The sequence below is a fragment of the Candoia aspera genome, chromosome 1, assembly GCF_035149785.1.
Source record: "Candoia aspera isolate rCanAsp1 chromosome 1, rCanAsp1.hap2, whole genome shotgun sequence".
Classification (NCBI taxonomy): Eukaryota; Metazoa; Chordata; class Lepidosauria; order Squamata; family Boidae; genus Candoia; species Candoia aspera.
The window spans coordinates 136,194,015-136,432,200 of record NC_086153.1 but is presented as its reverse complement, the minus strand read 5'-3'; the positions used below and the strand labels follow the sequence as shown (position 1 = coordinate 136,432,200).

General features: G+C 39.6%; 4 protein-coding genes across 7 annotated transcripts; 3 read left to right on the top strand and 1 right to left on the bottom strand.

The window, feature by feature from the left end:
• The first annotated feature begins 1,557 nt into the window (after positions 1–1,557).
• On the top strand, positions 1,558–15,379 carry RNASEH1 (ribonuclease H1). Its single transcript, XM_063314085.1, has 8 exons — positions 1,558–1,865; positions 3,314–3,435; positions 6,745–6,939; positions 9,215–9,314; positions 10,339–10,393; positions 13,170–13,254; positions 14,322–14,446; positions 14,770–15,379. Exons 1-8 carry the CDS (start codon positions 1,741–1,743, stop codon positions 14,854–14,856), a joined length of 894 nt encoding a protein of 297 aa, XP_063170155.1. The 5' UTR covers positions 1,558–1,740; the 3' UTR covers positions 14,857–15,379.
• A 12,986-nt stretch (positions 15,380–28,365) lies between these two features.
• Positions 28,366–41,968, top strand: ADI1 (acireductone dioxygenase 1). Its single transcript, XM_063314072.1, has 4 exons — positions 28,366–28,568; positions 34,577–34,696; positions 38,861–39,040; positions 41,501–41,968. The coding sequence occupies exons 1-4, from the start codon at positions 28,449–28,451 to the stop codon at positions 41,621–41,623; spliced, it is 543 nt and encodes a 180-aa protein (XP_063170142.1). The 5' UTR covers positions 28,366–28,448; the 3' UTR covers positions 41,624–41,968.
• Positions 41,969–48,020: 6,052 nt separating this feature from the next.
• Positions 48,021–131,743, bottom strand: TRAPPC12 (trafficking protein particle complex subunit 12). 3 transcript variants are annotated; one of them, XM_063314032.1, is made up of 14 exons: positions 131,649–131,714; positions 131,016–131,086; positions 124,974–125,164; positions 122,746–123,967; positions 119,391–119,507; positions 108,358–108,471; positions 107,409–107,547; positions 92,755–92,867; positions 82,534–82,606; positions 66,984–67,057; positions 60,048–60,146; positions 51,388–51,488; positions 49,970–50,057; positions 48,021–49,489 (listed from the first exon to the last, which is right to left on the bottom strand). In XM_063314032.1, exons 4-14 carry the CDS (start codon positions 123,958–123,960, stop codon positions 49,247–49,249), a joined length of 2,376 nt encoding a protein of 791 aa, XP_063170102.1. In that variant the 5' UTR covers positions 123,961–123,967; positions 124,974–125,164; positions 131,016–131,086; positions 131,649–131,714; the 3' UTR covers positions 48,021–49,246. The 3 variants fall into 3 exon arrangements, with proteins under 3 accessions (XP_063170102.1, XP_063170093.1, XP_063170111.1); XM_063314023.1 differs by lacking the exon at positions 124,974–125,164 and having other exon boundaries at positions 131,649–131,743; XM_063314041.1 differs by lacking the exons at positions 66,984–67,057; positions 82,534–82,606; positions 124,974–125,164 and having other exon boundaries at positions 131,649–131,743.
• Positions 131,744–131,831: 88 nt separating this feature from the next.
• Positions 131,832–207,793, top strand: EIPR1 (EARP complex and GARP complex interacting protein 1). Of its 2 annotated transcripts, XM_063314053.1 has the most exons (9): positions 131,832–132,083; positions 136,478–136,561; positions 146,033–146,165; positions 167,463–167,619; positions 183,243–183,342; positions 188,742–188,878; positions 192,500–192,667; positions 195,697–195,864; positions 207,526–207,793. In XM_063314053.1, the coding sequence occupies exons 1-9, from the start codon at positions 132,042–132,044 to the stop codon at positions 207,698–207,700; spliced, it is 1,164 nt and encodes a 387-aa protein (XP_063170123.1). In that variant the 5' UTR covers positions 131,832–132,041; the 3' UTR covers positions 207,701–207,793. The 2 variants fall into 2 exon arrangements, with proteins under 2 accessions (XP_063170123.1, XP_063170130.1); XM_063314060.1 differs by lacking the exons at positions 131,832–132,083; positions 136,478–136,561; positions 167,463–167,619 and having other exon boundaries at positions 146,098–146,165.
• Positions 207,794–238,186: the final 30,393 nt, after the last annotated feature.

Sequence of the window (238,186 nt, the reverse complement as noted above, 5' to 3'; positions counted from 1 at the left end):
CCATTTTTGAAATTAAAAAGTGTGGCTGTAAAAGTGGCTTTTTCATAACTATCAAATTTGTTTAGTTGAGAGCAAATGTGTGTGTGATGAATGAGCTGGAAAATCAAATTTTGTAACAATGGAGAATATACATAAGGTTAAATTGTTAGGTTTTTCAATGTTCTCTGAGTTTGGTTTTCTTCTTGCAAACATTTCATTACCATACTTGGTAACATCTGATAGGACAAGCTGCTATATATAAACAGCCAACACACCTCACGTCCCAGTGGTAGAACGGTAGTAATGAAATCTCTGCAAGAAGAAAACCAAGCTCCGAATACCAAGAACCTAATAAACCAGGGGTTTTATTATTCTGATGTTTTTATTTTTGGATGCTATTTTCTTACTTTGTTTTGATTATGTGTTCTGTGCTTTTTATAGTTATTTATATTGCTTTAAACTGTGAAGCTTTGTTTTCTGCCCAGAGCTGCTTGGATGAGATGGGCATCTATATCAATTGAATAAAAAATATAGTTCAAAAATTGGTTTCTAAGTTTAATAGTTCTTTTCCCTCCATTTTCAAAGAGCCATGGACAGGGAAGAGAGGAAATGAAACAAGTCATCTAGCCCAAGAAACAATGGGGATTATGTGAACTGCAAAAAAACAAAAAAAGAGCATCCATATCAGAGCAATGCCAACTGAGGTCACCAAATAATACTGTCCATTATTCCAGAACACTTTATTTGGAATCCTACATAATGTTGGCCTCCTTGTATTTCCCTTTTCCCAGTAAAATTCTTTATATCTGTGAATTAGTTTCAGAGGGAATTTCTCATTAAAACTTCCCCATGTGGAAGACTGCACAGCTAGCTACATAGCTTCACAATTCAGAGGTTTATTATCTTTACTTGGAGCTTTTGGAAAAAAGGGAGGTCTTAATTTACTCCTTGTCAATTTGTAACAGGTGGGTTACATCATTTCTATCACAAATTATAGAAGATACTAACTTGATCAGTCAGACTCTATTCAAGAGCATTTAGGAATCAAACAGACTAGCGGTGGAAATAAATCCTGCCTCTTATAAGTGAACACCCCAGTAATTGTTGTAATGTCAATTTATATCGATCACGTCTAAAAAAAAACCAAACACCAGTCGAGGCCATGTACTCCTATTGCAGCTCAGAAGTAAGCCGTGCTGAATTTAATGCAGATCAAACGGTTACCATTCCGGCCTGCGACTATCAAAGTGAAATAAGCGTCACTTTCCCGCCTTCAAGACAAACGCGAAAAGGTCACGCATGCGCACACGCAAAGCTCGCTTGAGTAGTTCCACACTTTCGGAGGCAGAAACCGGGAGTAGGGGGGAAAAAACCCTGCTTTAGCGCTTGCGCAGAAACTACTTTCGTTCTCGAGGGCATCTTAAAGTTTATTAGGCCTGGTCATAGAGACGGAGAAGCAGAGCGTTTTTCCGGTTTCTACTTGAATGCCGCTCTGGGTAGCGCCTTCCTGCCGAGACGTCAGCTACCTCTGTTACTGCGCTACCGTCAACCACGTGAGTTCCGCTTGAGAATCGGAAGTATTACTACCCATTATTTGCGTCTCCGGTTCTCGGTCCCGGAGCTGCGACATCTCCTTGACGGCGCCCGATTATTTGGTCATCCGGCAGCGTGGATCCTGAGTTCCGTCGAACCCCGAGAGAGAGACGGGGAGGCAGCGGTCGGCTAGATGGGAGGGGGCAGGAGGAGGCGGGGCTAGTTATTATGTTGCGCCGGATCCTGGCTCTGCTCGTTCATCCATTTTTGCCCCCCGGTTCTGGAACTCTCGGTAGCGGTGGCATGTTCTATGCGGTGCGGAGAGGCAGGAAAATTGGAGTGTATCCCACTTGGTGAGTACCTGCCCGTCTTTTCTCCCACTCCGTAATGTTTCAGACTCTCATCCCTTTAAAGCAAGAATCCTTAGTTGCAATTCTTCTCGAAGGCTTTACTTTTTCCCTTCTTTTTATCTTCCGAACAGCCCTGTACGATGGGATAAGCTGCGAAGTAGAGTTCAGCCGGTTGAGGGACTTCGAGGAGATAGCCTTGATTCTGGGTCTTCCCTTAAAGGCTTCATTAACTATATATTAGATTTATGCCATACTGGGTGATTCTGTTCCCCAAAGTGTCATTGGGTCAGTGAAATATAACAGTTGCAACTTACTACGTATGTATTTATCTATTTATATAACTGCCCATCTCACTGGGTGGCGTACAATAAAAAGCAAATCATAAAAAAAGTCAACAATTTAAAAAATTCTACAATTAAAAACAATCAGGATTACTAGTAACAGCGTAGCCGAGAGAGTTATATTGTATAGGCAATATGGCCATCTCTCTAATTCACCACTTCCTTGAGATCCTCAAGCCTGTTGACATAACCACATTCATTCATTCAATTTGTGTGGCTGCCCAACTCAGCAAGTGACTCTGGGCAGTGAGGTATAAAAGCAATAGATCTCTCAAGGAAGATGGAGAAGATGAGAAGCTGTTAAGTAGAAGTTGCTTGCTGTTAACATTGAACCTTAAAAACAAAGCGAAGTCATTTATTCCCATGTTCAAATACTCACTGAGCCATTAAGTTCACCAGGTAGTTTGGAGCCAGTCATATCCTTCAATCTTACTTAATCTTACAAAGATGTTGTGATAATTAGCAAGGAGAAGATGGTGTTCCCACCTCTGAGCTTCTAAAAAGAAATATAAATAAAGACTTATATGGACATTATTACAACTAAGTTTTCTGAGATTCAGTTTCAAGGAAATATGTTTTGGCTCTCTGAAAATGTCATCCTGTACAAGTTTACTCAGAAGAAGTCAAGTTGAATTCAATAATACACCAAATGTGTACATAAGATTACAAGTCTGAGAGTTCATAAATAGACTTTTTGGGACTACTTGTACAAATGTATTTGTGGGAGAGAAGAAGAGACTGGAGATGATATGCAGCTTTAAACCCTGGAAATTGTCATCCAGGGCTTCCCCTACGTCTATCACATTCCTTCCTTTTTTCATGCTGAATGATCGGTTGCTTTCCAGTATAGACTGTGACTTGAACTGTAAAATATATTAAGCAAACCTATGGAAGAAATTTCTCCAATTCTGTCTTCATTTCACATAGTTCTAAAAAGAAAAAAACTTGACTGTATTTAAATTTCCCTAAATTGACTTATTTTGGAATCTAAGCCAATATATTCTTCACTTAAAGGAAATTAGAAAGGAAGCTAAGATTTCCTATGTACAGAATTTGTGGTATTGTAATCTAAACAACATGGCCTCTCTTTTTATCACTGTATTTTGACAGGAAGGAATGTAAAGAACAAGTTGATAAATATCAACATGCCAGCTTCAAGAAGTTTGCAACAGAGAAAGAAGCTTGGGCTTTTATAAATGAAGAGTCAACAGAATCATCCATTTCTTTAACAGGTAAACTCTTTAGAAAAAAACTGTTGCATAGCAGAAATATAGAAAAAGTTTTCTGATAATTAATGAGAGTATGCTAGATGTAATGAAAAGTAAGTAGGACGAGCTGTGTATTCAAATGAAATTCAGAACTCCAGTGAGCTGGTTATATCTCCAGAAAATAATTTTAAATGTATTTACCTCCAGATGTAGGTAGGCTGGTTGTTATTTTAAATCAAATCAATCATCAATCAGTCTTGAGAGCCAGTTTGGTCTAATGGTTAAGGTTCTGGGCTAGAAACCAGGAGACTGAGAGTTCTAGTCCTGCCTTAGGCATGAAAGCTGGCTGGGTGACCTTGGGCCAGTCACACACACTCAGCCCAACTCGGTGCAATATAGTCTAGCCTCCTCGTGGTGCACCCCGGGCAACGTGACTTGTCACAGCTAAATTGTCTACACATCTGGCTGCTGGACCTCACAAGGATTTCCCAGCAAGAAAAAGCAGCAGGAACACCGAACTGCTATGCCATACGATTTTAAAAAAATCAGTCTTAAAATTATCTTGCTTTTTAAAGTAGAATTGATGAGCAGGACTTTAATACTGTGGTAAAAATGAAAAGTTATAGCTGAAAGAATAAGGCAAGGCAAGGGTTTTCAAAATCATGCCATGCTTTCCTGTAGATAAAGTGGTCTGAAAAATGTAATGTTACAATGATAATTTTCCTCTGCTTGCCTTCAGATAAGTTATTTGTATCTTTTGGAACCTGGGCAAAGAGGGATGCATTATAGGCACTATGAAGTGATTTGATTTGATTTGATTTGATTTGATTTGATTTGATTTGATTGATTTGATTTGATTAGCTGCCCATCTCAGTACATGACTCTGGGTAGCTCACAACATTAAAACAAATAAAAATATATACAAATAGAAAATAAACAAGAAATAAAACACACGGCAGCTGGAGAAGTTAGGATAGATGTAGACAAGTAGGGAGGTGGCTTTGAAGAAGGAATTTAACAGCTGTTGTGTAAGCATCAGCTTAACCCAGTTAGATGGGAGGGAGGATAAAAATTAAAATTGATGCACATTTATTGTCTTTGGTTAAAAGAGAGAGAGAATCTCTGTCAGGTTTTAAAGATTCTGTTATTGCACCATATACCAATAAAGCTCCAGTAGTTTATGTGGTGTCTGTTTCCTAAGCTGGTCTACCCCAGAGGGCTGACAGTAGGCCCACTGAACAGTGGAATTTTTTGAGAAAACAAGGAATCAGGCAGCAGACCTGACAAATCTATATTTATAAAAGCCTAAGGTTTGGGATTTTTCATTTAATAGAGAAGGATCTTCTATCTCAGACTCCAAAAACAGAGCCAATGAGAATGGGATAATTCCACCTCTTCTAGACTTTTGCCTTCTAAACTTAGGCAGCATATGTGCCGAGTGTTGGGCAACATCTCCCATTACTCTAAAATCTGGATCTTTTCTAATGAAGTTTATATTATGCTTGCTATTAGTATTATGCAAAATCTGAGCACCATAAAGAAGCTGAGAAATAACCTTAGCAAGAAAGATCTTGCAATCACCTACTCAACAGTCTTCCCTAAGAGGATTGGATGAAAATGGATGGGTGCTGGATTCTGCTAGAATGAGCAATAGTTTCTTGAGGAGGGGCTGGACCACTACCTCCTTCAGAGCTGGTAGAACCACTCCCTCTCTCAGGGATGTGTTCACTGCTGTATGGACCCCAACCACATGTCATCTTCAGCGGGGAGCCTTGTCCAGCAAGGAGGCATGGACCTAAAACACAAGTGGTCACACAGTCCCAAGGACCATGTCTACTCCTTCAGGACTAACAGGCTCAAATTCTTCCAGATAACAGGGCTAGACTGTGCCTTATCACCTCCATAGGACCTACACAGCTGGCATCCATCTCAGAGTGATTCTGAGCAACTATCCAACAGATGCATAGAATAGTCCTCACAGTGGCCTTGCAGATACTCCCTTGGTCCCTCCTTGCCCAGGAGTGACTGAGTCGATAAAGCCACTGGCTGGTAATCTGTTGATGCAGAAAGGATTACCTCATGGTTTAAGAGGCCTTAAAGCCTCTTTCTCTTCCTTGGTCAGGTTCACACTTCGTCTTCTACCAACAGCCCTCTTGGCATCTCTACCACCACTTCATCTCTCAAGGCTCTTTCAAAAACCAGGGGACTCTCCGGGCTCCACGAGCAGCAAGAATTATTTAATCTTACTTAATTAATCTTTAAAGGCATCCTTGCTGTTTAGCGTTCCATAGTCATTGGCATCTCCAGCTATTCATACAGTATCTTCTGTTGGTTGGCGGATATAAGATGCACAGAAACATGTTCTTGGGTAATGAATAAAATTCCTTCTCTTTCTTCCAGACAAATGCAATAGTGGCACGAAAACTAAATAGATTAAGTGCTGTGCTGGTGATAGAGTCGCTTGTGCTGTGTACTATACTATCTTCTGATACTAGTGTTTAAACCATTGTTGGTAGCCAAATCCTATCTTTTAGTTAGAAGTTAGACATGCATATCTTAGATATGAAGGCTATCTCTGTTATCTTTTTTATTTTATTTATCTCTTTACTATCCCGCCTTTATTATTTTTATAAATAACTCAAGGCGGTGAACATACCGAATACTCCTTCCTCCTCCTATTTTCCCTACAACAACAACAACCCTGTGAGGTGAGCTGGGCTGAGAGAGAGGGACTGGCCCAGGGTCACCCAGCTGGCTTTCATGCCTAAGGCGGGACTAGAACTCTCGATCTCCTGGTTTCTAGCTGGGTGCCTTAACCACTAGACCAAACTGGCTCTTTGATAGCACTTTCTTATGATAGCACTTTCAAAAGTCTACATTACTAGTTAGGGTCTACATTACTAGTCTACATTACACCGAGTTGGGCTGAGAGAGGGGGACTGGCCCAAGGTCACCCAGCCAGCTTTCATGCCTAAGGTGGGACTAGGACTCTCCATCTCCTGGTTTCTAGCCCAGAACCTTAACCACTAGACCAAACTGGCTCTCTTTTACCTTTTGATTAATGAATGGATAAAGAGAAAGGATTATCTGTTAATATTGTATATGTGAATTATTTTTCTTAAAGTTATTCTACATTTTAAATTGATTTTTTTAGATTTGTAAATTTGATGAGGCTTGCACAACTATTAAACAAGAAAAGCTTCATGTGAAAAGAGCTTTGGATCTGTGAGTTAAACTGATTAAAATGTTTTTGTGAGAAACTCCATTGAGGTTCTTTGATGTGAACATTACACTTTCAATTTGGTATTTGTATAACTTTGTTTTTTCTCTAAGGCCTTGGTAATACACCTGAAAAGCAGAAGAATAATAGCCCTTGGAGTAACAAGGCTACATCTCAGTCAGATTATACAAGATCGTACAAAAGACCACATGAAGAGCTTTCAGAGAACAAAATTACGAATAAGCGTGTAAAATATACAGAAGTTCCTTATACTCCTTCAGCAAATAAGAATGAATTCGTATATATAGGTAACTCCTCTCTTTCTGCAAATTATTATAGTGCCTTTGGATCTGTTTTGTATGATTTTTTTTCCCTTGGTGAAAGAACTTTATGTCCTTACTCTTACGCAGCTTGGTATTAGTGTATTGCTTCTATGCCAAATAACTATAAGAGGTGCAGGAATTTGGGGTTCACATGCTGCAAGTTCTGTAAGTATCTAAAATGGATACTGGGGAAGATGGAAGAAAGAAAGCTAGCAAAGGATCAAAATAAGCAAATAAGGGGCAATGTTTCCTTAACCATGATTGTTGGGAATGGGAGCAAAATGAAAGGCTTTGAGGGGAAAATAGGCTTTGAAAATGGATTTGAGGGGAAGGAATTCCATCCAATTATAAATTTACATATTGATTCTTTTCCAACAGTGGGGGGAAGTTATCCAAAGCTGAATTGTGCCTTTCTTCTGCTCTAGCAGGCATGACAAAAACCATAGGGGAGAGGAACCCTCTGAGTTAGTTTTCCAGTCCTGCCTGCTCAGTTCACAGGTTGCTTAGACATTCCTACTTTCCATTTTCCTTCTTGCCTAATACAATCTCTGAGAGATCACACAGGATGGCATCCACACTGGAGTCTTCAGGCAAGCATTCCAGAGGCTGAGATCACCAGCCTTGGGGTTCTGTCCTTCACTCAAGCTATTTTTGCAGGAGGTCTGACCATCCACCTAGTGCTTCTCCCTCTATAATGCCCCAGATTCATCTTACATCTGTAGAAGGCCTGAATTGACAGATATCTGCCATGTGATGCCATTCTGTGTGGCATCTCAGGCATGGTTGTGGGGAACTGAGAATAAGAAGAATGGACTCTGGAATGAAGAGCTGCTGATTCCTCCTCCATTAGAGATGGGGTTGATTCTCCTTACACATGGAGTTCTGCCACTGGGTTTAGACCAATAATAATTCTTCTCTCCATTTGGTCCCCTCAGTTCTTCCTCTGCCCTAGTTCCTTAGCATGCTTGCCAGACCATGGCCTAATATGTTTTCATCATAGATGTGATCTTACCAGGGATCAGTAGTTTTCATTGACTTTGCTACCTCCATCATTCATAGATTTTACTCCTGAGATATTCATGTGGCTTTTAAGGCATTGGTTACTACTCCATGTGAGTCACTTTAGAAAGGGCTCTTCAGGTGTCTGTCCTGCAAAGGAGCTTTCTTATTGCTTCAATCTGATGTGTTCTGGAACTAGTGACCCTATCAGTTTGCAGTAAGATATTTTTTCTGAATTCTTTGGTAATTTAAACTAATCCAACATTTATGTCCGAAATCAATTCTGTTTTATCAGTTGCAGTTGTGGCTTGCCCTCATCTGGTGTAGGAGACTAGAAAAAGACTGGCATAAGCTATACAAGAACTTTGACATTCACATTATTTGTTTTATTTCAAGTTTACTGTTGGGGTACAGGGTGTCTACTATAACCATCTTGGAATCGATCCAGCCTTCAGAGCTTGCTGTGAATCATGGTCACAGCAAGAATCATGGTCCATTCCACTAGAGTGCAGCCATTACTAACAGTGTTCCTCTTTTAGGTATTTGTAATCATGTAATCACATAGCTGCGTGATTCATTTTATCTTCCTTTTACATTGCAAGCCTTGGCTAATGTTATCTTCAGCAGGAAGGTTTTTCAGTAGTGTGTGATGTGCTGGGTGTAAGTTCCTACTTGACTGAAACCACCCTGTTTAGTCCTAGCTGCAGATACTATCCTCCACTGTGTGAAATTGGAAGCACAGAGATCCTTTTCCTACTATGGATGGAGGGTTAGTCGGTGTTCCCTTGATGAGACTTTCTCTGAACATGGAGATCTTGCTCTTTTCTGGCCTTGGAGCTCTCATTTTAATTGTTATTCCCATCAATTGGCTCGGAGGGTTTTTGCCCTCTTCTATAAGGATAGTGAGGAACATTTGAACTTGCCTGCTGCAGGAAGGAGAACCCAGCCTTAGGTACCTTCCTCCACTGTATAAAAGAATATTCCTGGTAATTTCAGTGGGTCTGTTCTCCCAGACTTATTTTTAGTGTTGGCAATTTATTAGCTACAGTTTTCAGTTTTGAGTTCCATTATATAGTTTGCTTAGATAATACCATAGTTACACGGTTTTGCTAAAAATGGCTAAATACGATATATCATATTCTGAAGTAGGTTTATTACCTGTATTTAAATGCAGTTTCTAGAAACAACAATCTATCTAAATTGTTTAGGAAATTTGAATGGCATTGTGTTGTGCTGTTTTAATGCAAATTTGCCTTTATAGGCGATTACACAGTTGTTTATACAGACGGATGTTGTTCGGGTAATGGGCGCCTTAAAGCACGTGCTGGGACAGGTGTATATTGGGGACCTGATCATCCTCTGTGAGTAAGCTATTTTTCTTTATTTCTGCTAGGAGAGATTTTGGCAGGCATCATGTGTGATCTTCACTATAGCTTTACAAATATATCATGCATGATGAACTCTGAAGAGGAGTGGATGTAATGTCAGATGGGGAGACTGAGAGGATGTTTGGACAACCTTTTTAATACCATTTGTTTCATGGCTGGTCACTGTGAAACTTGGAGACAAATTGGCAGTGCAGCTTTCAGAGGGAAGAAGCAAATTGAGTAACACCTGTCCAGAGCAAGCCCTGGACTCACCCACCTTTGAAGTGCAAACTTTGCCATGCATTCAAAGCATAACATACCCCTCAAACCAACAGAAGTTCTCATATCTGCTCTTAGCAGCTGCCATTCATTTAAAAAGTGGACACTATTGACTACAGACCATGCCATGTAGACAACCATTTTACCTATGCCCAAATTATGAGTGTGTAAGTCAGGTGAGTACAGTAGTCCTCATTTAATGACCACTCATTCAGTGACCATTTCAAGTTACAACAGCGCTGAATGAGGGGACTTACAACTGGTCCATGAAGTTGCAGCCATCACAGCGCCCCTGTGGTCACGTGATCGTGATTTGGGTGCTTGGCAACCAGCCCACATTTATGATGGTCGCAGCATCCCGCAATCATGGGATCGCCATTTGCAGCTTTCCCTGCCGACTTCCCAAAAGCAAAGTCAATGGGGAAGCTGGTAGGAGGTTGCAAGTCATGGTCACGTGACATCTCACTTAATGACTGTGTGTGATTTGCTTAACAATGGCAACCAAGAATTCCCAGAACTGCTGTTGTAAGTTGGAGTGGTTACGTGATTTTTCAATTTATGACTACGTCACTTAGCAATGGAGTTGCCAGTCCAATTACCATCATTAAGCGAGGACATGTAATGAAATAATTCTGTAATTTAGTCTAAGGTACCTTTTATAACACACCTAGTTTTGTCTGGAATCACATTTTGACTTAATGCTGTTTTCAGTAATTTTACTGTACATTGTCCTTCACAGAAATAATAGCGAAAGACTTCCTGGACGGCAAACAAATCAAAGAGCTGAAATACATGTAAGCAATGACTGAATTAATGTAAAACTTCTGCAACAAGGCTATGTTCAAATTATTTAATTTTGCTAGGAATACAGTCTGATATTTGTTCATCTACAAGGGATCTGATACTTGTTCATCTACAAGGGATTGATCTGTACTACTATAAAATGGAAAGCCTTACTATTCATGTCCACTGTACAGGTAGTCCTCACTTAACAACCACTCATTCAGTGACCATTTAATGTTACAACAGTGCTGAATGAGTGGTACTTATGACCAGTCCTCGCACTTACCATTGTCACGGTGTCCCCATGGTCATATGATCAAAATTCAGGCACTCGGCAACCAGCCCTCTTTTCTGACTATCGCAGATTCCTGTAGTCAACATGATTGCCATTTGCAGCTTTACCTGCCGGCCTCCAACAAGCAAAGTCTATGGGGAAACCAGCAGGAAATCATGAGACACGGTAATGTGAAGTCCTTGCTTAGCTATCTGTGCAGTCCTTGCTTAACGGCTGCTGTGAAAATGCCATCGTGGTCGCATGGGGTCCTTGCTTAACGATCCCATTGCTCAGCAGTGGAGTTTCAGTCCCAGTTAGGTACATTAAGCGAGGACTACCTGTATATTATTGGAGCATTTCTGCCAGGCTTCAATATTTTGCTTTTATGCCAATCTGGAGTGTATAGTGCCATTTCAACTCCAAGGGATATGAATGATGCAGATAATCTTGGTCCATTTTATTCTGCTTTTGGAGCAGTTTTTGCCAAGAACCAGAAGTTAAAGTGAATGTATTCCTCTTGGCTTTAGATTGCTTGTTAGCTTTCAGTACCATCGATTATGGTATATTTCTGAGCTATCTGGGTAGGATGCAAGTTGGAGTTACTGTTTTACAGTGGTTGTGGTCCTCCTTGGATTGGTAATGCTGGGGAAGGATTCTTATTCGTTCAATGAGTGTTGGCATGTGGATCCTATCCACAGGACCCTGTCTTGCTCTCAAACTTGCATCTAGTATTGCTGGATAAAATTATTCATAGGGTTTTGCAGTGTGATGCAGCTTTTATGGAAGATACCCAACTCTTACCCTTTCCACTGACTGGCAGTTGTTCAAATTTTGTAGCAGTGTCTGATGTGGCAGTAATGGATTTAATGTGGCCAAACATGCTGAATTGTGATTTATACTGGATAGTGGTGCTATTCATTAGTCCAAAGGCAGAACAGTATGTATTCAGTCCTTTACTGAGTGTGATTATTTTAAATGTCCTCTCATAGTCTCGGTATACTTCTTAAACCTTCACCCCTTTATTTAATATCCATGAGAGGTTTCCAAGAAAGAGGTGCTGGAAGCTAGTGTGATCATCACAAGCTTTATTGAAGGTGAACACTTATAGGATAGGAGTAAACATGCAAAGCTACCTGGAATGGACACCACTATGTATGTATGCAATGTTCTGCCATGGCACATCCATACCAGGGGGTGGGTTTGCAAAGCTTCTACACCTAACACACTGAGCATTCATTAATCATGGGTGCCAAACAGACTGTCAGTTAAAAATGTGTGAGAAACTAGCTTATCAGCCTGTGTAAGGCCTTTTCTGTTAACTCAGTATCTCTGCACCTGGCATTACTCCCCAGGTATATACCCAGGCCGCGCTATGCTCTACATCGACTATTGTTTATACTAAAAGTTCATTATTGGCTTAATTTGGTCCAGGGTAAACACTAGTGTGCCTGGTGAAGTTGTCTTTGGAGATGTCAGAGCTGGCCATGAGGACAAATGACTTATTGGAATATTGGAATATTTTCAGTGGGCAGCTGCTGTTGAAAAGTACCCGACAATTTCAGCTGGTCTGGAATGCCATGCCCAGGCTTTTGGCTGGGGCTCAGTGCCAAATAGCATGAGGTATCTTTGTAGGCACAATTCTGAGGGCTGGATTTCTCCTGTAAGATCAAACACAACATGGGACTGGGCTGTTTGAAAGACCACATACCAGGCTTTTAGGGTCCCGGGAATCCTTCTGTCCTGCCACCATGAGAGATAAGTAGGTGAAAACATGAGAAAGGACAATTTCAGTGGCTGCTGCCAGGCTTTGGGGTTTCCTGCCCAGGGAGGTCTCACTGATCCTGTCTCTTACGATTGTGTGGTGCTTCAGAGTCAAAGGAAGAAAAGGTGTGGATATGCAAATACGGCATCTGTCTACAACGCCTTAAATCAGCAGCATCTTCTCCCAGGATCACATGGCTGCCTTTTGCAGCTGCTGCACAATTCCTAAAACAAGATACATGTTGTTTAAAGGAGTTCAAGGCCCCTTTTTGCTTCAGATCCAAACTATTACCTTCATTTTTCTACAAGTATTCAGAAAATATTTTTATTCAGGCAGGCTCTGGTATGAGAATTTTGCCTCAGGAGTGGGTCAGGTTTAATGTTTTGGGTCTGATCTGTTCCGCTGATGTGTTTATTGTCACTGAAATAAAACTACAGTATCTTGAACTTGGAGGGGTTGTGATAGTCACGTGAACATTCATTTCATCCATCTACAGCAAGAAAATTAATGGCTAGCTGCACAGAAGGATGTATAAACCAATGAAATATTCATAAGAAAACTCAGTAAATGTCATGGTAAATATTCAGACATGGTTTACATCCTCAAAGGGGACTTGCACATATCTGTAGATGGAGAGTCCTGTACCACAATTGAATGGCAGCGATTTTGTGTGTTAACAGTTCTAAAACTAAAATCAATACTTGTTCAGCTTCCTCACTCCTGAAGTATGTTCTCTAAATGTTTTCTTCAGGCAGCTTGCAAGGCAATAGAACAAGCAAGGAGTCAAAATATCACAAAACTGGCAATCTATACTGACAGCAAATTCACCATTAATGGTAAGCATTTCAATTGCTGAGAAATGGTTATAAAGTGAAATAGCCCCTCCTTTAACAACAACAAGTTGCAGAAGGCATATATTCTCTTGTCTTACTGGACACAGTCAACATCCATCAAACTAATTTTTTCTGCAACTAAGAATGAGATTTTTTCCCTTTGCATTCCTTCATTCCTTCATTCATTTACTTACTTACTTGTTTAGAGAGCATCAACCCATTTCCTAAAGATGTGCTTTGGATTATCATGTAATATCTTTAAACGCTATTTGCATATGTGTGTTTTGTGTTTCCATTTAATTAAAACTAGCAAATGTTCTTTGTTAGGGGATATGTTGTTGACAGTAGCATTGGGACGAAGAGAGGCTACAGCTGCTATTCCTCTTCTCTCTCTCTCTCCCTCTCTCTCAATCTCATTCTCTCTCCCCTGCCCCCCCCCACCGCCACCCCAGCATGAGATTTGCCAGCCATTATTACCTGTCAGGATTTATCATCTTTCTATTTGCCTTCATTCAGTCCTAGTCTATGGTCTGACATTCAGTAACATATTGAAATTGCTCAGGTTGAAGATCTGATTTTCACTGGAGCCCCAGAAAAATGATGAAAATTTAGCTAATAGTAACTAAGCAAATAAATAAATGGCTTAAGATTTCAGAAGCAAAGGCTGGTAATGGGTTGATAAAGGAATTTGTCTGAATAAACCTTTATTTGGGGTCAGGATTGAATAACTGCAGAGAGATATCCATCTGTCAGATTTGGCATTAGCAATTTTGTTCACTCTGTTCTGACTGGCAAAACCAACTGATGTCAAACTAAATGATCAAAGATCACAAATCAAGTAGAACATAAATGATTTGTCTGGATTGCAATTACAAACCAGCTTGAACCAATATTTAGGGATTATATTTTGAACAGTTTTGGTTTATCAAACTGTTAGCCTCTTGGATCAGCTCAGTTACATGGGATTGTTTCAGATGGAAAGGCAGAGAAGGATTTCAGCAGATGTCCCAAAAGTTCTGAGGCAGTCATCTGAGTTACAGTCTTACTGTAGCAATCACTCTTTTTTATAGGTATGACAAACTGGATCCCAAACTGGAAGACTAATGGTTGGAAAACCAGAGCAGGAAAAGAAGTTACAAACAAAGAAGATTTTGAAAGGCTTGCTAAGCTTTCAGAAGGCATGGACATCCAGTGGGTAAGTAATGTTCCTCTAAAAACTGACTGAAGTTTTAAAGAAATTCACAGAATGCTGATTAAAGCACGGATCTTTAACAAAAGTAGCTATGATGGATAGCAACATGTAAAATGGATTATGTCAACCCAAAGGAAATAGATTGATTTGAAATCTCTGGCTGGGTTCATGCACTGTACCAAGCTATATAGTATGTTCTTTTTGACCCTCTGATATGAACGCTACATCATAAAGCATAGTGGAAGATAAGTGAATATTGCAGATAGTTGTAGAACACGCATTGTTATATGTCTGGAGTAATTAATTTGGACTCTTGTTATCAACAGATGCATGTTCCCGGTCATGCTGGCTTTCCTGGAAATGAAGCAGCTGATCGATTAGCAAGAGAAGGAGCTGGAAAATCATTATCTTAGCATTTTATAACCTAAATACTCCACATAGTGATAAGAATGAAGATTAAGATTATTTCACGTTAATTTTTGTTGAGTCTCCCTTTGCTTTAGAATAAAAGATGCAAAAATTTGGCTTAAACAGTGAAGAATGTAAATGCTTTTTATATTTCCTATGTGTTGCCAGAGCATCTCCTCCATTTCTCAATCTTTGTCTAAGAGTTGAGTGTTTGCATCATATTAATTATGTAAAATAGCAAATTGGGAAGTGTTAAAAAGTATATATGGAAAATACACAATATGTCATTTCTTGTTAACTTACTTTAATCTTACTGTCTTTACAAGACAATAGATAAAGGAAAGTACAATTCAAAATCAAAATTACTAGATCACAATAACCTTACCCAATAAAGTGCAAACTATATGTAAGGTCAGTGTTCACCTTTTCTTAAGTAGATTGCTTGAGAGCTTCTAATTTACATAAAATTATTATTGGTGCTGGCATACCTAATATATAATGCTGGCACAATAAGCTTTGTTTGTTATTTATTATTTTATTTGTTACATGTATATTCCACTGTTCATCAAGGAGTTTAAAGTGACCTAACAGGGACTTTTATACTGTACACCCCCCCCCCCAAAAAAAACCAGCTTGGTGAGGTAAATTGGGTCTGATTGGCCTCCAATCACGCTATGAATTTCTATAACTGAGGATGGATTTGAACCTAGGTCAGCCAGGTCCAAGTCCAGAATCTTAAAACACACTGGCCGTGTTTCTATAACTGATTTACTTTGTTTATATCCTGTTTTCCTCCAAAGTTCACACTGTTCCCTTCACACTCTGACAAGATGCAATATACACAGGAAGATAGAATCTGTTCCTACAATGATCAATTATTATAGCTTTTATATATAGCCTGTAGATCAGTGTTTCTCAACCTTGGCAACTTTAAATTGTGTGGACTTCAACTTCCAGCATGCTGGCTGGGGAATTCTGGGAGTTGAAGTCCACACAGCTTAAAGTTGCTGAGGTTGAGAAACACCGCTGTAGAGTTTGAAGATGTGTCTATTAATGCTTTCTAAGCAGGTGGGAGAGGTCAGGCAAGATTTGGTGCTATAGTTGAGCCATCTTACACCATTCCAGAAAACTAGAATGGTCACTTTTCAGCCATCACATCTCCTTTCAACGTAGGGTACATATTTAAGCTCTCTTAATGGAGATTCTTGACTTGCTTAGGGAGATTCAGATTTTGTACTTATATGTACAAAAAGTATAAAATATCTATTTCATAATGTGTTTATTTCAGAACAAGTTAAGTTAAATGTTTCAGCCTATCACTGCATGAAAGCATGTGCTTTTTTATGCCATAGTCCATCTTTTGGTTTAAAATACAGTACTATAGAGTTTTGTCTGGGATATGTTTGTGGCTTCAATAAGCCAACATTTCTAAATTAAATATGTATTGATTTCTCAGGATTGTAAAACAAGGTTGCTGTGCTCTGTATACTTGTACAAAACAGATCTTCATAGACAGTAGACTTTATTGCAATATAATATATAATTCCATCACAGAGCCATTTTAGCAGATTACACCTTTTAAAAAGAAATTATATACCCCATTATGAGACAGATTTGTCAAGATTTGATAGATTCCCTTGATTTTAATCTTGTTCTGAAAGGAGTGCAAAAGTATAAGACAAAATGCCATGTCCCTGGGATAGCAAATCGTTGCTTTATTCTTAATACTGCAGTGTGTTTCTCAGGGATCTGAGAAACTGATGGAGACAAATTTTCTGGTATCATTTAGTTACATAAAATAAATGTAGAGTAAATGTAGGAAAGTGAATTTAGAAACCTGTTACGTTACACATAGCTAATTGAGCAATAGGCAGATTTCATATGGAAGTAAGGGTAGGACTAGACTTCAACTATGTTGAAGCGGTATGCTCTTGTAAAGCCTTGCCATTTGACTTTGATGGTGATCTGGTTCTCTTAAGATTATTAATGACCTCTCACAACCAGGCCTCTTTCACCTCCCCTTCATCAATCAGAGTGTAGTGTTGATGGGTCTCTCCTTGAACTTACAAGGCAAAAGTCATTTGCTGATCTCCCTGAGAAACGATGGTGCAGAATTCACAACAGATGTTTCCATGCATGGCTGCCCCCACCCCCCTTCTGCTGAGGATACGGCTTGTTTTTCCAGGAGGAGGAGAAAGACATTCAAACTTGGGAGCAAGAGAAATACAGCCATTAATGGAATAGTCTAAATCAGCCTGTCTCAACCTTTTGGCCCTAAAGAACCCTTGAAATATTTTTCAGGCCTCGGGGAACCCCTGCACATTCAGACTCAAATACAGGCCAGAAGTTACCAAATTATAGTCATTTCATGTGTAGGCCTGTATATATGTATTGACAGTGCTCTTAAAGTAAAAATAAAGAATGAAACTTTTTAATGCGAAGTTGCCTGAATTTGAAATAATTTTTTAAATAAATTGTGATCTCCCAGGGAACCTCTAATGACCTCTTGTGGAAACTTAGGGTTCTATGGAACCCTGGTTGAGAAACCCTGATCTAAATGAACTGGTTGTGATAGGTCACAGGGATTACTTTCTTCAGGCAGTTGCAAAACACTTCTTTTTTACTTACTGGCCTAATACCCTTGCTTTTCTTAGAAACTGGGAGGGAAAGAGTGCAGTATTAGCCTTATTTCAGCTAATTTCACACAAGCTGAGTGTCGAGAAAAGTCATGTGCTTAATAAGTATTTCATAGTCCTTTGAAAACTTGAGTACGACAGCTGGCAAGATGAGGGTGCAAGTAGTAAGAAAGCAAATTAGGAGGTACATCCTTCAAATTTCAGAAACATTAATCCCCAGTACTATTTCCTTTTTTTAATCTTAGGAATCTAGCTTTAATTACAGGAGATACATTATGTTTGTTTGTTTATTCAATTTATATAGCTGCCCTTTTCACCTTTGTTACTCTGGGCAGCTTACAATTAATACATAAACAGTTCCAAAATAAAACAACTATACAAACAATACAAACAAAAACAATTTAAACAATAAAAAACCCCATACAGTACAGTACAGTACAGTCACCAGGACAGCAATCATTCAAAACAGTACAGGGAGTCCTCACTTAACAACTGCCCTGTTTAATGACCGTTCAAAGTCACATCTGCATTGAAAAAGTAATTTTACAACTGGTCTATAGATGACCATCACAGCATCCCTGTAGTCACATCATAGAGATTTGGGTGCTTTACAACCAGTGGGTGTTCGTAACCATCATGACATCCCACAGTCATGTGATCGCCATTTGCGTACTTCACAGCAAGCTTCCAACAAGCAGAGTCAAGGGAGAAGCTGACAGTAAAATCACAAGTTGCGGTCACATGATGTCTTACTTAACAAGAGTGGGTGATTGCTTAGCGACTACAGCAGAAGTTTGGTTATAAGCCTGTTGCAGTCACATGATGTCTTGCTTAACAACTGGGTCTCTTAGCGATAGAGTTGCCAGTCCCAATTGTGATAGTTAAGTGAGGACTGCCAAGTGCAGGTAGTCCTTGACTTCAGCGACCATTCAAAATTACGATGGCACTGAACGAGGGGGACTTGCAATAAGTCAGCAAAGTTATGGCCATCACAGCATCCCCACGGTCACATGATTGTGATCCGGGTGCCCAGCTCACGATTACGATGTTGCAGTGAGCTGTGCTCACGTGATCACCATTTGCGACCTTCCCTGGCAGCTTCCCACAAGCAAAGTCAATGGGGAAGCTGGCAGGGAAGTTGCAAGTCACTCCACTAAGTTGCACCTGCCACTTTTTCTCCCTAAGAACCTGACTATGGAGTATGAGATCCCTGGGATGCCTGCCTGTGCTTCCCAGCACCCACCCACTGTCCTTGCTGGCCCACACACTTCCCAGGGCCTGCCTGCACTCCCCAGAGCCCACCTGCCCTCCCCAGCACCTGTCTGCAGCCCTCTCCAGCCCACCCACACTCCCTAGTGCCCGCCCGTAGCATGCCCAACCCGCGCACCCCCCCCCCCACACCCTTACTCCTTACCTGGGATTCCCACCTCTTTCTGCTTAATGACCTGCATGGTCCTGGGGTTACGACGGCAATGGGCATTGCTGGGGTTGCCATCACTAAGCAGTGCAGTCACGTGACATCGTGCTTTATGACCACGTCTCTTAGCAATGGCAATCCCAGTCCCAACTGCCATTGTAACCCAAGGACTACCTGTACAGCCATTCTATGAGCTCCAGACCACTCTCTGATCCCCAGGCCAGGTCTTCAGGCTCTTCTGAAAGGTCATCAAGGTTGGGACCAGCCTGACCGCAGGGGAGGGAATGATGTTCTATAGGGCAGGTGCAGCAGCAGAAAAGACCATCTTCCTGGGTCCTGTCAGATGACACCCTAGTGCAGCGGTTCCCAACCTTTTTAGCACCAGGGACCAGTTTCGTGGAAGACAATTTTTCCATGGACCAGGTGGGGGGATGGTTTCAGGATGATTCAAGTGCTTCCTCTTTTTCCCAACCTTTTATTCTTTTTTCTTTGCGCCGTTTGGAGATAGCAGCCAATGGGCTTGCTTTCTCTGACAGGAGGTGGAGCTCGGGTGGTAATGCGAGCAATGGGGAGCGGCTGTAAATACTCAGGCTGTAAATTCTCTCACTCGCCCACCACTCACCTCCTGCTGTGCTGCCCAGTTCCTAACAGGCCACGGACCGGGACCAGTCTGCGGCCCGGGGGTTGGGGACCCTTGCTCTAGTGGACAGAACCTGCCACAAGCCTCCTGTGCCAGACCTGATAGGATGGGTACAGTAGATGTCCCTGGGGAGAGGCAGTCCCTCAAATAATCCAGCCCCATGCCATGTTGCTGCTTATTTTAGTGTAGAAGTCTTCCTTCTGCTGCCGCTTTACCCGGGGGGTTGGGGGTCAAAAAAAGGCAAAATGTTACTGGGCCTGCAGTTCAGGAGGTGTGGCTGAGCCCATAAAATGCTTATGTTGATTTGTCACTAGTGAGTTTGTTTTTACCCCAGTTTGTGTGTGTGTTGTCATTTCCTGTTTTTTATGTTTCATGCTATTTTTAAATATTGTTAGCCACCCTGGGCCCTGAATTTGAGATGAATGGTCATGTAAATCAAAAATTAAATAAAATGGCAGCTGTACCTGTGTGATTGAACTTCACCCCCTGTTTATGCCTAAGGAGTGGGGCTTCAATCAGGTGTTTGCGGCTGACAACTTGACTTTTTTGATCCATGCTGCGAGTGCCCCTGCTTCCAAATTAAATCCATCTGGCCCCCACTGTGTTGCTCTTGCAATTCAGTAACTTCCGGTTTGCTCAAAGTGTTCCAAGTCAGAAGAAGCGACAGTCAGGTGACAGCCTGAAATGTAAAAAGGCTTTACAGTATTTTACACTATGAAGTGGTTTTCCATGATGATCATTTAATGAAGGCCTGAGGTTGGACTCATATACGTATTAATCACAACACAACAACAGAGAAGATGCTGAGGCCTTCTGATTTGCTTTGAGTGCTCTAATTACAAAACAGCTCCATCAGATTTCTTCAATAATAGTGTAATCCAGTTGGTATTTGGATTAGAATGCAGTTAGGAAAAGCAATTCCATTTTTCTACAGTGTAGAATGAAAAAGACACCCATGGCTGTAACGTTTCTATTTTTTCAGCAGAATACTGGATGAAGGTTGCAAATATCACAGAAATCAAAGTAGTTGTGCTTCTTTAAAGCCTGATCTTTTAAAATTGCTCATAGGTTTCATCATTTGGGGGCAGAATGTAATTAAATTTGCAACACTGGCAAATAGAGGGAGAAAATGTAGAAGCAGTGAAAGACTTTGTATTTCTAGGCGCAAAGATTACTGCAGATGCTGACTGCAGTCAGGAAATCAGAAGAGTCGGAAGCGACTGAACGAATAAACAACCACAATTTGTCCCTCCTATGGGGAATATCCTTGCAAAGTATCAGAGGTATATATAGAGGGAGTTGGTGCAAAGGAATGAGAGTGCTTTTTTTCTGAATGTAGTGAACCTTAGTGCCCAGGATTGTTGTAGAAATATAAGGGATGAATTCACTGAACTTTCTCATAAAATAAATTACCTGCAGCTATGCCAGGTCAGCTAGCTAATTCAGCTGGAAAAATGCTCAGACGATGACAATGAGATGATGCTTGGAGCAAATGGCAAAACTAATAATGTCTTTCCACTACCCCACCACTGTCCAGAAACTATGTTTGAGGCAATCAGTGGCGTTATGATAGTGGCCTGATCCTAAGGGTCATTCTTGTTTGAGGACAGCTTTTCCAGTGACTGAATGCTCCCCTCTTTTTCCACCTTACTATTTTATGTAAACATCAACAGCTGCCCCCCCCACCCCAGCCCCTTTTCAGCATGGTTGCTTTAGTGTCCTTTGTGCCATGCTGGAGTTCTAAAGAAAAGATCAAGACCAGAGTTTTATAGATAAGATACACTGATTCTGAATAGACCGTATTAAGGCCTCTTTGCCTAACTCAAAGCAAATGAGAATTTTTCCCCCCCAAATTATACAATTTTAGACTTATAATACGTAAATAACCTAATTAGTACTTGCATTTTATTTTTATTTTATTCCTAATTTAATAAGAATTCTTTATGTACTTCCATTCAAGCTTTGTAATTCATTGCATAACTCCATACTTGACTGGTTATTGATCAAAATAAAAATGTTCTGTTTATATTTGTTGTGAGTCGCCCAGAGTTGTTTAAGATGGGTAGCTGTACAAATCTTTTTTAAAAATAAAATAAAATAAATTTGGACTCACTTCCAACTCAACATGTTATGATCAGGATGGATATATTAAAAAATGGCTATATAATTTAATGTTGTGTTTTAGTAGAACTAAGATTGCTTTACTCTTTCAGATGAGACAGTGTTCACTTTTTTGGAATATACTGTAGAAAATCTTCAGTATTCTTTTTGCCAGTAAAATAAAAAAAATATTTTAGTGTATCACATACATTCCATATCTCTGAAAAACTCAGTAAATGGAGCCCTGGTAAGTGCTAAAACAGTGTGCATATTTACATTCTTAGGAGATAGGTTAAAGATTTAAATTTTTAAAAAGTCTACAAGATTGTTGAGTGATTTCTTGGTTCCCTGCATGAGGAAAATATTAGCAATCGTAAAACGCTGACATGGCCTATTTGAACAACAGCTAATGTTGACTGCCAATGATTAAGGACCCAGGAAGTACTCAGTAAGAAAGGATGGTATCTCATGGGGTAAGCATAAGTTACTACAACAGGTATGAAATAAGCAGGGAATGCACATGGATATGCTTTTAGATTTACAGCTTTTTACACGTCATCTGGACAAAACTAATCTACTCATGTCCGTACTATACCTAAGTTATTAATAGCTTGGATGCTAAATGTGCCTTCTACAAATGGAAGAACAGATTTTTCAGATGACAAGTGATGGGAAGTTCTGCTGGAAAGAGAAAGTTCTGAATCCAAACTATATATTTAGCGTATCTAGAAGTTTAAAAGATAATAACTACATGACAGATAGCTTGGGTATTGTTTACTGCTATTTTAACCCTAAAATAGTTCATCTAAATAAATAGTTTAAATTGTTCAAAATGTTTTGGAGATGCTGCATTGTGTCCCATACTATAATTAAATAACAGTATTTCAAAGCTAGTTTAGTTAAACGAATTCCATATTGTTAGAGTTTTTTCCAGTTATTATTATTATATTTATTAAATTTATATCACCACCCATCTCCCCCAATGGGGGACTCTGGGCAGTTACTGAGAAAACCCTAAAACAGAGGCAGGAACATTTTGTCCTCTGGGTATAGGTGACCTACAACCCCGAGCAAGCCTGACCTGCATTGATAAGCTGGAAAATGTAGTCCACCAATATCTGGAAGGCCACAGATTCCTTGCCCTTGCATTAAAAAATTAGATTGCCAACTTGGTGCCCTTAAGGTAATGTGAACATGACTCCCCTGATCCTTTCCATTGGCCATATTGGAGGGACACCAGGTTGCCTATCTCTGTTGCAATTCATTGTATAACTTACTTATACTACCTTGAAGCTAAACTACTGCAATGTGCTATACATGGGGATGCCTTTGAATACTACTAGGAAACTGCAATTGGGCAAAATATGACAGGCAGTCTGCTGGTGGGTGAGCCCCATTACAGACATATAACACCATTTTTGAGGGTATTGCATTGACTTCTGTCAGGGCTCTGGATACAATTCAAAGGGCTGGTTTTAACCAATAAACCTCTTCATGGCCCTTTAGGACTGTCTTCAAGCAGAACTGTCCCATGCAATGCACTTATCTCTCAAAGGGATGCTAAAGGTCCCCTTCCTCAGTTGAGAGGTCTGTTTTTCAGTGACAGCTTCTTCCATTTGGAATAGTCTCCTACCAGGGGTTGGATTGGTGCCTACCTTGTTGTCATTTAGGAAGGCTATAACATTGTTCAGGACAGCATTTTATGTGTAATTGTCACCACTGGGATTGGGCACTAGTGGACGTTGTTAGCTTAATTGTTTTATAAATTTGTTGATGGTGTTTTATTATTTTATGTACACATCTCTGGAGGTTATATTTGAAATATACTATATATAAAACAAACAAACACACCAACTGGGAGTAGATTGTATCCTCGTGGAACTTATTTTGGAGTTAATATCTGCATGCAAATAGACTTCATAAAACTACAACATATAAGGACCGGAATGGATTTTGAATGTAATCTATTCCAGTTCCAGTGCAGGGATCCACTACTATAGAATCACCAATGGATGGCCATCCAGCCTTTTTGAGCCCCTCCAGACAAGGAGAGTACACCACTTCTTCGGGCAGCCTATTTCATTGTTGTACAGGGTTTATCCTTAGGACATTTTTATTGATGTCCAAGCCAAATGTATTCCATTGCAATTCTGACCATGGTTTCTTGTCCTGTCTTCTAGAACAATGTCAAACAATTCTGCCTGGTCTTCTGCATGAAAGAAGATGATTATCATGTCTCCCTGCAATCTTGTCTTCTCCATATTAAAATTGACCCAGGCCTTCAATCATTCCTCATATGTTTTTCCTTTCAAACCCCTTATTAATTTTGTTGCTGTTCTCTGGCCAGAACTGAAACAATAGTCTAAGTGAAATCTGATCAATACAGAATAGAAATGAATGAATTACTTCTCTTGATCTTGTCACTGTATCTGTTCTAAATATTTCTCCTACAGTTGAGATTCATTCTTGGACAGAGATATGGGATTTGTAGGGGAAAAAAGGAAATTATTCTACCAAAATGTCCATTTCATTTGTGGGTGGGCATCATTGGAAATCACCTATTTACCTATTAACTCAGACTAGCATATCAAGCACATTATGCGTGGACTTTAGACCTCAAAAGCTCATGCCATGATAAATGCATCGGTTTTCAAAGTGCTATAAGTATCTTGCTTTTGTGAAAGCTGAATTTCAAATAATATTTATGTTTCTAAAAATCTTGACCTGAAAGTCTTACTACTGCACCACTTAACTTTCTTCACTTGAGCTATGAGGCTAGAAGAAAAACCAGATAGCCCAATGCTGGCAGCTGTTGCTCAGCTACCCAGACCAGTCTTCTAGCTAGAGCTGAACAATTTAACAAAGCCTTCCATTACCTGCGCCTTTAGAGCTCATTTTCTCTCTGCCTATCTGTCTTTTTCAGACAGCCTTCTGGCCTGCTTAGCTTAGAAGAAATTTCTTCAGTTTCGCCTAAAGGGACTAAGAGGGGTATTAAGAGCAGCATCTGACTCAGAATTGATTTGCTGGAGCACTTCGTGAGGTGCATTTCCTGCAGTCCTGGGAGCTGGAGAAAATGTCGGCCTGGAGGCATCCATGGGAGCAGGCAAGTTTAGAAAAATCCTGCTGATTGCTTCTGATCCTGCCCTGTGTCAGTCTTTGGATGCACCAGCAAAATAAAAACCATTTGACACATGGCAAGCTGTGCTTGGCATATGCTTGGAAATCCATGAACAAGAGGGGAGCTGAATTAAAAATAATTGAGAAAGAGGCAAAGAAAACCAAGATGCAACATTTGGTGTTTCCTTAGGCTCCAGCTGTGAGCAGTGTCTGTCTGGAATTTAATGTTCAAGGCGAAGTGTGTGTATATAGCTTGAGCCTTAAGCACAATAAATTCTTGGGGTCCTGCACAGACTGTCAACATGCTCCATTTCTTTTCTGCTAGATGAAAGGCAGTAATACTACCCAAATTCTCCTCTGCAAAGAGACCCAAGATGACAGCAAGCTTTCTGCTTGACTGCTATCTGGAGTGGAATCAAATATACACAAACATTGACACACACCATTCTCTGCAGTGAAGACAGGCTATCTGATCTTTGTCCTCTGGCATCACAGATACCTGGCCTATGTCTCTTGGCCTGATTTGAGCCTCCACCTTTGCTTTCACTCTTCAAGCTTGCAGCACTTACAGACTGCAGCACTTTGCTTCTATTGCATGTAGGTGTTGGGGAAGGGGGAATATATTGTGTGAGCTCAACAGAAGTATGCCCCACGGAACAAAGCAGGATTTGTTTCCCACTATGGATGCCCAGAATGGAAACTCCCTCTCTGAAAGTATTTAAGAAGTCATAGTTGTAACAGAAATGTGCCTTGTGGAGATGCAAGAATATCCAAGTTTTGTTCAAGCTTGGCTAATAATGGAAATAGAATGGGAACACATAATGGGTAAAGCATTTCCTATACTGTTTCATTGTTTTTTTCAGTCACTTGAAGGGTTTCTAACCTTGTCCCTAACCTGGCCCCTCAGGTCTTTCAACAGTGCACTCATTGCCATTGAAACTGAGTCCTTCCACCTTGCTGCTGGTAGTCCTCTTTCCTTCCACCTTTTCTAGCATCACAGCTTTCTCCAAAGAGCTAGGTCTTGACATATGTCTATGTTTACGCATATCTAGTAAGGGAAAACCCATCACATCCAACATTGTAGGAAGACAGCTGTGTTACTCTATGGTAGCCAAGAATCAAGAGTCTGGTGCCATCTTTTCATGCTAACAAACTTTATTAAAAATCATAAGCGTTTGTGAACTGTAGCTTACTTCATCCGATGCATTCTGATTTTCATCACCGCTGAGTAATTGATCCCTCTGTGGAACCGCTTTGTTAGTCTTTCCCTAACATTTAGCCAGAAGGCCTTCCTATAATTTAAATCCATTATTCCACACTTTGAAACAAAAGAAAACAGGTCTTGCCCTTTTTCTGTGTGATGCCCCTTCAGGTACTTGAAAGTACTTTCATATCCCCACTCGGTCATCTTTTCTCAAGGTTAAATATACTTAGTTCCCCCAGTATAAGATTTAGTTTCCAGTTCCCTGATTATCTTTGTTGCTTTTCTTCGAAATGTTGCTTTGCTCCATTTATCTGATTCCTTGTTAAAGTGTGACACCCAAAAGGCTTGAAATAGTGTGAGAGAGAGAAATTCTCCTGCACATACTCAATAGCCATGGGAAGAGAGAGCAACCTATGAAGGCATACAGCCCCTCAGCATCCTGAGAGTACAGTGTACCACTGAACTTTGGCAGAAAAATGGAATTTGGGGTGGCATAATTTTGATTTGAAAGGATAGAAATTGGAATGAGAAACCATTAGAAGGCAAACCATTCCCATTCATAACTTTCCCAAATAGTAAAAAAGTACTTTGCTGAAGTTCAGCCATTTTGCTGTAATTTTCAGGCATGATTTGGGGCCATGGGGGGTGGTTTTAAGAGCAAAAATGGGAGCAGGTTGCCCCTCAGAAGCCCCCTCCCCCATTCTCATTCTTAATTATCCCTGCCCAACATGCTGAACATTTTATGCCACACTGCTGCCAGCAACACAATTCCATTTCCAAATTGCCTCCTTCGGTATTCCAAATAGTTGGGAAGTTGGGTTGGTGTCCACGCCTGCTCAACAACTGTCCATCCTGAGTTACAAGGAAGCCAAGGAGTATGTTTGAAGATCCTACATTCCACTGTACATTTATCTTTCCAATGGTTTGCAGTTCCATTGGTGTGCACACCTCTATGAAACCCCAAGGGAAGACACCATGTGGAATGCTTCCCAAGAGGCTTTTTCAGTAGAGTTGGTATTCTTACCACTAAAGGGGCATCCTGCTGTTGAGAAATTGTTGGGGAACTCCTTTTTTCCCTGGAGAATTTTCTAGGAATTGCTCTGACCAAACATTTGTGGAAGACTTTCAAAATGCCCTTTGAGCCCATGTCTAAGTTAAACAGCCTAGACTCTTCCTTTATCCCTCACCTTCAGCTACTCAGCTCTTTCCTAAGGAAATCCAGGAAGAGAAGAACTAAATGTCTCTCCATCTCCTGAGAAAGAGAAGCCTTTTTCTCCAGGCTTAGAAGTCACCCTCTTCTAGCACACAGCGCTGTCTCTTTGTGCATGAGAGAAGAGGACACTCTTTTTCCAGGCACCTCCAAGTCATTCCATAAGCTGCCCAAGGGAAACCTTCTGAAACTACTGCTGCAAGGCACTTCAGGGCAGAGGGTCTGACTGAGCTGGCTTCCCTCTGCTTGCCTTTCTCTGAGAGGAGAGCTTTGACTGGAGTTTTGCTTTGCCAGGTGGGGAGACCCAGAGAATGGTACCTTTCATTGTCAGGCCTGGAACTGAAAAGACTGTTGGGCAATCAGATGTAACTGTGCACAGTTCTACTTGCTTCATTCCTCCTCCTCCTCATTACTCAAGGAACCCATTAGCTCAAAAGAAACAATCACATTTGGTATTTCTGTGACACTGCTTCCATTCAGGTTAGGACTTCAGTAGAACCTAAACATCTTAGAGTCCTCTGGTTGAAAGAACTGCCCCTGTCAGCGAAACAAGTTCAGCAGGACCATTTCTGTTCCTTCCTGCCCTCTTCACCTGCGCCCTCCAAATCTGAGTCAGAGGGCTGAGGAGCTCTCTAGAAACCTAGGGGCTTACGGGGAGATTTTCAGGGAGGGAACCAGAGGCAGAGGTCACGGAGGGTTGAACCCGGAGTGCAAGCGTCCGGGTCCTGTTTTAGAGGGAGCAGCAACTCGTTCCTTCCATTCTCTGTCTTCTCACAGAATCCGGGCATCTGCACGGGGGGTGAGAGACGAAACGCGCCTCGTGACGCGACACCCCCGCCCCCGTACTGCACGAAGCGAAGGTGAAAGAGCAGCGCTCGCGGTGGGACGTTGGGGAGATCCGAAGTGCTAAAAGCACGCTTGCCATTGTATCTGAACGGCCACGGGCGGAAAGCATTGCACGGCCCCAACCATTGCAATTGCCTTGGATTTGCCCTCCCCGGCAAAGCTCCTGGTGGGATCTGCACTTCCATAGCCAACTGCAGACTTTCGTTTACCGCCCCTGAAAGTCAAGCCCCCTGAGCTGAAGTCAGCGGGCTCCGGCGCAGTCTTCGCCCGTATGCAGCGCACCAGCTCCGGGCCCGGAAACAGTCCGGCGTCCTTGCAGCTGGCGAGGGGCGGGCTGGGGAGGAGTCTTCCCTTTGCCCTGGTCGGGGGTGGCGCGGCGCCCTTGGCTGCTGGGAAGGAGGGAGCGAAGGCTTCCTCGCGGGGGACGATGGTGGAGGCTTGGTTCCTGGACGAATCCCGGGAGGACCCGCGGAAGCCGCATCGCCGAGAGCCGAATCAGCCGGTCAGCCTAGAGCAGCTGAGCCAGCTCGGCGTCTTCTACTGGAAAGTAGGCAGAGCAGAAGGGAGGCGGGCCGCGTCCAAGACTGGGGCTGCCGAGCGGCAAAAGGCTGCCTGGCTGCTCCGCTCAAAGCTGCCAGGCGTCCGGCTCCGTTTGCGGCGAGCTTGCGCGAAGCCAGGCTCGGCTACCTCGTGCGATAGCCCGAGGCGACTGTGAACTACTTGTGATCCGAAGCGGTTGCGGACAGGGCTTCTCGGGCCTTGCTTGGGAGAGCCTAGTCCAAAGTCGCCTCTTAGCCACAAACCCAACTGGCTGCATACATACGGCGCGCTTCATTATTGAGTTAATCGGGGCATGCTAAAGACTCCGAGAGGCCGTGGGAAAAATGTTCCTTTTGGACCCGTTCTCCCACGCTTTTTTTCTCGCTGCATCTTCGGCCGCTGTGATTTTTTGGTATGGCGTTTTCCCCCCCTCTCCCCTGAAGAAATGCTGTAAAAATACACAATCCAATTATGGGGAGCATAGAGAGGAACCTGACGCCCGGAAAAACCGACAACCCTTGCAGGTTCTGTTTTAATGGATGAAATTTGCCTTAATGAAAAATACTGGTCATCTTTTCAAATATTAAATTATGCTTTCCATGTTTGCCCCCTTGACTCGCTATTAAAGAGGGCCTGCAGTTACCCCATTTTCTGGGTTTTACTACACCCAAATTAACTGAACAGACTAACATGCACACACACACACACACACACTCGCACCAAACAGCATTGCCTACTGTACAGTATTGTCAATTCAGTCAGTCACTGGCCTGGTTAAGCTTGTTGTGTGAGTTGGGCCTTCTGGTCTTTCCTAGTCTAATTTATCCAATGGGATCATTGCTACAGTTCTCTGGGACATTAGTGGCTCATGAAAGGAAGTTTGCAAAACAAATACAGTTATTAATAACAGTAATAATTAGCATCACTAATAATACCTGGTGGCACCTGAACAGCTGACAAATTTATAATGGTGCAAGCTTTATCAGATTAAAAATTCACCTTTGCCAGTCCATGCTGTTTGGTTGACCGGTAGAATACCACATATTACAGTTACAAATATTGGTGCCAATAAGCTATGAAGGCAAAAAAAGTATACAAATTACAATCAGTAATTCTCCTGTAAATGCAAAACACTCACCCTCTCTAAACTCACACAATAAAATACCCAAAACACTCTTGTCCCATGACTTCCCTGCCACTTGTGAATTTACTGGGATAGTTACATCTAACCAGATCTGCTTAAGCTGTGATTCAGCTGTTTGGCTCTACATATTAAAGTCAGTGGGGCTTAATTTATCAGTGGGCATGCATGGAATTATGCTGAAAATAAATGCATTGCTTACTAGATTTAACAGTAGACTGCAAGTCTCCTTGCCCCAATTGGCTGTGCTAGCTGGGAATGATGAGAGCTGTAGTACTGAACTGGAAGGGAACTGGCTTGATTAGACCTTACTTAGTTGCAACTCATTTCACTTTGGAAGAGGAACAAGGTTTGTTCCCCATTGCCATGAAAATATAAAATCCAGCGGTACCTTGGACCTGTTCCCATTGCTGTAGGACACATTCCCATCTTACTAGGCAGAGGACAGCATTTAAAAAAACATAGAGGAGAGTGCCTACATTAGTAAAGCTGGACACTAATTTTAGTTTTCTCCAGGAGACTAAAAAGGTATAAAAGTCAAAAGGCTTTACTGAGTAGTTGGAGATTCTGTGACTCCATCCCATTTTTCCTGTTGTTTTGCTTGGCTACCACCCTGCTGGGGAGGGATCATCTACAGGGCTGCTGTTAAGAATATTCTCGCTATTTGGCAGATAAAGTTGCTCATATTCTCTTAGGGTTGGACTCTAACTGGACAGGTCCATTTGAAGTGTCCAATCTTGTGTAATTATCAGAAGTGATTTTGGCCTTGTGACTCCAAAGGAAGTGGACAGAGTTCTCCAGTCTGTTAGCTCTGCCATCTGTTTTTTAGATCCAGGTTCCTCCTGGATAATTAAGATTGCCCAGGAGGTGACCTGTGGTTGGGTCCATGTGGTGGTTCTTTCAGCTTCTCTGAGGGAGAGGATGATTCCCTCAGCCTTGAAGGAGGTTGTAGTAGGTCATCTCCTCAGGAAGACTCACTGGACCCATTGTCCTGGACAGCTGTCATCCAAGCAAAGTCGATGGGGAAGCTGGCAGGAAGTTGTGAGCAGATTGGGTTGGGTAAGTGGCTGCTGCAGCCCAGTGCGAGCACAGCCAGGCTCGGGGTGGCTGCTGCCCAGGGTGGGAGGGTGTGCAAGCTGCCCGGCGCTCCACCACCCCTGCCTCCCCCAAATGACCTTTGCCATCTTCTTCTGCCAATGATGAGGTGCGCCTGGCTTGGCCCTCACAAGGCAGCTGCTGGCTGTGTGAAGCCTTCAAGATGGCCACCTATGGCCTTGGGAGGAAGGCCTTGCGCAACCAGCGGCTGCCTTATGAAGGGCCGGGCCAGCCACGCCTCATCAGTAGCGGGGAGAAGAAAACATTGAAGGTCAGCTGGGGCAGCAGGGCAGCTGGGGTTGCAGGGATGGCAGAGCGCAGGGCAGCCAAAAGGTCAGAGATGGGGGTATAGGTGGGTAGAGGGAAGCTGACATGCACTCTGTGTTGTAAATGCAGGTGGGCTGCCAAGCACTCAGATTTTGATCATGTGACCTTAGGGGTGCTTCAACAGCTGTAATTTCAAGAACCAGGCATAAGTACCATTCATTCATCACCGTTGTAACTTTGAATGGTTGCTGAATGAATGGTCGTTAAGCAAGGACTACCTGTATGCCTCATATTTAATGATGTAATGAATTTCAGTCCTCAGTTCTTCATGCACTTTATCAAATCCAATCCATGACATGTATTCTTTATGTTCACACATAATGATATAGTATAGTATAGTATAGTATAGTATAGTATAGTATAGTATAGTATAGTATAGTATAGTATAGCAGTTTCTTGTTGGTCTGGTGATTGCATTTGTTTTCTTTAGTTTAAGATGAGATTTTGGAAGAAAATGTTAATGATACGACTGCAGCCAGTACCAGTTTTTGTTTTTGCTGATTGACTAGAGCTTCTCCATCTTTACTTGCAGAATATATAGTTGATTTGATACTAATGATCATCCAATGATGACCATGTGTAGAGTCATCTTTTACTTTGTTGAAAAAGGGTATTTGCTATAAATATTGAATTTTCTTGGGAGAAATCTGTTGTCTGTCTCCTGCTTGGTTTAGTATACCCCATGCCAACTGTTCCTACTATTGTTACTGGAATAGTAGTACTTTAGTGTATAATTAATATACCTTTTTTAGGTGTTTTATCAAAAAGGTGTTGCAAGTTGGCAGAGAACCATTCAATATCAGCTGTATCTGTGGTTGGAGCATAGACTTGGATCACTGAAATGATGAATGGCTTGCCTTGGAGTTGAGAACATTCTATCATTTAGTCATGCTTAGTCAGTGTTTATGACTAAGCACTGATTTGGTACCCTTTTATTAATAATGAGCCCTACTCCATTTGTTCTGTGATTTCTACAGTAGAAGATTGGATGCTGTTCTGATGTGAAATGACCATTCCCAACCATTTCAGTTCAATGATTTCCAGAATGTCAGTGCTCAGTCTTGACATTTCTGCTCTGACAAATCAAGGCTGCTTTAGTTCATGGGCTTCTGACATTCTACATCTCTCTCTCTCTCTCTTTCTCTCTTTGCAGCATTGAATTTTCCTTTTGCCTCTGGGGCAAACAGCTGCTGGGCATCCTTTCAGTTTTAATCCGACCACATCATAAGCATCACCTCTCCTCATACTTGCCCACTGAATACCTTCTGACCTGAGGGGCTTATCTTCCAGTATCATGTTGTCATTTTCCTAGTTGCCATGTTAATTGGGTTTTCTAGGCAGAATACTGTGGTTAGTTGCAATTTTCCAGTGGATCGTATTTAATCTGGTGTTTTGGATATGGCCTATTTATAATGGGTGACCTTTCTGAGAATGTATACTCCCAGGGGTATAACTTATGGAGTCCTTGGGAGATGCAAGGCCCTTCATCATGAAGGACTGTTTTCCTAAACATTTATCAATAATTTGTATTTATTTAGAAAGAATTGGCTAATTTAACAGGTAGACCTTAAAGACCTGTATCTTAAAAAGACTCCTGCATATTTGTTCTGGTTGTTACTTTGTTGTACACCTGAAAAAATGTGGAAGGTTGTTACCTTAGAATAGCTTTCCTCAGCCTGATTCCCTTTGGATGTGTTGGATTTCAGCTACCATAATTGAAGGTCATTATGGTTTGGGATTATGGGAATTGAAATCCAACACATCTAGAAAACAGGAAAACTGCATTAGAAAGCCAGGGCAATCTGCTGATGACCTCTGATAGTCAGGATAGATACAGTTGTACTTCTTTGAGCTTTACACTGCCGCTGCTTCCTTTGAAGTAGAACCATTGCATGAAGAGGACAAACACTGTTAATCTGGATCAGAAATTGATAAATACTCTATGAAAGCCTTATTAGTCTTGTCAGCATTTAAACTTAATCTCATTTGTTTGCTGGGTTCATGCTGCTTTCCCTACTAAGGCTAATTTTGTTGTTTTGGAAAGCTGCCCTGTCAGTAATGGCAAGCTGCCTGGAGGGAAATCCAGGGAAGGACTTACGTAAGTGCTTAAAACTCTTGAGGTAGCTGCTTTCTTTTCTCTGGAAAATTTATAATGACATTAGAAGTCTGGCTTTGTCATAATCTCCTTTCTGAAGAATCAAAATGATCCAGAAAATAAGAATATTACTGCTAATCTCTGAAGATGTTTTATCCTCTAAATAAGCAGTCCTGATGATCCTTGATCCATGTACTTACTTAGATTAATGTTTCAATTGTGGGATCACTGAGACGGCCAGTAGCCATTCATATGATTAGGCTGATGGGATGGGGGTGTTGACAGAATTGTGGGGTATAATGTCAATACATTAATACTCACAAAATCAGGGAAATTGATGCTCTGCATGACTTTGAAGATTCCATTCCCTTCAGCCTCTAAGTCTTGCGTGTGGCTCCAAGACCTGTTCCAAAAGTTGCCAGTTAATCTGGTAAATGTGCTTTCCGGAACTGGGAGAATTCGCTTTATTCCAGATTAAGTCAGTAGTGACTTACATACTCAGTGTGCAGTCTTCACTGAGGTTTTAAACTGAAGATTTCATGGCCATAATATCTAGCCTAAATATTGGACTTCTCTGCTTCTTCCTGTCTCCTATTTTTGTTACCACCCTATCAGTCTTTTCTAACTTGGTACCTTCCATATTTGTTGGATCGTCTCTCACAAATCAGCATGGCATATATCTGGAAATCACTAAGCTTAGGAAGGCTAACTTAGCCTTATGACCTGTTCAGGAAAATTTAAAAGCTTATACACTATCTTGTGTCATTTTGACATTCCCAATAAAGATAGCTCTTACAATTGTTTGCATATATCTATGTCTTTTCAGTGGGCATATATGTGTGGTTAAAATTATTTATCTGGAGGAAATATTAATGTGATGATTAGATCACTTTACCTTTACTGAATTGGTATTGTGCTTTATCAATCTCAAGGGTTCCACACAGATGAAAAAGTCTTGGTTATCAAAACTGGTTATTCTACCTTTTTCCTTGGCCATCAAAATCTTTTTTTTGACTAATGTTGCATCAGTGCTTAAAGACACACTGGTGAGCTTCCAAGAAAATAAAGCTGCAAGGCTGCATGCGAAATCTTGGGAAAGTCTCCTGGCAATATATACATGTGAACTATTATTATTGTAAAACCTTGCGCTGAGCCTTGGGAGACCCAATTTTCAATTGTATGGGAAGCATAACTATATTTAAACAAGCCATATTTCCTTATAGCTTTATTTCCTCATCAATACAGCAGGAATAAGAAAAGAATTGCTTTAGAGAGACATTACTTTCCTTCTAAACCAGAATGCCAGTTGCCTTGTTTTGAACAAGTGAACCAAGACAATCCTTTTTCCATTTTGTAGTTGGATGCTGACAGCTATGAGACTGACCCAGAATTAGCAAAAATTCGTAAGGAGAAGAACTACTCTTGGATGGATATAATAACGATAAATAAAGATATGCTGCCAAATTATGAAAAGAAGGTAATAATTGTGTCTTTGTCTGAGCTTTGGGAGGATTGTAAAGGCTGGAATTTACCACTAGAGTGTGTGCCAGTTTTAAAAGTTTCTACTCTGATGTCTAAGCAGTGGATTTCCTTTGTTTAAGAAGTGAGTCCCACTTCATATCTGCTGCAACAGGAACACGTGGATGTATACCTGCTTTTTAATTTTTATAACAAGGTTCTGGTAACTTTTAAAAGCCAGAGAATCCTGGCATATGAATTGAATGACAGGATGGATTTTTTTAATGCCTGGGGAAATGGCACTTGTTCTGCTGCTCCTGTTAAAGTTGAGGCAGTCCTCAAAGCCAGATATACACCACTTGCTCTCTCAAAACAGTGGCTGAGTTCACAGACTACACTGAGGCTGGACCGTAAATATGTTCGTTAGGCTCAGATATTATACGAACCCAGTCAGTTGTGACTGTGGTTTATTTAATAAACAATGGCTAAGCAAAGCAGGGCATGGCATGGCACAGAGAGTGAACCCAGAGAGCCAGTTAACCCTTTAGGGCTTTGTTCAAATTGTAAAGCACTTCCTCTTCCATACTGTGTTCCTTTTTTCCACGTCACCCGTATGGATAGACAGAGAGGAATAATCAGCTGGGTGAATGATCACTACAACCAGATAGTGTTTCCTGACATAAGAGTGTGTACAGTTTATCAAGCTTCCAAAGAGTTGGTCACAAGTGGAAATAACAAGTGTGAGACTTGTAGAGTGATTATTCAGGAAGAGGGACTTCTCTTTAATTTCCTTATGCGGTTGTCAAGGCAATGCATTTGAAGTGCTATGAATATTTTAGTTCATCGCTGGAGAAAATTAAGAATGCATACCTAATCTATTTCTCTTGATTCATTTTATGTATATTGTCACTTGTTGTGGTTAGCATTCATTTTTTAGTTATCCTAGGAAAGACAAAATGCTTTCGTCATTGCTGGTCTTTTTATTTACTAGATTTAGAAGTTCTTCTAGCAGTAGTAGGAAGGATGATAATAACCTGACTTTTGAAAAGTAGTTAGGCCACTGTGTATGAAGGATTCATTGTCGGAAATCTTTCAAAAGAAGCTACGTGCACAGATGCAGAAACAAAACAAATAATCAAAGTTTTGATTTCACTACGACCTCTGCAGTCCGACCCCTTCTAATGTCATACCTTGCCAGAGACAGATTTCGTTCTATCACTCTTCTGTTTATTCCTACTATTAGATACAAGACTACAGAATAGAGAATATAGAAATGAATTAGTTCTTAGCGAGAGAGTTGATACATTTCATGAGATATATGAATAATATGGAGGCTGCCATTTCAGAACTGGCATTGTAAAAGGTTATCTGTGAAGTTTAAAAACCTGATCTTGCACATGTTCAAAATTAAAGGGTAAGAATTGTTTTTGTAGTTCCTTTTCTTGGTCTGTGTTAATAAATTTATAGCAGTTATAAGAAAGAAAAAGCCTATCTGGACAGGCAGGCAGGCAGAAAACTGTGTTATTCCTTTGACATGTATCCATAGCATCTGGACTTACTGATTTACTTGTACCCTTCTCCACCCTGGTGTTCTCTGAGTGTGAAGCAATGTTCTGGCTAAGAGTTGTGGTTCCCACACATCTGGAGGACATCAAGTCAGAGAACACTGCATTTTGAGTGTAGATCCAGTGACTGGGTTTACACAGCATGTTAACATGCAGCATGTTAAGACCATGGTTTGTGGACTAAGCCATAGTGGCTAGATAAATTCATTAAATCATGGTCTTGTTAAATATGGTTTTATCGGATAAGTGACAATTAGAGGTTACACATCACACTAAGCCAAAACCAAACAAACATATTACGGCCTAATTCAGTGTAAATCAATGTAAATCTAGCCACTGAATTCCTTAGAGATCTGCCAAGTGTTCCTGAAGTATTATTACTGGACTACTATAATGCATTGTACATGGGTCTGGCCTTGAAGATTACAATGAATCATCAGTTAGTAGAAAACAGCAGCTATATGTTAAGGGGAACTTGGTTGAATGGATTAACATACTTTTGTCTTGAACAAATGAAAGTAGTACTTGATTTTTCTGAGCATCATTGAAGGTTTTACTTCTTTGTTTTAAAACCTAATTAAGTTTAAAGTCCCAAACACCACTCCAAGTCAGACAAAGTGCCTAACAATGGAACCACAGTCTGAATTGAGTTTTGGTTTATTGCCCCCCATCTGTTTTATTATTGATTAGGCTTAGCAGCTCCTCAGCTTCACTGAATGTGATAATAATCCATTTCAGATAATGAAACAGAGGTGGGCATTTCACTTATTAGCCAGCCAGGGCATTAAGGTTATTTCTCTCCAGATTCTTGTTCCATCCAGACTGGGGTACAGGGGGATTTTGGTAAGATGGCACACTGGTTTTCAGAGAATCAGACCAAGGGCAATGATGGAGGACAGTGCTTGCTAACAGAGTGTGACTTGTCTGAGTCAAGGTGCATCCAGACATTCTGGCACAGAATAAACACCTGATGTAAGTTGAGGTGTTAGGCACCATGATCTCTGAGGTAGCGAAGCTCTCAAAAGTGAGAGGTGCCCAGAAAAGAAGGCTGCACATGAAAAGGGTCTTGGCTGCCTGTGGAGAAAGAAAAGCACCAGAATGTTTTCCCCCTCAGAGCTATCCTCTAAGAAGGCCATGGAGTTGAATGTCCAATTAAGGCAGAAATACATCCATGACAGATGGCTTTCCACCCTGCTCCCATGTCAAGGTATATCAGCCTTCTCAGCCTGGACACACTGTGTGTGGATTTCTACTTCTAGAATTTTCAGCCTGGCTGTGCTGGGTAAGAAATTATGGGAGATGGTATCTATATATCTACAGCAGCATTTCCCAACCTAGGCAACTTTAAGATATGTGGATTTCAGCTCCCAGAATTCTTAGCAATGGCCACATTGGCTAGGGAATTCTGGGAGTTAAAGTCCACATATCACAAAATTGCTGAGGTTGGGAAACATTGATCTTGAGTAAACCTAGGTTGGGAAAGCTGAGGCACATGATTGGCAAGGCTGATTAAAATTCTTGGTACCTGAGGCAGAAAATCCTGTGAATGTCAGTTAGGGCACACATCCCAAAACAATAAACAAAATAGCTGGTAAGTTGCTAGATTTGTGGCACTTCAAATCAATTGCTTGAGCCAGTCACAAGTCTAATGGAAGGACAAACCCTCATCAGGGGTTCTCCATAAGTGACCTTCAGTAGCTGAGATGAACATTTTCATTCAAATAAATTGGTATCAATTAATTTTATATTTTCATGTGTTAGAAAAAAATTGCTGAAAAATCATCCTTATACAGTCTGATGCCCTCTAAGTACTTTAGAAACTGCAATTTAGAATCCACAACCTGTATAACCAAAGGAAAATTTTGAATGCTGTAATCCTAACTCATCTAGATAGTACTAAATTGAATACAGCTAGCAGACAGATTATGATGTGTTTGGTGGGCACATTAAATGTGAGATTTTTATGAAGGGTGTACTTGGAAAGTAATGCCATCTAGAGAGAAATATGACTCCATTCTGCCTATAGATGACAACCTATTTAGTAAGACCGTTCAAACAATTTAGAAGGGTGCTTTACTTATGGAAATCAGCCCTCCCAAGTTGCCAGCTTGCACACAGTTTTTACTAGCATGCTGCCATCTGGTCAAGGAGGAACAAAGAGCTTAAGTTCTATGCTGGGCACAGAGCAGGGAAAGAATACAGCCATTTCCTGGCAACACGCTCATTTGCTTTTATGTAGTTCTTGTCATCTGCAACAACTAGACTGCTGTTTAAATACATGGCATACATAGATGTAATGTTACGAACAGCTGGTCTCTAACAGAGGCTGATGGAATGTAAGGATATACATAGGAATATGCTTTTAAAATGTTCCCCAGCTAGGAGTTCACAGGCCAAAGAGCCTGCATCCTTCATCTGCAATAACTGTGCTGATCTACTCTGTAGGATTGCTATAAGGATAATTCTGAGAAAATTTGGAATGTTCAAAATCCACAATATAAACGCTAAACAGCTTACTATTAGCAGAAGCTGCAGTCTGTGCAGCAAGCAATATGCTTGGTGCTTGTAATAGACTTGCTCCATGAAATGCTGCCTATTCTGTTCCTTCTCTCTCCTAGATAAAAATATTTTATGAAGAGCACTTACACCTGGATGATGAGATTCGCTACATCCTGGAAGGAAGTGGATATTTTGATGTTCGTGATAAAGATGATAAATGGATCCGGATTGCCATGGAAAAGGGCGACATGATCACACTTCCTGCTGGCATCTATCATCGATTCACACTGGATGAATCTGTATGAGACAGCTTTTTAAAAAAAATAAAAAATAAAATCCACAGAGTTGAGGCAGATGTAAACCAGCATATAAAAACAGAGCTCTTAGTCCTTGGATGTGATTCACTAATGTAGAAATGTGTGGTTAGAATCTTGAAGAAGTAACATCTACAACATCATAACCTGTTCTAACAATTTTAACATATTACTGATGGGAAATCATTGATTTGGTATTGGTGAGTTACCTTGCTTGAAATCAAAGCACAGTATCGAAAACTTGCCCGTCCTCCAAGCAACTCTCTGGGCTTAGAAATCAATTCCTGAGGTTCAGGGAAGGAGAGTATTAGAGCACATATGCTTTCTCTGCTCCGAACTGCTGTCTTTATAGATAAATGGAGCACTTGTGTCTCCAGCCTTGTCATAAAATCCATCAGATTGGTGTTACCATAGCAACTGTCCATTGGAGCCTCAGGAGATCTGCTCTGCTTGTTCTGTTGTTTGGCTCGTTGTGTGGGATACAAAGCATTCAGAACCAAAGGTTGGGGAAGCTAGTCTCTTGTGTCTCTGTCCTCAGGAGCCATGGATCGGAGATCGGTTTGTGGGATCACTTGGTTGGTTTTGCTACATGGGGAAGGGGATGCGTAGGCAGTGTTTCTGGAGTCCCAGGTTTTGTGGTGCTCACTGTGCTGCAGTATGTATGTTCTATTTTGTTTAGGTGGCTACGCATTCTCTTTCAACTGCAGAGACACTAGAAATAGCAATTCAGACTGGACTTGGATTTTTTAAAAGTCAGAATGCTGGCCTGTATAAGCCACTGGCATTTTTAAACGTCTCAATTTAAATACTAAGCAGTTGTTGCTAGAATGCTGTTACTGAACAGAGACTGATACTGAAAAATACAAACCAATAATTCTGTGGTAGCTTAAAAGCTAACATGGTTATAGCATGAGCTGTCCTTCAGAGGCAGGAGACTACATTCCATTTTAATGCATGGGATGAAACGAGCTTATTTCTTACCCAGCTCCTGCTGGTACCTTTTTGAAAATTGAAGAAAAGAGAAGAAAAGAAAGAAAAGACACTTGGCTTCTGCACTGACAGATAAAAGGTTGTCCTCTGAAAGCTTTTTTCCCTTTTTGAAATGAAGCTCTCAGGTTTTTCTAGCTGGGTGGGGTGGGGGTATTGGGACAATGGTCTCTTGCTTGTTGCTTCGAGTGAAGCTGCTGTTAAAAGGCAGTCTCAGGCTGGCCTGGGACTTTGTCCCAGATAATCCAATTCCAAATCTGCTTCTTGATTGCAGTTCAGATTAGTGTGTGAACTCAGCCATCATGTGCCCATTTACTTCCTGTATTCTCTTGATAGCTAAACCAGCAAGCTGTGGCTTTAGAGTGGCCTATTTGCAGCTAGATTTGTAGAAAGAATATAAACCCCAGCCTTGGTTGGATTGTCACAAAAAGGTGTAGTTTAAGAAGCCATAAAGACTTTCCCTCCTCTAACATGAAAGAGGGAAGGACAGTGTGGCGTGAAGAGACTACATGAGCTTATGACCCACGCACACATTCAAAGTGTACCTTCAACTGAGCCCTATGTTGAGAACTTTTATGCAATTAATGGTGTACTCACCCTGTGAATTGACAGTCCAGACCTACCACATTTATCAGAAGTGGTCTCTTGAATTCAGCGCAGCTTAAAGTCAAGGCTACCAGCTTTGGGCTGCAAAAATTGCATGACAACTAGATGGCTGCCATGAGTCAGAGTTCCCTGTAATTCTTTCATGGGCATCTTCTACATCGGGGGGGGGGGGTGATTCTATGATCCTCCAGATGTTGAGCCACAACTTCCAGCATCCCTCACCATTGGTCAGAGTTTGGAAACACTTGGAGTGCCCCATGCTCTCCAACCTTGTGGAATAGGAATATCATAAATGAAGCAGGACTTTTCTCTTCAATGGCCACAATTTTCCTGCTCCCATAGTTTGAAGAACAATATGCACACCAACTTTAGCTTGAGATCATGTGTGGGAAAAGCACCAGCTGTTCCATTTCAGTTACTTACTGACTCAGGAACAAGGCCAATAAAATGATGGAACTCTAAATCTGCCAAATGTCCAAAGAACTTCTTTCCCTGATGGGACTTTGGATATATTGACTCTGGTACCTCGCTGAGTTAAAGTGATTTACATCACTGTTATTTCTTCCACAGTGTAAATATTGCAAACCAGGCGAAGAAAAACAGATTATGGGTTATAGCTATATTTTTTAAAGTCTGGATATTTTCTAAGGCTTGAATAAAACCACTTACATTCTATTCTTATGTATTATATTTGCTAATCCCTTTTCTTTTTTAAAAAAAATGTATTTAATACTGTTTGTGGCAAAACCTCCTCAAGAGTTTTGTCCTTAATTCTTTCAGCATTTTGGTAGTTTGATCCACATCTTTTATGAAAGTGAATTAAGTGAGTGAATTCTGTGTTTCTCCTCCCAGAATTATGTCAAGGCAATGAGACTGTTCGTTGGAGAACCAGTGTGGACTGCTTATAACAGACCAGCTGACCACTTTCCTGCTCGAGCACGGTACCAACAGTTTTTGTCACAAATGGCACAATAAACCCATGAGATGACAGGAAGCATGGAACATCCTGCAACATCTGTAACTTTAAAATGGCAAAGTGGCTTTGTTAACAGCATCTGCAATTGATAAATCTTTGATTTCCCCTTTCTCAAATATCAATCATTAATATCAAATTTTGTCCCTAGATGAATGGATTTTCACTTAATAATAGTGATTTCTGTAGTTTGCAGATCTCAATTCAGAATATTGATCCTTTCTTGCTCCTCTTAAAAGCAATACCTTACTGATTCATTCCTGCATTAACCTAAATCATTTTTATGTTTGGTAGTTGCTGTAGTTTTAAGGTTTGTAATGATAATAAAATAATATTCTGTCTTTTAATTGTCTTCAGCCTTTTATGCTAGCTTGTTGTGTTGGGGGGTGTTTGTATCTACTTAAGGGCTCATCTCTGTAAGACACAATTTTAAATGCTCACATTGTGCATGATTGCTTTGGTGTGAAGTCACTGTGTATATAGAAGATAATGCAAGGGGTTGTGAAAATCCAGACCTGAAGTGTGAATTCTGCTTTTAAACCAGCCTTTCCTAGCTTTTTGACCCTGGAGGAACCCTTGAAATATTTTCCAGGCCTCGGGGAACCCCTGCACATTCATGCTCAAATACAGGCCGGAAGTTACCAAATTATTTTATTTGTTTCATGTGTAGGCCTGTATATATGCATTCACAGTGTTCTTAAACTAAAAATAAACAATGAAACTTACCTCTTCAATGTGAAGTTGCCTGAATTTGACATAATTTTTTAAGTAAATCGTGATCTCCCAGGGAACCCCTAGTGACCTCTCATGGAACCTTAGGGTGCCATGGAACCCTGGTTGAGAAACCCTGCTTTAAACTGTCAACTCAGCTGTAGGAATGGATTGGAAGCCAGACTGCTCACTGGAGGGAATGATATTAAAGGCAAAACTGAAATACTTTGGCCACATAATGAGAAGACAGGACACCCTGGAGAAGATGCTGATGCTAGGGAGAGTGGAGGGCAAAAGGAAGAGGGGCCGACCAGGGGCAAGGTGGATGGATGATATTCTAGAGGTGACGGACTCGTCCCTGGGGGAGCTGGGGATGTTGACGACCGACAGGAAGCTCTGGCGTGGGCTGGTCCATGAAGTCACGAAGAGTTGGAAGCGACTGAACGAAGAAACAACAAGGTTTATTAACTACAACAAATGAAACCCAATCAATAAATTCTGTGGCATTCAATAACGCTTAAATCCACATAAATGGCCAAACTGGATGTGGTGGACATGATGGCTATATTTGCACACAGATTCTTACTTAAATGAATATTTACTCCTTAAGTGAATATTTACTGAATTAACTGAGTTGCTTAAATTTGCACAACTGGCTGAATGAAATAATCTTGCTGGCTGTGTTTACAAATGAGTAATTACAGACTAGCCAACTGTAGTTTAACCTAACATGAGCCTGGTTGATATGCAACCAGAATATCCTATGTTTTACAAAATACATAGCAGCTGCAGGGATTCTGATGCTGCAGAAGAATCATGATAAAAGTTAATTAGCTAAAGATAAAGGCTCTTAAAACTATATTGAATTAAAAATAACGTATTTCTATTTTCAACTACTTAAAATTTGTTGGGCTTAAGCGGTTCGGGGTGGGGGACTGAAGCTGCTTTTCCATGGCAATGCTGATGCTTTGAGCAGCCTTTTGGTAGAGATTAGATGAGCGTTTCTCGATCTCAGCAACTTTAAGATGTGTGGACTTCAAGTTGCTGAGATTGAGAAACAGTGGATTAAACTAACCTCCTCCCTGCTGGTTTTGAGAAATTCTTAAAAGACTGAACTTTTTGGAGAGCATTCTCTTAGGCTTATATATGACATCATCTTTTTATCCCCTTTTTGCTGTTCTACATGGCTGTGGATGGCTTCTTTCAGGCTTAGCTTGTGGATATTTTGTTTTATATTCTGTGCAAGGTGCTGAGATTCATTTGATCGTGGCAAGGTAGAAACGTGATAAACGAGCCTGAAACTGTGGCTGCATTTTATTTATTTATTTATTTGATTCATTGATTGATTTTATCCTGCCTTTATTTTTATAAATAAGGTGGCAAACATGCCAAATACTCCTCCCTCCTCCTATTTTCCCCACAACAGCAACCCTGTGAGGTGGGTTGGGCTGAGAGGGAGGGACTGGCCCAAGATCACCCAGCCGGCTTTCATGCGTAAGGCAGGACTAGAACTCTCAGCCTCCTGGTTTCTAGCCCTGCACCTTAACCACTAGATATACTTACCTACGGTTAACCAGTTTACTTACCTGGCCACATTTCTTGGATTTACACAACACGCTGAACCATACAGGTTGGATTCACTTAACACAGCTAGGCTAAAACATAGTTATTTTGTGGTTATGTATTGTGTGAATATAACCTACGAATATAGAGAATCAACTTTTCATTTTCAAATGATCTAGGTTTCTTTTCTATAAGCCCACTGATATGCAGCTATTTATTTCCTTTATTGACACATTCATTAATTGCCCAGTTCTACAGGACAGCAATTGACTAATCCCTGATTTGGATTCTTCTCACTCTTCCTATGTGCAATAGTTTCTAAAAGTCAAGACATCTCTGTGGACAGAGAGGTGCTGCTGAACTAAATGGGGCAATGCACAAATAACCATGCACGTGACTGAATCATCGGTGCCTCAGCAGAGCAACAAGTGGATGCTACATTTCTGCTTACCTGCCTTCTAGGATAGCTGCTAGTGTCTGTTCCATTAGTTTCATGTCTGTTAGGTTTGTGTAGAATACAGCATTTGATTCCAAAAAGGAGCATGAAAATGTATAAATATATTGCCAAATATATTACTGCTGCTCCTTAAAAAAATAGATACCACTTAAAGCAACCACCTCTTTTCCTGGGATTATATAGCTCCTTTAAAGACTTCTGATATTCTTTGCTTTTATGGAAGAGCAATGCCTGCCCTGAATGAGGATTCTGTTTCAGCCTACTAAAAAATGTTAGGGTTCAAGTTGGGAATTCTTGAGCTTGGTGAAGAAATGACATCTGAAATGGCTGAAACTCGGTTGTAAAACTCCAGATACCTACTAGATGGCAGCAAAAAGCTTAGAGTCACTTGTATTATTACTTTGCTGCCACCTAGTGCTGTTTTACAGCCCAGTTCTGGTAGCCCCACCTTTACCTTATCAGTTAATTTAAGGCCAAATTGTTGTGGAAACCCTTTCTTACCAAAAGCCCGGAGTCTCTTGAAATGCTGCATAAAAGCTATGGCGTAAGAAAGGAAAAGATGTGTCTATTCTGCAATTAGGAAGAAGCCTGGCCCCATTTAAATGTTGAACTGGCACAGTTCCCTCTTCCCTGGAATGAACCCAGCTTGCCTCCATCTTGATTTCCATGGCAATCAGAGGAGGTTCTTGCTTCCTCTTGAAAAAGTGGGTATGTTTTGTGGGGTTTGCAGCACCTCCATTCCTGCTCTCTAAACTGGGCTGTGGCCTTTGTGGGTCATGAAGCAGCTTAAAATACTGCTTATGAGTATAAACGAACATCCAGTAATTTATTTTAAAACAATCCTTTTAGATCTCTAGTATGCTTTTAATCAAACCGTAGTTCTCCATGGAGATTACAACAGATCTAAAAGACTAAAAACGACAGAATGCATTCTGGGGAATGTTTTACCTGGTGAATTTTTATTTGTCACACAACTGTGTGAAATATACGGGATCATGGAGAACAGAAGGCTTTTCAAAAAGAAAAACCAGCTGGCTGACCGAAAAAAAATCCAGATGACAGGACTGGACTCAAATCCTTCTGCAGTCACCACTGGCATATCCATGGTGTGGGGTTTTTTTTTCTTTTTTTACTGTGACTAAACCTCCATCCATGTTTTTGCTCTCTTCCCATTTTGCTTGCTTCTTGGGAGGGAAAAAGTGGCTGGCCATGATGAATAGCCCTTTAACGACAAGAAGAGCACTTGAGGACCTTGGGAAATCAAGACTGCTGACTGGTTTGAAGAGGTAAAGATTGGTGCTCTTAATTAGGCAAGCAGAGAGGCGCTGTTTACTTTGGTTTGACAGCCGCTGCGTCTGCCTGCTCTCAATCAAGAAGCAGCTTGAAATCCCCAGGACATTTGCTTGTTCTTTTAAATTTCAGAATTAAAAATTTAGCATCCACGAAAAAAGGGCTGGTGCCTGCTAGGGCATGGAGCGGTGGTCTGGTGCCAGTTGTCTGTGAAGCCCATCTGCTAAGTTCCTGCTGTTCCAGCCCTTGGCACACCCTGTCTGGTCCAACAGAAATCCTCTCTTGGCTGTCAGGCAGAGATTTTGATGCAAAGTCTTTCTTTCCTGAGATCATAAAACGACACCAGGCCCTTGCGCTGTTGATGGAAGGCAACCGCTCTTCCATGGATGGCTGCCATTGTTACCCTCTTTTGCTGATCCTTGGTCCCATGGTTGAAACAGTTGCCTGCTGCATAGATATTGAAATGATAATGGGACAAGAGGGGTGTTTGGGGTGGTGTGGTGTGGGATGGGATGGGATGGGGGATCTTCACTTGCCATTCCTATATACTAGGCAAATTAGAATACTATTTCTTCAAAGGATTTTTAAAAAACACATACAAGGTAGACAAGCTGGTATACTCAGTATTGTGGGCTGCATCATGAGGTGGCTTATACAAGAACCAAGAGCTGAGTTGGTACATCACATTAAGCCATAATGTGATTTGTGTCACTTGGATTTAGAGTCCAATGTGATTCTAGCCACTAAGTTCTGTAAATCATGGTTTATAGCTTAGCATATTGCATGAACCCAGCTAATCACAGTTTAGTGCAATCTATTTCCTGCTGACCAATGTAGACGAACATGTAATAAAACAAGTTGCTTTGTTTGCAGTGACCACAAGGAAGACACGAATGCAGATGTTGACTGCATTTCTCGGGGCTGGTTGCAAGGGCGATGCCAAATTTAGCGCATTCCCTCGCTCTTCTGTGGTGTCATTCGGGAAGGGATTTTACGGCTTGATGGCCTTACGGCTTGATGGCCGTGGTTAAAAATACTGCTTTTCTGCTCTCCAGATGTATGACGAAATTCGCGTGCATTTTTAAAATCCCGATCACACGGACAATGTACCGCAGCAGCAGGACCTCCTACTTGAGGAAAACACGGACAGAAGGCAAGGCGGCGCTTTTACGCGCGCGCCCCTTGGTCACGCGCCTTCCCCGAGGCGGGCAACCCCGCCGGGAGGGATGGACAGCCTGGCCTTGGGAAGGGGGGCTGTGCAACGGCTGCCTCGCGAATTAGCGCGAAACCGCCTCAGAAATGAAACCCCCTGCTTTTGAATCGTTGCGCTTGAGGTACAAAATCACACCTATGCTTGCCCCCTCCTCTTTTTCTCCATCCCAGCTGGCCCCGCTGGAAGTCCGCTAGTCCCCCCTTGCAGGTTTCGCAAACCAGGGCGCAGCAGCCTGGCCGGCTGAAGGGTTGATCCTTCGCGCGGAGGCCGGGCCGTGTCGTCCGCTTCCCTTTTGTACTTTCGAGCTCGCTATTCCCCGACGGGCCAGCACAGCCACCTCCGCTCAACGCGCCCTGAACGTCAGCTGGCCCGGGACCCGCTTTGCAGCTCGCTGGCTGGCTGGCTCCCACCCCTCCCCTTCCCCGCCGTCTCGTTTGAACGGCAGCTCTCTTGTTTTAATAGATCCCTTATTTTAATTTGCCTTTTTAAGCAGCAGGCTTTTAATGCTGGTGGAGAGGCGGCTTCCTCATTTTCACCTCTAAAGCAGGTCAGTTCGCCGCCTTATTCATTCACCCGTCACAGTAACCTTTGGAATTATCCCGGCCTCTCTCCCGCACAGCATGTGAGGAGCATAGCAATAAGAGCAGCGCACCTGCTGACACGCTCTGCCAGCGCTTTATGCATTATAGATACATCCAGGCAGACAAATCGGCACAATATAGCCGCTGCAGCCCTCCAGCATCACAGGTCTCTTTTTTCGTGGATGCATGTGTGCATGGATGTGGGAATGTGCTCACCAATGGGCCAGAACTTGGCAAAAGAGGGGAAATAAAGCAACCCACACATATTGAAGGCAACTGGTGCAGTCTGCAGTGGCAATAATAATAATGCCTATTCCTCTGCCTTTTAAGGGTGAAAAAGAGGATTTCTGTGTTTGAACACCATTCAATTCTGGCCCATTCTTCTCAGGTGACGGGATGCTTAGTTTAACCTTCCATTCCTCTGCTGACTCTTTCTGGACTTACACATTGCACTTGGCCTAAATGTGGTTGTTTTCTGTTCTGTTTTAGTGTGTTGTATTTATATGTTTGAAAAATGTATATGGCCACCTATATTATATAAAATAATTCTAGGCAGCTAACACACACATAAATGAAAACACGAGATTTATTTATTTATATTTCAAATTTAGTCATTATGATGCCAGTTATTGATTGTAACCCCAGAGTGATATGTGCATCCACTCAACTGTGGCTTATTCAACAAACCATAATTGGACAAACCTTGGCTTGATGTGATATGTGAATCCAGTTTCTATCTGCCTCTTTACTCTCCACAAGCTATCCTTACCTTCAGATAATTAGCTTGAGCTTGCTTGGTAATAAACCAATGGACCACATCCCAGGTTAAACGAATAGGCTTCTGCTCACCCAACAGAATGTACTGTTCCCTCCCTCTTCTGCATGTTTCCCAATTTGTCCTGGAACAACCTTCAGAGCTGATTTCAGGGGCAAGGGAGGGGGCGTGTTCAGAGAGAAAATTATTTTTGCTTGCAGATGCTGTTTGTTCATTTGATGGACAAAACTCCTTATCTTTCAGGGAAGAGTTTGGATAGAAGATTACAGACGGCATTAACAAATGAACTACGAATGGCTTCTTTCTTTGGATGGGCCTGTTCTGCCACGAATACTATCTGGCCCTCTATTCTGATATGCTTGGGAAAATTCTGATGCATTTTGGTCTCAGAAGCAAGTTAAAGCTAGCATTAGTATTTAGGCATAATTCCTTGCTTAACTGGGTAAAGTTAAGAGGGAAATAGCTGTTTTCATATTGAGCAGGCCTGGTTGAAACAGGTGAAGGAGGCTGTGTCCCATAATTCTTCTCAAAACCATTTGGGGAGAGTTTATGGGGCACCACTAGTGGGTGCCCTGCTTTAGAGAAACAAACAAGACCTAGACCGGAGCCTGTCTTTATAATTTCCCATTTTATTGCAGTCTTCTCCATCCATTACCCACTGCCCTCCAATTATACACATGCAATTGCTAAGCCCTGAATGTGTTCAGAACAAAAGCCATCAAGACAAGTTAGCTCATATAGATCACTATGAGCAGGAAAAAAGCCCATCTGAATAATTGTGACGGTTTGTATATACTCTATAAGCTGGCAATAACTGCAGGGATGAATTTGGCGGTAGATTAACAGGAAATCCCAAGGGTGATAGCCAGGATGTATTGAAACCGACCAGTGTATAAATTCTGATATTACAACAATTTTACCATATGTTCATAATTAAAAAGCTTTTTTATTGCACTTGCTGGAAGAACATTTACAGATTAGCTGAGGTATATACAGCTTCTGAAATGAGCTTTTGCAAAAAAGAAATGGATGGGTTTATCCTAACTTGAGGCACTGAGTGTTGAAGCTGTCGCCCTCTTTGACAGCCACAGCCTCGAGTAGAGCCTGTTTCTTTTGCATGCTGCGAGAAGACTCAAGTTCATACATGGTTGTCAAATTGAAGAGAACACTCTCATGGAGGTAGTGTTTAGGATCCTGCTGAACCATTCCTTCCAGCTGACGGAGGGAATCCTTCAGTTTTCCCAGATAAAGAAGACAAACGGCAGCATTGTTGTTAGCCTAAAGAAAATATATATTAGATTTCTTCATGAAATCCAAAGGAACCACTCTAGAGAAAATGCAACAGACTTTAAATACTTTTCTATCTGAGCTCTGATTTTGGGGAAGGACTTGGATGCTTTCTTTGTTGGTAGAGTTCCTACCACTACAACAGTGCCTGTTTTTGGAGCTCAAGATGGATATGAGGAACACCTCAACCTAAACTGGTTCCTCAACTGGATGCCCTCCACAGGCTAGCTGAGACTTCTGGGAATTTATATCTCAATTCATGTGGAGGGTTCCAGATTGGAGAAGGCTGAACTGTAGATTACTCTGCATCCTTCCAGTGAAGTTCACCAAACAAATTCTGACTGTGCTAAGTACTGCTACTTGTTCCGTAAATGGATATATCCACGCAGTATTCTAAACCAGACACTAAAGGGTAATAAACTTTTGAAGCCCATGAGCCATGGCTATATATTTAACATTAAGGTTTCTTACCACAGCGTTTGATGGATCAATCTTCAAAATTTCTGTGAAGAATTTGTGAGCTTCTGCAAAGTTATTCTGACCAAGATGGAGAAATGCTCTAAAACAAGAGGAGGAAGACAGAGAGAACGTGTGCATTCCTTCAGAAAATGACTCCTTTAGAAAACTCAAATATTTGCATTATAAAAGGAAGCTACATTCTTGTCTCTTCATATATATGAGTGTTCTCTCAGTTGATATTTGTAAATTAATCTTGGATCTAAATGATAATTTAGATTTCAGATTAAACAATGCAACTTGAAGCTATGGTTTGACAGAGTAGTTACTAATTCATACAGTAAGAAGAGGTAAACAGAAGTATAGCATTGAGTACCAAGTGAAGAGGGAACTCTTCAGCAGATTCTATTTCCTATATTGTTGTTTATTCGTTCAGTCGCTTCCGACTCTTCGTGACTTCATGGACCAGCCCACGCCAGAGCTTCCTGTCGGTCGTCAACACCCCCAGCTCCCCCAGGGATGAGTCCGTCACCTCTAGAATATCATCCATCCACCTTGCCCTTGGTCGGTCCCTCTTCCTTTTGCCCTCCACTCTCCCTAGCATCAGCACCTTCTCCAGGGTGTCCTGTCTTCTCATTATGTGGCCAAAGTATTTCAGTTTTGCCTTTAATATCCTTCCCTCCAGTGAGCAGTCTGGCTTTATTTCCTGGAGTATGGACTGGTTTGATCTTCTATTTCCTATATATTTTTTGCAAATACGTTCACTGTCTTCAAAACTTTAGATAAGCACTTGAAACATATTAAATGAGTACACTTCAATAAAGATTTCTTCTATTCACAGACAAAACTGGGATCCATGGAAGCTTCCAATGGTTGGTGTTTTAGCTGGTTTCTTCAATGTTCTATTCCAAGTGCAAGCACTGCTACTTTTTGGAAGGTCTCCCCCTAATGCTGAACAACTTTGGGAAACAAGGAACTGCAAGAGAGGGGAATCAAAGTAAACTGCTATCTAGGCTGCTTCCTCTAGTATGTACAAAATTTTGCTGAGCACAACTCTGGATTCGATACATTCAGTGAACGTATGTCCCACTGTGTTAAATGCTTCTTCTTAGTAAGTATGGGTAGGTCTGCATTGCAGCATTAATCTGCCAAGTTGACATAGGAGTAAATTTGCATATGAAAGTGACTAGAACAAGGCAAATCTATAGTGGTCAAGGAAGAAATCTTGTAATAAAAGCTAACTTTTTTTCATGGCTACACTATGTCATACAAATCTCATGGGTTGGTAGGTGCCAATCTGTCTTTCTTCTGGCAGCTGAGGTTACATAAAAGATAAATGAAGAGAAAGGGGTATTCTCTAGGGCCCCTTAATGTTCACAGTCCATTCTTTGCAAAATCATGTCTAAGATTAATTTGGCATTTATGTCTCCCACCTGTTCATTAAAACCATAATTTGGTCCTTCAGTCCATCCAATTTTTGAGCCACTTTCTCAACATCTTGAAAATACTTCTCAGCCATTTTAATGTCTCCAATCTGGATAGTACATAAATGGTAAGTAACAGTTACTACAAATAACAAAACACAAGAGAGACTCATCAGTAGGTAGGTCTTCATAAAGAAATTACTTTCAGCACTAGGGAGTAAAAGAGGAAAAAAATGTAACGTACAGCAAATATAAACAAAAAACCTAACCCAATCAATACTCAGCTAAGATTAGTGGTTTGGGTCAAAATTAATTAATTTTGGGTGAAAATTTATTAATTATTAGCACACAGACACACACACACTAGCCCTCATTGTTAAAAAAAGATGTGACAATCTGCAGATAAGTAGCTGAATATGCTGATTCTCAAAGACATATAGCCCCTGGCTCACTCCAATTACATCAAATCACCTTTAGAAATAGCTCAGGAATATTCAAGAAAACTATTACACCATCAAAACCCAGAGAGATTTGTTTAAAAGAATAAATGTCAGAACTACTATAATGTGTATGGCTGTTTAGGTAGGGCCTTGTATTTTTCCAGCTACAGGCACCTTGCACCTATCTTGTCCCTAGTGCCGATGAAACCACCTTCTTATTCCAGGCATTTTACATAAATGTTTATCTGTGGCCTTTTAAAGCCAATCCATTCCCCCATATACAAACACACTATACCGTACTGAAAGGGGTTCTAAGATTGTTACAAGAGCCATCTTCTACTAGATACAGGGAAGATTAGTTGCTCTTCAAGTTCAGTAATTAGGGACAGGTTCAATGTCTGGCCAAAAGGCAGCAAGGACAAATCCCCAGTAGGCTTCCATTTCAAACAATGTATTTCTGTGTGCATCCTGAATTTCCCATAGCCTAACTGAGATTTTCCTTCCTACAAAAATCTAGATCTCAGTAGTTGATAACTAGGTGGATTGAGTTCTCTGAAAGGAAAACAGGTAGGGATTTAATTACTGTTGGCTCAGTGGCCTATATAGAGGGTCAGAAAGAGAGTGGGAAAATAATTCCAGTTTCCAGCACAATTTATTGTGTGCAGTGAAAAAAGAACATAAAACGGGGGCTATTATGAGCTACAGTTTTATTTTATCCTTGCTACAAGGTGGGGCTGAGAGCTATGGCTCAAAGGAAAACAGCTTCTTAGTTATATATTGTGAACTGCCAAGGGCTTTCAGCAGTCCCAAACAGGCAGGAAACCCAGGAGTCTTTTCAAGCCTCCAGAAGACTGCTAGACGTGGCTGCTGGGCTACATTCAGTTTGAGACTTTATTATGGATCTTCTGTATCTAGCCCCAAGATCTGGTTGCTTTGGGAATATTACAAGAGGAGATCGTGCGGTAGTCTAAGCTGGAATAAACTTCTGCAGATTCCCTGGTCCTCCCTATGAAAGTTCTGTGAAGACACACTGATTTCCTGAATTTCCTGAATATTTGTGTATCTTTGCCACAAAATGTTACCAGAACTTCTTGTGGGTCCTATTGATAACCAGAGAGTCTGAGTGAAAAATAGCACAAAAGTTTGCTGCTTGTTTTAGTGATCTATCATAGAATTTGCCAGTCTGGAAAAACAAACAAACATTGCCCCTTAGATTCTGATACTGGTACTCAGGCCTAGACTGGCCATCCCAAATACTGAATTTGTTCTTCATCTATTCTCTTAACAGTCACTTAATGACCACAATTGGGACCAGCAACTCTGTCACTAAGTGACACAGTTGTTAAGCAAGACATCACGTGACCGCAACTTCTGACTTTACTCCTGGCTTCCCCATTGTCTCTGCTTGTTCGAAGCCAGCTGTGAAGTGCACAAATGGCGATCACATGACTGTGGGATGCTATGATGGTTGTAAATGCCCACTGGTTGAGAAGCACCTGAATCTCAATCATGTGACTGTGGGAATGCTGCAGAGGTCGTAAGTGCAAGGACTGGCTATAAAGTTATTTTTTCAGCACGGCTGTAACTTTGAATGGTCACTAAACAGGGCAGTCATTAAGTGAGGTCTACCTGTATAGACTTGTCTGTATATTTGGAAGCACTGTCTTCCTACTTGGCCCACTTGCACTTTTCCTTTAACTGATGGAAAGATGGCCTGATATTCATCAATAAAATACTGTGATACAAAGCAGAATTCATGCTTCCTTTAGTGATGGAAAGTCACCCAGATCCTGAGGAACCCCAAACCATGACACTATCACCTCAGTGTTTGATAGCTGGAATGAGAGTCTTATTAAGGAATGCAGTATTTGGTTTCCATTTGACATAACAATCCCCACAAAGGGGATTGATTTTTTGATTCACCTATCCATGGAACATTCTGTCAGAAATGAAGAGGGTCATCCAGGTGCTTTTTGGCAAACCTGAGATGAACACCAGTGTTGTTCTTATGAGCCATGACTTCTGCCTTGCTATTCTCCCATGAACCCTGTTTTTACTCTGTTTTTTGATGCTGGAGTAGCCAAGGTAAGAATGACCTGCAGATCCTTGTTAGTTATTCTGGGGTTCTTTGTGATTCCTTGGATGATTTCATGCTGTGCTCTGGGGAGTGATTTTGACAGGATGGCCACTGATTATTGTTCATAATCTTTATTTCCTGATTAAGTTACTGACAATGAATTGGTGGAGTCCCAGCCCTTTAGAATTGATGTTGTAATCTTTTCTAGGTTAATAGGCATCAACTACTTTTTAAGAAAGGTCTTCAGAAATTTCTTTTCATTGGGATATATATCCCTCTAGAACCTGTGTTGTGAGAACTTCACTGTGATGAGGAGAGCTAAAGTTTGTGAGATTTATATAGTGCAGAACTGGCCCACATCAGCCCTGATTGTTTAATGAAGTACATACACACCTTGCCGATTGTTTAATGAAGTACATACACACCTTGCCCTAGCTATCCCTTTAACTGAACATGGAGGTGATTATCTTTTTATGCTGGCACATCACATGTTGGAAGAAATAAGTGAAACAAGCATGAAATGTTGGTGTTATTTATCCACTTATATTCTCTTTATATATCACTTGATCCCACATTAAGCTCTAATAACATTCCATGGCAAAGATATACAAATGTCTAGGAATTCTGGAAGGGTTGAGTACTTTTTCAGAGGACTAATGGTGTTAAGAACATTCAGGCCTGGGGCACTGATTTTTGTTTAAATGTTCAACAAGTAGCTTCCTGCTTCCTTTTTAAACACTTCCCAGTCATGTGTTTACTATTCTCCAGTTCAGTTTCTTAACTGGACTGGACTTCATAGACAACCACTAGCACTCCACAAATAGTCCTGGTAGATGATGAGAAAGAGGGAAAGGGCGCTGCCTGCTTGTCTGCATGCCTCTTTTGCTGTCTATGGAAAACAGCTCCAAGATCATGCCTTTGTCCTTGGCTATGGCCTTCTTGCCCAGGACTCCATCAGCTTCCTGAGTCTGGGCCTTAAAAGGAATGCTTCCTTGTGGCAGAGAGACTACTGCCCCTTTGGAAGCACCCTAAGCAGGCTTTGAGGCAGAGGGCTTACCACTTTTATTTTTGTATGTTTATATGGATGCCATTAGAAGGCAGCTAGGAAGAAGAATCTAGGGTGCTGGTTGGTTAACATGTCCTGATGTTAAAAGATGCATCAGAAAAATAGGGAAGAATGGAAATCAGCCTAGAAGCAAGCAATGAAGTAACAGCCAGCAGAAAGTGATATAGTAAGATGGGGCAACTTGACGTTTCAGAGAGAAGGCCATGCCTTCCTTTTGGGTTGCTTTTTAACCATGGAAGTCAATGTGACAGCAACGGTGACTTCTCCAGTCCTCAGTCCTGCTTTTCAGCGCACAGTCAGTTGCTGGTAAGCCATCACTTACCTAATCCTTGATAAAAGTGTTGACGTGGGATATATCACAGAGATCTGGCTACAGAACATAAGGAAGCTAATCTTTTCCAGCTCTGTTGGTAAAGCTTCTCCGTGATACAAGCAAGCAAGGAGAGGGAAGAGGGGTGTCATGATTTATAGGAATTCCTTTTTGCTGGTCATATGCTCCAACTGACACTCTTTTGATTTTTCATGCATGCCACTGCACTGAGTGGCCAGGACAATGGCGGGACCTGTTGGTGTAATGTTAACCCTGCTGCTTTAGTCTGTATTCCTGAGATAGCTGGGCTCATGTCAGGTATGACATGATTTACCCTGTTCTCTGTTCTGGAGAATTTCACCATTCACACTAAAGTAGTCCACTAAGGAGCAATTCAGGTTTTATGTTTTCTGTAAGAACCTGGGACCTTTCCTAACTAATACAGGGCCCCATGATGCAGTAGGGCATGTGCTGGATGTGGTATTCTATTCAGGTAGGATTGATGAGCAGAAGATTGTGATAATGTTGATGCCTTAGATGATCTGTGGAGTATGGAAGTGGCCAGGCAGTTGATACTATTGTTTCTAAGTCCACTCTTCTCAAAACCAAGAGAGGATTAGCGAGAGATGAAGATCTAACATTTGTTTAACATCTTGTCCCTTATGCTGTTCAACATCAACAGGGGACTGCTGGGGGAGGTTTTGAAATAGAGAGATGACACCTAGCTCTATTATTTACTGTCCAGCTCCTAGGAAGCAGTTGGTAGGCTTGAATATTGCTCAAGTCTAATAATGGGTTAGATGTGGAAGAGGAAAGATAAACTTGAATCCAGATAAGGAAATTCTGTTTGTCAATAGGAAATTGGAGATGAAGTTTGAAGTTCAGTCTGTTTTAGATGAAGGTGCACAGTCTGGGGGAGCTCCTTGATTCTCAGCCATTACTGTATTCACAGATGAAAAGGTGAAAGGTCCCCTGTGCAAGCACCAAGTCATGTCTGACCCTTTGGGGGGACGCCACTTTTGCGATGTTTTCTTGGCAGACTATATTGGGGTGGTTTGCCATTGCCTTCCCCAGTTGTCACCTTCCCCAGCAAGCTGGGTACTCATTCTACCGACCTTGGAAGGATGGAAGGATGAGTGGACCTGAGCCAGCTACCCGAGAATCCAGCTTCTGCTGGGATCGAACTCAGGTTGTGGGGAATTTTGGTTGCAATACTGCCACCTACCACTCTGTGCCACACAAGGCCACGTGTATTCACAGATAGGGTTGCTTTTGTCCATAATTATTCATACTTTGGTTTCATTCTATCTCAACTGCCACAACCTGTTCTATTTGGATCTGTCTGTCCTAACAGCCAGGAACCACGCTGAGACAAGGAATAGGTCTCTAGTATTTTATTACTGCTACATAACAGAAAATCCTAACAAACTGAAGAAGCGTGGGAAAAACCCAGACATACAAACCCCAAAGGCTAAGCCGGGCCCGATCTGTGTCTCTTTGAATGGCTACCTAATTCCTCAGTACTACGCATGCGCTTTACAGCCTGGATGGGAGCCCCCTGCTTGCCATCCTTACTCATGACACTGTCCTTGAAAAGTGACTGGAAGTGATGCAACGTGATGTCAGGCCCAGCCCAAGAACGCCACAGAATCAATCCAGCTGAACTTCAGTTCTTTATTTGCTCATACCATATAGACAGAATCTTGCCGAACTAAAGCTACTCTACCTAACCTAAGGGGAAATAACCTGGGAAGGCTCTAGGGTATGGCTATTTTAAACAGTCTTCCCACATTCCATCTCTGGACTGTGTTTTCTCTTATCTTGCTCTCCTCCTTGGAATGTGCTCCCTCCTTCCTGAGAACCAGAAGCATTACTGAAATCCAACACATGCAGCAGGTAGGTGGCTAACTGATACAGAGATCATATGGTATCTGCACTGCAGCAGTTGCCTAACTGTGTAGGGTCTACCTGAAGGACCATCACTCTTAGGAACTTATTTAACAGTTAAGGTCTGCAAGAGAGGCTCTTTTGACTCTGTCCCCTCACTGTATGGCCTGTTATCTGGCATGAAGGAGACAGCCTTCCCTTTAATTGTTCCCAGGCTATGGAATGTGCTCCCTTGGGACATGCACTTTGGCCCCCATTCTCTCAGCATTAAAAAAACAATTAAAGACAGTTTTTCAACTGGACTTTTAACTTTACTTGATTTCTTGTTAGTTTTGATTTACATTTTTAACTTTTAGCATTGGCTTTTGTTGTAAGAAAATTAAAAATACACACCAGACTAGAAAGACAAGATATAAGATATAAATTCAACCAGTCAGTCAGTCAGTGATTGGCTTCTCTCTCCCTTCCTTCCAATTCAGGAAACACAATTTGGCAGCTTTTGATGTGCTTCCCATACGACACACACAGACATGGCCTACTGACAAACGAGAGGCGGCTTCTTCGATACCATGATTCCAGACCCTTTTGAAAAGCAACAGGCTTTTCAGCTGCTATTGTTCAAGGTTATGTAAGCAAGCCAATAGGTTTCTTGGGCTTTGCCTTCAGTTCTACTGCACTGAAAGGAAAAGGTCCCACTCTGACAGTAAAACACTAATTCAAGAATGTCCAATAATCTCTCTTCCTCCAAGGCCCCTGATAACAGCAGGAAGACAGGATTCCCTTTAGAGCTTGTTAACACTGTTCTATGAATTGGACAGACAGATTGCTCCTTGGAGACATCAGGCAGTCTCCTTGCATCCTACCAAAGGTTGGGCATCTTGCCTTTCAGCAAACCAGCCTCTGATGGCTCTCAGAATAGAAAGAGCAGAGTTGGGAAACCAGCTCCTCTCTTTAGAACAGTCACCTAAAGGGAACCTGTTATTTTTCTTGATGGATCACAAGTCTTTTCTGTAATGTAAGAGGGCACAAGTGGTTTTTAAAAGAATGATTTGACAAATGTTTTAATATTCTGCCTCTGACAGGCTATCTTCAATGTGAATCACCTAATGATAATATTCTTTTAATCAAAAGAAGACTGAGTTAGACTGCTTCTTCAAAAAAAGTCATCTCTTTCAGCTGACACCACACAATTGCCCTGATCCAAATGCTACAGATTCCTCAGGTGTTCTTGCTATTTAACCCAATTGTAGAGGCTGGATTACACTTTTCATGGCTTGGGGCAGGATACTTGAAGGACTACCTCCTGCTGCATGGAACTTCTCACGCCTCAAGATCTCCTTCTGAACTTCTTTCTCAAGTGCCTCCAAAGGGGGACTTTTTCAAAGGTGGTACCCTATCCCTTATCTTGGTGTTATTTTGATGCCAGGCGAAGTTCCATTTTGTTTTTCAAGGCCTTTTTTTATTTCTTAGTGGTCAGCCAAAAGCTATCCCTCACAATGGTTTTACAAATTAACCGTTTTTATTACTATTGTATTTTGAATGAGTTAATTTCTGATTGTGAGCCACCACCCAGAATGTATTACAAGGTGCCTAATACATATTATTAATAACCAAATATTAAATTCTTCACTTTAATTATAAAAATGAAGAAACTTTGAAATATTATAAAATTATAAAACCATCTTAGAGATATCTTTTGGAGCCTCCAAGAAAGAAAATGAGTTGTCCCATCTCATCTTTTATAAAGTGACTAAATTTCTGCTAAGACTTCTCGGATCCTTATAGTCTGATTCAGTGTTACTCTATTTATGCCTGACTGGTTCAGTGAGCTGTGAACAGCAAGCTAAATTTGGCTGAAGTAACAAGGGGCAATTAAATATCACTTCTTGTATCTGTTATTATGCTGAAAACAGAACTTTTCTTTTGGTAGTAAAATCACATGGGAAGAAAACAAGAGAGGCACAGGTTTCATGCTGAAGACAAATGTAGCACTGATCTTTTCAAAAGCACCAGTGCCACAGGAAACCAAAAAATAATCTTTCCTATCAAAAATGCTTGCTATGTAACAGAAATGGAAGCAGGCAGAGTGAGACAGCACCTCAGGCAACATATGGTTAGTATTTACTTGTTATTGTACTTTTACTACCAGCGATGGGAGAAATGTTAAGGATTTTCTTCCTTGTATGCCAAAATAATTTGGCTAGCTATGTGACCTACACACCTTGCCTTGATTAGATGATGGTGGCTAGGGCTGCATGTTGCTCAAAGGGCAAAAGGGTCCTTATCTTTGTCTTGAGGACCACTACACAGAACTCAGCATTGCAATTTGGAGAATGAAAAGTTAATCTACTTTCCTGTATTCTACAGAAAAATGTGGAGTATTTATTACCCCCTGTACATCATTTGGGGTGTGTGTGTGTGTGTGTGTGTTTATAACAAGACTGGAAAATGTCAAGTACACAGTCTCTCTCACTGAAGTAAGAGAACCACTGGTCTACAAAACAATGCTCACCATTGTGAGTTTACAGACTTTGTTATTTAAGCTATTATGTTTTCTTCCAATAATAACTGACAGAATGCTCATTACATTTAAATTGTAGGTATTCCGCTCTGTCTGGAATAGCGAGAAGTCAGACAGACAACCCTAGGAAGTTATCTCGGTCTGTAAGAACATTCACCTCATGCTTCCTTCCAAATTTAATTTGGTACTGATGTAACCATCCGCTTTAAATCTCTCAGCAATACTTTCTCAATATTTTCATTTCATGAAACAGCACAATTTGCACATCAAGCTATCTAAAATTAGGGCATTTTAAAAGTCCCCCAATATTAATGCTAGTGGGTCTAAGCAGGGCTCTCACTTGGCATTATTCAGAATCAGGTACATACCTGCAGGAAAATCCTTCCAATTCCACTCAGCAGCTGAGGTTCTTGCTCTGGGTAGTATTTCATGACAGTGTGATATGTCTCCACAGCAAGCACATAGTCCTAAGGAGTAAAGAAAGCACAAAGGGGGGACAGAGTCAACATTTATTCTTTACTCTATATACCTTGAAGTGAGTGAAGCTGCATACATGCATGATAAAACAGATGGAAGTAAAAATCTTCGAAGTGAGGACACCGTGTTTGAAAAATATGATGACAAGATTTCCTATTTTCTTGGCACCTCGCAGAGGGAGTGGGCTTAGGAGAAGAGACAGCACCGCATGGGAGAGATGTTTTACCGCTTCTACTGCATGCACACTGAACATAGGACAAAGCAGCCACGAAGCCGAATCAAATTCAGGGAGACTCCAGTAAGCAACAGTTTTACATCTGCCATGATCACAATAAGCATCCTTTGGTTCTCTCCCTCTCTTACTTCCTCTCTCTCTCATTCTCTCTCACACACACACACACACACACACACACACACACACACACTTCCTTATCACCATTCTGCATGGGAAGCAAACCTCTTCTGTGGTGCCAACTGCTCTGCCAGCCAGATTTCCAATGCTCTGAAAATGATTCATGCTGGGAAAATGGCCACAGCTTATGTGTTGCTTCATGAGGGAGCAGTCGCTAGAGCTAGATGAAGGGAATTTTAAATGAGCTCAGCGGAGCTGGGATGGGGGTTCAGTGAATGAACAGGAACAACCATCCTCCCTATTTTGATTACTGTTCAGTCCTTCTGAAGAATGGCTTTAAAAAAATGCATTAGGAATGCTTATCTGTTCATATCATGTATAGCTTCCTGATGGATATATCTTGGTCTCCATTTAAATGTGGATTTTCAAAAATTCAGTTAAAAAAGAACTAAAATAAGCTTAGTGCAGGAATTTTGCAGAAATATTTTCAAGTAGTAAGAACACCTAAGGGGAGGCAGTATGATTGGGCTCCTATTTTTTTTAAAATAAATATTTATTGTGTTTCTAATCTGACAAATTCCCAAAACCCAGCCTGCGTTAGAATAAATCACAACAAAACAGACACTGATGAGAAATTAAAAACTAAGTACCCCACATGGGACCAAATACAGAGGGATTCTGAATATTATAGAAAGGACTTGCAGAATTCTGCACACAGGCTTTGATGTAACAAGTCTATGAATACATGGCAGAGATTCTGTGGCTAAATCCCTCCCTCCCCTGCCCCTTCCACTTACATACTTAAGTCATTCCCAAAATTGTATTAAATGCTTCTCTTGAAGGTCCAAGCTCAGGTGTGGATTTTTGGCTAGCTGTGGTCATAACAGACATGGGGGTGGGGGGGCTTCAAATGCATTCTTCAGATACAGAAACTCCATATGCAGTAATGTGGCTCTTGCCATCTGTTTCTCTCCCCGCTTTTCTCCAACGAAGATTCTGCCAGATGCAAAGCCCTAACACCTACTTTGCTTTCAAGCAGACTCACCAGCTTTTCCACTGATGCATTGCATTCAGGGAGGCTACATTTTGGGGCGATACGAATAGTATTTGTATCAATTACTGAAAATTACAAGTAAAAATTGAAAATAGAGACAAATATCAATTTTAAAAACAGGACCAAGGCAACACCAAAGCTTTCGTTAAAATCCAGATACAGTATTGATTCCCAGACTTAAGGTCGAGGCAGCAGTAAAATTGTTGATTGCCCCCCACCCCCGCAGCCTCTTTCTCCTGTCGAGATAGCAGTGGCAAGAGCCATTCTATAGCCAAGCAATTTTACTGTAACATAATCTTACACAGATTTATGTTCTATGTCTCCTTTACATTAGAAAGGTGACTCTAAATTAAAAGAAAGTAGTTACTTGGAGAGACCAAGTCTCCTGTTTAATTGGTTGATAACAAATACAAGAGAGAGAGGGAAGGAGAACAAAAAGGATACATGGGTAAAAAGATGCATCTTTTGCTATGCAGATCTCATCTTCCAGCATTCAAACGCTTAATACTCGTTCAAATAATTGTTTTCCAACTCTACTCCACTGTTATAACTGGTATGGAGTACAGTTTTGTGGGATTATTTTGTTTATTTATGAATGTAACGATAGCCAATTAATAGCTTTTCTAACTTTAAGTTATGAATCCTTTCATGCAAACTAAGCATAATCTAATTTCTATATATCTCTCCATTTCCTGAAGCCAGGCTGTAGTCTTTGCTCTTTATGTCTATTTAACAGCTATATGCTCCTATTCTAGTACAAGTAGTCCTCGTTTAGTGACTACAGTTGGTTCTGGAGAAATGTCACTAAGCAAATCCTGTGAGAGTGAGATGCTGCAAAGATTGCTGGTTGCTGCTGTCTCGTTCAGATAAAGTTTTCTCAGTGTCCTGTGCCTGACCCATTCCCCCCCCCCTTTTTGTACCCTCACAGGGCAGAGAGATTGCTTAAACAAGCTGTCTCTTCCTGAGCTGCCTTTCTCCACAGCACAGTCCTAACCTCATGCTAACAATCTCAGCTCTGTGACCTTAGTTGATTAGAAGCCTCAGCCAGCTCACAGGTGCTGCCTGAAACTGACCAGACCTTAATCAACTTCACACTGAAGGCTTTTCTTGTCCTAAATGCATGCATTGGTTGGAAAAAATTTCTACTACCATTTCTTACAGTGGTATTTGTGAATGGTCATTATCCAAGGCAGTTGCTAAATGAGGACTACCTGTATTAGAGTTCATAACTAATCAGTTTATCAGGTTTCTCTTTAATAGATTGTGGGAATGCTGGAAACATACCTTGATTCAAGCAAAACATTTGGCCAAGTACCACATACTGTTGGGCAACTAGTTAAATGTGGGCTGGATAGCATGTCAATTAACTGAACACATAGCTAGCTTGAAAATCACACTCATAGTGTCTCCATCAATGGTTTTTATCACCAGAGACTGGCCAGAGTATTGAGTGGGGTAGCACAAATCTCAGTCCTGAGTCCTCTACACTTCAGTATGTTTATTAATGACTTGGATGAAGAATTGGGAGAAATTATTATTAAATTTCAGATGACAGAAAATTGGGTGGGATAGCTAATACACTAGAGTAGAGAAATAAAATTAAAAACAATCTTGATAGGTTTGAGGAATGGGCTGAAAGTAACAGAATGAAGTTTAGCAGACAAATCTGTAGTTATTCGTTTAAGACAGAAAAATCAAACTTATGGGCACAGAATGGGGGGATACTTGGCTTGATAATGGTACCCGTGAAAAATATTTTGGAACAATAATTGACTGCAGGATGAATATGAACCAGAATTGTGTGATATGGTTGCAAAACAGGCATATACAATTTTAGGCTGTATCAACTAAGATATAATTTCCAAATCATTTGAAGGAATTGTTCTACTTTCTTCTGCTTTGATCAGACTCTACCTCAAATACTATGTCCAGTTCTGGGCACCACACCTGATGGAGGAGTCAAAGAAAATGGAATACGTTTTGAGAAGGGCTAACAAAGATGACAGGAGACGAAAGCTGAGAGAGGTAGAAGCAGCTGGGTATGTTTTGCTTTGAGAAAAGGCTTTGAGAGGGATATGATAGTATCCTTCAAATACCTGAAAGGATGTCATACAAAAGACCAAGTCCTGTTTTATTTTGTTCTAGAGTTTACGATACAGAATGATGCATTTACATTCCTGGAAGGCAGATTCTGACGGGCTGAAAGAAAAAGTGCCCTAACAATAAGAGCAGTTTGACAGCAGAACCAGTGGCCCACAGAGGGGGTGGGATCAATGGCCTAAATGTTGCCTTCCAACACTGCCTCTGTGAATTTTTAGAAGAAAGCACCTATCAATGCCCAATTAATAAGAAATGCTTCTTTCATTCATCTTATTCCTTATTCTTAGCAATCTACTTGTGCTCTTCATTAGAAAGAAATTGATTTCAAAGTCATAAGAATGCAATGTATGCTACTGTCTTTTGGGAAGGGAGGGCTGTCACTACATGGCAGTGTCCTGCATTTTACAGCAATTCCAGAAGAAATCTAATTTATTCATGGCACATTAAATTAAAGCTGATAACTAAGTGACTTATTTTGAAGAAATATAAAATATAAAAGCTGCACCAAATTTCTTGTAAATACATACTCCTAATTATTTGTACTTGTGTGATTTTAAGTCTTATTGGTATGAAAACATTGTTTTATAGGAATTCTAGACACTTTTAATGTTAATTAACTTTATTATCAAGCTATTTTAAAAATAAAAAAATGCAGGAAAATATTTGCCTCCACTATATAGGGCATATGATTCATGCAGAAAATATTTTCATAGAAGTGCACTTTTTATGATTGTATACAGCTTTGCAAACTCCATCACGTTATTAGGCAGCTACAAATTACTAATTTCTCCTACCAACTGAATGGGTTCCATAAGAATAAGGAATGGAGGCTATTTCCACCCCTCACCCTCAAACCTGATCTGGTCTGAATTTGACTTAGAGGGTTGCAGTTGCAGCAGAACTGATGGGAAGACAGCAAAGAGAAGCGTATCTACTCATGTGAAATTTGATTCAGGTACATGGTAGCCTATCCCAGTAGGTGCTCAGCATCAGCACTACTAATAGCAGCAGGTCCCATTTCATACGACACCAGTTTAACAGCTACAAATCATATTTCCACTGTGCTAATGCTTCCTACCGTGATGAAGATACATTTGCAGAGAATGCACTTAACCTACAATACATAAAATACCTTTATGGAAACCACAGATAATGCTGGAACACCTACCAAAGCATTTGCCCAACCCCTCCCCTCAGTCCATCACATTTACTCTTCTCAAGTTAAAGGAAGGTTTTGTGAGCTGGGAAAGGGTGTCTAAAGGGCCTAAATACATTAAAAATATTTGCATTAAAATAGAAACATAATGCTACTAGCCATACAGTAGCCATACAAATGGCTACTGAAAAATAGTTGTCTTTCACCTAACTAATTGTTGGTTTGAAATGCAGCTGCAAGGAAACAATTCCATGCAGCAAACTGTTTGTGGAAAGTGGCTGTCAATGCACTTCCATTTATTCCAAAGATGCAGGGCGAACCTTTTTTTTTTTTGCAATTTGCAATGGTCTGCTTGAGTACCGCTAGAAATATATACAGAATTCCTCTTCACAAATGATTTGTTACTCTGTGTTGACTCCAAATTATAGCTGCCATCACTTTGTTATACTGCTTCTCTACATGCAAAACAGTTCACAACAAAGCCCAAAGACCACAAAGGGCTACTGCATAGCGCTCTTTCTAAGTGACTATATTTCACCTGTTTAATGAGCTATCTTATAAGTTGCCAATTTAATGTATGTACCAAGTACCCAAAACAGTATGATTTACAAGTATTATTAGCCAAATTACAATATTTTTATACTTCTCTTGACTGCTGCTAATATTGGAGTCTACTGGCAGCATAAACCAGTTATAAACAAGTAATAGAGCTGTATGGTGTTTTAGATTCAATTCCCAAAAAGTGCTTCAGAATGTGCGTGTAGTCGGCTCTGCAACTCTTTAAAGCAGCTGCGTCTTTTCCCAGGATTGTGTAGCCAGACAAAAATCCAGATGCTTGAAAGAGATGTAGAAAGGGACGTCTGTGCTTCCAAGCAGCTTTTTGGACTCAAATCTGAAGTGTTGCACAGTCCTAGAATATAATCTTCCCACTGTTTTTTGAAAGAAATCTGCATAAGTTGACAGATGGGAGGTAAAAGCCTTCTCTAGACTGATTCTAAAGCTTCAAGCCCCTCCAGGCAAGAATCAAAATGCAGCTGAGAAAAGGAAGTAAAGGCTGACAGCATGTTCATTCATCTATATCTTGGAGGAAATTCACAACAAATCATGTTTATTCTTCCAAAGTGACACTAGCCACGGAAAAGGAAGCGGAAAAGTAGGAGATTCTAAATGGTAGCACTGGTCGGATGCAGCCTTTTTCTTCAGCTACTCCCCCAGGAAGATTCTGCAGTTATGAATTTTTGAACTAGTCCTTAGCCTTTTATTAAATTAAGACACTGACCTTAGCAGGCATCTGAACAAATTAAATCGAGGGATATTAATTCACTTGGAGACCAATTTTAGTCCTGAAAGAAAAACTACAAACATTTACAGAGATTTCAGGTGAAATTTTCTCAACCTCATAGAGGCCTATAGACTGCGGAATGACCTGGTTTAGCTTGGGATGTGAAAATGGAGATCAATGATATTACTAACTCAGGAGAGAAGTAAAAACCAAAAAACCAAAAACAGTTCTGAGACTTGGGGTGAAACTGATTGGTGAAACGGTTCTCAAGAATATTATCTGTCACTCTTGCTATATTATTAGCAGCCAAACATTTCTATGCCTTGGAGAATTCATAAAACAGAAAAGGTGCTGCTGCAGTTTCCTTTCAAACTGCAATAGAAAGAAACAGAGGAGCTGCACGATATGCCCCTCCCCTTAAAATATATTAGGGCTTCACCACACCTGAGTCTGAAATCAGCAACAGCATGAATGTGCGCAGTGGAAACAGTATTAGAGCACAATTTGAATAATGGGTGACACCAGCTTTAGGATGTTATCTGGATATAAAGGATGTGTTGATCCTGTTACTGTTTGGATCAATGTTTTCTTGTGATCACCTGGTTTGAAATGTATTCTTATGCTGAGAGTTCTAAGTCGGCTTCGGACTCTTTCTGACAAACACGCAAGAGCAAAACGAAACCGGTGCTAGCTGTGGCAGCCCGGAAATCCACTCCTGAAAATGCCCCTTGGTGTTGCCGTTATCTCACCTCTGAAATGATTTCGGCAGGAGTGTCCAGCCATGCCCCACGTGGCCGCAAACGGCACTCTAACTCCTCTCCAGCCTCTCTTGACATTCTACTCGAGTATATATGGTAAATCTGCAGCAAGTGCACCCACCTACCTTCATCATTAGCAGACAGTTTGCCGTGGAGTACATCACCCGGCCCAGACGTGACCTCCACAGCTGAACAGAGGCTGTAAAAAGAGAGCAGCTTGTGAATGTGCACAAATAAATTAGAAGCTCTTTCCCTAGCCATCAATTATCGGTCATATGCATTCCAACTGAAACGATTTCCCCTCGTTAACATCACCACATTTTGAGCACAGTGTTTCTAACATTCTGCCATGTTGCTCTGAAAAACCTGCACCCACTCAATAGAGAGAGGCTTGATTGGGGAAAGGAACAGACTGCCTGAATAAATGAAGCATAATACAAAGCTGGGAAACAACCTCTCTGCTTGGAGCTCTGGCAATTCTATAAGGAAGCAATCATTTAAGGGAACAAAAGGCTGGGAGGAAGACAAAGAGAGAGAGAGAGAAGGCACGCACTAAGTCATTAATTAGGGCGATTGGTGAGCAATCATTTGATTTAAGTGATTAAATTTACACCATTCTGCTTCTCTTACTGACACACACATATATAAATGTGTGTGTGTGTGTATACATGTATATATAAAAATGTATATAAAAATGTGTATATATATATATATATACACACACACACACACATATAAATAAAAATATAGATAAAAACTACCTCATTTTGGCAAGGAGCATGAAGGTTTCAGGGCTATCTTGGTCTGGGGTCTTGCACTTATGTGCTGGGCTTAGGAGACTGGAAAAATCTGCCAAGCTTCTCTGCTCCTCCTACGCTACTCAAGCTCATGGGGTTTAAAGGCTGCTGCATGCAGCACCAGCCAATTTCTCACTTCCTCGATTTTGAGGCAGGCTCCTCATGTGGGAGAACACATGGCTCATGAGGATCTTGCACAGCTTAAAGGGATCGGAGGTTTGCACTGCCAAGAAAAGGTGTTTATTATGTTACAAAATGAACACTACAATAAAATGGATTTAAATATGTCCAGGGCTCCAATTCTGGGTGCACTTATGAAATCCCAATGATTTCAGTGAAATTTGCTTTTTAAAATCAATACATAGAATCAGGTAGTACATCTGGCTGCTTTCAAAACTGGTAATGACATCCCCAAACCTGATCTTGTCTGTTACCGTGGCATAGGATTGCAAAAAGAGCCGTGGAAAGGAATAGTTAGACAGCAGTGAAACAAGCATCACTTTTTCTGCCTGATGTAAAGTATTTTTTTACTTGCTTTACAAACCTTTTTATATGTCGTGTCCAAGACCAGCAGAAATGTAGTACTGATAAGTAAAAGTTAAAACAAAACAAAACATTTTCTTTTGTCCAATAACACTAAAAATTAAAAACTGCAAACCAATGTGAATGCTAAACTCAGCCCATGCCTCTACAGAAGTCACCAAGATTAACATTGGTGGGAGTTGCATAAGGGAAGGAAGTAGAAAATATGTTTTTAGCAGAGCAAACCTTTAAGACGTGTGATAGTAATTTGAGGAGCTCTGTGCCCTCTCAAATTAGTAAAAAGTACAATAAAAATGATAAAAGCAACCAAGAATATATTGTTCATTTCTAATTGAAGAAACTGCCATCTAATATAAGAATAGATACTATCTGCAGTTCTTAATTTAGGCCAGATTTTTGTGTATTTGTCCAACCCTCTTTTTTGTATTTCAGGGAACTGTGGGTATGGGAGTATCTAGAATGAAGGAAGGAAGGAGGGAAGGGAAGCTGCCAAGAAAATGGTGCAATGCTAAATCTCTTTCCTCCCACTGAACAGAGAACAAGATGCACTTCTCTTTTATTGAGGAGAGGCAAGGCCACAAGCTGGTTTCTGCGACACCTACTCAGACCAGCAAAAGGGACATTATGCTGCAGGTCTAATCCCATAAAGAAGTGAGCCTGTTTTCAGTCACAGTTCGCAAGACAAAAACATAAAGACTTCCTTCAGTGAAGGAACAGAAAGTTCCCTGCAGCTCAGAAGTGCAGCAGAGCCCCTTGCAGGGAGCAGATCTGATTGCCCTTCTCAGGAAAAGATGCCATCAGTCCCTACAAGTGTCCTCTGGGCAACATTAGGCAGACAGGCAGCTGTAATGCTGCTGCACTCCAAGTGCATAACAGCCACTCACAGATGCTTGAAGCTCTCTCCCTCCCCAGCTTCCGCTGGCTGCCTCTCTTCCCTGGCCATGCCAAGCTCTTCTCAACTTAGCAAAGCAGCTGTGGTGAAGGAGACCATGAACAGAGAAGAGAAACATGAGTGTCTCAAACAGAGGACAAAGGCCATCGACCAGCTTTCTTTCAAGTGCTGACTTCTAGGTGTCTTGAGCTACATCATCTGTAACTCCAGTCAATGGGATGTTACAGGAATATAGTCCAATACCCACAGAGGGAAAGGCTGGTCTAAGGCTCTGAGGCTCAGGGAGCAGTCAGAAATTACTTGGAGCAAGTTTGGGCAGAGATAGTGAAGTGGTAGATGGGGGAATACAATGAGAAGAGACTCCAGGTTTAATTATCTCCTTTCTGCCAAGAAGACTAGGTAGCGTTGTGGGAATTTTAGAATGTATATAGCTCACTATCTTTAAAAAAACACATCTCCCAAGCCAGCAAGCTTTATCTAGCTGGTTGCTGCTTTTGCCTCAACTTCTTTATCTTGCAGTCTTACCCCCATCCCCAATTCCAGATGCATAGCAGCTAGCTGCAATTATTTGGTGCATATGGCTATAGTCAGAATCACTCTCCTAATAATTGTCTCATATATTCTGTGAGTCAAGCAAAAGAAGGTAATTTCTACTTTAGGGCCTTTTAGCACTGCTGCAGCATTGCTATTTTGTAAACCATGGGAAGTGGAAATAAAACTGTCATTCCATATAACTCTTATTATAGAGGTCTTCTCTACATAACACTCTCAAGATAATTGTATATTGTGGCAAGATATATTTTCTCATAAAGAAGACTGCAATCATGTACATATTTACCCAGGAGTAAATCCCGCAGGGTTCACTGAGACTTCCTCTGGAGTAGACATGCCATGGTAGATGGTGCTATAAACCGCATTTGAGATGATGAGACCAATTTCCCTAGCAAGCTTTTATAGGATTGTAGCTTTCAGTCAGCAAAGGTCACCCTGTCTGAAGCAGCTTTCAAAATATCTGGTCATCACAGCCCCATCATCAGTGTGTTCATCACCTTTACAATTGTTTTTTCCTATTAGTGCTATTGCACTTTGGTGCTAAAATAAAATAAGCATATTTTCAATTCCTGCTAATCCCAAAGCAATTCCAGGTTGCTGGTTAAGTGGTACTTTTTATTCTTTCCAATCAGTTTCTATCTGCAGCGATTTTCATAAGAAGGTATAAGATGTCCTAATCTTGGAGTGATTACATCATGAAGTCCTTTTTTTCTCTTTTCATTCATTGCATTTCTTTTTTACCTTATGTTTTATGCCGCTTTACTGTCTGTTATTCAATTTTTCTCCTTTTTCTGGTTTTGAAGTCTTAATTTTTAGGTTTTATATGAACATTATACTGACCTACTGTATTTGGTCATTGCTTCTGAAGGGTTTTTTTAAATTTTTACTTTGGTGGTCATTGATGGTAATTCAATAAATTTGAATTTGAATCTTCCAACCAAATGGAATGTTGGAAAAGAGTATGTAAGGGGGCTTGGCACTTGGCAGACTATGCCTCTGAAAACAGAACAGAATTGGACCCAATTTGGTGCAGGAGGAGGAGAACGAACTAGTTCCAAAATGGCAAAAGGAGGAACAAGTTCTAAAATGGGCCAGATCCAGCTGGGGGTTGCAGAGAAAAAAAAATCCAGAAAATTTCCCCTCAATAATCTGTAAGGGAAAGGGAAAGGCAGCAGTTTGAAAAATTACTGCCTGCTCTATTTTTAGTCCCCTCCCTCCTGATCACCTTCAGCAAAGGATCGTTACCTTGTCGTGGTGCTGGAGCTTGAGCACCTCAATGATGCCATGAGCTAAACCGTGAAGGGCCACCCAAGACGGGAAGGTCATGACAGAGAGGTCAGACTAAATGCGATCCCTGGGGAAGGTAATGGCAACCCACCTCAGTATTCTTGCCGTGAAAACTAAATGGATCAGTACAACCAGAGATATGTCGGTATACCATCGGAAGATGAGACCCCCAGGTCGGAAGATGGTCAAAATGCTACTGGGGAGGAACAGAGGATGAGCTCAACTAGCCCCAGACGTGATGACGCAGCTAGTTCAAAGCCGAAAGGACGGCTAGCGGCCGACGGTGCTGGTGGTGAACGGCGAATCCGATGTTCTAAGGATCAACACACCATCGGAACCTGGAATGTAAGATCTATGAGCCAGGGCAAATTGGATGTGGTTCTTGGTGAGATGTCAAGATTAAAGATAGACATTCTGGGCGTCAGTGAACTGAAATGGACTGGAATGGGCCACTTCACATCAAATGACCACCAGATCTACTACTGCGGACAAGAGGACCACAGAAGAAATGGAGTAGCCTTCATAATTAATAGTAAAGTGGCTAAAGCAGTGCTTGGATACAACCCAAAAAACGACAGAATGATCTCAATTCGAATTCAGGGCAAGCCATCTAACATCACAGTGATCCAAATATATGCCCCAACCACAAATGCTGAAGAAGCTGAAGTAGAGCAGTTCTATGAGGATCTGCAGCACCTACTGGACAACACGCCTAAAAGAGATGTTATTTTCATCACAGGAGACTGGAATGCTAAGGTGGGCAGTCAAATGACACCTCGAATTACAGGTAAGTATGGCCTGGGAGAACAAAACGAAGCAGGACACAGGCTGATAGAATTTTGCCAAGACAATTCACTCTGCATAACAAACACTCTCTTCCAACAACCTAAGAGACGGCTTTATACATGGACTTCACCAGATGGACAACACCGAAATCAGATTGATTACATCCTTTGCAGCCAAAGGTGGCGGACATCTGTACAGTCGGTAAAAACAAGGCCTGGAGCTGACTGTAGTTCAGATCACGAACTTCTTCTTGCACAATTTAGGATCAGACTAAAGAGATTAGGGAAGACCCACAGATCAGCTAGATATGAGCTCACTAATATTCCTAAGGAATATGCAGTGGAGGTGAAGAATAGATTTAAGGGACTGGATTTAGTAGATAGGGTCCTGGAAGAACTCTGGACAGAAGTTGGCAGCATTGTTCAGGAGGCGGCAACAAAATACATCCCAAAGAAAGAGAAAACCAAGCAGGCAAAATGGCTGTCTGCTGAGACACTAGAAGTAGCCCAAGAAAGAAGGAAAGCAAAAGGCAACAGTGATAGGGGGAGATATGCCCAATTAAATGCAAAATTCCAGAGGTTAGCCAGAAGAGATAAGGAATTATTTTTAAACAAGCAATGCACGGAAGTGGAAGAAGACAATAGAATAGGAAGGACAAGAGACCTCTTCCAGAAAATTAGAAACATTGGAGGTAAATTCCAGGCCAAAATGGGTATGATCAAAAACAAAGATGGCAAGGACCTAACAGAAGAAGAAGAGATCAAGAAAAGGTGGCAAGAATATACAGAAAACCTGTATAGGAAGGATAACAATATCGGGGATAGCTTTGACGGTGTGGTCGGTGAGCTAGAGCCAGACATCCTGAAGAGTGAGGTTGAGTGGGCCTTAAGAAGCATTGCTAATAACAAGGCAACAGGAGACGACGGCATCCCAGCTGAACTGTTCAAAATCTTGCAAGATGATGCTGTCAAGGTAATGCATGCTATATGCCAGCAAATTTGGAAAACACAAGAATGGCCATCAGACTGGAAAAAATCAACTTATATCCCCATACCAAAAAAGGGAAACACTAAAGAATGCTCAAACTATCGAACAGTGGCACTCATTTCACATGCCAGTAAGGTAATGCTCAAGATCCTGCAAGGTAGACTTCAGCAGTTCATGGAGCGAGAATTGCCAGATGTACAAGCTGGGTTTAGAAAAGGCAGAGGAACTAGAGACCAAATTGCCAATATCCGCTGGATAATGGAAAAAGCCAGGGAGTTTCAGAAAAACATCTATTTCTGTTTTATTGACTATTCTAAAGCCTTTGACTGTGTGGACCATAACAAATTGTGGCAAGTTCTTAGTGGTATGGGGATACCAAGTCATCTTGTCTGCCTCCTGAAGAATCTGTATAACGACCAAGTAGCAACAGTAAGAACAGACCACGGAACAACAGACTGGTTTAAGATTGGGAAAGGAGTACGGCAGGGCTGTATACTCTCACCCTACCTATTCAACTTGTATGCAGAACACATCATGCGACAAGCTGGCCTTGAGGAATCCAAGGCTGGAGTTAAAATCTCTGGAAGAAACATTAACAATCTCAGATATGCAGATGATACCACTTTGATGGCTGAAAGCGAAGAGGAACTGAGGAGCCTTATGATGAAGGTGAAAGAAGAAAGTGCAAAAGCTGGCTTGCAGCTAAACCTCAAAAAAACCAAGATTATGGCAACCAGCTTGATTGATAACTGGCAAATAGAGGGAGAAAATGTAGAAGCAGTGAAAGACTTTGTATTCCTAGGTGCAAAGATTACTGCAGATGCTGACTGCAGTCAGGAAATCAGAAGACGCTTAATCCTTGGAAGAAGAGCAATGACAAATCTCGATAAAATAGTTAAGAGCAGAGACATCACACTGACAACAAAGGCCCGCATAGTTAAAGCAATGGTGTTCCCTGTAGTAACATATGGCTGCGAGAGCTGGACCATAAGGAAGGCTGAGCGAAGGAAGATCGATGCTTTTGAACTGTGGTGTTGGAGGAAAATTCTGAGAGTGCCTTGGACTGCAAGAAGATCCAACCAGTCCATCCTCCAGGAAATAAAGCCAGACTGCTCACTTGAGGGAATGATATTAAAGGCAAAACTGAAATACTTTGGCCACATAATGAGAAGACAGGACACCCTGGAGAAGATGCTGATGCTAGGGAGAGTGGAAGGCAAAAGGAAGAGGGGCCGACCAAGGGCAAGATGGATGGATGATATTCTAGAGGTGACGGACTCGTCCCTGGGGGAGCTGGGGGTGTTGACGACCGACAGGAAGCTCTGGCGTGGGCTGGTCCATGAAGTCACGAAGAGTCGGAAGCGACTAAACGAATAAACAACAACTCCTGATCACATGACCTAGTGTGGTGACAAGGTGAAACATACACAAAAGCACAGAAGAACAACATGAGGAGAGAGCAGAAAAGCACACACAAAACCTTTCACTACATTACACAGAAAAAAATACAGATGCCCCTCAACTCCCAGCCACTCAATTCACAAGCTGGCCTCAAAAACTGAAGTTTTTGAGGAGCAGCTGTCCGGAGTGCAAGTGGGTGATCTCCTTTGTGCAGAAAGACCGAATTCACCGTCTGGCCACCGATCTCTGCTGCAATGCTGTCCCCATTCCTACAGGGACATCTAGTCCGCCATAAGTCCTCACCGGAAGAAAAGAAAAGGGAGGAAAACTTGCCTTTCACTCTTTTCCTTGCAATTGAGACACTTTCACTTTTGGATTACAATACTGCAATGGCAACCACCAGAGAAGTGGCCAAAACAGCAGAGGGGAGGAGAGGGTTGCTAGAGCAACCTGCAGAGAGAGGAATTATCCCAGATTTACTTCAGAAAATGTTTGAGGAATTGGGCGATAACTTAGCTGAGTCACTTGATACTAAATTGACAGCTTTTGAAAAAAGAATGGATCAAAGACTTGTAAAGATGAAAGAGATGAAAGAAGAAATCAAGAAGGTGGAAAGCTCTGTAAAACAAGTGTCTGGAGATGTAAAACAAATTAATGACAAAATGGAAATTCTGGAGAGTAAGACAGAAGTTATAGACTTCTTAAAGGTGGAAAGAACTAGATAATTTGGCTCTATTGGAATTAAGAGAGAAGGAATTTTGTTTGAGATTTAGAGCCATCCCAGAGGATCCTAGTGAAGATATTAGAGAAAAGATTATTAAAGCTTTAGCAATTTTTTTGGACTGGGATGAGGAGGATAGAGAGGCAGAAACTGATAAAAGTAAATAGAAAAAACACAAGATTTGTGAGAATAAGAAATATTCCAAGGGATGTACTGGAGCACTTTGTCAGGAAGAAGACAAGATATTATATTTTGCAGCAGCACTTTAATACAAGGCTGAAGATTGATAGTACAGATATAATTGTTCTTAAAGAAATTCCTATGAGAATTTTGCGTAAGAGAAAAGAGTATTCTTTTTTGACTGATAGATTAAAACAGAAAAGGATTCCATCTTGATGGGACAAATTGGAAGGTGTGATTTTTACTTTCAAACAGCATAGGTTTCAACTGAATTTTGTCCAGCAAGGGAATTTCTAGAAAAATTTAACAATGAACTGGAGGAGATTCAAATGGAGGTGTCAAATGAGACTACACAAAAACTTCAACAGGTGCAACAGGAAACTGAAAAAGATGATACTGAAGTAGGTGCTACAGGTATTGACTTTTCTAAATTTTTGGCTTGACTACGGATTACAAATGCTTTATGTGGAATATACTGTAAATGGAGAAAATGTTTCTCAGAAGAGAGAAAAAAAAAATTTCAATATTTGAAAAAATTAAAACAAGATAATTAGAAAAAAGGACGTAAGTGATTTATAAAAATTTGGGTGAAGAATTTATGTCACCAGGAACAAAAAGAAAGAAATGGAGTTGTTTTGTACATCAATCCCCATCCAAAATCAGAACTTATATTGATTGATGAGCGTGGTAGATTTGTTGGGGTGGAAGTTAATTTGCATGGGACTATGACTTTGATACTAGAAATTTATGCCTCAAATGAAGATAAAGTACCATTCTATAAAGGACTTCTGGAGAGACTAATAGATTTCTCTTATCAAAATTGGTGTTTGATGGGGGAGTGAAATGATTTCCCCACAACTGGATAGAACGTCTGAGAAAAATATTAAAATCACTCAAGGCAAATTACCAAAGTTTTCTTTGATTTGATGGACAATTTAGGGCTGGTAGATATATGGAGACCGAAAAATGGCAATTCAAAAAAGTACACCTACTTTTCTGAAAGACAGAGATCCTTTTCAAGAATAGATATGATTTGGATTTCAAAAAATTTGGCTACAAAGGTTTCTAAAGTAGAGCTATTACCAAGGACTTTTTCAGATCATAATCCTGTGAGTTTGATTTATAAAAGAAAATCTAGTTCTTTTAGATGGAGACTAAACAAAATGTTGCTACAGAAAGAAGCAATAGTGGAGGATTATAAAAAGAAATTAAAAGAATTATTTTAAAATAATTTAGGTAGAGATACTGATTTAATAATGGTTTCAGATGCAAGTAAATCTTTTATTAGAGGTTATTTTATACAACATAATAGTGAACTCAAAAAGAAGAGTCAAGAGAAAACACAAAAGAGAAAAGAAGAATTAAAGAAATTTCCAGAGAAGATAAGCATTTCTCAACAAATTAAGCTTTTACAATGGCAGTTATCTATGTTAACAGTAAGAGAAATGGAAATAAAAATGAATTATGTAAAGCAAAAATTTTTTTGAGTTTGCAAACAAACCAGGGAAGTGGCTCGCATATAAATTACAAAAGAAAAGAAAATGATATTGAAATTACAAGAGGGAGATACTGTACTAACGGATAGCGCCACTATACAAAAAGCATTTTATCAATATTATTCCAACTTGTATAAAGGAAGTGACATCTCTCTGGAGAAAACAGATGAATACCTAAAGAAACAAAATTTACTGAGGATTACAGAGGAACAGAAACAGATTATGAATGGACCTATAAAAATAAGGGAAGTTTCTGAAGCGATAAAAAAGATTAAACCAGGAAAGGTAAGTGGACCAGATGGATTATCAGGTTCTTATTGTAAATGTTTTGAGGATGAACTTTTACAACCTCTGCAAAACATGAACTCTATCCTACAGGGAGGAAAGATGCCAGACTGTTGGAAAGAGGCCAGTATAGCATTAATACCTAAAGAGGGACAAGATTTGACTTTAACAAGAAACTATAGGGCAATATTATTATTGAATAATGACTACACATTGTTTACAATGATTCTAGCTGATAGACTGAAAATAATTTTGCAAGAATTTATTCATAAGGGTCATTGTGGGTTTTTACATAAAAGACAGTTAAAGGACAATGTTAGAAATATGTTGGACATTTTGGAATATTCGGAGCAACATAATGAAAAACAAGCTGCATTGATTTTCTTAGATGCAGAAAAGTTGACAATTTGAACTGGGCTTTCTTGTTTTGGAATATATGAACTTTGGAGAGAACTTTATAAAATGGGTAAGATCAATTTATACTTCATAGAAAGCACAAATAATTGTTAACAGAGACCTAACAAACCCTTTTAAAATACAAAAAAGAACAAGACAGGGGTGCCCACTGTCTCCTCTCTTGTTTATTTTGGTTCTTGAAATATTGAATAGAGACATAAGACAAGATGAGAGGATTATGGGAGGAAAGATTAAAAAAGAAATTTATAAGTTAAGGGTTTTTGCAGATGACTTGGTGTTGGGTTTGGAAGATCCTTTAAAGGGAATTGAAATATTAATGAGAAAACTAAAAGAATTTGGTGCATCGGCAGGTTTTAAAATCAACAAACAGAAGACGAAGATGTTAACAAAAAACATGAAAATACAAGGTCCAACAGAGCTGATGAATAAAATGAAGCCATTAGTGGCCTGCTAGGACCACAGAATGGAGCAGAGCTTAACACAGCAGAGAAGCTGTACACAGAAAAAGAATATTATCTTAAATAGCTTTAATGAGCACATCAGAGAAACACAGGTTATTGATCTTACTCACTTTGCCTTCCTAAGCATAAGGAATTACATGCTTAGACAGAGTAGGTTCAAAAGTAAGTAAAAGAATATCTTACTCATTTTATTCTTGGTCCAGTTACATTTATCTTCGGTGGAAAAATGAAGTTCCTTGTTTCTTCTGTTCTTTCCCTATACTTAAGTTATCTCTCAGCCCTATAGCTGCCAAGAGCTGCGTGTAGAAAGGGGAATTCCAGGCCCACTGCATAGCGGCCAGAAGGATGGAGCAGCACACAGCCATGTGCTTTGCTCTCAGTGAAGGAGGAAGAGAGAGAGAGAAGTGGGAGTGGCAACAAACAGCTTCCTCAGAAGCACAGAGAGTTGCACCCTGGGATGAACTCATTTATATGCTAATGAGGCATGCTGGATTTGCCAGAACCTCCAACATAAAACAGGTTTTAAGATTGAGAAGAAAGTAGAATATTTGGGTATCACTGTGACAAATATGAATCGTATGTTATTTCAAAATAACTATGTTAAGACATGGAATGAAGTTAAAAGAGACATGTTAAGATGGGAGAAAATACAATTGTCATTGCTGGGGAGAATTTCTGTGATAAAAATGAATGTCTTGCCTAGAATGTTTTTGTTTCACACAATACCTGTTCTAACAACTGATGCACCAATAAACAGTGGGAGAAGGATATATCTTATAAAGTGTTACAAGAGGCAAAGGAAAGAGGAGGACTGGGTCTGCCTGATTTGAAATTGTATTTTGCAGCTTGCTATTTGGTTTGGATGAAAGAGTGGGTAATGCTGAGAAATAGAAGGCTGTTGGAGTTAGAAGCACATGACCTGAGATTTGGGTGGCATGAATATTTGTGGTATGGTAAAGTTAAGGTTAATGTAGATTTTATAAACCGTTATGTTAGATGTGTCATATTGAGAATATGGTATACAGTAGATACAAATCCAGGTTGTGCCCGAAAACACCTTTGTGACTCTCAGCACAAGAAACATTTTATACATGAAAAATAATAGGCAAACATGAATGGCTAATCTATCATGAGATATTAGAATTTTGTCAAGGTGAATACAAAATAAAATCAACAGAAGAATTGGTGGCAGTGAGATATAACTGCCAATGGTTTTCTTATTTACAGTTATCAGAAAGTTTTAAAGTAGACATTTAAAGATTTAAAGTTTATGGTTTTGAACACTGTAAGACTGAGTTTGAAAATAGAATTGTGTACAAATGATGAACTTGTAATTGCTAAAATGTATAAACTTTTATTGGAATTTGAAACAGAAGAAGAACAAGTGAAAGAATGTATCATAAAGCGGGCTAAAAATTTTAATTAAAATATACAGATCGAACAATGGGAAAATATGTGGTTGAAAGGACTGAAATTTACATTGTTATAATCTTAAAGAGAATTTTTATAACATTATGTGCTGTTGGTATATGACACCAGAGAAATTGTCTAGAATGTATAAAGGCACTTCAAATTTATGTTGGAAATGTGAACAAGAAGTGACATTTTATCATGCTTGGTGGACATGTAAAAAAGCTAGAAAATTTTGGATTCAAATACATACACTGATTCAGAGGATTTTAAAGATTGATATACAACTGAGACCAGAGGTCTTTCTTTTGGGATTGATGGACAAACAGTTGGAAAAAATCATGGAACTTTGTTTTTGTATATGATAACTGCAGCAAGATTATTGTATGCACAAAGATGGAAAGATTCGGCATTACCCACAATGGAGGAATAGTTGATGAAGATGATGGCACTTGCTGAAATGGCCAAATTGACTTCTTTGATCAGAGAAAAGATAGTATCTACATTTATTGTTGACTGGAAACCCCTTATGGACTTTTTGTGTAAAACAGAAAAAAGTGAACTTATGATTTATGGTTTTGATGATTAGACAGGATAGATTATAGAAAGAAGAGAGTCATGTTGTCATGTTCATCGTTCCAATGGTTTGAATACATCGTAACGTTTCACATGTCACTCTCCTGTTCCGTGTCTGTCATTTGCGGGGAGGGGAATTTCAGCCGTGCCAGGCTGTAATCTCCTTGCTGTTCTGCAGGAATGTATGTTTGGGTTATGACATGTCTTCAAGGTTACTTTCCCAGGCCGATGTGTGACGGTTGCCAACACCTGGGAGGGGGTGGTTGCTATGGTGGGGCGAGGGGCGGGATTGGGTTTGAAGTGAGGGTATTTAGTTTGTATTTGGCGCGCTTTTGCTCATTCTCAGCTTTCTTCGTACTTTGCATACTATTCATTCAATAAATTAGTTTTCTCTAGTAACTACTGATGAGACTCTTTTTATTGGAATAGGCAATCATTACACATGTTGTAACCTTAGAGTGAGAGATAAATTTATAACTGTACTTATAATTGCTGTAAAGAAGATTGGAAGCCACCTCTTTGTATTTTTTTCTTTCTTTTCTATTTTACTTCTACTTTTTTCCCTTTCTTGTACTTTTAACTTTCCTTTTGATTTCTTTCTCTTTCTCTTTCTCTTCTTCTTACTTTTTATTCGTTTGTATTAGTTTTTATCTTCCTTTTTAAAACTTTTAATAAAATTACATTAAAAAAAAGAAAAAATACAGATGCCCCAATAGCTTGTAAAGGAGCTGCAGAAGCCATGGCTTGTGTATTTCAGGGACTAAGAGGCAAAGAATAAAGGAAAGAAAAACAGGATGTAGATGCTGTTGGCAGGGCTGCCCAAGGGTAAATAGCTAAGCCAACCCTTTATTTAATTTTATTATATATTGCCTATCTCCCAAGATACTGGTGGTGTGGGGATACAAGGGAAGACTTGGTGGCCATCATTCCTATAATTTTCCATCACCCCTTTCTTCATGATGCTATCCTTGCTGCTGCCTGGAGGAAGGAAAGGTGTATGTGTGTGCGTTACATAAAAGTGGATTTATGCACCAGTACTTTCTTAAGTCATAGCACTTAAAAGAAAGAGTGGAGAGAGAGCAAAGGAAACTGGGGCTTCACCAAACATCTCGCACATCAGTGGCCTGATGTAGCCTCTTCCAGTGAGCCTGCCAAACACAAGCCCTAGCAAGGCCTAAAATAAATTATGCTAAGTGCATAACGCAACATATTTTTTTCAAGTTTACCAATTATTTCAAACTTTATGAAATACAAACCCACACAAACGACCTGCTATCCAAGTCACCTAAAGGGTATGTAAAACGTCTAAATAATTAGACATTCAGAGCAATCCCAATGTATTGAAACCCCTGTGCTGGGATTTCAGGGGAATCTTCTATCCTGTCATATCCTCAGTTATGCTTCTTTCTTAAAGAAAAATTTGCAGAGTAAAACTTCTCCAAATATACAATCAGAATATGGTAATACAGAGTGGAAGAGTCTTCATACCAAACATCTAGCAGGCACTGATTCCTTTACCATATGTGGTGGTTATGCAAAAGAATTAAGAAAGAGACTGGAAAGAGACTTTTAGAAATAGATTAAAGCATCCACAAGATTCTAAAAACTGAATTAAAATCATAAATATTTTTATCAGGTATGATCCCAGAGAAAAGAAATGAAAAGCATCACAATTTATCAAGATATATGCTGACAGTTACAAGAATCAATCTGATACAACACTGGAAAAGAGAAACCTTGCCGACAATACAAGTTTGGGAGGCTAAAATTAAAGAATATGCAGCAATGGAAAAATGGACTGTATATATTCACAGCAGAAGTCTAACCAAATTCAAGCAGGAATGTGTCCCTTATATACAACATATCACACAGCAAGGCAAGCTAAGACACTTAGAATATGAACTGAGCAATAACTGCAGATGTCCAAAGCAGAGCATAAAAATATTTAAGTAGTAATTAGTAGTGGGGGCGGGTGGGGGGAAAGAAAGGGGGAAAAAGAGAGGGGGCTACTAGAATGCTTTTTCCTAGAATGCTTTTTCTTTTTTCCTTTTTGGGGGTTTGTTTTGCCTTGTTTAATTTTTTTTATAATCATATTTTCACTTCAACCTTCACTTTAATATAAAGTTTATTTTATGTATAAATTTGTTTTTGATTTTTTGTTTTGTTTTACCTAATTAACAAAAAATAAAACCAGGAAAAAAAAATAACAGGCACTAATTTCTCAGAAGACACCTTTTGGTTTAAACAAGAACCTCCAATCCCCAGAAGAGCCTTAGGGAGACAATACGCTAGATTGTTTTAAAAGACTGAACACTCTTTTGGTTCATTGTTTGTAACCTGCTGCCATGTTTTTATAATCATAAACCTGTCATTCTGAAACAGCACCCATTTTCTTTTTTCAAAACATTAAGGGAAGATCTGATTTAATGCATCGTCGCTGAGCTGTCGATCGGAAGGTCGGCGGTTCGAAACCGCGCGGCGGGGTGAGCTCCCGTTGCTCGTCCCAGCTCCTGCACACCAAGCAGTTCGAAAACATGCAAATGTGAGTAGATTAATTGGTACCGCTTCGGCGGGAAGGTAACGGCGTTCCGTGTCGTCATGCTGGCCACATGACCCGGAAGTGTCTATGACAACGCCGGCTCCAAGGCTTAGAAACGGAGATGAGCACCGCCCCCTAGAGTCAGACACGACTGGACTTTACGTCAAGGGAAACCTTTACCTTTACCTAAGTCTGTGAAATGAATTTCAGCAAAGTACAAGGTGCATCACTCTAAAGAAATGACAATAGCATTGCTTCAGAGCAACCTTATAACAACTTCTGACAGTTTCTGAGCAAGTGATAAAAATACACTGTCTGTGGAAAAAAGTTTTTAGGGGTACCTACCTTGTCTGTTCTCCTGTGTAATGTTGGTCATGCTTCCCTCTTCTGCTAAGCCATGTTCCAAGTTGCCTAATATCTGCAGTGAATAGACAACTTCTGTTGAGTTTTAAAATTCTAGTGAGGGACACATAACCATATTAGGCTCAAGACAGCTGCATTTATCACATTCACAAGGGCATATTACAGAAGGGGTCTACCAGCACCAATAGAATTAATTAGAATGAAAATGTGAGGATGTTTTTGAATTGCAATATTTAATTCCAGGGCAGAAGTAAAATGCAAGACATACATGCATTAAACAAAGGATCAAACACTGTATATTTTTAAAAGAGAGAGTTAGTTTATGCAAAAATGAGCCAGTATGTCTTAAAACCAACTAACATAATTCTGTTAATCTTGTGAGCTAGCAAATGGAGCACTGTCCAGTGGCAGTGGCTGTCTGTGGAAGAGTTTTCTCAGCCCACATAGAACTGTGTAACAAGGGGGTTTCAGAATACGTGCCTGCTAGCCTGCATTCAGCTTGGAGGGTCACAAATGGTTGAAACTTGAATAAAAGCAAAATACTTTGACTGCTGAGATGATTTCAAAGAACTGTTCAACAGTGAATAAAGATGTTATTCTCGCTCTTAGCCTAGCCCACTCTTAGCCTAGCCTACCTCTCATAAGCACTGAGGAGAGTACAGGATAGAACAGTGCCCTTTGGACATCAGTGGGAATTTAGAGGTGTTTCCAGCTATGACTACTGTAAATGGTTCTCCAGGATTGACTGGAGGTGGCAGCAGTGCTATTTCTGGAATTCAGAGCTTCTGGCAGTCTATTATCTGCTGCGCTTTTTCTCCCGCCAATCAGTGATTGGTTGCCCAAACAAGCCAGTTATTTTATCAGCTTCAGGAGTGCAGTCTGCACAGCTACATTACTTCAAATAGGGAAGAAGCAGCAGCCAGCAGAAATTCAACATTGCTACTTGCATCTAGATCCATTTCTTGACCCTTAACACTCACACCAGACCGATTCTTGTTTTTAATTCACAACACCAGTTGGACAAATTATTATACAGCTGCCACTGCATGCCGTTTGCTGTGGAGAGATGGGCAGAGATCAGGGAAGCAACTATCCAGCAAGCTAGTGAGAGGGAATACAGCCACTACAAAGCAACAGTGCTGATTTCAACTTTCAGCTACAGATGTATCTGTGATTTGTTTCATCAAGGATGAGATGACCAACAGCTTTCTTTGAATGGAGCAGGTAATAGTGAACCAAGGAGCAGAGACAGGACGGAACCAAGAGAAAGCAGAACAATTTTAATACTAAAATTAAAAAGTGGACTCTTTGGGATGCTTTTCATGTTCAGGATAGGCTGGAGCAGCAACCTCAAGCATTCCTTACTAGACAGGAATGTTACTTGGGAATATGTTCTTCAAAACTCACTAGCAGGCTTTCTTCTATGTAAACATCAGAAATGGACAGCTGTGCATCTTCCTTAGGGACATACTCCCTTGACAAATGCATTTCTGGTTTGTCAATCTTTTGAATTTAAATGTAATGAATGACTGAACAACCGTTTTGAAAGTCTTGAAATATGAATAGCATCTACCCCATGAATTAAGCTACTTGCTAGCTATATAAAACGTTCAGTACTTCTGTTTTTAAGTATCAAGTATTCGAAATGCATGGTTGTGGGCAAACCCAAAGGAACACTTCTCAGCTACACATTTAAGAAAGGGGAGAACTTCCACCTAATGGGGAAGTATCTTGTCTTATTTCTCCACATTCTTTCCAGTCAAAATGCCCACTTTTTGGATTACAGTTCAAACAACTCTTGAGACCAAGACTTCTACTCTGTTAGAGGCTAATGCAGCTGTTACAAATCATTCCCTTCTTTATTTCTTTTCAAAAACTTGTAATCCATATAATATAGTCAGGGGTTGCCAGCTAGGCAACTACATATTTTTAGTTTTAAAACACAGAACAGAAAGAAGAATCTTGCTGGATCAGCCCATTGGTAACCCGGTACATTTGGGAAGACAGAATACTGCCATTATGGCTCCCCAGCAACCATGATATTGAGCGATGCCGTGCATAACTTAGAAGTTAATTATAGGACCATCAGGGCTATAGTTTCCTTGGCAATTACACAGACTATTGTCTTCCAGGATGTTTTTAAAACTTCCCAGTCCACTCCACAGCCTTGGTATTTTCTTGTGGTCCTAATCCAACTCTGAGCCAGGTCTGACTCTGCTTAGCTTTTTGAGATCAGCCCAGTCTGGCCTGGTGCTGCCTAGTCTCTGTTTAAAACCATCTTCACTGCAGTGGCCATCACTACATCTGACAGAAATCAATTCTCAAGTCATTCATTACATAGAACAGTGCTTTTCTTCCATTGATCCTGAATCTCATGTTTAGCTTCAATACAGACATTGTAATATTGTATGAAAGAAAAGCAAAAATTATCTATATCTACTTTTCCACACCATACATGATTTTATACACCTCTTCCATATCACTCCATCCATTTTTTTTTCTCAAATGAGAACCCCCCAGACCTAGGGTTTTTGATTTGATAGGTCTTTCCTGCATCTTTTAAAATTCTAAAATATTTTTTAAAGATGCAGTGGTGAGAAAGTGAATTGAATGCAAAGCAGCACAGAGTGCATTCCTTTTGTCTATGCTTAAAATTCAAGGTTGATAAACAGAAGTGCAAATACATTGTAATGCAGAGAGGGAGAATGCACAGTGAAGCAAAGAAGACATACTGTGTTCTCACAGCTAAACATGCCAGTGTAAAGATGGGTGACTGGATTATCCATAAAACAATTAAATCCAGGTAATAAAATTACCTAGCTACACCAGCGTCTAAAATCCTTGGACAAAAGGAAGAAAATACGGACACAGGAAGTTGCATACGGCAGGTAGCAGCTCTGAAGGTTAGCGGGCAGAACTTTTCCTCAGCTCCTGCTACTCGACATTAATTGAAGATTCCTTGTTTGTACTGCATTTGTTCTACCAAGGAGTTCTGGCCCTTCCCACAATAACATGGAACCAGAGTTGCTCGGTGTACAAAACTGTTTCCTTTATGGGGGAAAAAAAAAGCAATCTAACAGTGCTTCAGACTGTCTTTGTAGCAGAGGGAGAAAGAAAAGTTTTAGAGATTTTCCCTTGCAGTTCCCATACTACTGTATGCATTCTTCTGCAAGGTCCCTACAATTCTAGAATAGATTCTGAGAGCTATCAGAAGGAAGAGGATTTAATATTACTACCCCTGTTACTTACCCCAGAGGATGTAGCCCATGAATAGAATCCAATTATGAGTAACCTCAACTAAAACCAGTAAAATAAAGTGTTTACACTGATTCCTTGGGTAAGTTTCTTCAAATGTTTTTAATCTAGTTAATAATACTATGGATCTAGCAAATCTAGGAGGTTCATTCTGAGTTAAACCATAACTCCTTCTATATTGCACAGTTTGCTTTACAACTATTTTGATTAAAATGAAGTTCACTTACAGCAAAGTAGAGGTGGTGTCTAAGCTACCTATCTCTAATAAAATATAGGTTATGTCCCTTCTACTCTGCTGTCTCAAATACTTTCATATCTGAAATCACAATTGTGGAATACTTTGGCAAAAGAGGATTGAATGAGATTTACTAAAGTACCACTTGTAATTTAATTACCTAATAATTTCTGCTGATCAGTACATATAAGGCACTGAGTTTCTGTGCCAATCTGTGCTCTGATTGCTAAGAGAGATTACTGATAGTATAGCTCCCAACGAAGAGGATTATACAGAAGAGGATTATACAGTCTTTCCTTTCTAGGCAAGTTCAACTTAACTATGTACATAGTGCCATCAAAGAATCATCTTCATATTATTTCATTTTAGATAAATTAACATGAGCAAAGGGCTTCCCTGTATTCGGAGAATGCAGTCTAAAATTCAACAGCATTTATTCTTTGTTCCTTGGGAAAGAATTTAGCAATGTGAGATAGTATTTGAAGGAAGGGAGGGTATGGTACCATATAAGTCTTCCTGGAGGGAGTCCCCCACATAAGGGACTTGTGCTTTTTGAGGTAGTGCAAGCTTGGGTCAGTTGTGGCAGTAGAATTGGAGAAGCAAAGTTTCAGGTAGCGACTTATAAAGTGATAAGGAAAAGTATTCAGAATTATGTTTTGGAGAATCTTCAAGTTAAGACCACTAGCTGTACAAGACGAAAAGCCAATGAAGGTTCTGAATCACAAAAGACCACAATAACTTGGACAGCAAAGTTCCGCACTGTGGTCTGAGCATGAAATAATCAAAGTCCCTACCAACACAACACGTAGGCTATGTACATTCTGACCAGTGAAACTCTGATCAATTTAATGTTTTCAACAGATTATAAAATAAAGTTAAATGCAAAGATGCCTATGAGTCAAGCCCAATTCCTAGTTAACTTCATCCATGCAATTTTCTTAGCAGTGTCATGGAAGTGGTTTGCCACTGCCTTCTTCCAGGATGTGTTTCTGACTTCCTGGTCTGGACTACAGTCTTGGTATTCTCTGATGGTTCACTATCTGAGTATTAATGATGCCGACCCTTCTTAGCTTCTGAGATCAGCCAAGGTCAGCTAAATGGTATCACCAGCTGAGATATTCCAAATAAGATGTCTACTTTAATAATTTGGAGACAGGCATTCTTCTGACTGTAAAAGGTAAAGGGAACCAGGCTAAAAGGTCAAAAATAGCTTTAAAATACCTTCTAAAAAACAAGAGAGTTCACCTTTGTGTCCTGGAGTGTGGCTGGCTTTTATGGTGATGGGGCTTATTTTTAATAATGACATGAATTCATCAACAGTTTAAAAGGTATCTTCTACACCCTGTTCACAAACAGACACATATTTTTCCACAGCACCTAGAAAAAAATGGGGAATTGGATGAAAAGAGTTACTCTTGTTTGTTTGGGAGCAATCCTGTTCACTTTTCTGAGATACTTTGAATTACAAAGTAAGTCTTTTCCATTGAAATTCCAATCAAATTCCAAGAACAGTGATCAGGGCACCTCTTTTAGTTGTGTGATACAACCTGACTTTCCTGTCAAAAGTGGATATAACAATGCCTGGGAATACAGTCCTGTCTGTTTTTGGCAAAAAACATCTTGCCATAATGCCGGATAGTACAATGTGGAAAGCTCTACAAATGTACACTTTCTTCTCACTCATTGCATGACATTCAGAAAGGAGGAGTAAGCATAAATTTAAGTCCTAAACCAAGTGTAACTTCAACAATAAAGGGAGACACTATTAAGACCCAGCAGAGCACAAAACATTCATAGCCAAACAGATCTTCAAACATCTACCATCTGTTAGAAAGTTGTTTATTGGTCAAAACAGAGCTTAACTCAGTGGTCTGAACATAAAAAGTCCTAGGTTTAACTGGCACTTCCAGTTAAAAGGCTCTAATGCAGCTATGCTAGGAAAGACCTCTAGGATTTTGGGGAACTCTTTGTCAGCTAGAGTACATGATCACATGAACCAGTGATCTGGCTTCCTATAAATGAGTTCACATGATACTAAGATTCAGTGAAGGAAGTTTTAATAGATTAATTATATGGGTTTCAATCATTTCATCTATAAAAATTACATGGTTGTTTACCATGAAATGATATTTCTAATATTAAAAATTGAAACTGAAATTAGAAGATTGGCATCATCTTTAGACAGGCACCTAAACATGGTGCACATAAGCCTGGTATCGTTTTAGAAGAGGCATTCTCCAATCTTTCAAGAGAAGCAATACCTCCTCTCTTTTAAAAGTATTTGTTTAAAATTAACACTCAAACATCAAAATTTGTTGCTTGATTAAACAACTAAAAAGGTGCTCCTGATTAAAGTGTTTTTAAGGTAATTAACCCAACTCACTAGATGACTAAACACTACAACTGTAATTCAAGTATATGCAATCTAGAAGTGTAGGATTGTTTTAACAGTGGCCTGGCAATCTTACAACAAGTACCAATGATATCTCAAATGACTGTGCTCCTTTAGTGGGGCATGGAAAAGGACAATCTAATCTATGCTCCACAACCAGAGTATTTAAAACTGGCTATTATTCACCTAAAGACTGTTCTTTTGGAAACAGAAACGGTGTGCCAGAATAATCCCTGGAAGGCTAGGATCAGTTCATAGCTGCTTCTTTTACATTCCTTCCCTCCACTCTCCAACATCTCTCCAGTGAATGACTGCCAGACTATACTCAGTACCCAGTACCCAGTCTTTAAGTGGTCCCAGCTAGATTTTGGAATACATTTTTCACAAAAGCGAGTTGGAGAAAAAATTAACATCCAAGCTGCAGCTTTTGTTAGCTTGAAGACAATCCCCTACTAAGCAGGCTCTCCAGGACAAAAATATATTGATTTATGTTAGGAAGACCAGTGGTCCAAATGAAAAATGAACAACAAAAACAAAGTAAAACACACAAACACCCAAGTGGCTCTACTGAAGGTCCGGAAGTAAAGAATATGCAATACCGTTTTTTCCCCCCGGAGGGAATTGCCCAGCTTAAGCCTATAGCTAGTAAATATTTAATGGAAAGGATGCACAAATTCTCTCCTAAATCTACAAGCAAAGCTCTATATTTTATGAGACAAAAATGGAGGCTAAGAAAAAACAATAAGGAGAATACATTACAAGTTTGTAATAATGTATAAATAGATTTAAAATATAAAATACCCAAGTATTTTCTTCAGAAAGCAATAGTTTTGCCCAATAAAACAGAAAGAAGCACATACACTGGCAAAAATCTGTCTTGAAAGAAGTGAAAAAAAACCTATAATTGGTAAAAACATTATAGCCAATAGAGGGCATTTCTGTAAAGGCCCCTGAAACAGAGAAGTAGTCAACAAGATATCTAGATCGCAAGACGCTACAAGAACTAAAGCAACATAAATTAGGATAAGGAAATTGCAGAGAAACAAAATGTATTGAGTATTGTGTTTTTATATACACAGACATTATTCTTGTGAAAGGGGTAAACCAAATACTCATGCTTTGCACAACTATTCTTCTGGGATGATATATGAAATCAGCAAAAGGAAAGCAAAGATAAACTTCTAGTGCTTATAGATAAGCATTAGCAAATCATCTTCGAAGTCTAACTGAGCATAAGAATAAGCTTTCACAAGGGTTCAGTAGACTGAACTTGCTTATTTGATTCTCTGATGATGAAAAGAAATGTGGATTCTCTACCATCCTTTCTACCCATCCCTATCTTCTAATTAGATCACTAATAATAAAGGCTGAACACTTCTGGAAGGCAGGAAGCTATGATTCTCAGGCCAGACAGCACTGTTACATAAACATACAGGAAAGAAGAGGCAAAATATTTGTTGATTTGGGAAGGCAGGAAGAAAAACCTTAGGATTTAAACCCTGGAGCATTTATTTTTACACACACACACACACGACTTCATCCTCCTCTGCATTAAAATTACTTATCTAACCATATTAATCTGTGAAGTGTTTGCTCTTAGCTAGTTACAAAATATGGGGCAGCATTTTCAGTGAGCTGGGATTTATTTTTGTGCTCAGGAGAGAAGTCTGACACTATTCCAGGGTGAGAAAAAACAAGATTAATGACACAGAGGCATCAAGGACACATTTTCAGATCACAATGATGCCATGCATCATGCCCAAACAGAAGCACAGAGAGACAGTAGCTTTCAGAATCATATTCTGGATAGGCAGATGGCCTGTTCATGTCTCCGCCTCTAAGCAGGTGGACTGACGCTTGGTCCTAGTGGGTGGGTAGAACTGGTTAACTGCAGTGATAGTCTTCATCATATCTCTGCTTGAGGAGAGAGGAAGACCCAATGCAAAATTAAGCTAACGGGAAAGCCTCTGTAAGATCTCCATCCGGGGAAAAGGGGTAGAGCCTAACTGTTACAACCTATTGCCATGAGGGGAAAACTAAAACTGAAAAGATAGTCTGAATATTTATAAGAATGTATCTGCCTACAGCTGTAGCATCCAGATCTTGTGAAAGTTCTGGAGCCAAACAAAAGCAGCGTCAGAGCATATGGATTAAGCAGCATTTGGTCACTACAGCTGCTGCAACTGCTGCTGATTCGGGCAGCATTCCTGAAGGAGAAAACTCCTACACATGGCCTCAGGAACTGCTCTCTGGATTCTCTGGTGTCTGATTTTTACAGAACACATTTGGTCAGCTTCATTGTCTCTCCTTCTCTCCCTGCCAACCCCCACTTGAGCTAGAACAACAAGGACATACAGGAATACAGTATGTTTTCTTCTTCCTGTGCCTAGCATTTCACTCTTTAAAAATTAAACACTATCTTTGAATGTTCTTGCAAGCTTGCTCTTCACAGTTAAAAAGTCTTTCTCTCACATGCAAACAAAAACAAATAAAACCAATAAACAAAGCTTCCCTGTAAATATTCAGTGTTCTCCTTCCACCTCCAACACCTTAATAATTACAGAATCGTCCCTCAAGGCTGCTGAATATGTCTCTGAACCCCGTAGTAAAACAAAACCTCCACTATTTTCCAACTCAGCAGAATGCAGCAGCCTTCTTCCAAACAGAGAAAAGCTGGGGAGAAAAGCTCAGCAGGAGGTCCCCCAGCACCTTTTCTGCAGCACCCCAATATTTAGTTGTTTGAAATTTGGTGGCAAAATGGCTGATTCGCACTTATCCAATTCTAATTTCTTTTCCTCAGAAATGAGGATGGAAATGAGAGTAGGAGGCCCTTAGGAAGCAAGCCTCTCTTATTTCCACCCTCAACCTAACCCCCAAATCCACAAAAAGCATCCAAGATCCTGTTGCTGAAAGTTTCTTATTTCAGCAGCATAACAAGGAAGAGGGCAGGCTGGAGGCTTGAAAAGGTGGAATTGAGAGTGATTGGTCTCCCAAAGGCTTCCCACTCCCACCCTGATAAGCTGATAAACTTGAAAACCCAGGCAAAGAACCCTGCCCCCTCTTGTCAGATGCCCTAATAAATGGGAATCCTCAGCAGGTATTGTCTGTCTGCAAAATAGACAGTCTCCAAGCTATGCCGGTTCCAGGCCATACAGAATTTTATAGGTGATCATCAGCATCCTAAACTGTACTCAGTAACTAACTGGCATTCTGTGCAGTTCCTTTAGCAGTGATGACACATGGCAAAAATGTGTCTGATATATAAGCATATGTGCAGCTGCATTTTGTACCAGCTGAAGTTCCTGGGTGATCTTTAATGGCAGCCTCAATGTACAAGTGACTGTCCTCACCAATCCTGCTCTGAGAAACGCCACAACTAGTGCTGTACCAGCTGAAGTTGGGTAAAGGCCCTTCCCTTGCTCCCAGAGCAAGAGCCAGGAGTCCAGGAGGAACCCCCAAGCTAGGAACTTGCTCCCTGAGGGGGACCATAACACCATCCAGAGACAAAGTTGGTATAATCCTGAAATTGTTGGTTTCTGAATTAGAAGCTACTCCATCTTGCTTGGGTTGAATTGGAGCAGATTTCTCCTCAACCAGGCCCTAACAGCTCCAGGACTTCTCCCATTTGGTTCAGGGTGGAGATATATGTATAACTGGGCTCATCTGCATATTGATGATACTTCACCCAAACCAGTGGATGACTTTATCCAGTGACTCTCCTATGAAGAAAGGATGAAGTATCTGGGGTCTTGTAATATAATGAAAAGGTAATTGGAAATTAAAAAAACAATATCCATGATGTAGATAAGAGGATACTAGAAACTCAGGTTCACTCTATGAAACTGACTGGCACTTTTGCTATTCTATGCATGGTCCTGAAATGAGGATCTCAGGTGAAAACAAAATAGAATCACCGCGTCATACTTCTGCCTCTGGTTATTAGCCAGTCTGCAAAGAAAAAGCTTTCTGACAAGATGCTAGAAAAGACACCCTCTTTTTAGGTTTTCCCTAAATGTTCAAGAATCATTGCATCATATTTGCATATATTAAGTCATCAATGTATAGCTGAAACTTGATACAGCTGAAACATATATTAACTCATCAATGTATAGCTGAAACTTCTGAGCAAGGCTATAAATCAATCTTTCTCTATCTGGGCTCCCTCCAGCTGAGTGGAATTTAATTCCCAGAATTCCTCAGCCAACACTTCCACTACTGAAAATTCTAAGAGTTCAGTCTTATACATCGGGAGGGTGGTTTCATGGCTGGGGAATTCTGCCACACCTCAAATATTTCATGGATTGTCTAGAGAAACATTTACCTTTGTGCAGATTGTTTTCATACTGTGTAGTCTATCAAGTGACTCTTGAGGATTTCCAAGATACTGTTGAAGTTCTGCATGCAAAATCCTCATCGAAAATGGAACCATGGATCCTAAAATAACAAAATGTATGGATTACTATTTTGCAGCTATCACAATTTCTTCATAGTGGCAGTTAGACAGAATCTCTATTTTAATCAGCATGAATTAGGGTAGAATTATTAGATTAATATTATTCATCAGGTGTTTTTGTGTCTAAATGCTGGACTAGGGAGATGCTGTAGACGTGATCTATCTTGATTTCAGCAAAGCTTTTGATAAGATTTCACATGACATTCTTCTTGACAAGCTAGTAAGGTGTGATTTGGATGACACTACAGTAAGGTGGTTCACAACAGGCTATGTAATTGCACTCAGAGAGTCAGGATTAAGGGCACTACGTTGAGTTGGAAAGCAGTAACTAGTGGAGTTCTGTAGGGATCAATTCTGAGGCTAGTATTAATCAACATTGTATTAATGGCCTGGAAAGTGGTATTGGTAGGCTGCTTATTAGATTTCTGGATGACATAAAATTGGGAGGCCTGAGCAACACCTAGGGTGACAGTCTAATCTGGATAGGATGAAAGACTGGGCTGAGGGGAACAAGATGCCTTTCAACAGGGAGAAATGTAAAGTACTACATTTCAGAAAGACATAGGACACACACAAGATGGGAGATTCATGGCTTGGAAATACTACATCTGAGAAGGGCTCACACATGGTAACTGACAAGCGGAACATGAGTCAGCACTGTGAGACAGTTGCTACAAGGGCTGTTGTAGCTCGGAGCAGCATTAGTGGGTAGAGGATGTATCAAAGACACAAGAAGTCATTATTCCTCTCTATTCAGCACTGGTGAGACCACACCTGGAATACTGTATACAGTTCCAGAAGGATACTGACAGGTTGGAGAGGGTTCAGAAAAGCCTCCCTCCAGGTGAGTGGAAACAATGGTGGTATGGGGCTTGAAGACATGCCCTATGAAGACTTACCAAAGACATGATAGTCATGTTCAATTCTATGATTCTATGAACACAAACCAAAGTATAGTTCTAAATTGCACATATATGGAATTTGCGTTTCTAGTTCTTGCAATCTATGTAATAACCCAGAATTATTAAGCTCTTGAGATGTATAAGATTCATTAGTGATCAAGTTCATAACTTTTTAGAAACAAGAATGATATATTCAGCAATTATGATTCTTGAGGTTTTTCTCTGATCCCTTAAGTTTCCATTATTATTATTTTCTTACAGAACGCATTTGCGCACCAGAATATGAACCCTGAGGCTTAGAAAACAAGCAAAAAAAACAACAACCTTAGCCTTCATCCAGCTAAAGATCAAGGTCTTAATATCATACATGTAATAAACTAGACATTATTAACTTTGCATTCAGTGAGACTACTTAGAATATTTATAACAGAACTTAATCGGATTTACTTCTGAGTACGTACATTTTGGAATATTCTAAATGCCACAGCTATTTTTAACTGTACTGGAGCTTTGATATTTAGGCTAAATCTAATCACCCACTGACCTCTAATCAGTGCTGACTACTTACCAATTTAATGTTATTCGGACAAGAATAGTTAAGAGAGAGAGTTATTATTGGCTCTACTCTTCCCCAAAGTATAGCTGAAATCCTTTCAGAATGATAACATGCAGGTCACCTTCAGAGGCTCTCCTCTGGGTACCCCTGCCAAATGGTTAGGCTGGTGATTACAAGGTAGAGGCTCTTCTCACTCAAAAATTAAATAAATAAATAAATCCAGTTGTTTGGTGCCTGTCATGCTGTTCCCTGGAGGATTCCTCCTCTTTCAACAATTAGAGAGCGAGTTTGGTCTAGTGGTTAAGGCAACAGGCTAGAAACCAGGAGACTGAGAGTTCTAGTCCCACCTTAGGCATGGAAGCCGGCTGGGTGACCTTGGGCCAGTCCCTCTCTCAGCCCAACCCGCCTCACAGGGTTGTTGTTGTGGGGAAAATAGGAGAAAGAAGGAGTACTGGGCATGTTCCCCGCCTTGAGTTATTTATAAAAATAATAAAGGCAGGATAGAATGAATGAATGAATGAATAAATAAATAAATAAATTTCCCAGGAAAGGCACAACATTGGCTCACTCTGAAAAGATAGAAAGTGGACAGAAACATTATTTTTCTCCTAGACATTCTCAATTTTAACAGTTTAGCTGCATAATTTTTAAGTATCTACCTGTTGTTATGACTTCTAGATACTTGCTTCTATATCTTTTGTTATGAGTATGTGTGTGTACCTACATTGTGATGCTATTCTCTATGTGCAGATTGCTGCTTGGTGGCAGCATGCAGATGAAGCATCTCAGAACGGTGTCCCCTGTCCTGAGGAATAATCACTCTTCTGTGGCACATCAGGTCCCAGTGTCAGTGTGTTTTTGGTATCCTTTTAAGATCCTTCTTTTTATGTTGATCTTTCCCAGCCATTACCTTCCCATGGCATTTTCCTTTTAATTGACTGTTTTTCACTGTGTTACTTTTATTTTTTCCTTCTGTTTTATTACAATTTTTAAAATGATTATTGTAAACCGTTCAGAGTATTTGATAATAAACAGAAAACTATTACCACATCCTACTGCCTTTTATTCCTTTATTTATTTATTTTGTTCTATTAAACTCAAGAGTTTGTAATGTGCCTACTTGTCATGAGTAAGGATGGCGAGCAGGGGGCTCCCATCCAGACTGTCAAGCGCATGCGTAGCACTGAGGAATTGGTCAGCCATTCGAAGAGACACAGATTGGGACCGCCTTAACCTTTGGGGTTTATATGTCTGGGTTTCCCCACGCTTCTTCAGTTTGTTAGGATTCCTGTTAAGTACTAGCAATAAATATTAGAGACCAGTTCCTTGTCTCAGTGTGTTTCCTGGCTGTTAGGACACTACTGGACTTGTTATGGGTCACATCAACCACCTAATAATCAAATACAAACATAACATTTAAATGAATGCTGTATTAAAAAAAGAGAATATTACTTGAATTACTGGTACATTTCCTGTAATTACGCTTCAGAAACAAGTTAGTCAAGATTCAGGCCTGGCCACAATACTGAGACAAGACTGTCTCACTGGTGATTATCTCTGGCAGGCTCAGGATCGGGGTGGTGCATCCAACCTGGCCCTCCTTGATCTCTCAGTGGCCTTCAGTACCATCACTCATGGAATTTTTCTGGGCTTGCGTAGGAGACTGAGAGTGGGAGGCACAGTGGTTCTCCTACCTTCCCTGGGGCTAGTCCCAGTGAGTATTGGGGGGGAGAGACATTGAGTCTGAGGCCCCTGCTGTGTGGGGTGCCTAAGGGTTCTACTCTCTTCCCACTCTTATTTAACATCGACATGAAGATGCTGGGTGAGACCATCCATTGGCAAGGGGTATGGTATCTGTACACTGAAGATACTCAGTTATGTATCTCTGTCCTGGGCCAATCCAGTGATGCCGTCAAGATTCTTTCCTAGTGTCTGGAGCCTGTGGAAGACTGGATAGGGGAGAACAGGCTTTGGCTCAATCCCGGTAACACTGGATGGCTGTGGGTTTTAAGCCCCCCACCTGCCTGATGCACAGCCTCATGTGACGCAGTGGTAGGCGGCAGTATTGCAACCGAAACTCTCCCCACGACCCGAGTTCGATCCCAGCGGAAGCTGGATTCTCGGGTAGCCGGCTCAGGTCGACTCAGCCCTCCAGCCTTCCAAGGTCAGTAAAATGAGTGCCCAACTTGCTGGGGAAAGTGACTGGGGAAGGCAATGGCAAACCGCCCCGCTATAGACTGCCAAGAAAACGTTGCGAAAGCGGCATCCCTCCAAAGGGTCAGACATGACTCGGTGCTTGCACAGGGGACCTTTCACCTTTTTTTTTTCCCCACTTGCCTGATGCAGATATTTTCCATCTTTATCTCTGCCTGGGGGGGCATTTCCCCAGTCAGAGTTGGCGTGCAGAGTTGGGGGTCTTCCTGGAATCCCTGTTGAAAAGCAGGTGGCAGCTGTGGCTAGAAGGACCTTTGTGCAGGTTCACCTTATATGCCAACTGCACCCCTTTCTGGACTGGGGTGACCTTGCTCGTGCTGATTCACATCTTAGTCATCTCCAGTTTAGATTACTGTGATGCACTCAACATGGGGCTGCCCTTGAAAAGTATGGAAGCTGCAGCTGGTCCAAAATGCAGCGGCACAGGCAGTTTGGGTGTTTCTTGTTATGCTGCACTGGTCCCCTGCAGGCTTCTGGGTGAGATTCAGGTGCTGGTTGCCACCTATAAACCCCTCCATGGCACAGGGCCAGGTTATTTGTGGGACTGCCTTTCTCCCTTCATCTCTGCTTGCCCCACCAGATCTAGCAGGAAGGACATGCTCCAGGTCCCTTCCATTAGACAACGCCATCTTGTTGGACTCTGGAATCTTGCCTTTTCTGTGGCAGCACCTGCCCTAGGGAGCAAGATCCCACCAGAGTTTAAGATGGCCCTGACCCTGTTAGCTTTTCATAAGGCATTAAAGACCTGGCTGTTCCCTCAGGTATTTGAGCCATGTGTTTAGGAGAGCTTTGCTGGTTAATGTTGATTAACGTTATTCTTTATGAGTTGTATTGTGTTTGTGGCCTTGGGTGTTTGGTTTTTGTTAAACTGTTATTGTTGTTTTTAACCCTTGTATACCATCCAGAGTCACTACAGGAGATGGGCAGCCTGATAAATTGTTTAAGTAAATTAAATGAATAAATGCATCCCTTGATAATGGGATGGTCTTTTGTAAGAAATTCATTTGGGCTAAACACTCATGCTATGTAGTAAAAATACATGTGATTCAAAGCAATTATTGTTTACAAAACATTACAGATAAACAGACCCTGCAAGAGTTTGGCCAAGGAGAGTAGCATTCTACCAGCCTGCTTTTCTCTCTTTCCCAGTGACCTATATAACTTTCCAATGTCTTTTCTCTCCAAAGACAGAACATGAGCTTCTCTTCTATGCCATCAGATCTGCCCTGTCCATTTACTTCATATTTCTATCCCATGGTCTTGATTCCTAAACCACCTGTTTTTTGCCTTCATTCCTGTACCCACAAGCACCTTTTCTTAAAGCATTAGTGAATAAAAAGTTTCAATCTACAGACAGATGGATATTTAGTATGCCACAGATTAAAAAAAATATGACTTTGCTAATCCTGAGACTGGTTATTAAACAAAGTTAATGATCCTATATGCTGCTGCATGGAAGGCCAACTCATTAGTACAGAGGTTATTGTGCAATGGAAATCCATAACCCCATCACAAAGATGTAGCACCAAAGCTAACCTCAAAGCTTCATTTTAAAGTGGTGAATAAAAGTTGGCAGCCAAGCTGTACTCAAGTCAATCTCTTACAAAATGAAGCTATTACTTAGTCAATTTTAACTTCTTAGGGATGAGATAAGGCTCACTACTCTCTATTGCGAACACAGCAATTTGTAAGATACCGATGAATACTATTTTATATGAAAAGAGATATCTCTGTAAGTTGAATTATTACAGAAAGACAATGGTCATTTTTCTGTTAAAAAAGCCCATTTCATGCTAAAAATCTACATCTACCTCTCACATAAAAAACCCATATGTAATATAAGATTATCACAATCTAAAATACACAGGACTGCGTGACAGAATGGCCCCAATAGCGGAAGAGAAAGGGAGCAATTCCCCTTAATCTGCTGTCTGCCACACATTTTCAAAAACTGCTCCTGAGGGTGGAGAAGAGCTGAAAGTCCTATTGGATGAGAAGATGTAGGCTTTTATCGACTAAAATTAATGCTTACAAATTGCTGAAAGTACGTCCATACATATATTTGTTTGTATTTCAGTTTGTCAGAATCCTCATCTCATCTCATCTCATCTCATCACAAAACCAAAGAAGCTAGTTAGCAATTACAAACAATCTCGTGATTGTAAAATCTCATGTTTCAAACTACTACAACGCCTCCTCTGTTGTGGTGCCTTCCCGCTGGAACAGTATCTCCCCAGGGGTCCCTGTGGCTCCAGTCTTGACGGTGTTCTAGAGATCTTTAAAAACTTGGGTGTTCTCCCACGGTCTGTCAAGTAAAGCTTTGGGAGTACAAGAGTTAATGACAGTTTAGTGAAAGGTTTTGGAAAAGATACGTGGTTGTGTGTTACTGTCATCCAGAATCTGCAAGGTGATTTGGATGCATGTGTGTGAGTCTGCGAGAAGGATGATGGCTGGCCAGGTTTAGGGACACAAAGGCCTCCAGAAGGAGGTCAGCTAAGTTTCAAGGATCCTACACAGGGCTAAAAAGGCAGAAAGACCAGGCTGTGACAGGACACTTACTTCTGCATCTTCAGTAAAGACTCATCAGCTCTACTGATAGGAAACAATCAAATGACGGAATTACAGGAAGTGCTGATCTGAAGTCTCAACTGACTTAAGAGAGCATTCAATCAGAATATCAGTTGAAACAGTAAGCTTTTGATTTGTTTCTCTGCGAAAGCACACTATACTTAACGCAAGGTATTTCTTTCAGCTTCCTCTTGCTGAGAATTAAGGAGCTAGAGAGAACGCAGCTAACATGGGAAAACCTATTCCTGCAGAAAAGGAAAATCAGTATGTGAGGTTTTTGCCGGATCCTGAACGGCTAAAAAAATGCCCTTTCAACAGGAGTATTATTTTCGAGCATCCTAATCTATAAAGATCCAGAAAAGATACAGAGTAGCTCTAAATATATATGGAACCATTTAAAATAGTTAAACCACTTAAAATGGTTAAACATTCAATGGAAAGAAGCAGAATTATCTCTTTAACCAGCAATAAAAAGAAAGACAAATGCTATACTATAAGGGTGGTATCCAAACCTTCTGCCTCTTATGAATCTTAAAGTAAACAGAAGCAAATTACACAACACAATCATCAACTGTTAATAAGAATAAATGGACAAAACCTGGGAGTTAACAAGAAACCAGCCGGGTGACCTTGAGCCAGTCACTCTCTCTCAGCCATAGGAAGGAGGCAAGGGCAAACCACTTCTGAAAAACCTTGCCAAGAAAACTGCAGGGACTAGTCCAGGCAGTCGCCAGGAGTCAACACTGACTTTAAGGCACACCCCGCCCCCCGCATGGCCTGCAAGGATTTTCTAGAATGCATACACTGTCCATTTGCCCCCCTCCAGTGCTCTTATTTTCTCTTTCAAGTGGAGTTAGCCATCCAGAATTAGTAGCAGAAGGGTTCTGTTTGCTTTGCTGCATTTGCATCTCCAAACCCTATCTTCTGCTCATCTTCACACGAGTGACATATATGAGAGCTAAAACAGGTATAACTGGGAATAGTATTGAGATGGGACCCAAACTTTCAGTGAAGACCTTATCAATCCTTAAGAAATAAGATTGTTCCTGTCTGCAAAGCATCAATAGCAATGTTTCTCACTGTACTAAAAGAGTACTGAAACCTTTCACATGCACATATATAGGCAAGAAATGGTTCACTTATTATTACTGCGCTATTACGATCACTTTTGCACTGCAATACAAATGGGCAACCAGTTGACCTTGAGGACCTGCCCATTTAGCACAGATACTGCAGTTGTTATTACCAGTACCACCCCCACCACCCCTCCCAATCCTGATGCTGGAGTTACGACCGCACTAGTAGCAGCATTCATCTGCTGAGTACTGCTGAGTACAGAACCAGCCGGCTGGTGGTAAGATTGACAGGTGCTCCAAAAGAAACAAGGAAAAAAGCATTAAACAGGTAAAAGTAGGCGGCTTGTCATTACAGATAAAAACAGCGATGTCTGAAAAAAGAAGGAAAGAGGGAAAAAAAACCCCTCTATTTTATTCTGGTTTCTGCTTCTGTCCAGATTCTCTTAGGTCCCAATCCTCAGAGGTTTCAGATCCCTACCTTGAAAAAAGATTGCTTGCATCAGTTGTGCAATCACCAGCAGCAAGGAACAGCAGCCCAATAGCTTTTGTAGCAGACTAGTCAAGCTCTTAAGAGATGTTAGAAGACCAGAGACTCGATGTGTGTTGGGACAGAGAGAACTGACAGAAACGCCAAGAGAAAAACCTTATCCTACCCAATGCTGATTATATTGCAAAAGAAACTGAAGAGGTATCAGGAATATTGGATTTTCCTGTATTAAAATAATCAAAAGCATCAGCAGTGTTGTAAGCATTTGTGTTACATGTATTTGTATTTTTCTTTTGTTTAGTTTAGCATAATAATGGGAAGCTTGCTGGGAAATGTTCTAGTTTAGAAGAAATGACATGTCTGAAAAAGGGGCGAAATCATCACAGAAAAAGCTTTAATTATAAGGATCTCCAAGGGAACCCCAACACATACAATTTGCGTAGAACACATTTAGCAGCAGATATGATGGTAGGGTGCTGCTGTTCCCACTAGAGGGAAACCCAGTGCATGTTTCAAATGTGCCTTCGTTAACAGGGAGAACAAACAATTCTGCTGCCTTTTCTCCTCATCTTTGATCTGCTATTCATACCATAATTATTTTTCCAAAATACTGTATGCTTCCACTTTTTCACATTTTTGGAAACACATATACAAAAAAAAAAAAAGATTAAAAGGGACAAAATAAGAAGTGAGTAAGAAGTCTTTTGAAACAAAAAGGATTTTTCAAGATTTTGTAACAGATAAGACAAACATAAGAGGGCATAGCTTTTAAAGGCAAATGTATTAATGCAAGAATGCTACAAGTTCACAACTGCCATATTTTAAAAACTGGCAGCTGTTAAACATGACCGCCCCCTTTTAAATTTTATTTCTATATTTGCAGCAAACTGTAAGCCTGTAGCCAAGGATGATCTCACTGAATTACGAACAGATGTCAGAGAGAACAGAGAATTAGCTGCTATTTCTTTGATCCTGCAGGCTAGCACTTCTCAAAACTCAAAGAATCGCTGTTCACAATCCCCACGCCCACATACCCTTAGACTTTCTTTAGGGGAAGAAAATAATTACACCCTCCTGTGTCACCCTTTTTCTTCTAAAAAAAGATTGGACATAAAATATACAGCTGACATTCACACAGAATTTCAGCTTTGAACCAACAGACTCTACCTTGCCTGCTTAGCTGTTCAGAAGTAAATAATGCACACATCCCCCTTCAGTGACCTCCTGCATATGCTACATGGTTAGGGCTAGCTGGCTGGCTGGTTGGCTGTCAAAGAGTAATAGAGGTTGGAACGTCAAAGAAGCAGACAGGCACCGCTGCTTCTGCATTCTTTATTACTATCTGCAGGTTTGGACTCCGAGCTGATGCTTAATAACCTTAAACACAATGGGTATGTTTTCAGAAATTCAGTACATTTCACTTACGATTCAGAAGACAATCCCAAACAAAGGAGAAGAGAGATTCGGGTAGATCTTTAGATAACAAATTTCATTACATGTTTAAAAAAAAAGGAATTCTAGCATTACTAAGGTACAATTTTTCAAAATGAAGAGATGAATCTCAAAGTCGTGTAACAGTCATCCTAGTTTATATTATATTATTATATTTCTAAATCAACAGTTCTGGAAAATGATGGTGGCGCAAGGTCGCTGAAATATAGATTTGGCAAATACCAAAAGATATGGGAGTATCTTCAAGGGAATAACTGGGGTAAAATGCCTGAGATTAAAAAAAAAAAAAAAAGATTAGGGCTACCTATAGCAACCCAGGAACAGTAAGGAAAACAATCTGTAATAGCCTGACAATGTTATGGCATGACTGCAGGCTTACTCTTGCTGCCTTTCTTCAGTTCACGTGAAAATCACCCCATTCACTTGGATGCTGGATTCTCTGTCATGTATACTCTAATGCCACTAGGGCAGAATAGAATAGAGGTAAAATTTCCAGCCCAACAATTCTATCTTTACTTAGTTTTTGTGACCGTGTTAAGAAGTTATATAATTTTATATTTATGAGAACAGAGCAGTAGAAAAATGTTCTACTGTTCATTATTGTAAAACATATTTAATACTACCTTGGGTATATTAGTTGTGATCGCAGTTTCTGAAGCTGTGTATTTTAGAACCTTGCAGTCAATTCAAACTTTTTTTTCAACAGGAAAAGATCACAAATAAACCACTTTGTGAGCTGAATTCTATGCATTCAAACAAGGGGAAAGATACAGACCTCGCCATCTTGCCCCTTGCTGTTACATTCAGTTTTAAAGGGAAGAATTAACAGATGCGTGATTTTAAAAGGTCAGGCCACATGTCATGCAGTGATCAACTGGAATAGTGCATAGCTTAGTGAATTTAAAATCCTGAGGGCCTTTTCAAATCTTGGCATAGCAGCTTCTTGGCAGAAAAAGGGAGGGGAGGAGGGAGAGAGAAGTCAGGTGCTATTAGTTCTCTTTTCCTTCAGCAAAATCATCAACTCACTATCTTAATTACCTCTTACTCTTTGCTGAAATGATCATCCCAGAGTAGGCAGCAACTATCTACTAGAACTGAACTGGAAAATACCAAGCAGAATGAACCAAAATTATGACTGAAACAGTTGTCTGAGGCAGGCAATCAAGAGAACACTTGTTCTGAGCAGGGTAGATTGCAAATCCAGTATTTTCCAAACTTGCATACCTACAACTTGGTACCTTGCAGCAGTGAATCCTTACTCTCCACAGCACATATATATTTACACTTCAGTGGCAAAAGGTATTTGTCATAAAGAAATGAGCATGTAGGAATGCACATGTGTATAGATCCATCACATGAAATCTACATGTGGTAGATTATATACATGTATTAGATTATACTTGTTCCTATCAGCAAGCTTTTGCACACACTTTGAAGCTTTAATATGTAGATTAAAAAAAACAAGCTTTCTAAGAAGCCAAGTCTATGCATCCAAAATAAAAAAAATCAGCTTAATCTTGGTTAACAAAAGGAGATACCAGAAGATTAGGGTTTCAGGATTCAAGTTGGAAAAAGAGAAGCCAACATAAAATACATCTGGTGTGTCAGTAAAGTTGACAAGATAGATGGGCAACTAAGATGCATTTAGAGATGGCACATAAAAAGGAGAAAAAAATCAGTTCAGAGAGGAAAACAATTTTGAAGTAAAAGATAGGTATTTAATAGGTCTACTTATATAGATGCTAAACACAACCAACATAATCCCTGGATATGCATAAGATTCTAGGTTGAAATGTACATGCTGTTACAAAAAGAAATATACTGTATTTAATTCAGTGAATATTTTGAATTGATCTAAATTACACACATGAATTAAATGAAATATATTTTACACCACTTTCATAACCATTATTTATTTGCATCTTGACATATTTGATTGCAACGTGCATTTTAATTGCCTAATTCTTTTATCTATTGTGAATCAAAATGAGATAAATAAATCAAAGATTTTACATTTATGCTTGTTATAGGGTAAAATGAAAAGAAAATTAAGCAACCATCAGCATATTATCAAGGATAATGATTACTGCACAGGAGCTAAAATATCTTTATGCTTTATGTTTGTTTTTTAAATTAAAATTAGCTGCTTAATGACACCAATTCAGATGTCTTTTGCTTTAGTTTTTCCAAGGCACATTCTCAAGTGCCTTTCTATCTCTCAGGTCATAAGGATAAAATGGTCGAGAAATACAGAGAAAATGTAGTGGCCTACCCCTAAGATTGATCTAACACACCTGCAATCCTCTTTTGCATAAAGACCAGATGTATCCATGTATTTTTTGTCTCTTGGATTTGATTACAATTCCACTTGCTAATTTATTACTGTTCAGGAATCCAAAAATCTGGATGCTTCAGTATCTTTGATCATGGATTACTTTGAAATGGAAAGCCCTTAATTTTAACACACACCTTTTAGCAACTCTCTGCCCCATGTCTGCATAATTTTAGCATTAACTATGGTTAAGCATGTCATTAACTTAGCACTGGTTAGGATCTCAGAAATACAGTAGGTGCATACACACAACACTAAGCCTTAACTAGAAAAATGTTAACTTTCCAAACTGCAAATGAACAGTTACACAAAGGCTTGTCCATGCCTGACACTTTCTCAGTCATGTCTGCCTACTATTTTACCTAGCCCACCATGTAATATGCCATCATTTGACCTACAAATGCAATGCACTTATTCACCAACACTTCTCTAGCCATGTGCCCTGAGGACATCCTCAGTACAAAGCAATTGCATCAAGACCTGAAGATCTGAGGAGAAATCACATTTGTATGGCAGAGTATGATCACACAGAAAGGAAGTCATATCTTAAACTGGCATACAGTATCTAGCTGCATCCCCTTGGCCCAGAAAAGTAACAAATGGTGGTGCTGAGCAGATATCACCTATGCAGACAGTACCAGTAAGATATCATAGAAATCCAGACACCTCATCTAGGGTAGCTTCAAAAATTCCCTTTGTACCTTAGATGAATTTACTATTGAAGATGAATAGATTTGGGTACGTATGTCATAATACACCTTGATCTACTACAAAGTGTGATTTCTTTCTTTCTTTGATTTATTAGTTTTATACATGGCAGTGTTTTCCCAAGATACTTTAAACCATGAGTAAAGAAGCTGTATTATATGTTAAACTGTCATGCAAATCTGCCTTTAAAACCATAGTTTAGTTTATATTCAAGGCTAAATGAAAAACAGCAGACATATTAATAAGCAGAAACTAGGCAGCTGTAATAATAACAACAACAACAATAATAATTTAAATTTGTATCCCACCCAATTCTCAAGGACTCTGGGTAGCTACCACAAAATATGAAGATGTATAGTAATACTTAGAAAAAATGGGATCTGTAAATTCAGTTAAAGTCATACTTTTATATGCTAGTTTGCAGCCAATCTTTAAATAGGATTTACATATTCAGACATAATTCTGAACCATGGCTAAGATAAACAAACCACCTCTGCATAGGCTATGCTTTTTATTAAAATCTGCTCATACGCTGCAGTTCACAGAATTACTATTTAACAGTTATAAAATATTTGTGATTGTTTATGATGTTCAGAACCCCTGCCCACAGATGACAGTGTAACATACATGAACATGATACAAGATAGTGCATTAATATATATAAGCAGTTTTATGGGAAAATGTTTAAATGTTTGTGAGGTTTGAGTCTGATCCTGACTCCGGAAATGAAACTTATCTTGAGCCAGAAGGGGAAGACGAAACTTACCAGGAGGGAATTGGGGAAATAGAAATCAGGAGTGACTCAGCAGAGTGGGAGAAATCGGAGACGCTGATTGGACAAACTTCGGAGGGAGGTTTGAATCCTCCAATCAGTGCTCGAGAGAGAAGAGCAGAGAAGTGCGCAAAGCAAAAGGCAGCCCGATTGGCTGCAGAGGAGAAACGGCGCGGAAAGGATCACTTAAAAAGGCACATGTGTCAAGAGCAAGCTGCTGGAGACAACCAATCCTTCGAGCTCACAGCTTCTGCAGAAGAGTCCTTACTGGAGTCGGGAGCCTCGCCTGTAGCCAACGTGGAATCAGAGCCAGCTCCTCCTGCCATCATGGACCTGCTTCCTTCACACACTGCTCCAGTCGAGCCTAGTCTTGCTGTTTCAGCCGAGCACAGTCTTGCCTCCAGTTCCAAGCCTCGTCTCGCTGTTCCAGCCCAGTCCAGCCTTGCCTCCAGATTCGAGCCTTGTCTTGTCGCTCCAGCCAAGTCCAGCCTTGTCTCCTGTTCCAAGCCTTGCCTTGCCGCTTCAGCCAAGTCCAGCCTTGCTTCCAGTTCCAAGCCTTGTCTTGTCTCTGCAGCCAAGTCCGGCCTCGCTTCCAGTTCCAAGCCTTGCCTGGCTGTTCCAGCTGAGTCCTGCCTTATCTTCAGATCTGAGCCTCATCTTGACGCTCCAGCCAAGTCCTGCCTTGTCTCCAGATCTGAGCCTTTCCTTGATGCTCCAGTTGAGCCTTGCCTAGCCTCTGTTGTCAAGCCTAGTCTAGCCTCTGTGCCAAGCCTGACACTTGTGCCTCAAGCCTCCTCCTTGCCACACGTTCTAGTTACACTGGATCTTGCCACCTCATTGAGAGGATTAGCCAAGTTCTGCCTTGCTGTCTTGCCATGATCTCCTTCTACACCTGAATCTGCAGGCTTGCCTGGTTATCCTCCACTGCCTGGGTGGACTTGATTGAACTGCACTGCCTAATTTATTCTAAGGACTTTCATTGTTGCTTTCATTGTTGTAAATAGTTATTTGTAAATAAAGAATTTAATAGTAATTCTGCCTGGCCGTCTCATAGTCTGAACAGGACAATGTTAAAGAAGCAAATGAAATGTTTAATTATATACCAAAGCTTTGAAATTTGACAGTTTATCAGGAATTATGGTTGTATCGAGCATGTGGGGCGGCTAAAAAATTATATGAAGAAATTGGGAAATGTGATATTATTCCAGATTTCAAAGAATGGTTGTCAGAAATGTGTAATCTATCTGTTTTGGAAAAGGCAATATTTTCTACTAATCAAAGGATGCAGCACTACGTGTTACTATGGCAGAGATTTTGTGGTATTTTTCAATAATATTTTGTAATGTTCATATTATAGTAGTGCATTCATTAGTAAACCAGTGACTACTGATTAAAAAATGGTACCAGACAAAAAGGGAACTGTATTAATAGGGATAAACACATAAACAGTTTTACCTTTGCGTCCCGGATATACATGAGGATAATATTCATAATATAAATCAGGCTGGTCTAGGTTTCCAAATGGTTCAAATTCCATTTCAGCATTTTGGTAGAGACCCAGTTTTACCAGTAGTGCTAGTCTTACAAACCAAATCTTGAAAGTAAAAAAAAAAAAAAAAAAAAAAAAGTTTACAGCTCTTACTGAAAATACAGTGTGTGTGAATTCAACAAACTTATTTTCTTCTAGAATTTTTCATCTTCAACTAATTTTTTCTTTATTTTTTGAGTCTCATTTGCAAATGAATTATCTTACATGGTTGGATAGCACTCTGTACATGTCTGATTAGAAAGAATTAATGGATGTTGACATTATTTGAAGACATATACGCATTGCTCCTATCTTCAATTATTCACTTTAACTACCGCTCATAAGAGGTTCAAAATACGGATACATTATAGGGTCTTTCAGACATTTAGTTTACTAGCAAAACATCTTTATATCTTTTTATCCTTAATATTTCTAATTTAGATATTGCAATTGCTTATAAAGAAATATCTGCAAAATATTAAATTTACAGCACTCATGAAAACATTTGTTAGTTGTTAATGTAACTCAAAATCTAAACAAAAGTCATTTGTTTTCTCACTATGTCATCACCTGTGTTTCTATGCTAGAACAAGGGAAGGCAATATCTATTTTTCCCAAGCCTCAAAGTAAAGTGAACTGCTTGCATTGAGAAATTTCAACCTTGTTTTTTCATTCATAACTGCAAGAATTATTTGTCACTCATCTGAAAGAATCTTAAGAAAGGTGGGGGAGTAACTGGAGGGAAAACTGGAGGTATCCAGTGTGTGTTTGACATTTCTGGCTAGTTCCTTAACGTGAAACAAATTGCCCATTCCCACTTAGAAGTGCATGTTTAAGATGCATCCTAACTTTTGCCTGACCTGCAGGCAAGCATACCTGAAGAGAGTCTGTTGTATGACTTGTGGGTAGCCCACTTTTGCCATAGCCTTGACCGTGGGCTGTCAGAAGTCGTCCACATAGATCAACTGCTGCTCTCCAGTTTTTTGTGCTCTGGAGAGAAAGGGAAAGAATAGGCTAAGTAACAATTTAGCAGCTAAAAACTTGAAGCTGCTTATTTTGCCTGAAGTAGCTACAACTAGCCATTAGTAATAATGACAAGGTCAAGAAAGCTGGCCAGTAGGAAGTAGGATGGCATTTGTCAAAGCTACTTGTATAATTAGGCAAGAAGCAAAGCCAGGCATGACTCACAATTTACAATTAGAAGATTGCTGGTGTAAAAGGATACATAATTTATTATGAAGTGCCAGAGACTGTTCATTCAGAAATAGTTATCAGTTTTTAACCCTTCAAGAATATGCAACATTTTTGCCACTGCAAACCAATCCTATCTACTGTCTTTAAATGACATTGCTATTTTATTTTTTTTCCTGGAATCAAGTTTTCTATTTGTTTTAATCAATTAAATCATAAAGGTCATTCAGTAAGCTGTGCTCGAAAATACAGCTGTGTGAAAACTCACATTTCAGTAAATACAAATACTTGAAGTTTTCAGCATCTGTTCATTCAGAAAGAAAGCACTCAGCAGATGTTTAGCAGAAGTACATGTATTTTATATTTAAAACTTAAATAACCTGTTTAGTAATAAAATGATGGATACCTCAAAGTCACAAATATTGCCACCAGAAGAAACAACTTATTTCTCCCTGATCCAAAGCTTAGAAGTTGTATTTTGCTTCCAGTCAGAGCTATGGCAGTAAAGAGGATTATTTGTTGCAATGTTTGAACACCAAGGTAAGCAAGAATTATTTAAAATTTTAGCTTATCATGAACAAGCAGGGATGCACACTGCCTGACTGCTCTTGCTTGGCACTTGCCAACAGCAGCTGAACAAACTTGGATGACAATTCATGGCTTGTTAGCATTATCTGTGAGTGAGTAACCTTGCCTTCTTTCCATCCTAACAAGCCAGAGTTACAAACCAAGGACAAAATGTAACTTATGTCACTAGATTGTTAGAAAAGCATACTGCATTTCACAACTGAGCATATTTGCCTGACACATTAAGCCATCTGTCCATGTGTTTTGAGCTGGAGAATATATATAGAATTTGAAAACATGTAGTGGACGCTCTTGCAATGGAGCTGCAGGCAACAGCATCCTCCTAACTCACAAAATAGCTGTCTTGAGTGTTATAGCAAAAACAACGCACTGATCTACCCAAATGCTACCTGTCACCTCTTCCTGTAGGACCTCCCTATAAACCTCACTTGCCTTTTCCCTTCTTTTGACTAGCTGCATGCACCTGCATGTACTGGGGCATAGCTACCCACCACGAAATCACAGATTAACCATGGTTAAGGTACGGAATGCAAAATTTTATTTACTTATTTACTTATCAAAATTTATCACCGCCCATCTCCCTCCCAAGGAGGGACTCTGGGCGGTTTACAATAAAATTATAAACCGCCCAGAGTCCCTCCTTGGGAGGGATAAAATGTGCCTGGATACAATTTAACTCCCAGGTCTCAACCCAGGAGTGCCAATGTACCTACAGACAATTCCTTTGGCCCCTGCCAGACTTCCTGCCCTAATTGGCTATCTTTTTATATATAGAGAGATAAATTAATGAGCTGGTGCATTGCAAAACACACCACCAACATCACCTTTATTCCCAAGAATGCCTCTGGGCTCCAAATGCAACTTATAATAATTACAGATGCTTTGTTTGGAAATGTGAGCACTTGTCTAGAAAACAAACAAAGGCAAGAAAGGTTGTTGAGGAGCACTGCGTGCAAGGTGGTTGGAGCTAGAATCAAGTACCACGATGATGTTATGTCCCACATGGCAGCTATTTACTTTGCAGAAAAAATGTATACCCCTAATTAATTTTCAGATCTTCCCAATATGCCAAAAAGTTAAAGGTCCCAGTGCTTATCATGGGACAAACCAGGTCAATCTAAAGAATTCTGGATAACTGTGATGTCTGAATGCTAGCTAGTGCCCAATACAGAGAGTACAGATCAGGCTGTGCAAAGCTCCAGGCTGTTCCAGAAAGGTACTTCAGGGCACAAACTCAGCACCTGCCTGCAACTCTTCAAAGTAACTGCATCTTTTTCTGGGATGGTTCAGAAAAACTTCAAATTATAATAGAAGGATAGAAGACTGATGTTATTTCATGGCTTTATAAATCATTATTGAGGAAATTGTGAATTATCTGAGCTTGGTTGTTTTTTTGAAACTTTGTTAATATTCCTTAAATTTTGAACTAGAGAACTGAAGGATCCTATGAATTACAGTTCTTACAAGAATAAAAAAAGAAAAACCTTATGATGCCTTAAGGTCAAACAAATTTATTTTCATACAAGCTTTTGTAAATCACATAATGCTAAGTATTTTATTGAAGGCACTACTAGAGATGAAAAATAGAATTAAGAGAGCAAAACGTAGCAGTACCCTACACTGGTCACAACTTCAGCTATGTAGAAAAAAACAGGATCTAGAAATGTTGTAAAATGAGGGCAGCATTCTTAAATAAGGATTAGTAGCTATATTCTACTCTAGAGGTTTCAAACTCAAGCTCAGTGTCACATAAGGACTAGTTCATTAGCCGAAGGGTTGCAACACCAAAGCCTTTTCACATATTGATACTGAAGTCTTTGTGAGTAAAAAGTGAAGAAATGGAAGAGTATTGTGGAATGCCATCAAACACAAATTTACTGCATTAAAAAATGTTATTGGGAAACAGAACTATTTCTAAAACAGAACTGCAAAACAGCCATTTGACTTTGGCCACTTAGCTTGCGTTTTTCATGAATCAGAACACCAATATTTGGTTTTATTATTGGGTTGATAATGGAGTATTTTGTCAAGGTGGCATCTAGGATGATATAATCTAGGAAACCCATCCCACTAACTGCAGTCCAAATTTTGCTTTCCCCTCCCTTCTCTCTCCTGGCTGAGAAGAGGCATCTTTCCTTCCTATGGTCTTTTTCTCATTTGCTGTCCTTCTCTTTTCTCTCCTTGCCTGGCAGGTTCCTCCCTTCCTCTGCCTAGCAGGGAGATCTTGCATGCCCATGCACTGTCTTTCCTGCTCCTTGGCTGGCAATCAGCCCTGATCCCCCTCTTTGATGGCCTCCCCTTTCCCTCCCTTGGTGAAGCCCAGTCTCCTGGTTTTCTTTCCTGGCCAAGCCCCACCTCCCTGCTGCCCATACCCAGAGCCCCTGGTGCCACTTCAGAAGTAGCATGCACCATGAAGCACAAGAGTGGGCAGGGAGTCCTGGAGGGAGTTTCTGCTTTGTGCAAGAAGCCTTGGGCACCATCTGCTTTGACCAATTTACCAGGCCCCACTGTTGCAGGAAGACCTTCCACATTGGGTCAAGATAAATTGCTGCCCTGCCACTGCCATGCTGTTCCATTTCCTGGAGCCCCCTCTATGGCCTTGCCTGCACATTTACATGGCACTTATTGTGTTGGCTTTGCTGGGCAGCATTTTCAGCCTCTATGAAGCATCGTTGCGGGTTACAGAAAATGACTTAGAGTCTGAGACTCCTGTTCTATGCTACCTTAAATAGACCATACCACTATTATATTCTAAAACATTTTACAACAAAGGACTTTTCTTTATGCAAATGGGCACCTGGAAAGCCTCTCAGAATCAAATGTAACCATCACATAGTTCCTTTTTGAAGTCTTCTTTGAACAACAGAGATCATTATGGATGAAATCCCAGTTCTGCTGAGCTTCCTAACTGAATACACATTGCTTCAGTGGAAGAAGAAAGTTGTGCTATTTATTTGTTAAGAGAGTGTTGCCAGGCAAGATGGGAAAGCATGATCTAGTATCTTCCTACCTTGGATAATTTGGGAAGGCAAAAAAAAAAAAAAAAAAGTTATGTGGTGGGTTAACACAAATTATACAGAATTATCACTTGTTTACAGATGAAAAAAAAGCTAGTGAGCTTCTCCTTTGGTTGTTTTATTCTAACCATGCTACTAGTTAATCTTACAATATGGCCTTTAATCAATTAGTTTTCTTCTCCTTTTCTTTAAAATCTTGTTGCGCTGCTATGTGCACCTTGTCTTACTTGCATTTTAAAGTTTATTTCAAAATAAAATTCCATATTAAAAAGCAAAAAATAATCTATACATTCAAAACATATTGTTTGATCTATGTGATTAATTGGTCAGGGGTGAGAAATAAGATTCAGATGCTTAATATTTACAGTACACTTGATGCACACTATCTTGGTACACAACACAAGACCCCTGAAGGGGGCCTCATGAAGTCAGCATGCAAATGACATGACTTATGCACTTGCATTAGAAGCCATGGCATCATATAATGATGTCATTTTGGGATGACGCCATGGCATGAATATTGTCATTTTGAAGTCACTGCAGCTTCAGTAGTGAAGCACTACTCTCTTCATATTAGCAATGCAAGGATGACAGTAGCTTGCCTATGAATAGTCAGTGATTACTGGTGTGAGGTGGAAACCAAGGCTTTCCTGGCTCACAATTCTACAACTACAATAAGAAAAATGTCCTACCATCACATCTTCGAAACTTTTGCTCAGATACAGGCACAAAAACAGCTGCCTAGTTTAATGGGATCACAACCAGAAGACACAGAACTGTGGGGATGGACACCATCTGTTCTTTGATGCATGACAGATGCATATATGCAATAAAGGTTAAATAGTTCAGGTGCTACAGTAGAACAGTGGGCCAGCAATAACAAATAAATAGATGTCTGATTTCAAATATACACTCACATTTTTTTTATTACTGTTATTAAATTTCTGTGACCATATGGATACTCCTCCGAAGGGAATTACTGAATACTACTCATCTATTCCCTAAACAAAGCCAAGATTAAGAAACTTACTTTTCCAACAGAAATATTAGAGTGGCGAACCTGTTTCTTTATACTTACTGTGCAATAGATAACCATAAACTATTAACGGCAATGCCCCTACCAAGATGCAGTGACTTCAAAATGACAATATTCATGCCATGGCGTCATCCCAAAATGACATTATTATATGATGCCACGGCTTCTAATGCAAGTGCAGAAGTCATGTCATTTGCATGCTGACTTCATGATGCACATGTCATAATTCGCTCCCCTCTGAGCCCCATAAGGAGGTCCATGGCTTCTAAACACTCCCAAGGCAACTGCTCCAGAAAAATGAAATCATTGTTCAAAATAAAGATGTACCAGAAGAAAGTACTATTTATTAGTTTGGTATAAAATGCCTACAAATCAAATGCCTTGTTTAAAACATCATCTACTATGTAAACTCAGATGAAATGACAAGCTGTAGTTAAACAGAAGTGAAAGTTTCCCAGCTTCACCTCACAGCTGTGTCAGAGTTGGGTACAGGAAAATACGAACAATCAAAGGTTTTTGAAGTTAATTTGTTCATATTGAGCATGAAGTCAGAATGTAGACAATGAAGAATACAACATAAGATTCCAGATCAATCCAGAATGGAGATTACAACAACAAAACATTTCAAGATTTTTTAAAACTAGTCATAACTTCAGGAATAAAAAATACTACTTAAATTGGGAAAATTTTTAAAAATAGAAACTTCTCAGCTATAAAAAGTAAATATGCACAAGAGGCCCACAGTTTACTGTGTTTGACAATGTATGGAAATTCCACATAAAACCTAGAAGCTCTACTAAGGGAAAGTATATTATTTTTTTTTCCCAAAGGGAGTCATTAACTCTACATGTGACACCATTAAAATGATTAAAATGTCCTCCTCCATTTTGGATGACATTCTTCTCTAGTATAAATTATTTGGGTAGAACACTTTGACATCAGTTAGAAAAAAATTGGTCAGTAACCCCTTCTTAGGCTAAAATTTCCTAAAGTTATTCCTAATATAAAGCACATTTATAAGATAATGAAATATTGCAATTAAGGGGCTACATGTGATTTTTCTGCAAGCTGTCTTCTACTGTATAACATGACTTCCCCTTGATCTCTTCCCCTTTGGTCCACACATTCTTCCCCAAACCGATCTAGAGGTGGGCAGAAGAGTGATGGGTAAAGAGGAGGAATCCATTCCAGTGGCAAATATTATTCCATCAGCAACACAGCTGAACAACTAACCTTAACTGTTCTTCTTAAGTCTTTTCTGAAATTATCAATTGCCCAAAATTACAACAATGCAGTCATAGCTATTCATTTAAAAGACGGACTAAAATGTAATAACCTTTGGAAAAAATGGTAGCTAACAATTGTGCTGAAAGAGCTGGTGTGCTGAAGAGATTAAGGTGCTGGACTAGGAACAGAAAGACCCAGGTTCTAATCCACCCTCAGCCACAGAAACTCACTGGGTTACTCTTAGCCCAAGCTCTTACAAGGTTCTTACTGAAGTGAAAATTAGGAGGGGGAAGTGCTATATGTGACTCCTTAAGCTCCCAAATGAAATGTGGGATCCTAGATAGACAGACAGATAGACAGGTGGATTGATTGATTCTAGGAATAGTTGCTATTTCAAACCCAGCAGTATTTCTCTCCACAAGAATACAAAAATGATAATCAGTATTGAAAATATTCAATACGTAGATACGACGTGTGACACGTGCACTTTATAATCCACTGAAACTGAACTATAGTTTTTAAGAGCTCTGTTATTAACCACATCTGAACATGAAGCAAGTACAGTACAGGCAGCCCCTGGGTTACACAAGGTTTCCATCCCAGGAAGCCTTGTGTAAGCCAGTTTTGTGTGCCTCCGATGGGGTGCTCAGCGCATGTACAAAATAATAGCTGCTGTTTTATGCACAAGTAAAAATGGTAACTGCTGTTTTTGCACTGTTTGCTTAAGGTCAAAGGAACAGGCCAGGGCTTGCATAGCCCTGTACTAACATAAAATATAAAAGTATTTCCCTTTATGAAAAACCAATAAAAGAAAATACTTTTTCACACAGCACATAATTAATCTGTAACATTCATTATGATAAGACTTGATGATGACAGCCACTAACTTTGATGGCTTTAAATGGGGGTTATATAAATTCATGGAGGCCAGGTCTCCCAAGGGCTATTATCCGTGAAGACTTACAAAGATCAGGGGCAGCATGCCTCTACCTACCAGTTGCAAGGAAACAACAGTGAGAGAGGTATATCTAGATCTCCTGCTTGTGAGCATTACAGAGTCATCACGGACTGGCCACTGTAAGAAAGAAAATCCTGAACTAACATGGAGCTTGGTCCAATCCAGCTAGGCTACTCTTAATTTCTTATGTATTTTAGACATAAAGCTGAAGGATCAAAGGAAATTATCCACTAGATGGGCATGCAAACTGCACTTTTTATTTTTTTAAAAAAAACTGGAAATCAACTTCTGCAGCTTTGCATATAGAATATAATGAATATATTTGACAGAGGAAACACCACCTGCACAGTCTAATTTTGATGAGAATGTTACTGAGTTAAATACCCAAAGCCTCCAGGTGAGAAAGTTCATACAGGCTAAGCCAAACATAGGGAATGTTTCTGGGAAAGAGAAGCTAATAGGTACATTGCATTTTGTTTGGCATCTGATGACATCAGATTAATAAAAAAACAGGAAAGCATCATACAATATAACATGTTAAAACTTATAAATGTATTATATGTTATTTAGATAAACAGACCTCTGGGAAATGGCTGTAGGCTGTAAAAAGAAGAAAGGGCAGAGATATACCAGATTCTGGTTAATTCTACCTTGGAGCTGTTAAAGAATTTTGACATAATATTTTACAACTCAGAAAGGAAAATATGGGTTATCTTGTTCATAAATTTCTGTAAAACACAAGATATAAATCATTAAATAAACCACTGGATTAGAAATTATAAAATTTGATTTATTTATTTATTCATTCATGTCAGAAGCATCACAATTAAAATTAGGCATACTGTAAAACATAGAATTTAAAATATAAAATATAAAAGTTAAAATATATAAAAGTTAAACTGATCTTGCCCAGAAACTGGCAACATTAATTGCATTCTGTCGCACTGTCATGAGGTCCTCAAATGTGCATTGATCAGGGCACCAAGGACAAGTATTCATATGTGTTGTTGTCTGCATATCTCCACATTCACATTCCCATTCATAAAATTTATTTTGTGTGCATATTACTTCTTCTCTCTGAAAACGAAAACTCACTTTCCCTCTTAATCATTTATTATGGGTTTCAGGTAAACCTGGCAAGCAATTTCTTCACAAGTCTTAATGCAAAAATATTTCAGTGATGTGGTCTGTGAATGTTTTGCCATGTTAAACTCACCTGATAATTTTTTGATATACTTTAAGTCTATTCAAACATTATTTTTTTAGAAAAAGATACTTTGGCTTCATAGAAGTCTCAAGGGAAGTTTAATGATACATTAAAAAAAAACTGTGAACAGTAACTGTTGGTCTAATGGCTTAAAAGAGAGATACCCAAAAGGGATTTTTGAGTATAGAGCAACTGCTTACACTAAAAGTGGTACAGAAGAGAAAAAGAAAGAAAGAAAGAGAGGGAGGGAGGGAGGGGGAGAAGTTAACAATTTTAGGTCAATTGTATCATAGACTGTCTTTTTTTAATATATTTTTTATCCTGTCTTTATTATTTTTATAAATAACTCAAGGCGGCGAACATACCTAACACTCCTTCCTCCTCCTATTTTCCCCACAACAACCACCCTCTGAGGTGGGTTGGGCTGAGAGAGGGAGACTGGCCCAAGGTCACCTAATTGGCTTTCATGCCCGAGGCAGGACCCATAGTCTCCTCGTTTCTAGCCTGGAGCCTTAACCACTAGACCAAACTGGCTCTCTTTTATAAAGACATAATAATATAAAACTTCAAACCTCTCTTTTTCCTATCTCTCTTATTTGTTTGTGATACTAAAAACAGTGCTGTATATATTAGGATAAACCTTCCTTTTACAGAAATAAGCATATCTAGTTTTCCATAAATTTCTTCAATCAATTTTTTCCCAATCTGACAAAAAGGATTATTCTTACTGTTGTATCAAAACCTAACATCTAAACTCTAAAAAGAAGTGCTCTGGCTGTAGTGGTCAAGTAGGTAACTCGTGCTAAAGGGATGTGGAGTATTTTATTACTTAAAGACCAACCCACAAAACCTATCCCAATTCCCTTATTGTTTATGATTAGAAGAATAAATCATATTCATTTTGATTATAACTGGGGTTATATACTTCCTAGCAGTAACTTAAAAACCAGAAAGGTAAAAGTGGTTGGATACAGTAATGCGATTTCATTGACAAATGTCGTTCTGCCAGTGAATGAATTCTTACTATATTCTGTCTTCTCCCCCCCGCTCCTCCAAACATACATCAAATCTTCTCTGGGGTCTTGGGGGACCTTCTGGAGCATACTCAAGGAGTGGGATTGGAGACAAGAGAAAAAAGTCCTGTTGTGCAACTGGAAATGTATTCATTTAATGCCTGATGTAGCCTGCAGCTTCTGTGAATTCTTGCTTAACCCACTGCTACACACACATTTCCATCACTGCATGGTTTCAATTTTGTTTGCCTATGAAAAATAAGAAGCAACTCCTGAATATGAATGAGAAAGCCAATAGCATGCAAAGGAGATGTCTTAACTCCTATTTGCCTCCTATTTCTCCTTATCCAGGCAGCCATGGATAAGAAGCATGTAACTAAAAAAACATAAAGTGCATTAAGTTTAGGCCCTAGCATTCTCCATTGGCACCTGCCAGCCATCCTACCACCTGACTTTTTACATCTTTAAAACATTATTTGTTTTTAAGAATGTCTCTGGGCCTCAAACAACTCTCATCAACTTTCTTAGAAAATAAAAAATGATGGGCTACCTTTACCCAGTGCTTTCAAAATGTGCCCCTATGTAGAAAAAGAACAAAGGCAAGACGGAGTACTATGGAATATGGCTGTGCAAATCATTTGGAGAGCACTGCACAATGTGTCCTTCTGAGCCTGTTATGTAGAATGTTGGGACGTGTGCATCAGCTGCTTTGAGCCCCTTTTGCAGTTTTCTCAGCATGTACACACATGCAGAGAAGACCCTTGTCACTTTGCTTTGGTGGCAATCTAGATGTGTCTTCTGTGCACATAGGTACAGGTAGTCCTTCCTTAACGACTGCCCTCTTTAGTGACCATTGGAAGTTACGGTGGCGCTGAAAGAGTAACTTTATGACTGGTCCTTGCACTTATGACAAGCAGAGTCAATGGAGAAGCTGGCTATAAAACCACAAGTTGTGGTCATATGTCTCATTTACTGACCATGGGTACTTTGCTTAATGACTGTGACAGAAGTGAGATCGTAAGCCCATCGCAGTCATGTGTTGTAATGACCATGTCACTTAGCAATGGAGTTGCCTGTCCCAATTGTGGTCATTAACTGAGGACTACTGGTACATACACAGAAAACCAGGAAAGGGCCTTGAGGTGGCCACAGTGAACTTTGCAAGAGATGTTGCTGCCTCAAGCAGCAGTTTCACAGAGGTCTTCGCTCTTTTCACGAAGCTAGCATTCTAAAAAACTGGTTTATGGTAATGGACTTTATCGCCCACAGCCACCATTTCATTAATGGGAAAGCCCTTCTAGTAGTCATTTTGCAAGAATGCCCGTAACACAGTCATACAATTCTAAATGTGCCCACTTTCACAAAAAGGTTGGGGACCCCTGGTTTAAAGTATTGGATGTCCAGCTGGAAAAGAAGCAATAGCACTGAAGCAGAAATAAGAAAGAAAAACAGCTGATCTTTTGGCGTTGGGGTCAAGACAGATTGCACAAGACCGTTAGAAGCTCTTTAACATAAATTCTGTGAAGGCTAGACAAATCATTTGATAAATCTGAAAATGCAGATGCTGAATTGAATGACTTTCAAGACTTTTTATAAAAGACTAAATAAGCTCTTTAGACTGCGACTATCCAGAAAGGATCGTAACCAAGAAAAGGAACTCAAGGTTACTTACTATCAGCTGTTTTAAGCCCTGAAAAGACTGCTCCACAGAGTTGGCATTGAGGGCTTGTCTTTTCACTGCAGCATGCTCACCAAGGAAGCGGAGCATTAAATCTTTAACTGCATCACCCTAACGGGAGAAAAAAGTACATAATATCTACCTTTGAACTTTTCCATTAGCAAATACGATTTTTAAAAAACATGTTTGAAAATATTTTATATTAATACAAGCTTTCCATTTGATATGTGTTCAAGATATTCCACCCCATTAAAAGTGTTCTGTATACTTGGTCATGCAATCCATTTACTGTGTATCATTCCTGTAAAAGGAAACCTTTACAGATCATTAAACTGAAAACTGCTCTTTTAACATGGAAAGGAGGATACTTATTACCTCCATGTTCTCCAGCACAGTTTCTTCTCTCACACTGGGTTTAGACTCTCTATATTAAGCTCTTTAGATTTCTTCAATTAGTGTTATTCGGACAAGATTTTGCTGATTTCACTGAAAGGTCTGAGAAGATATTGTAGAAGTCTAGAACACTACAAGCCTTCTCAAACCTTACTTTGTGGCTAATAGTAAGTGGTTACAGGGAGCAAGGTGGCCAAAACAATAGTAGCCAAGCTACCTTTTGGAGAGTGATGTGTTCTTCATTCCATAAGGAAACACTGGCATGAGTCCTGACGGAAGACCTCATCTGTCTTTCTAGTTTGATCTCAGCGGGTTCCTACTTGCCTTTTCTGAGGGCCAAAATAAAAAGACTAATTACATGGTTCTGCTCCTGAGCGTAAGGTCTCTCTTCTCCACAGGATGCTGATCTATATCAGGAGCATACTGTGAGGAGAACGAATGTTAATCATTTGGCCCTGCTGGGCTTCCAATCCAGATTTGGCCTCCGCGGTTTTCACTGCACAAAAAGTTTCCTTGAAATAAAAGGAACTACTTTTCAGGCATTGACCCTGCAATCTGAACTGGGACCACAGCAAGAGGTACAGAATTAACTCCATCCTAGGAACCTAATCTTTGTTAGATCCTTCACATTGGCCATCTGTGAAGGGGAACTGCACTCAGGGAACAACTAGGCACTAGGTCAACTCCAGGAGCTCTGGAAATAGATTTTTTTCAGTCAGGGTGTACACTTGGTTTGTGTACAGAAACTTGCTCAGTGCTCTTACTGATGGGCTAGGCTAAGGATGCTTGAACTGATTCTCCTGGCCTTTTCAGAAGTATTCAGTATTGTTGCCGGCCCACTTGTGCTGCATTCTAAGCCCCCCAACTGAGTTTGAGGGTACGTGTTAAGGGACTTGCCAGTGACTTAATTCTCCCCCAATTGGCTGCCAAGCACCTGATGGCAGATGCAGCCAAACAAGGGTAGGAAGGGCCTCGCTGTGAGGTTTGGATGGGGTTGTGTGTTGTTAGGTGAATGGTGAATAGGGTCTTGGTGGTGCGTATGTACATGGAGGGGGGAATGAACCGACACCTTGGTGAGATGCGAGAGGTGGGAGGGATGTGAGGGGGAGGCAAGAGCAGAGAAACCATGATTGGCAGGGAAGGTATGGTGGATTCTGGGGGGTGGGCTGCACTCGGGGATATCAGACTTGCTTGTTGAGAGTAGTTCCAATGTTCAGCCCCCAGGATTTCCCCTACGGTCCAGTTTATTGGATCTTTGGTGGCCCTGGACTCAGGCTGTTGCTGTTGAATGTCAGGTCAGTCTATAATAAATCTGTTCTCATCCATGATCTGATTGTGGATGAGGTAGCTGACTTGTCTTGAATTACTGAGATCTGAGTGGACCCAAAGTGGGGTGTTCCTCTCTCAGAAATATGCCTACTTAGGGTTCAAGTTTGAGACTCCAGGAGAGGGGAGGTGGGATGGTGGTTGTCACCCAGGAGTCATTATGGGCTTTCAGAGGCTCTGCTCTGCAGATTAGCAGATGTGAGGTTCTCTGGCTTAAGCTGGGCTCAAGGGAACAGTTGGGAGTGTTGCTGGTATATGGCCCTCCCTGCTGCCCAACATCAACCCTGCCTGAGCTGCTGGATTCTGTTGCTGGGCTGCAATAGAGCCCCAAGGTTTGGGGATTTCAATTTGGTGCTGAGTCTGGGGCAGCTCTGGAGTACATGGCCACCATGAACCTGTCTCAACTCACCATATGACTAAATCATACCGAAGTTTGCTCTGCAAGTTGCACTGGTTACCATTTGGCTCCAGATGTAATTCAAGGTGCTGGTTATCACCTATAAAACCCTTCATGACATAGGGCCAGGTTACCTGAGGGACTGCTTGTCTCCATGTTTCGGCCCATCCTATGAGGTCAACTAGAGTGGGCATATTCCAGGTCTTGTCAATTAAGCCATTATGGGATCCATGAAGTGTGCCTTCTCAATGATGGCTCCTGCCCTCTGGAATTATTCCCCCCCCGAGAGTTGTATTGTTCCCACCCTATCAACTTTTTGCAAGCTGTAAGTTGCTGGAAACATGGTTGTTCTCCCCGGCCTTGGGGCAGGATGGTTGGGTGTGTCCTTTGGTATAGGTATTTTTTGGTTTTTCCTGTTATGTGTTGATCTTCCAGTCAGCTGTAGCTTCTTTTATTTGATGCATGTTATTTTTAAAATTTTGCTTCATTATAAGCTGCCCAGAGTTGTTGTGGAGTCAGGCAGCCTCAAAATTAGAATATTAAATTTTTTTTTTGTGAGCTGTGTTACTAGCAGGCATGGCAAAGCAGCTGATTTATTTTATGGAGAATATCATGAGTTCAACCCTTATACTTCTACCTTAATCCCTTACAATTACAGGCATTATTCTTTGTTTATAATTATAAAATGACCATTGTTTCCCTTTGTCCTAAACCCATTTAAAGTATCTCCCTGAAACTGTCACATGTTATGATTACTATCACAGTAAATTTCATTATTTTACGTCCCAAAGCAAAATAACAATCCCTTCAAAAAAGAAAAAAAAAGACATATTTTAAGTAAGGGTAGCTCAAAATCTCTCACACTGGTTTCTACAAACCTTGGTATGCTTCATCTCCTCACAGAGGTTTAATGTTCCTGCAAATTTCATCCCACTTTGGTGAAAAAAACAATTTACAACTGTTTGAATTTTCACATGCTGTATTATTTGAGAATCTTGCTTCATTATCTAAGTACCGAGCCACACACAACTACTTGCCAAGCAACCCAGACTGGAGATTTCTAGACCTCCAGATTGGATGGTCTCTACAGACGCCTAATTGTTATTCACTTTTAACATGATGTTTAATGGAAAGGTGGAGCATAACTAACACGTAAAAGAATATACCAAACAGTATATATTTGAATTCATTAGATAAGATTTCAAATGGTTAAAAACAACAGAGGACTCTCACCTGAATGTTGTCAAATTTTAATCCAGGCATTGTCACATTCTCTTTGTCTATGAAAATATTATTATATTGCTGCGTGGCTACTGAAATCAACACATTCCTAGTTGCATCACTAGGAAGCCATGCATCATTTCTTCTGTCCATCTCACTCATGTTCAGCACAGAGGCAAAAGGATCATCACTGCCTTGAAAAACAGCTTGAATCTGGGAAAATGGCTTTGGAGATTGAGATATTTCTGGGGAAGATGCAGATTTCCCAGCTTCAGATCTTCCATTTTTAACAGAGTATTTATGGTTAGCAGAGTCATGCAATTCCCCAACTGTCGCAAGAGAAGACATTTGTTCTGGTACCGATGTGCTTGCGTTGGGGTTACTGACAGAAATAAAAGATGATGTGGTAAAGGAATCAAAAAAATCAGAAGCTAATGTGTTACTACTAATGGCTTCCCCAAAAAATTTGCTTAGGCTAGGACTAGGCTGAACCACCTGTGGATGAGTTTTCACTGGAGTCTCACTTATACCACCAAGGCTGGGTGACTTCACCATCTGAGGCTCAAAGCCATCGTGCAGAAACTGTTGCTGACCAGTTGTACGATTTCCCTGGCTAAAGATGGTACACATCGGAATAGGTTCAGAGTCAAGTGGCGATTTAATGACAACTGAGGAAGATACAGTTTCCTCTGCTTTGCATTCATCAACCATGTTTGATGGAAACTTTAGCAGTTTGTCACTTCCTGCTTCCAGTTCATTTTTTGCTGAGGTCTGAATCGTATTTTCACTTAAAGAGGACTGATAATCAATTCTAGAATCAGAAATACTTTTGGGAGTAGCTTCATGTTTTGTTTCACTCTCGTTTCTAATAGCTTCTTTTCTCTCTAAAAGCTTCTCTCCTTCTATTGCCTCAATATCGTTTGCTTCTATTTGTTTTACAATTTCTTGCAGGCAGCCAAGATCACCAGTATCATCTTCACTATTATTTGGAGAATCAGATATAACAACACTTTCCATCATGTGCTCACTAAGTTTGTCTATGAAGTTACTGGAATCTTCTGCAATGTTTTCATTTTCTTCAGATGCAGATTCATCTCCTCCCAGATCAATGGTTTCTTCCTGAAAGAGAAGGTCCTCAGAAGCTTGCTGCTGGATATCACAAAGGCCAGCCATTGCACTTGAACGTCTAATCCCAGTGTCTTCAATATTATTTTCTTGGTTTTCCATAGTTCTTCTACATGAAAAAAGAGGTTGCTGCTGATCAGTATTAAATATAGGACTATTTATACATAAAGCAGCAACATATATAGCTACTGCAATAAATAAGAACACACAATACTTCAAAATATTAAACACTTCATTAACATCCTGCTAAATCCCCCACCCCCTTTTTCATAGCATGAAAATAATGATTCTCATGACTGAAATACTGGATATCTTAAGACTGTGCCCTTGCTGGGGCAAAATATAGGCTAGACCCAGGTGAGGTCTTTGGCCATTGATGGACTCATTTGTCCACTTCTGAGAAGTATGGTGTTGCGAGGCCATTTGCCTTATCTATATATCTATACTCCACCTGGTTGGCTTGCAGTGTCACAAGTTCAGACTTAGACAACAGAGACTCTATCTGTAAATGTTCAGACTGGTTCTCTAGTGGAGTTCCATCTATCTCTGTATTCAGGAAAAAGGGGAAGGGAGATTGGTAGTGCCAAAATCCAGATGGAGACAGACAAAAAAGCAGTACTAAAACTCTGGGTGAGGAGAAATAGAGGAAGGAATGAGAACTCCAAGTAAACGGGGTGGCAAGAAGGGAAATCCTACATGAGAAGTCTTGGATAGAGAACACTGAACTGACAAGGAGAAAAATCTTGGTAGGCTAAACCTCCTGTCACTTAGGCAGCATATTATTTAATTTAATTAATTTATTTCCCTCTCCCCAAGAATACTCTAAAGGTACAGTGTGTCATCATAAGTGCACCTGTCCATGAAGCTTATATGTACATCTGCACACTTATTAAAGAGCTGCTGATTTGATCTGTTGATAGAACATGAGTTGCTTACTTAACTTATAGATTTACATAATTCTTGGGACACTATGTCACTGAAATATTTAAAATTGCTGTTTTCTTTGTTTCAAAGCCTAAGACCAACAGGTCTTCAGAATGGACATAGAGTGCATTTGTTTCTAGTTAAAAGAAACAAATGCTCTGAGAACTAGATAATAATGTAGTTAGACTTACTTTGAAGTACCTTTCTTATCATAAGAAGAGGGACACAACAAGAAAATATTAATTTAACCTCTTCTAGATAAAAGATAAGGCTCAGAACTTCTTCCTGTCCAGTGGAAGAAACCTTCTCCCTTCTGTCACTTGTACTGATTTCAGATGAGGCTGGTTAAACTTCTCCTTTATCATGTATTTTACTGGAACAACTGGGAAGACAAATGGAAACAGAAGAATAATGTTTTAGCACAACAAATTAATTGCTGTATCTCAGCACTTGGACCACTTGGATATTCACCTAATCTATTCCCCCTCCTAAATAGATGGCGGCATCCAGTTCCATTTCTGGTAATTAGAAAGATACTTCATGCTAAATCCAGCTACTGCTCTTGGCCACAGGAGATGAGCCAGAAAAATGGGATATACTACAGCAATATTTCCAGAACAGATCTGTTTCAACAATTTAGAGCTCTATTTGACACGTGTTCAAAGTCTGGATCTGTGCTGACAATTTTATACTGTTTTCTTAATACGGATTGTGCCACCCTAGAGCCACCTACAAATGCATATTAATGGTACTCCTGCCATTAAGGCTACTGATGAAGTTGCCCCTCTACAGGGAGTGCTGTGAAGCAGAAAAGGGAAACATCTTTACAGGGTAGTCCTTGAGTTACCACCATTCGTTTAGTGACCATTTGAAGTTATGATGGTACTGAAAAAAGTGACTTACAATTGATCCTTGCAACTTATGACTATTGCAGTGTCCCTGTCACGTGATCAAAATTCAGGTGCTTGGCAACCAGCATGTATTTATGATGGTTGCAATGTCCCAGGGTCACAGGATCACCATTTATGACCTTCCCAGCTGGCTTCCAACAAAGTCAATGGGGGAAGCCAGATTCGCTTAACAAACATGTGACTCACTTAACAACCATGGTGATTTGCTTAACGAACATGGCAAAAAAGGTTGTAAAAATTGGGTGTGACTCACCTAATGACAACCTTGTTTAGCAACAGAAGTTCTTGTCCCAATTGTGGTCATAAGACGAGGACTACCTGTACAGGTGTGAATGCCATGGACATGCATTTTCCAATTCAAGTGTTAACTGTGGAGCGGGAAATTTGTTTCTTCTATTTCCTGTCTTTAGGAGACATGCTATTGGCCCACCGTCCAAGGAACATCTAAGGTAGATCCTCAGAGCCCTGTGCACATATAGCTTGAGGCAGATGCATTTTCTGGAGTAGACTGGATTTGGGCAGAAATTGGAAAGCACAATCTTTTTGTGCTCAGTGGAATTTGGAATCTGACCTGATGTAATGAAATGTGAGAATAAGCATGGAAGATGGGGGGAAGAGATGCTGCCTAGGGAATGATTTGATAATAGAGGGAGGAGTTTGCAACTGAGTAATGGGCAGAGAAAAAAAATTAGAAAGGACCTGCCCTAACTGGTTAGGCAGTAAATAGTGGGAGACAGCGGGAGATTTGTACCTTCAGACTTGCATGATTCTATTAATGTAGACCAACAATAAAGTAGAAGTAGCTCCTCTGTTTCCTGTCTGGTTTACCTGGGAGGCCTGACACCTAAAGCCTAGAAGTATCTTATCTTGGTGGAACAAGCACAGATGTCCCTGAGATTTTCCTGACCCAATCCCTTTAAGCCAAGATTAGAACTACTGAAGAGATGGCCCCTGGTAAGAAAGTTGGTAGGAATCTGTTTAATGGATTTGGGGGAGGGGGTGTAACTAAAACCACAGTACCAGTGACAAGTTCCATATAGGAGTCTGGAACATCACTGGCTGAGGTGAGAGGAGTCCATTCCTAAAGGAATGGCTTGTATGAAGGTGGCCTGAAAGTGGTATTCTTTGCTCATTCTGGAAAATGGAGCCTGGAGTGGTTACCTGTCTATACAGCCTGATCACTGCTAGTCCTGTTACTGCCTCACTACTAGTCACTGCTAGTCCTGTCTCCAGCCCCACTTATAAGAATCACCTTTTGCTCATGACATGGGAAAAACAGAAATGGATACAGAAAGAGATTCATACCTATTAGTCAATGAACATACAGCTAGAGTAGGTGTCATCTAAATAATACAACACTTAAAGTTCCTAGGAATGACCATCTATCTTTACATAGTTCGGTTGCTCATGGCATCTTGGTGTATCCTGAGGAAACTAATTATGGTGATGATGACCACTGTTGTCCATTTTCTTTTCACAACAAAGCAGTATTTCTACAGTTGAAGGTATTTTGTTAAAACAATGCAATACATGCCAAACCATATATACTTTCCGTTAATTAAAAACATCAAATATTTGATCTGTGCAATAAGATGCAGGATATTTCAACAAATTCAATAAATAGAAAGGCTTTTGATGGATTTTTTTTAAACTTGAAATCAGAGGTAACAACAGATTATGGTGGCACGGAAAATGTATCAGTTGCAGGCAGGTTTATCAAGGAAAGTAAACCTACTGAACATTTTATGGTTTTTACAAGTTTACTGATCTCATTGTAGACTCAGAATTCTGTTTGAATAATTTTATTGGAAAGCATAATGGTCAAAATATGTAACCACTCCAAGCTTTTCCATCATAAATTTGATAAGATAATAGATGTTTTAAATTGTTTTGCCATATTGGAGGTAACATCACTGCAAAGTCAACACGTCAACTTAAAATTAATGTTTAACTCTTCTACTGAGAGATATGTGGCCTATTTTCGCTCCTGACAACTCAACATTCCAGAACATGGAAATGCATTTAAACTGAGCTGCAGAAATAGTTAATATCTATTTTACCATTTTTTAGTTCAGAAGCTTTGGGATAAAGCATATCACACTATGTTATGACATCGGCATGTGAAAGATATGTAAAAAGCAAAAAATATGCAGTTAGAGTGATTCTAAATTAAGAATTATCTGAGAACATACAATGTATTTTCTGAACATAACATCTTCAACTGAAAGCAACTTTCATGAAGTTCCTAATTATGAAATTTAAGAGATCGAAACATAATTTCCAAAGATAAAACCAAATATCTTTCAGCTCTGATGAAATACTTGTACTCTTTTTGAAAAAGAAAGTCATTCTGTCTCTCCTGAAGCTGGCTGTTAATGATGAAATTCATGTTCAGGAAGTCATAGCAGTAAAAATACCTTGTTTTGACATCAAAAAATGATTGGTCCCTTACAAACATGTTTTTTCAAATATGTACAAAGTACATCTACTATGATGTTTAGTGTAATAGCAATTATTTGTTATGCCATCAGATATCTTGCACTTTCTAAGTAAGTGTAACAAATGGAATACTCTATAGATATATTTTCTACACGGAAGACTTTGAATACTCGTTACATTCAGCACTGATCCATAACATATTACCTAATACTCTGGCCATGTTTATGAATGTGGTTCTGCACACTGAAATATTTTGTCTGAAAGCCACCTGGGCCCAGATAGTTTCTGGAGCCTGAAGAAATGCTATTTTCTGGCTACACCCTTGGTCCTACCAAACCATGACAAACAAAGATAAAGCACATCTCAGAAACATGTCCCCTACTTTCCTCCTCTGTTTAATACAAGCTTTCATATTAATCAGTGTCTGAAAGAGGCATGCAAACTTTGCCAGACAGGTAACCAAATTATGGCTGAACCACAGATAAAGAAAGAAGCAAAAATGATTTATGACATAGTGTGGATGACATTCATGAAACTTATATATGTACTTATTTCATAAAAGAATATGAGCTTTTTCCCTATAATTTAAAAATGATAGACTCTGTTAATAGAAGAAAACTCTTCTGTAGCTTCAGTAGGTGAAACAACAATCAGGTAAGTCCAGAAAGAGCAAAAAACCATTCACTTTTATAACTTGGAATATAAATATAGTAAGTTCAGGTTAAAAGATTCAAATGACAAACATTCTGAATAACAGCTGAAATTAAGAAGGATCATGTCAAAAACAGACATACTCTGCCTATCATTACACTATTCCATTTCAGGGTAAGCAATATTATGTACAGAAAATGAATAAGAAACAGTAGGCAATCATATGTGCATGATAAGAAAAAAAAAGGAAAGAAATACAACCAAACCTAGTTTATAACAACCTCATTTACTATTTTTTGAAGTTTTCATATGCCATAGTTGTCAGCAGAGGAACTCCTAGATATTGACCTTTGTCACTGATCATGGCTTTCACCAACTAAGATGTTCATATTATGGTTTTTAATAACAGAAGGACTAAACTATGTTAGCAGATTTACAGTAGTCATATCTGTACCATATGTAGGATTCCCTGCCAAGGGTGAGAAAAATGCCAGTCACTTTTGGAACATTTTGACCAGTGCATCACAAACAAAACCACAGTTCAAAGTCACAAGCAAAACCACAAGCAAAGTAACCCCCTCTGTACGTTACTGCCCTTGCAAACCAATCTTGCTTCCATTACATCCATGCAACAATTCATACATTGCCTCTGTTCTTTAAACTCCTCACATTTCTCTTTTTGAGGACTTCAACCATTCCATCCAACCACAACTCTCTTGGACTTTGCATTGCTTTTACTTCACTTCTCCATTTGTTTCATCACCCATTCTTTTTTCATACATCCCATTATAGTATCTCTCCACAATTCTGTGGTACCCTATAACATAATCCTTCTCATTCAGTTTCAAGCAGTTACCACACCCTCTTTTCTTACATCCATTTTCCATGCATTCTGTTGGGAAATTAATCTACCTTCTATACATTTTCATACAGGACTAGCACTGTCTCTTCCTCCAATAATTTTGCTCCTTCCCTCCTTCCTTCCTCTCCTTTTTTTTCCATGACCATTCTAAGATCTATTCTTACCAGAAAATAATGTGTCCCACATTCAGGACCCATCATTACTCTTGTATCCTTCACTTATTATCTCAGTCTTTCGTCATAAACAGTCACATTCATCATGCTTTTAGATTTATATTAATTCCTCTGCCTGTATGCACATAGAATTACATTTACATGGAAACGAACACATCATCTAAGAAGATCCTAACCAAGCAGTCACCATTCTCATGCATTCTTGGGTCTTCAAATAGTCAAGTCACTTTTTCTTCAATCTCTCACCTCATTTTTACCTATTTATGTTATGACATCTAGCAGAATTATTTTTCCCCTAGACAACATTCATTCAAAATGTTGCATGATTTTTCCTAAAGCTCATTTCTGGTTCTTCCATTATCACTATTTACTGGAGTGTAACATGCAACTATATCATCCTTAGGATTCCTACTTTCATATGCACTCACCAGAACCTAGATGATAATAATTAATATTTTCTGACATGCTTTAATTCATAACTAAGCCTACACTTTCACTTCTCTGCATGATTTATTCCACTACATAAGTTTAAACTATATTCATTCAGATCTACTCCAGCCTTTCCCTTAGTTTTACACACACACAATATGCATCTTTCTTTCTATTAATTAATGGTCTTTACCATTTACTACTCTTACATACAAAATCACAATCTTCCATGCGCCATGGTCATCACCAGGGGCCATGTTGACCTCCGTTGCCCATTACACTGTTGATAGAAGGTCAGTTGAGGCCATCACATAAAACTTTTTAGTAAGATAGAAAAGGTGTAAACTCGGTCTCCAGCCTTAGTTTTACCCGTGTCACATTCAGCATTCCCTGCTAAAGACAATTCCTTTCACTTCTGACACATTTTGACAAGTTTGCCACAAATACAACCAAGGCCTAGGACTAGCTCAAGCATATCTGTGTTTTTCAAAGCAAGTTAGGACCTCTGATTTAGAGACCAGCTTGCAAGCCAACATCCCTAGGAATGTTACATGCAGCATATTGACTCACATTCAGGATGTATATTAAAGGTAGTTACTACAATGCATGCAGAAACACTTGATACATATTTAAGAAGATACATCTTTATGATGAAATCAGAAATAGAGTGCTACTGCAGACTACTAGGAAAGAAAATGAGGAGCCCATTATATTTGAACTCTGCACCATCTTCATTTTTAAACAATGGATGTACAAATGTAAACATACCTTAAATGTTTTCTCTGGCAGAGTTTTGGTATCCTCATGCATACCACTCTAACTCTGTCTCAGGGACCCATCTGTAAAATGGAGCATTTATTATTTTCCTAAGAGTACTTCTGTAACTATCAATAGGCAAAGGAATCAAATGAGGGCCTGAGACAATGTGTACCATGAAGATATTGTCTATGATTGACAATTTTATAGATAATGTGAATACAATTAACATTAAGACATACTCATTTTGGAGCAACCCTTCTATCCCAGGTATTGCAGTACTCCTACACACTTCCTTGAACCTGGTTCCCATAGAGCTGAGGTGATAATTCTGTTTCTCAACTGCAGACACTTGCATTTTTCATGACTGAATGCTGCAGTATAACTTAAAAACACATCAACAACCAAATAATTCACTAACCCTGCACTTAGCAGGAAAAGGGATAGTTTTCTACGTGCCTGGATTTTATTTATTGGTATATTCTGTGTTTGCATAAGCAGCTCTATTCAAACCTAACAGTGGCCCAGGCTCCACCTGAAGAGCGAAGTGGGATAACCTATCAGCCGCTGTTGGTGAGATCCTTATTATATAAGCCACCTTAAAGGATCAAAAGGAAAGAAAAGCAATCGAGGACATTCCCTCACCTAACCCGCGCTTTACTTCCAGTGACTGCGGCAGCGGCGTCCCACCTAAACTACTGCAGAAAAAACGAGCACGGAAGGGGAAAAAAACCCTCTCCGCCTAGTGCGCCTGCGCATCCAAGTTCCCTTCCCGATCGACCCAGTTTCGCTCCTTTACGTAAACGAACGTCTTCGACGCGTCTCCTCCTTTCCCCGGAAGTGGAAGAAGTACGGAAGCCGAAGTGGGCCCAAGCAGGTTTGTTGTAGGTTCGCCTTCTTCTAATTGTGTTCGAAAGAGGAAAAAAAAGAGGTGAAACGCAGCCGTAGGGTTTCCAATCGCGATTGTGCTCGCGCACGTGGCGGCGCCGGGGCTGCGGGTGGTGGAGGAAGGTGGCAGTAGCTGGCACTGCTACAGCCATGGAAGATGACGCTCCCGTGATTTATGGGCTGGAATTCCAGGTAAATGAGAAAATGATGGATTGGGATTTCTTTTTTTTAATGGAAGAGAAAGCTGTTCATCATAACTGAATTTATATTTTTTCTAGACTTTTGTGTTTTTTCCTGCAGTTGGCTAGGAATTGGTCTAGGAGTGGGGAGACCCAGGTTCGCATGCACTTTCAATTATGGAAACCTACAGGATGGCATCGGTACTGCCTCTTTCTTTCAACCCGACCAATTTTACAGAGTCGCTGTTCTGAGGGGGATTAGCGAGAGGAATGTTTTGTAAGCTGCCTTGCACTCCCAAAGGAGAAGTGGCATCATGACCAATACATAAATATGTCAATTTACAAAAGGCAAACAAATATCAACTGTAAACGTAATGAGATCTATGGATTTAGTAATATGCTAAAGCTGTGAAACACATTTCATTAAAGAATATATATCTAATACCTCTTTCTGCCTAAAGGTATTCCAAATGAAATGCTCTGTATTATAAATCAAAAGTGCCCTTTGTGTCCTGTTAATTATAAAAATTCTTGTTATGAAGAAACCTTTTCTTCAAGATGGGATGGATTTCTGTGGACTTTTCTGCAGCTCCTTCTCTAACATGGCCTGCAAAACCAGTGGGGTTTTTAGCGTTTTGCACTAGTAACTTTGGAATAATTAGTGTGTATTATTGAGTTAGGATTTATGATTTAGAGTTTAAGATAGTCTGGAAAAGTTAGGTGAAATCTTTCTTTCTGAGAATGACGTAAAGCCATCAAAAATAATTTTTAAAATTATCCAGAGAAGATGCATACCCAAACAAGGTCACTTTTACCTGCATAAAAGTGGACAGTGAAAGAAGCCTGCTGATATCCCCTGTCAATGTGGCCACAAAGACAACTAGCCCCACAGTTTATGTTTAAATATGTATGGAAGAAAGTAGTTTTTGCCATTTAATTATGTGCATGCTGAATTAAGGGTTCACATCCCCTAACAATTCATGTCTTGCACTTACTCAACATTATTTGGTATTCCTTATTCCCAACAGGCCATAATATATTTATACTTCTGTTAATAGAATCTTTTGGGTACAGTAAAATCTTGATTTAGTGGACTGTCATGTAGTAGACCTTGTATGTGACAGATAAAATTTCCACTGAGACATCCCACCCAAAGTCCCAAGATGCAAGCCCGTTGCATCTGAGGTTTTGCAGACTAGGCCCATAAATGTGCCTTAATTTACATTAAACTGACATCACTCAGGTCAGTTCATGTTATTTATGTAATGATGTAATTTCAAGATGAATGAAATATGACTAAAAAGTCATTTTACAAATGATGTAAATTGACAAGAATGATGTACATTGTTTGGATGACTTGGAAGATTTGATAAAAAGTGGAATTAGCTTACTTCTTATATTCATATAATACTTGCAGTAAAGTAACACCTGTCTAGATATTTCAATGACATTTGACTCATGTAGCCATGGGGAATCTTATTAAACTGGGCATCCAGCAAGGCAGAACATTAGGGCGGTCCTAAGAGATATCTAAGCAATTCCAGCAATAATTAGCTGGCTCCATAGTACTGTTCAGTCTTCCATATCCAGTATCATTGGAAAGGAGATTTTTTGTGTGTGTTATTCTACATCCATAACCTGTTATTTAACAATTATGGATGTTTGTATTTCACTGATAGCAACAGTTCTGCTGAAAGGCTGCATGATAACAATTTTTTTCACTGAAGCCTCCTTTCAATCAAATTGATGTTGTCATTTGTTACAAGTGCAAACCCACTGAGAAAAAGCTTACCTGAAAAACTGAAATTTGAGTTTCATATTAGAAGGCCCAGAATCTCATTGCAAAGCTGTATTTGTCACACATCTGGGGATCTGGAGTGTTGCTCTCCAAAATCTTGATTGAACTGATTCCAGCAAAATGTAGTTGGAATATTGGCCTGATCAAGTTCCATAGAGGAGCTGTGACAAAAACCTGGCTGCACATAATTTGATAGCAGGAGGAATAAACTCTCCTCTTTCTGAGCAGAAGACAAATTTGTTCTTTGGTAATTAATATGGAGATGATTATCACAGCAATACTGGGCAAAGTCCTTAAGACCAGTATGAGACTGGAATACCAGACAGTTCCAAAATATTGTACAAAGTGTCTGGCAGCAAGCTGTTCATTTGTGAGATCTGCACCAGGACTTCACCTTTCATTGTTGGCTTTGACTTCAGCTTCTTCAAATCAAGTGAAAACAAATGTGAGTTACCTTGGGATCGTTGAAAGGGATAGACAATTAGATCTTTAGAGTGAAGAGCTATGTTGCTTTATAGACGTGATTTCCTATTAAATACTTGACCAAATACTTGAGGGAATGATATTAAAGGCAAAACTGAAACACTTTGGCCACATAATGAGAAGACAGGACACCCTGGAGAAGATGATGATGCTAGGGAAAGTGGAAGGCAAAAGGAAGAGGGGCCGACCAAGGGCAAGGTGGATGGATGATATTCTAGAGGTGATGGACTCATCCCTGGGGGAGCTGGGGGTGTTGACGACCGACAGGAAGCTCTGGTGAGGGCTGGTCCATGAAGTCACGAAGAGTCGGAAGCGACTGAACAAATAACAACAACTTGACCATAGGAAAAAACTGGCTAAACAATTCTGTCTTAGTACTTGCAAATGTTTTGAACCCTATTACCTTATGATAAATATTTATACAATATAGATTGTCTTGAATTGCGGCTGGCACTATCTTGGAGATACCTTTGGTTCCACTGAGATTAAACCTATTACATTGAAGAATTGAATAGGTTTCTGCCCTGGTTAAAGTACAATTTGGATGTAATGTTGGACTGTAGTTCTAAAGTATGAAATCCTGCAAGTCAAAAGTTTACCTCCTAAGGCTGTGCAGTTTTGAAGGAGTATTTCCTGGAACTCACTACTGTATTTGGATCTCTCAGGCAGTCACACCTCTTAAAGGCTTGGCCCCAGCCAGTTCTGGGTCCTTTCTTGGTCTTCTGAGCATGCATATGCATGCCCAGAAGACGTTTATGCCAGGATTGCCCTTGAAGCAAAGCAGTCCTGAGCAGATGTCATGAGTACTGATGGCGAGCTGGAAGGGGCCTCTATCCAGGGGGGAAAACGCATGCGTAGTACTAAGGAGTTAAGCAGCCATTCAAAGAAACACAGATCAGACCCGCCTTAACTTTCGGGGTTTATCTGTCTGGGTTTTTCCCACGCTTCTTCAGTTTGTTAGGATTCTGTTTATTGTAGCAGTAATAAACACTAGAGACCTACTCCTCGTCTCAGCGTGATTTCTGACTGTTAGGACAGCATCTTCCTAAAGGACTGCATAAGTATAATTGCTTCCACTCTGTTAATTTGTAAACATATGGCTATAAAAATGCCTCTAGTTTTATTTGTCTTTGTAAGAACTTCTGTGGCTACATTCCAAACCTGCCTTCTGTGAAAGAAGTCCCACTGAAATAAACTGCTACGTCTTTTGAGTAAATACAATTAGAGTTGGGTTTTTTATTTAGAGACCAGTAATATCTGTATCTATCTTTGGTTTAAAGAAATAGGCTGACTTACAAGTTATATGAAAACAAAAATGACCTTTTTAAAAGTACCTAAGTTTTAAATCTCTTCAGCATTGAACAGATGTATTAATCACTCTGTTCCAAATTATAGTCATTCCCAATATTTCAATTAGCCACCAAAACTATTCAGGAACTAGTTTAGGTGTCTTAATGTAACTCTTAGACCTATCCTCTTTGTTTTAAACAGATGTACTTAATCTGTAGCAGTGCGCTAGTGAGTAATAGTTGCATTTGTATTTATTTGTATTTCATGATGAATGGTTTACAAATACTGCAGATAAAGCAATTGAACTGTCTTGGAGATGTTGGATGGATTTTATGTTTCCAGGCATACATTTTACTATCTATATCAATTTCAATGGGAGTATGGTTAATTCGGGTTGAATCCGATTCTGTTTTTCAGTGAAATTTAGGTTTTTTTAAAAAAAAAATACCACTGATTGTTTTTCTTGATCAAAAAGGTATATAAAAGTAGCACTGAATTTTCACTAGCTTATTCTAGGACCTCCTCCTCAAATTGCTCTTTCAGCAAAACATTTTATTTTGAACATCTATGTGGCTGCTCTCACTTCTGTGCACATTTCCTGCAAATGAAAGCAGAATTGAGAATATATTCTGGAAATGTCTTTTATACTTTTTAGCCATGGGATCACCTTTTTGTGCGAAAAGATAGAAGATAAAGAAATTGGCTTGGAATTGTATTTAAAATATACAGACTTATTAAATATATTTTTAAAAATGTTTTAATAAATGATGTGTGTTTTTCAAGACACTGAAGTGTGCTAGATATGACTGCATTTTTATTTTTCCCATTTTTTTTAGGCACGAGCACTGACACCTCAAACTGCAGAAACAGATGCAATACGATTCCTTGTTGGAACTCAATCTCTTAAATATGATAATCAGGTAAACTTGTATAAATGTTGTATGAATGTAGAATCAGAATTGCTTTTAAAGCCTCCATTGAATAATGATTTTTTCTTGCCAAATTTTAAAGAGAAGTTTGGTTGAAAAAAGTAAGTTTTGTGTGCTTTGGGAGACAAAAAAACCCTGTTTAGAATGAGCTATGGAGCTGAGGTTTATCTACATGATTGACAGTGTAGTAAGAATTGGAAACTCTGGAGGAAATGGTTAAGGGCACTAATGGAACTTTAGTAGATCGTTGGAAGTGTAGTGTTAGAAAACAACTTGGAAGAAGAGCCATATTAACTTTAATGAGTGGGTTCCTTTAAAAAGTGGCATCTTTTCTCAGGTTCTGCTAGAATCTGAAAAAGTCAGATACTTTTATGAGCAGACGTTTTCAAGGTGTGCTCACTCCTTGCAGATACTGTAATAGCATTATCTTCAAGGCACGTATATCTAAGTTAAAGTAGAGGCAAAAGGGGAAGCAAAATAGTTCAAGGGTGGAGTTGCTTAGAAATTATTTCACATCAGATGAAAACATTTTCTTGACTGCAAACATAATTGATAAATGTATCCACTTACTGTCCATAAGTGGATGCGTAAAGAATAAACGGCTAACAAAATAACTTCCTGGAATTATTCTTGCTTGCCAAAGTAAGGTGAGCATTATTCAAAACAGAAAAAAATAATTGTTCAAGCTTACAAATCCAGTCAAATAGTTCTTTGACTGTTTTTGTTTGGGAGATATATATATTGAGGATTTTGCTTCTAATCTCAAAAGACAAAGTGATACTGGTTCAGTTTGTAATTACAGTAGAATTGAGCTAAAGAGGTCCTGAAGCATTTGAGACATCTTCCCCCATCAAATGCGAGTCTTCTACTATGTATATTTGCCCAGGCTCAACCAGTGTTTTTATTTATTTATTACATTTATGGACTATCATAATCCTAAAGGACTCTTGGTGGTTTACAGGATAAAAATACAACAATATACAATAAAAAAAGGAAAAAATACAGAAATGAAAGACCCACAAACCAATTTAAAAACATAGAATAAAGTTAATTAACAAAGCCAAACTATAATCCAGCCAAAATGAGATCACAGTCAAAATGCCTTCCAGAACACTTCCATTTGGAGCTGCTTCTGGAAGGTAGCTAAGGTGGGAGCGACCAGTTGTCCACTGGAAAGCTATTTCAAGGACCAGCTCTGCTACTAAAAAGCAGTGCCTCTGAGCCTTGGCCTATCTCAGCTCCTTAAACTGAGGAACCAGCATCACCAATCTGGTCTGGAGGTAGTGATGTAAAGCTGGCTATCATCAAAGTATTGATGAGACTGAATCCCAAGCTGTTGGATGGCCTCTCCCAGTGGCTTCATGTAAATGTTAAGAGAAGGAGGGAGAGGACTGACCGCTACAGCACCCACAAGGGAATAGCCAGCAGGCCAATCTCTTTTCCTCCCCTCTCCAACTGGGACTGGCCTCCAAGGGAGGAGCAGAACCTCTCTAACGATCCTCAGCTCCTGGAGGTGATCCAGAAGGATACTATGGTTAATGGTATCAAAAGCCACTGAGAGATCCAAAATGACGAGATGGAAACAATTCCCCTATCCAGTTCCCAACAAATTTTGTCTATTATTGCAACCGATGTTATCTCTATTCCATATCCAGGCCTGAACCCTGACTAAAGATGGTCCAGATAATCCATTTCTTCTAGGGTGCATTTGTTTAAAAAACAAAACCTTGCCTTTCCTCTAGATTCTCAAGGCTACTTTCTCAGGAATCTCCCCTCATTTTGTCCTTTAGCAATAACTTTCTGAGGGCTAAGAGGTAGTAATTGGCCCAAAGACCCCAGTGAGCTCTATGGTAACATGAAGCTAAGTTATCCCAGTCCTTCTTCTCAGCTCTCACTTGCATTGCCCCAGCCAAAGAAGAGCAGTGAGATCTGTCCTCAGTGCTTACCTCTTTATGCCCTCAGGCATCTCTGGACACAGGGGCATTCTCTGCAATAAAGAGGGCATTGCAACTGTAAACTCTCTGTTTAAAGACACTGAGCCAAAATGAGTCAGTCATGGAGATGACGCAGGCCCCACAATACATAACATAGCTAAATAATTTAAAGCACTTTTTTAAAGCAAATGAAAAGTAACAATTGACTCCTTAATTATTCCACAGTATATAAAGTGGTTCAGCTTTGCAGAGCAAAGACAAAACATATTAAGCAGCTGCTGGCATTCACAACAGTTTATCTGGCCTAAAAGTCAGGAATTGGTGGACATTTTTAAAAAAATGATACACAAAACTCAGACATGCAAAGTTGGAGTACTTGTCCAAGTAATTTCATAGGCTTAGAAAAGCTGAACAGGCTTTTTTCCCCCTTGGTAGGACAGGGTGCCAAGTGGGATCTTGTTGCAAATATTTGGTATTGCAAAGTCTTGGTGCCCCACCCTTGAAGTAGTGCATTTCATGCTTGCTGGGAGATGAAATGAAAACTATATTATACCATATTGCTATTAGATATTAAAGGGAAAACTAGGGATGGGTGCTGTAGTATGTGATAGCCTTATGCCTTAGATAATGTGTTTATTTCCTCCCAGCAGCTGATTATAGATACACTGTATAGTGCTTGGATCAGCCATGTTTGGTATGTCAACAGATTGTTACGTGCCTCAGTTCCTAAAGTTATTCTAAGCTATCAAAGGGTATAAAAAGAAAATATTGCCATGATTCAGACTTCCTGGTTGTATCTCGGCATTCGACCAATAATGTCTATTTTTCCTTCTCCTACTCCCCTCTTATGTGTACCATTAATAATTGAGGTGTAGGGCACTTTCGCTGGATGCTAATGAGCAGATAGGGTTAATGGCCTTTGGCGGTGCTTGAAGCGATCAGCTATGGAGTCGGTGATTAATCTATAAGAAATGTCATGAGCTTCTATCATGACTGCTTATAATTTAACAGAACTGATCTCTCTCAGCCTAGGTCAGGCAGTGGTGAATCTTTGTACATTCCGTGGCAGATGGCAGCTTGACATCTAGGTTGTGATTCAGCTCTCAGGTGAATTGCTATTGTGGGTGGAATCTCTTGAAGGAATCTTAACTCATAAAGCTTTGTGTTGGGGAAGGGAGTGAATTTCAGCTGCATTCAGCTCATTAATATTCAGCTACCATAAGCAAGCTAGTGAAAATGGAGAGTGGGGGGATAATCAAGGAGAATCCCACAGCATCTTCTGCTTTAATGCTGTTCGCAGAGTGCTTGTCAGAGAAATAAAACGTTTTGTGGGATATTCTACTATATAATTAAAGGAAGATAGGAATTACAAATACTTGCAATCATGCTTTCATCCATGGAATAGAATCATTTGGCTTGTTTGTCTGTCTGTTTTAGGGCCTGAGATATCTGCAGATTAAGGGGAAGCATTTACAATATCTACATCTTTCCTTACAATAGAAATTTGGTTTTAAAAAATCTATTGTACTCCTACTCTGGAAGGAATGCAGTACAGCACATTTGCCGAGAAAAAAGACTTTTTTGTCACCTGGTCCAGGGCCTCTTTTAGTTTTGGTCTTTCATAGACATGGGAACTCAGGAATAGTGTCTTTTTAAGGAAGGCTTTGTAAGAGTGGTTGGACAGAGTTCTTCAGGGACTATTTTGTGTGGCTGCCTTTAAAGAGGCTGTCATTCAATGCAACCCCATCTCTCCATCCCTTGCCTCTCATCCAGGCCCCAACTACTTGTCCTTCCACTTTAACAAGGATGGAGGAAAAGTCATTAGTCCAGGGGCAGAGAGAAAGTGTGTTGCCGAAAATCCTAAACTCTGATTTTGACCTCAGCTACCAATTTGTGTTGGGGAATTAGACCAAAAGAAAAGGATTTAGTAAACGTACAAATGTCTGATGCAGTTCTTTTGTACTGTCTTGGGAGCAGATTAATAAGAATTATTTTCTATCCTGCTCTTCCGTAAGGAATTCAGAAAACAAGTTTATGAATCATAGATCACTGAATATTAAAAGCCTCTCCGAATAGGTGGATTTTTTCTAAGTGCATCTGAACATGAAAGGAGAGAGATACACGCTTTCTCTGAGATGGCCATATCAGAGCTTTGGTGTCATTATCAAAAAATTCCTAATGCATGTAGTCTGTCAAAGCTCTAAAGATGGAGCAGGGACCAGAACTCAGAAATTATTTCTGGGCTTAAGCTTGTTCATATGGGAGAAGGTAGTGCTTAAGTTAGTCTGGTTCTAGATGAGAAATGAGTGGAAAATAGATCAAAATCTGTTGGTAGGATTTTTGGAATAAATAAGTAAAGATTTAGCAACAGTAACAGGAAAAAGCCTATTTTTTTTTTAACTTTCTAAAGGCAAGCGGTGGAGCTGGAAGGATGCTTAGAGAGAACCAAGAATTTAATTTATACTAAAAAGAGCTCAGTTACTAAAAGTAAATATCTAGGCCGAACACTTGTTGACTAGCTTTGTTCGGAACCATATTCAATCTGTGTCCTGGCTTAAGGTGGACCAGAAATTTTGATGAAATGAACTCAATATCTGAGTGAACATGATAGACTACTGGCCGAGGTCTTGAGGAAGCTAAGAAATAAGCCCTAAGAAGGGCATGGAGGAGAAAATGGGAACAAGACAACGCTAGACCAGAAACCTGAGAACTAGCTTTAGATATTGTTTCGACAATTCTGAGCTGGAGGTTTTAAAGCCTGGAATTCCGGAGTCCTATCCAGGGTTCAGGGATAGGTGATCAATTGTATTCTTAGAGTCCTCTTTGCAAGGGTAGCTGTTACTGATGAACAGTGCTTTTACTTCCAGTGTATCTTCTGTGTTTGTGCCTTTATGTTCCTCTCCCAAACGACTGCCTGAATCTGTGCCTTTTAATGCCTATTTCCTCTGACTGGGAACTCATAAGATGACAGAAAACATCAAATCGGAGAGAAATGGTATCTGATATGAATTTAAAAGCAGAAAGGCTGCAGCTTGTAGTCAATCCACTATGTTAATTCATAGAACTGTGCTCTTCAGATGGCCTTTATCTTTGGAAAATGTTTTAATTGTTGTCGTGGATTAATGTGTTTATCCTTAAAGCCCTAGCCCTCTTTTGGATCCAATAACAAAAGAATGGCTCTCACTCTACCAACCCAGCTGTGTGTTAAAGTCAGAGAATTTTTTTTTCAAACTAGGAGAACCACAACTGCACCTTCTTTGTTGTGTCCTCCCATTTCTAGAATGGGCTCATCACTGAAGCTTGGCGGGTCCCATTGCTACTGTCACCCTGGCACAAGACTTTAACTTACCCATGTCTTTAGTGAGTGTGGTTTCTGTTTTAATTTGCTGTTTTATGCTACTGTTCTATTTTTACTTTATAGTATTATGCTTTAAACAAATAAGGCATTTTTAATTTTTCCCTTTTTTACAGTTCTGCTGTCTTATAACAGGGTAGACGTAACATGTTTTAATAACAGTAAGAATAAAATGGTTTTTTTTAAGATGGAAGCTCATACAGCACGTGCAGGTGGAATTAAATTTCTTACAGGCAATGTCTGTTACAATTTTAAGTGGACAGTCCTTTAAACATGCCTTTTGGACGTCTCTAACATTCTCCAGCTTTTAAAAGAATACAGATGTCATCATTTGTACTCATTTTTCTTACTGGGGAAGAGTAAGAAGGGAGCAGACATATCCTAAAGAGCTTCCTGAAAGAGGAACAACACGCAGGTATCTCCTTTCTCTGAGTTTAGCATGGGCTTCAATCTCTGGGATCATGACCAAGCAAATAGTAAACGTATTTTGAGAGCCAAATAAACCAAAGAATTCCATGTTAAATAAATGCTGAAAATATTACCTGTACTAGCCATCTGATCAGAACGTTATCCTAAGAAATGAGATGGCTGGCTGTCATCCTATGGAATGTTGCTGCTGGACCCAAGAGTGTATTATTATGGCAGCTTGTCAAATTTCACCTTTAATTCTTCCTGTGTCTCCAGACTAAAAGGGTGCAGAAAATAATAATAATAATAATAATAATATAATAATAATAATAAATCGTACTAGTAGTAGTCATTGTTGTCCTCTGGAAACTATGACATGCTATATTTAATAATACTTGTCCTTAGGGTCTGATGCAGTTCTGAATCATCATGCCAGAGGGAAGGAGGCAGCTGGGTCTGACTTTGAGGGACCCGAGATAGGGCAGAAGGCACTTCTAGTTTATGTGCTGAATGACCCTCTTTATATGGTTAGTAGGGGCACATAATACATGTTGGTAGAGCAAATTGAATTTTGATTTGTAGCTCACCTTTAGGGAATCAATTTCACTGCCAAGGAGACTGCTTTATAATTTCAACATGAGGCTTCCTGTTTTTCAGAGGAGGCTGTGAGAGCTAACAGACAAAGCAGCCAGCTTGGTAGAGTCTGCTATGCTGTATTGTATCAGCAAAAACGTTGTTGAAGTTGTGCTTCTTCATGCTAATCAATGAACAGGGTTTTTGTTTTGTAGATATGCTGCTTAGTCAGACTTGGAGCAACAATTTTGAGACAACATCTGTCTCTGAATGCTGTTCTGGCTTCTAGCTTGCTTCTGTCCCAAACTGCCTTCTTTATTATGGGCATGAACAGGAGAGGGAAATGAAATAAGGGTTTTGTCTTAGGACAGTCAGTTGTATAAACAAATCTCCAGTAGCCTATTAAGTGTTTCAAGACTTCTATTGTGTGATAAGATACTGGGTGGAGAAAATACTTTTTCCTTTCTCTATTTTGTTCTTGGCTAGTACTTTCATAGTTCTCATCTAAGACAAACTATAATAGGACACACTGTGTTTCCTGTAATGTGGTTGGTGAAATCCTGCTTCTTGGCATAATGAAGAAATTAGTTATGCTAAGGCTTACTTTGATTTCTGTTTTTAGAGAGCTTTGTAATGTTGATTGTTGTTAATATGTGTTCCATATTTTAACTGTGTTTTTATTTCTGTTTTGGATTACTTTCTTTCCATATCTTTTATTAGTTGTTTTGCATCCCCTTTATGGTGGAAAGATAGGATACAAATATGTTAACAATATGTATGACAAATTAACATTGTAATACAGGTAAGTCAGTTCTCTGCATCAGTGGAGCAAAGTGGTCTTTTTTTTTCCTGCACCTTATTGGTGAACTGATGAAGCACATTCCTTGCATGGAAAAGTGCCTGAGTGAAGTTGTTAAAACCTTTCATTAACTTATTGAGCAATAGCAAACTAGATTTATTAAGTTACTGAATTTGTACCTTTCTGTTTTGTCAAAGAATAGAACTCAAGGGAGCTAACTGTAATAAGAATAATTTTTAAAAAAATTAAAATGCCATTAAAAGCAAATCAATACAGCAGGTATCAGCACAGTACATAAATCATCTTGCTAATTCAGCATTCCAAGTGTCTCCCTGAATACAATATTTTCACTTGCTGGTACAGTGACAACATATAAGGAGTTTACTGGTCTCCTTTGGCAGGGAGTCCAAAACTTTCAAGCACACTTTATACTTTCAAGCCCTCCCTCACATTCCCATTGAATATATGTTTGTTTATACTCGGACAGAGAGGAACTTCCCTTGAAGATCTTTAAAAGTTGGAGGTATTGGTTTACTAAAGGCAAATTCCAAAATTAGACACAGCCTCTCCCAGTGATTTGTATGTATGTTAAATTGCACAGGGCAGAAGAGTCCAACAGCTGTCATGATGAATTCCAGCATCATATTCTGAAATTGCTTATCTGAGAAGAAGTGAGCTACCATAAAATTGTTCTCAATGTCATATCCCATCTAAGCCCACCCTTCTAAGTGGCTCAGAAGGATGCCATAGTGGATGGTATCACAGAGCCACTGTGAAGCCAACAATCTAGTCCCAAATGTCTATTGTCCACAAGAGGCACTAAAACAGCCCCCAGAAGCTAAACTGAAATGGATCTAGAGAAGCCACATAATCAACAGATTCCTAGAGTTGGGATGTTTTCACAAAGTCCAGCACCTTATTCAAGAATGAAATATTAGAGTCTGGATGAAAACCATCCAGTATAGTGAAGTACAAGAGGGGTTTGTTTGTTTATTTAACAAAAGATACAACGTCTGGCTCTTACCTCTCCAAAAACGAAATACAAAATGCATACAAAACGAAAAGTACTTCATCATAACTGGATAGTAGAAACCAAGTTAAGGCTGTACAAAGACCATAGAAAATGAAATGGCTGTGCATGTGCATATGCACATGCATGCAGAGACAGTTAAAGACAATTCAAAAAGATAGACTTTATATGCTCTCTCTCTTTCATTATGAAGCACATCTTTCAAAGGGTTTGCACAGCCCTAAACATTATATCCAGTGAACAGATATTAACTACAACCAACAATTTTGTCTGCATGGATAAGATAAAAAGGATTTTATTTCTGCATCTTGTACAAAAAGATTGTTACAAGTGGCTTATATATTCTTGCAGATCCAAGTATAATAGGTTTTGACTACCTGAAAAAGTTCAGTTGGATGATGTGTAAATACAGTGGTAATAAAAAATGACTTGCTTGCTATGATCACCATCATAGCACTTAGTAGACCATGTGCCCTTTCAGCTGCTGCTGGGTTACAGCTACCAGCAGCCTCAACCAGTATGGGCAATAGTGAGGGTTGCTTTAACTGCTATTCAACAGTATCAGGAAGGCTTCAGCTTCTTCTCCTGTAGTGTGACTGGGTCATCTTTGTTTGAATCACCCAATTCATTACTACTAGCTCTCTTGAAAATCAGGGAGCTTAATTTTTTCTACTTAGTAGGAGAGGGGATTCATAATAATTCCAAATGGGTGAAACACTTCCATATTCCAGGGGCCAGTCAAGATCATTTTCATACTCCAGTGATGCAGCAGGTGCTTCCTGCCAGGAAATGCTAAGATAAGAACCTGATCCTCTAGGAGGCACCATTGTCTGGCTTCAGAAGAGTATTTAGAGCTTCTGCCATAAGAAAATAGGCAAGGCAGCAAGATGGTAAACACATTATCGAGCTACCTGGGGAAGTGTTTGTTCTTCCTTTCCTGGTACGAAAGTTAGTTTGAATTATGATATCCTTTTCCTAATGACTCTCTTCAGTGATAAAAGGCTACAGTAGAAGTGGATTGTGGATGTTGTTTGTTGCAGTCCCTTTAGTTGAACCAGGTAGTCTTGAATATCTGAATTGTTAGTGTTCAAGTTTCAAACAGCACAGAAATTTTCTAAAGGTTTAGTAGAAATATTTAGTCTGAAATTCATATTTGTTGTAGATATTTTATCACTTCATCTTTTTTCTACTGAAGTTGGAAATACTGATGTTCATAATATAATGATGTCAGTCCAGGAACTTACTTTGTTTTAATGACAGCGCAACTTTTTTTTAATTAAATAAAACCAATGCGGTGTTTCACTGTTTTGAAAATACTTTTAAATCAAAATAAGTGTTCATTGTTCTTCTGTTGCATTTACAGATTCACATCATTGACTTTGATGATGAAAATAATATTATAAACAAAAATGTTCTTCTGCACCAAGTTGGTGAAATTTGGCACATAAGTGCCAGTCCAGCAGATAAAGGTGTATTTGCGACCTGCTATAATAAAAGTAAGTGTAATTTTCCTGCTATTGTTGTTCCCATGAGAAATTGGCAGCTGGTTATTTGGCAGCATATATGCAATTCCTAATTGTTCCTATTTATATGAATTCTTCTAATGTTTGAAATTAAACAACTCTGTTAAAGCATACATTTGAGGAAAAAATAGGAAGTTCCAATAATTGTGCAAACATAAAACTTTGGGTTTTTCCCTCCTATTTAAGCAATCACAGATATCTATAGAGGAGGGCATCTTCATGGGATTTGATGAATCTTGAGTGAGTTTTCTATCTCAATCAGTTGTATGTCGATGTGTGGAATAATGGAATCCAGCCTGTACCCTCAGCACATAAACGTTGTTCATACTTTCTACATGTTCTCCTGGCCAAGGGAAGGTTGGACAGGGAGAGTGAAGGGCTGTGCTGATTTTGCTGTTTTTAAATTGCGTTCTGTGGTGTCATTGGATATCCAGTTTCTTCCTGTCCTTTTCCTATCTCCTTACTCTGGTCCTTTCCAAAACAGTTTGAGAAGAGGACAAGGGGAAGAAGAGCTAAGAAGATTTAATTTGCATCAATGGAAATATGGCTGAATAATATTGGGTGGAACTCTTATGTCCTATCCAAAACATCCTTAAATATTGTCACAACACATTTACCTTTCTATTTACAATGAGGCCTTCCATATATAAGAATTTAGAAATGTGATTCATGACCAGTGTAATGAATAATAGTTAATCTGTTCAAATCTGCCGCATTTGTAGATTAGCAAACTTTTGCATATTTACGCAGAGGTAAATGAATTCTAGGGACGCGGTGGCGCTGCGGGTTAAACCGCTGAGCCGTCGATCGGAAGGTCGGCGGTTCGAAACCGCGCGGCGGGGTGAGCTCCCGTTGCTCGTCCCAGCTCCTGCTCACCTAGCAGTTCGAAAACATGCCAATGTGAGTAGATCAATAGGTACCGCTTCGGCGGGAAGGTAACGGCGTTCCGAGTCGTCATGCTGGCCACATGACCCGGAAGTGTCTATGACAACGCCGGCTCCAAGGCTTAGAAACGGAGATGAGCACCGCCCCCTAGAGTCGGATTCGACTGGACTTTACGTCAAGGGAAACCTTTACCTTTACTAAATGAATTCTGTTAAATTTTGGTATTTAATTCCAAGTGACTGAGCATAAAGATAACTTTATATGTTCTCATCTTCATGGGTACAGTTCCATCTCCAAACTCACGTTAATCACAGGGACGTACCTTTTTGGTGCCCCACAAAGTTTACCCGTTTAGCCTAATTCTTTTATGTATCTTAGCCTCTCTAGCAAAGGTAATGGATCTGGATTTCCGCCAACTTCTTATCTGTCTGCAGTATTCTAGAGAATAATAGTCTCCTACGTCTAGAATGATTTGGAAAGTAATATTATAGTGGCCTGTTTTTTGAATAAATAAATGAACTTATTCTCTGCCTTAACATTTTATATTTAGTATCTGTTTATGGAATGTGGAGTCCAAGAAAGAAAAATACATTGTTGAGATATATTAAGCAGCTACTTTTTAAAAAAGAACAGCAAGAGGCTAGCATGATAAGCAAGTGGCTGAAATATTACATTTATTGAATAAAAATGTTAATAGCAAAAGGAATTAGAGGTACATATTGGCATATGAATGGGCAGTCACAGAGTAAAACTGTTAAATTAACTGAGCTCAACTCCTGGGGAATTCATGTACACAGCTTCAAGTAGACAAGGTAGCCATAGCCAAGGTTCAGTATTATATCTGGGAAAGAACAAGGCATGTTTGATTCTGAGTGAGTATAACTGTGGAAAGTCATATCCCTCCTTTAAAGCTGCTAGATCATTATATCTTGAACTGCAGTAAATCTTCTCACTTTGAGAAGGTGAAAAGGCAGAAAGGATAGTAGATCATTCTGGGGCCTGAGTAGTTGGCAAAATTAGAACAATGAAGAGCTGACAGAGCACTGAGCAGAGATGAAATACAACCCATGGATATCCTTCATTACTTAATTTTCACAGATCTCATTAAAAACTTGGGAACTCAGAGAAGGCTGCAGACTTAGGGGTAAACTGCTAATTTATAACCATTATCCTCCGCCTGAATGAAACAAACAGAAAATTGAACAGACATCAGGTTCTTCTAGCATCTTACAACTAATGTTCACAGAATTGGAAAAGTAATTTAAGTCATGATAGGATGTAATCCCTGTCAAAATTGCATTATATATAATCATTAGTGTGAATACTGAGTTGTGGAAATTTAGGTAGGGTGGGCAGAAAGTGGCTCCTTTCCCTGTAGCTAATTTTCCAATGGAGTAAACCACATCGACCACTCTGGGAAACGAGGATATAACCCATGCTGAATCTGCTCGTTTTTGTTACAGTCTCTTTGCTTGCCCTTTCACTCTTGTCTGCTTAACTCTCTCTGCCAGTATGACTTGAGGCGTGTAAAGAACCAAGCAAAAAAGTTATTGCAGCTGCTGTAAAATCAGTAGGTGGAACTTTCCATGGTGTTTATGGACTACGTTTTCTCTCCTAGAAAAGCAGAATCTGGGGATTTCAAAATACTTTATAAAGCATGTTTCTATCTTAAAAGCTCTTTGGAATTGTGACATAATGTTGGAATGAAATTCCACCTGGCCTCTGAATCCATTTATAGGTGAATGTCAGGGCCAGCCCAAGAACAATGGTGAGTCAGTGTATTCTAAACTGGAGTTCTTTATTTGCTCTAACCATACAGACAGAATCTTGCCAGACTAAAGCTACCCTAACTAACCTAAGGGGAAATAACCGGGGAGACTCTAGGGTGGGGCCACCCTGAATTTCTTTACTTTCCCACCAATACTGTCTGGACTGTGAGTGCTCTTATCTCCTTGGAATGCACTTCCTCCTTCCTGAGAGCTAGCGGCAGCGCCGAAATCCACCACAGTTAGAAAAAAGGCTTCTGAGATGGCAAAGTGCAGAAGTATATTCCGTACTCTCCTCTCCTCTCCTCTTTTAGGAAGAACTTCTAAAAATACTCTGTTGAGTATACTTAGAATATAGAAATAAGACAATTTATTATTACTCACTTCTTCAAATTATTGCTTAAGTGGAGTGAGACTTTTGGTTCAATGTGACTATTGAATGTTTCATTTAAGTTGTTGAATTTTTGTATATCTGATACAATAGGGTGATAATGGGGTGGGTGGGGAAGAGGCCCTACAGACATGCTGAATCAGCCATTCTACAGATCCTTTCTCTCAGCTCAGGCCCAGGTATTCCTGTTATGAGAAAGCTGATGGCTAGATCGTCCTAGGCACCCTTTAGGATCAGAAATATCCTCCTAGCTTTAATTATCACTGAATGGAAAAGTGAGGTTGGTTGTCCATTTGCCTTAGGCCAACAAAAGAGGGTAATGCCTTCCCATTCACAGCAGTTCTTTACACATCTAACCATAATGCCTTTTGAGAATATACACATACTGTACAAAGCAATAGTATTTCACCTAGATATAATCATCTTCTCCAGGTACTTCATGCTTTGTCCCGGGGTTGCCCAACCCTTCTTACTGTAGTACCGGAGAAAAGTGGGCAAGACAGGGGAATGTGTTGGAGTCACTGCCTTCTCTTCCCTTAGGACTGCCCAAACTCAGTGAAGGTTCAGCTACTGGTGGTGGGACCTGGAGCTTCCTGACTGGCAAACCTTTCCCTTATCTCCTTTGTTGGCATTTTCTGAACTGGCACATAACAGAGGATATTATATTTTATGTATGTATATATGCATGTGGTATTAGCTTGATGAACTACATTACATCATAGACTCTAGAAGGTATATAAGGTTGACCATGGAACAAATCACAGAATAATAATAAATAGTAAAACTGTCAACAGTAACAAACTATGGGCAAGATACTGCTTTTTCTTACAAAAACATTAAATAGTATTTTCCTTCTTTTCCTTCAAAATAAAAATGGTAGTGTTAAATATCTGTATATTAATTTCTTAATTTAACCTGTTGATATAAACATTATTTGCACAGACACCTTTTCTTCTGATTGTTCATACAAGAAAATAGCTTAGTATAAAATGTTATCAGTTTATAAAATGGTTGAGTTTTAAAAAATAGGATGATTTATGTTTATTTTTAAATATATTTCTTTGATGGTTTTAGACACTCTTAAGAAAGATTTGTCACACTAGGTGACACTAAGAGCAAAAACATTGTTTCCCTGAAACACGTTAGGTGTTAATAAATACAGTTCTTTCTGAGAACGCTATTTTCTGTAATCATTTGTGACATCATATGTGGTGGTTATTTCTTAGCAAGACCTCTAGAAAGTGCCCCACCTCATGAAGATTCTGGTAAACTGTTGCACGGAATTTTTTTATTTTTTTTATTTATCGCATTTTTCCACCGCCCATCTCAACAATGACTCTGGGCAGTTCAGAGATTCAAATTCAGAGATTCCCCCCGTTTCTGCTCATTCTGATCCTTCTATTGTCTTCTCTCAGTTTTTCAAGAAAACTTGGCTCAGAAGTGATCAGTTTTGGCCAGGACTATGCCCAACAAAATAAAACAACTTCCCTACTCATCTTGGATAAACTATTAAAATCCCTCTACTGATCAGAGGACTGAGGCCAGGAATGTGTGGAGACTTTTTCTCCCATTGATTTTCTGATCTAAATCAACTTTCCTTGAAGCTATTTATAATCCCTGTTGGGTCAAAACATGAGTGTTTTTTTCTCCACCATCTCAGTTAGGAGATAATAGCAGCTTGAAGAGTGGGATTTTGATTTTAAAAATAGCTTAGAGGAAAAGTTGTCCCACTTCCCATCCTTCTCCTGTTCTGCTGCTGTGCTCTAGCTGCTGAATCGGTGTGTAATATTGTTCAGATATGGTTATGTGGTAGAATGGATACTAAATGGACACAAGTGAGTAAGATAATTTATTTAAATAAGATGTAAAGTTAAAAAATAACAAAAACGTAAAGCTGATCTGTGATCAGTGTTTGCAATGCTTGTTATAAAAGTCATAATATAATTAACCACTGTTTATTAATTTTTTATCATCTTTAAGATCAACTAGGACAATGGTATTTGGCATACACATAGATTTTCCAAAATACTGTAGGAAAAAAATCCTGGAATTTTCCACCATAAGGGGAAATTTTAAACAAATTTCATAGCCCTGTAACTTGAAAATGTGGAATGCTATGCCAAAGAGATAATTAAGTCAACTCAGGTAATAGAAAGGTAAGCAAACACTCAATAAATGCTATAATAGAAAAAGAGAATAATGTGCTGTAGCACTTCCCAAGGTCATGCTGTCCAGGAATTAAAATCCTAACCTATCTGGAGGTACCATGCTTGGGAGGGTAGATGTAACATGTCATTGGAAAAAATCTCTGTTGTAGAGCATCTGTCTGAAAGTAGAGCATGCTGAGATAGATGGACCAATAGTCTGAATACCCCCCCCCCAAAAAAAAAGAGTTTTCTGTGTTCTATTGAAGTTGAAAATCTTTCAATTTTCCTGAAATTAGAATTATGCCCTCTGGGTGGGAAAATCTGCTTTAAGGAAGTTACAAAAGGGTTAGTTGAATTACTGCTTAAATTAACATTTTAAAAATTCCAAACGCTAAAAATTCTTCAAATGACAGATACAAAGATTATTGGTATAACATACAGCAAAATAGAACATTGTTATGATGAGTGTAAATGAAAGAAAAGAAATAAAAGTGGACCATTATTTTGCTATATGTTATGCTAAATCCTCCTGAAATTGAGGAGTTAGGTATTAAAGCAGTCTTCTCTAACCTGGTTAGTTCTCCTCCAGATGTGTTTGCTCATACTGGCTGAACATTCTAGGAAATACAGTTAAACATACCCAGAAAGCACCAGGTATGAGGTTAGAGAACTTTGCCTTGGAGCAGTTTACTATAGACCAGCCTTTCTCAACCTTTTGACCCTGGAGGAACCCTTGAAATATTTTTCAGGCCTCGGGGAACCCCTGCACATTCAGACTTAAATAGAGGCCAGATGTTACAAAATTATTCTATTCATTTCATGGGTAGGCCTGTATATATGCATTAATGGTGTTCTTAAACTGAAAATAAAGAATGAAACTAACCTCTTTAGTGTGAAGTTGCCCAATTTTGAAATAATTCTTTAAATAAATTGTGATCTCCCAGGGGACTTCTAGTGACCTCTCGTGGATTCTGTGGAATCCTGGTTGAGAAACCCTGCTATAGGCTGTGTAAAATAAGATTCCGACAAATACAACCATCTTAGAAGACAAATCCAAAAATGTTTTTAAGTTTCACTTTTGAAAAATTATTTTGTATAAGCTTATAAGTATGGCAGATAATATAGGATTGTATCAAATAGTTACTTTCACTTATTGTCTCTTGTAAATTCTAGATTATAATTTTCCACTTGAAATGAAAATAATTATAATGGCCAAACATTACAGCCTGGAAATATTCTAAGAAGTACAATCAGAATGTATGGCCTGGACTATCAAACTGAATAAACAACTTTTCTTGTATTTTTTAAATTAAAAAGTTTGATTTGAATTTATATGTAAAGTATCCTGTGATAGAGCATGCTGATCTGCTTTTAGAGTGACAGAGGGCAACCCGGCTTCTTCTGAGCTGCTATCTGCTGATGCAACAGAGCTTCCTGCTTCCCCTTTCAAATTCTAACCCAATCCGTTCCTGTTCCATTGACTATAGCTCAGTGAGGGACCCACTTCTCTGCCTGTTCTCAGCCCCCAGTTTTGGCAGGCAGGGATCATCTCAGCCTGAAACCCCAGAAATGCTGCCAGTTATTATAGATAAGGTGGAACTGTGATAGGACTCAATGTAAAACAGCCTCCAGTATTCCTATAATACAACCAAAGGAAGCGACTTGATTGCAGAGAGGCAGAAGGGGCACCATAAAGTTGCTTTTACAAGAAATCTGTTACATGCCAAGCTACTGCTACATTTAAAAGTAGGACAGTTTCATAAGGTCTGACACTGGTAGCTGCAGAAATGCCGATTTATCACATCAACTTGACAGTTTTGGAAATTAAATCTCCTCCCCCCTCCCCCCACTTTTCACCTCTTACTTCTGTGGAAAATCCTTGGAGGGCAGAGACTGGCATTGCCACCTGCCCTCTCCTTTGGGGTGAAAGCCTTTGTCTCTGAGAGAGAGAGCAGCTGGCACAATCGCTATGTAACTTACACCTCTCTGCTTCAGCATCACTGGCTCAATGTGCAATGTAGCAGAATGAATAATACTTTAGGGATCTCACATTTGCATTACCTGACTTTATGGAAAGGGGGAAGAGGAAGAGATGTGCAGTCTAGCATTTTATTAAGGCTTCGGCATGCACGTTCAGTAACTTTAATATGGCTGCAAGAGCTAGTGCTCGCGGGTCTTATTTAGACTTAAAAGGACCGTATTCTAATGCTTTATGGAAATGCAGTGGGAAGAGGACAAGTGTCATTCTTTGGCACCGACCAGGGTGGGTAGGTGGAGGTCATGAGGGACAGTTCAATTGGATTGAAGAATAGCTTATCTACTGTGGAGCTGCAGCACACCCTAGCTCGTATAAAAGCCAGAGTGAGGAGGGGAGGTGGCAGGATGATTCAGAGGCATCTGTTATAAATATTTCAAACTCATGTCTGCAGTAAATAGCTCAGTTCAGAGTTCTTCCCTGGAAAAAGTAAGGATTTGCTCCAAAGTCGACTTTCCTTAATATGTGCTTTTCGGAGCGGGAGGAGGAGGGGTGCTGGTCTCCTGGTGGGTCTTTTTACACAATGGTATATCTGGATGTGATGATGGAAACTGCCAGAAGAGGGCAAAGTCCTGTAATTGTAGGTGATGTTCTCTTTGTTTCAGTGAACCAGATACTTTGCCCTGGTGTTCAGAGGATTTTGAAGATTTGGTGGTAAATAACCTGTCATGAGGGGTCAGGATATACCACTTAGTTTTTGTTTTACTTTACAGATAGGCAGGCACTACTGCATTCTCTACTCTCAGACTTTACAAATTCAGTATGAAGAATGTAATGATGTATTTTCTATCATTCTCCTCTAGGAAAGCCTTTACATGTACCACAGCCCCCTCCCAGGCTGCCAGGTTGCCTGAGAGACAGTGAAGGGGAGCCTGTATTTTCCCCCAGGAGGGTAGATTTTCTTTGCTGCTGATGCTGTAAGGCAGTTCTCGCCTGCCAGTGCAACATGGGCAGAATAATTTAGGGATTGACACTTTCCAAAGAAAAAGCAAGCATTATCATATTTTAAATAAAAAGCACCAGAAGGCAGCAGTAGCAGCACTGACTTCTTTTTGTGGCAGAAATACAGCAAATTCTAAAGCGGACTAGATCCTTTTTGGTTGTTATAATACCATATATACTTGCGGGTAAGCTGAGAATTTTAGGTGCCAAAATGCACCCCAAAAATCAAGTTTGGATTATCTGTCAATGGGCTTATCCATTAGTATATATGGTAATACTTTTTAAAAAGTATCTGTATTTCTATATATGAGAACCAGTTTTGTGCAGTAGGTTAAAGGACCAGGCTAGAAACTGGGAGACCATAAGTTGTAGTCCCACCTTAGGTACAAAGCCGGATGGGTGACCTTGGGCCAGTCACTCCCTCTCAGCCCTAGGAAGCAGGCAAGGGCAAACCAGTTCTGAACAACCTTGTCAAGAAAACTGCAGGGACTAGTCCTGGCAGTCAACAGGAGTCAAAAACTGACTTGAAGGCACAAATATAAATATATATATATTTCCCATATATACTCACAGATAAGCCCATCTGTGAATAAGGAGATCCTCAAATTTTTAACCAAAATACCATGAAAAATGCCTGTAATTGGGTGGCCTTAGAAATATGAATTATCAGATTCTGAATAATTAAAAATAAAATAAGATATATGGAACATTATTTGGATTTACTGAAGTGAATCTATGCCAGATATGAGCTGGGTGAGACACCTTGCTTTTTCATTCCATATTATAAAGTTTTATAAAAGTAAACAGTTCTGCAGTTCTAACACTGGGAACTCATCTCCTCATGCAGAGCCTCACTCTAAAGTCACTACAAGGAATTGCACATGCCAAAGTCTTTTCAGCAACTATGTGAGTTTCCTAGAGAATATTTCCATGTCCTACATTTATTGAGGTGTGATTTAATATATTTAAGATGATTTTTACATTAGTAGATAATGTAAAATCAAATGATTTAAAGCAACAAAACTGCTTTGGAAGCTGCTCCAGCTCCCTCTATATGTGTGCTCTGCATTAACCTGGAAAAAGGCAGGGCAGCTTTAATTATTCAAAAAGGAGTTTTGTGCATGCTTGTCTTTAAATTTGCACATCTATACCAGACTTTATCATCTTGGAGAAATTCTGTCTAGTTGATACTGACTTGATGGCACTTCATCATCATCATACCGGACTTCAGCCATTTTGCTTCCTATGAAGAGTATGACAAGCAGCCAGTTTTCCCATCAATTTTGATGCTTCAACTGTGGGTGAAAATCATCACTGTAGTTTTGTGGGGATCCCTGCCATCCTTCCACCTCCACTGCTGGAGAACATTTTGGTCATGTAGCTGCTGTACTGTCCCTTGTCTTCTTCTGCATTTGTTGACAACTCTCTTCTGCTTAAGTTTCCTATCTACAGCATCACTGTGGGTGGGGGAAGGGTTGGAGATAGCATCCAGAAGATGATTGTTGTAACTCAACAGCTCTTCTTATTGACCCTTCTCTTGGGACAGGCTGGTGGCAACTGTTGGGGCTCTTTCTTCATGAGACCAACTCAGCATGCTGCTTACCAGCCCATCTTTTTGGAAAACTATTGCAGTTGATGATGGGGGGTTGCCCAGAGGGAGGTAGGCTTAAAAACTAATGACAACAATTCTAGGGCTGAACCTTTAAATTTTTATGAATTTTATGTAATTCACAAAATTTTATGGAAAAAAAACCCTGAAAGCATTGAAAACAAGCATGCCCAAGGAGGTGCAGCATGTCTGTATATTTATCAGTCGATCAGTTGCATAATACACAAGTACACACTTCTCTGTATTTGTGTCAATTTTTTTATTCTGGACCAGTTTTCATAGGAAAGAGGCATATCTTTTTCAGATGGTCAAAGTGAGGAGTGCTTGCTTTCCCACTTCTGTCTGCTCAGCAGAAGGTGAGAATAATGTCTGTGCTCATGCCATTTTCTGCAGAACTGCAAGCAATGGTTGCATCAAAATTCTCAGTCATGGCTACAGAGGCTGTGCACCTACAACCTATTTTCATTTCCCATTGTAGTTCTCCTCTACATCGCATATTTGCTCTGTTGGATGGAATGAACAGTTGAGGAAGGGGAGCATGAATGAACACACTAGGCCCATTCCTGCTGCTACCAAATTCTGCAGGGCAAACTCCTACAACAGGGAGTCTCTTGTACCCCTGTCCACTTCCCACGTGACATAAAATTGGCTTGTTGGCAGGGAAACTGCAGAGCAAGCTGGCCTAGATATTAATGGCTGTCTGCTGACGTAGCTTGCTTTTAACATGAGGAGATCGATGGGGATGTTGTTAGAGGATGGGCAGAGATTCTGTGTTCTTCCCCTTCTCATGTTCATTGGCAAGAAAACACAGGATTATTGACAGTCATGCCAGTGGAATATGAGGTGAGCTATTTAAAAGGGAAGTTGCAGCTTGGAGACTGTTCATTTACTGCAATTAGTTAATTTTATAAAACAGTGGATTTTGGAAAGTGGGAGTCATTTTTCTTCAGGAAAAATATGGATGATTTTCCAGAAATCTTTCCAGCTTCCATCGCTGCTTTTTGTTGATCTCTCCTGAACTGTGGAACCCTCCTTTTGAAAAAGCTTGCTTGGTTCTTTTTTTTTTTTTAATATAATTTTTATTAAGAAATCTGAAAAGATAAAAACTTACAAGAAATAATATAAAGAAAAGAAAAAAGAAAACTGGAAAAAACCAAAAGTGCAAAAAAAAAAAAAGAATGAAAAGAAATAGAAAGAAGTAGCTTCCGATTTTCTTTACAGCAATTCTAAGTACAAATACAAAATTGCCTCTTATTCTGTGGTTGCAAAAAATTGTTTCTATTATCTATTTTTTCTAATCAGCAAAAATTGTTTCTATTATCTATTTTTTATAATCAGCATAAATCATAAGTGAATTTTTTTCTGTTTCATGAAAAAGTCTGTAAGGGGTTTCCAGTCAACAAAGAAAGCTTGCTTGGTTCTAACACTGTTTGGCTTTGTAGTGCATTGTGAAGACATTGCTTCTACAGCATAATGAGCAGAGTTTGCTTAAAGTGATTTTATAGACATAAACGTATTTCTGGAATAATGTTGCTTCCAGTAATGTAGTGGCTGCAATATTGTGCCTTTTTGAATATTGCTGTGCGTCACCTTGCATGTCAAATGAGCAAGAAGTAAGAATAGGACTGAGGGATCTAAGATTGTCCAAATGTGTAGAACCACAATTTGTAACAGCCCCAGTCAGGGTGAAGGATGCTGGAAGTTGTATGTCAGCAGAATACTGAAGGCCAGATATAAGTGGGATTGTTGGAGACTACTTTTCTGTTACAACTTCGGTAGAAATATAAAAGGTGCAGAATAAGAATAATCACAAGAATATAAAGACAGGGTATAAATTGTAGAAAATTGTACAATTTTCAAATTGAGAAAAATTTAACAAGTTCTGGACTGGCATATTGCTTGGCCATTAGCAGTTGATCATTGACCAGTTTCTTTCTTTCTTTTGTTTGCTTTTCATCCACTGTACTTTAAAACTGGAGAGCAAAAGTTTTAATTGTGTGAAAAATTTCACCCCTGACATTTATTTTTTCTGTACCTGTACTCAGGGTGTTGAAATATATGAAGAATAGGTTAACGTGTTTCCGATTTTCTGAAAATTATATTCTAGGGAATTGCTCAGAGATTAGGGGAAAAGCTTCTAGATAATAGAATATTTGTACCAAAATACAAGATTATATGAACCTACAGAGATTACTGCAAAGTACTTCATATTCATTAAAAACAGTGCTATATAAATACTGAGAACAACACTGGGGACAAATTCTACTATTTTTTGATCAGGCAATGCCCCCTTCTAAAATTAGCTCTCTGTTTCTTATGCCTTGTTCAGTAGTAAATTCAGTGGGACTTTTAAATCATACGTGGATTGCAAATACAATGCAGGATGGCAGGATGAACTAAAAGGTACAAAGGTAGTAAAAAACAGGCATAAAGTCATCATTGCTTTTGAGCACCCTTCTATTCAAACAGGCAAAGTATGCTTCATCTCGATTAATAAGAGTAATAAATCCTTCTGTTTTGTCAGCGGCAAGAAGGAAGCGTCTGAGACTGGCGGCTTGCTCCTGTCATACAGGGAACATTAATGGGCACCAGCTGGGCTGTAGCTATAGCTGCTACACGACTTTAACTTTGCACAGCAAGAGCTGCTGTGGCAATGGTGCAGAAGTACCTCCTGTGCAGATTCAGAAGTACACTTCAATTGTGGTTCCCAGGGCAACCGAGTAATGGCAGCCAGCTGGCTTTGTACCACCTGAGCGCATCAAAGAGCAAGGCCTCAGCTCAGCCCTTTCCAGCATGAAGTTCTGTGGATACCAGTTTAGGTTGGGTTTTAAACGTATTCCAGAGTCATGGCAATATAGCAAATGCCATGATGCTATCGTGTTCCCTTTTTTCCCTCACCATGTAGGCCTCTCTGTGAGAAATAGGGGTGACTTTTCAATTCGCATACAGATGGGGGCTCTGCTGGACTTGCCCTTCGTGTTTGTCGCCTTCATTACAAGTCCACAACCCAACTCTGGAGACCTACATCTACAGCACTTCTGTTTTAAAAATAGAGTGTTTCGGCACAGAGATGAACTCCATTGGTATTAAATATTTGAATGGTGTTTTATAACTTGTATAATTGATGAAGGTATAAAAAGAGACAGCTGTAATCTGCACAAAAGTAAATAATGGAAATAATTATGAGGACGTTTCTTTAGTGTGCAGTGTAAATCACAGATATGTTTGCAGTTTAGTTATGGCATGTATATTATCAACTTGTGCTTGAAGAATATGTCCTTTTTACCAAATAAGCAGCTGCTGATGTCTGGTCATGCTCAGAATTCTCACCCTGGGAGTGAGCTAAAGACAACTAGTTTCTGGACAAGAAAAAAAAATCTAATCTGTTTGTATTTCTGATCTCCGTTCTTCACTTTCTTTGTAGCTTGGAGAACCTAGGGGACTCCCTAAGCCATCTGTTCTCTATTTCCGTCCTCTAGATGTCACTCTATAAAATCATTTTTTAAAAATCTTCTACCTTCTGCCGTCTTTTTAGGGCAGTGGTCTATTAAATATGGGACTGGATGTTCAGGATACAGCAGTTACTTACACGTCTTTTCTGTGGTGGAGCCGGCCACTCAAAGATTGAATTATTATTGTTCTAGGTTGTCCGAATCATCTCATGTTCTTCTTGGATAACCGAGGGTCTGTTGTAGCAAAGGAATGGAGTATGCCCAAAAATGGGCAGGGGAGGGGAAAAGAAGCTGGGAAGACTGTTCAGAACTATGGAAGAAAACAGATCCACAGAACTTTTCTTTATTTTTCTTCCTCCTGAAGCATATTGTGATTTGACATAGTCTTTATCTTGTGGGTACCAACTCTTGGGCCTCTCTTCTTTGGGGAGTCTGCTTGGTACTTTCATTATTGATGTGCTTATATGCCAGGTAGGAATCTGTTCATGTTTGGCTATTTATTCATTTAGCCTCTTCTCTTCTCTTCTCTTCTCTTCTCTTCTCTTCTCTTCTCTTCTCTTCTCTTCTCTTCTCTTCCACATGTCATTTCTCCTTCAAATGCTACAAGTGGCTTAGAGTAAAAACAACAACAATAAAACATATAAATAACAAAGATAGCAGATGAAACGAAATCAATCAATCATTACGGTCTTGGACTAGCATAAGGAGGGTGGGGTATAGTCAGTTAAAAAGCACAGAAGATACATAAACATTATGAAAAGCTAGAAGATATAAAAATATATTAAAACAAAGTACATATAAGAGTCTAAAAGAATCTGAAAGGTGGGGTAGGAGCATTAGATGAGTGTAGGGGAGCATAAAGGTTAGTATGTGGAAGACTATATCAAATTACAGAGCACTGTAGTATGGTGAAGTAGATACTCATTAAGTCAGTTTATGGCATCATTCATCATCTGATGAATTTTAAGCGCTGCCGCGCAGAACTTGGGAACATTCTCTGTTGTAGCAGGGATGGTATTGGAAAGCAGCAGGGAGGTGCAGAATTGTCCTGCACACCCTGGGTATTTATGCAGTAATGGTGAGCAGAGGCTACTACGAATGTCTCTGTCATACAGGCACTGGGGAAGCACTTGTTCAGTTGTTGCTGTGTCTCCAGAGTCACTGGGGCATTGTCTCTCTGGGTAAGGAATCTTCCTGTATTGGCCTTCAAGGACAGTTGAGGGGAGACCATGAAATCTATCTATCTATCTATCTATCTATCTATCTATCTATCTATCTATCTATCTATCTATCTATGTATGTATGTATGTATGTATGTATGTATGTATCAAAGTTATGTGGCTGCCCATCTCAAAAAAGTGACTCTGGGTGGCGTACAACAAAGATATAAAACATTGTGCCAGCGTAAAGGCCTGTGAGGTTTCAGCTGGCTTCTGACTCAGAAAGAGAAACCTATTCTGAGGCAGAACGGGAAACCGAAACTTACCAGGCAGAACCCAGGAAAACAAAACCCAGAAGTGACTCGGCAGAGTGGGAGAAGTTTGAGACACTGATTGGCCAAACTCCGGAGGAGACTTTGAATCCATCAATCAGCGTACAGGAAAGGTGTGCAGAAAAGCACGTGAAGGAAAAGGCAGCCTTATTGGCTGCAGAAGGAAACAGGTGTGCAAAGGATCAGTATAAAAGGCAGATGTGTGAAGAGCAAGCTGCCGGAGACAACTGATCCTTTGAGCTCTCAGCCCTTGCAGAAGAGACCTTACCTGCATTGGAAGCCTCACCTGTAGCCAGAGTGGAACCTTTGAAGACCTGCCTTCTGCACAAGCTGCCTGTGAGGATCCTTGCCTTGCCGTCCCTGTTGAGCATAGCCTTGCGTTCAGCTCTGGACCTTGCCGCCATGTTTCAGCATGATTCTGGCGTGCACCCTGTCTCGCTTCAAGCTCCCAGCCTTGCCCAGGGTCTCCAGTCCAGTTCAGTCCAGCCCAGCCTTCAGAGCCAAGCCTTGCCCATTGGTTCCAGTTTGGTCTCGCCTAGTCTCAAAGTGTCAGCCCAGTCCCGCCAGTGTGCCAGTCTGCAGACTCTTGCCTCCTGTTTCTACCTTGCCACACACTTCAGCTTCATCAAGTCCAACAGCTTCATTCAGCAAGTTAGCTGAATTCTGTTCTGCTGAATTACCACAGTCTGTCCCTGCAGCCTTGCCTGCCTCTCCGTTGTTGCCTGGGTGGTCTTGATTGAACAGCCTTGCTTATTAATCACCAGGACTTTATTACTGTAAATAGTTGCTTTTAATAAGAGTTCTTTTATAGTAAACCTGTCTGGCCACCTCATAGTCTGAACAGGACAAGGCCCTCCTGTGTTTAGGTTCTTCAAGTTCAGTTAAATATGCCACAGGGGATGCAGAGTACCTGTTGGATTCACTGGCAATAAAGTTTGGGGTCCTGGCTAGATCCAATTGGCACTCTGTGTCTGCTACATGCTGTTTAATGAGTGCTTTGGCCTGATCATATCCCCTGCTGAGTAGAAGACCTGGAGAGAAGCCCAAGGATGAGATTTTAGTTGCCACTGCCTGTTTCCATGTGGACTGAAAATCATCAGTCATAGGCCAAAGATCATAGCTGAAGCTGGACATAGGCCCCTCCTTGCCTTTAAGTCCACTTGGGCCTCTACAGACAGATTACAATCAAGGAAAATCATAAGCAAAATAATATCTACATGCACACACATGCATTGTCATGGCAATTTTCTTGCTGTTTTAATTGTAAAATATAGTGATAGTTTAATTTGTGTCCAGAGCAGCTTATAATAATTAAACCTGTAAAACATAAATAGAACCAATAGACTTCCTTATTTATATGCCCCCAGTCTCTGAAGAACTCAGAAACCTGTGTGATTTGGGATGAAAACTCTAAAAACTTTGCACTTGGATAGGATCTTCTACTTTGCCACATCCATTGGCTGACTTCTATGGTTTAAGAAGGCATAATAACTATTGTTTATTAATTCGGCTACTTGTCACTATAAGTAGCCAAAGTCTTACTTTACTTTGACAATGTCAAAAATTCTAAAAATTTCCCCAGTAAGTTTTTTTTAAAGAAGGCTTGTTGAGTAAACAAACTGAATAACTGTCCATAATTGCATAGTAAAGGTAAAGGTTTCCCTTGACGTAAAGTCCAGTCGAATCCGACTCTAGGGGGCGGTGCTCATCTCCGTTTCTAAGCCTTGGAGCCGGCGTTGTCATAGACACTTCCGGGTCATGTGGCCAGCATGACGACTCGGAACGCCGTTACCTTCCCGCCGAAGCGGTACCTATTGATCTACTCACATTTGCATGTTTTCGAACTGCTAGGTGAGCAGGAGCTGGGATTAACAACGGGAGCTCACCCCGCCGCGCGGTTTCGAACCGCCGACCTTCCGATCGACAGCTCAGCGGTTTAACCGATTAGTTCCTATTGACTTCTGTACACTATAGACTGCTTACCTATGAAATACTGATAGATAGAAATTTGAAAAATAAATAAATAAATACTAATTTGAGCTGCCATTGAAAGGAAGTACTATCCATATTACATTTACACAGTCATAAATTGGAAGGAAACAATGTACACTGTAAGGGAAAAGATAGGAAAAGAGTTCATGTTGATAATCTTTGTTACTGACCATGATACTATGTTAGGAGCTTTTTAGGAGCTGCAAATCTGGTTCACCTCTAGAAAAATGTAAAGCATAACAACAAAATATTATGGTATACATGAAATATCATTCAATAAAGAATATTGCCAGCAAGATGTCTAATTATTTGGTTTGGAAAATATACCAGATGGTACTAAAGTCATGGCTTCAGCAGAGTTCCATCTTGTTCTAAGTGAGAATGAAATAATCATTTTATAAAACTTGGATTTGCTTCCTATCCTGTCTTAAAGTTAAGAGCCAGTCAAATCATATATGAAATATTATATAAATAATAGCAGCAGCAAGACTGAAATCTTGTTCCTGATTTCAGTTTGAGAAAGAGCTGTCCACCTCCAATTACCCTATTGGCTGTTCTGATAGGTGCTGCAGAGAGGACTACCTTGACATAAAACAAATTGCAGCCAGTGATTGGTTGAGCACTATTGGCCACATTTGAAGTATCGTATGAAATGTATGGTAAAGTTAAAACAGTGACATGGAAAACGTATGGGTCCAATGTAAGATAGTTAATTTCTTTTTAAAGATTGAAACTTCTAGAATATGCTGTCTTGCCTACCTAAATAATATATTGTTTTTGGTGGGACACAGTTATTTTTGGTTCTCTAAAAAATGCCATCTGACTTTGATACATGTTAAAGAAAAATGTTATTGTAGAAAGAATAGCTCCTGGAATTCATTGAGCAATAGTTGCTGGAATGAAAAAAAAACCATATGGACACACTTAGAATTTTATTCATCTTTATTTGAATTTTTTTTAGTGAGATTCCTTTGGGAAACAAATGGGACCTATAAGAAAATGGGGCAGTACAGGGTATCCCAGTTCAGGATTCAGACCAGTCATGTCTTTTTGAACAGTATTCTATTCCATCACCCCAGTTTTCTTTCACACCTTCATCCCTTAGACAGTCAGCTTTCTATGTCCCTTCACCATGCTCAGTCCTTATTGGATCCCATCCAAGTTGTCCCCCCCTCCAAAAAAAACCCGCTTTGTATTTCTGCCAGTCTTAGAGATTTTGGAGTTTTTCCAGCTAGGGATACTTCCCTCACTCAGATATTTCAATATTGCTGTTTGGCTACATTGGAATGCACACTCAAACAGCATAGTTGGTCTCAGTTCATAAGGTAGAACTACACTTCTTTGCTAGAAAATCTTACATTGTAATTGTACATGTCATTTGTAATATAATTTATCTCTTTCCCATATTGACACCCAAATTGTAATTGTAAATATCCTAAATTCAGAATTTTGAAATGATGTAGTTTAGAAGCATTGCCACTGTACTGATTCTGTGAACTGAATCTATCAAGTATTTCAGTAGAATGGCACTCTGTTTCCTCCATGTATGTAGATGCAGGAGAATCTTTCTCACATTGTAATACCATGCCTCTGTGAATGAAACATAGATGGAAAGCTTGGAACACATGATGCAGCTTTTCCCCAGACAATTACAGCAAGCCTAGGTTGCATTATACAGAAGTGACCCCCACACTGTCATGGAAGTGTGCATTTGGCTATTCTGCCTAGTTTACAACATTATGGTGCAACAGCTAGACTAGGAGTAGGAAGCTGAGGCCCTCCAGATACTGGATTCTGACTCCATCAGGCCTAACCATCATGCTCAGAAATGTTGTATTCTAACAATGCCTGTTGGCCATAGGCTCCCCACTCTTGAGTTACAGGGACTGGAAGACCTAAATTCAAAACCCTGCTCAGCATAAAGCACACTGGGTAGCTCAGCTGAGAGCTTTCTCTTGGACTAATTTACATAATAGGATTAAAGTGGGAAAAGGACGGTGTATACTGACTGACTTGAGTTTCTTGGAAGAAAGGGGCAATATAATTTTTAAAATGTAGGTTGATCCCTTCAAATTTATCATCTTATGTTCTGTAAAGGACATGGCATAGCCATGTCATTATGAATACACATGACATATGCTCAACATTTGTTTCATAAAACTAGATGAAAACTTCTATATGCCCAGAGATCCATGACCATAATCTGAGACTATGTTTTGGTTTGGGGCTTTTTTTTTTTTTTTTTGGTAATATATCATATCATAAAAAATTTCAAGAATTCTTTAAAGTAGGAATAAAGGGGTGGGGTGGGGGGAGGAAAATGTATGCCAAAGAAATACTGGGGCAGAATGGGACAGGGAAAGAGAGCTGTTTGACACACAGAAAAAATAAAATCCTGTATTTTGGGTGTGAAGATGAGAAAGAGATAAATCATATCACAGCCTCTCACAAGTAAAGGACTGTTTGCTAGACTCCAAGTTTGCAAGGTGTGAAACCTGATACCTTCCTACTCAACAGATTGTCTCATGCTTGCAAATATATACAATCTTGATATAATTGGCAGTCATTGTACTTTGAAAGTGAGAGATCTGTCTAGCCAGTCTCCACTTAATTTTCTTTAGTGCGGCATTCTTCTGTATTTTGAAACCTAAGTTAGCCTTTCTAATATTCACAATAGATGGCAAGGGCTTTGTTCAGCTCCCTTGTGTTATGCTAAGTCTTAATCCCAAGACACTCACCATTACCACAGTACAGTGGGTATCTGTTCTTAGAAGGGCAAGAATCTTTCTGGTTACTCAAATCTACTCACGAATCTTATCAATAAGTTTATAATTAATAACCCTAAAGCAGGGAGAGAATGTTCCCTTTGGGACCTACCAGAGAAGGAGAAGGAGAAGGAGAAGGAGAAAGCTTTAGAGAAAAACATTTGCCTCTAGCCACTTTTTTTCCTCAGGAATCTCACAATGATAGAAATATGTTAAAGAGCATTCTTCTGTTAAATGGTGGTTTCATTACTGCCCCCTCCCCCCAATGAATTGGCAAGTCTCTTGTGCCAGTCATTTTTCTTTTTTCTTTTTACGTGTTAATTCTTTTTTTTTTCTCTTTTAAGGCTTTATTGATTTTTCAAGATATAATTAAAACACATAATACAGAATACAAGTCTAAAAAAGAAACAAGAAAAACCAAAACAGTGCCGGAATAGACAGAGAAGCATACAAGACAAGTGGCTTCTGATCCTCTCCAGCACCGTCATTTTCACCTCAGACTCCCTAAATTCCATATCTGCCCTGGCTCAAAAGGGCTTGGCTATGTTCTGAACATAAGCAGTGGTTCTATCATGCAGTGCTAGATACCATGGACAGGTTTCATTCTTGAGTTCAATAATACAGAGATGCTTCTGTGAAAAAAGCCTTTTGCCTCAACGGGTAGATAAGTTGAGCTGCACTGATCAGCATTTCCTTACTAGATTTTTAGAGGTGGAGCTATATTTAAATTTAGAGCATGAGAATTAAATGATATCTATTTTCCACCACCCCTCCCCCCACTTTTCCTTATGCAGTTTAGGGAATGTCTTTATTTCCTATCTTGTACAGAACTCTACGTTTTTGACTTGACTGGTCTAGCACTTTATGTTAGAGGAATGTACCAGTGCCTACCACTTTCCGGAGCCATCTGACTTTTCCCCCCTAAATTCTTTTAATTGAAAGAACACAAAGGGAATCTTCCAGAAGGATAACCATATTGCAATGCCAGCTTCCGGCATTGTCATTTCAAATAATATCTCTAGGGTCTGTGTATTTTTCAGGGCATTCTGAAAAAACAAAACAAAAGTGTGTTACTGCAGCTCAGTGATTTGTTTGGAAGGGTGTCCAGAAAATAAAAATAAAAATTGTGTAAGTTGTTAGGAAATTTGGGGGTGGGTGGGACTGGGCTGCAGAAATTTGTAAAGAGGAACCTCATCTATCTACCCTCTGATAAATGGTATTTTATGACTGGCCATAAGTTAGCAACAGCCTTGAGTTTGAAAAGCTCAGGAGACTTTTATCTGGGATTTTTTGAATTTTATCTTGAAGGAATTGAAACACAGGGAGGGGGAGAAGAATATAAAAGTACTGAGCTAAAAATGTAGTTCTCTGCAGAAGATATGGTTCAGAAGCTGCCCATGCAAATTAAAGATGACCCAGGAAAGCCAGAGATGAAGACCTTAAAATTATGCCTGCGTTATTAAGCAGAAAAATGGTAATCTCAGCAAATCACTGTACTTTCCAGTATTAATTGAAATAGCCGTACAGAAAGCAGCACAGGGGAAAGTCCTTCCAATGACTTGTATTGCCTGCTGTCACCTCGGCTGTTGATGCAGCCTGCTTGCTCGTGGGCTATCATTTTTTCCTATGTGCTCTATTGTTAGAATGAAGTTCTGTAGGATTCTTTAAGTGTTTTTACATGGCAGATGAGCAGTGCCTTGCTTATGATTGCAAAACTGCTAGGGCTCTCTATTCCAGAATTCCCCCCCCACCTCCCTCTCCTGTGATCTGTTGACTTTATCCTCTGTTCCTTAGCTTCAGACAGTAAAGTCATGACATGTGCGGCTGTTTGGAAGATGCCGAAGGAATTGGAATCAGGCAATCATGAATCCCCTGATGATTCATCAAGCAATGCTCAAATCCTGGAGCTACTCTGTCACCTTGACAACACAGCCCATGGCAATATGGCCGGGTAGGACTCTGCATATTTTATACTCCCAAGGAAAAAGAATGAAGGGCAGACCGTGCAGGTTTCTACTAAATTTGAACTTTGTACATTGAAATATACGTACCTTAAATTAAAGGTTCTTTATTGTTATTCTAGACAGGATCAAGGGTTAAAAGCATTAATCCTTCAAATATTTATATACTGTTTAACTATTTTTTGATAGTTCACTAATTCTACTAATTGTGCATTTCTGTGTCTCTGTATATTTTGTGTTACACACAACTAATACAATAATAGCTCAGTCACTGGATCGAATTTGACTTAGAAATTCGAAATCCTTGTTCTGGTTCCTTCCCCTCACTTGCACTGCCCTCTCTATCTCTACTCTGTTTGGTAACTAGTGTTCCTTGAAAATCTTCCTTCATTTTATACTGTACTTTGTAACAAAACAAGGAAATAGTTTTCTAACAACAATTCATCGTGATGCATAGCTGATGCTTACCAAATAAGGCTTTTCCTATTTTCCTTTTATTGTTACTAATGAAGCAGCTGTTCTTTGTGCTGTTTGTACACTGATATAGATAAGGAAATTATAAGGGGTCCCATAAACCGGAGATGACTTAATTTCAGTCTCTCTGTATGTTCTGATCGGCCAATTGAACAGTTGAATCCTAGATATGAATGGATATATTTAATCTGACATAATATGCCTAAATCATTCTTCCTTTTCCCACTCGATTTAGCTAGGCTCAATATTATTTAAATTCTTTACTACATATTGATTGCTCCCTCTTCCTGCATTTTACTCAATAGATCTTTCTGATTTTAAAAATTGTTTCCAGGGAGTTCACTGATTATTGAACTAGATTGAACTATATGCTTTTATTCATTTAGTCTCATATTTATATAATTTTGTATATTTTAAAATACATGTCAATAAATTCAACTTTTTTCCCTTAAAAAAGTTGCAGCAGGAGTCATGTGGTTCCTTAAAGATTTGACAAACATATTGTAGGACACATGGGTCCAAATCCATTTTCTTGGATGCCCATTTTCAATTTCCTGAAAATCTATGCTTGGAATATTTTTGTCAGCCTTTTGGATGATATAAAATTTAATGAAACAAAGTCATTGTGTACTACAATGCTCAACTTCCTGTTGAATGATCACGTAGTCTTTTTTCTCTCTCTCTCTCTCTGTGCTGGCTAAACACCTGCTGATCAACATGGATCTAATCTTGGCTCTACCCTGTTTTTTTTTCCCTGGCTGGGACCTACTGCCCCACACCACTCTCTCGGACCACAGGAAGCCATCCCAGCCAGTGTCAGCATATTTAGCAGCTGGCAGCCACTCTCTGCCATGGACTTCTTTGGTGTCACCTGCTGATGTAGCCTCTATGGTAGGCCCTTCCAATTGGACTCTTCAATTGGTCTGTACTGCAGCAGCCTTTTGATGGGCTACACACTCCCTCAAAGTTTGTGCAAGGTCTGTTCAGTGGCCTCACCTACCAATACCAGGGCTCTTCCTAGGCCTCAGCTGCTGAACTGCTTCTGGCCTCTATGTTCAGTCCTTTGATAAGCCTCTTCAAAGGCCTGTTGCCACTGGACTGCCCCAGGTCTGCTGCTTCATCTCCATTTTGGTTATTCTGGTCTTCCCACTGCTTTATCAGTACCTGCTCCAGCTGCTATAACTTCAGAAATGCTTAGCTTGCTACGGTTTTCCTCCTGGTCTTAGCTGCTCAGCTTCTCGCTCTACAGCTCAAAGAAAAACCCTTTCTGGCTCGCTTGATAAGAAACTTCCATGTGTCACTCCAGCTAGCTCCAAACTCCAAGAAATACTCCCCAGACCCTCTCTCACATTTCTTAGCTACCTCCCCCACACAGCTGGGCTATAAATTCTTGCTTTTATCTACATAGCTCCATTGGTGTATTAATTTAAAAGCAACAGGGAAGAGAGGGGCTGCAAGGCATGTCTTTCCCCTGCTGAGCCAGACCCTTCCTTTCACAGACAAGTACAGCAAGCAGGCCATGTCAAAACTGGAATTATTTACAATTTCAGACCCTAATAGGTGTTAATATGTTTTCTACTACAGATTAAGGTTACTATGGTAAGTAATCACTTTGGCCGGGTGAAGAGGTTGAATTTAATTGTCCTCTTTTCGGATGTGAATTTTTGCACCTGGGGGGAAGAACTTGCCTGGACTTGTTTTAGTCTCAGTTTCCCTTCTGTGTAGGCTTGCAGAGAGTAAGCAGCTGAGAGAGATCTCTCCTCTCAGCAAACAGCCTTTAAATATGTTTTGTTTTCTGTAAATAAAATTATTTTTATAGAAATGTCTGGTGTGTGACTTTTCTGATCTCTCCTGGGCCAAATGCTTTCTTAGCACTCTGCCAACAGGTTATGGGCCCAGTAAACAGCCCAGTAAGTCCAGTAAAACCCAGAGAGAATAGAGAGATCAGCTCCACACCTCATGCACAATTTAAAGGCAGGTAGCAAAGACCTGTGAAGATTTTCTTTGGAGCTGCCTGGAGATTTTCCAGCAACTGCCGGTCTACAGGACAAAGAAGCCAGCTGAGGTGACTTGCAAAAGAAGGAAGAAGCCATGGCTACTTCCTTCAGCGATGCCTCTGGAGCGCCTATCAGAGACCAACTATTTGAATTGGGCCCTGAAGATGGAGATGTATCTTCGCAAAGAGAATCTTTGGCTGCCTATTGGTGAGCAACCCCCCCAAAATCCCAGTGCTGAATGGCTTAGACAGGATGAGCAGGCTAGAGCTACCATTATCCTGGGAGTTGAGGACAATCAGTCCACGTGCGAGGTATGCAGTCTGCAAAGCAACTTTGGGACGCTTTGAGAGACTTGTACGTAAAGGCAACAGCAGGGAGTAAAGTTACCCTGACAAAAAAGCTGTACAAAATCTACCTTGCAGAAGGAGATAGCCTTCCTGAGCACCTGCATTATATTCAGCAGCTGTTTGTTGAGTTGCAGGAGAGAGGAATGGAATTTACACCTCTCACAAAATCATATATCCTCCTGTCCTCACTGAATGAAATGTGGGACACGCTGATTTGTACCCTGGAGGCTATGCCTGAAGCAGACCTCACCCCATCGTATGTTACACAGCGCTTACTCGCTGAATGGGAGAAGGGAGAGGAAAGATCCCCCCCCATCTCTTCTGGAAAGCTGCAGTACCAGAAAACAAGGGAAAAGAAGGGAAAGGAAGCTGAGGCCACAGCGCTAGCCAGCCAGCGACGCTTCACTTGTGGTTCAGCTGGACATTTGCAGAAAGACTGTGCCTTGAGACCCAAGAGTAGAAAGACAGAAAAGAAGGACACAAGGGCAACATAGAAGAAGGCTCTTCAGACAACCCAAATTGCACAGGTTGCTGAGAAGGGTAATTCTGATGTATGGGTGTTAGATTCTGGGGCCAATTGTCATTTATGTAATTGTAAAAGCTCTTTTGTGTCACTGTCTAAAACTGAAAGACAAAGTGTATCTTTGGCTGATGGGTCTGTGACCAAAATTATGGGACAAGGTGACTTGTATTTATCCTGCTTAGGAGAAACTGTAAAAGGTGTGTTGTATGTGCCAAATTTGCAATCAAACCTTTTATCTGTGGCACAATTGGCTGCAACAGGGTATGTCATAACATTTAAGAAAAATGGTTGTGAGATACGTAAAAATGGAAAATTGTGTGCTACTGGTATATTAAAAGACTCCTTGTACATTGTGCAAAATGCAAGGAAGCCAAGCTGCAAGGCTGCAGTTGGCAACACGCCATATCATGACCAATGTGTACACCTGATGCACAGGAGATTTGGCCATGCTAATTTCAAGTATATAGCACAAATGCCACAGCTGTGTGCTGACCTAAAGATAAAACCCTGTGAAAAATACTTAGATTGTGTAGTTTGCAAAGAATGCAAAACACTAAAAGCTCCTGTGTAAGCACAGTGACAGAGTTACAACTAGACCTTTGGAAATTGTACACTCTGACATTATTGGTCCTTTTGCTCCACGTCTTGGACAAGCAAGGTATGCAATGGCCATCATTGATGATTTCTCAAGATACACATTTATCTACATCTTCAAACATAAAGATGAGGCATTTGAGAAATTTAAAGGTTTTGTGACATGGGCAAATGGAAAATTCCCTAGGCCTGTATCTGCACTCCAATGTGATAGAGGAGGAGAGTACCTTTCTCACAAATTCAAAAGGTTCCTAGTGGAAAAGGGGATAGAACAAATTCTTTCTAACCCTTACACCCCTCAGCAAAATGGTGTTGCTGAAAGAAAGGGCAGAACCTTGCAAAATGCGATGGAATGCATGCTTAAAGATTCACATTTATCTTTTAAGTATTGGGGAGAGGCAATATCTACTGCTGGTTATGTACAAAACAGATTGTATAACTCTGTGATTCAGGACACTCCATTCCATTTGTTTTATGGTGTGAAACCAAAGGTAAACCATCTTAGAGTGTTTGGTAGTACTGCATGTGTTCATATTCCAAAACAACAGAGAAGGAAAGGAGGCCCCACAACAAAGAAAGCCCTCTTTGTTGGCTATGAACAAAACCAAAGGAGCTACAGGTTCATAGTGGGAGAGAAATTAATAATTAGCAAAAGCGCTTCTTTTGCTGAACAAAAGGAGATTAAATTCTAGCTCTCCAGTTGATCTGACCACCACAAGAGAACAGCAAGGACTTGCTGATGGTGATCTTTTGCCTGATGAGGACATTAAACCAGAAAAGCAAACTGAAGATCTGTCTGATGAGACAGATGCTTCTCAGGAAAGTGATAGGAGTCAAAATTTAAGCCCTGTATTACCTCGCAGATCTCAGAGGAGTAATAAAGGCGTTCCTCCATCATGTTTTCAGGCTGAAACAGTAAAGGCTTTTCACTTATTCACAGAACCTGAGTCTTTAGAACAAGTGAATGCTTTACCACCTGAGATTGCACAAAATTGGCATTCTGCCATGCAACAGGAGTTAGCATCCTTGAAAGAAAATAAAACATGGAAACTGGTAAATCTACCTCCCAATGAACGCTGTCTAGGTTGTAGATGGGTTTTCAAACTGAAAAGGGATGCTGATGGCAAAATCCAAAAATATAAAGCAAGGTTAGTTGCAAAAGGGTTCACTCAAAGGAAAAATTTAGACTTTGACAAGACTTTTGCACCAGTTACTAAAGGTGAATCAATTAGATTACTGTTAAAAATTGCTGCACTCAAAGGAATGTCAGTTCACCACTATGACATTCAAACTGCATTTCTCTATGGTGATTTAGACCACAGATTACACATGCAGCAACCCCCTGGCTATGGAAAAGGGGAGAATCTGGTCTGTGAACTGCAGAAGTCAATCTATGGGTTAAACCAAGCTGCTAGATCCTGGAACCAAAAACTGCAGAATTTTGGTTTTGAAAAAGGAAAAGCAGATCCATGTGTATATATGAAGAAAGACAAACAAGGCTGTATGTATCTGTGCATTTATGTTGATGATTTGCTGCTGTTCACACCAACAGAAAAACAAAGGCTTGATTTTGAAGCCTGCATGAAAAGCCATTTCACATTAAAAAGCCTTGGAACAGTAACAAATTATCTAGGCTTGGAAATACACAGGGAGAAGGATGGTAGCTTTCTGTTAAACCAACGTAGTAAAATTCAAAAGCTCCTAGAGGATTTTAACATGCAAGACTGCAAACTAGTCTCTACTCCGATGATAACAGATTTTCAGAAAGAGATAGGAGAAACTCAATTAACTGAGGCAGAGAAATATAGATCTGCAATTGGAAGTTTACTGTACATTGCAAATCACTCTCGCCCAGATATCTCAAATTCTGTGGCCATTTTAAGTAGACAGGTAGAGAAGCCTACATCTACTGGAAAAGCAGCATTGAAGAGGTTAATGAGGTATTTGCAAAGAACAAAGAATTATTGCCTGAAGCTAAATGCCTCTGGAACAGAGAAATTGCAGGCTTTTGCCGATTCTGACTGGGGAGCAGATGTCAGTGACAGGAAATCCACTTCTGGGATTTTAATTCAATTTGCTGGGTCAAGCTTAGGCTGGCATTCTAGAAAGCAAACACTTGTTGCTCTTTCCATTGCAGAAGCAGAGTTTTATTCTCTAACACAAACCTGTAATGAGGTTATATGGTTTAAACATTTGTTAAACGACATAGGCATGGAAGTGAACCAGCCTATAACTGTTTATGAGGATAATCAAGCTTGCATTGCTATGGCAAAATCTGAAGCCTGCAAGAATAGGGCAAAACATATAGATATTAGATATCAATAAATCAAAGATATGATAAGAAAGGGACGCGGTGGCGCTGCGGGTTAAACCGCTGAGCTGCCGATCGGAAGGTCGGCGGTTCGAAACCGCGCGGCGGGGTGAGCTCCCGTTGCTTGTCCCAGCTCCTGCTCACCTAGCAGTTCGAAAACATGCAAGTGTGAGTAGATCAATAGGTACCGCTTCGGCGGGAAGGTAACGGCGTTCCAAGTCATGCTGGCCACATGACCCGGAAGTGTCTATGACAACGCCGGCTCCAAGGCTTAGAAACGGAGATGAGCACCGCCCCCTAGAGTCGGACATGACTGGACTTTACGTCAAGGGAAACCTTTACCTTTACCTTATGATAAGCAAAGGAGAAGTAATGTTGAAATATTGTGAATCAAAAGACATGATTGCTGATATTTTAACCAAACCTCTTGCTGTACCAAGACATACAGAGTTGTCAAAGAAAATTGGTTTGCATCTTATTCTGTAGTATAAAAAGGGGAGTGTTAATATGTTTTCTACTACAGATTAAGGTTACTATGGTAAGTAATCATTTTGGCCGGGTGAAGAGGTTGAATTTAATTGTCCTCTTTTCGGATGTTAATTTTTTGCACCTGGGGGGAAGAACTTGCCTGGACTTGTTTTAGTTTCAGTTTCCCTTCTGTGTAGGCTTGCAGAGAGTAAGCAGCTGAGAGATCTCTCCTCTCAGCAAACAGCCTTTAAATATGTTTTGTTTTCTGTAAATAAAATTATTTTTATAGAAATGCCTGGTGTGTGACTTTTCTGATCTCTCCTGGGCCAAATGCTTTCTTAGCACTCTGCCAACAATAGGTACATATCCCTACTGCACAAGTAGGCTACATTTATTGTATGTAGGTATGTGAACGTGTGTTTGTGTGCTGGTGTGTGTCTGTACACACACACACACAAACACAATTTTAAGAGGATTGAGCACTTACATTCAAATAAACGAAATGCTTTGAGAAGAAAAAAATGTATTTATTGACATGTTGGAAACAATGTTTGGCAATAGGCAATAAAATAATATGCATTTGCAGAGCCCCTGGAAAGCAAACATAATTCCACTTCGGAAAATGTTGGCCCTGGAAATATTTCCAGCCCATTCCTCTGAGTATAGGTGCAGAGGAGACAGCACCCAAAGATCCTTTAAAAATTAAGGCACTGATGAGAATCTTCAGGATATTACATCTGCTAGTTATTGTTGTTTATTAGAGCTCTGAGGTCCACCAGTGGCTTACAAGTTAAGGACATACGTTTAGAATTTAGATCAAAGTATCTCTGAGCCTAGGAATATGTTTCAGTACTACCTCCAGGAAAACCTACCCTACCATCCATCTGCAGTGTTTAGTTCTTTTCCATATATGGCCTTACAATATGGCCGGCATCTTCTGGTTGTTTGTCTTGAACCTCTAAACAGTATCTTGCCCTACGGTGGTGGTGGTGGTGGTGGGGCAATCTCTTTCAATGCCATGTTTAAAAATTTATCTTCAGATTTGGCATAAGCTGTTTGTCTTGGACTAATTTAACATCATTATCCTTGTATTTCTTTCTTTCTTTCTCCCATTCTCCATTTTATTCCACACTAGGCCTCTTGCTTTCTTTTGAAGTGGATGCTTCATTCAGATCCTTTCCACCTTCTTCTCTTCTGGCTTTTTCCCTCCCTTGTCCCTGTTTTACAGTCTTTAAAAAATAATCATTGACTACCCGTCCTTGTGAAGTCCAAAACACGGCAGTTGCATGGTACATTTCTGTGAACAGGGGGAAAATAAGCAGTCTTGGTGGCTGTCTTGCTTCCAAAGCTTAATGCCATAATCAAGTAGAAATCCATTTGGCCTCACTAGAGACCGAAGAAGAGCTAGAATGTCTTGCTGCATCAGTAGGCTTGAGGCAGAACCTTGATTCAGTACAACTTCAAGAGAAACACGAAGGCTGGATTATGTGTCTTATATTTTTTCTGTGAATATGGGTTTTTCTCCAACCCCAACCTCCCCTCCCAAATTCTTACAGTCAGATTGATCATTCACATTCAGGGCTATACATTCATCAAACTCTCTCTTAGAAACTGAAGCCTTTCACATTGAAGACTGAAGAGTAAGATTCTCTGATGCTATTAGATTATTTGGTTTCCTGTCAAGCAGAAAAAACTCAGCCATACTTCTGGCATATCATTTTTCTTTATGTGTGCAGAGGGGCATATAATTCTAAAATACTTTCAGAACAATCTGCTCATGTTTTACTAAGAAGTAAGGTCCACTATGGTTTATTTCCTAATAATTATATGTTTATCAGAATATTATACACACACACACACACACACACACTTCTTTTTATAACTTGGCTTATTCCTGAAAATACATGCATATACATGCACACACAGAGACACATGCCACTCCATCCATCCATCCAAAAATGCTGTTTACAGCTTGAACCATAACATTTTACATACTAGCTTTTGCCAGAGTCAGAGCTAAAGTGGGAGTGATCATATCGTTCATGCATTTATAAATGGATCATGCACCAAGTAAATGTATAAGTAAACATGGCAAGGACTCATGCCATTTCCATGCTAATTTCTAAGAAGATAGTGCACAGCTGCACTAGTATCTTTCTAATGCACAGCTGCATGTTGAATAAAGGGCTCACTTTCTCAATGGCTTTGCATATTGCACTAAACTACAGGTTGCTTGACCATGGTTTGTTGAATAAACTGTAAATAAGCAAATTAACAATTTAAGCCAACAATCATGGCTAATGAACCACTAGCTTTGTGGTTTGTAGAATAAAGTATGGCAAAACCAAAGACCACATTATGGTTTAACAGTTTATGTGAAACCCAGTGGTATAGCAAGTAAATGAAGTCTGCTTTCCAATCAGCATTTCTTTCTCTCTTCTTTCTCTGAAAGAAACAGATGAAAGGCAGGCAGGAATGTACACACAAAGCTGCATGTTTAGATAGTTTAGGTGTTTTACTTAGGGTCTGAGGACAAGAAGGAAATTTTATTGCTACTATCAAAAAAGATGTGTCCTAGGGAAGTCACCTGCCCTTTGACTGCTGAAAATTGAGGTTTTATCTAGACCACAATCTGAAGGTTCCCTGTCCTTGGTATAACCAAGGGCTGACTGGTCTGATCAGTAGGAGCTATTCAAGTCTTAGATTTTTTTTTTTTCCCAGCCTTGCTAATTGAGATTTTTTTTTTTTTTCCCATGGAGGGAATTTGAATTGTATCAGAATTCCATGGAAGGGGATTTGAATTGTATCTTCTTTTCCTTTTGAAAAATATTAGCATATTACTAATTAATTCATGAAATATCTATCACTTTAATTGTGGCAAGTTCTTAGCGGTATGGGGATACCAAGTCATCTTGTCTGCCTCCTGAAGAATCTGTATAATGACCAAGTAGCAACAGTAAGAACAGACCACGGAACAACGGACTGGTTTAAGATTGGGAAAGGAGTACGGCAGGGCTGTATACTCTCACCCTACCTATTCAACTTGTACGCAGAACACATCATGCGACAAGCTGGGCTTGAGGAATCCAAGGCTGGAGTTAAAATCGCTGGAAGAAACATTAACAATCTCAGATATGCAGATGATACCACTTTGATGGCTGAAAGTGAAGAGGAACTGAGGAGCCTTATGATGAAGGTGAAAGAAGAAAGTGCAAAAGCTGGCTTGCAACTAAACCTCAAAAAAACCAAGATTATGGCAACCAGCTTGATCGATAACTGGCAAATAGAGGGAGAAAATGTAGAAGCAGTGAAAGACTTCGTATTTCTAGGTGCGAAGATTACTGCAGATGCTGACTGCAGTCAGGAAATCAGAAGACGCTTAATCCTTGGGAGAAGAGCAATGGCAAATCTCGATAAAATAGTTAAGAGCAGAGACATCACACTGACAACAAAGGTCTGCATTGTTAAAGCAATGGTTTTCCCCGTAGTAACATATGGCTGCGAGAGCTGGACCATAAGGAAGGCTGAGAGAAGGAAGATCGATGCTTTTGAACTGTGGTGTTGGAGGAAAATTCTGAGAGTGCCTTGGACTGCAGGAAGATTAAACCAGTCCATCCTCCAGGAAATCAAGCCAGACTGCTCACTTGCGGGAATGATATTAAAGGCAAAACTGAAATACTTCGGCCACATAATGAGAAGACAGGACACCCTGGAGAAGATGCTGATGCTAGGGAGAGTGGAGGGCAAAAGGAAGAGGGGCCGACCAAGGGCAAGGTGGATGAATGATATTCTAGAGGTGACGGACTCGTCCCTGGGGGAGCTGGGGGTATTGACGACCGACAGGAAGCTCTGGCGTGGGCTGGTCCATGAAGTCACGAAGAGTCGGAAGCGACTGAATGAATAAACAACAACATCTATCACTTTTTTTCTTATGATACCCTGATAGCATAACTTTCCTGAGTCTCAGCTTGACCACTGTCTGAATCCATCAGCACCATTGCTACCATAAAAGTACATGGTCAAAATATGTAAGAAGTGGATTGTAGAAGAGATGCTTAATGTAGAAGTTGGCTCCAGGCCTGAAAACTGAGGACCATGGTCTAGTCAAGAAGTAGGCAATCTAGCAGCCTCCAGATATTTTGGACTTCAGTCTCCAATATCAGCCATCAGCATGAATGATGGACAAGAAATTCTGTACTATATTTTAAAATTTACAGTATTTTGTGAGCATTTTTTTGTTCTTATGTTTATAATGTTTTCTTTTTACATTCCTGGTCTTAAACCAGAATAAAATATCTGTCCGTCTATTTGTGAAATTGCTACATCTGTAGTCCAGAATTTTGCAAGGGCTTGACATCGGCCCTTCTGGCCTTCCCTTTTCCCTGGACTTCATTCTTGATTTAAAATATATGGACAGCTCTTTTTCTCTTCAGTGGATGTGGAAACTTATTTAATAGTAGAGGGGAAGACAGATTGTATTAATTCCTATTAATAAAAGTCCATAGGGTAGACCAGGATGTCCTGTAATCATGAGCAGTTGGAAGAATGGTTGAAACCAAGGGAAGATATTGAAGGAAGCATGCAACAGGTTTAAGTGAGAAATCCTAGTTAAATCTCACTCAACTGTGAGGTTTGCTGAATGACTTTGGACCAAATCACTTGTTCTCTTTCAATCTCTCATTTTAGGTTTAATGCTGTGAAATTAAAATACTGTTCTTGCAGATTATATACATATCAGTATATTATGCATATTATGTATATATGTATATTATGTATATATAAACTGATTGCTCTGCATCAGTTTATATATGCAGACCAAGATTGTAGACATAAGAAATTTGTGCTACTTTTCATAAGTAAATGCAAACTGAAAATGGGATTTCCATAGCACTTCTATTGCCCTCTGGTATTTTTCTTTTCCCATCAGTCCTCATTTTAAGATCAAGGAACTAGGTGAAAAATACAATAAAAGTCTTGGGTGATCCTCCAGATGTTGCTGAACTCTAATTCCTACCATCCTTATCTCTGGCCGTGGCCAACAAGCTGCTGGGAGCCATAGTTCAGCAATATCTGGCAGACTCCAGACAGCCCACCACTGATGAAATGTAAAAAAATTAGAATAAATAATCTGGTGAGAGAGTTTCCTTCCTTTTAAACAAAATCCTAGTTTGCCATGCAGCACATGCAGCATATTATACAAGAACATTCAAGCTGCAATACAAGGGAATTATTCTTTGTTTTAAAACAACAAAACAGTGGCCTTCATTTTCACAAAATCCTAAAAAATCATATCTGGAAAACAATGAATTATCAGCTTCAATAAAATAAATTATCAGTGAAAGAAATGATGATTTCACAAGGACAAATTGAGTACCCTGAGATCTTTCTAAGGTGTGTTGCTTGAATTATATTTATTTATCATTAGTATTCTCAATCAGATTCAAAGCATGTTCTCCTTAAAATTCTGTGAACATTTTAAAATTGCAATAATTATCACTTTTTAAAAAACTTTAAAAGTGATGTTCATTTATTCTAATCAAAATAAAAGTCAGTGGAATTTGCCTTGTAAAAATGGCTTTGGAAAATGGTTTCTAACATCAGTAAAAAACATTCAGAGTTAAAATCTTTGGCAGTTGATTTTAATTTGCTAATAATACTTGGATGAGCATTTTGTTTATATGTTCCCAGGTGTTTGGGGGCTTTTACTTTTTCTTTTCTTTTACTCCAGTCATGATTTCAAATAAACTCTGCCTTTGATTTGAAACAAAAATATTTCTGTTCCCCCATCCCACCCCATATTCTGTGTCTTTCATTACATTTTGTTAAACAGTTGTTGAATGCTAATGCTAGTGCTTAAAAATTGGTGAACCCTTTTGAATTCTCAATATTTCTGCATAAATATGACCTAAAACATGATCTGTTCTCCACACAAGTCCTAAGACTAAATAAAGAGAATCCAATTGAACAAATGAGTCAAAAACATTATACTTTTTCAATTATTTATTGAGGAAAATGATCCAAAGTTACATATTTGTGTGTGACAAAAGTAGGTAAACCTCTAGGATTATCAGTTCATTTGAAGGGGAAATTAGAATCAGAAGTTTCAGTGAATTGGACGATAATCAGTTGTGAGCGTGGGAGGTCCTGCCTTTTTAGAGAACTGAATTCTAGGTATTCAGTATCAAAGTCTGGTCTTCACAACAGAGGAATGTGGAAGTGTGTCATGGCTCGAACAAAGGAGGTTTCTGAAGACGTCTGAAAAACAGCTGTTGATGCTCACCAGGCTGCAAAAGGTTACAAAACTTTTTCCAAAGAGTTTGGACTCTACCAATCCATTGTCAGGCAAACAGTGTACAAATGGAAGCGATTCGACACCATTGTTATCCTCCCCAGGAGTGGTCAACCAACCAAGATCACACCAAGAGCAAGGCGTGTAATACTCCAGGAGGTCTCAAAGAACCCCAGGGTAACATCTGAGGAACTAAAGGTCTCTCTTGTATTGGCAAATGCCAGTGTTTGTGAAACCCTCACCAGGAAAACACTGAACAACAATGGTATGCATTGGTAGGGTTTCAAGGAGAAAGCCACTATTCCCCAAAAAGAACATTACTGCCCGTCAGTTTGCAAAAACCCACATGGATAAGCCAGAAGGCTATTGGAAGAATATTCTGTGGACAGATGAGACCAAAATAGAACTTTTTGGCTTGAATGAAAAGTATTATGTTTGGTGAAAGGCAAACACTGCATTCCAACGTAAGAACCTTATCCCATCTGTGAAACATGGTGGCAGTATTATGATTTGAGCCTGCTTTGCTGCCTCTGGACTAGGATGGCTTGCCATCCTTGATGAAGCTATGAATTCTGAATTGTACCAGCAAATTCTACGGGAAAAAGTCAGGGTATCTGTCCATGAACTGAAGCTCAAGAGAAAGTGGGTCATGCAGCAAGACAGTGACCCAAAACACATGTCATACGACCAAAGAATGGTTGAAAGAAGAAAGTTAATGTTTTGGAATGGCCAACTCAAAGTCCTGACCTTAATCCTGTAGAAATGTTGTGAAAGGACATGAGCGAGCAGTTCCTGTGAGGAAGCCTGCCAACATCCCTGAGTTGAAGCTGTTCTGTACAGAGAAATGGGCTAAAATTTCTCCAAGCTGACATGCAGGACTGATCAACAATTATCGGAAACATTTAGTTGCAGTTATTGCTGCCCAAGAGGGGCACACCACTTACTGAAAGCAAAAGTTCACCTACTTTTGCCACACACAATATGTAGCTTTGGATCATTTTCCTCAATAAATAAATGAACAAGTATAATGTTTTTGACTCATTTGTTTAATTGGGTTCTCTTTATCTAGTTTTAGGATTTGTGTGGAAAACAGATATTTTGTGTCATATTTATGCAGAAATATTGAGAATTCAAAAGAGCTCACAAATCTTTAAGCACCACTGTATATATATTTCATATATTTTCCAAACTCATTTTTTCCTTAGGATTAAGGATGACCCTTGATAATGGTTGTTTACTTAAATCAGGAGGCATCACGGAGACCCTGGGGCCACTTACAGGTCTCAGAAACCTTGAGTACCCTCCCACAGCCCCTTCAAGACTTTCACTAAATTAAATGCAGTGTAAATTAAATCCAATTTAGTTTTTGTGTTAGCTTCATGTAAATCAAATCAAATCAAATCTTTATTACAGTCATAGACCAGCATAGCTCCATCAATCTTTTCACTTATAGTCCCCAGCCTGCCAATCAAATACGGCTTTTTGCCTAGAAGAAAAACCCAGACCCCTGATCTAAATAGGCAGGAATTGTTCCTCCCCCCTCCCCCACCCCCACGCTCTTTAATATCTTTTCCTAATTTGGGTTTTGTTCCTTTACTTACATCACTGAACATTTTTCAAGAGACACCAATGTAAGAATTGTGAACATAAATTAGAACTGTGATAATCTAACAGTGGTCTCTTAGACTGGACACTGGATGCTATTAATGAGTATGACGATCAATTTTCTTCAAATGAGACCAAGACAACAGCTCCCTGTCATCAAGAGCTTTTCTGCTTCTACCCACCATTTGATGATTTGACACAGAAGGAAATCAGTTTCATTCAGCAGTTCAAGTCTTAGTAGGGACAAATAAGAGATTAATAAAAATAAAAAGTAACGTTGAGATACTTTTTCACATGCCACAATGGTTAAAATGAGTCAAATCCCCTTGTGGGCACAAAATGCACTGGGTGAATTTGGGCCAACCCAAACCTATCTCCTAGGATTATTGCTGTGAAGTTAAATGGAGTGAGGTAGGGAACCATGTATGTATTACCTTCAGTTACTGAAGAAAAGATGGAATATAAATGTAATTAAAAAGTGTCCATTTCAGGTTCAACTTGGTGATACCATAAATAAATATCACTCTCACTTTATGTTTGGGGGGAGATGGGCGGTGTAGAAATTTGAATAATAAATTTTAAAAATCTTTAAAATATTTTTAACCTTATTCTGCTGTCCCATACAACTTGTGAGACAGCATATTCATATTCTGGAGAATATGAATATGCTGGGCCCTCCTCCGTGGTGGCTCCCTCCCTTTGGAACATCATTCACACAGGTATAAGATTGGCCCCCTCCTTGCTCCTTTTCCGGAAGGCCCCTTTGCCGGAGGGTGTCAATTGTGTTTTTATGGTTTTTAATTCTGGAAGCCACCCGGAGTCACTGTTGGGCAGCCTTATAAATCTGTTTAATAAATAAATACATAATAAATTCTTGCTGTACAGAATAATAGCAAAAAGAGAGGATTACCTGAGAGCAATGTCTTCTTAGATTAAAGGCATGCCAAAGGTAACAGGCATATTTTGGAGTTCTTCGATTTACATTGTTGCATTTTGTGCTTACAGGGTTGCGTGGGAACCCATGGGAGACGGAAAAAGGTTGATTTCTCTGGCTGATAATCACTTGCTTCTATGGGATTTACAACAAAGTTCGACCAAGGCTGTGGTAAGGAGTGTATCCCATAATATTTGGCATACTTGCCTATCTGAATGCTCTTGCTATAGAATAGATTGCTAACATTTTCAGGCATTATAAGCATTGCCAAGTGTTAGTTCAAGTCTGTCGGAAGAGTGATAAATAGTTTCAAACATTATAAGAGAAACTTTTTGGTTGTCGTTGTTGAAAAGCTGCACGTTGTTCATAGCAGCAGCAGAACAGTCATAGCTGCAAAGCCTTTCCTTGTGTATCCAAGCCTAGGTCTCTACCTCCCCCACTGCTTGTGGGTCACCCAGAAAGCTTTCTTTGCTCCTTTCCAGTGATTGCCAGTGTTACATGAGCTTGTTCCATCAGTTACTCGCTGTCTCCCTTGCCAACTGTTGGCCAATTCCCTTTCTAGAGTAAAATCTGTTTGCATGCAGTGATCAACATTCTTGTCTGACTGAAGTGTCAGAACGTTATAGACACGCTTGCATTTCCTCTCCTTCCTCTCAGTCCCTCGGGCTCCTCTGCCTTGCCTTGGTTTAAGGTTCTTTGAATATTAATTAGGCTTTCACTGTCCTAGACAGGTTCTTTTGCTCATAATCTCCAAGTTACCATATTTCTCCTTAATTCCAATCTGTATCAAATATAGGTATTACCTTTGGGATGTTCTCCAGTATGTCATAAGTCATACTGCTTAATAGAAAGAATTTTTCACTGAACCGCAAGTTTGTTGGCTTTCACATGTACTCTGCTTGAATTCAGTAACAGAAATTGATCACTGGCACATGCTTTCATTAGCTGTGCTGTTCCTCCAAATTAAAATGATTCAAATTAACTCGTTCACTTCATTTACAGTTGCCTGCGCAATTTCTCTGTAAGTGAAGGCTATGTGTGTGTGTTATGCACTAAAGGAAAAAAACAGAAAAGGTTTGCTCCAGGTTTGGTGCCCTGCAAAGCTGACTTCTGTGCTTAAACTGATTATGCAGATTAAGATGATTTCCATACATTTGGCTGTTTTGCATAATTGATGGTTTGCTAATTGTGAAGATGGGTTGGAAAGTCTGTAATCATGCTCTCTGTATCTGTTGTGCTCCTCCCATCTCCAATTATAAAGTATCATCCAAGTGTTGTTCACTCACACAGAGACAAACATTTTTAAAGGAAATTCAAAACAGCGACTGATGTGCAGGAGATGGAATAATGATTTGGATCCTACCATCCATGACCAAGATCCTCTCACACAGTGAGCTTTTCCAAATGCTGTGTTCCCGGGCTTCTGGTGGGAACGGCAGACTGAACGGCTGTGCCTGCTGGTTCAGGGGTGGAGCTGACAACATGGTAACTTTTTTCAGGCTCGGGCAGATTTTCCTGAAGCCCAGAAATGTTCTCTGGATCAAGAAGAATACCTGGAATCATCCCATCTGTCCTCCAGATGGCTGTTTGCAGCCAGAAGGTCGCAAACAGTGTTTTGCATTTGACTGGTAAGAGCCAGCTGGAAGGCAGGGACGTCATCATTTTCCAAGCCACGATGTAGCCTTAAAGGGATACTAAGACCAGCCACCCCATTTCTAAATCACCAATTTGAATTTTTTTTTTAAGTATATGTGCCCCAAGAGAGGCTTTCTACAGCGAGGAAAAGCTGGTTCTCTTGGTGCTTAACGTTATTTTTGGGATTACTTTTTTAAAAAAAATTCTTTTAAGTTTTGGATTTCATTTTCCTTCCAAAGGAAATTCCAGAGATTGAGAGTAAACAATTGTCTTCCTGTTATTATTTTTGTATTAAATTTGAAGATATTAGCAGTTTCCTACACATTGAACTGGCTGATTTGAACCTTCAGTTTTCTGTTTTACTTTCCCTTGAGAACTTTCTGTTATCTCACTTTCACTTTATGTAAACACACTTTGGAACTCATATCTTTGACTTTCATTGGTTAAGCTCCTAGGGGGTGCCATAATCTGCTGCGTGAGACATGGAGAATTTTGAACAGATTCTTTCTGACTTTCATCAGGATTTTAAACAGATTTCTTCTGACTTCTGTCAAGCTTTTATGCAAGATATCCAGGACGCTGTGGAAAATATGAGATCTAAAATGTGCCATCAGGTTAGGGATGTGGTGGATGAAATTGAGGAATTTAAGAGCGATAGAAAGGTTTTTTTAAGACTGAGATTGGGATTTTTATCAAGATGCTGGATGAAGATTGGATAATGGAGTTGGAGAAATCTAAGGGAGAGAGTGATCTGCAAACCATAAGTAAAATCGATCTCCTGGTGGAATGCCATGAAAAGAACCTGGAATTTTTGAGGGGGGCAGTTGGGCTGTTTGATTCTTTCAGAAGGAAAGCTCTGGGCACATTGTGGGGATATGTAACTCCTTTGGTTTATTCTGAAGTGGGATAAGGATTGAAGAATGTTCAGCTGGCTTGCTTTAAGGATTTGGTTGATGCTATTTGCCTTTAAAGATTTGGATTTAGTGTTTTGAATTGGCTTTGTCTTTTGGGTTTATTAAGATTAAAATTATTAAAGCTGTTGTATTGGGTTAAAGAATGTTTATCTGGTTTGCTTTAAGGATTTGATTGATGCTGTTCACTTTTAAAGATACGGAATTACTGTTTTGAACTGTCTTTGTTTTTGGGGTTTATTAAGATTGGAATTATTAAAATTGTACTATTAGGTATAATAGCAGACAACTTATGTGCTTTTTAATGTGATTCTTATTATAGTAGACAGAAATGTATAGAATAGTAGTAGGAAGGGAATAATTAAATATGCTTTATCTTTTGGAGGGGAGAAAGATACTTAGGAAGTTTATAAGAACTTTTTTTTCTTTATTTTAATATAAGGGGGGGGGAGTAACTGTACTTAGTGTTTTTTATTACGTATTATATAGAACATTATGGAATGTTCTGTCAGTCATTCCATAAAGTGGAATGACTTATAGAAATAATGTGGTGTTTGGTTTAATATAGAGTAAGAGATTGATTATGAAAATGTTTGTATATCCTTGCTGTTAAAAGTCAGAAGCCACATCTTTTTGTAAATCTGAAAAAATTTTCTCTTGTGTTTCCACACCTTTTTAGTTTTTTTTTCTTTCTTTGTAGTTTTTTTGTTTTTCTGTAGTTTTTTTTCTTCTTTGGAAACTTAATAAAAATTACTATAAAAACAAATGGTGTGTTCCCATTGTGTCCCATTACAAGTCTTTCATGAATGTTAAGGAACCTTTATAACAATCTGGACTTTGCTGCAGCAGGGACCAGTGAAATCAGTGAAAGTGAAGAGGAAAAAGAAATCACTGAAAAATCAGATCTCTTTCCTTGAAGAGATTCCTTATTATATCCAGCAGTGTTCAGTCCAACACTAAACTTGGGAGTTTCAGTGGAATGCCACTGTGCTTTATACATTTTAAAGCATTCCAGCCTGAATATGTAAACTTTAACTATCTCAGTAGTTTTATTCGCAAAATAAGTGTTGAATTTTTGCTTCCTTGCATGTGTAAGTGTTAGGATCTGCTGAGCAGTATTGTATCAGTCCAACTTCTCAGGTCATTCTGCACTATCAAAGATTCTTGTGTCTTGCAGAAGCTGGATAGTATCTTTCCTTCTTGTGTAACCATAAAACGAGAGCTACATCTGTGTTCCTTCTTTATGGATATGAAATCCAGTGTAGGATTGAACATTTGCATGGTGGTGGTGATGGGGAGATAGAATAGCTGAGGAAAGAGATTAGGAAATGTTTTTTTCTTAAGGTGCCACAATATTATTTGTGATGGAATTGTGGTTTGTGGCTTATGAACTACTTGGATTTCATTATTAAGAATCATCCATGTGTTCCATCGCTTATAAAAATGTTAAGGGTCCCTTATTTCCATGATTTCCTAGATTCATTGCTGCCATTATCCCACCAAAAATAGCAAGTGCAGCCCCAGTCAATGGAAAGTTGTTCATTCCTGTCTCCCTCTTGTGTATTGCAGACAAATCTATCTACAGATGCTGAGCAAATAGGCAGTGTTTTTCCCACACTCCACTTTAAGGGCATTTCTGTATTGCCATCTTGTCCCTGAACCTCTCTTTTTGTTTTGTTTTTGTTTCTTGTCTTAAAATTTATATTTATATATATATTTATATATATAAAATATCTTGTTTTAAAAATAAGCTATTGTACACCAATACTCTGTGGTAGGCAGTGATAAAATATTAGTCATGGTCCAAAGTGCTACAAACAGAACCTTGCATTCCCTGACCAATGTTTCCTATGTTCAGGTACGATAGTCCTATCTATCAGCAGTGATAGTTCCTGGATACAAGGATGCATTACCCGTGATCCTAAATTTTTGATTTTGTGTGTTTCTGTGAATGTGCCTGCTTTAAGTTCCTCTGTCTCTTTCTTTCACGTATGGAAAGAAATTCTGAATTCAACAAAGAGAGTGAAGCTGTATAGACCTTGGACTTATTGTGTCTACACCTGCATGCACACTATTCTGAATGATACTTTAAAGAGTAAGAATGGAGAATATTATTAAATATTAAGAAACAAATTTGGCAGTAATTGGCACTGTGACTTAGATAGGTTGTGGATGTCTCAAGCACTTTAAATGTTGCAAAATCACATATAAACCAACTTTTGCGTGGGTATACAAACAGATTACCTGGAAAGCAGAAAGCCCAGGTAAATTCTCAACACTCTGTAAAGGCATACTGGCAGTTCATGTTCTGGGAAGCGTTAGACAAAAAGTAGCCCAATAATCAAGCTCACAGGATCTGGCTCCATTGAAGGTAATTGTTTCTACCTGCAACATTTTGTCTAATGAATGAAATGAACTAATTATATTTCATAATTCCGGCTTGTCATTGACTTAAAAAAATGTTCTGTAAAGGAAGCAGTTTGAGCTAGGCACTGGGCATGTGTAATCTCTCCCTTTGGAGAGAGAAAATATAGAGGAGTACTGAAAGGTCTTGGGACAGCTACCTTCTTCTCTACACAGTGATGGAAGCCCAAATCTCATTCCAGCAATCTAAACAGGTTCACCATTGAGAGAGAGAGCATAGGTTACTCCACATCCAACATTTGAATTGTTGTTTTTTAAAGCAATATGACCAAAGTTTGGAAGTTGTTTTGTTTAAAGCATAATTATCAGGTCTTTTTTCCCTTCTTACTCTTGTGATACTTAAAAAAAAAAAGAACAGTATTTCTAAGGTAGTCCTTCAGAATACACATACATTCTTGTGCCAAACAGGATAATGCACAACATGCATGAAGTTAGTGATATACTGTATTATAGAATGGAATTATAATCCAACGTAAGAATAACTCAGTGTTTTCAGGTTCAAGCTGCTCTGCTTGTTATTGCCTCTAAGTTGCTGTTACTATTGTTGCTCGGATTAATCGTGTATTGGAGATGCTCATTTGGATTGTTTTTGGTGCACAGCTGTCAAATTCAGTTGCGTTGGAAGGAAAAGGACAGCTAAAGTTTACATCTGGAAAATGGAGTCCTCACCACAATTGTACTCAGATTGCCACAGCCAACGACACTGCCATTCGGGGATGGGATATACGAACTATGAAGTAAGAAGCATGATTCTTTGTGTCCTTAAAACAAAAAGCCAACAAAGCAAGTTATGCTACATTTCTGGCAAGTTCCTCCTACTTCGATAAAAATGGGCAGCAGAAATGGTTACCATATTAGCTGTTCTAGCTTGCATGCCTGGCATAGCAGTAATAACTAACCTGTCACATTTTCACCTGCCATTGCTTTAATAACTAACCTGTCACATTTCCCCCTTGTCTTTGCATCTAATGAGATACACACCTTCCCTCTCTTGCTGAAGTAAATCATAAATCTCCCATTAGATAAAATGAAATAGATTACCCTAAGTGATTTTTTAAAAAATGTCATTTGAACTCAGTAATATAGTTCAGAACTGACTAACACAGCCTTACATGTTGGATCTGGATTTGAAAGCTATTTGACTGATGCCCTGTTTCCTTTTAAAAAGTTTTACTGCTTTTCCTTTTTTTTTTAACACCCCTCTTTTTTTTTTAAACCCTTCAGTTCCTGTTTGATTTTGATGGTATAAGATAATACACCAGGCATTTCCATTTTGTTAACAGCTAGTACACGTTTATTCGGTGTTGGGGTTGCAACATATCACAATTTTGAATGCTAGCAAAGCTAATACTTCAATATAAGAAATATAGGACTACTTTCCTGGTCAAGTTGTGATTTTGATAAGCAGAGGAGTGATGTTGTGCACATCTGTTGCCATGACAACAGAAGTCTGTGCCAGCTTTTTTAAGATACAGCTTATCCCCTTAGCACACAGTAATTTATCACTCGCCTTGGAAGACGGATGTCTTGTAATAACTTCCACTGCCTTAAAGGGAGAGATGCCTTTAAATTCAGTTTTATGTCTCCTGCATGCTCATGGGGAGGAGGATTATATTTCCATTGTTTCCAATTATGCTTCTTGATAGCAATCCCACCCCCATCAATTCAATTAGGAAATGCTAAAAATACATGTTTAAAGTGCTTCATGTTTTTCAGTCACTCTCCCTTTTGATTTTCTATAAGAACGTACAGTACATAGCAATGTAATGTCTATGGTAGGCCATTATTAACAAATTGTTAGCCAGTCCATGACATCTTATTATCATGCGCATTATCCCTCTTACCCCAGGCTTTGTTGGTAGCCTGTTTAGCAATTGACCAGACTTTCTTTTAGCTCTTCATGGCTTGGGCCACAATATCTTGAGGAGGGCTTGTGCCGTGAGATCATCTTCCTAGAGCCTGACCGAGGTGTTCTCCCATGCTGAGGCTACTTGGAAACAGGCTTTTCTGTCGTATTTGCCCCGTCTTGGTTGAATAGTAATTGGCCCCCTCAATTCCTGGATGCTGATTTAAGCAGCCAGATCTTAACAAGCTTTCTAAATCTTAAAAATGAAAATGCTGATCTTATTTCTGGGGGTAACTGTTTCCAAAGAAGGAATACTCTGGCAGACAGTGTTTCCCACCATACCTCACTGGCACAACTTGAGCAGACAAATTTTATTTGGGACATGTTTTGCAGACATCTTGGTCCTATGCCATGTAGAACCTTAAAGGTTGTTACCAGCACCTTGGATTACACTTGGAAACAAACTGGCAGCCAGTTCTGTCTGTCTGTCTGTCTGTCTATCAGCTGCTTCAGTCAAAGTGACCTAAATAACCTAAATAATATCAGTAAACCATGAATAACATAAGAAATAATATACAATAAAAGAAATATCAGATATAATTATGATTAAAAGTTGGAATTAATATAATATTCCTGGCATCAGGGTGCTATTGCAGTCAAGTGTCCCAAAAGCCACCTGGGACAGCCAGTTGTTTACAAGCTTCTGGAAGGCCGCCAAAGTGGGAGCAGCTTTTGATTTGGGATGCCAGCTGTTGCAGAGGAAGGAAGCCCACGGAGGGAATGCCCTCCAGTACAGCTCCTGAGGTGCTGGTGTTATATGACACTATCAGGGCATTTCCATCCTGGCTGAAGTTGCTAGGCAGCCTTCAAGAACAGACTCATGTACTGTAGAATAAGCTAGAGTAGGCAAATTTTCCAATCCAAATACGTAGTGTGTGTATTTTTAGATTATCTTCTGGTGATATTTTAGCCTCCACTGCTTTTAATTGGTTTCTGTTTTTAATTGCTTGGGTTTTAAAAATTAATTTATTTTATTGTGGTATGCTTGATTAGATTTGCATGTTCTTAGAATCCTAAAATCATAAAATTAGAACTCAGCGGAATCCACTCCTTCTCAGTGCAAGAATCCAAATTAAAGACAGACGGCCATCTAGCCTCTGCTTAGTGTAAAAGGGCCCACCACCTCTCTGAGTAACTACTTCCATTGTTGAACTGTTCTTACTATTAGGAAGTTTTTCCTCTAACATTCAGGGAAATCAGCCTTCTGGCAGGTTAAATCCATAATTCCATGTCCTGCATCCTGGAACTAAAGATAATAGATTTTCTCTTCTTCTGTGTGATACCTTTTCAAGTATTTGAAAAGTGCTGTTGTATTCCTTCTCTGCTCTTCTCAAGGCCATTGTTGGCCCAGAGAATTCTTAGTGATAGGGTGATTGAGGTCAGTCTTTAAAATAAATAAATAAACATGTTTACATTGCATTTTTTTAGAGAGCCAGTTTGGTGTAGTGGTTAAGGCATCAGACTAGAAACTGGGAGACTGCGAGTTCTAGTCCCGCCTTAGGCACCAAGCCAGCTGGGTGACCTTGGGCCAGCCACTGTCTCAGCCCTAGGAAGGTGGCAGTGGCAAACCACTTCTGAAAAACTCTGCCAAGAAAACTGCAGGGACTTGTCCAGGCAGTCTCCGAGAATTGGACACGATTGAACGGATTAAAAAAACTTTTTTTTAAACAGCTCCCGGTGCTGATATTGTTTGCTGATGTTTCACAAGACTGAATTATTGTAGTAACACAGCTTATAATTTTCCCTCCCCACACAATTATGACCCTGTAGTTTTTTGTGTTGCTGGTTCCATGCTACTTCAAGATACTCATTTTTAAACTGACAGTTGCTTCTGCCAGTGGATGCCAAAAGAGTGAACCAAGTTCGCAGTCAAGTGAGAATGAAACAGCATGTTCTCTTTGAGTCAGTGCCAGCAAGAGGTATCTGTAACCAGCATCCCACCTGCCTCAAATCTACAGTGGTGCACTGTGACATGCACATATGGTGATCTCTGACTACTCATTAGTTCCTTGTCCCCCGTTCTCCTACATAGAAGATGGACTTTGGCATTGATACAAGTTCCCAGTGATGCTGCCAATATGATAAAGACAAGAATCTAATGAACAGTTACTTCCCCCTATCTGCTGCCCTATTGCAATACAGGGAAGAGTGATGGATATGATGGTGTGTGTATAGGTGTTGGAAGTTCTGTATTCATATAATGGGAGGTCCCATATCGTTTGCTCATAATAAATTATCTCTTCCCAGACATTCAGTTCAGACAGTAGTTTTAAAGAAGTGAAGCAGAGATGCTAAGACTTGCCACCAGAACAGATGCAGCAAGTTATCATTCCTTAAATGGACACAGATAAATTTGCAGTGCAAACATGCCCCCCTTTTTTATTAGCGCTCTGCCTAGCTCTCATTATAGATGTATTTGTTCTTGATTAATCTTTTTTCATTTCTCCTACAGCCAAATATATTGTATAGAAAATGCTCATGGACAGCTGGTGCGGGACCTAGATTTTAATCCCAACAAGCAGTATTATCTGGCTAGTTGTGGAGATGACTGCAAGGTGAAATTCTGGGACACCCGAAACGTCAATGAGCCAGTGAAGACCCTAGAAGAACATTCTCACTGGTAAAGTGAACTTATTTGTCAGTTTCCTAAAATTCAGTTTTCATTGTCCTGTTCTGAAAAACTTCCAGACAAGTTCATCTTGGATTAAAGATCTTCATCTTTTTCTCAGCACAACAAATATTTTATGCAGCTTGTACACCTTAAAAGCTAAAAAATGCTTGTTTTCTAGGAATGTATTGCCCACACTGTATTTTGTATGCTGAAAAGTACTTTTAATATGTGTTTAGAGTAGAGCTTCATTATTTCTTTTTGTGGAAGATTAACATTGAAAGATTTTTGTATTGCCAAGGGATAGTATGTTCATATTTCACAATTCTTTATGGCAGCACTACAGTATATGTGGGAAAACAATTCTGAACCTTGAAGTCACTTAGTACAAGATGCACTTCTTAACATCTTTTCTTATTGAATAGACTATTTATCTATTATAGCAGCAGAACATCTGGAGACATTATTGACATAATATTTAAACCTGAAAACACAATAATGTTAAATCCCTTTTTATGGACTCTTTTACTGTTCACTGTAAGGACCTGGGGATAATTTGAATTATCCAAATAAATAAAAGTAATTTTTTTCTTTACTTCAAGGAAAATGTTACATGTTCTTTATATGTTCATGCAAACACTGGATTTACAATATTTTGATGGATTTTGGTTTAAAAATATTAAGACTTCTGCTTTAAGGGGAACAACAAGAAGACCAGGTATTAAACCACTTGCAGGCTCAAGTCTGGGCAGTTCCACACCAAGACTGCTTACCAATTCAAATGGAAAGGAACTAGACCACTGCTCCATTTGAGAACTTAGTCAGTTTATTTCTGCCTCAGCTGTGTTGTATTAGAAAATACAGTAAAACAAGTCATTTGCTTGCTTGGTTGTGTTCCTTTCCTTCACTGAGATTGCAGGTTTGAAGATCATCATAAATTGTCTTTAAATTGATTCTGAGGGTTAGTGGCTAGAGGTGCCCCCCCAAAAAAAACCCTAGCTTTAGAATTTACCCTGACAGCAAACATTGTTGATTATGTACAATACATTTCTGGAAACCCAAATGGAAAGTAGTTTGTAGCAGAATCCTGGGGCTTACTCAAGCTCTCAGGAAAGGTAGTATGGTAGTCTTGTGACATGCGGTCTAGCCCAGAGTAAAAGAGTGCCCTCTTCTTCTAGCCTGGTAGGGTGTATTAGGTTGAATCCAACACAGTTCTTTCATAAATAGACATCCTACCATCCAGTGTAGTGTAATGGTTAAGGTATTCGAATAAAATTGGTGACTTCCGGGGAAAGTTGAGGATGCTACAGCCAGAGTTTACATGAGCGTTTTAGTTTTAAATTATATTTACCCTCTTTTGGAGCATAATCTCTAAAGCTAATTATTTATGAAACTTTATGTTAGATTGCTCAGAGGGAGGACAGAGTAAAAGAAATAGCCTTGTAAATTAGCTGAAACCCCTGGAAATAAACCTAGTTATGGTACTGCATTGGTGTTCCAGAAGGTTATACCACAGTGTATATGCATGGGCTTTAACTTTCCATTTGGAGATTACAACTGAACATAAAGACATTGGAAAAATAAGACTGGAAAAATCCAGTTCAAGTCCACCCTCATCCATGAAAACTTATTGGGTGAGTTTGGTCAGTCGCTCTTAGCCCAACTTACCAAACTGAAGTAGTTCTGAGCATAAAATGAAAAGAGGTTCCTATGTAAACTGCTTTGAGCTTCTGGAAAAATATGGGATATAAATCAAACAAACTGAAGGGATTAGGTTCTGGCAAGATCATCTTCTCACAAAATGGTGGTTTGGTGGAGCCTAACTTTTGCCACTTCTCTCTTATCCCTGTAGCCTGCCATCCTTTTCTACATAGTCCCACAATCCTCCAGAATGGATTGTGGAGTTCAGGGAGATGAAGATATCATTAGAAAACTTTATTTCCCTCTTGCCAGTGAGGAATAGGAAACCTCACTTAATGGATCTTATATGCAATTGAGTGAATTCAGAATAAGCAGGTAGCATGCAACACGGTCTTCCGCACAGTGGAGAAAAAAAAGATAGCTTACATATATTGAATATTAGCAATGTTGTGGTACACCAGTAGTATTCTCCTTGTTCAAGATCCAGCTATACCAGAGGTTCCCAAACTTTCTCAATTCACAGTACCCTTAGTGTCTCAGTAATTTTTTTATAGCACCCCATAGTTCCCAAACTGTGCTGCAGTTCCCTGGGACACCACAGAAAATCCATGGAATATTTTAAATTTTTGAGGGAAATACAGTGATATAGCTCATGTGGTGTCCGATAGTTGTCCAGTATCACTGTATTTTTTTTGAAAATTTAAAATATCCCATGGCCCCCTGTGAGTTCACTGTGATGCCCTGAGGTGCTGCACTGCATAGTTTAGAAACCATGGATTTATACCTTTCATCCAGTTACTGGAAATTCCTATATTCTTTTAAGTTGCATTGGGGAGCATCCAACTTTATGTTCCTTGAGCAAACTCTCCTTTCATAAATAGAAGTGACTTAGTGAAAGAGTGGGACATTTCCTGTTGGGCTGGATCTAGACTTGCCTTTCTGCAAGTGGAAGGACCAAGATTCAATGGAGGTTTCCACTGGAGGGAATGGAAAAGAGGCATTTCAGCACTACCTCCTATATTGTTCTAGGGGGTCATCAACCTATCTGGATCAGATTTCTTCTTTCCAAGGAGGAGGGAATACAGGAAGTTGTAGAGGATGGAGCATTGAATGAACATTTCCTTCAGCTTCTTTAGTGGTATGTGTGGTATTCTACTTACAGGAATTCTGGATCTATCCCATTATATACTTTCTAGATTTGATCAATCCAGGCAACTTGTTTCTCATAGCAAATAAGGAGTTTTATTACAGTCATAGGTCATTGTTCATAATAAATTCTTAGCAATCTACTGATGATCTGAGTTACTGATAGCTTGAGATGTCTCCACCATGTTTATTTGCAACATACAATAGTACCTCTAGGAATTGATCCTCTGTGTTGTTGTTGTTGTTGTTTTTAGGATTTGGAATGTGCGTTACAATCATTCTCATGATCAGTTAGTACTTACTGGCAGCAGTGACAGCAGAGTCATTCTTTCCAACATGGTATCAATTTCTTCTGAACCTTTTGGGCACTTGGTAGATGATGATGAACTTAGTGATCAAGAAGACCATCAACAAGATGACAAGTAAGAAACTTACTTGCTTTTAATAAGCTGGCTAAAGATGTGTCTAAGTTCTAATTATATCTTAGTTAATGGGAATCTTCTCTACTAATTTTAGGATATTTATATATACACCTTGTAGTTCATTGTATTAGAAACGATTATATCTTGTAAGGCAGTGGAACTGGCACTTCTCATATTTTTAATGACTGCTGTTTATACCATACACATTGAGGCCACAAGGTTACATGGAATTGGATCCAAAATTTGTGGAAATTTAAAAGAAGTCTTGTAACTTCGATGGGTTCGTATGTTACACAGGGAGAGGAAGGTTTTGTTTCCCACAGAATGATTTCCTAGTGCTTGTCCCCTTATTGCTTGTCCCCCTAATCTGTAGTTACTTTGTAACATAGAACAACACCGTTTAAATTTGTACAGCTTTTAAACAAAGAGTTGCTTGAAAAACTGTCACTTACTTAGCATTCCTAGATTCCTCTACCCATATCAAATTTCTAATTTCTTCTGTATTTTTAAATAACTGGGATCTACTACAATATTTACACCCTGTACTGTTCTCCACACTATACCTGCCCACTTCTTATTGGTTTTCCTCATACATTTTGTCCTCCCTAAACTCAGAAAAATCAAAGGAAAATGGCATTTGAATAAAATGTCCTGAAAGATATGGTAGGCTGTAAACCTGAAAACTCCACACTGCAATTACGTATTATAAGTTCCACTTGTGTTGTCTAAATATAACATTTGAGAAATGATATGATAAATAATGAACTTGAAGACTATAAAAATTCTCTTTTTATATGCATTTACATCATATCCTTCAGGACTCTTGTCAGTCATATTTGCCAGTGAGAGAACTGGATATCAGTCCTCAAATATCATTTCTGCACCTACATGTGTATCAGGAACAGAAAGCACAATTTATTTCATTTCAAATTGCTCTAAATATCATATGGCAGAGAAAAATAGCAAGCACAATAATATTAGATGAACCTCTGGGTGTCACAATTCCCAAACATAGAACCTTTCAGCTTGCAGAAAAGGGTTTTGATAGTGAAAGTTCAGGAAACTTCCCCAGTGTTTATTTAGGGCCAACCAGTTCAGAAGACCCAACCATATGATCATCCTTTAAGTCAGAGGATGGGTACCCAGGTGAATCTCAGTCTTGCCCTTGTAAGAATAAAAAATCAAAGATCTTTAAAGAACCAGCTTCTAGTCACCTTCTTCTGAGGGTTGAGGAGCAACAGGAAATTTATTTATTTATTTATTTATTTATTCATTCATTCAATCAATCAATCTAATTTCTCACTGCCCATCTCCTCCCACCAGAGGGACTTAAAACAATATAGTCAGTAAAACAATAAATATACCATCCAATTACAATATATAAAAATACTCTATATAAAATACAATTACAAATAACTAATAAATATAGATAAAAATAAAAATAAATGGAATGAATGAATGAATTTATTCATTCATTCATTCCATTTATATATAACTTACCACACTATAGTCAATCTTGGGTCATAGTCAACCTGCACATGACTTCAGGAGCCTAACTTCCCACTTAAACAAAATAGTCTACAGTTGTCCTGGTCGAGAGGGCTTCAGTTAGCAGACCTCACTGAATAATCCAGGGCTGTGTAATGATTCTAAGTTTGAAGGGTGGGTGATAGAAGCAACCAGATTGAAACAATGTAAAGAACGAAACAGGTTGATAGATAACTTGATTAAACATTGAATACATGGCAATTTAAGATCAAAATAAATTCCAGGCAGTGGCCTTCTACACTTCTAGTTAAAGATATTGTATAGTTGTTGCTTTATCCTTCTATACTTGGTTGTTGTTGTTTATTCGTTTAGTCGCTTCCGACTCTTCGTGACTTCATGGACCAGCCCACGCCAGAGCTTCCTGTCGGTCGTCAACACCCCCAGCTCCCCCAGGGACGAGTCCGTCACCTCTAGAATATCATCCATCCACCTTGCCCTTGGTCGGCCCCTCTTCCTTTTGCCCTCCACTCTCCCTAGCATCAGCATCTTCTCCAGGGTGTCCTGTCTTCTCATTATGTGGCCGAAGTATTTCAGTTTTGCCTTTAATATCATTCCCGCAAGTGAGCAGTCTGGCTTTATTTCCTGGAGGATGGACTGGTTTAATCTTCCTGCAGTCCAAGGCACTCTCAGAATTTTCCTCCAACACCACAGTTCAAAAGCATCTATCTTCCTTCTCTCAGCCTTCCTTATGGTCCAGCTCTCGCAGCCATATGTTACTAAGGCTCCTCAGTTCCTCTTCGCTTTCAGCCATCAAAGTGGTATCATCTGCATATCTGAGATTGTTAATGTTTCCTGCAGTGATTTGAACTCCAGCCTTGGATTCCTCAAGCCCAGCATGTCGCATGATGTGTTCTGCATACAAGTTGAATAGGTAGGGTGAGAGTATACAGCCCTGCCGTACTCCTTTCCCAATCTTAAACCAGTCCGTTGTTCCGTGGTCTGTTCTTACTGTTGCTATTTGGTCGTTATACAGATTCTTCAGGAGGCAGACAAGATGACTTGGTATCCCCATACCACTAAGAACTTGCCACAATTTGTTATGGTCCACACAGTCAAAGGCTTTAGAATAGTCAATAAAACAGAAATAGATGTTTTTTTGAAACTCTCTGGCTTTTTCCATTATCCATTGGATATTGGCAATTTGGTCCCTAATTCCTCTGCCTTTTCTAAACCCAGCTTGTACATCTGGCAATTCTCGCTCCATGAATTGCTGAAGTCTACCTTGCAGGATCTTGAGCATTACCTTACTGGCATGTGAAATGAGTGCCACTGTTCAATAGTTTGAACATTCTTTAGTGTTTCCCTTTTTTGGTATGGGGATATAAGTTGATTTTTTCCAATCTGACAGCCATTCTTGTGTTTTCCAAATTTGCTGGCATATAGCATGCATTACCTTGACAGCATCATCTTGCAAGAATTTGAACAGTTCAGCTGGGATGCCATCGTCTCCTGCTGCCTTGTTATTAGCAATGCTTCTTAAGGCCCACTCAACCTCACTCTTCAGGATGTCTGGCTCTAGCTCACTGACCACACCGTCAAAGCTATCCCCGATATTGTTATCCTTCCTATACAGGTCTTCCGTATATTCTTGCCACCTTTTCTTGATCTCTTCTTCTTCTGTTAGGTCCTTGCCATCTTTGTTTTTGATCATGCCCATTTTTGCCTGGAATTTACCTCCAATGTTTCTAATTTTCTGGAAGAGGTCTCTTGTCCTTCTTATTCTATTGTCTTCTTCCACTTCCACGCATTGCTTGTTTAAAAATAATTCCTTGTCTCTTCTGGCCAACCCCTGGAATTTTGCATTTAATTGGGCATATCTCCCCCCATCACTGTTGCCTTTTGCTTTCCTTCTTTCTTGGGCTACTTCTAGTGTCTCAGCAGACAGCCATTTTACCTTCTTGGTTTTCTCTTTCTTTGGCATATATTTTGTTGCCGCCTCCTGAACAATGTTGCAAACTTCTGTCCATAGTTCTTCCGGAACCCTATCTACTAAGTCCAGTCCCTTAAATCTATTCTTCACCTCCACTGCATATTCCTTAGGAATATTAGTGAGCTCATATCTAGCTGATCTGTGGGTCTTCCCTAATCTCTTTAGTCTGATTCTAAATTGTGCAATAAGAAGTTCGTGATCTGAACTACAGTCAGCTCCAGGTCTTGTTTTTACCGACTGTATAGATGTCCACCACCTTTGGCTGCAAAGGATGTAGTCAGTCTGATTTTGGTGTTGTCCATCTGGTGAAGTCCATGTATAAAGCCGTCTCTTAGGCTGTTGGAAGAGAGTGTTTGTTATGCGGAGTGAGTTGTCTTGGCAAAATTCTATCAGCCTATGTCCTGCTTCGTTTTGTTCTCCCAGGCCATGCTTACCTGTAATTCCAGGTGTAATCTGACTGCCCACTTTAGCATTCCAGTCTCCCGTGATAAAAATAACATCTCTTTTAGGTGTGTTGTCCAGTAGGTGCTGCAGATCCTCATAGAACTGCTCTACTTCAGCTTCTTCAGCATCTGTGGTTGGGGCGTATATTTGGATCACTGTGATGCTAGATGGCTTGCCCTGAATTCAAATTGAGATCATTCTATCATTTTCTGGATTGTATCCAAGCACTGCTTTAGCCACTTTACTATTAATTATGAAGGCTACTCCATTTCTTCTGTGGTTTTCTTGTTCACAGTAGTAGATCTGGTGGTCATTTGATGTGAAGTGGCCCATTCCAGTCCATTTCAGTTCACTGATGCCCAAAATGTCTATCTTTAATCTTGACATCTCACCAATAACCACATCCAATTTGCCCTGGCTCATAGATCTTACATTCCAGGTTCCAGTGGTGTGTTGATCCTTAGAACATCGGATTCGCCGTTCACCACCAGCACCGTCGGCCGCTAGCCGTCCTTTCAGCTTTGAGCTAGCTGCGTCATCACGTCTGGGGCTAGTTGAACTCATCCTCTGTTCCTCCCCAGTAGCATTTTGACCATCTTCCAACCTGGGGGTCTCATCTTCCGATGGTATACCGACATATCTCTGGTTGTACTGATCCATTTAGTTTTCACGGCAAGAATACTGGGGTGGGTTGCCATTACCTTCCCCAGGGATCGCATTTAGTCTGACCTCTCTGTCATGACCTTCCCGTCTTGGGTGGCCCTTCATGGTTTAGCTCATCATTGAGGTGCTCAAGCTCCAGCACCACGACAAGGTAATGATCCTTTGCTGAAGCTATACTTGGTAGTAAGGGAGAAATTATAGAAGAACATGGGATGATTACCTGAGATGATACCTTCTGATAGCTAATGATGTTGGTGCTGTACTGCTTGATTCTGTCTCATTCAGACAGGAGAACTAGCTATGGCTTTCATGTTTTGTTTGGGACCACAGGCATTGGATCTATGGAACTTGTCATTCATATTGGCTTCCTTGACAGAGGATTACAAGATAGGTCACTTATCAACCTCTCATGAGCACTTAATTGGTAAAAATCCAAGTAAACCATAAGAAGCTAAAAACAAACTCTAGAACCTGGATGAATGTCCAAGAAAATGGCCAGTGTGGTTCATTCTAAATAAGTATTGCAAATTGCAGGGGGTGGGGAAACTGCATATGTACTGGCTGAGTATATAAATGGTTCTAAGCCATGATGTAACATGTTTGATTTTGGTTTAGCATGCCAAAACACAGACATCCTGGTTTGAAAATTATGGTTATGTGTTGTGTGAACTAGAGCCAAACAAAGAAGAGCTGCACACATTGTGTGGATCCAGCCACTAATTAGATCTGAATTGGCATCACCAGTCAGCAAGGAGGACCTAAGAATATAATGGAACTAAAACAGCAGCTATTCATTCACTGGGTAGGATAGAGATTATGATCATTCTTGTAATACTGTTTTTCAAATCTGTTGTGTGGCCATATTTAAAATATTCAGCATGCTTATACTCATTCCATTTAGAAGAAACTTTATGGAGCCATGAACATGCAGTAAAACCCTAACAAATTTATTATCTTTCTCTCAGTGGCTAGTGGGAATCAGATAAATAAGATATTTATGAAAAAGTACTTTTCTTTGTTCCAAAATTTTGTTGTGATTGATTATGTGCTATCAAGTTGTTTTCAACTCCTAGCAACCATTTAGATGGATTTTCTTCATGATGATCTACTATATCCCTAACCTGTTCTTTCAAGTCTCCCAAAGTTGCACTCATTGCCACCATAACTAAGTCCATCCATCTTGCTGCTGGTCATCCCCTTCTCTTTCCTTCCACCTTTCCCAGCATTAGAGCCTTTTCCAGAGAGCTGGGTCTTCGCATAATGTGTCCGAAGTAGGATAATTTGATCATTTTTGCCTCAAGTGAGAACTCTGGATTGATTTGTTCAATGATCCATCAGTTTGTTTTCTTGGCTGTCCACAGTATTTTCAGGAGTCTTCTCCAATACCAAAGTTCAAAGGCATCAATAGTCTTCCTATCCGCCTTCTTTAAAGTCCAACTTTAGCTTCCATAGAGTGTCACAGGGAATACCAATGCTTGCACAATTCTGATCTTTGTAGGTATAAACACATCATGGCATCTGAATATCTTTTCCTTCATGGCTGGTCTACCAAGTGCTAGTCTGCAGTGTATTTCTTGACTGCTTGTTCCTTTACTGTTGATGGTTGATCCTAAAAGGCAGAAGCTGTTTCTTCCTCCAATTTTAAAGCCACACTCATCTTCCAGTCCAGCTTCCCTTGATATATATTCTGCATAAAGGTTGAATAAATAAGGGGAGAGTATGCAGCCTTGTCACACTCCTTTGACAACCTGGAGCCAGTCTTGTTTCACCATATTCTGTCTGTACTGTGGCTTCCTGACCTGCATATAAGTTTCTCGTGAGGACAATGAGATGTTCTGAGATTCCCATTTTTTCTGAGCACTTTCCACAGCTTGATATGATCAATACAAACAAAGGCTTTTCTATAGTCGATGAAGCACATACTGACTTCTTTTTGGTATTTTTTGACTTTCTCAATTATCCAGCATGCATCAGCAATAATGTCCTGTGTTCCTCTGCCTTTTCGAAAGCCAGCTTAAACATCTGGCATCTCTTTTTCCATGTTGGGCTCTAATCTGTGTTGGACTAAGCATTATTTTGCTAGCATGTGAAATTAAGGATATTGTGCAATAGTTTGCACGCTCTGTTAAGTCTTCTGGTTTTGGTATTGGAATGCAGATTGACTTCTTCCAATTGGTTGGCGAATGTGTCATTCTCCAGATTCGCTGGCATAGCTTGGTTAGAACCTTGACTGATTCTTCTTCTGTTGCTTGCCATATTTCAGTGGGTATTCCATCAGTTCCTGTAGCCTTCTGACTTGATAATGACTGGAGTGCTGATCTAACTTCATCTTCTTGTACTAGGGGTTCTTGTAAGTGAGGACTATCTTCTAAGGTATCTTGGATGTAAAGCATATTTCTATCACTATTCCTCCCTACTTGCTTTTTTTCTTTGACTATATACTCTCTGATGTTGTATTTTTTATTGATAGGGAGTTGTACAAATTCCTTTATCACTAAGGTTTCCCCTTCATGCACCTTCTTTACCGTGCTATTTCCCAAAATTCCATATATTATTCCAGGTGTGATTGCACTGGAATTCCTAATACTGTTTTTGCTGCTGTTCCATAACTGGATCAACACTTTCCTTGAGCTGTTCAGAAAATTAAAACTTGAATTAAGGCAAAACACAAATATGCTAGATAGATGACAGCACCCTTATTTTCCCTTCTCTAGCATTTGTCTCCAGAGACAAATTTGTTTCATTAATCCTCTTGATCCCACTAAATTTTTGTTATGCCCACTAAATCTAAGTCTTTTAATATTACTTGGATTTATCTGGAAATTTGTTATATAAAAGATTGTGATTCTCTGTGTGTACTAGGGAAGAATTTTACTGCCATGTCCTTGTCCTAATTTCTGAATGTGTGCAGTAGCCTTATTTCCTATCTGCTTAACTGCTAATTGTTGCCCAAGCAGTTGATTAAGGGATGAGAGCATCCTCCATATGAGAATGATGAGGCAGGAGTGGTGATAGGAGATGTAAATCTTTACTCACAATATGGAGAAAGAGGATAGAGAGTTTTTCCCCCCTTATGATAATATATCTTGGGGTCAACCCCCCCATTAGTCATTTGTGTAATTGACAGAAGAGAGAATTGTCTAATATGAAACATGATGATATGATGTCAGTATTGGCTACTAATGTGTGTTAGATATGATATTTCTTCTTCCTCTTCCCCTCTGGCCCCCAGTTTTGAGACACTAGTTTCTGAATAACCTTCTAGGATCTCATGGTAGGTCACCTGGATTTCTATTCTGGGTGTTGGTGGTTCATTGTCTGAAACAAGAATGCTTAAATAGTAAGGCTATGTAGAAATTTGATATGAAGGTTCAGTTTGAAGACAGTTCGATTGAATCTCCTAATTGAATGGTCTTTCCAGATAAAATCAACAATTGAAGAGAATATATGTTGCTCAGGGTTGGAGTCCTTGGTGCTCTCTGAGCTTGGTGGTTTGCTTGCAATCAGGGCCGCAACTAGGGGGAGGCAACCGGGGCATGTGCCCCGGGCACCACGCTGGTGGGGCACCAAAATGAATGCTGGGGGGGCACCAAAATGAGTGCTGGGGGGGGTGCCAAAATGGGTGCGGAATCCAAGTTTGTCCCGGGTGACACAGACCCTAGTTGCAGCCCTGCTTGCAATGACATGGTCTGCATGGGAACAAACACTGATATATACTTGACTTTGAAAATGTATTACTAATAATCCTTACAGTGCATTTAAGATTTTGAACAAATCAGAGAAAGGACATTTTTTCTACTAAAATATTAAGTTATGTAGCTTTGTTAAACATCCAGCCCAATAATAAATCATACATTGACGTTACATTTGAATTAACGGAAACCCTGCATATGTAAATAGCTTATGCAAGGTTTCCATTAATAGCATACGAAGGGTTTCCATTAATTCAATTTTTCTCTGATTTGTTCAAAATCTTAAATTGCACTTTTAAGGATTATTAGTAATACATTTTTAAAGTCAAGTATATATCAGTGTTTGTTCCTATGCAGACCATGTCATTGCCAGCAAACAACCAAGCTCAGAGAGCACAAAGGACCACACAAAATCAACGATTTCGATTGAACTGTTGAATTGAACTGGATGCCCAACAACCTCTTCATATTCCCCTTGGTCTGCTCCAACAAGGCTCTTGAAATCTTCTTGGAAGATAAATGTAAAATATGCTTTATAGATTATGGTTCTCTAAGTGAGATGGATGATGGAATTAAGATGCTCAATAAAGATAGGAAGGATTGATCCATTTGGCATCTGCCATCTATATATAGTTTAATTGGTTCAGAGTTTTATTAAGTACCTGCATAGGTAGCAGCTTCTCATGAAAATACATTAAGCTTGTAATGCTTTTTTTTCTACTGCTTGAGTGGATTATTATGATTTCTTAGTGAGAGCCCATTCTTTGTTCAACATAGAAAAGGCTAAAAATGATAATGAGTTTGCTTTAAGAAAAGTTTATCTGTTCGCATTTTTGTTCCACAATCTTTGTTGGAAAGATTCCACTGTTTGCTGCCACAATGCTGATGTTGGTCACTTTTTGCCTGCAGCTACAGAGACAGGGCATCTGCAGGGTGCATTTCACAGCTCTGTTTGTCCCTCAGGCTGGCATCCAAGTATTAACTTTTGTACACTGTTAACCATTTGACTGGAACAGTCTATTTTTGTTTAACTTTAAGGAGAGCAATTGGAGGGTTGTTAGTTTGGCGATTTCTAGTGATAATAAAAATCATGTTTGGGGAAAACAATGTCTTCAGTGATGACTGTGTGGAATTGAGGTGCTGTGAGACCCTGAAGTTCATTCCTATAAACAAACCACAGGAACATGAGGATTCTGTTCTCAACCAGTTTTCAAGAGGGAATGGTGCTTCACATTCACCTTTAAGTTATGTGTTAGAATTCACATTTTTGTGGCTGATGCTTTAAGTTAAATACAGATGTAATCGAAATTATTCAACCCCCATTGCAAATCAGGTTGATTGTCAAAATGTACAGACTTTCAGCTGTTTGCAATGAACAAATCAAACAAAAGCAATTGAACTAGCTCAACACAACCAATGCTTCAAGTGGTGTCCCCAAAGTCAACTGAAAATGCAACTTATATTGACTTCTCCAGTCTCAAAATTATTCAACCCCTTCATGGCAAGCATCTTCAGTACTTAGTAGAGCACCCTTTTGCTATTATGACCTGCTGCAAATGAGATGCATAGCCAGACACCAGCTTCTGGCAGCGCACTGAAGATGTTGCCTAGTCTGGCAATGAAACGTCTGCAAGAAAACAACAAGGCTCAGAGAGCACCAAGGACTCCACAGTTCAATCCTGAGCTACAAATATTTGCTTTGTGTAGCAAGTACTGCACATCGTCCACACAAGAGATATAAATAAATAAATATAAACCAGCTGGCTCTCATAGGTCTTAAATTACGTAGGTTTGATCATGCAGTATTCCACCCATTCAGGAAATTATCTGCAAGATAACTCTTTAACTTTTTTTCTATCCTTTCTATTACTGAAAATTCTCAAGGAAGACAACACATTAAATTATGAATAAAAATGCTGCTTATTACATTGGGGGAGATGTCTTGTATGTGCAGGTATGAACACACTTTTTTTTTTTGCCTGAAGATACTTCTGTCTACCCTGTAAATTATCCTTATCTCCTGTACTTGATATCTAAACGTATAATCGCACACCTAAGCAGATAAAGTGTAATAGTAACCCTGCTGAATAATGCATGTTACTTATAAAGAGGATTTTGAAGTAAGATGAATGAAAGCCACCGCAAGTAAATGTTTCCTTAACAGTTTGGACTAGTACTACTGGTAATAACAGAAATAGTAGTATTAGCAGGAGTTAGAATTAACTTTGCAAATCAAAAAGGGAAACTCTGTCACTGAGGCTCTGAAGCTTGGTCAGCATTTTGCAGAAAAGTACTCTGTATCTTCCTGAAATACAACTTTGTACAGTCCATGTTTTTCAGAAGCAAGTGGGCAGCAACTATTCTGTATGTTACCAGTTTACTTTGATCCCCAAAGGGAAATTCAGTAGAAGACGGAATAACTTAAGACAATTAAAAATACCAAAAGGGAGAAAAAAATGTACCAGAGTGGTTTCTCTTATCACCCTTTAAAGCATGCACAACTCCCATGGCTTAAACTGAATAGTTAGACAGAACATTAGAACACACTCCTCCATGCAAAATCTGGCATGAAGAAAAGGTTGTAATTAATAAACAGTCCATGCTTGTTTAAACCCTTGTTTGCTTAACCTAGGTAAAAGGTATCAGTGTCCTCTGACAATGACACGCATTATACATTGTCCCCTTGCTTATTAAGAGAACATCTGAGAGCTTCAGGATAATAAATATTATCCTGAAGTCAGTGAGGCTGTGTTGGGGACATGGCCAATTTTCCTACAAGCCACATTTGTCAGTTTTAAAAGGAAATTTGGGGGAAAAAAGTACGGGGAAAACAAAGTAGATGTAGCCTTCAGGAAAAGAAAAACAAACCATTACTCCTTTCTCATACTTACATTCATGCTCCACTTTTTATCTGCAGCATGGCTACTACTGTATGTTCAGATCATTTTACTGATAGTTCTCAGTGCTAAGCATCTGAAACTACTGTGAAACTTAGTGCTCAAGGAGTGTACCTATGAACTTCAGTTTGCAATATGCTCTTCAAGTAGGCTGAACAACTATTTTAATGCATAACTTCCTCTAACCCACAGGCTGGATTGGAGAAAGCTTGTGAATGGATCTTCTCCCCAAATCTTCACTAATGCAGTTTTTGCTGTTAAACATGATTAAAGGATATAGGGGAGACAGGGACACTAGTCCATTTTAAAATCCTTCAGTTGCTTGTTTGTGTCTCATTCCTTCTGGTAATTTTTCCCCTCCAGAGTCCATCCCATTTTAACAGCACATTTGAGAAGGAACGTGACATTTTTCAGCACTTCATAAATCAGAATTACTTCAATCATTTGCTTTTCTCTTCCCTGCCCTTTTTTCTCTTTTGAATTTTAGGATTAAAGAGCCACTTCAGGATAGTATAATAGCTACCTACGAAGAGCATGAAGACAGCGTCTATGCTGTGGAATGGTCCTCCGCCGACCCGTGGCTATTTGCCTCATTAAGTTATGATGGACGGCTTGTTATTAACAGGGTCCCTAGAGCTCTGAAATACCACATACTGTTATAAATCTATTTGCATTTTTTGAGCTTCATTATCTCAATATTGGTTAATAATTGGAAATACTCCAATCCTCAAATAAATACCATGGATGGAATATAAGCCCTTTTCTTTCTGATGTAAATATTTGGAAATTAAAAATCTACCATGAAAATTGCAAAAAAGAAAAAGCTTCTTTTTGTTAAACAGCAAGGGTGTCACACAAATTACCTCTACAAATGTGTAAGGATATTATTAGTGAATGATACGTATGGTACTATATGAACGAGTTCAGTTTTAGGGTGAAGTCTGATGTTGCTCAAGCAGATGGAAGAACGTAGCTTTCCCTGCCTCTCCTCTTCCTGACTCTCTTACTCCTCCACCCTCCCAAAATTCTCCAGAGGACTGAGAGGATCCATCAAACATGTTGGAATCGAGGGAGTTAACTGCCTGAAGCTGAGGAAGGGTTTTGTGCCCGTGGGTGAGGTTCCCTAGTTTAGCAATTTCCTTGCTCCATGGCTCTTCCAAGAGCATGCAGTAGTTCACATGGTTCTGTAGATTCCCTCCATCCTCTGGAGAGCCTGGTGGGGTGAAAGTTAACTAGAGATGACTGCAGCAGGGAGGAGGAGAAGGGAAAAATCAGTTTCATGAGATGAAATAATCTATATATTTAAAATCTATGGGAAGATAAATGAGATTCTATTACCAGTTTGCTCTTACACCACATTAATGCATTTCAGCTTCACTCAAGTATTCTTGTAGCCTATCAGTAAATACTCAGGGACATGGTTATGTATGCAAGATGGGCAGCTATATAAATTTTCTAAATACAATAAATATTCTGTCTTCAAAACAAATATAAATTTCTCTAACCATAGAGGAATATTCTTCATTTAAGTTATGGCAAGGATTAAGAATGGTCATTACCATTTGAAGGTACCAGTTGAAGGAGGCTTTGCAAAGTACAAGAGCATTGATCACTGACTCCAGGAACTTAATATAAGGCAGCAGAGGAAGGCAATGGAAATGGGAACAGAGGAGAAAGATAAATTGGTAAAGAAGTATGGCATTTACTTCAGCTACTCATGTAGCCTTAGCGATTGTCAACCACGGGAACAGAATAAAATATTTCTACCAAGAGCATTAGCCTCACTGGGTTTTTTACCAGGTAAGAGGAAATAGCAGGAGTTGAGAGTCCAGGTCCAGGCCCCAGAGGCCTACAAAGGCTGTTAACTGGAAAGACATTAAATAATCTGATTCAGATTATACTCTCTCTCTTTTGGAACTTGGTCCCCAGCATACCACTTGGAGGCCAAGTGCCATCCTCGGAACGGCTTGGAAGAGTTGCACATTATGGGTTATGACCTAAAAGACTGCTTAAAGGTTTAATGGAAAAAAAGGATAATGTATCTGCTTTCTCAACAGTGGTCATAATTAATCTTAAGGGTACAAATGAAATGATACATCACCAACAACAGTGGGTATGATGGCACCAAAAGTGAGAGAGGTGTGAGTTTAAAACAGGTCTGATGGGAATTAAGTAAAAACAAATCTGTTGATTCTCCTATATTTGCATTGACTTCTGTTCTTGCCTTTCCCTTCCTGGTGATTCATTTTTCTTTGGGTACTTGTCTGTTCCTTTAGTCTACAGTGACATGCACATTTCTGGTTATCGTTCCACCTTTTGTGTGAAGTCTTCTCTTTTTTGCTTTTACACATATACATCATACTAAACCAAAATGTGATTTGCTGTTTTGTGACTTAACCAGCTATTTGTGATTAAATAAATTGTTCTTATTTATTTAAAATATATCCGTACTATTTCCCATTAAAAGAAATCTCAGAGCAATTTACAGTTAAAAACAGAAGGTTAAAACAAGTAATAGAAGCTGTGAACCAGTAAACCATTACTTACTGTGATCTATAAACACAACATAAATATTTTAGGTTGCAAGGAGGTGTAGTTTCCAAAAAAAACCAAAACACTCTGATAGCAAATGAAAATTACGGTTGCTATTAATGTCTGCATTCTCCAAACAGCAGTTTGGGGAATGCAGACATAAGAATCCCTTGTATTCCTATCTTATCTCATAGGAAAATATTACTTAAAATAATTAGAAGGCCAACAAAATATTAGCAAGGGTTAGCAAATTACACGTTTTATTCCCTTCACTTTCAGCCATAAATCTCAACCTTTTATCCCTCCCTCCAAAAGTTCCATCAATTACTTTCCTATATAAATAGCACTTCGGTGGCAGATATATAATGGTTAATACTGTTTTTGCCCCCCAAGACTTTAAGACTATCCTTTCATTTTAAAAATAAATTATCTGAGGAGGGGAAAAAAAAACCCTAGTCTTTCTCTCTATGTATATTCATCTTGAAAACACAGAGAGCTAAAAGAAAAAAAGCATGCTGGGTCAAAAGAAAAAAATGTAGCTGCTGGGTTTTGTAAATCGAAAAACATAATAACTCGATCTCAGCTTTGAAAGTGAATGAGGATTTGGCCATTACATTACACATCCAAGCTTGCCCAGTTATAGCACCAACTTCCCAGGATGTCAAGCGACAAAAGCTGGCCCTGTGGTCTCTGTGTGTCCCAGAATGATATGATTAGCTGCTGTATAAAGGTTTGGGATTAAGTAGAGACTGTACTGCAAGGATTAACAATTTAGTGTCCTCTGGCTATCTTGGATTGTAATTTTCACACTCCCTTGCCATGGGCTATGCTGTCTGATAGGATTTGAGGCCTCAGAATACCCAGAGGTCTCTGCTTGGCATAACCTTGCTCTGCTATAACTAGGAATCTACAGCCTGGTTTAGTAGCATGTAAATCAGACAACTGTTAATCTTACTAGTTACCGTAAACCTTTTGCTGGGTGAGTTTACATAATACCTTGCACATGATGTGCACAAGTGTTGCTAATTTTTTGAAGAAATCCAGAACTTACTATGCTGCAAAATTGTGATTTAGGAAGCAAAAATTAGTTGGTCAGAAAATTCAGTTCCTTGGGTTTTTTTTTTTAGAATGTACTTTGTGAAAAACAAAAACAGATTGGCAATTGGCCATGATAAAAATGTCATCATCATCATTAGATACAGCCGATTGTTCTTCCATGGTGGAACTCAAAACAAGCATGCACTGAAATTTCCAGCTTTCTCCCATGCAACCCTTGCAAAATCCAGATTTTCGTCTGAAGAGCAATGTCTGGTCATTCATAGGCCTACACATAAGCTGCCTAACACATTCCCAGTCCTATTTTATATCGCGGATTTATTCTTACTACTGCTTTCTGCCTTAATCCAGTTTGTGGGATGGATATCTGCCTACTTGCAAACACACATACAGTATGCACAATATGAATCACAATCAAATACTCCCTCAGTCTCACTAAAATAAATAATTATTTTAGGGCATTTTTTTTCACTGGTCAACCAGAAAAGGGGAGAGGGGAGAAGTGGTGCTTCCCCAGCCCAAGCTATTCCCACCCTTGCAAAATCCTATCTAATGCAGAGCAACTGAATGAACTATGAAGCGTATGAGGTCTGGAACTAACCCAAACATCTGCGTGCTGGGAACCCCTTATATTTGATTGATTGTCCACTCCTAGCAACTACATAGATAGATTTTCTCCATGGCTATCTGTCCCTAACCTGGTCTTTTAGCTCTTCCAACGGAACCCCCATCAGCACTGTAACTGAGTCCATCCATCTTGCTGCTGGTCATCCTCTTCTTCTTTTCCTTCCACCTTTCCCAGCATTAGAGCCTTCTCCAGAGAGCTGGGTCTTCGCATAATGTGTCCAAAGTAGGAGAATTTGAGCCTGGTCATTTGTACTTTGAGGGGGGTTATGATTTGTTCAAACCCCAATATTTAGCAGACTCAAAATGGACATTGCTATGCAGCTTCCTTGCTTTCCCAACCTCACTGCTTCTATTCTGGGTTACCTGAGCTTGCTTTGTTGGTCGTACAACAGGCAGTGGGGGATCCCAGTAAGCTGGGGAGAAGTGCTGATAGCTTCAGGAAGGAAGATCAATGAGGATCCCCCCCCCTTCCTATCCTTTTGGCTGTTGCTATAGTGACTGTTTCGTGTTCCTGTTTAAAGGGTCAACCTGTCCCTAACCTTTGTGTGTCTCTATCCAGTAACTGGATCAAAACACATCTCAACTTCATTTTTCATGGGTGTATGCTGCTGCCAGGATAGGATGAGATCGCAGTAATGTGACAGTTTCTAGGATTGGGGAGAAGCAAGTGGGGACAGCTGTTTTTTTCTTTTTTAAGATTTTGTTCTTGGCTGGCTGGCTGAGATTTTATCCTGGCTGACTTTAAAGAAAGATTTTATTCTTTGCACTGACTGAGCCAGTGCAAAGGAACAACTGATCTATATTTATAGCTCCCATTATACTTTTTTCCTTCCTCCCCCCATGTCTCATCAATAATTAGCATTTCCCCAAGGGCTTTTCTCCCAAGCTTTAGTAGCTTGTCCATTTCAGAACAGATCAAGTTGACGCTTTGTAGGAGCTCCTGTATTATTTCAGCAATACAGCTTTACACGTACATACATACATACATACATATATACATTTTGAAACAAGGTGCTCTTTTTACACACAAAACAGTATGTGAATTACAGGTTTATTTAAGGATACAACATGTGTAATGTGTGATTGCCATATGGAAGTTATTGATGCATGGCAGCTGCTTTCACTGGACTCCAGTGGAACCAGCAAGGCATCCTTAACATCTTGAAAGCTGTGTAGACAGACATGAGGCAGTATTATGGAACCAATATGTGTTATGGATGCAGGTGAGAAACAGAAGTCAGGGAGTATCATCAACTCTCAGCCTCTGTGTTGATGGTGGAATCTGATTGCAAAGTGGATCTGAACACTCTGCATGCCTATGTTGCACAGTGTTAAGATCCAGCTCAGCAACTGTGGAACTTCCTTCCTACTATACTGCTATTACTGGAAGGCATATTATTCTATAGCAGGAGCATCATCTATTTTAACTGGTCAGAGCTCTGTAATAGTCTTGGCCAAGACCTTTCACATCACCTTGTGATCAGATTCCACCACCCAAATATCTATAATTAGATGTTATAGACTTGGATAGTATCTAGTAGCTCAGCATTTTAGTGTCAATATGTCTCATTTCTATAGATTAAAATTACAATTGTCCTACAAAAACTATCATTTCACATCTAATGTATACCCAGGCACCTTTTAAAAAGGAAATGGATGAATTCAGCTAATCATTGGAAATCTGGTCAAAATGCAACATTGGTTCATATAGCGGGTTCCCTTTTCATATATTCTGTTCCAGAAAATTGGTTTCTGTGGATGCTTATGTTCTTCTGAGCTCTATACCAATGTTTTGGAAGCGAACTGGAGGATAATGGAAAAGAATAATGTACACTTTTATGAATGCAAAATAATTAATACTGCTAGATTAGAAGGAGATTCATTCTCCATCGGTGGCCTGAAGAATTCATCTCTCTGTATATGAACAAGTATTTTACTGTTGGGATAGAAATTTGGACTGCATATACTAGTTTATATGCTTAATATCCCATTTTTCTATTGTTAAGTACTTAAGGTTAATTTAATGATGTAACATGATATGAATACAGATGTATGTGATGGTGATTCAGTCCCAAATCGCCATTGGTTTATGGTAATAAGTATGAGAAGCCTGTGGCAACTCAGATGTTCATGAGCTATAACTCCCAGGAGTTCCAGTGCACTGAACCAATAGTATGGGATGCTGGGGAGCTATAGTTCACTAACATCTAGAGAATTAAATGTTCCCCACCCTTACAAAATGTAGAATCTAATAATGATTTATGGTCTGTATTTTTTTCCTTCTACAGAGAGAATCTGTGCAATATTCCAAAATATTATAACAGGTAAGTCTCTTTTGAATCAAGTTCAACTATTGGTGACTTCATGGACACATCCATGAAGTTTTTTTCGCCCCCATACAAACATGATTTCCTATTCTCTTTCCTTGGAATTTATTTTTATTTCCCATTCCCAATCTAGACTAGAGCCCTGGAGTTTTATGGTGGTATCCCATGCAAGTACAAACCAGGCTTGAATCTGCTTAGCTTTTTGAGATCAGCTAAGTTGGCTTGGTGCTGCCACCTAGCTCAGCTCAGATGAAAGACCAACTGAAGATCTGGCCAAATTCTGGCTTCAAATTGCATAACACAGAAAGACATAGATTTTTATGTATAGAGCAGCAAGCTGGCATATGCAGCCCTATTATTTTATCCTTTGCACAGGTGAATAAATTAACCAAGAAGGCAAGGCTGAAGCATAACTACTCATTACATTGACCTTGAGAATCACACAGAATTACCCAGAAGCAAGTGTTTGTAAATCAACTTTAAACCTAATTCAAGTTGGTTTCTGATCTTGGCTTGTTAAGTAATTTAACATATCTCCCGATTTGAATATAAAAATATAATATCAAGTTGGATTGTTCAGGCAGTGTACCCAACTTTAACTTGTAGGCATCATGGTTTATTAAGTTCAAATTAACACCTTATGAAATCTTGGCTTTCTTGACCATGTCGGTCACCATAACTTACAAGAATTTTGCCTTGCAAATCATTATTAAGCAAGATATCTGACCTCATGATTTTTTCTATTACTTTCTCTTTTCTTCCCTCTCATGTTGTCAGTTTCTTTCATCTCTCTCTCTCTATATATATATATCACTGTCACTAAGCACACATGTATATATTTAAGTTTGGAAATACATTAAAGAGGACTTAATAATTAAGCATGAACATGCTTTGCTTTGGTATTATGTCTAGTGAGACAAAGCTATTCCCTTTTTACATTTGCAGTTAGATTTTTACACCTCTTCCTTTATGTTGGACATTATTTTGCCATTTCTCATAAGTATTTTGGCCATGTTTGGAATGGCACTCTGTTTTTCTCTAGTAGAGCTGCTGAGTGCTTTGGATTTAGAAGGAGAAGGTTCTTGGCAGTGTGCAAGGGGATTCACCTAGAATCTGCTGGGAACTCATTTAAGCAACTGCATCTTTCCCTGGGATCATGCAGCTACCCTTTGCAGCTACAGCATGATCCCAGGATCATTGGCTGAATAATTTGTTAACAGGTGTACATGTGCAACTATGCATACTCCAAACCTGTTTTCTCCTTATAGTCCCAGATCACTATGATGTGTGCATGACCATCTCTTAAGCCAAGCAAAGAGTACTGAACAAGGTGGATATGTAAATATCCAAAGGAGAACCCGTTGCCATCGAACACTTTCTTAGGAAAGAATTATTTTAACTCTCTACGTATGTCTTCCCCCTCTCTAACTTCCACTCCCCCTCTTTTACATAAAACGGTTTTCATATTTGCATTTCATTTTTCAGATGTTCAGTGATTTAATGCAGAATCAAAAGAACAGCTTTGGATTGGCACCACTGAGGAAATTTAGCACTAGCACCCGTAAGACAGGTTTTTCCACCCCTGCACCATTAACAGACCCATTACCTATAATTACAAAATGCTTGAAAGCATAGTATGTTGTTTTCATTCTACACCGATGTAAAATGAAACAGAAAGGAAAGTAAGTGTGGGCTTTTAATATTTATCACTTAATGCAAAGCCTGTTGAAGTCAGTGTGTGCATTGATTTGTGTAGCTTATTGTAAAGAAGTTGAAATTGGTGTGGTTTTAAAAATGAATGCTGAGTTTGTATGATTATTATTATTTATGAAACTTGTATGCTGCCTTCTCCAACCCCCCCCCCCCAACCTGCTCATTATGTCCAATCTCCTTTTGTGATCATGTCTTCAAGCTCTGCCCTCTGTTCCTTGCTTACTTGACATAGTGCCTGTCCTCCAAGGTTGTCTTTAACCACAACTTCTCCTTTGGACTCATGTATTCCTTGGTTATCTGTGTTGGGTTTGTATCCCAGCTGCTACAGCCAGTTGTATCAATCAACTATCAAAGCAATGAACAGCAACTGAACACCTTGCTGCCTAGAACTACCCAGAGGGTAGGTTTTAGGTGCATTGTTGTTTGGTGCAAACTATAGTTCTTCTGACACGTGGTTCCAAGAGAGGCCTGTTCCCCCTTCTATCTTCTGAGTGGAGAAAACTTTGAGTTTGTGTATGTCCCTTTTACAGAACTAAGATGAGCTTGTTATAGAAGTTTAGGAATGCTGTATGGTAACATTTGGAGAATTTGCCTATAATCTAAGTTTGAATGACTCATCTACTCTCCTTTCATGGAAAAACTATGTGTATGTGTATCATTGGATATCATTTTTGTATATTGGGAAGCTTAGGGGGCCAAGTACTCTTAAGCCCTGGAGATGCTTAAGGCATCTATTGCATTATTTTAAAGTCCTGAAAGATCCTCCCCAAATCTCTCCTGGCTCCACACATTTTGGAGTGCTGTGCAAAACTCAAGATGGCCTCAAGGCAAGAGAAATTGTGCACCCCTGTTCTAAAGCCATTTTACCAATCTGTTACTTCTGCTGGCCAGTCCAATTGATGAGCAACTAACTCATTTGACAAATGGTCTATTAGTTCTTGTAGGAGTTTAACTCCACTTGAATTTTTGTTTTATGCTGCTATACACCACTGAAAATCAAATTTGTGTGAGTTGGGTGGCCAGATAAATTTCTTAAATACATATATACATGCAGTGTCTGTGATTGCAGTTAGCTGATCTTTGTGTTGCATGTTAGGAACAGGTTTTGATTTCCAAGTCTTTTTCAAATGTGGCAACCAGAACTGTATATGGTATTCCAGAAGCTGATGCCCCATAGATCTGAATAAGCAAGATTACAAAGCGAACAGTATTATTTTTTGGTCCTTTTCCTAACACTCCCTAGCTTGGAATTTTCCCTTTTTCACAGCTGCCATGAAATGAGTTGACATCTTGACTAAACCATCTACTGTGACTCCAAAATATCTTCCCTGTTCCTTCAATATAAAAGCAGTTTAAAGATACTTGTGAATAAGATCACTAGGATTTTGAATGGTTCTAAGCTGACCTCCAAGTCAGAAAGATCCTAATTCAAAGTTTGCCTTGTCCAGGATCTCACTCACCACATACAGGTTGTTTCTTTCAACTTCAAGTCTCCATCAGCAAAATGGGCGTAACCATACTGATTTATCTTCCTGAGTTCTTATAAGGATTATAACCAGATAATGTGTGGAAATAATTCAAATATTTGACAGTGTAATGCAAATACTAAACATTATTATTATTATTATTATTATTCATACAGTGTGTGTGAGATAGTAATACATGATCTGACCTTTGGGTTTATTGCTTCTATGCCTTACCAGTGATTCTCTCTCTCTCTCTCTCTCTCTCAAAAAACTCACATTATTAAGATTTGCTAGGAATGGTGATGGGGGAAAGATAGTTGCTTTATTTGAAGTATCCAAATGGTCCAGCAATCAGCAACTGGCCAATTACATAAATGATAGCCTTAATCTTTAGTTTCAGGCAAGCATGATTTCCTGTGTACCTTAGTCTTGGGAGTGATAAGCCAGTTCAGAGGTTTTGCTAGTTAGTTGATGACGCTGTCAAGTTGGGTGCCTTCGGTACAGTGGGCTGAATTATTTTTGTTTTAGCGGACTTCAAGGAACAGGCATGTCTGTTGATTAACCAGAAAGAAAGCCACCAGCCTGTCCCACGAGAGAGTGCTAGATTGTAATCCATTGATACTTTCCATATCAGTTGCCACGTTGCTCCTGCTCATTCCACCTGCTGGTTTAGTTAGAGAGAGGGAACTGCTGAAGTGAGAAGAAAATGAGTTCTGGAAAATGAGAAAAAGACCAAGGTAAAAGGGAGACCGACAAATACAGAATAAGAAGAGAATTGGAACTGACAAGACTTGGGAAGGATCAGCTTGGAAAGTGGAAACATGACATGCCACAAAGAAAAGGGGAAAAAAAGGTGGGAATGGAGTTTAAAGAGGCAAATGAGGAATGCAGGCACTGAACAAAATATTGGGAAAAGAGAAGTGTTAATTAATTACACTTTTTTTTCCTACAAAAGGAGGACTAGCTGGATAACTCTGGCTTGCTAGGATTTTTGTTACTGTATCAAAGGAGATCTAAATGACGACCTCTTTTACAATTGCTAAGTTACTGTATTTATTTCTGGAAACACTATTCTGTGATTATGTGGGATTTGTAGAAAGAAGAATGGGTGTCTTCTGAACCTCTGGATGTGCATTTGCATATTGGTTTTTATAATCCTCTCTAATTACTCAGCTTGGATACAGTTAAAAACGTGATTGGAAGAGTCAAGGGAAGCCTGATTATTTCCCCTTTGTTGCCTGCTTTGAGTTATACATCCACAAAGAAATTCCAGTGGAGGAAGAAAGCCAGAGGTCTGTCGATCTGATCATTCATTAACCACTCTGAATCTCCAATATAATTATTAAGTCTTTTAATTGGAATTCCAGAAAAAGCCTTTCTTTGTCCTGCAAGAAAAGAATAAATCGCTCTGAGCTTATGAGAAGCATTTAAAGCCATCTCTAAGTACTGCATGTGACAGTAAGACTCAGCCTTTCCCCTTTCCACAATCAGATTCATGCAGGAATAGTGGCAATCCATGCAAAGTCTCACACCCTATTAGTGTGCGTCTGAAGTTAAAGCTGAGTTGTAATTGGTGGTGACTAATCAGGAAAAAAATTATGGCACTTTCTGAATTACTCAATGAAATCACCCTGATACAATATATGACTGCTATTGAAAAGAAACTTCTCATATTGCTGAATATTGATTAGAGATCTCAGAAAACACCATATACACCTTCAAATAATAAGTTTCTTCATTTACAATTCAAGTCAAGGGCCACTGAAAACCTGGGAGCTTCTGCCTGGCAAACAAGTGTTCTTCCACTGAACTAAGCTTCTTGCTCAGGGTGAAATGTATTAGTGGCTTCACACATGCATCACTCACTGCTGCAGTGACTGACTGACGAACATTTGAGGTCCCTCAGCCCTTGATAAACAATGTTTCAGGGCCCTTATCTACCTTCAGCCTTTGGTGAGAAAATATTGAGATGATAGCTAGACCATGCTAATCAATGTCTAAATGCAGCACAGGTGACTTCCCATTTTCTGCCCTAAGGTACCAGACTACTCTTACTGCAACCCAGCAGAACTCTTAAACATGAGCAAGTCACCCAGTGCATCCCCAGTCACAACCTGATCAGTGCTGTGTAACTTGAGTGTGCAGGACACTGCTACACAATATAAAAAGCAGGAGAGAAATTGGAATTGCCCCTCTAACATAAAACTGACTTCCCATTCTATGCTAAGCCACAATGACTAAGAACCCACAAGGATGGGGTTTACATCACCCTAAGCCATAGCTGACCAATCCACATTATGGTGTAGCATGATGTTTGAATCCAGCCAGAATGAAATATGGGAATTCAATGTCTGTTCATTAAATCATGTCTTTTTAAAATCAGTGTCAGAATCTTAAGACAAGATCTTACTGTAGGACGGTGAGGATGTGGTGTTCTCAATGGATTCTTGCTTCAAAAGGATCATGTTACAATCATGTAGTGTTTTGAGTTCTTCCAAGTTCCATGAACATGGTCTACTGCCTGTGGAAAAGTGCCAGCACTGCCTTCTCTCTTCTGCTGGGTCTTGGCCGCTGCCTATAATTCTTCAGGTACCACTGCTCAGCAGTTGGTAGTGCAAATGGTTTTCTTAGAATTTAGAACACAGAGAAAACCTCAACACATATATTCATGGTATTTATTAAAATCTGAACTTCATGTTATAAGTCTGCATGTTGATATAGTTTTACATCCGTTTCAATCCATGCCAGAGAGTAGAAGTGCCTTTTTTGTTGTCTTTTGGCCTCAGACCTTTCTGAAATGGGATGTTTGCCTTGGTCACAAACTTGCCTTTACGACATTGGATCCTCCAGCCTTAGTATGAGTGGGAGTAGTCTTCCTGGATTTTAGCTGTAATCAAAACTGTATCTGCTGTAGAAATATCATAATCTCATAGCAACCCTTGTCTGTCATTTTAAAAGAATGCAGGCTCAGTTCATGTGGAAACAGAGTGGTGATGAACGCCCAACTTCTGCCCCATCCCATCATGGTTCTTGTTAGCTTCTACAATAGAGAATGATCGTCATCAGCCACCAAGACTCTTCATTTTCCATGGAGATGCTCTGTCTGGTTTTGAATCCTGGTTTTGCAAGATGCTAGATTGCACAGACATCTCTCCCAGACAGAAGAAGCATTCATTGCACCAGGACACTTTTCATGTCTAGAGAGACACAGGGAGAAAGATGGAGGAGATCCAGAGCTGGTGCGTTTATCACTGCTTTCTTTCCCTACTGCAGAGCTTACAGAAAAATTAAAGTTGAAGGCTACTGTAAGTCTGTCATCTTGCTTCTGATCATCTTGCAATAAAATTGCTGGGGAATGATGAAAAAGATATCTATATATCCAGAAGTATCTGCGACATATATTGCATCTGCTATGTCTAGGCTTACATCTAAATCTGCTGCTACAGTAAAAGGAGCCAATTTCTCTCAGCCTCATCCTTCTCATCTGCAAAATGGAAATGATGGCATTGATCTTCCTTCCAAGAACTGGCGTGATGATAACAAGGTAGTATGTGTGAAATACTTGGAACATACTACTACAACTGATATTTAAATGCTACTAAATTTATACAACTAGAGTACAACTAGAGAATAGGTTATAAACAAGTAAAGGAGTGATTTGTTCCAACCTGACCTTAGTCTATCATTATCAATATTGTCTACAATAACTAACAGCAGATTTCCCCAGTTTGCTCTCCTCTGAATGACAACTCCCATCATTCCCACTGAGTATGGCAAAAGTCAAGAGTTTTAGATAAAAGAATCTTCTTCATCAGGGATTGAATCTGTGATCTGAGTACAAAGTATTTGGTCCCTGGCCCAACTTGGTGGCAGAAATTCGGCTGATCTCCAAAAAAATTAGCAGGGTCAGACCTAGTTAGAAAATTTGAGGGCTGTAGGCTGGACTAGGAAGTTGAAAAGAAAACCCAGAAGAAAATAATGGAAAATCACTTTTGTTCTGTTGCCAATATATATATATATATATATGGATCCATCCATGAAACTGCCAGGAGTTGAGCTCATTTCAGCCACGAAACCACAATCCCGACCTGCTATCTTTTTAACAAGCCAAATATAACTCTGGGATATTGAAACCAGAATACATTAAATAACCTCCCCCCGCCCCCCAAAAAATCCCTGAGAGAACCCAACACAGTAGTAATGAAAAGGGAAAGACTTCCAAGACAGATATGAATCTGGCATTACTGTTACCAGAAATTAAGCTCCACTCGCAGATGCTGTGCTTTAAATAGAGTTCTATTCTATATAATTTTGTTGGCAATGAAACTCCTGCACACTCAGGTTTGTTGCATCTGGCTGGCTCTGTATTTAAATAGCAAACCATGGTTACATTTAGGTCAGATTTGGCCTTGCAGCTCCTGCATCCCTCATCATTGGCTATGCTGATCAGAGTTGAAGGTTTACAACATCACATTGACCATTGTTGTCTAGGCTCATATCTAAATGAACGCGGGTAGGACTGGGCCGTATGGCTGTTATCCCAACAATTACTGTGTAACTAGCTGGAGAACCTTAGCCCTGGATGTAAGATGCAATATCCAAATTGACCTGGCAAGGTGTTTAACAGCAAAGGAGAATGGCGCTTTGACCATATTTGCTGCTTCTCAGTCTCATGCAGAGGGAATGCTTGCCACTGCTCTAATCATCTACGATTGAGTCAGGCTAATGTATCTTAGCTCTTCCCGCATAGACTTGGCAGTTTCCTTTATAATGCAATATGGAGAAACTGTCAATGTAATTGGTAAAGAATGGCAGTGTCTGAATTCAGAGCTTCTGCAATTCCTTTGTCAAGAGGTCTGGCTTGATGACACACAGCACAGGAGGGGTGATTGCTTTTTACTGGACTGAGCTCCGGAGGTAAAAATTGGAAACTTTTGACAGAGCTCTTGTTCAAGAAGTAGAGGCCAAAAGCTGCCGCACATATTAAATCCCTCTCTCTCTCTGTCTCTCATTTTGTCAATCTTCTCTGAAGCTTTAGTAGCATATTGACCTATATAATCAGCACAGTGTTATTATTTCACGTTTATTAAAGTCTATTTAAATGGGATGAAAATCCTAGATAGAAATTGCTGCACATATCCATGGACTTTGAAATTCTCTAATATATGCAGATGCATAAGTTTTAAACCATGTATGATGCACCTCTTTATAGTACAATATTCTGCATGTTTACTCAGAAGTAAATCTCTTGACTTCAGTAAGACCCATTTCCAGGTAAGTATGCATAGAAAGGAGCAGTCTGAAGCCTCCTTTTAAGAATGAGAAAGGGAGAAAAGGAGATGCTGTCAATCACATTAGGCTCATACCTTACGCAAACTGGCATAGGGGGCACCCAATAGATTGCCCTCAAAAGGAATGGTGTTCCTCAACAGAAAAAAAAAACATCATTCCTTGTGTATAGGGCTGCGCTCATACTCTACTATTGTTCCATGGTTGTATAGCTAGATTTGTGTGTTCTGGAGATACAGATAAATTCTATCTAGCATTTGGGGCATTTGGGGGTATCGGCAGACTCTTTTTCTAAAAGCAGAGAAGTTAGCTAAGTTATGGTTTCCTCTCAATATAGAAAAAGTGTTAAAGGAAACATCACCAAAAGTGCAGATATATGCCTACCCTTACCCCAACTCTGTATATAGCTGTTACAACCTAAGACTCATATCTTAAACTAGAACAATTTAGGCTAAGATCTAAAGAGTTAAATCAGAGGCAGACTAATGATGGTGGAATAGAGGGAAAGGGGAGGAGAGGAAGAAAAACAGCAGAACCAAACCAATCAACCAACCAAAGGACTGGGAAATTTTAAATTAAAAGATTCCATTCTACAGAGGAGGCAAACATTAGCTGTGATAGAGAGGCAAGGCCTCTAAAATGTCCTGCAGTGATAAAGCCTTTCCAATAAAAACCACAACTTGGAATGCCAGTGGCCACTCCCTTGAATCAAGATGTGAATAGTTGTGGTTTCTGAGGGCATTTAAGCAACAGGAAAAGCATAACATTTATAAATGAGAAGTCTCGATTATTCTAATTCTGACATCTGACCTCTCTTGCTCCAAAAACAGGTCTTTAAAGATACTAAGTATGTGTACATTATATATCAAAGCAGCAAATTATGTTCTCTGACCTAAAAAAACACAAAGGCATGAGCTGCTTGGCATTCCTCAGACAATTCTGCCCTTCTCTGCCCTCAGTTCTTGGCAAAGTGTTTGTTTGAATTAGGTGGTCAGGAAAGGCTTTCTGGAGCTAATGGCTGATTTTTTTTCCCCTCAAGGCAATTGTCACCACTGTCATTTTTTTGAGAACAGATTCATTGGCACAGCACCTAAGTGTTCTGCAGTCTTGTAGCATTTGTTGAGAAAATAGCTCTATAGCTGGCAACTGGTTTCTATTATTCCATTGTTTAGTTACACTCAATGGATTAGGGTTACCATATCTGGGCTGCAAAAATCCAGATGACCCCTAGATGGTAGCACCCTTTTCTCTCTTTGCTGCCTTCTAGTGGTTTTAGCCCTGGTATTAAATGTTTCTCATTAAGGAAGGAGCTTAATACAGGATCTATACTGGCAGTAAAAATTAGAAAGTAGGGAAAATAATTTGTGCCACCTCTAATGCCTGTTAAAATGTGCCAAACTGTTTACAAGTTCCATGTTGTAGTATCCTATGTTTCCAAAAGAGGAAACATGTTGGAACAATTGTCCTAGTAATTGAAATTTACAGCAGGGACAAAATGAGGAGGGGGAAATTGGTCTTTCACACTTCTCACCCTCCCACCAGTACAGAATATAAAAAACAGCTGGTTGCATCTCAGGTTTCCCATCCTGGTGCCTTCCAGGTCAGTTGGGTCTACAGCTCCCAGAATTCTCACCCAGCATGGCCACTGGTTGTAGCTCAACATACTGTATCTGGAGGACACAGGATTTGGGAGGCTGCTGGAATTCATGAATCTATTTTCAGTGCCACCATTAGGATTACAATCACATCAGTTGATTTATTCCATCCTGAGTGAAGAAGATGGTGAAGAGAACTGTAGTGTCATTAAACAACAACATCCCAATTCCTTGCTGTAATTGGATTTTAAAATAAAGCTGCAGGCAATATTTGCAAAAGTGTGACTGATCATGTAATACCGTAAAAGTTATTGGCATCCAACAGCTATATGGCTTTTCCTTCCCAAACTATTTTTTTTTAATTCCATCTGCCTTCAACAGTCCTGTGCACCTGGCAATGGGGGAAAACATTAATTTTATTTAATTTTTAATCAGAGAGCTTGAAACCACCACTGAGCAGTACTTGACAGCTGGAATGCTAATGACTGGTCAGTTGTGATTGCTTGCCTTAAAAGGGCAGGGAACAATGTGTTCACACAGAGTTGTGGGATTCTGGTTAGCTAAAGTCAAAATTCAAGGCACTAGGTCCTCCTGCCTTGTGAAAACACTGTGGATTTTAAGTGTTGGGCTAGCCTCTGTTGATTATTCCCCCCTTAAGGAGTATTATGCAAATGATTTTTTTTTTAATAGAAAAATGTCCCTTGAAACTTGTGAGAAAGCTGAACCACATCGTTCAGTTCAGATTAAAAGATCTGAATTCTCTCTGGTTCCTGTTCTCTTTCCTACTGACAGATGAATGCCCTTCCTGCTACTTAACAGTATCTTTTTTATACACATGCTGGCCACTAGCTCTCCTTAGGCATGTGAACTCATACGTTTTTGCTTATTATCTCTATGCCATCACATGTATTCTTTTAACACAGAGACAATTGAGTTAAGACCATTACCTACTCATGTCAAAAAAGTTTGCTTTTCACAATGATTTATAAGCAGTTGCTTGTTACATTTGCAACAGAAATGCTCTAGGAATTCAAACGGGACCTGAAACATAAATTAGATAACCAAATCACCCACTGTTGCCAGGCTAGCATGGTTTTTGAATAAAAATTGATATTTTATTGGTCTCTTTTTGTGTTACATTATCTAACAGAATTGATATAATTATACTCTAGCCAGGGTGAAGGGCTTGAATGCAAGAGAAAAGATCTTCCACTTTATGCATAAATCTACGTCAATAAAATCAGAGGCCTTGTCAAGAAAATACGGTAGAAGTGGTGATGATGAACTATAAGAAAGTGAGAAGGAATGAACCTAACTCTTCTCCTGATAGCTTCATCCTCCTCTTCTCTGTTTCTTCTCTCTTCCTAACCCAGCTGCCAGCATTTATTTATGGCAATGGAAGGAGGTTGGAACACATGGGTAGGTGTCCTGTTGGTCAGGTTGGCCTGCATATGCTGCTCACCTTGGGATATTTCTATCTATTATTTTGCCTTCCACAGTACTGTGGTAATTTCAAACCATTTCCATTTTCCCCCCAAAACGCATCATCTGGTTTGTCTCAAAACGGTGTGAATGTGAAGCTCCTGCTAAGCTGCAGGCTGGTGACTGATTCATGCCTGTACATACAAATTCTCAGATTTTGATGGCTTGTGGGTGAACTGAGCTGATTCATTGAATACAATTGAGTTTGTTTAAATGTCAGGTGACAGAGAGCTTTCTCTTTGGAATTGGTTCCAGAATGGTGGTTTCATGCATGGGAGTTATTGCTCGATACTGTAGTTCTAAATCTAAGATCAAACATGGCTCCCAGGTATCCTACTAATTTTAAAGGGCTTTTGAGGATCCAGAGATAAGACCAAAGAGACATTGCTTCCATTCATAAAACCATGATAACCACAGTTTCAGGTTGCATTTGTGGAAAATGTGCTTCAGTTTTTATAATTCAACCTATTGATTCAAAGTGAGATAAAATATACAGGTAGTCCTCACTTAATGACCACAATTGGGACCAGAATTTTGGCTGCTAAACAAAGTGGTCATTAAGTGAATCTGACCCAACTTTACAACATTTTGTGGTGGCTGTTAAGCGAATCACCATGGGTGTTAAGTGACCCACATGGTCATTAAGTGAATCACACATTCCCCATTGATTTTGCTTGCCAGAAGTCAGCCGGGAAGGTCGAAAATGGTGATCATGTGATCACGGGAAGCTGCAGTGGTCATAAATGTGAACTGGGTTGCCAAGTGCCCAAATTGTGATCACATAACCATGGGGATGCTGCAACAGTCATAAGTGTGAGAACCAGTCGTAAGTTGTTTTTTTCAACACCGTTGTAAGGCTGAATCATCACTAAATGAATGGTTGTTAAATGAGGACTACATGTACATTTTCTGTTGTGAAATAAAATATACATTTTGAATGTACACTGTGTTACCAATGTCTGAGGAAATTACTAACTTTGATTTAGAAATCATAATTGTTGGAAAAGTCACACCTCCAAGTGCTGACTTGTATGCAGAAATACAATAGCACTTGGATATTTTTAAGCAAAATTTTCTTTGCAACAAGAGAAAGATTATAAATTAGGGAAGAAGGTATCCTGGGATTACTGTATCAAGATGACAACTGACATTCTACTTAAACTGCTACCACTAGTAAATTAGGCCCACTGTACTCTTTAAAAATTTAATGGGATTACGTAAAGAGCTGGATCAAAAGATTTTATTTTATTACAGAACTGAGGATGATGAACAGAAAATAACTTAGAGCAATTATTCATATAGCTTCACCAGTTTTCCAAGTTTTATGCTGAATAAAACATAAATTAATTGGTTAATAATCCTATTCCATATTTATCTGTTAAAGGAGTGGTGGCAGGGCTGAAGATCACTTACTGACTTGATAATATCCTATACTCTGTGATATACTTTGTATGGTAATGAATGACCAAATTCTGTCTGCATAGTGTCAGTATGGCAAGAAGGTACCAATTTACTTGCACATAGATTTTTTTCAGCATTCAGATGTGTACAAATGTGTGCACACTTATATCCAAATGTGTACAAAATGAATCAAATTAAATATGCCTGTTTATGGCCTTGTCATCATGTATTCAGGTGGAATCACAGAGCATTCCAGATGGGAAAACACTTTATGGGATATTTGGATTCAGCTCCATTGGTACAAATGAAAGTGAAGTCATGGAGCAATGCTGAAATATATTCATTTCCACCAGCCACAGAATCCTTCCATGTGTAACCTGTACACAACTTGTCTGTCTATATTTTATTGATGTCTCTTGCCACTTAAATGTTAATTTCTGCAAAAAGGCCAGTGAAACTGTAAGGACCCACTTTTGAAATTAACTGTAGTAAACACAATATTTTAAATAAAAAGGGACTAAAGGCAAAGAAATGGTAAGAAGGAGGCATATAATAGCTTAGGTTTTTCCTCTATTTTAAGACACATAAAACCTAATGCAGACTCATGTGGTGAAGTATCAGCACCATGGACAGTTCACCCTCAATGAGTCTATAAAACAGCACAGACTATCATCTAAGCTAGGTAAACAAATCTGCTCTATCAAATAGCACACTACTAACCATAAAGTTCAGCAATGCTCCTGGAGGTCATGTATATCCAGCAAGGAAATGAAAAGCTACTAACATCTGTCTGCTAGAGCAATAGGATTTAGGGTACTTGTTTGTGGCGGGAACCAAGAAAAATTACTAGAAATGGCTGATGTTCCAGATTATTGTTAACAGTTGAATGCCAACCCTTCATTACTGCAAAAAGAGGTCGAAGGCATCCCTTAGTTCCTGACCTTATAGAAATAATTGTCTTGCAAATCTGAATTATTGTTGAAAAAATAATACCATGGTTAACCTCTGGTTCCATCTTCTATTTCAGGGCATCTCAAACTTTTGATGCAACACCCTCTAAAATAATAAATGAAATTGTGCAACTCCCCTTCTGGGGGAAAAAAACACAATGATTTCATTTGGGTTAGGGATGGGCAAGAAATAAAAATAGTGCTTACTTTAAGTAATTGTACTTTAATCTATATATCAAACAACACAATGACAGGATCTTATGGCTTTATATAACATAAAACAGTTTCATTGTGTAGTGGCAATGCGTAAGACCGTTGTTATTTCGAGGAGTTAAGTGACATACTGTATGTTGATTTTCTCCCTCACACAAATAAGATTAGAGTTTATTTTGAGTTATGCTGATGTTTAATTGGTTTGTTTTTATTTCTGTTTGGCATGGGGGGGTGGATAAAACCACAAGACTGAAAGTTTGTAAGTACTCCTCCAACAGCCCTCCAGAACATATCTTAGTTTGGAGTGGGGGGATTGATAAGAGAAACCCCCCAGATTGTTTTGTTAAGTACTAGATTATCTGTAAAACTTCCCAGGCTCTTGGATGATGTCATAGAGAGGTGTTTTTGGGCCTTGGGAAACTTCCTAGTCAAGGTCAGGCCATGGACCCTGCAACCATGGAAACATGGTCACGAGGTTTGAAGGCCAGACTTGGATAAGACCCTTAGAATTGTTTTTGGGGTTTGGGAGCTTCTGCACAGATCCTGTGTGCTGGGTGGTGTGGAATATTGCCACCCTGGGGGGTCCCTGTTGCCTTGGCCAGGAGGCTCCTGGCAACATAAAAGGGACTGGGTATCAACTTGCTTTGATATGTATGATTTCTTTCTTTATGCTATGCTTTTTATGCTTTTGTATAATCTGCCTAAACTGTGTTTCTGGTTTAAACTGTGTTTCTGTTTAACTCTGTTTGCTTAAGTTCATAATAAAGCTTAAAGTTTCTTTATCCACTGGCATGCTTTGTCTCTGGATCTAAAAGAACCAATTGCCTGAGCACCTGATCACTGCTTGGACACTTGGCAGAACACATTGGAAGGAAAGAAAGAAAGAAATGTAAAATCATATTTTTAAATGGAAAGAATGAACTTGCTAACTTTTGCCTTACAGTCAGAAGACAAGACAATTTACCATATTAAAAAAGGAAGTTTTCTTTGCTAAGGCTGCTATGAACCTCATAACACTGTTTCTTGGCTTAAAACAACTTTTCTTCAGCTGCTCTTGACATGCAAAACATTGGCAGGCTGTGAGTTACTTTTGATCCTCTCTCCCAGTGCAGTTGCAATGAGATTCTTCTCCCTTCTGGTCTGGGCCTTGCGAATCCCTCTCCTCTTGCAGTTCCCTTCTCCCTTCATAATGCCTCACAATCCCTCTTCCCTTCTCCCTTCATAATCCCCTCTACAGGATGAGGGCAGGTCAGATGGGCAGAACTTTGCATAGGATCCTTGCACTCTCCAGGCATCATTATTCCTCCTTTGAAAGGCAAATGCAAATGTTTAAAATTATCAGTTGCATTGCTCTAAAATAATCTTAGTTGCATTAAACTGATAAATCTGCTTGAGAGGACCTTCCAGGAAAGCACTGATTTGTGACCCAGGTCTATTATTTTGAAACCCCACCCTGGGCCATGCCTCACACATGCTGTTCTACAAAGAGATGGAAAGGCCAACTAGATTAGATCCATGTTTACCAAGTCCAGAATTCCATTCCTACAGTGGCCAAAAGATGCCTATCACAGCACCAAATAGGATAAGAGTGCAATACCATGCCACCTACAGTTGTTTTCCAGTCAATCAGCACTGAGATGCCTGTTGTGTCTGGTAAAAGAAAGCAGTGTACTGTTACCATGGCTACCAGCCATTGTTGGTCTATTTCTCAATGAATCTGACCTCATTTTAAAGGCATTCAAATTTGTAGCCACATCTTGTACAAGAAAATAAAGTATAACAATACATCACATTAAGTGGTTTTTACCTGAGTCAAGACTCCTTCATGTCTATTGAATGACCCTAGATTCTAAAATTATGAGAGAAACTTTTCCCTATATTTGTCTCTATTTCATACATATTTTATAGAGTTCAGTCATTATCCCTCTCTGCTCATCTTTTTTTTTAAAATTGGAACCATAGAATTAATAACTTCTCTTCATACAGGAATTGCTCTAACCCTTTGCCCATTTCTGTACCTTGTCCAGTAAATTAGCACTGTGTTTTGGGAAATGTTACTATGATGTGCACTTTTAGTGAATGAATCTAATATTTTCCAAAATAAAGGAGTCTGAAACTTGAGCAAAGGAATTAATTGTCCCATCCAACCCCCATAGTAACTTAGTTAATATCTACTTGCCACAAAGTTCTACCATGCATTGTACTAGCATGGTACAGGGTATAGCAGGTTTAAAAAAGGTAATTGTACCGTGGGGCAGCATGCATTCTTTGTCAGCATATGCACTTGTATTCTGGAATAAAACAACATTACGGAGCTAAGCCATACTGACATTGGTGGCATTATCCCTCTATACCCTGGAGAGCTGCTGCTACTCCAAAGCGATAACAGCGGCCTCACTGAACCAATAATTTGTTTCAGTATACGGCAGCTCCTTAAGTTCAAAGGATTTGGACCTTTTTCTCTTCTTTTCGTATCTATCTATTTTTTCAAGAGCTCATTCTCACCATCCAGTGCCTAACTTTGAACACCATTCAGTGGAGAGAAATCTCTTTCAACTGATCCATGGCAATCAGATCAGATTTTATCATCCTGAGGATGTAGTTATGAAGACCCATTTTTAAAAGTAAGTCTTACGGTTGCTTCCAAACAAATAGACATAGCCTGACACCTTAGTCACCACACCCTTTCCTTTGGGATTTTTGGAGAAGCTTCCTGCATGTTGTGTAGCAGGTGAACGGTTACAAACCCATCAAAAGAACATGTGAGTCTTTCACAGTGGCCTAGTCCATAACCCTTCTTTATCAAGATGAGAGTAAAGAGCACGCGTCATAAAAACTGGGGACACATCTGCAGCTCCACATCTCAAATGTATTTGCAAGCTTTTCCTCCGTCAGTGGTAGCAATACTAATAAAGCTTTAGACACAGGCAAGCTGAATCTGCTTCCAGACAGAAAGCAGTAATTGGTAACAATTAGGTAGCATAGCCTGGATGCAAATTCCAATGAACAGTGGGAAGTCTGAGGCTCTTCAGAGAATGGAATTTTGCACAAGGTAGGGGAATAAGAGTTGGCCTAATTCCTCTTTTTTGGGGTAATCTGCCTGCCCATTTAGGTTTTACTTTGAGAGCTCTCAAAGTTCAGACCTAAAAGCTTATTAATTAATAGCTCATTGTATTTTTAGTACTAGGGAGGAAGGGAAAGTATGTTATACCTGTTTGGCTATCATCTTCTTTGGGTGCTAAATTTACTTGGCTGACCATGGATATGATTCACCTTGACAGAATTGCTTCAGGCTGCAAAATGTCTTGGATCAACTTCGTTGCAGCATGTCAATCATCTTAGCATCATCCCCTTAACTTGTGAACTTTCCTCAGAATAGAGTACAGATAGATTTTTTCAGTGACAATACCTCAGAAATAAATTGTGAGGTATTATTTATTATCATCAAAATCCTGCCCGTACTTCAGAAAGCCTAGGTGGCACAGATCACCCTTTAGATGTATGGACTTCAGTTCCCAGAATTCTTAGCCAACACAGCCATTGATGAGAATTCTGGGGATCAAAATCTACACATCAGGAAGACATTGAGGTTAGAAAAGCTGTTAGAGCTGGTTCTGTTCTCTTTGCATATGCATGAAGACCTTGTTAAGTGAAGTGAGAGAGATTGTACAGTTTAAAATTATTTGTAACTTGTATGGAGGTAGGGAGGTTAACTTGGCCTCTCTGAACCTAGTCTAACACTCAGCTATAATATCCTGGCTCTCCTGGGTTAGCACCTTGTTGTTAATATGGTGTTAAATATGTAATTGGGTCATGCAAGATCAGATTTTAGGTGTGGGTACATATATTTGAAATACAACATGATTTCCTGCAAATAGAAAATCAAATATTCTAAAGAAGATATGACTACACCCATCTCTATGCTATTCTAGTTTTCTAAATGTTGTGGGGGATGGGTTTAAGGGGGGTTTATATGGAGAAAAATATATTCAGTAAAAATGAAAGCCAATCCCTGGTATGAAATGATACAGCTAGAAGATGGTTTATCACTACAGTGACAATTAGGTTTTATGCAGATGATAATCCTGAGCCAATACCACAGAAGAATGATGAATGATACTAACTGATGTTGCTTTGCAATGCTCACAAAATTTACAAAGGTGCTGACAGGTCCTATCAATCTCAGAACCTGAGCTGTGAGGACACAATCACCCACCCATCTTTCCTACTTGGACAATGTGCTCTGGAATTTCCAGCATTCCTGTCCAGTTCATCTGGAGATTTCAGAAGCAGTACAGTACCTTGGGTTCAATTCATAATATGTTTCCATAGTCAGGAAGTGGGATTTTGCTGGTTGTAGGTCCCAGTTTTCCAGGCCATCCAGTGTAGCCACAGAGTCCTCTTTCTCTAGCGTTCCCCAACTAATGACAGTGTTTAGCATTAAGGATGCTTGAAAAGTTTGGTCTTTGCAAATTCCCATAGAATTTGCCTCTTATATTAACACATGAATCAAAACTTGGCTGGGGACCTTGAATGCTTTAAAGGGGAGGCATAGATTTAATAAATGAATTAGTAGCATGCCCAATATTCTTTGAATATTGCAGTGCTGTTCTTGACAAATTACGTTACACATTTAGATCCATGTTTTGAGAGGGATGCAGACCCACTGAGATGAAGCTGGAAATGGAAAGGAATTTTGGGAAAGAAACATGTGGAGAAAATACAGTCCACTAAGTGGCCAGTGACACAGTTCTCCTGCTGGAGTAGCTGTTAAGCTGCCTGGATGGAAGAACCCCTTGGAATCTAGTTTGAATTCCTCAGAAAGAACAGAGAGAGAAAGAGCCAGAAGTGCAATAGGCCGATGGGTATATGCTGAAAAGTGCATTCCTTTGGCGGTCAGCAGGGATAAAGACGCTGTTTCCTTCCAAATGGGCTACAGCGCCTATCATTATTGACCATTGATCATGTTGCTTAGGGATGATAAAACTTGAAGCCAACATCTACAGGGCCATAAGTTTTGTGTCCCTAGCTTAGGCAGAAACTTTTGGAAGCACATAGTAATTGATAGTTACCTAAGAGGTTTTATGGACCCCTAACTCTGTGCTGGATCATGGCAAGCACATTTTATCACATACACTGTAAACTGGCTGAGCCTGTTCATAGTTCTAGTGAGTGCAGAGACGAAGTGTCCTAAAGGTAGCCACAATTAACTGTTATGTATCCTGTGTCATTCATTAAGTTATGGAATACAATTAAGCCTCAGCGGAAGTGACTGAATAATTAAATTGACTGATTAATAATAGAGGGACTCCAGTTTGGCTACCTGTATCATGCGTGCAGAAGTATCTTGCTGTGCAAACCCATGAATGAAAATGGTGCCTTTGGATTTAGAGAGTTATATTCCACTAATCCCTCTTCCTCCACCAACATTTCCATATGGAGATGCTAATAATCTTTTGTTTCTTCTTTAGAAACAAAAGAAATCTTGTGTCATTTCCTCGGATGAGGCTTTAAATTTCCTTTGTGTTAAATCCATTCCTAATGCAAATGTGAAACCTGTATTGGCTTGGATATACAATCAATTTTTCTTCCAAATGATTTTCTCCATTAGCTGTGTACACAGCACAAAGCAACAAGGGAAAAGGTGCAGTATGCTTCTTCATGCCACAGATAATTTATTGAAGAGATTTTAGGCTGTCTGTTGGGCACAGTCCTCCCAGGGCAACTTCCGCAATATGCATAAGCAAAATAGAAACACGAATATCCAAAAAGCGTAATCACAAAATGCTAATCAAATCCAGTAGTAATAATTTGAGTATAGCACTAAAATAGCAAACTGACATGACCATAAAAACTCATTTAAAAGCCAGAGATATCAAACCTAGATACCTTAAATCCAATTTCTTTAGTCCTATAGTCAGATGATGGTGCTGAAAGTTACTAAGTGATCCATGAGCACCAACCAGAGACATATAGAAATCCTGCCCTCCATCCATTCCCCCGAAGTCATACATAACAGTTGGTAACAGTTATATTACCAACAGTTTTCCATTTCAGATTTAGGCCTGAAGCTGGCCAGGACTGGTCTCAATTAGTATAAACTGAGATCCACTTAAAACTCAAAACGAATATTCCAGTACTTTGTCCAAGAATAGGAGGCTGGAAACCAAGCCACAGTTGGTTCCCAACTTGAATCTTTAATAAGAATTTCACCATCATCTCCCACAGGCCCGAGGGTCCATATCTTCCTTTAATGAGGTATCTGCAAGAGTTTATCAATATGGATATGCAAAGTTGTAGATACATGTGATGCACCCCAGTTTTTCAAGCAGCCTCCCTATCCCCCCAGGTGGTACAAGCTAAAAGATGCTTATCACATGAGTAAAGAGAGTCCTGTAGTATCATATACAAAAACTTGTAATGATAACAGGGAAGAAGGCCTTTGGATTTGTTAGCCAAACTGAAAACTCTTACATTAAAGATTGGGCTCAAAGCGATCTAAATTAAAATCGAATAAAATATTGCATACTGTATTGGTATTTGTGGCTGTGAAATGCACTTTAAAAACATGCTATAGTGGCTGGGCTGAACCTGCCTGGTGACAGGTTGCAGGCCTTAAATTCCCCTACTCTGCCTTTACTGACTTTCATCTAATGCATTCATCTTGTGTCCTCCCCTTAATTCTGGTGTGTGAGAGAGATTGGAGTTCCCACAACCTGTGCACCTTACTTGTGAGGGACTAAAATGATAAACAAGAAATAGACCCTATAGTACTATCTGCTGGCCATATAATGTTGAAATACATTAGTAGGGATATTAGCCCCTCTTTGTGGGGGAGAGACCAATCTCACAAGAGACTTAAACTTTACTTCACTTAAAAAAAGGAAAAAAGAGTGCAAAATTCCTTTTAAACTTAATTCAGGGGAAGAATGCATTTTCAGTATGAAAATATACAGGAAGAGATAAGGCTCTAAACAGATTCCAAGGTGATGCTGACCTGCTCCTATTTAGAAACAATTCTGATGTCTAGAGGTACCAATCTACATAGAGCATAAAAGGCCTAAGCTTGTATAGGGACAATAATTACCAGAACCAAAAGTCTAGATTTACAAACATGGAGAGAAAAATTAAATTTAGTTAATATTTCCCTGTTCCTCTAGAGCAGGGTTTCTCAACCTGGTTTCAATAGAACTCTAGAGTTCCATGAGAGGTCACTAGGGGTTCCCTGAGAGATCACAATTTATTTAAAAAATTACTTCAAATTTGGGCAACTCCACATTAAAGAGGTAAGTTTCATTCTTTATTTTTAGTTTATGAATGCTGTTGATGCATATATACAGGGCTATCCATGAAACGAATATAATAATTTAGTAACATGGCCTGTATTTAAGCCTGAATGTGCAGGGGTTCCCCAAGGCCTGAAAAATATTTCAAGGGTTCCTCCATGGTCAAAAGGTTGAGAAAGGCTGCTCTAAAGAATAAAAGACCCTTGGAACCAATGCCATCTCTGTGTCAATTTGTTACCTGAATAGCCTTCTTCCTGAAATTCCAGCTTTAGTCAGAGGTTGGAGAAGAATCAACATTCTTTCTTTCTCCTCCCTGTCTCAGTGCACAGTTTCTTGCTTGTGTTTGTCCTGCCAGAGAACTGTCTGCAGTTTCCAAAAAACAAAACAAAAGCTTTTCCACCTGAAGAGGGAGTGGTTGTGGAAGATCTTTCCTTTGGCTCCTCGGGAAGACCCTGCTTGAGAGAGAGATGTATATTTCCTGTCTTGGAAGCAGCTGCCAATCTTCTGAATGCCTGGTGTCATCACAACACATGCTTCGTTTAGTAAAGAAAATATTAAGTAAAGTCACCTCAATCACCTTCTCATTAGCTTATATGTTAAAATGGCAAGCAAAGCCGTTTTCAAAATATGAAGGATGGTTTTGGTTTTAGATTTTTTTAATGGAAACTGCAAAAATGGCTACATGTGTTTTTAGAACTGTAAGAAACACCCGCTTTCTTTGTTTCTGAATGGAAAATGGAATTTGATTTTGCTGGCAACTTTTATCAAGAAATACATTTGGCCTACAAGTTCTGGTTTAGCTGATTTTGAGCTGCAGGCCTCATGGTGGTAACATCTGCCTTAAATTTGGAGACTACCTTACTTTTTCCCCATCCTCTGTATTTTACTACATTTTGCATCAGGAAGAACTGCTCTTCATGTCTTCCTGGCTGGTTCCAGTGAAGGTATTGCCGAGCTATGGTCTTTTTTTTTCTTGGACCAGTCCAGTTATGATTACTTTCTTAAACCATGGACTCTCAGATTCCTTATGAAACTTTTTTATATTAAATGTAATTGTAAATTGTTTGTTCTAATACAATAGTCTGTTTTCACTTGGGCTTTTTGGGTGCATGTGAGGTGTAAATCTTGATTATTGTGGGTTCTATTTAAATGAAGATAAAATGAATATAGGATTTAGTTTTAGCAAAATTGCTGTTAACTGAAGAATTGTTTGGTAGGCCTGGTATAAATGGCTTTGGTAGACCTGGGACAAATCCTTTCAAGTCCCCAGGCATGAAATATACTCTGAAGAGCTGTCAATTACCTTTGAAGAGTCTTAGAGAAGTGAGATGTGCTAGAGGGCTGGAGAAGAGCAAATACAGTCTCCCACTTAAGGAAAGGAAAAATGAGGATTTCAGTAATTTTTTACTAGTGAACCTAACATCAATACCTGGAAAGATATTAGACCAGATAATAAAACAGGTGATTTGTAAGCATTTTGAAGACAATGCAATGATTCTGAAGCGTGGCTTTATCAAAATCAGGTCCCGTAAGACAAATTTCACCTCTTTTGACAAGGTATCTACTTTAGTAGAGAAGATGAATGCTGTGGATATAATCTATCTCAGTTTCAGCAAAGCTTTTGACAAGGTTCTATATGACATTCTCATTGGCAAATACTTAAAGTGACTTGGATGACACTACAGTAAGTTGGATTCACAACTGGCTAGCTAACCATGTTCAGAAGCTCAGCACTGATGGAATCCATGAAATGTATAAAAATTGAGTGTCCACTATTAGTACTGTATCTTGAGCAGGCCTGTCTTTTACATCCTTTGCAAGGAATTTAGTATCTGTCAGAACCTATGAATGAAAAAAAAAATAGAAAGTGGCACAACAAATTTAAATGAAGCCCCTTATTTTAATATATCAAAAAGAGATGTTTTATGAGTAAGAAGCTCATGTATGTTATTGCTATACTCTGTGTACATAGTAATGGGAATAATACTTTTCAGATCTACTGAATTGGCAGGTTGCTATAATAATAATGAATTATTTGAGGTACTGCTAGGGGTATAGCAACACAAATCCACAGCTAGGTGGTTGGCCAAGGATGTTTGGGTTAGAAAATATAGAGCCAGAATATGTCAAGACTAATGGGCCAGCCAGACTTCCAGTGGGAATATGGCAGTCTGAACAGCTGTCCCTGCGAGCTCCGCGGGTAGATCTGACAACACAGCTTTTTTTTTTTTGACTCAGGCAGGCTTTTTCTGAAGCCACAGAGCATTTTCATGGACAGAAAATGCTTGGAATCATCCCATCTGTCCTCCAGAACGGTGCCTCACAGACATAGGATCATGAACAGCATTAGCGTCAATCCAGTAAGAGACTCTAGGAGGCTGGGATGTCACCATTTCCAAACCACACAATAGCCTTAAAGGGACACTAAGGCTGGCCACCCCATTTCTAAACCACCTACTTTATAATTTTTTAAAGTTCATGTACCCCAAGAGAGGCTTTTTACAGCAAGGAGAAGCAAAATCTCTTGGTGCCTATCATTATTTCTGGATTAATTTTTTAAAAACTTTTTAAGCTTTGGCTTGTTTTCCTATTTAAATACTAAGGAGGACTGAGAATAAATAATTGCCTCCCTGCTATTATTTCTGTATTGAATTTGAAGGATTTAATATTTTCCTACATGTTGAATCTGCTGTTTTGAATCTTCAGCTTTCTGTTCACATTCCCTAGGAGTGGCTTGTTAGCATACTTTCTCTTATGTCAACAACTTTTGGAGATTTTCCATTAACTCATTAACCAGTCAAGTATCTAGGGGGCACCATAATCTACTGCCTGAAACATGGAGGAGTTGAAGGAGACTTTCTCAGAGTTCCATTGTGAGCTTAAACAGATCTTGTCAGATTTCTGTCAAGCTATTTTGCAAGATATTTGGGACATTGTGGAAAATATTAGTTTTAAAATGTGTCATCTGGATGAGGCTGTTGTGGAAGAAGTTTAAGATTTTAACAAAGATAGAGATGTTTCTACTGACAGCGAGATTGAAGCCTTTACTGAAATCCCAGGTGATGATTACATTCTGGTGTCGAAGGGGTTAAATGGACAGTCTGAGTTGCAAATTACAAATGGAGTTGTTTTTCTGATGGAATGCTGTGGGAAAGAAGAGGCTCAGTTCTGTGGGAGGTTTTTTGCTGAGAAGTCTGAGTTTCTAAGGGGG

Bases quoted from the DNA above. Each gene is read 5' to 3' on its own strand.
- RNASEH1 (XM_063314085.1), top strand. From the start codon at position 1,741: ATGTTGCGCCGGATCCTGGCTCTGCTCGTTCATCCATTTTTGCCCCCC. The intron at 10,394-13,169 runs GTAAGCAATGAC...TGTTTTCTTCAG, and splicing joins ATCAAAGAGCTGAAATACAT to GCAGCTTGCAAGGCAATAGA. The intron at 13,255-14,321 runs GTAAGCATTTCA...TCTTTTTTATAG, and splicing joins CAGCAAATTCACCATTAATG to GTATGACAAACTGGATCCCA.
- ADI1 (XM_063314072.1), top strand. From the start codon at position 28,449: ATGGTGGAGGCTTGGTTCCTGGACGAATCCCGGGAGGACCCGCGGAAG. The intron at 28,569-34,576 runs GTAGGCAGAGCA...TCCATTTTGTAG, and splicing joins TCGGCGTCTTCTACTGGAAA to TTGGATGCTGACAGCTATGA. The intron at 39,041-41,500 runs GTATGAGACAGC...TTCTCCTCCCAG, and splicing joins GATTCACACTGGATGAATCT to AATTATGTCAAGGCAATGAG.
- TRAPPC12 (XM_063314023.1), bottom strand. From the start codon at position 131,053: ATGAGGATACCAAAACTCTGCCAGAGAAAACATTTAAG. The intron at 119,508-122,745 runs GTGAGAGTCCTC...TTCTCCCGTTAG, and splicing joins TAAAATTTGACAACATTCAG to GGTGATGCAGTTAAAGATTT. The intron at 108,472-119,390 runs GTAAGTAACCTT...CTTTCTCTCCAG, and splicing joins AGGGCTTAAAACAGCTGATA to AGCACAAAAAACTGGAGAGC.
- EIPR1 (XM_063314053.1), top strand. From the start codon at position 132,042: ATGGAAGATGACGCTCCCGTGATTTATGGGCTGGAATTCCAG. The intron at 136,562-146,032 runs GTAAACTTGTAT...TTGCATTTACAG, and splicing joins CTCTTAAATATGATAATCAG to ATTCACATCATTGACTTTGA. The intron at 188,879-192,499 runs GTAAGAAGCATG...TTTCTCCTACAG, and splicing joins TGGGATATACGAACTATGAA to CCAAATATATTGTATAGAAA.